The 288,358-nt window shown below is 37.0% G+C and overlaps 1 protein-coding gene across 1 annotated transcript; it reads right to left on the bottom strand.

Moving 5' to 3' along the window:
* Positions 1 to 46,861: 46,861 nt before the first annotated feature.
* LOC138931600 (uncharacterized) lies at positions 46,862 to 50,549 on the bottom strand. The gene is given in 3 exon segments (XM_070292524.1): positions 46,862 to 47,288; positions 47,290 to 50,369; positions 50,481 to 50,549. Coding segments are annotated over 3 exon segments (3,576 nt in total).
* Between the last annotated feature and the right edge of the window lie 237,809 nt (positions 50,550 to 288,358).

The raw sequence follows: 288,358 nt of genomic DNA, 5'->3' as shown, positions 1-288,358 counted from the left end.
AAAGCATCAATTCTTTGGCACTCAGCTTTCTTCACAGTCCAACTCTCACAACCATACATGACCACAGGAAAAACCATAGCCTTGACTAGATGGACCTTAGTCAGCAAAGTAATGTCTTTGCTTTTGAATATGCTATCTAGGTTGGTCCTAACTTTTCTTCCAAGGAGTAAGGGTCTTTTAATTTCATGGCTGCAACCTAGCTGTACCAAAGTTTATTCATAAATCCACTAGTTGAAGGATATTTTGATTGCTCCCAAATAGACTCATAGGCTTAGAGAATAAATTTATGGTTGCTAGGGAGAAGGATGAAGGGAAGGAATAGTTAGGGAGTCTGGGATGGACTTTCCTGGAGGCTCAGTTGGTAAGGAATCTGGCTGCAAAGCAGAAGATCAGGTTCAATCCCTGAGTGAAGATGACCCCCTTCAGAAAGGAATGGCTACACACTCCAGTGTTCTTGCCTGGAGAATTCCATGAACAAAGGAACCTTGCAGGGCTACCGTTCAAGGGGTCACAAAGAGTCAGGCATGACAGAGACCAATACTTTTGGGATGGACAGGTATGTACTGCTATATTTTAAATGGATAACCAACGACAACCTACGATACAGTACCAGAAACTCTGCTCAATATTGTATGGAAGCCTGGGTGGGAGGAAGCTGGGGGAGGGGGTAGGGGAATGGATGGATATATATGGATGGATGAGTCCCTTTGCTGTCCACCTGAAACTATCACAAAATTGTTACTCAGTTATACTCGAATATAAAATACAAGTTTTGTTGTTGTTGTTGTTCTTTTTAAGAAAAGAATAGAGCTGTTATAAGCATCTGTGTGTACATTTCTATATAGATATATGTTTTCTAATTTGGGGGGTAAATACTAAGAAGGACTATTACTATATTATACTGTGAATGTATGTTTAGTTTTGTGAGAAATTACAAAACTGTCTTTTAAACTAGCAATACCATTTTAAGTTTCTATCAGAAATGTATAAGAGACCCTCTTGCTCCATATTCTTGCCAACATTTGCTATTGTCAAGGTTTTGGATTTTGACCACTCAAACAAGTGGGTCTCATTGTATTAATTTGCCCTTCTCTAACAACATATGATGCAGAGGATGTTTCACATGATTATTTCCTACTTGTATATTTTATTCAGTAGCATTACTGTTCAAGTTTTTGGCTCATTTTTAAATTAGGCTATTTATTTTCTTATTGTTTAGTTTTAAGTGTTTTTCATACATATTGGGTAGAAGTCCTTTTTAAGTATGTCTTTTGAAAATAGTTTCTTCCTGTCTTTGGCTTATCTTTTTTCTTGATATGGTCTTTTGCCGATTATTAGTTTTTCATTTTAATGAGGTCTTGCTTATCAATTATATCTATCATGAATTATGTAGTTGCTATTTTATTTTAAAATGGCATCAACATACTCTAGGTCATTTAGGATTCCTCCTATATTATCTTGTAGCAGTTTTATAGTTTTGCATTTGCACTTAGATATAAGATCCATTTTGAATCAATCTGTATGAGGGTTGCAAGTCCTGGGTCTAGATTTTTTTTTTTTTTTTTTAACATATGGATGTCATTGTTTTAGGATAATTTGTTGAAGAGACAATGACCTCTTTTTTTCCTTTGCTAACAATCTGTCTGTCCTAAGAGAGAAGTTATAGTGATAAATGCTTACATTAAGAGAAAAGAAAGATCTCAGATAAACCACCTAAATATACATCTCAGTAAACTAGAAGAGAGGAAAACAAACAAACAAACAAACAAACAAAAAACTAAGGCCAGATTAAGAGAAGAAAGGGAATAAGAAAGAATACAGGAGAAATAAGTAAAATAGAGACAAAAATATAACTTAAAAGATTTATGAAATTACTATCTTATTTTAAAAGATAAAATTAAAAAAAAAACTTTTATTTAGGTTTAAAAGAACAACAACAACAACAAAAGACTCAACTATAGAAAATAATAAAAGAAAGAGAGGACATTATGACTGATATCCAAAATACAAAGGATCATAACAGATTCCTTTGAAGAGATATATCAACAAATTGGGTGTCCTGGAAAAAAATCTATAAATTCTTAGAAACATAAAATATATCAAGACTAAACAAATGAAGAAACTGAAAATCTGATCAGATTGATCACTAGCAAACAGATTGAATCACTAATCAAAATAAGAGATTAAATCACTAATAAAAATCCTGCAACAAAGAAAAAAAAAAAAACAAGAAATTTATAAAGAGGAATTCATAATCATTTTTCCGAGACACCATTCTGAAAGGTAGAAGAGGAGAGAACACTGTAATCTCATTTTATGAAGGCAAATTTACTCCAACACCAAAACAACAAAGAGACATTGTAAGAAAAGGAAATTATAGGCCAACATTCTTTATGAATATAGGTGTAAAAAGTCAACAAAAATATTAGCAAACACATATCAACAGCACATTCAAAGGATTATACACCATGATTATTGTACAGGAGGTGGTAATCAAGATCATCCCCAGAAAAAATGCCAAAAGGCAAAATGGTTGTCTGAGAAGGCCTTACAAATAGCTGAGAAAATAAAAGAAGCTAAAGGCAAAAGAGAAAAGGAAAGATATACCCATCTGAATGCCAAGTTCCAACGAATAGAAAGGAGAAATAAGAAAGTCTTCTTCAGTGATTAGTGCAAATAAATATAGGAAAGCAACAGAATGGGGGAAACTAGAGATCTCATCAAGAAAATTAAACATGCCAATGAAACATGGTATTGTACAAAAATGGGCACAATATGAAAGAGACACATGTACCCCAATGTTCATCGCAGCACTGTTTATAGTAGCCAGGACATGGAAACAACCTAGATGTCCATCAGCAGATGAATGGATAAGAAAGCTGTGGATACTTATATACACATATATACAATGGAGTATTACTCAGCCATTAAAAAGAATTCATTTGAATCAGTTCTGATGAGATGGATGAAACTGGAGCTGATTATACAGAGTGAAGTAAGCCAGAAAGAAAAACACCAATACAGTAAACTAACACATATATATGGAATTTAGAAAGATGGCAATGACAACCCTGTATGCAAGACAGGAAAAAAGACACAGATGTGTATAATGGACTTTTGGACTCAGAGGGAGAGGGAGAGGGTGGGATGATTTGGGAGAATGGCATTCTATCATGTATACTATCATGTAAGAATTGAATCGCCAGTCTATGTCTGACGCAGGATACAGCATGCTTGGGGCTGGTGCGTGGGGATGACCCACAGAGATGTTATGGGGAGGGAGGTGGGCACGGGGTTCATGTTCAGGAACACATGTAAGAATTAAAGATTTTAAAATTAAAAAAAAAATGGGCACAATAAAAGACGAAAGTGGAATGGATCTAACAGAAGTAGAAGATATTAAGAAAAGTGGGAAAAATACACAGAAGAACTATACAAAAAAGATATTAATAACCCAGATAACCACAATGATGTAATCACTCATCAAGAGCCAGACATCCTGGGGTGCAAAGTCAAATGGGCTTTAGGAAACAACTCTAGGAACAAAGCTAGTGGTAATGATGTAATTCTAGTTGAACTCTTTCAAATCCTAAAAGGTGATGTTGTTAAAGTGCTGCAGTTAATATGCCAGCAAATTTGTAAAACTTAGCAGTGGCCACAGAACTGGAAAAGATCAGTTTTCATTCCAATCCTAAAGGAAGGCAATGCCAAAGAATGTTCAGACTACTGCACAAATATACTCATTACACACGCTAGCAAAATGATGCTTAAAATTCTCCAAGCCAGGTTTAAATAGCACGTGAACTGAGAACTTCCAGATATTCAAACTCGATTTAGAAAAGTCAGAGGAACCAGAAATCAAATTGCCAAAATCAACTGGATCATAGAAAATGCAAGAGGGTTCCAGAATAACATCTAATTCTGCTTTATTCCCTGCTTAAGATGAAAATGGAAGAGAAGAGTGAAAAAGTTGCCTTAAAACTCAACATTCAAAAAACTAAGACTGTGGCATCTGGTCCCATCACTTCATGGCAAATAGATGGGGAAACAATGAAACAAGTGACAGTCTTTAGTTTCTTGGGCTCCAAAATCAATGCAGATGGTGACTGCAGCTATGAAATTAAAAGATGCTGGCTCCTTGGAAGAAAAGTTATGACCAATCTAGATAGCATATTTAAAACAGAAACATTACTTTGCCAACAAACTTCCATCTAGTCAAATCTGTGCTTTTTCCAATAGTGATGTATGGATGTGAGAGTTGGACTATAAAGAAAGCTCAGTGCCAAAGAAATGACACTTTTGAACTGTGATGTTGGAGAAGACTCTTGAGAGTCCCTTCGACAGCAAGGAGATCAAACCAGTCAATACTAAAGGAAATCAGTCTTGAATATTCATTGGAAGGACTGATGCTGAAGCTGAAACTCCAATACTTTGGCCACCCTATGTGAACAACCAACTGATTGGAAAAGACCCTGATGCTGGGAAGGATGGAAGGCAAAAGGAAAAGGGGATTACAGAGGATGAGATGGTTGGATGGCATCACTGACTCAATGGACATGAGTTTGAGTAAACTCCAGGAGTTAGTGATGGATAGGGAGGCCTGTCATGCTGCGGTCCATAGGGTCACAAGGAGTGGGACAAGATTGAGCAACTGAACTGAATTGAACTCAACATTCATTTATCATAACACTCAACAAAGTAGGTATATTTGGAATTTTTCTTAACATAAAGCTATATGTGACAAATCCACAGCTAACATCAGATTCAATGTTGAAAATGTAGAAGTTTTTCCTTAAGATAGTAAATAGGAAAAGAATTCCCATTCTTACTACTTCTATTCCACATAGCACTGGAAGCCCTAGCCAGATAATTACACAAGGAAAAAAAAAAAAAACAAACTAATAGAGTCTAAATTTGAAAGGAAGAAATAAAAGTATCTCTATTTACAGATAATGTTATATTTTATATAGAAAAACCCTAAAGAAACTGCTAAAAAACTTTTAGAATCAACAAACTCAGTGAAGTTGCAGTATGCGAAATGTGAAAGTCACTCAGTCATGTCCCACTCTTTGCAACCCTATAAACTGCAGCCTGCCTGGCTCCTCTGTGCATGGAATTCTCCAGGTCAGAATACTGGAGTAGGTAGCCATTCTCTTCTTCAGGGTATCTTCCCAACCCAGTGATTGAGCCCAGGTCTGCCGCATTGCAGGCAGATTCTTTACCACCTGAGTTACTGGGGAAACCCCAGTATACAAAACCAATACACAAATGTCAGTTGAATTTTATATACTAATAGTGAGCTATCAGAAATAAAAAAAAATAAAATATGGTCCCATTTACAATAGCATCAAAATAATTTATATGTTAAGAATGGATTTATTTTATACTTAAAAATAGACTTAATCAAGGACATGAATGATCTCTATATTGAATAGTATAAAACATTGATAAAAGAAACTGAAGAAAATACAAATAAGTAAAAATATACTGCATGACCATGAATTGGAAGAAACAATATTATTAAAATATTCATACTCCCCAAAGCAATCTACAGATTCACTGAAATCCCTATCAAAATGCCTATGTCAAAATGAAAATACACAAAACTGAAACTGTGTGAAACCAGAAAAGACGCTAAAATGCCAAAGTAATCCTGAGAAAAAAGAACAAATCTGAGGCACCACACTTGTTGACCTCAAACTATATTATATATCTGTCAATCAAAACAGCATGGTATTTAACACAAAATCAAACACATATATCAATGGAGCAAAAGTAAAAGCACAGAAATAAATTTGTGTATTTATTATCAATTAATTTTTACAAAGGAACTTACACTATACAATGAGGATATGATAGTTTCTTTAATAAATGTTTGGAAAAGTGGAGAGTCACAGACAATAAACTGGTCCACTATTTCATACCACTTACAAAAATCAACTCACAATGAAGAAAATTCTTTAATGCTAAATCTCAGCTATAAAACTCCTAGAATAAAACACAGTAAGTAGGCTCATTGACATCAATCTTGACAATGCTGTTTTTTGTTTTGTTTTGTTTTGTTTTGTTTTTGGTCTTGACACCAAAGGCCAAGGAGCAAAAGCAAAAATAACCACGTGGGACAACATCAAACTGGAAAAAAAAAAAAGAAAGAAAAAAAAACTTCTGTACAGCAAAGGAAAGCATTATCAAAATAAAAAGACAACCTACAGAATGGGGGGAAAAATATGTGCAAATGGAGCTGATATCTAAAATATACAGGGAACACAAATCCATTTTAAAAACAGGCAAGAGTATCTGAATCACCCTTTTTTCCAAAGAAGATGTACAAATGGCCACTAAGTATACCAAAGGGTGCCCAACATCACTTATCACCACAGAAATGCAAATTAAAAGCAACATGAGATATAATCTTGTACATTTTAAGGTGATTATAGTGAAAAAGACAACATGTAGGTCTTGTAAGGTTTTGGTGATAACCCTTGTGCACTGCTGAATGAGAATGTAAATAAGGAAGCTCTTATTTAATATGAAAGTTCTAGAAAAAATAATTAAATAGAACCACCCTTGCATCCTGTAATCCCACTTGCATATATATCCAAATGAAATGTAATCAGTATCTCAAAGTGTGTCTTCACTCTTACGTTTATTGCAGCATTAATCACAATAGCCAACATATGGAAATAAACATGAATGTCCATCAATAGATAAATGAACAAAGACTAAATGATGGATATGATATCAATTGAATATAGTAATATTCTATATATGGATTAAGTTCAATAACATTGTACATATTTAAGACTGATATATACTAACATATATATTTGAATATTATTTGGTTATGACAAAAAAAGAAAAAGGACTCCTGCCACTTGCTATAACTTGGGTGGATTTTAGTTCATTGTATAAGATGAAATAAGTATACAGAGAAATATGGCTACTGCATGGGGCCACTTATACGTGGAATCTAAAATAAAACTTCTGAAAAGAGATAGTGGAAAAATATTTTCTATGGAGTGGGTGGTAGGGGGAATAGGAAGATGTTGGCCAAAGTATAGAAACTTTTGGCTATAAATTAAAACAGGTTGAGGATTTAAAGTATAACATGGCAACCATAGTTGACTGTATTAAGGAATTAAAACGTTCACAAACAAGAAAAACATGTGTATTATGAATAAGCTAATTAAGTATGTGCTGAGTCACTTCAGTTGTGTACAAGTCTTTCTGACCCTATGGAATGTGTAGCCTGCCAGGTTCTGTTTATGATATTCTCCAGGCAAAAATATTGGACTGGGTTGCCATTTCTTCGTCCCCAGGTTAATTAGATAGACAGAAGGATACCTTTACAATGTGTATTTACATAAGAACATCATGATGTACACTTAAATATCATGATTTATTTGTCAATTATACCCTAGCCTCCTAAGAAACCTGTATGCAGATCAAGAAGTAACAGTTTGAACCATACATGGAACAATTGGTTCAAAATTGGGATAGAGGTTCATCAAGGCTGTTCATTGTCATCCTGCTTATTTAACTTACACACAGAGTACATCACGCGAAATAATGGATGAAGCTCAAGCTGGAATCGAGATAGCCAAGAGAAATAACATCAAGGTCAGATATGCAGATGACATCACCCTAAAGGAAGGAAGCAAAGAGAAACTAATGAGCCTCTTGATGAAGATGAAAGAGGAGAGTGGAAACCCTGGCTTAAAACTCAGCATTCAGAAAACTAAGATCATGGCATGTGGTCCCATCACATTATGGCAAATAGATGGGAAAAAAATGGCAGCAGTGACAAACTTTATTTTCTTGGGCTTCAAAATTACTGCAGAGGGTAACCACCAGCATGAAATGAAAAGACACTTGCTCCTTAGAAGAAAAGCTATGACAAACCCTAGACAGCATATTATAAAGCAGAGGCATCACCTTGCCTTCATGGTCCATATAGTCAAAGCTATGATTTTTCCAGAAGTCACGTGTAGGTGTGAGAGTTGGACCATGAAGAGGGCTGAGCACCAAAGAATTGATGCTATCCAACTGTGATGCTGAAGAAGACATTTGAGAGTCCCTTGGACACCAAGATCAAACCAGTCAATCCTAAAGTAAATTAATCTTGAATATTTATTGGAAAAACTGATACTGAAGCTAAAGCTCTAATATTTTGGCTATGAAATGCAAAGAGCTGATTCATTGGAAAAGACCCTGAGGCTGGGAAAAATTGAGGGCAGGAGGAGAAGGGGGCGACAGATGATGAGATGTTTGAATGGCATCTTTGTCTCAATGGACACGAGTTTGAGGAAATTCTGGGAGATAGAAAAAGACAAGGAAGTCTGGCGTGCTGCAGCCCATGGGGTCACAAAGAGTCAAACATGACTGAGCGATTGAAAAACAGCAAAGCTGAAAAATTAAAAGGGAATTGATCTGGAAGAAAAAATTACATGCTAGGACATTATTGTGAAGTGCTATTCCAGGGAAGCAAAAAGATTGAGTGACTTAATATTGAAGCCAACATATCTATTATTCTTTTCCTCATGTTTCCTGCCTTCTGGAAGCTGCTTCAGATTCAGCCATTATGTCTACCTTATATTAAATATATATATATATATATATATATATATATATATATATATATATACATTTATATTATTATATATATTATATAATTTTTCTTCTATCAGGAAAATAATCTTAAGCAAAACTACAAAAAATTTCCAACTTATTAATGGCAAATCACTACCCAAGATGCAAGGCCATTAGCGGGAGGCACACAGCTCCTCCCTCAAAATTGGGGCTATCACTGAAATTAGGAAGAATATGCTTAGAGTAGCAGATGAGAGTATGTGCTACAAAAATTTTGATTTACATTTTCTGTAATATTTTTGGGGAATATTTATTTGCTTAATCATACATTTCAGAATAAATCTGTAGATATTAAATTACTCATTTAACTTTTAAAATTAAAATACATGAAAGATAAAAACAAACCATATTATTAATAATATACTCTAGAAAAAAGGTCCATGGACTCTCACACTATTTAAAGATTATATGCATAAATTACCAGGTTGTACAATCCTTGGTTACTAGAATTTATTAAATAAGCCTCAGATCAATAAAAGCATGTAAATATTAAAGCTCCAGTGGAAACAAGAACCAGTTTAAACTCTTTATATCCTTCAGTTATTTTCCATAATTGTCTTGAGAGGCAGAAAATTTTAACTGTACTGATAAGCATCAATTCTTCATTTTAACAGCAAATTAGCTTCCAAAGTAACAGCTTGAAAAAAGTTTGAATAAAATATTTCAATTGGCTGACATGGATCATTTGTTAAGTGAATAAAATCACGTGTTCCACGTCCTTCTTATTCTGTTTTTAATAGAACATATAGATATATATAAATGATTTGTTTACTAGCAACAAAATGCAGCTAAGTAAAATAAAGCTATTTCATTTCTTACATTATCCTTTAGATCAGAATAACTGTCATTCAATATTTTTATTTTCTTTAAATATAAATATTTTTACATAGTAATATTTAAATGAAATTTGCTTATCTTTCCTGAAATGTTTAATGACAGAAAGGTCATTAACTTGACTAATCCTGCTTGGGGTGTTTAAGTGACTTGAAAAATGCTAAAGAAAATAATTGATTTAAGAAAAAAATTGAAACACCCTTTATTAAAATGTTATTAACATGTATTTGGAGCAAACATGTCAAAAAACAGCATTTCTGGGGAAAAACAAAACAAACTTTCATTCATCCAAAACTTAATGCTGAATACCAATTTTTATTTTATTTTATTTTTTTTGGTACAACATAGTTATGGTCTATGTGTCTTTGTTTGCTTACTTAATGCTAATCTTGAGAGGTAGACAAAATTTGTTTTTAAACAAAGCAGCATATCATTTCATTAAAAATGATTTTCAAAATATTTTCTTAAATGTGCTTTTCTTCTATTGAGTGACATTTGCGATTTCCACACACAGAAAGTAAAAAGTTTTGTTTAATTTTTTCATTAACTGTTGGAGAAATTTTTCCTTATCCTTTTCTTAGATGTACTGTTCTGAATTTTATTCTGTTAATATTCATCTGACTATATATTTTTGGTTTAAATTGAGACCACCTCTACAGATTTCTATTTATATTTGTGTTATATCATTTAAAAATAAAAGCTGTATGTTTACCTACCAAGTCAAAAGAAAAAAAAATAAATTAGGGCCCTATATTGTTTTCAATTGCTGACAAAAATATCCCTTTTGATATTTAACTTTCATTATTTTTAAACAAAAGGAGAAAATAGTCACCAATGCCATTTGGCACCTGTCTTCTTGCAAAAGGAGTAAATATGAAAAATATTTATATTCTATTTTGTGATCTTCCCACTTTATAAGGCACAAAATTTATAATCTTTTTAATGAAGTATAGTTGATTGACAATATTACATAAATTTCAGGTTGTAGCATAGTGAGTCAGTGTTTTTATAGATTATACATCATTAAAGTTTGTTACAAAATAATGGCTATGTGTTCTTGTGCTATACAATATGTCCTTGTTATTCATCTATTGTATACATATACATATTCCGATCTTCCTCTCCTTCCCTAGTCTCTTACTCCACTGTTATCCACGAGTTTGTTTTCTGTATTTGTGAATCTGTTTCTGTTCTGTTGTATACATTTGTTTATTTTTTAAAATCATATATAACAAAATATTTACCTTCGACTAATTCCACTAAACATAATATTCTCTAGGTATATCCACATTGTTGCAGATGACAGAATTTTATTAATTTTTATGGCTAATATTTCAATTTATGTGTAATATATATATATATAGCATCTTCTGGCCATTCATCTGTTGATGAACACTTAGGTTGCTTGCATATTCTGGCTATTGTAAATGATGTTGCTGTGAACATTGGGATGCATTGTTTACTTTTTAATGATTGTTTTTGTTTTTTTTTATATCTATATCAAAATTCTAGGAATAATTACTGAATCAGATGGTTGTCCTAGTTTTTGAGGAAACGCCATACTGTTTTCCATAGTGACTGCACCAAATTACATTCTCATCAAAATTATTAATTCTCTAATAATTAATGATGTTGACCATCTTTTCATCTTCCTGTTACCCTTCTGTATGTCTTTGAAAAAATGGATGCCTAGATTTTCTGGCATTTTTTTTTTAAATTATTATTGAGTTGTATAAGCTGTTCATATATATTTTACATTTTAATGCTTTGTCAGTGTTAAATATAGTTTTATTTGATACAGTATTACATGCCATATTAATACATTTGTACGTACTCTCTCCTGTCCAGTATATTGTCTTTGCATTTTGTCAGTGGTTTCCTTTGCTGTGTGCTGTTTAGTCACTCAGCCATATTTAATTCTTTGTGACCTCATGGACTGTGGCTCTCCAGACTCCTCTTTTTATGGAATTTTCCAGGCCAGAATATTGGATTGGGTAGCTATTTCCTTGTCCAAGGGATCTTCACAACCCAGGGATCATTTGATCCCTGCACTAGTCTCCTGCATTACAGTGGATTCTTTAACATCTGAGCCACGAGGGAAACCCTTCCTTGCTGTTCAAAAACTTTTAGTTTTAATTAGGTCCTATCTGTTTTTGCTTTTATTTCCTTTGCCTCAGTAGACCAAATCCAAATAATATTGCTATGATTATGTCAAAGTGTTTTGCTTATGGTCTCTTCTAGAAGTTTAAATTTCAAAGGTTCTATATTTAGCTATTTAATCCATTTTGAGTTTATTTTAGTGTAAGATGAAGGGAAATGCTCTAATCTCATTATTCTATATATGATTGTCCAGTTTTCTCAGCAGAAGATAGAAGAATCTGTCTTTTCTGCATTGTATATTCTTGCTTCCTTTGTTGGATATTGACTATAGGTGCATGGGGTGTGTGTGTGTGTAGGAAGCATTGATAGAAGAGTCTGTCTTTTTCCATCATATATCCTTTCTCCTTTCGTTGGAGATTGATTATAGGTGATGGGATTATATATGAGGTCTCTATTCCATTTCATTGACCTATATGTCTGTTTCTTGGGGCCAATGCTATACTATTTTGGTAACTACAGCTCTGTAGTATAATCTGAAGTCAAGGGAATGTGATACCTCCAGCTTTTTTTTTTTTAATTTTTCTTCATGATTGTTTTGGTAATTCTGGGTCTTTTGTCATTTCATATTAATGTTAGTATTATTTGTTCTTTAAAAAAAATGTCATGGCTATTTTGATAGGAATTGTACTAAATCAGTAGATTGCTTCAGGATAGGATGAACTATGCTAACTATGCTAATTATTTCAATCAAGGAACATGAGATATGCTTCCATTTATTTCTATCATTAATTTCCTTTAACATTGTTTTATAGTTTATAGAGTATAGATATTTCATCTCCTTGGTTAAGTTTATTCATATTTAACCCTTTTTTATATGACTTTAAATAATTTTTTTTTGGTTTTTGATTTTCTGAAGTTTCATTTATTAGTGTATAGAAAAGAAACAGACTTGTGCATATCAATTTTGCATTCTGCATCATTATGGAATTTATTTATTCTTTGTTTTTTTGTGTGTGATTTTTTTTTTTTTTGGTGGAAACTTTAAGGTATTCTATATGCAGTATCATGTTGTCTGCAGGTGAGGGTATTTTTACTTCTTCCTTTCCAGTTTGGATGCCATTTATTTATGTTTCTTATTTGATTGCTGTGGAAAGGACCATTATTATTTGTTAAATAGAAGTGACGAGATAGTTAATCTCTTTCTTGTTCCTGATTTTAGAGGAAAAGTTTTCTACTTTTCTACTATTCATAATGAGCATGAGCATTATATTAGCTGTAAGTTTATCATGAATGGTTTTTATTATCTTAGAATATGTTCCCTTTAAATGAACCTGTATAAGTTTTTTATGAATATAAGTTAAACTGTGTAAAATGCTTTTTTCTGTATACATTGAGATGATTATATGTGATTTTTATATATTCTTTCACTATTTTAGTGTATTAGATTGATTGTTTTGTAAATATTGAACCATTCTTTCATTCATTTAATCATGGTATATAATACTTTTTATATATTCTTGGATTTGACTTGTTACTATTTTGTTGTGTTTTGCATCTGTATTCATCAAAGGTATCAGCCTTTTTCTATATTGTCTTTGTTTTTGTTGTTGTTGTTTGATTGCTTGTTTGTTTTTGTTTCAGGTTTCCCTCACAAAGTGAATATGTTCCATCCACTTCATTTTTTATTAAATCTTCTTCACTATTTTGGTACAGTTTCCATGTGAATCTGTCAAATCAAGGACAATTGTTTGATGAGGATTTTTAATTACAAATGCATTTTTACTACTAGTGGTCTGTCCAGCTTATCTGTTTCTTTCTGATTCAGATTTGACAGGTTCTATGTTTCTAAAAATTTGACTGTTATGCATTTGTTACCATTTTATTACTTGTTTTCTTGGGTTTTTATGTACTTCATCTCTGTTCTTTCCTTTTTTCTTCTTCTTCTTCTTCTTTTGTGATTTTCTTTGTGGTTTGATGATTTTTTATGGTAGTATATTTGTGTTTCTTTCTCTCTAGTTTTTGTGTATCTAATGTAGAATTTTGATTTCTGGATACCATGGAATTTGCATATATTGACTTATTACTAATTTTACTTGTTTTAAAATGGTAGTCATTTACATTCAAACATATTCTGAAAAATAGACATTTTTTTACTGTCCTCTCTCTCATTTTGTGTTTTTATTTCTTGTTTTACATTTCATATGTATTCATTCACTGTTTATTGTAGTTCAAGTTGTTTGTACAATTTTTTTGTCTTTTATTATTCATAGCAGTTTATTTAAATAGGCAATCTTAACTACTGAATTTTTTTTTTCTTTTCTATAGATCCTTAATTCTTCTTATAACCTTTCTCTTCCTCTTAGATAAAACTCCTTATTTATTATAAGATTGGTTTACTACTGATGAACTCTTTCAGTTTTTTATTCTCTTAAAAGTTCTTCATCTCTTCTCTCCTTCAACTTTAAATAATAATTCACCTGGTAGGATGTTCTATGGTGCATGTTTTTCCCTTTCAGCACTTTGAATATATCATGCCAATTTTTCTGTCCTGCAAAGTTTCTTATGATTTTTCAAAGATCTTTGCAAAATCAGCCAATAGCCTTATGGGAGCCCCCTTGGATATAATACTATTTTTCATTCAGTATCTTTAGAATTCTCTATATTTAAACTTTGCCTTTTTAATTATAACATTTCTTAGTGTGGATCTGTTTTAGTTCACCTTGTTTGAGTCCCTCTGTGTTTCCTGTACCTGAATGTCTGTTTCTTCTTCAAGTTTGGAAAGTTTTCATCTATAATATTATCAAATACATTTTCAATTCTCCTCTCTCTCTCTCCTCTTTCTAGGACTCCTAAAATACGAATGCTGATTCAACTGATGTTATCCAGAGTTCTTTTAAACTATTATAATATTTAATTGGTTTTCTTTTTGCTGTTCTGATTGGGATATTTCCATTACCCCATCTTCTAGATTACTTATGTGCTCTATATCACTCAGTCTTCTATTAATTACTTCTAGCATTGTTTTAATTTTTGTTATTGTATTCTTCTGTTCTGATTTTTATCTTTTAAAATATTTCATAGTTTCTTATTAAAATTTCAACTGTGTTCATCTATTCTTTATTTCAGTTAAGATTCTAATTACTAATGCTTTTAATTATTTGGTAAATCATTTATATGTGTTTCATTCTTTATTCTCAATCTTTCAATTGAAAGTAATTTCTCTGCCTTCTCACTTTGCTTAATTTTGTCTGTCTCTATGAATTGAGGTGAAATACTTATATATTGCAGTCTTGAAGGGGTATCCTTATGGGGGAGCTTCCATATGCAGTCTGAATGTGTCCAGTGACTTTGATGGTAGAACTGGATTTAATGTGAATGCAAGTCATTTATTCAGAGTTTGCTGGCAATTCTTATCTTGAAAAGTGTTGCAGTCATAAATGGAAGGGCAAAGAATGGGGCCAGATGTGAGGTAGAGTTTTCTCTTTGCTCACTAGTTATCACTGCCCTTTGGGGAGTGGTATTAGGTACAAAGTTTCTGGAGCAAGAACCCTGAGGGACAGTCTGAGCAGTCCCTCCTCTTTTAAGTGTGAACTCTCCCCTGTCTCACTACTGGTGCTTGTGCCCCAGAGGGGAGCAGTACTGGAGCAAGAGGTGTTTGTGTGGGACTTTGGCTTCTGTTGGGGTGCATGCTGTGGTGGGCCTTCTTCAGATAGAGATTTGGGCTTTGCCTGCCCTCCTCAAAAGCCGTTTTCTGTCTGAGTCTCCTTTGTTCCCCATAGTTGATTACACCTCTCAGCCAGTTGTGTACAGGATCCACATGGCACATGGGCTTCACATGGACTTTCAGTGTGCATGGGGGCACATGGGCTGTTGCAATCTAATCTCAATAAGATATTAAAACTTCTTTTGATGAGCTATTTGGATAAGATCCTGTAATGGTTGTCCCTGCCTTGCATAGACACCATCTTGGACTCAGGTTGCCTCTACATCCCATAACCAAACTCCCTTTCTAGTGGTGGTAGCCCTTGCTCCAGTGTGGAACATCAGCGTGAAGTAAACGGGGCTGGAGTTCTCACTTGACTCAACCTGGAGTATGCACTAGGGTGGTCGTGGAAAACCAGGTAGCCACACAAGCAGTCATCAATCTGCCCTCTTGACCCTGCCTTGAGAGCAAGCCAGTATCCATGTGCTCCTCATGAGTGGGATCCAGGCTTCCCAGAACCCTCATTCTGGGTCCAGTAGCCTTCAACTAGTCAAGGGGATTTGTATTCCCTGTGAGGGACCCCAAGGCTCAAGTATCCCATATATGGTTCAAAATATTCACTCCCCAGAGAGTGTTTCCATCTGTGTAATATCCCTATTCCCCTGGGTCCCCATCCAGGAGTACAATCTCCAACACAATCACATCTCTTTCTTTCCCACTTGATTCCATGTGGATCTTTCTTGCAGTCCTGGTTGTATAAGAGTCTTTTGGCCAGTTTCCAATTAAGTTTTCAGTGAGGACTGTTTTACATGTATGTATGTGTATATATATATATATATATATATATATATATATATATATATATAATGTATTTGTGAGGGGAAGTAATTTCCACAGCTCTACTTGATCAATCTTGGTTGATCTCCCTACAGTCTTTGTTTTTGAAAATAAGTCAGAAAAATTTTGAAAAAATTTTGTTTTTGAAAATGTCAGCTGTTCCTATAGTTGATAAAGCTTTTGTATATATTATCCTTGAGTATCAGTGATTATGGTAGTATTTACTTTAAAATAAGATAAGTCCAATATATATATGCATGAATATATATATATATATAATGGTTAGGACTATTAGGGCTGGCAAAATACTTCTCAGTTTCAAACTATTTCCCCACTCCTTAGCTGTGTGACTTCAAGCACATTGCCTAGCTTGTCTGCCTCCTTGGTTCTTTATCAGTAAAACTGGGATATTAGTTGGGCTTGCCTCATAAGATTATTGTAAAAGTTAAATGAACTAACCAATGGGAAATATTTAAAACAATTTCTGGCACCTATGCAGAAATTGCTCAGTAGATATTAGCTGTTATTATGCCCTTATGGAAAAGACCATTTATTTATGCTTTACCTAAATTACTAGTTAAAACTTGATGATTGATATTAGTGCCTTTTTGCATGTTTTATATTCCATAATTTAATGATGTTTATATTTGAAAAAAATGGAAGACACTTTTTAAGCAGTGTCCTTTGAGTTCATTCTGCTTTACTCAGCACAGCTGTTACCATTTACAAATTCATTCCACCAAAATTTATTTATTTTTTTACCAGCTTGTTTATGCCAGGCTTATTATAATTAAAAAAACAAATGTATTAGTATACTGTATTGGTGGTTTTCTTTCTGGCTTACTTCACTCTGTATAATCAGCTCCAGTTTCATCCACCTCATTAGAACTGATTCAAATGTATTCTTTTTAATGGCTGTGTAATACTCCATTGTGTATATGTACCATAGCTTTCTTATCCATTCATCTGCTGATGGACATCTAGGTTGCTTCCATGTCCTGGCTATTATAAACAGTGCTGCAATGAACATTGAAGTACACGTGTCTCTTTCAATTATTGTTTCCTCCGTGTATATGTCCAGCAGTGGGATTGCTGGGTCATAAAGCAGTTCTATTTCCAGTTTTTTAAGGACTCTTCACACTGTTCTCCATAGTGGCTGTACTAGTTTATATTCCCACCAACAGTGTAAGAGGGTTGCCTTTTCTCCACACCCTCTCCAGCATTTATTGCTCATAGAATTTTGGATCGCAGCCATTCTGACTGGCATGAAATGTCACCAGTACAGTATACTAAAGCATATATATAGAATTTAGAAAGATGGTAATGATAAACCTGTATGCAAGACAGCAAAAAAAAAAAACAAAAAACACAGATGTATAGAACAGTCTTTTGGACTCTGTGGGAGAGGGCGAGGGTGGGATGATTTGGGAGAATGGCATTGAAACATGTATAATATCATATATGAAATGAATCGCCAGTCCAGGTTCAATGCATGATACTGATGCTTGGGGCTGGTGCACTGAGACCCAGAGGGATGGTACAGGGAGGGAAAAGGGAGGGGATTCAGGATAGGGTACACGTGTATACCTGTGGTGGATTCATGTTGATGTATGGCAAAACCAATACAATATTGTAAAGTAATTAACCTCCAATTAAAATAAATAAATTTATATTAAAAAATAGAAAAGCAAATGCTAGCACTGAAACCTTGTGACAATAACATGCTAAGAAATTGCTAACCATATAATTTATGTGTATATCTTTTAAATTTGTGAACAAATAAAATATTAAAGTACAACATAATTGAATATTATCTCATTATTCTGAAAATGTTCCAGAAAAATCACTTTTAAAAATATTCTTGGAGGAACTTCTGCTTTGAATGTTTTATACAATCCCTTAAATTTGTTTGATTTTGTTTGAATACTAACCTGTTCAGGTTATGATAAAACCAGTTAACCTGCGTATTCTGCATTTCATAAAAAATCAAGTTATCAACATAACAGTAACAGTTTCTAACCAACAACTCAAAATATTTAATATTTTTTGGATACTAAATTAATAATTGTGATTATTTGGTAATACACTTACATTATATAGAATTTTTCATAATTCTTGAAATTATTTACAAATTTCCATTTTGATTAATATATAGCCCAGAACTAAAATATCTAAAAAAATCAACAATATTAAAAGAGAAAATGATTTACAAGAATATAAAGTGATAAAAACAATCATTTATACATTTTTTACAGATATATAACATTACTTGGTGAAGTAAAATAACCCACATTAGAAAAAAAAATGAGATTCCTTCTGTAAATCTCTGTATACATGGTTGCCACTCTTCTACAGAAAGCAAGGAGAGACATCTTCTCCTAGGTGCATGCTAAGTCACTTTAGTCGTGTCTGACTCTTTGCAACCCTATAGACTATAGCCTGCCAGGCTGCTCTGTCCATGGGATTCTCCAGGTAAGAATATTGAAGTGGATTGCCATTTTCTTCTCTAGGAATTTTTTTCTTATAATAAAGCTTTAAGAATTGTGGGTCAATGGAATATTGCTCAGCTACATAAATGAACAAAATTGTTTCATTTGCAGAGATGTGGATGGATCTAGAGACTGTCATACAGGGTGGAGTAAGAGACAAAAATAAATATTGTATATTAATGCATATATGTGGAATCTAGGGAAAAATGCTCTTATGAAATTTCAAAGCAAAAATAGAGACACAGATGTAGAGAACAAATGTATGGACACCAAGTATAGAAAGGGGAATGGCATAAATTGGGAGATTGAGATTGATATAAATGCACCACTATGTAAAAAAAAAAAAAATTAAATTAAAAAAAAAAAAAAAAAACAAATGAAAATCTACTGTCTAGCATGGGGAACCTCTACTCAATGCTCTGTGGTGATGTAAGTGGAAAGGTAATCCAAAAAGAGGGAAGACATATATATATATATATATATATAGTTGATTCACTATGCTGTACAGCAGAAACTAACACAACACTGTAAAGCAATTCTACTCCAATAAAAATAAAAAAGAAAAAAAAAAGAAGAAGAACTGAGAGAAAAACAAATTCACTGTATACTTTCTACATAGTGGGGTAATCTTATATACATTTATAATTATCTTTTCTTAAATACTTTAGCATACAATAGCACAAGGATATGTGGATAATAAGCTCGTGCATTTTAAATTCTAAATCACAGCTAAAGTTGTGTTCATTATTTTATCAAAATTCTATTAGCCAGTATTTGCATTTCAGTCACTATTATATAAATGAAGTAAATTCTATATTCCCAAATAGATTATTCTTAAAATGAAGGTTGTCTTTTGTACAGACTGCATTACATATTTCTTTTTATAACTGAAAAGAAGATCAACATAAGTGTTTGTGTGCTTTATCTGTTTCAACATTTCCCCCCAAAAAAATTCATTTATCAAACCAATCTTCAAAAATCTTCATTTCAAATCCTGTAACTTAAAATTCTCTAGACCTTAATTGTAAAATTCATTTTTTTCCAATTACAGTCACAGATTTCTAAAATTTTTATTTTCTCCCTGTCCATCAGACCAGTGGTTCTTTTAAATTTCAGCTATCTAAGAATTATCTAGTTCAATTCAGTTCAGTAGCTCAGTCGCATCTGACTCTTTGCAACCCCATGAATCGCAGCACGCGAGGCCTCCCTGTCCATCAACAACTCACGGAATTCACTCAGACTCATGTCCATCGAGTCAGTATTACCATCCAGCCATCCAATCCTCGGTCATCCCCTTTTCCTCCTGCCCCCAATCTCTCCCAGCATCACAGTCTTTTCCAATGAGTCAACTCTTCGCATGAGGCGCCCAAAGTACTGGAGTTTCAGCTTTAGCATCATTCCTTCCAAAGAAATCCCAGGGCTGATCTCCTTCAGAATGGACTGGTTGGATATTTTGGCAGTCCAAGGGACTCTCAAGAGTCTTCTCCAACACCACACTTCAAAAGCATCAATTCTTCGGTGCTCAGCTTTCTTCACAGTCCAACACTCACATTCATACATGACCACAGGAAAAACCGTAGCCTTGACTAGACAGACCTTAGTCAGCAAAGTAATGTCTCTGCTTTTGAATATGCTATCTAGGTTGGTCATAACTTTTCTTCCAAGGAGTAAGCGTCTTTTAATTTCATGGCTGCAGTCACCATCTGCAATGATTTTGGAGAACAACAACAACAACAACAACAAAGTCTGAAACTGTTTCCACTGTTTCCCCATCTATTTCCCATGAAATGATGGGACCGGATGCCATGATCTTCGTTTTCTGAATGTTGAGCTTTAAGCCAACTTTTTCACTCTCCACTTTCACTTTCATCAAGAAGCTTTTGAGTTCCTCTTCACTTTCTGCCATAAGGGTGGTGTCATCTGCATATCTGAGGTTATTGATATTTCTCCCGGCAATCTTGATTCCAGCTTGTGTTTCTTCCAGTCCAGCGTTTCTCATTATGTACTCTGCATATAAGTTAAATAAGCAGGGTGTCAATAGACAGCCTTGACGTACTCCTTTTCCTATTTGGATCCAGTCTGTTGTTCCATGTCCAGTTCTACCTGTTGCTTCCTGACCTACATACAGACTTCTCAAGAGGCAGGTAAGGTGGTCTGGCATTCCCATCGCTTTCAGAATTTTCCACAGTTTATTGTGATCCACACAGTTAAAGGCTTTGGCAAAGTCAATAAAGCAGAAATAGATGTTTTTCCGGAACTCTCCTACTTTTTCCATGATCCAGCGGAATTTGGCAATTTGATCTCTGGTTCCTCTGCCTTTTCTAAAACCAGCCTGAACATCAGGATATTTCACAGTTCACGTATTGCTGAAGCCTGGCTTGGAGAATTTTGAGCATTACTTTACTAGCATGTGAAATGAATAAAATTGTGCAGTAATTTGAGCATTTTTTGGCATTGCCTTTCTTTAGAATTGGAATGAAACTTGACCTTTTCCAGTCCTATGGCCACTGCTGAGTTTTCCAAATTTGCTGGCATATTGAGTGCAGCACTTTCACAGCACCATCTTTCAGGATTTGAAACAGCTCAGCTGGAATTCCATCACCTCCACTAGCTTTGTTCATAGCGATGCTTTCCAAGGCCCACTTGACTTCACATTCCAAGGTGTCTGCCTCTAGATGAGTGATCACACCATCGTGATTATCTGGGTCGTGAAAATCTTTTTTGTACAGTTCTTCTGTATAGTCTTGCCACCTCTTATTAATATCTACTGCTTCTGTTAGGTCCATACCATTTCTGTCCTTTATCGAGCCCATCTTTGCATGAAATGTTCCCTTGGTATCTCTAATTTTCTTGAAGAGAGCTCTAGTCTTTTCCATTCTGTTGTTTTCCTCTATTTCTTTGCATTGATTGTTGAAGAAGGCTTTCTTATCTCTTCTTATTATTCTCTGCAACTGTGCATTCAAATGCTTATATCTTTCCTTTTCTCCTTTGCTTTTCACCTCTCTTCTTTTCACAGTTATTTGTAAGGTCTCCCAGGCCGCCATTTTGCTTTTTTGCATTTCTTTTCCATGGGATGGTATTGATCCCTGTCTCCTATACAATGTCATGAACCTCTATCCATAGTTCATCAGGCACTCTATCAATCAGATCTAGGCCCTTACATCTATTTCTCACTTCCACTGTATAATCATAAGGGATTTGATTTAGGTCATACCTGAATGGTCTAGCAGTTTTCCCTACTTTCTTCAATTTGAGTCTGAATTTGGTAACAAGGAGTTCATGATCTGAGCCACAGTCAGCTCCTGGTCTTGTTTTTGTTGACTGTTCTCCATCTTTGGCTGCAAGAATATAATCAATCTGATTTTGGTGTTGACTATCTGGTGAAGTCCATGTGTAAAGTCTTCTCTTGTGTTGTTGGAAGAGGGTGTTTGCTATGACCAGTGTATTTTCTTGGCAAAACTCTGTCAGTCTTTTCCCTGCTTCATTCTGCATTCCAAGGTCAAATTTGGCTGTTACTCCAGGTGTTTCTTGACTTCCTACTTTTGCATTCCAGGCTGCAACCCGGAGCACTAAGCGTGGGCACCTGTGACCTGGAGCACTAAGTGCGGCCAAGAGGAGTTACCCTACATCCAAGGTCAGGGGCAGTGTCCGTGAGTGCCGGTGCAATAATGGCTGAGAGGAGCTACCCAAGTCACAGGCCAGGCGCGGGGGCCAAGAGGAGCTACCCCACGTCTGAGGTCAGTGGTGGTCAGGAGGAGACACCCCACGTCTGAGGTCAGGGGTGGTGAGAGGGGCTACCCTGCGTCTGAGGCCAGGGGCAGCAGCAGAGAGGAGCTACCCTGCGTCTGAGGTCAGGGTTGGCTGGGAGAAGCCACCTCGCACCCGAGGCCAGGGTCGGTGGCCCTGAGGAGCCACCCCATGCCCGAGGCCAGGGGCGGTGGCCGGGAGGAGCAACCTGAGGAGCAGTGGCTGCCATGGCCTAGGAGGGCCTAGAGGAGCTATCCCACCTTGAAGGTCAGGAAGGGTGACGGAAGGAGACACCCCTCATCCAAGGTAAGAGAAACCCAAGTAAGATGGTAGCTGTTACAAGAGGGCATCAGAAGGCAGACACACTGAAACCATACTCACAGAAAACCAGTCAATCTAATCACACTAGGACCACAGCCTTGTCTAACTCAATGAAACCAAGACATGTCTGTGGGGAACCCTAGATGGGTGGATCATGGTGGAGAGGTCTGACAGAATGTGGTCCACTGGAGAAGGGAATGGCAAATCACTTCTGTATTTTTGCCTTGAGAACCCCATGAACAGTATGAAAAGGCAAAATGATAGGATACTGAAAGAGGAATTCCCCAGGTCAGTAGGTGCCCAATATGCTACTGGAGATCAGTGGAGAAATAACTCCAGAAAGAATGAAGGGATGAAGCCAAAGCAAAAACAATACCTTGTTGTGGATGTGACTGGTGATAGAAACAAGGTCCGATGCTGTAAAGAGCAATATTGCATAGGAACCTGGAATGTCAGGTCCATGAAACTAGGCAAATTGGAAGTGGTTAAACAAGAGATGGCAAGAGTGAACGCCAACATTCTGAGAATCAGCCAACTAAAATGGACTGGAATGGGTGAATTTAACTCAGATGACCATTATGTCTACTACTGCGGGCAGGAATCCCTCAGAAGAAATGGAGTAGCCATCATGGTCAACAAAAAAGTCCGAAATGCAGTATTTGGATGCAATCTCAAAAATGACAGAATGATCTCTGTTCATCTCCAAGGCAAACCATTCAATATCACAGTTATCCAAGTCTATGCCCCAACCAGTAATGCTGAAGAAGCTGAAGTTGAACTGTTCTATGAAGACCTACAAGACGTTTTAGAACTAACACCCCCCCCCAAAAAAAAAAAGGAAAAAGAAAAAAAGGTTTATCTGGAGGGCTTCTAAATACAAGTGATTGTGATTCCTTCTAGAAGTTTTATTTTCAGTACATACAAGTCAGTAGATTAAGGCATGATAAATTACACATGTATCAGCTTTCCATGAAAGGCTGTATAAATACTGGAGACCACTCATTGAGAACCATCACTCTAAGCCAAATGTTGCAAACACTCTCACTTTTGAATAACCATCATTCACACTCTTTTGGCCTTAAGGTGCTTTAACAAATTTAAAAATATATATATATTGTCACATTTGTGTTCCTGCTGAAATTTTCAGCGTTGTAATTTCAAGGCCAACACTGTAAATATCACTGATCATTAGGGATACAGAGAGTACTATCCATAAATTAGAGAAGTAAGAATACTGATTTTAATCTTTTGTGGTTATTACTGAATTATTTTAAAATATTTTGTAGGCAAAATAGAAATCCTCCAGTACTTTGTAGCTTATAAGTAAGTTGAATTATTTTTAAATGACTACTGAAGAATGTATTCTAGAATATTTCATTCATTTTTAAAATCAATGACTTTCATGATAATTTTTCTTTTCTTCTTTGTACAGTAAAATTGATATTTTAATATATCTTTGATGTATAAAATGTCCTGATAAGTGTGACTGTGTGAAAGTGAACTGAAAGTCTCTCAGTCATGTCTGACTCTTTGTGATCCCATGGACTGTATTATACAGTTCACGGTATTCTCTAGGCCAGAATACTGGAGTAGGTAGACTTTCCCTTCTCTAGGGATTGAACCCAGGTCTCCTGCACTGCAAGTGGCTTCTTTACCAGCTGAGCCACAAGGGAAGACTTCGTGGATCACCACAAACTGTGGTAAATTCTTAAAGACAGCTGAACTTCCTCTTGAGAAATCTGCATGCAGGTCAGGAAGCAACAGTTAGAACTGGAAATGGAACAAAAGACTGGTTCCAAATTGGGAAAGGAGTACATCAACTTTGTATATTGTCACCCTGCTTATTTAACTTATATGCAGAGTACATCATGTGAAATGCTGGGCTGGATGTAGCACAAGCTGGAATCAAAATTGCCAGGAGAAATATCAATAAACTCAGATATGAAGAAGACACCATTATTATGGCAGAAAGCAAAGAAAAACTAAAGAGCCACTTATGAAAGTGAAAGAGGACAGTAAAAATGTTGGCTTAAAGCTCAGCAATCAGAAAATTAATATCATGGCATCTGGTCCCATCATTTCATGGCAAATAGATGGGGAAAAGGTGGAAACAGTGATAGACTTTATTTTTTTGGCTCCAAAATCACGGCAAATGGAGACTGCAGCCATGAAATTAAAAGACACTTACTCCTTGAAAGAAAAGTTATGGCTGAACTAGACAGAATATTAAAAACAGACATTATTTTGCCATCAAAGGTCTGTCTAGTCAAGGCTATGTTTTTTTTTTTTTTCCAGTAATCATGTATGGATGTGAGAGGTGTACCATAAAGAAAGCTGAGCACCAAAGAATTGATGCTTTTGAACTGTGGTGTTGGAGAAGACTCTTGAGAGTCCTTTGGACTCCAAGGAGATCCAATGAGTCCATCCTAAAGGAAATCAGTCCTAAATATTCATTGGAAGGACTGATGTTGAAGGTGAAATTACAATACTTTGGCCACCTGACTCATTTGAAAAGACCTTGATGCTGGGAAAGATTGAAGGCAGGAGGAGAAGGGGACGACAGAGGATGAGATGGTTGGATGGCATCACTGATCCAATGGACATGAGTTTGAGTAAACTCCAGGAGTTGGTGTTGGACAGGGAGGCCTGGCTTGCTGAAGTCTGTGGGGTCAGAAAGAGGCAGACATGACTGAGCAACTGAACTGAACTAAATATGTGTTAAGGTCTCTGAAGATTTTAAAGTCATTTGGATATCATAATTTTCTCTTCCAGGCAAAGGAGAATGAAAAAGAGTAAAATTTTTATTTATATTATATTTTTGAAAAGTATCTCTTGTATCATAAAGGTTTGATAGTAGAAGTACTCTCATAGTACACAAGGGCTCAGTTAATGAATGTAAAAATGTAACTGTTTTAATGTAGACTTTAAGATGGAATAATTAGAAGGGGACATCAATACAAAGAAACATCTTCTCCCTTCATTGACTGAACAGTATGATTTGGAGAAGTCAATTGATTCATCGCATAATCAGATTTATTTTGAAATATAAGATGGATAATGGATTTTGTATTAAGTTGGTGAAGTGTGTGGAAGCATTGCCACTCAGCCATGTCTACTCTGTGACCCCATGGACTGTATGTATCCCGCCAGGCTCCTCTGTCCATGGAATTCTCCAGGCAAGAACACTGGAGTGGGTAGCCATTCCCTTCTCCAGGGCATCTTCCTGACTCAGGAATCAAACCAAAGTATCCTGTATTATAGGCAGATTCTTTATTGTCTGAGCCACCAGGAAAACCCATTAAGTTAACAGTAGTAATTAAATATTCAGGGTGTTTGAACAAGTTAAATAATAGCTTTACAAAATTTCCTTGTATATTTTTTATTTTATAATATTAAACCACAATAATATTTTACTTATAGAAATATAGTCACAATATGAGAGATTATATTTGTAAAATAAAAAATGCAAATTTTGATTCTATTCAAATTCCCCAGTCACTTCAAGATAGCAAATAAAGCTGAACTCTCAAAAGTGCAATTATTCATTAAGGCCCCATGTTGTAACTATAATTCAAAATATATTTAGTTTCAACCACCACTATTTATTGAGATCACTTGCACAAATCTTATGAAACTTGACATAATCAGCCTATCAATTATCTTTGTGTCATAGTCAGAATGGCTTGCTACCTTGTTCACTGATATTTTAATGTAAATAATAAAAGACATGTTACTTGTGGTAGTAATGATTCTTAAATTACTTTGTCCTTTCAGAAAGTTTCTATCCCTAAGATTATTCAGTTAAGCAGTTTATTAATAGGTTCTTCTGTGAATTGCGGATATAAATATTAAGACAGCTGTTCTTAAAAAGGAGAGATTATGCTGGATTATCCAGGTGAGGTCAGTGCAAGTGCATGAGCACTAAAAACAGAAGAGATATGCGAAACCATCAAAGATAAAGAGAAGAAAAAAGAAAATAAGGAAAGACATAAGGTAGAAGAAGAGATCAGAGAGAGTCAAAGCATAAGAAGTTGACTAGACATTACTGTCATTAAAGCTTGAGTAAAAGGGTCATGAATTATTGCATACAGTTTGCCCCTGGAAGCTGTGAATGACCCTAACCAATGATGAATAGACAAAGGAAAATTTCAATCCAAGGCCTGTAATAGAACTAAATAGTGCTAATGTCCTGAATGAACCTGTGAGTAGATTCATTACCAGCACCTCCAGAGAGAAGCACAAATCTCCTGATAGCTGATTTTTGTGAAAAATAGCACAGAGTCCCAGTTAAGCCAGAACCTGGGGTTTTGATTTATACGACTGTGACATTAAAAGAAAAAAAAATGTTTTAAGCTGATACATTTATGGTAATTTCTTTTGGAAGAAGTCAAAACTAATGCATCATCCTATTTGATAAGTTTTGTAGTTCTATATCATGGAATACTACTGCATGTAGAATTATATTCTATAATTTTCCAGTGAATTATTTTATTCAGATAGTAAAAATAAATACGTAGAGACAGTATTAAAATTATTTTTAAAAATCTGTGTTCACTATTTTTCAAGTATATTATGAGGGTTAAATTGTAACAAAAAATTATTTAAATGTGGTATTTACTTCCACTGTAAAGAAATTGTCAGTTATCCTTCTATCCTAAGAAGTAAAATCCTGAACTGAAAAATCAACAACTCATTTTAGACCTATAAAAGAAGTAAGATAGTAGGGCAAACCACTGATCCCAAAACTGGAGAGATGGACAGGCAATATAAGAAAACAAAGTGCTAGAGCAAGTAACTCCATGGATACTATCAGTGAAATAGGAAAACCTGAATTGGAATTGGCAGATGGCTGGAGGCTAGATGTCAACAAGCCTGAGAGTTAAAGATTCCAGAATTACTCTGTCATTAGGGGCCCCCATAATATTGTGAAATTCACCTTCAGGGGCTCAACAAGATTCCAGGAATAAATATCAATATAAAATGCACTCACACAGTTCAGATCAGTTCAGTCGCTCAGTCGTGTCCAACTCTTTGCGACACTCACGCAAGGGGAAAGGAAAAATAGCTATTTTGAAATGTGCCAGAACACCCTGTTCCTATCAAGCCTGCTCTCAGGGGAAAGCACTTAACCAAAGAGTCTAATTTACAACAATAATTTCAGAGCTTAACTGAGTTGGTAGAAAAACAATTCTGAGATCTAATCATAAGACTCCAGATTATTTCCCTTTCCCATTGTATAGTCCATGGAGTTGCAAAAAGTCTGACACGACTGAATGACTTTCACTTTCACAATTCATCACCATATTTCTAAAGGTTTATTTGGAAAAGGAAATGGCAACCCACTCCAGTATTCATGCCTGGAGAACCCCATGGGTGGAAGAGCCTGGTAGGCTACAGTCCACGGGGTCGCAAAGAATCAGACACGACTGAGCGACTTCACTTACTTACTTACTTACTTACAGAAGTTTCATTTACATCATGTCAAATGATCAAGAAAAAAGTTATAAGGCATATAAAATGGCAAAAACAAAACACACATAGGAAAAACAGAACAGGAATCAGAACCAGACATGCCAATATAATCGTATTAGCAAACCGGAAATTCAAACAAACATGATTAAAATGCTAATGACTTTAATGGTTAAAGTAGACAACATGAAAAGACAGCTGGGCATTGCAAACAAAGAGAGTAAAATCTTAAGAAAGAATCAAAGAGATATTAAAAATAAAAATACTGTTAACAAAAGTGAAGATTGTCATTTTAGGCTTATTAGTACCCTGAATATGATAGAAAAAATTATCTGAATTTGAGAATATCTTAATAGAATTCCCAAAAACCAAAAAAAAGCAAAGAAAATAAAAACAGAAAAAAAGATTAAAAAAAAAAGAGAATATTCAAGGTTTATGGCACAACTGAAAATAATGTACCAAACATATAATGAGAACAATAAAAGAGAGGAGGAAAAAAATATTTAAGACACAAAGAATATCATTAAATTAATATCAAAGATGAAACCACAGATCCTGAAGTCTGCAATTTGGGGTCTGCCTACAAGACCAGCCATGAGGTAGTCCCCAACCAAAAAAAAAAAAAAAAGTTTATTGACTTTTATTCCCAGAGCTGTGACAGTCTTGACAGCATACTTCTCAAATGTAGCAGTTTCACTTGGTATTCAGTAAGCTGTAATGGATCAGACTGGCAATAGGACACCAAAGAGTGACCATGACTTTTTTGGTGCAAGTTTGGCTTTGGGAAGTGCTTTGAAGCTTATTCTCAGTCCAAACACTTGGCTTGTCATCACTGGTTGTTGTATACCATCCACTTTTTGTCACGTCACAATCCAATGGAGAAATTGTCCATTATTGTGTAGAGTAAGAGAAGATGACACTTCAAAATAATGTTTTTCTTTTTTAAAAATTTTCGGTCGTCCACTTATTGATCGTTTTCACCTTGCCAAAAGTGAACAACAATTTGCTTCAAAAGCCAAACAACCATAGAATGGTCAATGATGAGTTTTTTTTTGTCAACTTCTCCAGAGGTTGTAAGAGTATCAGATTTGATGATTACTCTCAACTGATCATTGTCATATTCAATTGCTGGCCACTATACTCCTCATCTCCAAGACTCTTGACTCCTTTGCAAAACTTCCTGAACCACCACTTCACTTATCAGTGCAGTATGTTCCTTATCAGTTACTAGGCCAAGGGCATTGCTGATAATGTGAGCTCTCTCTACTGCTTTATGACCCATTTTGTACTTAGATAATAAAAATGCTTGAATTTGCTTTGGTCTTTCATTATTTCTGTAGTCTAAAAATATATATGAAATAAGCAACCAGTAATAAGACTTTAACAAAGTAAATATAAACCAATAAAATTCACATTAAAATGATGGATAAATAGCCACATTTAAGAATATCAATATCAAATGTCAGTGTACAACAATGTAAAACTGCGATTACTTTTGCACAAACTGAGTAACAAGGAGGAGGAATAGAGATAACACTCAGGCAACTTTTATGTAAGTTTCATATGTTATCAAGATCTTGGACACTGTACATCATCTGAAGTAAATCTTGGGAAAGATCTCTCTTCAGATAAAATCTGCTTCAATTCTTGGAAATTTTTACCTTCAGGTCACTGGTTGATGTACAAGTTCAGTCAGTTTAGTGACTGCTTTAAGTGTGCCATTGTCTTCCCTGGTGGCTCAGCTGGTAAAGAATCTGCAAGCAATGTAGGAGACCTGGATTCGATCCTTGGGTTGGGAAGATCCCCTAGAGAAGGGAAATGCTACCCATTCCAGTATTCTGACCTGGAGAATTCTATGGACTGTATAGTCCATGGGTCACAAAATGTCAGACACGACTGAAGGACTTTCACACTTCAGTGTGCCACATGAATAAGAGTGCATTCCTTACAATCTGACAGTACAGGGTCTGGTTAGAAGTGCTTGTTAGATACCTTTCCAGTAAGGTTAAAAAGTCTTTCTGGAGGTATATTTTTCAATAGATCAAATCTCCAGATTGGAAGTATGATTCTTAAAATTAGTTCTTTGTGTCCAGAAAGAAAGCTGTGAAAACATAGCTGTATCAATACATGATTATATGTTACAGAACAATTTTTTGTTGTTCAGTCATTCAGTTGTGTGGCTTTGTGACCCCATAAACTGAAGCATATCAGGCTTCCCTGTCCTTCACCATCTCCCAGATCTTTGAAAAACTCCTGTCCATTGTATCGGTGATGCCATCCAACCATCTCATCCACTGTCATCCCCTTCTCTTCCTGCCTTCAATCTTTCCTGGCATCTGAGTCTTTTCTAAAGAGCAATTGGACTTTTGCCATATTGGAATATCTCTCCTTTTATTAATCATAGGTCAAATGAGGCAGGTGGAAAAGTACATTGGGCATCCTGTGACTACCTCAAAAAAGCATCTCAGGATGGGAGAGACTGACTGTGGGGGAAACTGGACATAGAACAACAGACTGGTTGCAAATCCGGAAAGGAGTATGTCAAGGTTGCATATCGTCACCCTGTTTATTTAACTTATATGCAGAATGTATCATGTGAAATGCTGGGCTGGATGAAGCATAAGCTGGAATCAAGAATTACAGGAGAAATATCAATTACCTCAAATATTCAGATGACACCACCCTTAAGGCAGAAAGTGAAGAAAAACTAAAGAGTCTTGGGATGAGAGTGAAAGAGGAGAGTGAAAAAGCTGACTTAAAACTCAACATTCAGAAAACTAAGATCATAGTATCCAATCCCATCATTACATGGAAAATGGATGAGGAAACTGGGAAAACAGTTTCCTGGGCAGAATTTATTTTTCTGGGCTCCAAAATCACTGCAGATGTTGACTGCAGCCATGAAATTAAAAGAAGCTTGCTCCTTGGAAAGAAAGCTATGACCAATCTAGACAGCATATTAAAAAGCAGAGACATTACTTTGCCAACAAAAGGTCCATTTAGTCAAACTAAGGTTTTTCCAGTAGTAATGTATGGATTTAAGAGTTGGACTATAAAGAAAGCTGAGCACCAAAGAACTGACGCTTTTGAACTATGTTGTTGGAGAAGACTCTTGAGAATCCCTTGGACTGCAAGGAGAGCCAACCAGTAAATCCTAAAGGAAATCAGTCTTGACTATTCATTGAAAGAACTGATGTTGAAGTTGAAACTCCAATACTTTGGACACCTGATAGGAAGAACTGACTCACTGGAAAAGACCCTGAAACTGGGCAAGATTGAAGACAGGAGGAGAAGGGGATGACAGAGGATGAGATGGTTGGATGGCATCACTGACTCAATGGACATGAGTTTGATCAAGCTCAGGGAGTTTGTGATGGACATATAAACCTGGTGTGCTGAAGTCCCTGGTCTTACAAAGCATCATACATGACTGAGCAACTGAACTGTACTGAGATCTGAGATATAGAAGGACCAATGGCAATAATTTTGGTCAAGATATTTAGAGGGCCTCTACAAATTCTTTGATCTAAGTCTTAATAATTTTACTGGTATGTTCAACTAAATTAGAGGAGTGAGGATGATAAACATAATTAAAGTGCTGAGAAAGAGCAGAGACTTGTTGAAGTACCTGGCCAGTAAAATGGGTTCCTGAATCCATTTGGAGAATGGAGTTCTCCAAATTGGAGAATGAGTTCACCAGATAGGAATGAACTCGTTCAAATGGACTTTAGTCACAAAGAGGCAGTATTTTGTCTTCAAGGGAAGGCCTCGGTCCATTTCAAAAATATATAGGCCATGACTAAAACCTATTTATTTCTATGGGACAGAGGAATATGTATGAAATCAATTTTTTAGAGCTCAAATGCTCCACTACGCTCCATAATTTAAAGTGTCTGAGGACTATATGAACATGCTTTCTTTGGTTGTACTTCAGACAAGCATGAAAAATGAAGGAGGACAGTTTTTATGGCCTCAAGAAGATTATCCCATCAATACTGATTCATGAAAGCTATCATTTTGTCAGTAGACCAGTGGTTTAATGTATGTACAATGGTGAGGAATGAGAATTTTAGATTCTCCGGTAGAACTAGGTTGTTATTTAATTCAAACTAGAGCTTTCTGTTTTTTTCTTTTTTTCTTTTTTAATTTAATGTTAATTTATTTTTAACACCCCAAAACATTTTATGTTCGGATGTAGCCAATTAACAATGTGATAGTTTCAGGTGGACAGTGAAGGGACTCAGCCATACAAATTCATGTATCCATTCTTCCCCAAACCCCTATCCCATCCAGGCTGATACATACTATTGAGCCAAGTTCCACGTGATATACAATAGGTTTTTGTTGTTTATCCATTTGAAATATAGGAGTGTGTACATGATTTTCCCAAAGTCCTTAAATACTACTTCCCTAAAGGAAACATGAGTTTCTTTCTAAGTCTTTGAGTCTTTCTGTTTTGTAAGTTAATTTGTATTGTTTCTTTTTAGATTTCACATATGAAGAATGTCATAGGATATTTCCCCTTTCTATCTGACTTACTTCACCCAGTATGACACTCTCTAGGTCCATCCATGTTGCTCAAATGACACTATTTCATTATTGTTAATGACTGAGTAATATTCCAGTGTGTGTGTGTGTGTGTGTGTGTGTGTGTGTATGTATATCTCCACATTTTCTTTATGCATTCCTTTGATGATGGCCATTTATGTTGTTTCCATGTCTTGGCCATTGTAAACAGGGCTGCAATGAACATTGGGGTGCATGTGCTTTTTTGGGCCATGTTTTTCTCTGGATATATGCCCAGGAATGGGATTGCAGGGTCATATGGTGGCTGTATTTTTAGTTTTTATGAGGAACTTCCATAAAGTTCTCCATTATGCCTGAACCAATAATATTTCCAGTAATAGTACAAAAAGGTTCTCTTCTCTCCACACCCTCTCCAATATTTGTTTTCTGCAGACCTTTTGATGATACCCATTGTAACAGGTTGAGGTGATATCTTATTGTAGTTTTGATTTGCATTTCTCTAATTACTAGCAATTTTGAACATCTTTTCATGTGCTCATTGGCCATCTGTATGCCTGTTTTAGTTGTTCTTGTCTGTGGTTCAGACATGTCTGAATCTTTGCAACCCCATGGACTCCAGCATGCCAGGCTTTCCTGTCCTTCACTATCTCCTGGAAATTGTTCAAACTCGTGTTCACTGAGTTGGTGATGCCATCCAGCCATTTTATCCACTGTCGTCCCCATCTCCTCCTGCCTTCAATCTTTCCCAGCATCAGGGACTTTTCTGATGAGTCAGCTGTTCACATCAGGTGGTCAATTTTTTGGAACCTCTGCTTCAGCATCATTTATTCCAATGAATATTCAGGATTGATTTCCTTTAGAATTGGCTAGTTTGATCTCTTTGCAGTCCAAGGGACTCTCAAGAGTCCTTCTCTAACACCACATTTGAAAAGCATCAATTATTTGGCACTCAGTCTTCTTTATGGTCCAACACTCACATCCTTACATGACTAATGGAAAAAACAGAGCTTTGACTATATGGACCTTTGTTGGCAAAGTGACATCTCTGTTTTAAAATATGGTTTAGGTTTGTCATAGCTTTTCTTCCAAGGTGAAAGTGGCTTCTAATTTCATGGCTGCAATTACCATCTGCAGTGATTTTGGAACCCAGGAAAATTAAGTCTGTCACTGTTGCCATTGTTTTCGTATCTATTTGCCATGAAGTGATAGGAACTTTCTCTCTTCCCTTTCACCTTCATCAAGAGGTTCTTTAGTTCCTCTTTGCTTTCTGCCATAAGGGTGGTGTCATTTGCATATCTGAGGTTATTGATTTCAGTTTGTGCTTCATCCAGCCTGGCATTTCTAATAATGTATTCTGCATATAAGTTAAATAAGCATATTGACAATATACAGCTTTGACTTTCTCTTTTCCCAGTTGTGTCGTCTTTAGAGAATTGTCTCTTCAGGTCTTCTATCTATTTTCTGAATTGGTTTTCAGTTATTATCTCTTCAAATATTTTCTCAGATCCATTCTCTCCCTCTTCTCCTTCTTTGACCCCTATAATGCAAATATCTGTGTTTAATGTTGTCTGTTAGGCTGTCTTCATTTATTTTCCTTCTTTTTTTTTTTTTTAATCTATTTTGCAGCATTGATTTCAACCATTCTGACTTCCAAGTCACTTATCCATTCTTCTTCCTCAGTTATTCTGCTATTGATTTCTTTTAATATGTCGTTCATCTCTGGTTTTCTTTAATTCTTCTAGTTCCTTGGTAAACATTTATTGCATCTTCTCAATCTTTGCCTCCATTCTTGTCCTAAGACTCAGAATTATCTTTATTTTCATTATTCTGAATTTTCTTCTTCTTCTCCCCCCCCCACCCCCCGCTCTGGGAGGTTGGCTATCTCCATTTAATTTAGTTGTTTTTTTAGGGTTTGATCTAACTATTTCCTCTGGGACATAATCTCATTTCTTTTCATTTTCAGTATTTTCTGTGATTGTGGTGTTAGTTCTGGAGGCTAATGGGACTGTAGCTCTTTATTTCTTCTGTCTGCTCTCTGGCAGATGAGCATAAGAGACTTATGCAAGCTTCCTGATGGGAGAGACTTGCTAGGGGGGGAAATTGGGCCTTGCTCTGGTGGGTAAGTCCATGCTTTAAAAACTTTGATCCAGTTGTCTGCTTTGGCCACCTGATGGGAAGAACTGACTCATTGAAAAAGAACCTGATGCTTGGAAAGATTTAAGGCAGGAGAAGAAGGGGATGACAGAGGATGATATGGGTTGGATGGCATCACCAACTCAATGGACATGAGTTTGAGCAAGCTCTGATAGTTGGTGATGAACAGGGAAGCATGGCATGCTGCAGTCCATGGGGTTGCAGAGTAGGACAAAACTGAGAAACTGAGCCTAACTGCTGATGGGTGGGGTTGTGCTCCCTTCCTGTTAGTTGTTTGACCTTAGGCAACCCAGTCTTAGAGTCTATGGGCTTCTATAGTATGGCTATTGGTAACCTCCAAGAGGGCCTATGCTGGGATACAGGTCCTAGGACTGACGCTGTCAGTGCCTCCATCTACATGGCAGGACACTGTCAAGCCATGCTTTTGAAGGCTACCCTCAAACAGTCACAGCTGGTTCTGGCCCAGTCTCCGTCAGGACCACTGCTCCTTTCTCATGGGCCCTGGGGTACACAAGATTTTGTTTGTGTCCTCCAAGAGTTTCTTTATCCCCCAGTCTTATGGAGGCTCTGTAATCAAATCCAACTGACCTTCAAAATCAGATTCTCTGGGGATTCCCAGTCCCTTGGCTGAATTCCCAGGCTGGGGAGCCTGATGTGGGACCTAGAACCTTTAAAACAGTGTCAGATCTTTGGTGTTGTTGTTCTCCAGTTTGTGAGTCACCTACCCAGCATGCATAAGATTTTATTTTATCATAATTGTTTCCCTCTTACCATTTTGTTGTGGCTTCTCCATCGTCCTTGGATATAGGGTATCTTTTTTTTTTTTTTTTTTTTAATTTTTGGTGGGTTCCAGTATATTCCTATAGAAGATTTGCTCTGGCTGGAGAAGATAAGCACATGTTCTTCTACTCTGTCATCTTAATCTGGTCCTTCTTCTTCTTCTCCTTCATTTTTTTTTTAATTTTAATCAAACCAATCATGGTTAAATTTCCATTCTTATTTTTCCTTTTCTGAGATCAAATGTCAAAATTCTTTATAACTTATAGAAATATCTCTTTGAACCATGATAAAGCTTTGGTTGTGGTTGATTTCTTTAAAAGACGTATTTCTTGTGGAAATGCCAGCAATTTGATTTCCACTAGATAACGGAGAGTCAACTTTAATATTCTGAAGAATCATAATAATAGCAAATACAGCAGCCAAAAACATTACATACAACAATTTTAAACAATTTTGCTTTCATTTTGCTGGAAGTAAGAAAGAGAGCCATGTTGCTTCCACAACATTCCAAAATCATGAGTTACTTTGAAAGCATATGCACTATAAATATAAATATGGGCAGTTTTGCCACAGGTCAAAGTACAAGCCTGTATAAGAGTATGTAGTTGAGCCTGATGGGCTGTGATAGCCATAGGTAAAGATGCTGCCTCAAAAACACCAAAAACAGTTGCAACAGTCTACCCAGAACAGTATTTGACATTGTGACTTTTTAAATAAGAATGATTAATGAAACATGAAAATTCAGCATTACTCAAAGAAATTTCCTGAAGATTTTGACAAAAGATCAGGATGTTACCCATTGGCAATATGCAGTTATGAGGGATACTAGTTGGGTTGAGGCCATTATGATACAAAAGAATTATGTGAGTAGAAGCCAGCAAAAAGACTTCATATGAGATGAGATGTTGGTTGATAAATGTTAAGTGTGATTTGGAATAAAGGAGAGTTTTTACTGCATGGGGTACAGAATAAGTTATAGGGAATCCCATGAGGATTTTCTTGGTGACCTTAACCAATAGGACAGTGGCTATAGTGACTCTAAGGCAAGTGGGATATCACTGGTCATAGGGTCCAGTTGTTGACTATACTACCTTATGTGTCTATTATGGCCCCTATGTTTTGGGGTGAGCATCCCAAAAAATTCCCCTCCTTTTGGTATACAACAAAAGGAGAAATTTGAGAGTTGGGAACTCCAAGAGCATACAGGTTCCTCAAACTCTCCTATAAGTCTTCAAAATCTGTGTGCCCTGGTTTTGACCTAAAATTGTATCAAGTTTGTCATTGTTTAGTAAATATATAGAAGTTTTCCCATAAGAGAGAAATTTGGAATTCAATTTTGGCAACCACCTATAGTCTGGGGGTGGGGTGGGGGTGGGGATCAGTGAGGATATTTGATACTTTGGGAAAATCTTTGGCTATGGCTCTCAGTTAAGTTTAGTCCAGGGAATATGAAAATTTAAGGGTTTATCTTCTGAACCCTTAGAAGACGATTTTAAAGGACACTTTCTGAGAAGTTCAGAGGAAATGAAAATGGGGAGAGTTGCAGAGAAAATGGGAAGTTCCATGAAAGAATTAGTATGTTGGAGCTGAGGAACTAGAGGAGGTGTACATGATTTAGAAGGAAGAAAGAAGGTGGCCCCAGAGGCAGAACCTGAGATAAAGAAGGGAGAAGAGCTTGGGGTTTCAAAAAGAATTTTACCTTCCTTTCTTTGTTTGGCTCAGTTAACCTTAAACTCTTATTTTTCAGAGGGACAATTTTGATTCTTGATAATACCTGGAAGCCTGAAAATACCAACTGAAATAAGCATTCTATTCACTTTGGGAAACTTTAGAGCTATTTGATTATCCAATTAGATTTTGACACAAGTAAGTGTGAGGATTTTGAAAGTTTCTCAAAATGGTCATTGACTTTCTAAATTGCATTTGGTTAGTTTGGTGTTAAGTGTGATTTAGAATAAAGGAGAGCTTTCACTGCGTGAGGTACAGAATAAGTTACAGGGAATCCCATGAGGGTTTTCTTGGTGACCCTAGCTAATAGGACAGTGGCTATAATGACTCTAAGGCAAGCGGGATATCACTGGGTCACAGTGTCCAGTTGTTAACTATACTACCTTATGTGTCTATGATGTTAGAAAATATCTATAAGGAAGGACCATGCTTTTCAATCCTGAAATCAGCAGAGATTCCCATAAAGGGAGCATCATCAAAATATTTAGATAACTGGGATCCATAATTCTTAGAGAAAATAATTTCTCTAATTTCCCTTTTTCATTTGTTTAAATCCAGAGTAAGAGAAAAATTTTCAAACAGTCTAAATAGCTCAAGTAGTTCATAGATTTACAAAGTCCAAACAACCTACAGGTCTGGTATACCAACCAGTCTGAAGGAACAGTCTGGACTCGGAGGAGCCAGGTGGAAGTCTATGCTGAGCAATATCTTACCAAATGGCCTCTCTTCCAAGGGGATTTGCCCAAAGTCTAGTCATCTCTAAATGGAAAAGTCTAACTTCAAAATCGGACCAAAGTTACAAATAGGTACTCACATACAGAACAAGCCTGAACTAAAAAGAACAAAATGTTAAAACAGGTCTAGAATACAAATAAAGCTTGGAAAGCTTCCTAATGCAAAGAGAGTGGCAATATATTTCAAGGGGGAAAAAATAATAGGCTCAAACTCCAAGTTTACTGAGAAAAACAATAAACAACAATGGGCTTGATGTGGGTATTAAACTTATTTTCTCACCAGCTTCAGAGTCATTGGGTGTCTTCTCTGGATTCCTATACTGGCTGACCTAAAACAAATAGACTGCTAGTTATTCCCCATCAATAATGGATTCATTTGTGATCAGTAAATGATTTCCATTTGAGTTCTGCTATCACAGTGAGCCATATGTAAATCCCCAGCAGAGGAGAACACTTTTAAAAGAGGAAAAAGGAAGTGGGACGTCTACAGTTAACAAAGGGCCCATGACTTTTCATTAGCTGAGTTATGACAGCTTCTCATTGCTTGAACTATTGCAAGGAAAGAAAAGAAAGTTTTTCTTCATTGCACTGATCTTTACTATAGTCATAGAGTGAGAGAGGTCCCACTTTCAGTCCCCTAACTCTTTCTAATAAACTGTGGAAGATTCTGAGAGAGATGGGGATACCAGACCACCTGACCTGCCTCTTGAGAAGTCTGTATGCAGGTAAAGAAGCAACAGTTAGAGCTGGATATGGAACTACAGACTGGTTTCAAATAGGAAAAGGAGTACCTCAAGGCTGTATATTGTTACCCTGCTTATTTAATTTACATGCAGAGTACATCATGAGAAACGTTGGACTGGAAGAAACACAAGCTGAAATCAAGATTGCTGGGCGAAATATCAGTAACCTCAGCTATGCAGATGACACCACCCTTATGGCAGAAAGTGAAGAGGAACTCAAAAGCCTCCTGATGAAAGTGAAAGAGGAGAGTGAAAAAGTTGGCTTAAAGCTCAACATTCAGAAAACGAAGAGCATGGCATCTGGTCCCATCACTTCATGGGAAATAGATGGGGAAACAGTGGAAACAGTTTCAGACGTTATTTTTTGTTTTTCAAAATCAGTGCAGATGGTGATTACAGCCATGAAATTAAAAGACGCTTACTCCTTGGAAGAAAAGTTATCACCAACTTAGATAGCATATTCAAAAGCAGAGACATTACTTTGCTGACTAAGGTCCGTCTAGGCAAGGCTATGGTTTTTCCTGTGGTCATGTTTGGATGTGAGATTTGGACTGTGAAGAAGGCTGAGTGCCGAAGAATTGATGCTTTTGAACTGTGATGTTGGAGAAGACTCTTGAGAGTCCCTTGGACTGCAAGGAGATCCAACCAGTCCATTCTGAAGGAGATCAGCCCTGGGATTTCTTTAGAAGGAATCATGCTAAAGCTGAAACTCCAATACTTTGGCCACCTCATGCGAAGAGTTGACTCATTGGAAAAGACTTTGATGTTGGGAGGAATTGAGAGCAGAAGAAGGGGATGACAGAGGATGAGATAGCTGGATGCCATGACTGACTCGATGGATGTGAGTCTGAGTGAACTCCGGGAGTTGGTGATGGACAGGGTGGCCTGGTGTGCTGCAATTCATGGGGTCTCAAAGAATCGGACACGACTGAGCAACTGAACTGAACTGAACTGAATTCTTTCTAATGGATAATTACTTTTATTAATTTTCATAATATTTACCAAAAGTAGTTGAAAATTTGAGTCTGCTTGAAAAGTTGCACATGACATTTATAACAGCTTAATTCAAAATTGCCAAAAGAGAAGCATTCATGTTCAGTATAGGAATATATAATAAACCTTGGTATATCCATAAAATACAATATTATTCAGTACTAAAAAGAAATGAAAAGACACAGAGAAAACCAAAACACTTCTTACTAAGTGACATAGTCAATCTGAAATGCTACTTACTATATAATCTCATATAGGAAAGGAAAGATATACCTATCTGAATGCAGAGTTCCAAAGAATGGCAATGAGAGATAAGAAAGCATTCCTCAGTGATCAATGAAAAAAAAAAAAAAAAAAGAAAAGAAAAAAATAAAATGGGAAAGACTAGAAATATCTTTGAGAAAATTAAATATATCAAAGGAACATTTCATGCAAAGATGGGCAAAATAAAGTACAGAAATGGTATGGACCTAACAGAAGCAGAAGATATTAAGAAGAGGTGGCAAGAATACACAAAAGAGCTATATTAAAAAGAACTTCATGACCCAGATAACCATGATGGTGTGATCACTCACCTTGAGCCAGATATCTTGGAATGCAAAGTCAAGTGGGCCTTAAGAAACATCACAACGGACAATGCTCTTGGAGGTGAAAGAATTCCAGTTGAGCTATTTCAAATCCTAAAAGATGATCTCGTTAAAGGGCTGAACTCAATATTCCAGCAACTTTGGAAAACTCAGCAGTGGCCACAGGGCTGGAAAAGGTCAGTTTTCATTCCAACCCCAAAGAAAGTCAATGCCAAATAATATTCAAACTACTGCACAATTGCACTCATCTCACACACTAGCAAAGTAATGCTCAAGATCTTCCAAGTCAGACTTCAACAGTACATGAACTTCCAGATGTTCAAGCTAGATTTAGAAAAGGCAGTGGAATCAGAGATCAAATTGCCAACATCTGTTGGATCATCAATAAAGCAAGAGAGTTCCAGAAAAGCTTTATTGACTACGCCAATGCCTTTGACTGTGTGGATCATAACAAACTGTGGGAAATTCTTAAAGAAATGGGAATACCAAACAACCTTACCTGCCTCCTGAGAAATCTGTGTGCAGTTCCGTTAGGCGAGTGCAGAGAAAAATAAAGTCAGCTGGGCAGTCAGGCAAGAAAAGGGAAATTTATTAGAGGGAAACAAGAGGGTGACTAGCCCTTAAGGAGAACCAGTGTCCTCCCTTTCTGATGGGGTCTTTCTTATACCCTGCCAATGAAAAAATATCTGAAGGGATGGTTAATTTTTAGCCTGTAGTTGAGTCCTGTGATCACTTAGCTGGAGGTCTGGAATGTGGTGGTCTCATAGCTTTAAGAGTGTAGGCTCCAGTGAGCAAACACAATGTCCATTGGGCAATTTGGTCAGTCTCATGGGTCACTGTGATTCTTTTCTTTGTTTACAATGTCAATATAATACGCCATCTTAGCAATGAGTCCCCATGTGGGCCATATCATTCCATGCTTTTTGATTTAGGAAAAGGGCCAAAGGTCAATCTTCAGCACCTACTTCTTGTAGAACAGGGGTGTCATGGGAGTGAGATAAGAAAAGGCTGGAATGTGGTTCAAAGGTAGTTGTGTAGGGTAGAAGTTTTTGATAATTTAAGCGAGTTAGAAGTAGCTTGTGGATAATTCGGTTGGTGAAGGCTTGTAAGTGATCTGGAAGAAAATTTGAAAAAAGACACATTAAACATAGATTGGAAGTTAGAATAAGGGTAAGTAGAAGGAGAAAACTTAGAAAATGTAGGACCCAGGGTATCCAATTCCAATTGTTTAACCAGATTTCCCATGAATTATTGAGTTGTTGACATATTTTTGAGGCCCTGTTTGTCAGATTTCTTGCTGCTTCTTTTACAACACCTGATTTATTGATGTAGAAGAAGTAGGCTTCCTCCAAAATTAGGCATAGACCTCCTTTTTCTGCTCTGAGGAGGTCTAATCCTCTTCTGTTTTGGAGGATCACAGCGGCCAGGGAATCTAGCTAGTTTTGGATAGTGATAAGGCTGGTATCTCTTTCTTCTAGGCTATCAGTGAGGTCTTTAGAAAGGTTGTGATGGTAATTTAAAGAAGTTCTGAGTTCTGCAGTCCCTGTCCTGATCCCAGCCACTGTTCCAAAAAAGATTAATAGAGGAATGAATTGAACTGTCCGTGATGGTTGGTTATGAGTTAGTGGGAGAGGGAGGGTTTGATAGGAGGAATAGAAATATCTGGGACCAGATATACCAGGGTGCATGTTCCCATCCAGTTAGTGGGAGAACATAAATAAGTGATGGTTTCACATTAGAAAAACAATTCAGAAATAAGAAGACAGCAGCTGAAATCAATAGCAAATAGGAGTCTTTCTGGGAACTTGTTAGTAATCTCTGAAACTGACAGTGAACTCGCCAGTGTAGACCCTACAAGAGGAGCATTTACACTATATGCAGAAGGGAGTCTCTGACAAAGCAAGAGAATGTTCCACAGTTCAAGAGATATGGTAGATGGATTGGCTGGAAGGGAAGGAGAGATGTGAAGTGTGACTACAGAGGTGTGGTTGAATAGTTCCCAGTTGGGGGTAAGAATTGTTTATAGAGTTTTGTCTGGTAAAACAGAAAGGAGCCTGTTGTAGATGATTGTCAGAGGTGGTGGGTCTTCCTATAGTTGGTCCTTTCTGAGTAGAAGTGAGATCCAGAAGGAGGGAAGTCAGTATCTTGTTACGATTGTGAATTTGATCAATTGAATACAAATAACGTATATATAATAAAACGAGAGATTCTCCTCTATATGTGTGATAAACAGAAGTGTTAGTGTGAGTCCATTTACCTGTGGAGATGGAGAGTGCTGATCCTCTTGGTGAGGAAATGGATAAGCAAATCCAACAATCACTGGCCAGGGTTGGGTTTTATGTATTGAGTAATTGATGGGTCAGATTTAGAGTTTTGAATAGGTAGGCATGGTTTGGGACAGGCTGACTTATAGATATGGTATTAATATGAAGTCTGGACTGTAAAAGAAGAGGGAGTAAGAATAAAATCGTGATGTGGCATCTTATGTCTATGGGGAGAAAATGATAAAAATAAGAATCCAGGTGTAGAAGTAAATTTGGGTTGGTGTGAACGCTATGAAATATCCCTGCAGCCAAAATATCACTTATAAAGTCAAGGAGTAAAGGGAGATCAGTAACAGTGGTGTTTCCAGGAAGGTAAGGGCTTGTGTTACTATTTGTAGTAAAGTGGATAATGAATTCATCTAGGCTGATCACAGTAAGAGGAGGACCATCCCCCCAAAAAACAAGAACTATGGAGAAATAGGTAAAACAGAGGGAAAACTTTTGAAGATAGTGCATTGAGGGTGAGAAATAGAGTAATCTCTTATTGTGAATAGAGTAAACTCCTATTGTGAATAGAGTAAATAGGGGAAATCCCAATTCAATTAGTAACCAATACCATCTGTTTTTGTATTACTTATCGATATTTGTGTTCGGCTATTCTGTTTCTTCAGAAATCCAATCCAGTCAAAGCCTGGTGGGTACCAGAACAGTGCTGGTGTAGCGAGGAGCCTCCTAGTGGGGAATGTTTCTTAGCAGAGATAGAGAGTCGCCTGGGGAGACCCCAAGAGAGTGGACTTAAATTAAAGTCCACTTTAATCTAGAGAGATGAAACCAAGAGGAATGACCTGCCAGTTTAGCAGCTGTTGGTGTGGTTAGAACAACCTCAAATGTACCAGTCCATCAAGGCTAGAGATCCTTACGGTGTAAGGTTTAAAACCTTACACCTTAAAACCTGCTTACAGCAGGACTTGATCCCTAGGTATTGTTATGCACCAAGCCCGTATCTCCAAACCAACCGAGAGAGTGAACAAGTCCACCATGGTAATGCGAAGGCAAGAAGGGAATTTTTATTTCTAGCGCGCTAGGGCTCAAGCCTCATCCGACACAGCAGAATCAGACAGACGAGAGCCCCGAACAAAGCAATATGGTGGTTTATATACAGTCAGCTCTTTGTCTCAGTTACAGGGTACTTGGTGATACCTGATTGGACAGGCAGAATGAGCTCATGCAACGCCTTCCTTATGCTATCGCATATAGAAATTTTTCCTTATTTGGTTAAGGAATATTCTTCAAGAAAACAGGAAACATGACTCACGTCCCCAGCGCTGTTATGCACCTCATTGAGCCAACCACCCTGCCTAACATTCCCCCCTGTTTGATCATACAGAGTAATCCTCCTCTGGGTCCTGAGATACTGTTTGATATTGCTACCGAAGCACGAACAGCTGTACTGTATTAATGTGCTCTTTTACAAAGGCTACAAGTCTATTGATAATACAAGGGCTGAACGTAAGCATTATTAGAAGGATTATCAGCGGTCCTAGCAAGGTAGAGATTAAAGTAGTCAGCCAGGGGGATTGTTGAAACCAGGACTCAAACCATCCCTGTTGAGCCTCACACTCTTGTTTACGCTGGGCTAGCCCCTCTCTCACTTTGGCCATGGATTACCTAACTATTCCAGTATGGTCTGCATAAAAACAACATTCTTCTCCTAGGGCAGCACAAAGTCCCCCCTGTTGCAAAAATACCAGATCTAGCCCTCTTTTATTTTGCAAAACTACTTCAGACAGGGAAGTTAAAGATGACTCTAAATGACTAATAGACTGTTCTATACGAGTGATGTCTTCATCTATGGCTGCTCTTAAAGAGTTAAATCCTTGACTTTGCATGGATAAAGCTGTTATTCCAGTTCCGGCCCCAGCTGTTCCCAGACAGAACATAGTTGCTATGGTTATGGCAGTAATGGGCTCTTTCTTAACTTTATAAGCTCTTTCCTGTTGATTAAGAGTCAATTTGTGGGCCCAGTAATCATATACAGCTTCTGCTGGCCGATACAGTATCTTTGGTATCACAGCCACCATAACACAAAATGCTTTTTTTAGGATCAAAAATGGAGCTATGTACACAGGGAGTCAACCCAGTGTGAGAGCACACCCACCATCCTCCCATCTGTGGAACTGACCACCTGGCTACCGGCAAATTCATGAGTTCAACAGTAAGGGCACACAATGAGGATCTGTCTGGTGGCACTTTGCCCATACATAGTCCCTTTCCCCACATTTCTCTCATTGTAAGGCCTACTTTTCGTTCTCCCCATCGACATTGGGGAGGATCGGTGCTGTTGGCCAGGTTGTAAGAGGCGTTGAGGCCTACTGCCTCGTAATAAGGGGGAATTAAGTTGTAACATAACCAACAGGATTTAGTTGCCTCAGGATGGGTTTGATTTAAGGTAGCATAAGCTGCCTTTACTAATTTCCATAGTGGATCTGTTTGTCCAAGTTTAGCAAGGGGGCCCTTCTCTGGGTCTTTTGTTGGTCTTTGGGATGTAGGTAGGGAGGTTGTCGGGTAGAGAGTTGCATAGACCTGTTCAACGGGGTTTGGACCGATACTATACATTTGTACCGGTTCTAAAACTTGACTCACAACAATGATCCCATTATAAGTAGTCAGGTCATTTAGGGTCTGAAGTCCCCATGATATCCCATTGACCCAGGCCTTCTCTTTTTTTGCTTTGTCAATGTTAAACCTTATTTTTACCTGGGCAAAGTTATGATCCTTTTCCCAATCGGAGTATGGAGGTACGGGTCCTACAAATGAGAAGTTAAGCAAGTCCCGATTTCCTACATCCCACAGTCTATACCCTGGAGTCTCTGACCCATCATTAGAAGTTACGCAGTCCCAAGATTTACAATAAGAGTCCTGTATCCCCCCACAGATCTTCCAGTTGTGCCTGGTTGCACCTGGACATGCCCAGAATGCATGATTCCGGAGGTAGTCCCTCTTCCAATGTACATTTACCACCGGCTTAAGGTCAAAGTATAAGTCTGGCCACCAAGTATTTGGTGGATGTATTGCGGTGGTGGAGTTAAGCATCTCACGTGTTAGTCCATTTTGCAGTTTCCAGGTGATTTTGACGGGTTGGTGCGGGTTTACGCTGGCAGCTTCGGAGCAGAGTAACATGGTCATCCATAAGATGGTCCGGACGAGTTGCCTTGGTCCTGTCGACGACGCTGGAGCTTCAGCCTCAGGGAGTTGGATGGGTGCAGAGATGCTTCCCATTCTTTTTTAGCGTCTTCCTGCTCTGCTGAAGTAGCTGGGCGTACGTGGTTGCAATGCACCCAAGGCCCGATACCGTCTACCTTTAGGGCAGTTGGGGTGGTAAGAAGAACAACATAAGGACCCTTCCATTTAGGTTCTAGTGCCTTGGTGTGGTGCCTTTTGACCCACACCCAATCTCTGGGGCCGATGTTATGTGAGGGGATAGTCCCCTTGTTTTGACCCTCATGTGTTTCCTGGAGCAGTTTCCAGACGTGAGAATGCACTTTGCCCAAAGCCATCAAAGCCTCCTGGAATTGTCCCAAAGTAGGAGGTAGAAGTTTCTTTCCTTCAAATATTGGACATACAGGGGGAGGTCGCCCATACAGAATTTCAAATGGGGTCAGATTAAGCTGATAAGGAGTATTATGTGTGCGAAAGAGGGTGAAGGGAAGGAGAGTCACCCAGTCCCTGCCAGTCTCTATAGCCAATTTAGTTAAAGTTTCTTTTAGGCTCCGATTCATTCTTTCAACTTGCCCCGAGCTCTGTGGGCTGTATTCACAATGTAATTTCCATTTGGTCCCTAGAGCCTGGGCATGGTTCTGAACTATTTGGCTCACAAAAGCAGGTCCATTATCAGAGCCAATAGTCACCGGCAGGCCAAACCTGGGAACTATTTCTTCTAAAATCTTTTTAGCCACTACTGTTGCAGTTTCTCCCTTAGTAGGAAAAGCTTCTACCCACCCTGAGAAGGTATCTACCAACACTAACAAATACCGGTAACCATACTTGCCTGGCCTTACCTCTCTGAAATCTACTTCCCAGTGCTGCCCTGGCCCTTCTCCCCAATACCTCAGTTCTGCGTGTTGCCTCTTTCCTGGCCTCAACAGTTGACATGCCTTACAAGCATGTACTATGTTCTTCAAAGTTGTTTGGCACCAGGGGAATCACAGGTGCTCAGTTTGAAAAGGTATCAGAGTCTTTTTCTCTCCCAGATGAGCAGACGAGTGTAGATGCTCACACAGTTGCCATCCCAACTGAGCAGGGAGTATCAAGTAACCATTGGAGTCTCGGTACCATCCATTCTCTCCTTGTTGGAGATTGGCACGTTCCTGGATCCAGGCAAGGTCTGTGGATAAATACTCAGGGGTTGCGGGCAAAGTTCCCATACCTGGGGGTGGAAGTCCGATCGCCAACACCGGAGCAATAAAATCTTCATCAGCCACTTTTCGAGCCACCAGATCTGCTGCACGATTTCCTCGTGCCATGGGGCTGTTCCCTTTTTGATGTTCAGGTACATGTACTATTGACACAGCCCAAGGCAACTGCACAGCCTCCAGAAGTCGACGGATTTCTGGCAAATTTTTAATCTCTTCCTTCAGCTGTCAAAAACCCCCGTTCCCGATATATCGGGCCCTGGATGTGTACCATGCCAAAAGCATAGAGACTGTCAGTAAAAATAATTATTCTTTTTCCTTTAGCTCTCTCTAATGCTTGGATCAGGGCAATTAACTCTGCTTTTTGTGCTGAGGTGTCTGGGGAAAGAGTCTCCGCCCATATCGTCCATCCAGAATTATCTACCACTGCGGCCCCCGCCCTTCTCTGTCCATCTTTTACATGACTGCTTCCATCTGTAAACCATATTAGCTCACTGTTATCCAGTGGCGTATCTGTTAAGTCCTTCCGTATTGCCGTTACCCCGGCCAGTATCTCATTGCAATCGTGGAGGAGGCTATCTCCCTCCGGATTGGGCAAAAGAGTAGCCGGGTTTAGAGTGCAGGGCGTTTGAAAATGAATCTGTGAGGTGTCAAGTAGCAGGGCCTGGTAGTGTGTCAAGCGGGCATTGGAAATCCATTTACCCGGGGGTTGTTTCAGAACTCTCTCTATAGCATGAGGAGTGTAGACCAAGAGTCTCTGTCCATAAGTCAGTTTATCAGCATCATGGACTAAGAGCGTGGTGGCCGCGATGATTCAGAGGCAAGGTGGCCATCCGGCTGCCACTGGGTCCAATTTCTTGGAAAGGTAAGCTATGGGACGCTTCCAAGGTCCCCACTTCTGTGTTAGTACCCCTTTTCCTATCCCTCACCTTTCATCTATAAATAATTGGAAAGGCTTAGATGGGTCAGGAAGGGCAAGGGCAGGAGCTTCCAGCAAGGCATGCCTGAGCTCCTGAAAGGCCGTTTTCATTGACTCAGCCCATTTCCAGTCTTTGTTTTCTTTGGTCCCTTCATACAGGGGCCTGGCCTTTTCTGCAAACCCCAAGATCCATAATCGGCAATATCCCACAGTTCCCAGAAATTCTCTGACTTGTCTAGGGTTGGCCAGCTCAGGGATTTGGAGGATGGTTTCTTTCATAGCCTGTGTTAGCCACCTCTGGCCCTGTTTTATCTTATAATTGAGGTATGTAACCTCTTGCTTGGCAATCTGGGCCTTTTTGGCACCGGCCCTCTAACCAAAAGTCCCCAAGGTTTGGAGAAGGTCACCTGTTGCCTCTTGGCACTCTTTTTCCATAGTCGCTGCCAGCATAAGGTCATCAACATATTGTAATAAAACAATGGTAGGGTGTTCAACCCGATACTCACGGAGGTCTTCATCCAAAGCCTCGTTAAACAACGTGGGTGAGTTTTTGAAACCCTGTGGTAAGCGAGTCCACATCAGCTGCACAGGGGTCTGACCACCGTCTTCCTGCCATTCGAAGACGAAGATCTCTTGGCTTGCAAGGGCAAGAGGCAGACTGAAAAAGGCATCTTTTAAATCTAAAACAGTGTACCAAACATAGCTTGGTGGCAAGCTGCTTAGCAATGTATAAGGGTTAGGAACCATAGAATGAATGTCACTCACCCATTTGTTGACTTCTCGCAGGTCTTGAACCGGTCTAAAATCAGTTCCCCCAGGCTTCTTTACGGGAAGCAGGGGCGTGTTCCATGGAGACCGGCACTTTCTCAAGACCCTAGCGTCTATGAGGCATTGTATGTGAGGAGTAATTTCTTGCAGAGCCTCTTGACTCATGGGATACTGCCGCACTCTCACCGGTGTGGCACTGGCTTTCAGTTCCACAATAATAGGGGGCCTCTGTTTGGCTAATCCCATTCCTGCTGTTCCAGCCCAGGCTTGAGGGTATCTCTGAACCCATGGCTGTACTTCGGGACTTATTGTCGCTGGGGCCTCTGGCAAGTACAGTCTGTATTCATCCTTTAATGCCAGAGACAAGACCTGAAGAGGATGTCCGGTTCCATCTAAAACTGACACTTGCCCGTGGTCGAAATGAATTTGGGCATTTACTTTAGACAGTAAATCTCTTCCCAGCAAGGGCACTGGACACTCAGGTATCACCAGAAAGGAATGGGTCACTTGGTGGGTCCCCAAGTTCACATGCTGTTTTGTAGTCCATCCATATCGCTTAGTCCCGGTTACTCCCTGCACCCAGCTACTTTTCTTAGACATGGGTCCATCTCTTTGGTTTAAGACTGAGTATTGAGCTCCCGTATCCACCATGAAGCCAACCGGTTTCCCCTCCACATTTATAGTTACCCAGGACTCGGGGAGGGGCGTTGAGCCCTGACCCCCCTAGTCACTATCCTCACCCGCATAGAGGATACGACTGTCAGGAGAGGGAGTCTTGTTCTTGGGATTTTTGGGCCCCTCTTTTAGGTTTTTCTTGGGGCATTTATCTTTCCAATGTCCAATCTCCTTACAAAACGCACATTGGTTTTTTCCAAGCTTGCATCTTGCAGGTTTTTCCTCAGTCTTTGAGTCTAGCTTTTTTCCTTTTTGGAACCTATTTTTGTTTTCAATTCCAGTGAAAAATATCTGAGCCAGCTCTTTTTGGTTCTTATGGTTTTCTTCAGCTCTAAATTCTCTTTCTTCCCTTCTAATGCGGTCCTCTCTCTCCTCTGGGGTCTCTCTATGATTGAAAACTCTCTCTGCTGTCCTCACTAGATCTTGCAGGGACTGGTCACCCAGCCTCTCTATCTTTTGTAACTTTCTCCTAATGTCAGGGGCTGCCTGATTCACAAATGCTAGCATAACTGCTGCTCGAGACTCATCTGCCTGTGGGTCCATAGGAGTATACTGTCTAAAAGCTTCCATTATCCTTTCAAGGAAGGCTGCTGGGCTCTCATTTGGCTCTTGCCTCACTGAATTTACCTTGGCCAAATTAGTTGGCTTTCTGGTGGCCGCTCTAAGGCCAGCCATGAGAGTCTGATGGTACACTCGGAGATACTCCCTACCTTCAGCACGTTTGAAGTCCCAGTTGGGTCGCACCAAGGGGAACCCCTCTTCAATGAGGTGAGGCTGTATTGTGGGCCTCCCATCCACCCCTGGCACATTTTTCCGGGCTTCTGACAGGATCCGTTTGTGCTCTGCTGTAGTAAAAAGTACCTGTAACAGTTGCTGACAATCATCCCAAGTGGGATTGTGAGTAAAAAGGATGGATTCTAAAAGATCAATAAGACCCTGTGGTTTCTCAGAGAAAGAGGGAGTTTGAGTCTTTCAATTGTACAAATCACTAGTGGCAAAGGGCCAATACTGATATGTCCATTCCCCACCCTCTCTGGCTGGCCCCGCCTGGACCGGAAACACGTGAACAGTGGAGGAGGGAATTTCCGGGCCTTCTTCTTCCACTGTGCTGGTCATTTCCCTTGCTCTTCCCCGAGTTCCCTGGGAGGGGGCCCCCTTCTCTAGGAGGAGCCGAGGGCTCAGCCCTCCTCCGGGCTTCTCCCGATGAAACTTGTGGAACCTGTGGAAGCAAGGGCGGATGTGGATCTGCGTACAGGGGTGGGAACAACTTGGTTTCCAGGTCAATCAGATTAGGATACAGAGAAGAAGATTCTTGGAACACTGGCTTAGGTCGTTTTTTGTCCTGTTTTTCTTCTTATTTTTTCAGAAGCTTTCATGACTAGCACCTGTGGGTTTAGCGAGGTTGGAGTCAGGGAAGAGGGACGGGGAGGTTTAGGAGGTTTAGAAGGAGTGAGAACAGAGGGTTTAAGCCATTCCGGTGGGTTTCTCACTAGATCCTGCCAGACCAGAATGTAGGGAGTCTGGTCTGGGTGCCTGGCAGGACTAGGGGTTAGTACCCTCTCTTTAACTGCCTGGATAATTTGGGGATTGAAGGTTCCCTCTTGTGGCCATCTGACATCAAAGGTGGGCAACTCGGCGGAACAGAAAGTCACCAATTTGCTCTTCCTCACCAGTAACGAAAGATTCTGAGCTCTAGACTTAAAATCAGAAAAATGGTCAGTCATCAGAGACAGCGGAGTAGAAGTAGATTGCCCCATGGATACAGAGAACACTAACAGCAACAGCGAGACTCACACAGACAGACAGACAGTGCCGGCACAGAGAGTTACAAAAATGACACAGCAAAGAGATTCCAACTCACAGTATTACTTTCAGTCTCCTTTATAGCACTAGAGACCCCTTCTCTACTTGCAAGTGTCTTACTGTCAGGACGTCCTCAGTGCCAGCTGCCCTCCTGGTTCACTACCGGGGACCTGGCATTATGCTGGGCTTGCCTCTTCACCTTACACCTAGGTGCCTCCCCAGTACAATACTGGGCCCCGGACTTAAGCTAGGCCTCTGCACTGCTAGCACCGGTGCTCAGAGCTCTCAACTCCTAACGAGATTATTCCCTTCTACCAGGAGAGTTGTCTTCCCCGGTAGGCTGGAGATCCCTGACGAGCCCCCAAATGTTATGCACCGAGCCCGTATCTCCAAACCAACCGAGAGAGTGAACAAGTCCACCATGGTAATGCAAAGGCAAGAAGGGAATTTTTATTTCTAGCACGCTAGGGCTCAAGCCTCATCCGACTCAGCAGAATCAGACGAGAGCCCCGAACAAAGCAACATGGCGGTTTATATACAGTCAGCTCTTTGTCTCAGTTACAGGGTACTTGGTGATACTTGATTGGACATGCAGAATGAGCTCATGCAATGCCTTCCTTATGCTATAGCATATAGAATTTTTTTTCCTTATTTGGTTAAGGAATGTTCTTCAAGAAAACAGGAAACATGACTCAGGTCCCCGGCGCTGTTATGCACCTCATTGAGCCGACCACCCTGCCTAACAGTATGAGTGTTAAGTCAGTTGAATTCATTTGATGAGTCTTTGGGAGAGAGCGATCTGCATGTTCTCTCATGAGGGAAGATAATCTCCCAGCAAGGGGCTCACAGTAGGGAACTGACCTAAGAGAAAATGGTGTCCCTACATGAGCTCCAAAAGACTGAGGAAAGAGGGGGCCTATGGAGTAGCCCTAATGTGACCCAAAGTCATGGGAAGAAGTTCAGTCCATGGTCTTTGTAGTTCTGGAAAGAGTTTGGTTAGCTGCATTTTGAGACTAGAATTTGCCTTTTCTAATTTCCTGAGGATTGAGTCCATAAAGGATATGTAGTTTCCATTATGCCAAGGAGTTGGGCTACCTATTGACTGATTTGGCAGATAAAAGCTGGCCCATTATCTGATTGGAGAAAGAGGAGGAGGCCAAAGTGAGGGATGATTTCTTGTATGAGAAACTTTGTTAGCTCTGAGGTAGTTTCTGATATCATAGGTAAAGCCTCAATCTACCCTGAAAAAGTGAGCATGAGATTTATTTCTTTTGTTAGAGGCATGTAAGTGAAGTCAATTTGCCAGTCCTCTCTTGGGATATCTCCTGTAGCCTAATGTATTGTGAATGAGGGAGTAGGCTTTAGGGCTCCCTGTGATGAGACTGAGGAGCAGATAATGCAAGAGTCAGTGATTTGTTGTAGGAGTGAAAGAAGGTTAGGATAGGTGATAAGAGGTCTTAAGAGATGATAAAGAGGTTTAGTGCCTAGATACAGGGACCTGATAAATGTCTGTAAGAATCTGTGTGGCCTAAGATTGAGGAAGGACATAGTGGCCCTGTTTTTGTAAATAATCTCCTTGTGGTTGTGCTTCCTCTTATAATAATCATGCTTTTTCTTTTGCGAGGTAAAGGGGCTTAATGTTGGGGATTACTTACTATAAGTTGTTGAGCTGATGATTGGAGTGAGGCTTGTTTTGCTTCTCTGTCTGTGGCACAGTTGCCCCGTGAAATGGGGTCTGAGGCCACCTGGTGATCTCAGCAATGTATGATGCCTACTTTAGTTGGCATGTTAGCTATTTTTCAAAGTTGGAATATAAGCGGGTCATTAGTTATGGGAGAGCCTTTAGTAGATAGGAGCCCTTGTTCCTTCCAGATGTCAGCATATGAGTGTAAAATGTGGAAAGTATATTTAGACTCTGTGTATATGTCTGCTCTTTTGTTAGCTGTGAGGGTAACTGCTCTAGTTAGTTCAATAATTTATGCCTTTTGGGAAGAGGTTCCCAAGGGGAGAGGTTGGGATTCAATAATCTTGGTGTCAGAGAAAATTGCATATCCAGGTACCTCTTTTATTTCTGAAGTCATAAAGGAGCTGCCATCAATATACTGAGTAAAATCAGGGTTATTTCAGGAGTTGAGGAAATGTGGGAGAAATGGGGCATCAGGTCTTCTAATGCCACTTTGCAAGTATGGATTGGGGGCTTGGAAGAATTAGGGATAAGGGTTGTGGGGTTGAGAGTTGGACAGTATTCAAAGGAGAACTCAGGAGATTTGAGAAGGGTGACATAAATCAGTTGGATGCGTAAAGGAGATAGAAAGGTCATGGATTTGTGAGAAAGTAAGCCCTTAAGTCATGTGGTGAATGAATGACAGTGGTGCTCCGAAAGTCAGATTTTACTTTCTTGAGCGAGGAGGGTAGTTGCTGCCAGAGCATGGTGGCAGGCTGGCCATCCTCAGAGTGTGGGATCTAATTGCTTTGATAAATAGACAAGTGATGGGGGTGAAGGAGGGGCCCTAATTTTGTCCCAAAACTCCTAGGGCAATTTTGTGTCTCTCAGTAGTACAGAGTATAAAGGGGTGAGAAAGGTCAGGAAGTGTTAGAGCTGGGGCTGAGAGAATGGCTTGCTTAAGGGTGTTAAAACCTGAACAGATATTTGATTTTAGCTCTAGGGGTTCTGAAAGACCTCCTCGGGTGGCATGATATAGGGATTGTACCAAGAGGGTGAATTAGGAATCCAGAGATGTAGATATCCAGCTAAACCCTAGAAAGAAAGGATCTCTGTTTTTGATGCAGGGAGTGGTAGGGTGAATATAAGTGACTTTCTATCAGTAGTAATATATATTTTGTTGGTGTTAAAAGGACTCTGAGATAGGTGACTCTAGGAACAGAGAGATGAAACTTGGTGGGAGACTCGATAGCCTTGATCACCTAGAAAAAGGAGGAATATATAGTGTTGTTGAGAGTGTCCAACCGAAGGACTACAAAGGAGGAGATCATCCACATATTGGAGGACAGTACTTGGAGTAAGGTCAAGAGAGGTTAGGTCTGATGCCAGAGCATGGCTAAAGCAATGAAGGCTATCACAAAAGCCTTGTGGGAGGACTGTCCATGTCAGCTGTTGGGAGCAACGATTGTCTGGATCAATCCAGGTAAAGGCAAAGAGGTCTTTAGATTCTGGGTGTAAAGACATAGTAAAGAAGGAATCCTTGAGGTCTAGAACAGTGAAGTGGGTAGTGGAAGAGGGACTGAGAGAGAGAAGAGTATAGGGATTTGGAACTACTGGGTATATGGGGATACCAGCTGCATTGATAAGTCTCAGGTCCTAGACCAGGTGATAGGAGTCATTTGGCTTTTTGACGGATAAGACGGGGCTTATAGGGAGAGTGGGTTGGGTGCAAGAGGCCCTGACATAGGATTTAGTGACAATACGTTTTAACCCTTGTTGTTGTTTTTGAACATGGGGTATTGTTGTTGATGGGGGAATTTAGAGGTGTCTTTGTGATGGATATGAATTGGAGCAAGCTGAAAGGCAACAGATGAGTTCTCTCTATCCTAAACTATGGGGTTTGCAGACAAGGAAGGTAATGGAGTGAGGGAAGAGGAGGTGGGATTGAAGAGCAATAACCAGGTTAGATCAGAGGGTAGACTTGCAATAATAATAAAGGCTTTGAATTTTGAGAGACAGTCTCTCCCAAGAGTAGGAGTGGAGCATTTTGGGAGTATGAGAAAAGAATGGGAAAATGAGGTATCTTGAAATGCGCAAGGTAGAAGCTCAGTTATTCATGGTGTAGATATTAAACTGTCAACCCCCATAGCAGAGACCTGAGAGACCTTGGTTTTCCGGAGTAGGCAGGCCTAGCAGAATAAGTTGTCCCTGTATTGATGAGAAAGGAGATTGGCTTACCTGCCACTGTAAGAGTTACTTTGCCACATTTGAAGCAGGGCTCAGGTGGTTTCCTTTCTTTGCTGTTGATGGAGGCTTGCAGCCATGTAGGGCAGTGGCTAAAAGGTGGTATTTGGCCTGATCTCATTGGAATTTCTCTAGCTTTGCCTCTTCTTCCTGGTTATTGAAAATCTTAGAGGCTAAATTTAAAAGGTATCTTTGGGGGTTTGAGGGCCTTCTTCTGGCTTTTTAGTTTCTTCTGGATATCTGGTGATGATTGAGAGATAAAATGGTGTTAGGGACAATGGTGTCCTCTGCTGAAGTGGAGTCTAATTTTGTATATTTTTGTAAGGCTTCCATTAACCTGGTTAAAAATTGTGCCGGGTTTTCATCTAGTCCTTGAGTTATTAGTTGGATTTTATCAAAGTTGACAGCTTTATGCCCTGCCTTTTGATGGCTCATGATGAGGCAAGCAACCACTGATTATGGGCTGCTCATCCAGGTGCCCCTGCCTGATAATCCCAGTTGGGATCATCTCGGAGGACAGCAGTTGTCCCTATGGGCTTAGTGTTGTAAGTCCTGTGTATCTCATCAGCATGAGCCTGAGAGGCTCGCCATACTTGTTCTTTCTCTTCTGGGCGAAGAGTGGGGGAATGTATGATGTAAATATCATGCCAGTTTAAGTCATCATACTGGGTAAGATACTTGAATTCTTTTTAATTATTTAATTAAGATAGTTGAATTCTAAATAATTATGAGGGTATGAGGAGAAGGAGTCAAGACACTTTTCAGTTTGAGCTAGATTGGTGAGGGAGAATGGGACATGAACCCTTCTGCTCCAGCTGCTATCCATAAAGGGAGGAATGGAACAGGGAAAGGAGCATAGTCCCACTCTGAAGTTTCCTGTTTTAAAGTTGTTTGGATCAGGTATGGGGAGGGGGTCTAGGGAGTTCAGAGTAAAGCCTTGGGACCCTTGGGGTAAAGGGTGGGGCTGAAGTCTCAGAGCTTGCCTCCAGCACAGGCAGGAGTTGGGGGTGGGGGGGTGGGTGGGAGCTGCAGCAGTGGCCTGTGCCTGAGAAGGAAGGAGGGACGAGAAGGTATAAGGTGGAGGTTGTGGAGCTGGATCTGAAGTGGTTGCAGTGGGATTAGGAGTGATAGGGGTTGGACTGTAGTCTGAAGGTCAAAGGAAGAATTAAACTCTGGACAGAGATCAGGAGACTGTATTAGGAGGATGTGTCCCAGAGAGGTAGAACAGGATTCACAGAGAGAAGGTCGAGAGCAAAAAGCAAAGAAAACCTGAACATGAGGGATTTCTAACCACTTTCCATTGGGGCAGCAGAAGTTATCAAAGTCCTGTAGAGTATTACAATCAAGAGAGTTCCATTTTGGCTGTTGGGACCTATTATAAAGTCTGCATTGTGGTCAGACAGTGTTAGAAAAGTAAATAAGTCTTTTTGGTCTTATCTCCCCTTGGAAGTCCAAGGCTTTTAGACCTTGGAGAAGGCATCCTAAAGGAGAGGATTTTGAGGGCTGGGATTGAGAATGTCCTATTGCAACTGAATAGGGAAGTTACACAAGAGCAAGAGAAAGCGAGGATAAAGGTCTGAGAGAAGGTATCCCTGTTCTCAGGACTTTCTCAAAGAGTAATAATAGTCTGCTTTGTAATGGGCATCCCCTATATCAAAATCAGATAGGGCATAAGACTGAGGGCCTGAGGGCCTTGGGGATCCTCCCTCCTAGTGCTAAGACATGGAAAGGAGACAAGAGAGAGAGGATCCAAAAGAATGGGATTTCACTCACCCTTGTAACTAATGGATTAAATGTGGGCTGGAGTGTGGATGTCAGTCCAGTAAGGCAAGTGGAGAGTCCTGTCCCAGGCTCATCTCACTTTGTGGGCAAGGTCCAAGGGAGGGGACAGCCAGAGGTGGGCTCATGAGAGGAGCCCACCCAGTTGTGGTGTATCTCCCCTCCTGGGTTTTTGCTCCAGAATGTAAAGTGGATGCAGAGAAATGGGAGTGAGCTGGGCAGTCAGGCAAGAAAAGGGAAATGAGAGGGTGACTGGCCCTTAAAGAGAACCAGTGTCCTTCCTTTCTGATGGGGTCTTTCTTATACCCTGACAATGAATAATTCTCTGAAGGGATGGTTAATTTTTAGCCTGTAGTTGAGTTCTGTGGTCATGTAGCCAGAGGTCTGGAATCCAGTGGTCTCATAGCTTTGAGAAAGCATGGGACAGTGAGAAAACAGAATGTTCTTTGGGCAATTTGGTCAGTCTCAAGGGCCACAATGATTTTATTCTTTGTTTGTGAGGTCAACATAGTGAGCTGTCTTAAAAATGAGCACCAATATGGGCTCTGTTAAAGTCAAGAAGAAACAGTTAGAACCAGACATGAAACTACAGACTGGTTTCATATTGGAAGAAAGCATGTCAAGGCTGTATATTGTCACCCTGCTTATTTAACTTATATGCAGTGTATACCATGTGAAATGCTGGGCTTGATGAAGCACAAGCTGGAATCTCAATTGCCAGGAAAATTACCAATAACCTCAGATAGGCAAATGGCACCACCCTTATGGCAGAAAGCAAAGAACTCAAGAGCCTCTTGATGGAAGTGAAAGAGGAGAGTGAAAAAACTGGCTTAAAACTCAACATTCAAAAAGCAAAGATCCTGTAATCCAGTCCCATCACTTCATGGCAAATAGATGGGGGAAACAATGGAAACAGTGGCTGACTTCACTGCAGATGGTGATTGCAGCCATGAAATTAAAAGGCACTTACTCTTTGGAAGAAAAGTTATGACCAACCTACACAGCATATTAAAAAACAGAGACATTACTTTGCAAACAAAGGTCCATCTAGACAAAGCTATGGTTTTTCCAGTAGTCATGTATGGATGTAAGAGTTGGACCATGTAGAAATCTGAGCACTGAAGAATCGATCATTTGAACCGTGGTTTTGGACAAGAGAGTCCCTTGGACTGCAAGGAGATCCAACCAGTCCATCCTAAAGGAAATCAGTCCTGAATAATCACTAGAAGGACTGATGCTGAGCTGAACTCCGATACTTAGGCCACCTGATGCGAAAAACTGAGTCATTGGAAAAGACTCTGATTCTGGGAAAGATTGAAGGCAGGAGGAGAAGGGGATGACAGAGCATGAGATGGTTGGATTGCATCACTGACACAATGCACAAGTTTGAGCAAGCTCCAGGAGTTGGTGATGGACTGGCAAACCTGGTCTCTGCACATCATGGAGTTGCAAAGAGTTGAACATGACTGAGCGACTGAACTGAAGTGATATGATCACAACTATATGAAATTCTGGAAAGACAAAAGTGTGAATGCAATAAAAATATCAGGGGTTGCCAAGGCTTAGGTGGGAGGTGGGGCTGAATAGGGTGAGCACATAGGATTATAGTGCAGTGACAATATAATATGATATTATTGATGGATTTATGTAAGTGTAAATTTGTCTAAACCCATTAGGAAATACAACAGCAACATAGAGGCCTAATTTAGACTATGGCATTTTGGTGATAATGATTTGTCCCTATAGGCTTATCATTTCCAACAGCTGTATCCCTCTGGTGGGGTATGTCAATAATAGGGAGGCTTCTCTAGAATAGGGTAAGTAGTATATGGGACCTCTCCATGTCTAAGTTTTGCTGTGAGCCTACACCTACTTTAAAAATGTATTCTAAATTAATCAATTAATTAATTTTAAAGAAACATGCTGCTAGACAAGGTATTATTAAATAACAAAAATATATAATTCGCTATAAAAGTTGAAATCAAATAAAGACATTTTGAGATGACTGGATAATCATGAAAGTATGAAAGATCAATATAGCAAGTACTTACACAATATGTTACAAAAGTGAATCCTGTTTGGATTTCCAAGTTCTTGAAAAATTATAATGTTTTATGATAATCTTTACCATTGGGGGATATCAGGGAGTATCCCACAAAATTTAAGCACTTTATTATATTTCCCTCATAATGCAGCAGGAAAAAATAAAGATCAACATTAGACCCTAAAGACTCAATCAAGATGCCCACAGTTGAGCAGAATTAGAAATGATGTGTCTCCCATAGTTTAAATCAATATAGCAAACAAATCTGTGTATGTATATTAACAAATATGTATATTATAGGTATATAGGTATGCATATAAATACATAAGGAGACATATTTATAACTTTACCCTACAGCATATGGCTGTATTGCTCAATTGTGCATAATTGATTTGCAAATATATCATAATAAAGTCACTGGCACAGCAGATTTCTTTTCTCTTGAAAAATGAAGAAAATATGAAAAGCATTAACAAAATTTTCTTCTGACTAAGGCGAATATTTGTTATGTGAACTTCTCAATCCATGCATGCTATCTTTGTCCTAAGTTAGCATTTCTTTTTATGATAGCATTGATTAGAAAATGATTAGATAACATTAACTAGAAAACAAATTATTTTTATGTCAGATTCAGACTACTGTCAGTTGAATACATACACATATACATGTACAGAAGAAGACACAACTACACATCTCATAGCTCTCAAAGTGTTAAGGGAGGAAACTGCATATAAAACAAATAATATTAATAAATCCCTTCTTGGAATTCTCAAACAGTATTAAACAGAAATTTTATATTTTCTCTGTTTTTTTCCCATTTGTTTCCATGAACATGCTTTTTATGATAATTCCATCATGAGAGCTATGAACATTATAATCGAATGAAGAGCAAAATTTAGTATAAAACTTCTAATATAAAATATAGACATGCAATTAATCTAGTTTAGATACAGTCCATTCAATATTTATCTCAACATTTTTGAAATCTTGAGATGCCTCACTCAAGAATCATCTGGTCTTTTGTGAATCAGAAAACAATTTTATGTGGGATCAAATATAGCCAGTTGACAAAGTAACATCCAGAGTCTCCTTTTTCATTCCAGTTTGACAAAATAAAGCAGAAGAGTCAGAAGCAAAACAAAAGAATGACTTTTTTTTTTTTTTCCTGAGCAGAGACTGGAATTGAAGACACATCCTCCACAGAACCCCAGTCTTCTGTGAAATTCTTCAGACTTTCTACAAAAATGCGGTCTCCTCATTTCACATGCTCATTCCCTGGTGAAAAACGGGCTTAAAGACATGCCCAGTGGACCAGCTATTTCCTCTGCCATCCTGAAATTTCAGTATCTATTTTAAGACTTCTAAAGGATTATCTCTTCACTCTTTCAATAAGTATAACTTTTATTCTAGACTCAAAATCATTCTCAGGAAAATTAGTATAATAGAATTTGGTTGTTTATCTGTAAGAAATAACCTTGTTAAAAAAAAATAAAAACAGAAGAAAACAAGGTTTTTAGTTTAAGGAAGAAAAACACTATTTGACTATATACTTATGTTTCAACTTTCATTCTCTACTTTTCTATCGGCAAGGTAATTTAAGCAGTAAAGCCTAGAGAGTCGATTTGCCCATCAGATAGTCATTCAAGCAAAACTTTTACATGCACAAATTACACACATGGTTTGAGCCAGCATTTTTCAAAACTATGTTGGTCAGACTAACAAACTGAATTATTTAGTGTATAGATTGGTACCAAAAGAAGAGAAAAAGAAATATTGATCCTAAAAGTGCATTTCTATTTCCTTTATGATGCAATACAGGGCAAGGTAAGGATTTATCATTGTATAAAAAGGGATTCAATGTACCAAAATAGAAACATAGCTACAGATTCCAAGAACAAATAGGTGGTTATCAGAGAGGGGAGGGGAAGTAGGAAGGAAGGGAAACATGTGAAGGAGATTAAGAGGTACAGATTTAACAAATGAGTCACAAATATGAAGTGTATAATGTGGGGAATTTGGTAAATAAATATGCAGTATTTCTGTATGGTGACATGTTAACTAGACTCAACATCATTTTGAAATGTACAGAAATATCCAATCACAGTGTTGTGTACAAGGAATAAACACAATGTTGTAAGTCAACTATACTTCAATAAAAAGCAAAAACAAATAATTTCATAGGAAAAGAGATCAGATTTGTGGTTACCAGAAGCAGGGATTGGGCAAAGGCTGGATTGGATGAAGACAGTCAAAGAGTATGAACTTCCAGTTACAACATAAATAGTACTATGGATGTAATATACAACACAGTAAATATAATTAATACTGATGTATGTTATATGTGAGAGCTAAGAGAATAAATCCTGAGTATTCATCACAAAAAAAAAATTCTTTTTTCATTTCTTTAATTTTGTATCTATATGAGATGATGGATATTCACTAATCTTATTGTGATAATGATTTCATGATATATGTAAGTCAAATTATTATGCTGTACACATTATACATATATACTGTTGTATAGCAGTTATATACTGATATACAGTTATATAGCAGTTTAACTTCTACATAGCAGTTAAAACTGAAAGATAAACAAATGTATGTATAAATAAATAATTAACCTCAAATTAAAATCAATAAATTTATATTTTAAAAAAATTAAAAATTAATCAAATGGGCACATAAATGAATAAATATCTATCAGCCTACATGGCTCAAACTGAACTCTGGAAATGTTTCATAAAAGTGGTAGGAGGACTGGGAAGTATTCAAGGGTATCTATACACTTTCTGGGAGATTAACCAGTTCTGAAAAGACTGGACAACTAGGACATCATGGCAGAGAGGTAGATAGGTTTTGTGATATAAGGGGAAAATCTAACCTATAGATATTGACACAGAAATAGAATTACAAAATCACATATTAAATGAATTTTGGAAATGGAATTAGTCTTAGAAATTAAATAACCTAATCATTTTTATTTTATATTGATTTTTCACAACTGTATTGATGTGCACAAATCTGAAGATATCATATATGTAACTTGATGAGTTTGTACATATTAAAATACTCATGAAACAAACTGTCACCACCATCAGGGTAATAAGTATAGCACTCAACTCTAAAAATACAAAACTAAACAGAAGAGTGATTTAGGTTGATAACCATTTACTGTATCCACAATTTTGACATTATTTGGCATAAAATATATCTTCATATTTTTATTTATTACCAGTATACTTCTGATTTAATTTTGAAATACCTAATAAGAATCACAATCATAAATGTGTCTATCTCATTTTCTGACATCTTTTCCCTAACAAACAAAATAAGATTAAATTTTTAGGTTATTAATAATTCTTGACACATGAATGTTGTTACTCTCTTGATAGATTCATAGCATAGGTAATCCCAATAACTATTCACTTACAATTGTATAGATTTATCTATAGCAAATTCATAATTAAGAAGGCTTGTCTTACCCAAAATATAAATCATGTAATCTTTGTGATGTATCACATTGCATGTATCTATTGTAATAAATCTTATTTTATTTGCATTTTTAATCAAGTAGCACTTGCCCTCAGTGAGCTATTTAAAAATTTATTAAAAATAATTGTGTAACAAAAGATTACCCATAATGTATTACAGCAGAAGAAAAACTTAAAGATATCTTTTCCAAATGCAGCTATATTGTTTTCTATTTTCCAGTTAATATGGAAATAATTTTGTGTTAACATGTTTTATGCTTAAAGAATAAGCACAAAATTGGTAATGAATCCTCCTGCCAAAGCAGGAGACACAAGAGATGCAGGTTCAATCCTTGCATTGGAAATATTCCCTGGAGTAGAAAAGGGCAACCCATTCAAGTATTCTTGCCTGAAAAATTAAATGGACAGAGGAGACTGACAGGCTACAGTCCACGGGGTCACAGAGTTGAACATGACTGAGTACACACACCCAGACACTCACACATCCGCACACAAACATATAATATTTATTTATTCTTTCTTTCATCCATAAACCCTTTGGTAGTTTTCATGTCTTGATTATTTGGAATAATGCCGCAGAAAATATAGGGGCATGCAGACATCCCTTCCTGAGAGTGATTTCACTCCTTTTAAAATATACCCAGAAGTGAAGTCACTCGATCATACGGTAGTTCTAGTTTTAATTTTTTAGAAATAACCATACTGTTTTCCATAGTGGCTGTGTAAACTTGCATTCCTTCCAATGTACCTCAGAGTTCCATTTTTTCCACATTCTCATCAACACTTGTCTCCTATTTTATTTGATGATAACCATTCTCATAGGTACAAGGTAGTATCTCATTTTGGTTTTAATTGCATTTTGCTGATGACTAGTTATGCTAAGTATCTATTCGTGTACATGCTGACCAATTGGAAAAAAATGTATATTCAAATTATTTAACCATTTTAAAAATTAGATTGTCTTTTGTTTGTTCATTTATGATATTGAATAGTATCTGTTCCTTATATGGTTTGTATGTGAGCACACCAGAAAAATGGTGCACAAAACTTTTGTTCCATTTCATAGGTTGCCTTTTACTTAATTAAATGTCTCTTTGGATGTGCAAAAGTTTTATATTTGATGCAGTCCCAATGTTTATTTTTGCTTTTGACGTCATATCCAAAATTTGTTGCCAAAACAACATCAAGAACAAATTTCCCCCTGATTTCTTCTAGTAGTTTTCCAGTTTCACAGTTAAGTCTCTAATCCATTCTGAGCTGGTGTGTGTGTGAGAGAGAAAGAGAGTTGTATAAAACAGGCTCCAATTTCAGTCTGCTGTTTATGATTATCCCATTTTCCCCAACACCATTGAGAATGCCCTCTCCCAAAGACATTGTAGGAGTATTATTGTTTCCCTTCTCAGATATTAGTTGTTTGTATAAACATGGGTTTATTCCTGGGTTCTTGATTCTATTCCATTTGTTAATGTAAATGATTTTGTGACAGGACTGTATTGTGTGATTATTATAGCTTTGTGATAAAGTTTGAAATCAGGAAGTGTGATGCTTGCAGTTTTGCTCTTCTTTCTCAGGACTGTGTTGTCGATTGGAGGTATTATGCAACCACAAAATATATGAATTGTAGGATTGTGTGTGTGTGTGTCTATTTCTTTGAAAAATTCCATTGATTATCTTTGAAAATCAATCCAATCCATGAATTTTTCTGAAATTTATAGATTTATTTTAGTAGTATGGACATTTTAACAATATGCATTCTTCTAATCCATAAACATGGGATGTCTTTTCTATTTGTGTCTTCAACTTCTTTCATTAATATGATGTAATTTTCAATGTACAGAACTTTCACCTCCTCAGTTAAATTTATCCCTAAGTATTTTGTTATTTTTGATGTTATTATAAATATCATTGTTTTGTTTATTTATGTTTCTGATAGTTTATTGTTAGCATATACAAATGCTGATTGGGAGCACTCCAAAGCCAGGGTAGAGAGCTGGGTATGATCTGAACCAGGGGTCTGGGTTTAAATGAGTCTGGTGAAAGCCATGTAAATCCATAGGAGTCAGCCAGGTGTTGGGACTGATCAGCATGGCATTTGTGCTGAAGTGGGCCACTTACTTCATTCTCCTCTCCTTGGACCGTGTCTCTTTGTGTTGGACATCCCAGTGTTGGGATGAGGTATGATAGTGTATCTATCCTTTTCCCTACTTTCTTCAGTGTGTCTATCCACATGCTATCCAGAAACATAAGCTTTCTAAGAGTTAATTTTATGTATTTTTATATATTCTCAAACTTTAATATGCTGCTGCTGCTGCTAAGTCACGCCAGTCTTGTCTGACTCTGTGCGACCCCATAAACGGCAGCCCACCAAGCTCCCCCATCCCTGGGATTCTCTAGGCAAGAATACTGGAGTGGGTTGCCATTTCCTTCAATGCATGAAGTGAAAAGTGAAAGTGAAGTCACTCAGTAGTGTCTGACTCTTAGCGACCCCATGGACTATAGCCTACCAAGCTCCTCCATCCATGGGATTCTCCAGACAAGAGTACTGGAGTAGGGTGCCATTGCCTTTTCCAGTATATGTCTTTATAATGGCAAAACCAATACAATATTGTAAGGTAATTAACCTCCAATTAAAATAAATAAATTTATATAAAAAATAAAAAAATAAAAATAAATTATAGAGATTGATAATTCCTTAGAATTTTTAAGAATATTAAGATTTTAAGATTAACCTATAATTCTACTGCAGTAAAGAAGCACATCAATATTTAAGGTAGGCACATATGTAAGAAACCATAAATAATAAAATTTCAAATTAATTAAGTAATTATAAATATTTCTTCCTAAACATCTAAAAGTCTTCAGTGAGTGACAAGTAACAGCTAAAATATGAGTGAATGTTCATTATTAGAAGTTAAACATGCATTTATCAAAACACACATCATTTTTTCTTTCAACAATAACATGAATTGGAACTATGATCTAGTTAAGCTACCCAAGGTCATATCATTAGTAGGTGAAAGTAATAGGACTTAAAACAAGTCCTAGAGTTTCCAGCTTGAATATTTAACCTTGAAACTATAACACATTCTTTAAAATTGCCTGAGGAGTGCTTTATTACTATTGAAAAAAGATTTTCTTGGTGAAATATCTATTTATAGACAGACTGAATTGGATGATGTTCCCCCCCAAATTCATGCCCTTCCCCAAACTTCAGTATATGACCTTGTTTGGAAATATATCTTTATATCAATCAAATTAAGATAATATCATTACAGTGGGTCTCAAGTAAAAGACTGTTGTTGATATAAATGGACACAGACATATAGACACATAAAGAATGCTACATGAAGACGTAGGCAGAGATTTACATAATACAGATACAAACCAAGGATTCTTGCCCGTGCTAAGAGAATGCATGGGGCAGTTTCTTCTTTTGTTCTTCAGAGAGAACGTGGCCCTGTAGAAACTTGATTTGAGTGTCAAATCCCCAGAACTAAGAAAAAAATGTTTGTTTTAAGCTACTAAGTTTGTGACTTATAATGACAACCCTCAGGAACTAGGAAAGAATTTGATACTGGGAAACGGGGGCATACTGTAATGAATACTGAACATGTGAGACTGACTTTGAAATTGGGTGATGCATTTTTTGTTGTTGTTCAGTCAGTCATGCCCAACTTTTTGCAAGCCCATGGACTGAAACATGCCAAGCTTTCCTGTCTTTCACCATCTCCCAGAACTTGGTGAAACTCATGTCCTTTGAGTCAGTGATGCCATCCAACCATCTCATCCTCTGTTATCCCCGTCTCCTCCTGCCTTCAATCTTTCCCAGCATCAAGGTCTTTTCTGATAAATCAGCTCCTCACATCAGGTGGCCAAAGTATCGGAGCTTCACCTTCAGAATCAGTCCTTCCAATGCATATTGAGTGTTGATTTACTTTAGGATTGACTGGTTTGCCCTCCATGCAGTCCAAGGGACTCTCAAGAGTCTTCTCCAACACCACAGTTCAAAAGCATCAATTTTTCAATGCTCAGCCTTCCTTATGGTCCAACTCTCACATCCATCCATGACTACTAGAAAATCCATAGCTTCACTATCCAGACCTTTGTCGGTGGTGGATAGAGGCCAGAATAATTTTGAGGCCCTTGATTAAAAAAAAAAAAAAAAAAAAAAAACTTCTAGATTGCCTTGTAATATTTCATGAATGCCATCTTGACCCTGTTTTAAGATCATAGGTAAACAATTCTGTTCCCTTAATGGGTAGTTTTCTGAATTCATGCCTCAGCTGTTTACCTTATCAGATTCTAGCAGTCTTGGATTGCAAAAATACAGCTCAAGGGCCAGAGGCCCTGATGCCAAACATCTTGAAATGACATTTTCCTCCTTGGCTTGTGGAATCATTTAGAATACTGAGTCCACAAGAAGCCTTCAAAACCTAGCTAACAAACCACACTTGCCACACTAAATAGCCTACGGTTGCAGCTTGCTGTACCCATTCCCAGGTGCAACACCCTATGCCCATCCGTGTATGTGATAACCTTCTCCTTGGAATTGTAAATAATAAAGAATTCTGCCTTCCGTTTATATAGGGACATTTTATCATGTCAGATATTATCAGAATCTAGTAATTGCCAAAATAATGTAATATTTATTTAAGAAACTACTGGCAGACATATAGATGTTAAAAGCAATTCTGGTGAGGACTCAAAGAACAGGGAAGAGCAGTAGTCGATGTTCTTATTGTTTTGGATAATACATATGTTATTATGAACAGAATGTCTGAATGAGGGGATTTCCAAGCAAAATATAGAAGATTCAACCTTTACTCTTTGCTGCTTGGAGTAAAATGCAAAATGAATGATAAATTGAGGAATTAATTGTTAAAGAAGAGAGACACAGCACCTGATGATTTGGAAAATCATTGGCCTATCCAGACAGCATGGTCTGGAATTAGGGCCAAGTGTGCGGCTGGAGAATATTTTGTTAAAGTCTTTAGATGAATGACTCATGTATATAATCAAGCATCTGAGAATAAGCCAAGGATAAAAGCAGCAACCCAGGAAAAGTCTGCAAGGACCTTCTTGTCTAATGTCATGGACTCATAGGAATGGCATGAAAAATGGATAGGGATAAACACTAGTAACTTGGACAGAAAGGGACAGAGTTAGGATGAAATAAAGGAAGACTGTAGAGGCAGAGCCACAAATTCAGAGGGCTGAACTGAGGGTACCATTCTGGGCTAGGAGTGTGGGCCAGTTCCCCAGTGAGCCAAGAGAAAAGACCATCAAGCCACAGAGGGATATTTTCAAGCATTAAAATCTAATAAATATGCCCTGCTGGCTTTTGGGCTTGCCTGGGATCTATGATCCCTTTTATTCTTCCAATTTTTCATTTTGGAATGGGCATGTTTGTTTTGTGCCTGTCCCACTGTTCTAATTTGGAAGCAGATAACTTGTTTCATGGTATGATAGGTTCACAAGTGGTTAAAATTTTTGCTTTAAGATGGATTATACCCTGAGTCTCACTCCATAATAAATATTGCATAAATAAATATATGTAATTATATGCTCTATACTAAGTAATATAAAAATTCATATAATCAACTTTGTTGTTTACCCTGAAGAACTATAGTTCCTGGGGTCGCAAAGAGTTGGACATGACTGAGTGACTGAACTCACACACAGCCAACAAATTGTCTGACTCTTTTTTGGCCCCATAGACTGTAGCCCATCAGGCTTCTCTGTCCGTGGGTCTTCCCAGGATAGAATGTTGGAGTGGGTTGCCATTTCCTTCTCCAGGGTATCTTCCTGACTTAGGGATCAAATTCACATCTCCTTCATTGGCAGGTAAATCCTTTACACTGAGCCACCAGGGATATAACACAAATATTCCTATAATCAATTTATTGATATATAAGTTGATATATATAATTGTATTATCAATATTTATGGCAAAGTGTGCATTCATTTTGGTATATACTTTTAAGTCATTGATACCTTGAAACAAGGCAAAGTATAAGTCCACTACATATGAACATTCAAGTCATGAACTTTCAAAGATGCATGTGTTTGCATACCCAATCATGGAAGATTATTTATTGTCACAAGAGTTCATCTTCTATAAATGGTTGTGCTCTACTATAAAGTACTGTATAGAGTACAGTAGTGTGGTATCTTTATTTCAAGCCCAGGATTCCAGAAGCAAATATAAAAGCAGTGGTAGTGTAGTTGATACAGTACTTCCCAAACATCACTGATTCATTTTTTTCAAGACGGTGGATAGAATCAAATCTAGCAAGGAACCAGAACCTGGGCCATCAATGTCAGACATGCATGGACTGCAGCTTATCCTCCATCTCCTATTGCTGATGATCCTTCAGCTGTATCATTTCCCATCTCTTCCATTCAGTACCTATTCTTGTCTATTTACATGGTGCCAGGCCAGCACCTGTATGCCAGCTGTTGTACCATACTAATGTATCAAGGCACTGTACTATAACATGAAAAATGGTTATTTTTAGTGTTTGTTTTTTATGTATTTTTTGTGTGAAAAGTATTATAAACAGTATAGTATTATATAGTTGATTGTGTTAGTTGGTTACCTAAGCTAATTTTGTTGGACTTACAAACAAAATATACTTATGAATGTGCTTTTGAAACAAAATTCATTCATGTGTAGGGGACTTACAGGAATAGAAATAACACTGAGGCTAGAAGCCCATTGGTATCTGGATAAATTATACCTTACGTCATGATTATTTTGGGTCTGTGGAGATAGAAAGCATTGTCTGCTTAATTTTGTAGATACTTCCTCAGGAGATTCATGTCAGAGTTAATCAAACACTGCTTTTGTTGTATGATTTGACTTTGTTAAACCAACAACCTATTCTCAAGCAAGTAACACAGTTCAATATCATTTGAGCCAGGAAATACTAGGTAGCTGTTTCAATACAGGTAATTTGCATTATTCATCTAAGTGCTTATAAAGGATGATCTAACCCATACCCTCAGAGGCTTAACTTTTACCCCTTTGTACACATCAAGAGCATAAAATTATGAGTTCTGCAAAGAAGAGAGTTCATAGAGTTGATAACTAACTGAGATAATGGATCCCATTTGGGAAGTGCCTAGCTTCATACATCTCTTAGATAGCAGGCACCAATTAGCTAAAATTGTAATTAAATTGAATATGTATATAAAGGTTCCTTAATTAGATCCACAGGGTGGTGCAGCATCTGGATTTCAAGCCCAGCAGTTGTAAAGAGATTTTACAGCAAGGAAAGACTTGGGTTCCTCAGCCAGTGTCTGGGGGCAGCTCTGAGGCTCCAACTTGAGCCCAGAACATAATTGCTCCCTCCACAGGAACAAGAGCCACTAGGAATGGGAGCATACACTTATCCTCAATCTGAGAGGTGTCTATAAGCTTTTCATGCAGAAAGCATACTGTCTGACTAAACTGAGCTATTTTCCTATTTATGTATATGAACCAGGACAGAAAAAAGATGGAACTATATGACCTGAATGCATATATTTGCTGCATATTATAATTTTGTACTATTAAGAAAATTAAAAGCTACATTCCTTCTAAGTGCGCTGTGTAATGCAGATTTCCTAGGTCGCACTTGAGAGATTTTGCCTATTCAAAATGATCTACTTGCCCCAAAGAAATTTTGATATTTCACAAACTCTTCTGTTAAGCATTCACCATCCATTGAAACTTACCTTGACCTTATAAAACCTTGGTGAAGATGCCAGCATGTATACCTTTGGTCTATACATATAAAAATAATAGATCTTGCTGGAAAGGCATGTTTTAACTCAGATCCATCTATGGCAGCTGCTACGATTACAAGTTATCCCCACTTAGATTCCCAAAATCTAACAAACTACAATTAAAATTGAACAACGTTAAAACTTAAAGTAGAGATGGGGGCCAAAATGATAGTTCAAATACATAGCATTCATGTAGGAGACATAGTGAAAGTAGAAAGTATGTGACCATTAAGTGCCTTTATTATTTTCTATAGATTTCATCAAGCACCAGAAGATGTGAAAATATGCTACCTTAGTTCATCTGTTCATCACCATGACTGAGCTGCCCCATTCTTGGCATTCTTAATGAGTTGGACTCTAATATTTTAAGGATAATATTGATTAGGATTCCCTGAATACACTCAAAATTTTCACACTTTAGTGACAAATCTCAGTTTGTATATTATCAACTATGTGAAAGTGAAATATAAATCATTCTATCTGAGGTCACATGCTCTCAAAAGATATGCTATGGTGTGCTTCACACCTGATACTTTTGCAGTTAACATAAATCACCAAGAAAAAAGTGTCTTTAACAAATTTGGAAGTATATATTTTAAAATAGTTGTAAGTTTAAAACTACATAAATGCAGATTTTAGATAGATATATTTGTCAGGGGCAGAGAAGGCAATGGCACCCCACTCCAGTACTCCTGCCTGGAAAATCCCATGGATGGAGGAGCCTGGTAGGCTGAAGTCCATGGGGTCACTAAGAGTCGGACACAACTGAGTGACTTCACTTTCACTTTTCACTTTCATGCATTGGAGAAGGAAATGGCAACCCACTCCATTGTTCTTGCCTGGAGAATCCCAGGGACGGGGGAGCCTGGTGGGCTGCCGTTTATGAGGTGGCACAGAGTCGGAAACGACTGAAGTGACTTAGCAGCAGCAGCAGCATTTGTCAGAGGTTCTGTATATTTTCAGGTCAAAATCAGCAATCTAAGAAGTTTGACATATTGAGTTAGGCTGTGAGCTCCAATTTGGGTAGCTTATCTTCCAAATAGTTTGAGAACATAACTGTCTTCAATTTATGCTTCAGGTTTTTATAGTAGATTATTATGATATATTCAATCAAATTGATATTGTATTCTTATGTTAGAGATAATTACTTAATGTGGCTTTGTCTTAATTTATATTTTTGTTTATCATAAATTGATATCAAAAGCAAGTTCAGTATGTGGAGATTTCTCTGAAAGATATTATTCAGTAGGACTTAATACTGGGCAAAACATCATGCTAGAATGATGGGGACATGGATCACAGCAAAAATAAAATCAAGGCTGATGATTTATTATTTTATTTGAATCACAAAAAGTTTTCTCTTTATATAGCATGTTAAAATTTCTTAACCATGTAAAGTAAAATAAAGTCAAAATGAAAATTAAAAAAAAATTAAAAAAAAAATCTTAACCAAAGCATTCAAAGTTTTATCATATCAATGGTATGGACAAGACTATCACAAAATTTAAGAAATGACTGAGTAAAATTAACAAACATACTGATTTGATTGAATGCATTACTACTTCCTTAAAAGAAACAAATGACCTTTTTCAGAGAACTCATAGACGGTCTATACTCTACACATGGTATAAACAGGGAAACTTATTCACTAGAAAAAATGTTCAGTGAATTTAAAAATTCTCATACTGATTGTGCTGTGCTATGTGCTAAGTTGCTTTGGTTGTGTCCAACTCTTTACAATCCTAGAGACCATAGCCTGCTGGACTCCTCCTCCCATGGGACTCTCCAAGCAAGAAAACTGGAGTAGGTTGATGTTTCCTTCTCCTGGGGATCTTTCCAACCCAGGGATTGAACCAGAATCTCTTATGTCTCTTGCATTGACAGGCATGTTCTTAACCACTAGCACCACCTGGGAAGCCCAAGGTTGATTAGCACAGACTTATAAAAAGCATGATTAAAAAAAAATCATACAATTACATATTTTTCTTTTTGTATTTTGAACATGTTTTACTTTGATAATTATTCTAAATTAAACCTACATATGTATGTGTGTGTGTTTAGTTACTCAGTCATGTCTGACTGTTTGAAACCCCATGGATGCAGCCTGCCAGGCTCCTCTGACAATTGCATTCTCCAGCCAAGAATACTGAAGTAGGTAGCCATTCCTTTCTCCAGGGGATCTTTGCAACCCAGAAATTGAACCCAAGCCTCCTGCATTGAAGGAGGATTCTTTACCAGCTAAACCACCACAGAAACCCCAAATCTACATCAGTTCAGTTCAGTTCAGTTGCTCAGTCATGTTCGAGATATGTCAGCATGTCTTTGTGACTCCATGAATTGCACCATGCCAGGCCTTCCTGTCCATCACCAACTCGAGGAGTTCACACAAACTAACGTCCATCAAGTCAGTGATGCCGTTCAGCCATCTGGTGTCCCCTTCTGCTCCTTCCCCCAATCCCTCCTAAACTCAGAGTCTTTTCCAATGAGTCAACTCTTCACATAAGGTGGCCAAAGTACTGGAGTTTCAGCTTTAGCATCATTCCTTCCAAAGAACACCCAGGACTGATCTCCTTCAGAATGAACTGCTTGGATCTCTTTGCAATCCATGGGAGTCTTCTCCAACAACACACTTCAAAAGCATCAATTCTTTGTCTCTCAGCTTTCTTCACAGTCCAACTCTCACATCCATACATGACCACTGGAAAAACCATAGCCTTGACTAGACAGACCTTTGTTGGCAAAGTAATGTCTCTGCTTTTGAATATGCTATCTTGGTTGGTCATAACTTTCCAAATCTACATATATGCACATAATTTATATTCACTCCAAAATGAAGCATACATATAAATATATATATAATACAGATATATAATAAATGTATGTATACACACATATATAATTTATTAGTCATTCTCAACTGAGCAATTTATTGACCTAAATATCTACTATATGTCTGACACTGAAGTTGGCAATTGTGGCGTATGAGTAAGCATAGTAGGGCATTGCAGAGCCTTTATTTTCTGATGTTGATGAAATTAGTATAAAAAAAGTTTCTAAAAGATTTTTGTTTGCAATCAAGAAATATTCTCCAACAATTTCTATTGTTACATAGTCAATTTTTTTCTACATTCAATATAGCATTATTTCATAGGCATATACATAATAAATGTTACAATAATTAGACAACATATAAAAATCTAAACCATTTGAGTTTAAGACTTGACTATCAAATTATAGTCACTGCATTTGCACACGCAAAATACTTAAAGTTTGTATAAGAGAAGAGATAGAGTTCTGACTTCAGAGGACGTCCTTTAATGTTAAAGGGGAAATGACAAATGTATTCAAAACTTTTAATACCAGTCCAAAATTTACATAAAAATTCAAAAACATCATATGAGAAATTGTTTTGACCATATGTATTGTAGGGACATAATAAATTCAGGACAGAGGATAGTGTGGTTTTTGTGGAAGAACTTGATAATTATAATAGCTGTATTTATAAAGGTAGAGAGGATGTTACTGAACATTACAGGCAAGCGATCAATACAAGTTGAAAATGACAAAATATGTTTCAAGTGTGGCGTAAGCTACAGAAATTATTTTTCTGTCAACAATTTTCTAATAAGCATATTGATTCTTCACTTGTTTATCTTTAAATAATTGTAAAGAAATTTATAAGAATCATGATAGCCCACCTTACTCTACACCAGGGACTCTTCTTATTGTTTTATTTAGATATCGAGTCATTGAGCTAGATGTCTACAGCTCTATCTTGCTTTCTTTTCAAAAAGGACATGTGAGGCACAGGGAGATAAATTGATTTGCCCCAGGCTACCAGGTTACCAATTAATTACAGTTGCTCCTAAGTCACTTCAGTCGTGTCCAACTATGTGCGACCCTATGGACTGCAGCCTATCAGGTTCCTCTGTCCATGGGATTTTCCAGGCAAGAGTACTGGAGTGGGGTGTCATTGCCTTCTCCGTAATTACAGTAGATAATATTTTAACCTGGGCTTAGCAGATGGCTCAGTGGTAAAGAATTTGCTTGCCAATGCACAGGATGTAGGAAATACAGTTTCAATCTCTGGGTGGGGAAGATACACTGGAGAAGGGAATGGCAACCCAATCCAGTATTCTTGCCTGGAGGATCCCATGGACAGAGGAGCCGGAGTTGCAAAAAGTTGGAGATGACTGACGGACTGAACACACACATATACACACAGACGCTGATTCTAGTTACTTCATTCTGGATATTTCTATTTCCCCCTAAATTCACTTTGAAAAATTGCAGATTTTTTAAAGACAAAAGAATACTTCCCTTACTGTTGTCTTTGTCAAATTCATATGCTAGTATAACATATGAGTTTTGTAAGTTTACAAGTTTGTGTTTGCCTAGGTTCCTATAAAGGTAAATGATCTAATGCATTGAAAGTGCTTACCACAGTGCCAGATATGACATATTACAAGCATTTGACAAATAAGAGTTAAACAAATAATAAAATAGTAGAAATAGTGACAGGAAGAGAGAATAATATTGAGATCATAAGATAATTTTGAATGCTCCTACTTACTGTGTGCTAAGCATTATTTTAAACTGAGGCACACGGAGGTTGGATATTTCCAACTTCATGCAACTCTGAAGTCCAAACTCATACACACCTCTGTTTAGTAAATTTGCACTTATGGTGATGTGAGTCGGTATTCTTCAGCCCGAGGAAGCCCCTGCTTCTAGTAATCAAGCCAGAGTAAGGTAAGCAGGTTCTATGCAGGTCACACCCATTCCTCCTTGTTCATTCAAGCTCACGGCTGTACAAATTTTTGTGAGTGACAGGTATGTTTATTTTAACAGAAGTTTACATGTTAGACACAGTCAACATTTGATTATGTTGGATTTCCAAAAATAATTATAAAGAGAAATGCCCACCAAAGGAGAAATGCCCACCAAACCAAACAAAAGAGGAAGAGATAAGGAATCTACCTGAGAAGAAATTCCTAATATTGATAGTGAAAATTATCCAAAATCTTGAAATCAAAATGGAATCACAGATAAATAGCAGGGAGACAAGGATTGAGAAGATGCAAGAAAGGTTTAACAAGGACCTAGAAGAAATAAAAAAGAGTCAATATATAATGAATAATGCAATAAATGAGATCAGAAACACTCTGGAGGCAACAAATAGTAGAATAACGGAGGAAGAAGATAGAATTAGTGAAATAGAAGATAGAATGGTAGAAATAAATGAATCAGAGAGGAAAAAAAGAAAAACGAATTAAAAGAAATGAGGACAATCTCACAGACCTCCAGGACAATATGAAACACTCCACCATTCGAATTATAGGAGTCCCAGAAAAAGACAAAAAGAAAGACCATGAGAAAATACTTAAGGAGATAATAGTTGAAAACTTCCCTAAAATGGAGAAGGAAATAATCACCCAAGTCCAAGAAACCCAGACAATTCCAAACAGGATAAACCCATGGTGAAACACCCCAAGACAAATATTAATCAAATTAACAAAGATCAAACACAAAGAACAAATATTAAAAGCAGCAAGGGAAAAACAACAAATAACACACAAGGGGATTCCCATAAGGATAACAGCTCATCTTTCAATAGAAACGCTTCAGGCCAGGAGGGAATGGCAAGACATACTTAAAGTGATGAAAGAAAATAACCTACAGCCCAGATTACTATACCCAGCAAGGATCTCATTCAAATATGAAGGAGCAATCAAAAGCTTTACAGACAAGCAAAAGCTGAGATAATTCAGCAACACCAAACCAGCTCGCCAACAAATGGTAAAGGATATGCTCTAGACAGGAAACACAAAAAAGGCATATAAACCGGAACCCAAAACAATAAAGTAAATGGCAATGTGATCATCTTTAGCAATAATTACATTAAATGTAAATTGGTTGAATGCCCCAACCGAAAGGCAAAGACTGGTTGAATGGATACAAAAACAAGATCCCTATATGTGCTGCCTACAAGAGACCCACCTCAAAACAAGGGACACACACAGACTGAAAGTGAAGGGCTGGAAAAAGATATTCCACGCAAATAGAGAACAAAAGAAAGCAGGAGCACCAATACTCATATCCGATAAAATAGACTTTATACGTAAGACAAATGCTAACAAGTATGAAAGGGGAAATTAACAAAAACACAATAATAGTGGGAGACTTTAACACCCCACTCACGCCTAAGGACAGATCAACTAAACAGAAAATTAACAAAGAAACACAAACTTTAAATGATACAATAGACCAGTTAAACCTAATTGATATCTATAGGATATTTCACCCCAAAACAATGAACCTCACCTTTTTCTCAAGTGCTCACGGAACCTTCTCCAGGATACATCACATCCTGGGCCATAAATCTAACCCTGATAAATTCAAAAAAAGCCGAAATCATTCCAAGCATCTTTTCCGACCATAATGCACTAAGATTAGATCTCAATTACAGGAGAAAAACTATTAAAAATTCCAACATATGGAGGCTGAACAACACACTTCTGAATAACCAACAAATCACAGAAGAAATCAAAAAAGAAATCAAAATATGCATAGACACAAATGAAAACACAACAACACAAACCTGTGGGACACTATAAAAGCAGTGCTAAGAGGAAAGTTCATAGCAATACAGGCATACCTCAAGAAAAAGAAAAAAGTCAAATAAATAACCTAACTCTACACCTAAAGAAACTAGAAAAGGAAGAATTGGAGAACCACAGAGTTAGTAGAAGGAAAGAAATCTTAAAAGTTAGGGCAGAAATAAATGCAAAAAAAAACAAAAGAGACCATAGCAAAAATCAACAAAGCCAAAAGATGGTTATTTGAAAGGATAAATAAAATTGACAAACGATTAGCCAGACACAGCAAGAAATAAAGAGAGAAAAATGAAATCAATAAAATTAGAAATGAAAATGGAGAGATCACAACAGACAACACAGAAATACAAAGGATCATAAGAGACTACTATCAGCAATTATATACCGATAAAATGGACAATGTGGAAGCAATCGGCAAATTGTTGGAAAAGTTCAACTTTTCAAAGCTGAGCCAGGAAGATATAGAAAATCTTAACAGACCCATCACAAGCATGGAAATTAAAACTGTAATCAGAAATCTTCCAGCAAACAAAAGCCCAGGTCCATACAGCTTCACAGCTGAATTCTACCAAAAATTTAGAGAAGAGCTAACACCTATCCTAGTCAAACTCTTCCAGAAAATTGCAGAGGAAGGTAAACTTCCAAACTCATTCTATGAGGCCACCATCACCATCACCTTAATACCAAAACCTGACAAAGATGCCACAAAAAAAGAAAACTACAGTCCAATATCACTGATGAACATAGATGCAAAAATCCTTAACAAAATTCTAGCAATCAGAACCGAACAACACATTAAGAAGATCATACACCATGATCAAGTGGGCTTTATCCAAGGGATACAAGGATTCTTCAATATCCACAAATCAATCAATGTAATTCACCACATTAACAAATTGAAAAATAAAAGCCATATGATTATCTCAACAGATGCAGAGAAGGCCTTTGACAACGTTCAAAATCCATTTATGATAAAAACTCTCCAGAAAGCAGAAATAGAAGGAACATACCTCAACATAAGAAAAGCTATATATGACAAACCCACAACAAACATTATCCTCAATGGTGAAAATTGAAAGCATTTCCCCTAAAGTCAGGAACAAGACAAGTGTGCCCACTTTCACCGCTACTATTCAACATAGTTCTGAAAGTTTTGACCACAGTAATCAGAGCAGAAAAAGAAATAAAAGGAATACAAATTGGAAAAGAAGTAAAACTCTCACTGTTGGCAGATGACAAGATCCTCTACATAGAAAACCCTAAAGACTCCACCACAAAATTACTAGAGCTAACCCAATGAATATAGTAAAGTTTCAGGATATAAAATCAACACACAGAAATCCCTTGCATTCCTATACACTAATAATGAGAAAGTAGAAAAAGAAATTAAGGAAACAATTCCATTCACCATTGCAATGAAAAGAATAAAATACTTAGGAATATATCTACCTAAAGAAACTAAAGACCTATATATAGAAAACTATAAAACACTGATGAAAGAAATCAAAGAGGACACTAATAGATGGAGAAATATACCATGTTCATGGATCAGAAGAATCAGTATAGTGAAAATGAGTATACTACCCAAAGCAATCTACAGATTCAATGCAATCCCTATCAAGCTACCAGCGGTATTTTTCACAGAACTAGAACAAATAATTTCAAGATTTGTATGGAAATACAAAAAACCTCGAATAGCCAAAGATATCTTGAGAAAGAAGAATGGGACTGGAGGAATCAACTAGCCTGACTTCAGGCTCTACTACAAAGCCACAGTCTTCAGGACAGTATGGTACTGGCATAAAGATAGAAATATAGATCAATGGAACAAAATAGAAAGCCCAGAGATAAATCCACACTCATATGGACACCTTATCTTAGACAAAGGAGGCAAGAATATACAATGGAGAAAAGACAATCTCTTTAACAAGTGGTGCTGGGAAAACTGGTCAACCACATGTAAAAGAATGAAACTAGATCGCTTTCTAACACCACACACAAAAATAAACTCAAAATGAATTAAAGATCTAAATGTAAGACCAGAAACTATAAAACTCCTAGAGGAGAATATAGGCAAAACACACTCTGATATAAATCACAGCAGGATACTCTATGATCCACCTCCCAGAATACTGGAAATAAAAGCAGAAATAAACAAATTGGACCTAATTAAAAATAAAGCTTCTGCACAACAAAGGAAACTATCAGTTCAGTTCAGTTCAGTTGCTTAGTTGTGTCCGACTCTTTGCAACCCCATGAATCGCTGCACGCCAGGCCTCCCTGTTCATCACCATCTCCCGGAGTTCACTCAGACTCAAGTCCATCGAGTCTGTGATGCGATCCAGCCATCTCATCCTCGGTCGTTCCCTTCTCCTCCTGCCCCCAATCCCTCCCAGCATCAGAGTCTTTTCCAACAAGTCAACTCTTCGCATGAGGTGGCCCAAGTACTGGAGTTTCAGCTTTAGCATCATTCCTTCCAAAGAAATCCCAAGGTTGATCTCCTTCAGAACGGACTGGTTGGATCTCCTTGCAGTCCAAGGGACTCTCAAGAGTCTTCTCCAACACTACAGTTCAAAAGCATCAATTCTTTGGCACTCAGCCTTCTTCACAGTCCAACTCTCACATCCATTCATGACCACAGGAAAAATCATAGCCTTGACTAGACGGATAAACGATGTGAAAAGACAGCCTTCTGAATGGGAGAAAATAATAGCAAATGAAGCAACTGACAAACAACTAATCTCAAAAATATACAAGCAACACATGCAGCTCAATTCCAGAAAAATAAACGACCCATCAAAAAATGGGCCAAAGAACTAAATAGACATTTCTCCAAAGAAGACATACAGATGGCTAACAAACACATGAAAAGATGCTCAACATCACTCATTATCAGAGAAATGCAAATCAAGACCACAATGTGGTACCACGTCATACCAGTCAGAATGGCTGTGATCCAAAAGTCTAAAAGCAATAAATGCTGGAGAGGGTATGGAGAAAAGGGAACCGTCTTACACTGTTGGTGGGAATGCAAACTAGTACAGCCACTATGGAGAACAGTGTGGAGATTCCTTAAAAAATTGCAAATAGAACTGCGTTATGACTCAGCAATCCCACTGCTGGACACACACACTGAAGAAACCAGAATTGAAAGAGACACATGTACCCCAGTGTTCATTGCAGCACGTTTATAATAGCCAAGACATGGAAACAACCTAGATGTCCATCAGCAGATGAATGGATAAGAAAGCTGTAGTACATATACACAATGGAGTATTACTCAGCCATTAAAAATAATACATTTGAATTTGTTCTAATGAGATGGATGAAACTGGAGCCAATTATGCAGAGTGAAGTAAGCCAGAAAGAAAAACACCAATACAGTATACCTACAAATATGTATGGAATTTAGAAAGATGGTAATGATAATACTGTATGCAAGACAGCAAAAGAGACACAGATGTATAGAATGGACTTTTGGACTCTGAGGGAGAGGGAGAGGGTGGGATGATGTGGAAGAGTGCCATTGAAACATGTATACTATCATGTAAGAAACGAATCACCCATCTGTGTTTGATACAGGATACAGGATGCTTTTGGCTGGTGCACGGGGATGATCCAGAGAGATGATATGGGGTGGGAGGTGGGAGGGGAGTTCAGGATTGGAACTCATGTACACCCGTGGTGGATTCATGTCAATGTATGGCAAAACCAATACAGTATTGTAAAGTAAAATAAGTAAAGATAAAAATTTAAAAAAAAAGAAAAAAGGAAGGAGGGATCCTAAAAAAAAAAGAAAAAGAAAAAAGAAAGGACAGTCTTTTCAACAAATGTTGCTGGAATGACTAGATGTCCATATGAAAATAATGGAACAAAACAAAATACCTAAAAAAAAATATATATATATATGTGCTTAGTCCAAACACTGGCATAGAATAGTAAATTCTAAAGTGCTTCTGAACTTGTATTTCTATTAAATCTGTCTTTAGATTCAGGCTTATTTATTGGATTAGAATTGGCTTTCCATGTGGCACTAGTGGTACATAAAGTGGCTGCCAATACAGGAGACATAAGAGATGTGGGTTTGATCCCTGGGTCAGGAAGATCTCTTGGAGGAGGGTATGAGAACCTCAAATATTCAGCCCCAAGTTTACCAAAGTGTTCTTGCCTGAAGAATACCACAGACAGAAGAGTCTGATAGGCTACAGCCCATAGGGTCTCACAGAGACAGACACAGCTGAAGCATCCTTGCACACACACACAATGGATTAGAATATCTCTGACTAATAACTACACAAAAAAATGTTTTGCATGTCATTGAAGGGGGTTAACAGAAAGTTCCACAATGAAGCCTGCAAATTGTACTTTCACTCTCTCTAGTGACAAAAACTGATCTCAAAAGTATATAAGCAACACATGCAGCTCAATTCCAGAAAAATAAACGACCCATCAAAAAATGGGCCAAAGAACTAAACAGACATTTCTCCAAAGAAGACATACAGATGGCTAACAGACTTTTGGACTCTGAGGGAGAGGGAGAGGGTGGGATGATGTGGAAGAGTGGCATTGAAACATGTATACCATCATGTAAGAAACGAATCTCCAGTCTGTCTTCGATACAGAATAGATAGATAGATAGACAGATAGATAAGCAATTTTATATTTGCAGAGTGTGCATATATTTACATCATATATATGTATGTATATATCTTAATTTATATTTATTGAAAATTTGCACAGTTTTTTTGAACAGTATTCCCATATATTCACAATTAATTTCTAATGTCATTTTATTTTGCATTAGTATAATAATTGCAGTTATTATTGCAGTTAATTATTAGTTAGTTATTATTATTGCAGTTAATTATTAGTTATTATTATTGCAGTTAATGAGTCAATGTTGACACCTTATTATTGACTAAAGTCTATACTTCATTCAAAATGTTGTCCGCTGGAGAAGGGAATGGCAAACCAGTTCAATATTCTTGCCTTGAGAACCCCATGAACAGTATGAAAAAGCCAAAAAAAAAAAAAACAGGACACTGAAAGATGACATCACTAGGTCGGTAGGTGCCCAATATGCTACTGGAGATCAGTGGAGAAATAACTCCAAAAAGAATGAAGAGATGGAGCCAAAGCAAAAACAACCCCCAGTTGTGGATATGACAGGTGATGGAAGCAAAGTCCGATGTTGTAAAGAGCAATATTCAAAGGAACCTAGAATGTTAAGCCCATGAATCAAGGCAAATTGGAAGAAATCAAACAGGAGATGGCAAGAGTCAGTCAGTCAGTACAGTCACTCAGTCCTGTCTGACTCTTCGCGACCCTATGGACTGGAACACACCAGGGCTCCCTGTCCATCACCAACTCCTCTCCTAGAGTTTACCCAAACTCATGTCCATTGAGTCGGTGATGCCCTCTAACCATCTCATCCTCTCTTGTCCCCTTCTCCTCCTGCCTTCAGTCTTTCCCAGCATCAGGGTCTTTTCCAATGAGTCAGTTCTTTGCATCAAGTGACCAAAGTATTGGCGTTTCAGCTTCAACATCAGTCTTTTCAATGAACACTCAGGACTGATCTCCTTTAGGATGGACTGGTTGGATCACCTTGCAGTCCAGAGGACTCTCAAGAGTCTTCTCCAACACCACAGTTCAAAAGTATCAATTCTTTGGCACTCAGTTTTCTTCATAGTCCAACTCTCACATCCACTGATGACTACTGAAAAAAAAAAAACATAGCTGTGACTAGACAGACCTTTGTTGGAAAAGTAATGTCTCTGATTTTTAATGTGCCGTCTATGTTGGTTACAGTTTTTCTTCCAAGGAGTAAATGTCTTTTAATTTCGTGGCTGCAGTCATGATTTGCAGCTATTTTGGAGCCCCAAAACATCAAGTCTGCCTCTGTTTCCTCATCTATTTGCCATGAAGTGATGGGGCTGGATGCCATGATCTTAGTTTTCTGAATGTTGAACTTTAAGCCAACTTTTTCACTCTCCTGTTTCATATTGACCTTTTAGGAATCAGCGAATTAAAATGGACTGGAACGGGTGAATTTAATTCAGATAACTGTTATATCTACTACTGTGAGCAAGAAAACCTTAAGAAATAGAGTAGCCATCATAGTCAGCAAGAGTCCGAAATAGAATACTTGGATGCCATATCAAAAATGACAGAATAATCTCTGTTTGTTTCTGAAGCAACCCATTCAATACCACAGTAATCCAAGTCTATGCCCAGCCAGTAATGTTGAAGAAGCTGAAGTTGAACAGCTCTATGAAGACCTATAAGACCTGCTAGAACTAAAACCCCCAAACAATGTTCTTTTCATTATATGTGACTGGAATGCACAAGTCACAAAACACATGGAGTAACAGGTAAATTTGGCCTTGGAGTACAGACTGAAGCAGGGAAAAGGCTAATGCAGTTTTACCAACGTACTGGTCATAGCAGAACATACTGGTCATAGCAAATACCCTCTTTCCAACAACGCAAAGATATCCTCACTCACCTCTTCTATTCAATACAGTGCAAGGTACAAAGCAATTTAACAAAACCGATTGCTTTCCCATACAATGACAATGAACAATCAGCAAATAAAATTAAGGAAACAAATCCAGTTACTATAGAACCAAAATTAATAAAACATTTAGGAATCAACCAAAGATATAATGTATTTTACATGAAAAACTATAAAATATTGATGAAAGAAATTAAAGTAGACACGGGGAGGGAAGGGGGAGGGGGATTCAGGATGGGGAACACATGTATAGCTGTGGCGGATTCATGTTGATGTATGGCAAAACCAATACAATATTGTAAAGTAATTAACCTCCAATTAAAATAAATAAATTTAAAAAAATAAAAGTTTTAACCAAAAAAGTAATAAAGTATACACACATCACATGCTCATAATTATAATTAAAATTTAAAAGTTAAGTATTAGTTATTAATAATAATTATTTTTTAAATGTTCACACTACCCAAAGAAATCTACAAATTCAATTCCATCCATATCAAAGTCTCAGTGGTATTTTTTTAGATAAATAGAAGAACCACTCAAAAATTTCATATGTAATTACAAAAAAAAAAAATAACAAAGCAATTTTAAGCAAGAAGAACAAACCTGGTGGTATCACCCTTCTGGTTCCAATGTGCATTACAAAGTTACAGTAATAAAAACAATATAGTACTACCAAAAAAACATATATATAGACTCATGAAATAGAATAAATAGACTTGAAAAGACCTCATATATATACAGTCAAATGATACTCAATGAGAGTGCCAAGGACACAATGAGCAAAAGGATAGTTTCTTAAATAAATGGTACTGGAAAAAATAGACATGCACATGTAAAATCATAAAATTGGATCCTTATACTATAGCCATGGTTAACTCAAAATGAACTAAAGGTTTAAACATAAGTCTTATGTGTACTTCTGGCTGATTCATGCTGATGTTTAGCAGAAACTGTAAACAGAAGGATATGTGTTTGATATTCAGCTATATTTTAGTTAATGTATAAACTTAGGTAGAAATCATACTAGAAGGAAAAAATGTCAAACATATAGAAGAGGTTTCCCTACAGTATCTGAGATTAGGTATATTTTCTTTAATTTCCTTTAAACTTTTTAAACTTTCATAATAAACTTCAAAAAACCATCCTTTTCAGAATCAAAATATTGTTTTAAATAAACTAACCAATGCTTTGAGAAAAAAATATATAAACACAAGTCTTAAAATTGTAAAACTCCTGGAAGTATACATGGGGAAAACCTTTCTTGACATTGGCTTTGGCAATGATTTATTGAATATGACACCCAAAAAAAAAAAAAGAAAAAGAAAAAATATAAAAGTAGGATTACATTTATCTAAGAAGTTTCTGCTTGACAAAGAAAACAATCAGCAAAATGAAATGATAACATATGGAATGGGAGAAGATAACTGCAACCATACTTATGATAAACAGTCAAAATAAAAATATATAAGGTTTTCCCATAAATAAATATTAAACAAAATAAAAAAATAAATGACCCAGTTAGAATAGGAAAAGTGACTGAATAGATATTACTCCAAAGAAAGCATACATTTGGGCAAAAAGCGCATGAGAAGGTTTTAAACATCACTAATAGTCAAGGTTCAATTCAGTTCAGTTCTGTCACTCAGTTGTGTCTGACTCATTGCAAACCCTTGAATTGCAGCACGCCACGCCTCCCCGTACATCAACAACTCACGGTGTTCATACAAACTTATGTCCATCAAGTTGGTGATGCCATCCAGCCATCTCATCCTCTGTTGTCCCCTTCTCCTCCTGCCCCCAACTCCTCCCAGCATCAGAGTCTTTTCCAATGAGTAAACTTTTTGCATGAGGTGGCCAAAGTATTGGAGTTTCAGCTTTAGGATAAGTCCTTCCAATGCACACTCAGGACTGATTTCCTTTAGGATGAACTGGTTGGACCTTATTGCATTCCAAGGGACTCTCAAGAGTCTTCTCCAACATCACAGTTCAAAAGCATCAATTCTTCAGCATCAATTCTTCACAGTCCAACTCTCACAGCCATACATGACCAGTGGAAAAACCATAACCTTGACTAGACAGAATTTTGTTGGCAAAATAATGTCTTTGCTTTTGAATATGCTATCTAGTTTGGCCATAACTTTACTTCCAAAAAGTAAGTGTCTTTTACTTTCATGGCTGCAATCACCACCTGCAATCCTTTTGGAGCCCCTGAAAATAAAATCTGACACTGTCTCCACTGTTTCACCATCTATATCCCACAAAGTGATTGGACAAGATACCATGATCTCCGTTTTCTGAATGTTGAGCTTTAAGCCAACTTTATCACTCTCCTCTTTCATTTTCATTAAGAAGCTCTTTAGTTCCTCTTCACTTTGTGCCATAAGGGTGGTGTCATCTGCATATCTGAGGTTATTGATATTTCTCCCGGCAATCTTGATTCCAGCTTGTGTTTCTTCCAGCAAAGCGTTTCTCATGATGTACCCTGCATAGAAGTTAAATAAGCAGGGTGACAATATACAGCCTTGATGTACTCCTTTTCCTATTTGGAATCAGTCTGTTGTTCCAAGTCCAGTTCTAACTGTTTCTTCCTGACCTGCATACAGATTTCTCAAGAGGCAGGTCAGGTGGTCTGGTATGCACATCTCTCTCAGAATTTTCCACAGTTTACTGTGATCCACACAGTCAAAGGCTTTGGCATAGTCAATAAAGCAGAAATAGATGTTTTTCTGGAAGTCTCTTGTTTTTTCGATGATTCAGCAGATGTTGGCAATTTGATCTCTGGTTCCTCTGCCTTTTCTAAAACCAGCTTGAACATCTTGAAGTTCACTGTTCACGTATTGCTGAAACCTGGCTTGGAGAATTTTAAGCCTCACTTTACTAGCATGTGAGATGAGTGCTCAAGCTGGTTTTAGAAAAAATATTAATTATCATTGATTACTAATACTTAACTTTTAAATTTTAATTATAATAATTATGAGCAAGTGTGTGTATACTTTATTATTTTTTTGGTTATGACTTTTTAAAATTTATTTATTTTAATTGGAGGTTAATTACTTTACAATATTGTATCGGTTTTGCAATATATTAACATGAATCCGCCACAGGTATACACGTGTTCCCAATCCTGAACCTCCCTCTCCCTTCCCTCCACATGTCTACTTTAATTTCTTTCATCAATATTTTATAGTTTTTCATGTAAAATACATTTTGTCTGTAGTTGATTTCTAAATGTTTTATTTGATTCTAAAGTAACTGGATTTGTTTCCTTAATTTTATTTGCTGATTGTTCATTGTCATTGTATGGGAAAGCAATCAGTTTTGTTAAATTGATATGTACCTTGCACTATATTGAATAGAAGAGGTGAGTAAGGATATCTTTGTCTTGCTATAAACCGTGGAGAAAAGGCTTTGTTTTTCACCATTAAGTATAACTGTACATTTTCATATACAGCCTTTTGAGTGTTGTAGATAAGTTCCTTCTATACCTAATTTGTTGAGAGCTTTTATCATGAACGGTGTTGAATTTTCATCAAATGCTTCTTCTGTATCAACAGAATCATGTAGCTTTTATCCTTCATTTTATTGTGTGGTGTATCACACTGATTGATTTAGGGATTTTGACCCATCCTGCACATCCTTGTGTCCCAGGGACAAATCCCAAATGGTCTATTATATGATCGTTTTAATGTCTTATTGAATTTAGTTTTCTAAAATCTGTTGTGGAGTTTTTCACTCAGATATATCAAGGATATTGTATAGTAGTTCTCTTTTGTGATGTTATTAAGGTTTGGTTGCCAGGTGACACAGGCTTTATAAAATAAGTCTTAAAGTGTTCTTCTTCAATTATTTTTGGATAGAGTTTTAAAAGGGTTGGCATCAGTTCTTCCTTAAATGTTTGGTAAAAGTCACCTGTGAAGTCATCTGGTCCTGGGCTTTTCATTGTTGGGAGATTTTGCTTAATAATTTGATCTCCATTTTCATTCTTGATCTGTCCAAGCTTTCTATTTATTATTGATTCAGTCTTGGTAGAATGTATGTTTTTATAAATTTATCTGTTTTATTTTGATTGTCTAATTTGCTGGTGTATAATTGTTCATAATATCCCCTATATATTTTTTTAAAATTTTGTTTTGTTTTGTGGTATCAGTTGTAATGTATCTGCTTTCACTTTTAGTTTCATTTATTTGAGTCTCTTTTCATTTTTTCTTGGTTAGTCTTGCTAAGGTTTGTTGATTTGCTCATCTGTCCAAAAACATAACTCAGTATTTTGTTCTTGTCTATTGTCTATAAAGCCTCCTTTTATTTATTTCTACTCTAATTAAATAATTTCATTTCTTCTGAATACTTTGAGCTTAGCTCAGTCTTTTGATATTTTCTTGAGTTTGCTCATTTAAGTTTCTTTTTTTTTTTAATGTAGGTGTTTATAGCTGTAAACTTCCCTCTTAATATTGCTTCTGCTGTCTTATAAATGTTGGTATGTTGTGTCTTTATTTTTGTTTGTGTTGAGATTTTTTAGATTTTTTTTTTACATTTACTTTTGATTACTTCTTTGATCTAATGGTTATTTAAGAGTGTGTTGATTAATTTCCATGTATTGCTGCTGTTGTTGTTTTCAATTTGTAAGCTTTTTTTTTTTTCATTCTAGTGTGGTCAAAAAAGATTCTTTGAATGATTTTAATCTTAAATTTGTTACCAAGTTATTAGAAAATCGTACTGAAGAAAGTATAAAGACATGTATCATGCCAAAGTGGGTTTTACTCCAGGTATGCATGACTGGCTCAACATATGAAAAACATTTGACAAAATACAACACCCGTATGTCCTAGAAACTCACAGAAAACTGGAAATACAAGGGAATTTGCTCAACTTGAACAAAGAAAACAAAACAAAAACCTTTAAGTACAATATTATGCTTAGGAATATACATGGGTTATATCAATACATAAGTGTTAAAATCTCAATGCAGTAGTATAGATACATAAAATAAATTTTAGCATTAGATACTAATAAAGTCGTAGGAGAAAAAATTGCCTTTAATTTATAAAAGTAATATAATAAGTTTATGATTGAGAAGGTCTGACTTCACTAAAAATATATAAATAAGATGGGAGATGGGAAGAGTTTGTCACAATTATCAAGAGAAACATGATAGGAATGCAGTAGTAATAAGCAAGGAGAAAGAAATGAAAGAAGTCACTAATTTTGGTATATTCACGATGTGTTAAACACAGATACAGGTTATATGATTACAACCCTCCATCCGAAGTTGGTTGGTGCACCTTCTGTTTTCTAGAGGAATCCAAATGACTCTCTGATCCTTTATGTCTTTCATTACTGAAAAAGTATTCACAATCAAGTTTGACTAAAATCACATCAATGTGTTTATCTCCATGAAACATACAAGCGTTGACTCTCATAAAAAAGTCACTGTCTCCCTGCTCCCTCATCAATCATCCGTATTGTTTAGGTTCCTGTGTATGATTTTTCTATATGAGAGACACTAGGAATTATCATTTGTCTAGAAAAAGTGGATTCACTTTGGGAGAAAAAGTCCTTAAAACTTTACCAGGAATAGGTGAAAGAACTGAAGAAATATATCCTGCAGGAGATAAAATTAAGAATGGATGTCTGGGGTTGAATTGTGTCATTTTAAAATCATAGTTTTTGAAATTCTAATCCTCAGTTTATCAGAAACAACCATAGGTAAGTAACTTAATATGAGGACCTTAGACTGGAGCCCTAATTCTATATGACATGTAACCTTATAAGAAGATAAAGACATATACAGAAAGAGACACCAGGGAAGTGTCCTGCATGAACAATGACCATGTGAGGACAAAGTAAGAGAGCAGCTGTCTGCACACAAAGGAGAGAGGACTCAGAGGAAACCAACTCTCTAGTCACCTTGATTTATGAATTCTATCATCAAGAACTATGAGAAATTCCAATTATATATGTTAATGTAAGATTTTTTTTTCTTTCTGACTACTTCACTTTGTACGACACTCTCTAGATCCATCCACATCTCTACAAATAACACAATTTTTTTTTTTGTATAGCCATTGTATATATTCCATTGCATATATTACCACATGTTCTCTATCCATTCATCTGTCAATGGATATCTAGGTTGTTTTCATGTCCTGATTATTGTAAATAGTACTGCAATGAATATTGGGATACATGTATCTGAATTATGTTGTTCTCAGGGTATTTAGCCACGAGTGAGATTCTTGAGTCATATAGTAGCTCTATGTTTAGATTTTTTTTTCCCCCAAGAAATTCCCAACTGTTCTCTATGGGTGCTAAATTGGTTCAATAGTATTCAAAATTTTTTAAAATATATTTGGCATTTTTATGAAACAATTTTTTGAGATTACACAAATAATTATAATAATTTTCATACCCACCAAAAAAGGTCTGACAAAGGATCTAGCCTATTAAGCTTCCTTTAACTTGGTTTCACAGTTAGGATATTCCACAATACAAATGATGTCCCCTTAATGTTCTGACGTTTGATTAGCCAGTAGTCTCTATTCATTGGTACTTTGTTTTGCATTTTAAATAATTGTTTCTTTTATTTGAATTTTATTTATTTATTTATTTTTAACACCAAAAACTGTTTGCATTGTTGTATAGCTGATTAACAATATTGCAATAGTTTCAGGTGAACAGTGAAGGGACTCAGCCATGTGCATACATGTATCCATTCTTCCTCAAGCCCCCCTCCCACCCAGACTGGCACATAACATTGAGCAGTGTTCCCTCTGCTATGCAATAGGTCTTTGTTGGTTCTAATAAATTATTGTAAAGTAATTAACCTCCAATTAAAATAAATAAGTTTATATTTAAAAAATAGATAACCAACAAAGGTTCAATAGTATTCAGTTCTTCGGGACCTTATGAACTGTTGCCTGACAGGCTTCTCTGTCCGTGGGATTTTCCAGGCAAGAATACAGAGTGGGTTAGCATTTACTCCTCCACAAGATCTTCCCCACCCAGGGACTGAAACTGCATCTCTTTTGTCTCCTGCATTGGCAGGTGTGTTCTTTATCACTAGTGCCACCTGGGGAGACCTACTGTCCTCCATGGTGGTTGTATCAATTTATATTCCTACTAACAGTGCAAGAGGTTTCTCTTTTCTCCAAACCCTCTCCAGAATTTATTGTTTTTAATTTTTTTCATGATGGCCATTCTGATGATTGTGAGGTGATACCTCACTGTAGTTTTGATCTGAATTTCTCTATTAGTGATGTTGAGCATGTTTTCATCTGCCTGTTGGCCATCTGTATGTCTTCTTTGTTGAAAGGTCTATTAAGGTCTTCTGCCCTTTTTTTTTTTTTTTTTCTTTTAGCTTGTTTGTTTTCTTGATATTGAGTTTCATGTGCTGTATTTTAGAGATTAGACTCTTTTCATTTGCTCCATTTCCAAATATTTTCTCCCATTCTGAGGGTTGTCCTTTTGTTTGGCTTTGGAGGAGAAAAAGCGTGGGACAAATTGGGAGATTAGGACTGACATATATACAGTACTGTGTGTAAAGCAGATAGCTAGTGGGAACTTGCTCTATAGCACAGGGAACCCAGGTCAGTGCTCTATGGTGACCTAGATAAGTGGGATGGGGTGGTGGAGGGAGGTCCAAGACAGAAAGGATCTACATATATACATATAGCTAATTCATTTTATTGTAGAACAGAAACTAATACAACATTGTAAAGCAATTATACCCAAACTAAGGGAAAAAAATAGCTATGAGAAGAAAACTTTCTCTTTTTTTAGCAACAGAGTTTTTATTTTGTTATAGCACCCCTGGCCAAATAGCAAATTAATATAGAGGAGATATGATAAAGCCAGTAAATATTTGAGATGGTATCATCATACTTGTTTGGAGTTTTCCCACAAGAAAAAAAAAATGAGAAGCAAATGTTTCCAACAATAAATATTATGAAAATTATAATCTGGTTATTAAAAATAAGATAGATTTTTTTTAAATTAGTAGCTCTTCCCATTTTGTTAATTTAAATGGGAAAAAAAAAGAAAATGCAAAGGAAGGTAAAAATAAAGAAAACAATGAGGGAAGGAAAGAAAAAACTCACTTAAGTGGCATCCTTTTTAGCACATTATGTGCTTCTATTATTGGATTAATAATCTTTAAAGATCACCATTTTCTTGGAAATGATTAAATAAATATGTTTCTGCTTTTATTTGATGAACGTTTGGAAGATGATTAAAAAAAAAAGCTAAAAATTATCTTCATGTTTTCTTCAATCTTTTTTTTTGCTTTATTTTCTTTAGATAAAATGGATTTTAAAGCTTTGTTAGTTCTAAAAAGCTGATGTTTTGTCTAATTCTTAGAGCCTAGTTTTCACTCACCTAAAAAAAAAATCTCCCTCTCACCAGTAAGTACACAGTTTCATTGCATGTGACTTTTTATTGTGTGTGACCATCTAGCCCAGTAGATGGACTAGTCAGTGGATCTGTGGTTTTTAGTGTTCTGGATATTGGGGTGGTTGACCCTTGTGTGATTTGCTTGGGTTAAACATCTGAACTTTATGCTGGTGTCTGACACTGAATTGTATCAATGGATCCTTCTGTGCCTGATGCTGAATTCTGGACAATGTGAGTTCTAATACTTGTTTTGTCTTTTTCAGTCCTTCTGTGATCCACTGATGACTGCCTCACCCATGTTGGACCTTCTTCAGCTCTTATTAACTCTGACATAATATGGATTATATCTTTTATTTGTTTTTTACTTATTCATTTGTCTTGAGAGGTGAATTCAAGAGGCTCAGGTTGCAGAATCACTAAGCTCACAACACAACTAGGTTTTATACTGAAATTTTCTCAACATGATTTCTCTGAACATGTAGAAAATGCGAACATCTTTTATTTAAATCTCAACCTCTCCCAGATCTCCTCTCCTTTGAGTAGTATCTCTCTCACACACACACACCACATCACATTGTACTTGGATCTACTTGGCCCAAATTGTAGCAAGAAAAGGACAGCCTTCAATAAAATTTCCTATCAGATAATCAAATGAAAATCAAGACAAAAACTCATGTATTTTCCTTGATTTTCTCGCTTCCTTCTAGGGATATTTTCCCTGGGTGTGCAGGTATGTCCATCCCCTAAGCTCACTATCTCATTTCTGATTTTCATTTTTCCACTATCTCCCAGAGCCCTGGGTGGGGAAAAGGTACTTCTCCTAGATAATATTCTAATTTGCCCCTGTCTAATAATCTCTAACTAGGCAGATCTAACACTAATATCCTCTTTTAGTAAACAAATGCTAAATGCTGATTCTTTTGTTGCTCTAAGCATTCCAGTTATATCAGAATTAATCAACCACACTCTCAATTCACATTTATCACTAACATTCCCTCCTCACCAAGCCTTAAGAGAGATAGATGTCTTGGCTGATGAGGAAGAATATTTCATATGAGGAAATGCAAAAGAGAAAGGCCAACTAACCAGATTCAAAAAGTATTACCTTCTTTCATTCTAATGAATTAGAAACTTTGAGAGTTCAGGAAAGAGGTGGCATTCCTTTGAAATTCATCAATGTGTTAAAGACTGAGTGACAGAAGCAAAAAATTATTTCTCACAGTTCTAGGGTTTGGGAATCCAGCAAAGTACAAGCAGAACTGGTTTTCACCAAGAGCTCTCTCTTTGGTTTGTAGATGGCCACTCTGTTCCTGCTGTGTCTTCACATGGTTGTCCCTCTGTGTTTGTGTGCCCTTGGTTCTCTTCTTCTTCCTCTACTGATGAGGACAGCAGTCCCACTAAATCAGGGTCTCACTCTTATGACTTATTTTAGGATGAATTACATATCATAAGATCCTGTTTCCAAATAGAGTCACATTAGGAATTAGAGTTTCACCATAAGGAATTTGGTGGACATAATTCAGTTCATAACAATGATACTGAAGAAATATATAGTTCCAAGTATTTTATGCTTAGTCCTTCTCATTGCATATTTTCTTATTGCCCCTTTACTTCAAACCTAGTAAACTGATCCAAGTTACTTTTGTCCAGCTGAACTTCACACGAAAGTTAATTAACTCCCCCCGCCTCCCCAGTTACTTTTCATCCCTGGCCTGTGCAAGTAGCTACTATTATATTATTGTCTAAAAACTGATGGATTGATTCCATTTTATCTTCCTTCCCATTACCACCTCCTATAAGCAATGAATCTAATGTTCTAATGAACTTCTTTTTATATACTGTCTTATAAAATAGATCTTGTTTCATGTGCATCAGTTTATGTAAAACGTTGTGCTATATTTGTGTGTGTGCATGTCATATAGTTCTGCCCCTGATCTACATACTCCTCTAATCTTTTTATCTGCTGTTATTATTTCATGGAATGGATCCATCACATTGAATTTAAATTTTGATACAGTCATCAATGTCATATTTTAGTTAACTGAAATACAGATCTGTTCACATACACACAGTTTTATCTCTTACTGAACATTAATGTTTAAAAAGATACTAAAAATTATTTCTTAGTCAAGCAAAGAAATAAAGAATTCAAGTGTAATTAAACATGATAACAATATCAACAATAATAGAATATATCTACAATGATCAACTGTTAGGCAAACAAATTTAAGAAAATTCAAAAATTGAAAAAGGAAATATAATCTCAAAGGTCTGAAACATGGAAACAGTTCATGATGCCTTTGATATCATACCAAGTTAACCTATAAGTTCAGAGACCTGAGATTTCTGAACTCTAAAAAAATCACTGTATACAATTAAAAAGTAATTAACCTCCAATTAAAATAAATAAATTACATTAAAATAATAAATAAAATAAATATCTAAAACAAACAAAAAATGGCTGACTGCTGTAGAATAAAAACTTTGAAAATTTAGACATTTTAGCCAATAAAATATACAAATGCTCAGAATAATTAAGAAAAAAAATACCCAGAGAAGTGGGAAAAGAATAGTAAATAAATAAATGAAGGAATGTCAATAGGACAGGTAGATGCAGGGCTGTAGGGTTTCTGGATTATTTTTTAAGTATAAGGCAAATATCAAGAGAATGCTTGGTCAATATGATTGATTCCTGGAAGAGACTTCAGTTTGATTAATGTATCATCGTTTGAAACCTGTCAATGAAATCACAGAAAAAAAGTTTTTTAAATATCCTATTCTTGAATTATTTTCACATTTCAAAGTATTTGCAGTATTGTAAAGTAATAACCTCCAATTAAAATAAATAACTTTATCTATAATTCTTTGCATACAACCTTCTTGAAATTAACAGAACTTTTAAATGTAGTGCTTCTCCTTAGCTAGGTAGCTGAACTTTTACAGCTCTTCCTTCAACTTTGTGTCTCAAGTAGTACAGTGCACTGCAGTTCAGTTCAGCTGCTCAGTCATGTCTGACTCTTTGTGAACCCATGAATCGCAGCACTCCAGGTCTCCCTCTCCATCACCGACTCTGGGAGTTTACCCAAATTCATGTCCATCGAGTCGGTGATGCCATCCAGCCATCTCATCTTCTGTCCCCTTCTCCTCTTGCCACCAATCTCTTCAAGCATCAGGGTCTTTTCCAATGAGTCAACTCTTCTCCTGAGGTGGGAAAAGTATTGGAGTTTCAGCTTCAGCATCACTCCCTTCATTGAACACGCAGGACTGATCTCCTTTAGGATGGACTGGTTGAATCTCCTTGCAGTCCACAGGACTCTCAAGAGTCTTCTCCAACCCCATATTTCCAAAGCATCAATTCTTTGACTCTCAGCTTTCTTCACAGTCCAACTTTCACATCCATACATGACCACTGGAAAAACCATAGCCTTGACTAGACGGACCTTTGTTGGCAAAGTAATGTCTCTGCTTTTGAATATGCTATCTAGGGTGGTCATAACTTTCCTTCCAAGAAGAAAATGTCTTTCAACTTCATGGCTACAATCACCATCTGCAGTGATTTTGAAGCCACCCTACCCCCCCCCCCCCCCCCCCCCGCAAATAAAGTTTAACACTGTTTCCACCGTTTCCTCATCTATTTCCCATGAAGTGATGGGACCAGATGCCATGATCTTCGTTTCCTGAATGTTGAGTTTTAAGCCAAATTTTTCACTCTCCTCTTTCACATTCATCAAGAGGCTTTTTAGTTCCTCTTCATTTCCTGCCATAAAGCTGGTATCATCTGCATATTTAAGGCTTTGATATATCTCCCAGCAATCTTGATTCCAGCTGGTGCTTTTTCCAGACCAGCGTTTCTCACGATGTACTCTGTATAGAAGTTAAATAAGCAGGGTGACAATATACAGCCTTGACATACTCCTTTTCCTATTTGGAACCAGTCTGTCGTTCCATGTCCAGTTCTAACTGTTGCTTCCTGACCTGTATACATTTTCACAAGAGGCAGGTTAGGTGGTGTGGTATGTCCATCTCTTTCAGAATTTTCCACAGTTTATTGTGATCCACACAGTCAAAGGCTTTGGCATAGTCAATAAAGTAGAAATAGATGTTTTTCTGGAATTCTCTTGCTTTTTCCATGATCCAGCAGATGTTGTCAATTTGATCTCTGGTTCCTCTGCCTTTTCTAAAACCAGCTTGACCATCAGGGATTTCACAGTTCATGTATTGTTGAAGCCTGGCTTGGAGAATTATGAGCATTACTTTACTAGCATGGGAGATGAGTGCAATTGTGCGATAGTTTGAGCATTCTTTGGCATTGCCTTTCTTTGGGATTGGAATAAAAACTGACCTTTTCCAGTCCTGTGGCCACTGCTGAGTTTTCCAAATTTGCTAGCATATTGAGTGCAGCACTTTCACAGCATCATCTTTCAGGATTTGTTAGGTCCATACAATTTTTGTCTTTTATCGAGCCCATCTTTGCATGAAATGTTCTCTTTGTATCTCTAATTTTCTTGAAGAGATCTCTCGTCATTCCATTCTGTTGTTTTCCTCTATTTCTTTGCATTGATCGTTGAGGAAGGCTTTCTTATCTCTCCTTGCTATTCTTTGGAACTCTGCATTCAGATGCTTATATCTTTCCTTTTCTCCTTTGTTTTTTGCTTCTTTTCTTTTCACAGCTATTTGTAAGGCCTCCTCACACTGCCATTTTGCTTTCTTTGCATTTCTTTTCCATGGGGATCATCTTGATGCCTGTCTCTGGTACAATGTCATGAACCTCCGTCCAAAGTAGTTCAGCAGAATAAAATATATATGGAGCAATGGAAATGAACAATTTTTCAAAAGTTACATATTTAGTTTTTAACTGTCAACCATTCTAACTTTTTCTAGTTTTAAAAATATTAGATGGCCTTCTTTATATTCCAAATCATTTTTACTATTAAATATAGTTTATTTTCCAGACTATACAGAATATAAAGCTAATAGTTATTAACTACTTTAACATTAAATTAATAGTCTAGAAAAATATGTATTTGAAATATGCTCTTGATAATAATTGCTACTTAAATATAATATAAATTTGGGCTTCCTTGTTGAATTAGACAGTGAAATATTTGCTGTCAATATGGGAATCCAGGTTCTATCCTTGAAATGAGAAGAATCTCTGGGACCAGAAGTATCCCTGGAGAAGTACAGGGCAACCACTCCAGTATTCTTGCCTGGAGAATCCCATGGACAGATGGCCCAGATGGACTACAGTCGATGAGGTCACAAAGAGTCAGACACAACTGAACAATTAACACTTTCATAAAATAAAAAGACAGTGTAGTAAAACAAATGAATCAATTAATCACCATTTCATAATTGAATCATTTTAACCTATTTATATCTTATAGGCATCACTATGAACAAAGCTAGTGGAGGCGATGGAATTCCAGTTGAGCTATTTCAAATTCTAAAAGATGATGGCATCACTTACACAATGGACATGGTTTTGGGTGGACTCCAGGAGTTGGTGATGGACAGGGAGGCCTGGCATGCTGTGGTTCATAGGGTCACAAAGAGTCGAACACGACTGAGTGACTGAACTGAATTGAACTGATATCTTATTTGCTTAAAATAACTAATATATTTTTAAAATTTAAATTGAGAATATTCTTTAAGATCTTTAATAATAGACAATAGTATAATTTAACATTTTCTCAAATTAAACTCAAAGATTCATAATTTGATAAATTCAGTAAAAATATGTGTATATGTCTCTTTTTAATTTTTATTCTATGATTGATTTTCTCTTGTATTATAAAGAGTCTTTTAGAAAAAATACAATCAGATATGGCAAACAAATTTAATGTGCAAAAAAACTCATTTTTCTTAAATTCCTGTGGTCAATCTGATTTTTCTATCCACTGTCCTAGTTGGATTAATGTGTTGGACAAATTTTGAGAATTAATTTTCGTATTAATATCAAACATGAAACATATACAATCAGGAGATTTTGATCTGGGTTTTGTGAACTAGCATATAATTTGTGGAAGCTCTTTTAAGTTGAAATGATTCAAGATTACAAATATGATATTAGTAACAATGCAAATAATGATTTTATTCTGTGGAAATAGTTCACAAAAATAATATTTAAACAGATAAAATCACAAGTATTTTCTTTAAAGTTATATTTTTTCTTCCAGTAAAATTCTTCTTTTTCTACCATATCAGAACTCTGAAAAAAATTCTACATTCCAATAATTCTGATACAAATACAAAATTAATTCTAAATTATAATCAGTTAAAAGAAATTGTAGTGAATTTTAACATCAAGCCATGTTGTATTAAGCTTAAAACTAATTCCAATACTTATATTGAATTCCTGGTGAATATGTGTGTAAATTTTGTTAGTGGAATACATGTTTTTTGCATTATTTTTATACTACAGAAGCAAATTGCATGGCTTTTGTTTAATGACTTTAAGAGATATACCTGGTGACTCAGAGATAAAGAACTTCCCTGCCAATGCAGGATACATGTATTTGATCCTTAAGTTGGAAACATTTGATGGAGAAGGAAATGGCACCCAGTCTAGTATTCTTGTCTGATGGGCTAAAGTTCATGGAGTCACAAAAAAGTTGGATAAGACTTAGAAACTGAAAAACAACAACAAGAGATGTTGGGTATTCTATAAAGTAATCCTGATGCTTAGGGTTATATAAAATATGTGTGTTTACACACCAACATATTTTCTGTATATAGGATGGTTTCAAATCATAGAAAATATAACCATTTTATTTTAGAAAATTTCAATTAAACAGCAAAGAAAAATATGTGGTGTAATTACGATTGCTTTTTCCACATTGCTGAGTATCTTTCTGATGAGAGAACATTCAAGTTGACAAAATCTTCCTAGGAACCTAATCTTCTGCTTGCAATTTTATGTCTGAAGACTGGAAAAGTTTCTGTGGGATGTTTACTGACTCCATGTCTTTCAGACCTTATTTCTCCAACTCACAAATATGTATAGTGTAGTCTACGGCCTGTTCTCATCCCTGCACAATCTTATGTCCTCTACTTTCCTATTAGGATGCTCTATGAGTCATCCCAGTGAGTGCCAAAGTATTCTGGGAGCCATCCCCTACCTAGACCTGGAGGATTAGCAGTAACTGCTTGCAAAGTGGGAACTGCTAATGACATTTCACTGAAACCACACTAAATTTCCCTTTTCGATATCTCACACACACACACACACACACACACACACACCCCAAAAAAGCCTTTATACATTTAAATTCTGTGGAAAAAATGGTACAGTGAACACATTGTAGGTAAAAAGAGACAATAATCCTGACCACCTGGAGTTTTGAGCCACAGCAAACCCATCAAGAGCACCCCAATATATTTAGAAGAGCTCCAAAAAAAGGAGCATCCTGAACCTTCTCCTCAATAACTCTTGTAAATCCAACTCTGATAAAGAAAATACATGCAGCAGTTCCTAATGACTCTCAAATGCTGAGTTTTACACCAAAGCAATGCAATGGAAGCACTACTTTCCTATATTAACACATCAGAACAGTAACAAAGGCACACAAGTCTGTTCTTAATATCATGTGTCTCAAGGTTACAGGATATCCCCTGCTTCACTGCCCAAAATAACTTTTATATTTTCTTATTCAGAGTCTTCTTCCTCAGGCTTAAACACTGACTTTGAAAAATAATGTATCGCTTCAAATCACCTGTATGATGCATAATATTATACAGATTGCATTCACACATTGCATAATTTTCTGGAAAAAAAATAGAAAGTGATATGTGAAAAGAATAAATAGGAACACTTACAAAGGAACTCAGTTATTAAATATTTTAGGGAAGTAATTGATACAAAAGCTTCAGTGTGTTTCCAACTAATCAGAAGATGAGTGCAGCCAAGTGCTAACATATGTCAGAGGGTTATATGAAATCAGGTCACAAGGAATCAACATAGGGAGAATGCTTGCTGAATTCATGACATAGGAAAAGCTGTCTAAAGTAGGTAATACTGGAAACAGAAAATATAATCTAGACAGATTTACCACAGATTAAAACATTGAGGGTGTGTTACCAATTTCCTTGCTTACCAAAACATAATTATTACTTAATACTCAGCTCAAGAGTTAACTAGTCTGAGAAGCTTTCTGCACCCTTCCTTTTCCTCCAGAAAGATTTTTCCTTTTGTTTTCATTGCCCCATATGTTTCAACATGATGGAAATTATGACTTTAAATGACAACTATTTAGGAATACCTTGTTACTACACAGTTACCTTTGTTATGGCAAGATTTCTGTCCTGTTCATTTTGCATCCTACAGTACTTGCAACTTTGCATTTGATAAATGTCTGTTGGCTAAAGAATAAACACTGGCACATTGCAAGTAGCCAAAGTTATGATTAAAAAGCTTGGGCCATATCTCATGAGCAGTAAGTTGATTTTGACTGATACTTGTGAAATACACACTTGAAAATAAGTCTATGAATCTAGGATGTAGCAATACTGTAAACAGCTCTGAGTGCAAGGTAGAGTAATTTATACCTAACCTGGTCAAAGCAGACAGTCTTCAGAGATATTTTACCTGAAAGGTGGCATTCTTAAATTCCAACCAAAGATGTTATTAGCTTAAGACCAGTCCACAGGCATTGATTTTTTAAAAATATTTCAAAGCAACTTATATTCAGACAACTATAATATTCAGCTGAGTTCAGTCACTCAGTCGTGTCCGACTATTTATGACCCCATGAATCACAGCACGCCAGGCCTCCCTGTCTATCACCAACTCCTGGAGTTCACTCAGACTCACGTCCATCGAGTCACTGATGTCATTCAGCTATCTCATCCACTGTCGTCCCCTTCTCCTCCTGCCCCCAGTCCTTCCCAGCATCAGAGCCTTTTCCAATGAGTCAACTCTTCACATGAGGTGGCCATAGTACTGGAGTTTCAGCTTTAACATCTTTCTTTCCAAAGAAATAACAGGGCTGATCTCCTTCAGAATGGACTGGTTGGATCTCCTTGCAGTCCAAGGGACTCTCAAGAGTCTTCTCCAACACCACAGTTCAAAAGCATCAATTATTTGGTGCTCACCCTTCTTCACAGTCCAACTCTCACATCCATACATGACCACAGGAAAAACCATAGCCTTGGCTAGACGGACCTTAGTCGGCAAAGTAATGTCTCTGCTTTTGAATATACTATCTAGGTTGGTCATAACTTTTCCCTGTTGATATAATTCAGGATTGATAGTATTTAATTGCAGATTGTGGACATCAAAATGCATGAAAAAATGAGATTTGTACAGAGGAAAACTTAAGGAATTAACTATGAAATGGAGAAGAGTATTTTCTTAATCTTATGTAGTGAAATATACAAATACTGACAAAAAATTTCACTGATATGTGGGAATTTGAAATCCATCCTGATTTCCATTTGTCCATCAGAAAATAAGTCATCTGTTCTTGGCTGTTCAGGGGTGTTGAGAAAACTGTAAGTAGAATTTGATGAGTCATAAAGGTCTGTAGGGGGAGAAATGAGACCAGTGATAATAAAGAAGGTAATGAGGACCTAGTTAAGTTTAAAAACCATGCATAGAAATATGGAACTGGAGGAATTAACCTGCCTGACTTCAAGCTCTACTACAAAGTCACAGTCATCAAGACAGTATGGTACTGGCACAAAGCCAGAAATAGAGATCAATGGAACAAAGTAGAAAGCCCAGAGATAAATCCACACACCTATGCACACCTTATCTTCAACAAAGGAGGCAAGAATATACAATGGAGTAAAGACAATCTCTTTAACTGGTGCTGGGAAAACTGGTCAACCACTTGCAAAAGAATGAAACTAGAACACTTTCTAACACCACACACAAAAATAAACTCAAAATGGATTAAAGATCTAAATGTAAGTCCAGAAACTATAAAACTCCTAGAGGAGAACATAGGCAAAACACTCTCCGACATACATCACTCCAGATTCCTCTATGACCCACCTCCCAGAATAATGGAAATAAAAGCAAACATAAACCAATGGGACCTAATTAAACGTAAAAGCTTCTGCACAACAATGGACACTACAAGCAAGGTGAAAAGACAGGCTTCAGAATGGGAGAAAATAATAGCAAATGAAGCAACTGACAAACAACTAATCTCAAAAATATACAAGCAACTCCTGAAGCTCAATTCCAGAAAAATAAACGACCCAATCAAAAAATGGGCCAAAAAACTAAACAGACATTTCTCCAAAGAAGACATACAGATGGCTAACAAACACATGAAAAGATGCTCAACATCACTTATTATCAGAGAAATGCAAATCAAAACCACAGTGAAGTACCTTTTCACGCCAGTCAGAATGGCTGTAATCCAAAAGTCTACAAGCAATAAATGCTGGAGAGGGTGTGAAGAAGAGGGAACCCTCTTACACTGTTGGTGGGAATGCAAACAAGTACAGCCACTATGGAGAACAGTGTGGAGATTCCTTAAAAAACTGGAAATAGAACTGCTTTATGACCCAGCAATGACACTGCTGGGCATACACACTGAAGAAACCAGAATTGAAAGAGACTCGTGTATCCCAATATTCATCGCAGCACTGTTTATAATAGCCAGGACATGAAAGCAACCTAGATGTCCATCAGCAGACGAATGTATAAGAAAGTGTGGTACATATACACAATGGGGTGTTACTCAGCCATTAAAAAGAATACATTTGAATCAGTTCTAATGAGGTGGATGAAACTAGAGCTGATTATACACAGTGAAGTAAGCCAGAAAGAAAAACAGCAATATAGTATATTAAGGCATATATATGGAATTTAGAAAGATGGTAACAATAACCTTGTATGTAAGACAGCAAAAGAGACACAGATGTATAAAACAGTCTTTTAGACTGCTTGGGAGAGGGATAGGGTGGGATGATTTGGGAGAATGGCGTTGAAACATGTATAATATCATATAAGAAATGAATTGCCAGTCCAGGTTCGATGCAGGATACAGGATGTTTGGGGCTGGTGCACTGGGATGACCCAGGGGGATGGTATGGGGAGGGAGGTGAGAGGGGTTTTCAGGATTGGGAACACGTGTACACCTGTGGTGGATTCATGTTGATGTATGGCAAAATTAATACAATATTGTTTAAAAAAAGGTAAAAAATAAATAAATAAAAATTGAAAATAAAAACCATGCATACCAGATAAAACTGATACATCTCTAATTATTTGTTTCCCACCTGAAGTGAATAGCTACTGTGATATCCGGGCACAAAATAGAATACAGAATATATGAAAATTTGCAACTTGTCAGGTTAGCTACATAAACACTACTTTTCCCAAAATGTCTTACCCTGAGTAATTTCATGCTAGTATGAACAAGAGATATTTTGCTCAAGATTTGAAAGAATGAGTGAAAATGAAGCAGTGAAACAACAGATATATTTACAGATAGATATAATTATATACATAAATTATATATAGTTTGTTCAGTCGCTTAGTCATGTCTGACTCTTTGTGACCCCATGAACCGCAGCACGTCAGGCTTCCCTGTCCACCATCACCAACAGCGAAGCTTGGCATGCTGCAGTCCATTGGGTCACAAAGAGTCAGACATGACTAAGCGACTGAACTAATCATACACATAAAGCTCTGAAGGTCTGTGCAAGTCACAAGGTCCTATTACTGTCCACATATATAACCAATTAAAAAGTTAGCATCCAGGCCCACAACTTCCATAGATCCTGCCAAATCCTACTTCAGTATCTTCTATTCTTGAACCAGCTGTGCCTTTATGAGTATCACCAACTTCTTCTGCCAGACATCCCCATCATCAAAGTTGGAGGCCTGGACGCATGGGGAGACCTATCTAGTCTCATAAACTATAGCTCATCTTATAAGACCAGGTTATGGTCATTTGCTTTGTTTCATCTGCATCTTCTCTTCCTGATCACTTCCTTTTAAGATTTAAGTTCTCTGTACCAGAGCCAGATGCAACAAACTCATATGGACCCACATAACCAGCTCACACAAGTGGGTAGAGCCCAGTCTCTCAATAAACCACACACTGCTCTGCTCTACTTCTTGACTAAAATAAGCCCCATGTACCATTGATAGTTTCCACAGAAGGAGTAATTGCAAAGAAATTTTATAGTTCAGGTAGCAGAATGATGGAAGTGGCTTACTATGGGCTATGGACTGAGCAGAGAATGAATATAATCTACTTATGCATATTCACTTCATGAAGGATTTCTGCAATAGTCAAAATGCATTGTTTTCTTCCTTATTTGTAACTCTCATCAGTTATGTAAATTATAACTACTTTCATCTCAAACATTTTACTTGTATCTGTGTATATGCTCATATTTCAGGTTATTTTTTTTCTCTTTCCTTCTATATCATCTCTTCAACCTGTCCTGTCAGTAAACATAGATTAAAACTTCTACATGTGGAATGGTTCACTATCTCAAATGTTAAATAAGGACTATGTTTGATCTACCACTATAAATTTATGCAGTAGAAGTATGTTGTTCATATAGTAAAGCAATATACTTTGAAGAATTAAAATTGTATTATGTTAAAATTTTATTGAAATTTTCTGAAAATAAATAGAATATTATTTACATGTAGACAGTAGTTTATATGCCTTTGCTGGTTTCAACTTCACCAGTTACAAAATAAATAAAGGAAGAAAGCTTTTAAATAATTATTGTGTGTATATATAGATATTGTGGTAAAGTAGGTCAAAATATTTAGCTTTACAACTGTGCTATATGGAAGTATATGAAAAAGTTTGTAAGTGTGGATGGAATTTTCCACCTAAATAATTAAATAAATTGGCAAAAACAAATCACAATCATTAAACTGGGAGGAAAGTAAAAATTACCTAAGATCTTTCATATGTATTCAAAATAATTGCATTCTATCAAGTAACAGAAAAAAAGGTAAACTGAGGCAGGTAGGATGGCCTAGTCAATCTTCTCCCCAAACTAATATTCTAATTTTAGAATTCTTATGCTAAAAAAAATATGAGATTGCTATGAAAATTAGAGATACCAAAGAAAAGTTTAAGGCAAATGTGGGCACAATAAAGGAGATAAATGAAATGGACCTAAACAAAGCAGAAGATATTAAGAAGAGGTGGCAAGAATTCACAGAAGAACTATACAAAAAGGATCATGAACCAGATAACCACGACGACCACTCACCTAGAGCCAGACATCCTGGAATATGAAGTCAAGTGAGCCTGACGAAGCATCACTAGGAACAAAGCTAGTGGAGGTGATAGAAATCCAGCTGAGCTATTTTAAATCCTAAAAGATGATGCTACGGAAGTGCTGCACTCAATGTGATAGCAAAATTGGAAAACTTAGCAGTGGCCCCAGAACTGGAAAAGGTCAGTTTTCGTTTCAATTCCAAAGAAAGGTAATGCCAAAGAATGTTCAAACTACTGCATGATCACACTCATCTAACATGCTAGCAAAATAATGCTCAAAATTCTCCAAGGCAGGCTTCAAGAGTACATGAACCATGAATTGCCAGATATTCGAGCTGGATTTAGAAAAGGCAGAGAAAACAGAGATCAAATTGCCAAAAGTCGGTGGATCATACAAAAAGCAAGAGAGTTCCAGAAAAACATCTACTTCTGCTTTATTGACTACATCTAAGCCTTTGACTGTGTGGATCACAATAAACTATGGAAAATTCTGAAACAGATGGAAATATTGCCTCCTGAGGTATCTACCTCCTGAGAAATCTGCATACAGGTCAAGAAAAAATAGAATTGGCATGGAACAACAGAATGATTCCTAATTGGAAAAGGAGTAACTCAAGGCTGTATATTGTCACCCTGATTATTTAACTTATATGAAGAGTACATCACGTGAAATTCCAGGCTAGATGAAGCACAAGCTCAAATTTAGATTTCCAGTGAAATATCAATAATCTCAGATACAGATGACACTGTTGCTGCCGCTGCTAAGTAGCTTCAGTCGTGTCCGACTCTGTGTGACCCCATAGATGGCAGCCCACCAGGCGCCCCCATCCCTGGGATTCTCCAGGCAAGAACACTGGAGTGGGTTGCCATTTCCTTCTCCAGTTCATGAAAGTGAAAAGTGAAAGAGAAGTCGCTCAGTGGTGTCCGACTCTTCAAGACCCCATGGACTGCAGCTACCAGGCTCCTCCGTCCATGGGATTTTCCAGGCATGAGTGCTGGAGTGGGGCGCCATTGCCTTCTCCAACAGATGACACTACCCTATGGCAGAAAGAGAACTGAAGAGCCTCTTGATGAAAGTAAAAGAGGATAGTGAAAAAACTGGCTTAAAACTCAACATTCAAAAAGCAAAGATCATGGCAAATGGTCCCATCACTTCATGGCAAATAGTAGGGTAAACAAAGGAAAAAGTGAGAGATTTTATTTTTGGGGGCCCCAAAATCACTGCAGATCATGACTGCAGCCATGAAATTAAAAGACCCTTGCTCCTTGGAAGAAAAACTATGACAAACCTAAACAGCATATTAAAAAGCAGTGGCATTACTTTGCTGACAAAAGTCCATCTAGTCAAAGCTCTGGTTTTTCTGATAGTCATATATGGATGTGAAAATTGGACTGTAAAGAAATTGAATGCTGAAGAATTGATGCTTCTGTGCTATGTTGTTGGAGGAGACTCTTGGGAGTCTCTTGGATTGCAAGGAGATCCAACCAGTTCATCCTAAAGGAAATCAGTCCTGAATATTGATTGGAATATTACTGAAGCTGACAGCACCAGCTGACACTCCAATACTTTGGCCACCTGATGCAAAGAACTGACTCATTGAAAGAGACCCTGATGCTGTGAAGGTTGAAGGCAGGAGGAGAAAAGTATGACAGAGGATAAAATGGTTGTACGGCACACCGACTCGATGGACATGAGTTTGAGTAAGCTTTGGGAGTGGGTTGGTGATGGACAGGAAGGCCTGGCATGCTGCAGTCTATGCAGTCACAAAGAGTTGGACACAACTGAGCGAGTGAACTGAAATGATTTTATGAAGTTGGATGCTTACTAAACATGTATCATTCTACTTTCAGACTATATTTGTTAGACAAACACCAGAAAACTGTACCTGTGTTGTTGTGAAGGCAGTCTAGCTGTGTTTCACAAGCTAAAAAAAAAAAAAAAAAAAAAAGAGACAATAATAATAGTAATAAAATAAATGCAAGTCAAATATTAAAAATTTCTGTTTTCAGTCTTAATTTTCTGCTGAGCAGGCCACACGTCTGTTGGACATTGTGAGCTCTGAATGACATCTTTCTAAAATATGAATGTCTTCTTAATCCCTGTGTGTGTTATGGAAATTAGAACTCCTAAGCTGATCAATCGGGTGGATATGAAACTGTCAACCACATCAGAAGGTGGTTTTGTGTGATTTATTTCATGGATGATCCCTTTCACCAGCTGAACTTACCCACTACTGTCATAGATGTTTGTGGGGACTTAAGATTCCTTATTTCATTTCACCATTAAGAAAATACCATAGGTTAAATTTTCCTGTGATAAGGAAGGAGACTATTTATAATGATCTGAAAAGCTATTAAGATAGTCTTTCTTTTTCCAACTACATATTTTTTTGTTTGTGTGAGCCCAGATTTTCTTCATATACTTTGAACAAAACAATACATAACAAGTGACAAATGCTAAACAGATATAAGGATTTAGCTGCCTTCACTTAAGCTGTGTGTTGTGTGCTAAAAGCTTGTCATGCCCTATTCTCTGTGACCCTAGGGACCATAGCCCACAAGGCTCCTCTGTCTATGGGATTCTCCAGGCCAGAATACTAGAATGGGTTCCATGCCCTCTTCCATGGGATCTTCCCAATCCAGGGATGGAACGTGTGTTTCCTGCATTGGTAGGTGGATTCTTTACCTGAGCCTCTTGATAAGACTTCACTTAAAGTAGACATTGAATAGATTTGCAAAAATTTTTAAATGTTTGTTTCTTTTGTTATGGAAAGCAGTTATTTTCATAAGAATGATTTTTGTGAAAATACATTTGGATATATACTGTCATCTATACATGAATAAATTTAGTTTTAATTTTTATCTGTCTTAGTTTTGAATATAATAAATATAGAGATTAAAAAAAGACTTTCTGACCTTTCAGTAATTTTCCAAGAATATAAACAGATCCTGGCATCAAAATGCTTATGATCCTCTCTTTTGTTCTGTTGGATGATTGATCTGCCTTTACCTGTATCACACCACCTTAAATATGGCAAATTTAAAGTATATGTTGACATATAGTCAGGCCAATCCTTTCAGTTTCTTTTTCTTCTTCATCAATTCCTTGTGGAGTTGATAAGAAAAGTGAAATTTATCTTATATTTCAAATACTTGAGCATTATTTGAGTTTGCACTTCCATATGTATATACATCACCAATATAATAAAATAAATGAAAATATATACATAATTAAGAAATGCATGCTAACAATATATGATTGTATATAATAACTTGAATCATTTACAAATGCTGATTTGTGATTCTTTAGCTCATCAACAACAGGGTTTGATCATGACCTATGAAAAGAAAAGAAGAAGCTAAAACAATATTAACAATATATAGAATATTACAAAGAAAAGATTATTAATCAAAGAAGCATAAAGGGTTCACATCAATGTTGATTAAAAACAGTGTTTAATGTAAATCTAAAATTCCTTAATACTATGTTTAAGCATATTGGCAAGAATGCTAGCAGGAATGTAGGCTCAAAACTAAAGTATGCCAGATAAAATTTGTATACAAGAAATATGTATAAAATTATCTATGACAAGGAGGTTATGTAAATGCAAAAAATATTAAATATTCACTGCTAGACTCTCTCTCTCTCTCTCTCTCTCTCTCTCTCTCTCTATCTATCTATATATATATATATACACACACACATACATATACCTGGACTTCCCTGGTGGCTCAGTGGTAAGGAATGTACCTGCCAATGCAGTAGACATGGATTCAGTTCCTGAGTCAGGAAGATCACCTGAAGAAGGAAATGGCAACCAACTCCAGTATTATTGCCTGAGAAATACCATGGACAGAGGAACCTGGTGGGCTACAGTCCATGGGATTGCAAAAGATTTGGACATGACGTAGAAACTAAACAGCAGCAGTATATCATTACATTAAGTAAACACGAGTGAAAAATTTTCTCAAAATAAAATATATAATGAAAAAGACAAAGGAATAGAATGTACTAATAAACATTTAACAGATACTAAATTTAATATAATCTTAGCCCCCATAAGTCTAATGATTGCCTGTGTTTATCTGTACATCTCTTTTTAACAAAATCTTATACATAAGCATATATATTATATACATAAGCATAATTTTTTCCAAGATATTTTTGTTTTCAAAAATATAACTAGCATGACTTTTGATTGCTCTATTCACAACAAATAAGAAACAATTATCAGTTTCATTTAAAAGATAACTTAAAAATAAATATATCTTAGAATGTATACCTGAAATGGAGCTTAATGTTTTTTAGCCCATTTATTTATTTATGTATATATTTATTCATTCATTTTCCATTCTTTTGTGAATGCCTATATTCATTTGAAATATAAAATATGTGTCAAGTGCTGTTCTAATTTCTAGGGTTACTGCAGAGGACAAATAGGCAAAACACTATTTTTAAAGGAGTTATGTTTTGTAGGGAGAGTCAGATAATTTAAAGATAAGTAAAATCTATATTATAAAGATCAGTTATACATTCTATGAGAATAAAAAAAGAGAGGAATATATAGAATGGAGAATAGAGTGAGTTTTGTTTTGTTTTGTTTTGTTTAATAGAAAAATTAGGATGCTCTGTGACTAGTTAACTTTTGAAAACACACCTGGAAGAGATGCATCCAGTTTCAGTTAAGCTCTTCCTGATTATGTCTTCCTCAACTGACCTTTCAGCTAACTTTAGTAACAAGGAATAGAATATATTTCTGAATAGTTCATGTCAAACAATTTTGGAAGAATCCATTTGTTAGTGTTGTCCTTCCTTTTTGTAGGGTGAAAAGCCTGTTTGCTGTATGTCCTCTCCATTGATTACAACCTACTCTCCCGGGAATATGAAGAACAAGTGTAAAATGAAATTTTGCGGTGGTTCTTCAAGTCCTGTTCCCTTGAATCTTCTTGAATTACTCTTCTATTCATCATTTCCTTTGCCATAGGATTTCAAGATGTATTTCTTTGGTTGGTCAGTTGATTGATTCCTGACCCTTTACTTCTATTAAGTCTAAGTTCCAAAAATGATTGTATTGCTCTAGGTTATAGTAGAAGCTTGAAGACTAGAGTGGGGTCAGTACTTCTCTTGTTCTGTATTAAGATTGCAGAAAATTGCCTAATTTTTTAATAGCAACATCATATGTATAGTGATTAATTTATACTTTTAGAAGACTAAAATATCTCAATTTTCTTCACATATATTGATATCCAATCATTTATTTTCTATTTTTAATATAGTGTGGTGCTTTATGTGTTTTTTTATTATTCTTATTAATTGTATCTTGCTTTTTAACTGATCATTTTCATTATTTCTCCCATTCTTTTAATCAAATACAAGCATGCTAAATATTTTTATCAAAATACTTGAAAACCTTTTACCAGAAAAAGTGAAGAAAATCATGTGATACATCTGTGTGCTGGAATGATCTCTCTAGAAATAGCTTCCCATGAAAGTAGATCAGAACATTATAAATATCACTAACTATAAAATCATTCTGATATTTTTCTATCTTATCTATAATTTATTGACAGATACTAATATCTTTACACATACTCAAATGCTGTCTTCTGATGCATGTTTATCCAAAATTTGCAGGAAAAAACATTAATTTCAATGAACATGATGTGGTCCCATTAAAATTCTATTGGTTTCTTTCATCATATTTTTCCTCCTAAGTTATCCTAACCAGACTCTTAATAAATGAATCTATAATCTTGCCTAGAATAAAAATCACTTTTGGAAGTACATTGCTTAAAATGCCAAAAAAAATTGTATAGTTATTTAATGATAAATGTTTATTCATATAGGCTTATATAAATTAACACAGAAATGCTTTCATGTTTGAGATTTTAATGAGATACAATTCTCCATCTTTTCTGGAATAAGTGCCCAGGAGTTCATTTGCATGCATATATAATTTTATAAATCAAAACCAGATAACAACAACAAAAAAAATAATAATAATTTTCCAGAGTAAATGTGGCATATTAAGTTCCTACGAGCAATATGTAAGTGATCCTGGTCACTTACTCTCTTGTCAGTATTTTGTTTTGTCACCATTTTTTCTTTCAGCCTTCCGTTCTCATATCAGTCATGTGTATTGATATCTCCATTGCAGTTTGAATTTCCATTTTGCAGATGTCTAGTGATATTTAATTTTGTTTATGCTCTTATTTGTTATCTGGATTTTCTTTTCCCTGAAATGTCTCTTCATGTTATTTCCCATTTTCTAATTGGATTTATTTCAGTTTACAGAGTTTAGGTTTCTTTAGTTTCAAGAGTTCTTTATATATTCAATAACCAGACATTTTTTTGGCTGTATGGTTTATAAATATCCTTTTCACTGCCTGTACATTGTCGTGTTTTTTTTTTTTTCAGAATTTTTTTAACGATCAAATGTTTTTAACTTTAACGAAGTTCAACATTTCATTTTTTAATTTTTTTATTTTACTTTATTTTACTTTACAATACTGTATTGGTTTTGCCATACATTGACATGAATCTGCCACGGTGTATGTTGACTCATTCTAATGTTGGTATCTAATTTTCCAATCCTCTAACTGTAGGTCCCAGATATATGGTGTGATACATTTAGGTTAAAGATCCAAGACTTATGTCAATTTTTTTTTAAATTTTACCTGTTTGTTTGCTAATAGATGTCCACTTGTTTTATCATAATTTCTAGAAAAGGATATCTTTGCTTCATTAAACTGCATTTGAATCTGTAAAAATAAATCAGTGCAGAATATGCATGGATATACTTTCATGCTCTTGATTCTTTTCCACTGACATATAAAAGTAGCTATACTTTTACAATACCACACAATCTTAATTATTATACATTTAGCATAAACCTTGAAACAAGGTAGATAACATTTTCTTCTAATTTACAGTTTATCTTTTAAAAATTGTTTGTTTTTGAACTTACGTTGATTTTTATATAAATTTTAGAATAATCTTAACCATACATAAAAATAATATAGGAATAAACCTACATAAGTACACAAAAACCTATATGCAGAAAACTGTAAGACACTAATGAAAGAAATCAAAAATGACATAAACAGATGGAGAGATATATCATGTTCTTGGATGGTAGTGCTAGTGGTAAAGAACCTACCTGACAATGGAAGAGAGATAGAAATGCAAGTTCAGTCCCTGGGTCAGGAAGATCTCCTGGAGGAGGACATGGCAACCCATCTCAGTAATCTTGCCTGGAGAATCCTATGGGCAGTGGACTCTGGCAGGCTACAGTCAAGAGGGTTGCAAAAAGTCAAACAAGACTGAAGCAACTTGACATGGGAAAAGCAATTAACAGAGTCAATGCAATCCCTACTAAATGACCAGCTGCAATTTTCAAAGAACTAGAACAACAACAACAACAACAAAAAAAAATTCTCAATTTGTATGGAAATATAGAAGAATCCAAATAGTCAAATTAGTCTTGAGAAAGAAAAACAGAGCTGGAGGAATCAACCTACCAGATTTCAGATTATACTACAAACATACAATAATCAAAGCAATATAGTACTGGAACAAAAACAGAAATGTAGATCAGTGAAACAAGATAAGAATCCCAGAGATAAACTCAAGCACCTATGGGCAAAGGAGGAAATAATATACAATGGAGAATAAACATTTTCTTCAATAAGTGGTGGTGGGAACAAAAAGAGCTACATGTAAAATAATGAAATTAAAACACTTCTAACACCATGCAACCGGCACACTAAGCACGGACTGCTGCGACCAGCGCACTAAGCATGGCTGAGAGGAGCTACCTCACATCCGAGGTCAGGAGCAGCAGCCGAGAGTGCCAGGCTGCGATTGCGCAGGAAGAGCAGAGAGGAGCTACCCCGCAGTTGAGGTCAGGGGCAGCCTGGAGGAGCAACCCCATGCCCGAGGCCAGGGGCAGTGGCTGGGAGGAGCAACCCCACATCCAAGGAGCAGTGGCTGCATGGGCACAGGAGGGCCTAGAGGAGCTATCCCACATTGAAGCTCAGGAAGGGCGGTGGTAAGGAGATGTCCTTCATCCAAGGTAAGGAGCAGTGGTTGCACTTTGCTGGAGCACCTGTGAAGAGATATCCCATGCTCAAGGTAAGAGAAACCTAAGTAAGATGGTAGCTGTTGCAAGAGGGCATCAGAGGGCAGACACACTGAAACCATAATCACAGAAAACTAGTCAATCTAATCACACTAGGACCAAAGCCTTGTCTAACTCAATGAAACTAAGCCATGCCAACAGGGCAACCCAAGATGGGCGGGTCATGGTGGACAGGTCTGACAGAATGTGGTCCACTGGAGAAGGGAATGGCAAACCACTTCAGTATTCTTGCCTTGAGAACCCCATGAACAGTACGAAAAGGCAAAATGATAGGATACTGAAAGAGGAATTCCCCAGGTCAGTAAATGCCCAACACACTACTGGAAATCAGTGGAGAAATAACTCCAGAAAGAATGAAGGGATGGTGCCAAAGCAGAAACAATACCCAGCTATGGATGTGACTGGTGATAGAAGCAAGGTCTGATGTGGTAAAGAGCAATATTGCATAGGAACCTGGAATGTCAGGTCAATGAATCAAGGCAAATTGGAAGTGGTCAAACAAGAGATAGCAAGAGTGAATGTCGACATTCTAGGACTGAGATAACTAAAATGGGCTGGAATGGGTAAATTTAACTCAGATGATGATTATATCTACTACTGTGGGCAGGAATCTCTCAGAAGAAATGGAGTAGCCCTCATGGTCCACAAAGGAGTCGGAAATGCAGGACTTGGATGCAATCTCTAAAACAACAGAATGATCTCTGTTCGTTTCCAAGGCAAACCATTCAATATCACAGTAATCCAAGTCTAATCCCCAACCAGTAACACTGAAGAAGCTGAAGTTAAACGGTTCTATGAAGACTTACAAGACCTTTTAGAACTAGCACCCAAAAAAGATGTCTTTTTCATTATAGGGGACTGGAATGAAAAAGTAGGAAGTCAAGAAACACCTGGAGTAACATGAAAATTTGGCCTTGGAATGCAGAATGAAGCAGGGCAAAGACTAATAGAGTTTTGCCAAGAAAATGCACTGGTCATAGCAAACACCCTCTTCCAAAAACACAAGAGAAGACTCTACATATGACATCACCAGATGATCAACACCAAAATCAGATTGATTATATTCTTTGCAGCCAAAGATGGAGAAGTTCTATACAATTAACAAAAACAAACCAGGAGCTGACTATGGCTCAGATCATGAACTTCTTCTTAGCAAATTCAGACTCAAATCGAAGAAAGTAGGGAAAAGCACTAGATCATTCAGGTATGACCTAAATCAAATCCCTTATGATTATACAGTGGAAGTGATAAATAGATTTAAGGGCCTAGATATGACAGATAGAATGCCTGATGAACTATGGACTGAGTTTGTGACATTGTACAGAGGACAGGGATCGAGACTATCCCCAAAGAAAAGCAAGGCCAAAAAGCAAAATGGCTGTCTGGGGAGGCCTTACAAATAGCTGTGAAAAAAAAGAGAGGTGAAAAGCAAAGGAGAAAAGGAAGGATATAAGCATCTGAATGCAGAGTTCCAACGAATAGAAGAAGAGATAAGAAAGCCTTCTTCAGTGACTGAAGAAAAGGAATAGAGGAAGAGAACAGAATGGAAAAGACTAGAGATCTCTTCAAGAAAATAAAAGATACCAAGGAAACATTTCATCCAAAGATGGGCTTGATAAAGGACAGAAATGGTATGGACCTAACAGAAGCAGAAGATATTAAGAAGAGGTGGCAAGAATACACAGAAGAACTGTACAAAAAAGAACTTCACGACCCAAATAATCACAATGGTGTGATCACTCACCTAGAGCCAGACATCCTGGAATATGAAGTCAAGTGGGCCTTAGAAAGCATCACTATGAACAGAGCTAGTTGAGGTGACGGAATTCAAGTTGAGCTATTTCAAATTCTGAAAGATGATGCTGTGAAAGTGCTACACTCAATATGTCAGCCAATTTGGTAAACTCAGCAGTGGCCACAGGACTGGAAAAATGTCAGTTTTCATTCCAATTCCAAAGAAAGGCAATGCCAAAGAATGCTCAAACTACCACACAATTGCACTCATCTCCCATGCTAGTAAAGTAATGCTCAAAATTCTCCAAGCCAGGCTTCAGCAATACATGAAACATGAACTTCCTGATGTTGAAGCTGGTTTTAGAAAGGCAGAGGAACCAGAGATCAAATTACCTACATCCGCTGGATCACGGAGAAAGCAAGAGAGTTCCAGAAAAACATCTATTTCTGCTTTATTGACTATGCCAAAGCCTTTAACTGTGTGGATCACAATAAACTGTGGAAAATTCTGAGAAAGATGGGAATACCAGAACACCTGACTTGCCTTTGAGAAATCTGTATGCAGGTCAAGGAGCAACAGTTAGAACTGGACATGGACCAACAGACTGGTTCCAAATAGGTAAAGGAGTACGTCAAGGCTGTATATTGTCACCCTACTTATTTAACTTATATGCAGAGTACATAATGAGAAACACTGTACAGGAAGAAACACAAGCTGGAATCAAGATTACCGGGAGAAATATCAATAACCTCAGATATGCAGATGACATGATCCTTATGGCCGAAAGGGAAGAGGAACTAAAAAGCCTCTTGATGAAAGTGAAAACGGAGAGTGAAAACGTTGGCTTAAAGCTCAAGCCTCTGGTCCCATCACTTCATGGGAAATAGATGGGGAAACAGTGGAAACAGTGTCAGACTTTATTTTTTTGTTCTCCAAAATCACTGCAGATGGTGACTGCAGCCATGAAATTAAAAGACGCTTACTCCTTGGAAGAAAGTTATGACCAACCTAGATAGCACATTCAAAAGCAAAGATATTACTTTGCTGACTAAGGTCCGTCTAGTCAAGGCTATGGTTTTTCCTGTGGTCATGTGTGAATGTGAGATTTGGACTGTGAAGAAAGCTGAACATTGAAGAATTGATGTTTTTGAACTGTCATGTTGGAGAAGACACTTGAGAGTCCCTTGGACTGCAAGGAGATCCAACCAGTCCATTCTGAAGGGGATCAGCCCTGGGATTTCTTTGGAAGTAATGATACTAAAGCTGAAACTCCAGTAATTTGGCCACTTCAAGTGAAGAGTTGACTCACTGGAAAAGACTCTGACGCTGAGAGGGATTGGAGGCAGGAGGAGAAGGGGACGACAGAGGAAGAGATTGCTGGATGGCATCACTGACTCGATGGACGTGAATCTGAGTGTGCTCCGGGAGTTGGTGATGGACAGGGAAAATGGCGTGCTGCAATTCATGGGATCGCAAAGAGTCGGGCACGACTGAGTGAACTGAACTGAATGATTATTTTGCAAAGATAAAAAATATCACTCTAAAATTACTTTAGTATATTAATGGATCCTGAACTGAACTGAACACCATACACAGAAATAAACTCGAAATAGTTTGAAAGAAAGTGAAAGTAAAAGTTGCTCAGTCATGTCTGTCTCTTTGTGACCCCATGGACTATATAGTCCGTAGACTTCTCCAGTCCAGAATACTGCAGTGGGTAGCTGTTCCCTTCTCCAAGGGATCTTCCCAAACCAGGGATCAAACCGAGGTCTCAGGCATTGTAGGCTGATTATTTACCAGCTGAGCCACAGGGAAGCCCAAAAATACTGGAGTGGGTGGCCCATCCCTTCTCCAGCAGTTCTTCCTGACCCAGGAATTGAACCAGAGTCTCCTGCATGCAGACAGTTTCTTTACCAAGTGAGCCATCAAGGAAGTCTGAAATTGGCTTAGAGACCTAAATGTAAGGCAGAAACTGTAAACTTTAAAGGAAAACATAGAATACTCATTGACCTAAATTGCAGCAAGATCCTCTTTGACCCATCTCTTAGAGTAATGGAAATTAAAAAATAAATAAATAAATAAAGGGGAGCTAAGTAAAAAACTTTTGCACACCAAAGGACACTTCAAACAGATGAAAAGATGACACTGAGACTGGAAAAAAAAATTTGCCAATGTTTGCCAATAATCTCCAAAATATATGAACAGTACATGCAACTCAATATCAGGAAAAAAAACAACCCAATTTAAAAAAAAAAAAAAAAGTCAAAGTACCTAAAGAAGACATGCAGATGGTCAATAAACACATGGGAAAAAAAAAAAAAGCCCAACATTGCTCATTATTAGAGAAATCCAAATCAATAATACAATGATATGTATTGCCTCATACCAGTAGAATGGCATCACCAAAAATATTCACAAAAAATAAATGCTGGAGAGGGTGTGGAGAAAACGAACCCTTCTTGCATTGTTGATGGGAATGTACATCAATACAGCCTTTTTAGAGAACAGCGCAGAGAGTCCTTAAAAAAAAAAAAAAAATTGCAACTACCCTGTGACCTGGCAATCCTGCTTCTGGGAGTATGCCCTGAGAAAACAATTATTCAAAAAGACACATGCACCCCTATGCTTATTGCAACACTATTTACCATATAGGATATGGAAGCAACCTAAATGGTTGCTAGGTAAATCAAAAGAGAAATAGTAAAGGAAGCTGTCTACGGGATTCTCCAGACAAGAATACAGGAGTGGGTTGCCATTTCCTTCTCCAGGGAATCTTCCGGCCCAGGAATCGAACCTAGGTCCCCCGCATTGCAGGCAGATACTTTAACTTCTGAGCCACCAGAAAAGCCCACAAAGGAATATTACATGGCCGTAAAAAGGAACAATATGGGATCATTTGCACAGACTTGTCATAGAGAGTGAATTAAATCAGAAAGAGTAAAAGCAGTACCATATATTAATGCATATATATGGAACCTAGAAAAAAATTTCTGATGAACATATTTGCAGGTCAGGAATAGAAATGTGGACACAGTTAACAGACTTGTGGACAGAGCAGTGGAAAGAGAGAGTGGGACAAATTGAAAGAGTAGCATTGAGACATAGGTATCACCATATGTAAAATAGCTAGGAGAAAGTTGTTTAACCGAGTGAGCTCAATCTGTTGCTCTGTGACAACCTAGAGGGATGAGATAGCGTGGGAAGAGGGAGGGATGTATGTATATTTATGGTTGACTCATGTTGTTGTATGGAAGGAACCAAAACAACATTGTAAAGAAATTATTTTCCAATTAAAATATATTTTAAAATAATAATCTTGTGTAATTGTCCTGATTGATTTTTTTCAATATTGAACCAGTCTTGCATTTCTGGAATAAACCCCATTTTCTCATAGTGAATAATTATTCTTGTATGTTGCATTCATTCTACTGATATTTTGTTAAGAATTTTTGTCCCTATTAGCTGGGACATTGATATATTTCTTTTTAATTTTTCTTTTATCTTCATTTTTGTGTAGTTAACTTATCGGGTTTTGATAAAATAATAGCTTCAGAAGATAAATTAAGAAAAAATATCTGCCCTTTGCTATCTCCTGAGAGATTGTACCATATTGCTGTTAACACTTCAGTTGATGGAACTTTCCAGTGAAATCACTGGTGTCTGTGATGTTCTTTCATGGGTATTTTAAGACCGGGAATCTAATTTTCTTAGTAGTTACAGAGATATACTGATTATCTAGTTCTTATTAAGTGGAATGTGATAGGGTTTATTTTTTCCGGTGATTTGTCTGTTTCATCATGACTGTCAATGTGTACAGAGCTCTTTTTAGTATTCCTTAGTTATTCTTTTAGCCACTGTGAAGCTTGTCATGATATATTTTGTATTGTTCCTCATATTTTGTAATTTCGTATTCTCTCTATTTAATGTTATCAGTCTAGCAAGAAGCTTTTTTTTTTCATTTCTTTGAACATATTAGTTATTTGTTAATATGATATTCACTATTATTTTCCTGTATATAATTTAATTTTTTATGCTTTTATTTTTACTATTTCCTTGATTTGCTTGGGGTTTATTCTTCTTTTTCTAGGTTTTTGAGGTTGAATGTTCAGATAATTGATTTGACAATTTTCATCTATTTTCAATATATGTATTTAAAACTATAAATGATCCTTTCAACTCTAGCGCTTTCCACAAATTTGATATATTTTCTTTTCCTTTAAAATACATCTATCTATCTCTCCATATGAATATACATATATGTACATATTTTTAAATTTGAAGTACAGTTAATTTACAATATGATATTTGTTTCGTAACTCCTCTTGTTAGACTCATCATTTCTCAGAATTTGCCATGTTGCCACGGATTTGGAGATTTCCTTATGAATGCTGATTAGATTCATTTGATTGATGGTGTTGTTGTTTAGTCATTAAATTGTGTCCAATATTTTTTTAACCCCATAGACTATAGCCTGCCATCTTTTCGGTCCATAGAATTTCCCAGGAAACATTACTGGACTTGATTGTTATTTCCTCCTACAGGGGATCTTCCTGATCCACCGACAGAACCTGTGTCTTCTATTGGTGATAAATTATCTTTCTGAAAGATTTTTTTTTTCTTTATTTCAGAAGAATATTTTTTACTTGGTATTGGTTTATGGATTGACTGTTTTTTAATTAAATATTTGAGAAATATTCTCCCACTTCCTTGTGGCTTGTTTTCTGCCACAAATTTTGCTATCATTCAAATTGTTTTCCCCTACAGGTAAGGTGTCATTTTCCCTTTCTTCATGTATTTTATTTGTCTTTAGTTTTTCAGGTAACATATGTAGGTAAGTAGTTATGTGTTGTCTTGATACATATTTTCTTTTGGTTTGGTATTCAACTAATTTTTTAATAAGTTGGTTTCTGTCTCTTGCTAAACTTAAGTGTTCATTCACTATTTCTTTGAGTGCTTTTAAATTTTATTTTATTTTTTCTCTCTCTTCTGTTTGTGGACTTCAATAAAAATAATTTCATATCATTTGTTATAGTTCCATAGCTTTTGAGTATCTGTATATTTTGTTTCTAGTTTACTTTCTTTTGCCATTCAAAGAAGATGATGTTTAACTTTCTGCCAATTCATTTGTTTTCCTCTATTGTTTATATTATGCTGTTGAACCTACTTCAAATATCTCACATGTTTAGTTAAAAAGTTTTCATCATTCTGCTTTCTCTACTCTATCTCCTTTTAGAGACATTCCAATTCATCGCCAACAATTTTTGTTGGTTTGTTCCCAATGTGTCAATAATTATTTGTTGAAGCTGCAAGTCAGAATCATGAAGCTGCCTTTGCTTATCAAAAATATTTTAAATTAATTTCTATTATTTAAAAATCATGCCATCCCAGTCATCAAATACATAATATTAAAGGTCAAGTAGGATTTATACAGACAAGTTCAATGTATGTTACTAGGTAACCCTGAGTTTCATGAAAGGAGTATAAAGAATGCAGCTATCAGTGACAATGTCAAATTTATCATTGTTTCTTCTTTGGATTATTTGTTTCCCTGAGATGCCAAAATAATTTCACATTATTAAAATAATAATTAAAGAAGTTTAAAAGTTTCTTTCATAAACAAAATTTTGAACAATTATGTACATTTTATTAGATTATGCATAACTTTAGATAGATGTAGCACTGTTATACATCTTATCAAATATTATAAAAAGACAAAAAAAGTTTCTCACATTCTGAAGAATAATAGAGTATCTCTCTGAATTTTTATCAAATTGCATATTTTGTTACTTTTCTTAATATAGAAAACTTTTGTTTTTCAGAAAAAAAAAGCAATTTTAGTCAATTACTGTGTACTCTTTATAACTGCAATCATGGCAAATTATGTAGTTACCAAATATTACAGGTAGAAGCAATCATGTACTGACAACTTGTATTTATGTAATTATCATGTGGACTTATAGAATTATGATACCTAGGGATGTCAAAAATATTTTAGTATGACTGTTAACTCTTTGCAAGTCTGAACCTAATTGAAGCATGTAATAAACAAAGGAAAAGAAACAGAGACTCATCCTAGGATCTGCAGGTCATCTATTTAAATTTATGTTTTGACACATCAGATTAAGAAAGAAAATTGAACCCAAATTAACAGAAGAATTAAATAATAAAAATAAGAACAAAAAAACAATGCAAATATGAATAAAAATAAAATTAATCCATTTGATAAACTTCTAGCCAAGCTGTCCCCCAAATCACTACAAACACTATAGAGTGGGAAATGATCATCAGAGAACAATGTGAACTATGTTTATGCCAATAAATTTGTAGTATTTTTTTTTTTTTTGCTGAAAAGCACAGTATCCATTCAAAAAGAAAGACAAAATAAAAGAGAGCATAAGAGTGATATCTTATTGCAAAGTTCAGACTTTAATTGTTGAAAGGAGAGAAAATCACTAGACCATTCAGGTATGACCTAAATCAAATCCCTTAGGATAATATAGTGGAAGTGATAAATAGATTGAAGGGATTAGATCTGATAGACAGAGTGCACAAAGAACTATGGACACTGGTTCATGACACTGTACAGGAGGCAGTGATCAAGACAATCCCCGAGAAAAAATAAATGCTCAAAGGTAACATGGTTGTCTGAGGAGGCCTTACAAATACCTGAGAATAGAAGAGAAGCTAAAGGCAAAGGACAAAAGGAAAGATATATCCATTTGAATGCAGAGTTCCAAGAATAGGAAGGAGAAATAAGAAAGTCTTCCTCAGTGATCAATGCAAAGAGATAAAATAGAATGGAAGAGAATAGAGATCTCTTCAAGAAAATTAGAAATAACAAAGGAACATTTCATGCAAAATGGGCATAATAAATGAAATAAAAGATAGGGACCTAACAGAAGCAGAAGATATTAAGAAGAGGTGGCAAGAATACAGAGATGAACTGTACAAAAAATATCTTCATGACTCAGATAACCACGACAGTGTGATCACTCACCTAGAGCCAGATAGTCTGGAGTGCAAAGTCAAGTGGGTCTTAGAAAACAGCATTACGAACAAAGCTAGTGGAGTTGATGGAATTTCAGTTGAGCTATTTCAAATCCTAATGATAATGTTGTGAAAGTGCTGCACTCAATATGTCAGCAAATTTGGAAAACTCAGGAGTGGCCACAGGAATGGAAAGGGTCAGTTTTCATTCCTATCCCAAAGAAGGGGAATCCCAAAGAATGTTCAAACTACTGCATAATTACACTCATCTCACATGCAAGCAAAGTAATGCTCAAAATCCTCCAAGCCATGTTTCAACAGTACATGAACCTTGAACATCCTGATGTTCAAGCTGGATTTAGAAAGGAAGAGGAACCAAAGATCAAATTGCCATTAGTTGTTGGATCATAGAAAAAGCAAGAGAATTCCAGAAAAAACATCTACTTCTGCTTTATTGATTTCTCCAAAGCTTTTGACTGTGTAGATCATAACAAACTGTGGAAAATTCTTCAAGATATGTGAACACCACACCACCTTACCTGCCTCCTGAGAATTCTATAGACAGGTCAAGAAGCAACAGTTAGAACTGGATATGGAACAAAAGACTGGTTCCAAACTGGGAAAGGAATATGTCAAGGCTGTATTCTGTCACCTTCCTTTTTTAACCTATGTATAGAGTACATAATGTGAAATGCCAGGCTGGATGGAGCACAAGCTGGAATCAAGATTGCCGGGAGAATTATCAATAACCTCAGATATTCAGATGACAGCACCCTTATGAAGAGGAATTAAAGAGCCTCTTGATGAAAGTGAATGAGGAGAGTGAAAAACCTGGTGTAAAACTCAAGATTCATAAAACTAAGATCATGGCATCCAGTCCCATCACTTCATGGCGAACAGATGAGGAAACAATGGAAACAGTGAAAAACTTTATGTTCTTGGGCTCCAAAATCATTGCAGATGGTGACTGCCACCATGAAATTAAAAGACGCTTGCTTCTTGGAAGAAAATTTATGACCAACCTAGACAACATATTAAAAAACAGAGACTTGACTTTGCCGACAAAGATCCATCTAGTCAAAGCTATGGTTTTTCTAGTAGTCATGTATAGGTATGAAAGTTGGACCACATAGAAACCTGAGTACCAAAGAATTGATGCTTTTCAACTGTGTTATTGGAGAAGACTCTTGAGAATCCCTTAAACTGCAAGGAGATGCAACCAGTCCACCCTAAAGGAAATCAGTCTTGAATATTCATTGGAAGAACTGATGCTGAAGCTGAAAACTCCAATGGTTCAGCCACCTGAAGAACTGAGTCATTGGAAAAGATCGTGATGCTGGGAAAGATTGAAGGCAGGAGGAGAAGGGGAGGATAAGAGGATCAGATGGTTGGATGGCAACACCGACTTGATGGACATGAGTTTGAGGAAGCTCTGGGTGTTGGTGATGGACACGGAAACCTGGCATTCTTCAGTCTATGGGGTCAGAAAGAGTTGGATATGACTGAGCAACTGAACTGCACTGTAATGTGAGACCTAAATAAAAAGTTTAAAGCGTTTCTCCTGTTAAAGAAATTCAACTCATCGATGGAGATTTCCAAAAAGAAATTTTGCGGCTCAAATCAATTCATCTGAGAATTCTATAAAATATTTGAAGATTACATCAATTCTATACAAATTTATCTTTGAGCCCACTATATATTGATATCAAAATTTAAAAAAATATTCTTAAAATGTAGATCTATAAGATTAATATCCCTCATGAATTTCAGTGCAAAAATCAAGTAACAATAGCAAATAGAATTTCAAAATTCATGAATAGATAATATATTAAGAAAACATGTGGATTATTCTGAGAATGCAAAGCTAATTCAACATTTATTCTATCTAACATAGTATCAGTAGACTAAATAAAGTAAGTACATGAACATCTAAGTGGAGGAATATAAAATAGCTGACAAAACCGAACATCCAATCATAATAAAAACATTGAGGAAAGAAGAAAAAAATAATTTTTTCAACATTATCAGAGACATGAATAGTGAATTTTATGGCTAATATAAAAATTCATGATGAATGATGGAATTTTTTAAAATTAGAAAGCAGAAAATGTGTTCATTAACACAAATATTTACAGTGATGCTTTTTATAGTCATGAAAAACTGGAAACAGCCTAAAAGTCCTTAGTCTTAATCCAGTAAATGGTTAAACAAATGGATACATCCATATAACGGAATATTATTCAATAATTGAAAGTGACAAATTATTGTCACCAAAAAATAACTTAAGTGGATGAAAAGAGAGTAGTTTTACAAGTGAAAAAGGAGGCAGAGAACATGTATATTTATACATGTTCATGCATGCTCAGTTGGTTCAGATTTGTCTGACTCTTTGTGATCCCACAGACAGCAGCCTGCCAGTCTCTGCTGCCCGTGGGATTTTTCAGGCAAAAACACTGTAATGGGTTGCCATACCCTCCAGTGAATCTTCTAGACCCAAAGATCAAATCCATGTCTCCTGTATCACTTGTATGTCAGGTTGATTCTTTACCCACTGAGCCACCTGGGAAGCCCATATTTATACAAACATATGTGCATATTTGGAGAAGGCAATGGCACCCCACTCCAGTACTGTTGCCTGGAAAATCCCATGGATGGAGGAGCCTGGTAGGCTGCAGTCCATGGGGTCTTGAAGAATCGGACACGACTGAGTGACTTCACTTTCACTTTTCACTTTCATTCATTGGAGAAGGAAATGGAAACCCACTCCAGTGTTCTTGCCTGGAGACTCCCAGGGATCGGGGAGCCTGGTGGACTGCCGTCTATTGGATTGCACAGAGTCAGACACGACTGAAGTGACTTAGCAGCAGCAGCAGCGTGTACATATTAACTGCCTGTTGGCTCAGACAGTAAAATCTGCCTGCAATGTGGAAGACCTGGACTTTATTCCAGGCTTGGGAAGATCCCTTGGAGAAAAGAATGTCAAACCATTCCAGTATTCTTACTCCAGCAAAGATTTGGACACAACTGAGTGATTAACACGCATGCATTTTTAAAATTATTTTAATAAATATAATATGCATATTCTATTTATAAACATTTTGTATTTATCAAAATTATGAGAGCAGAAAACATATCAAATGTTGCCATAGGCTTTGTCTTTGGGAAGGGTGACTGCAAATTTACAAAAGGGAATTTGGACATTAATGGAACTATTGTATACATGTGATTACAGTGATGATTCCATAGGGTATCCATTTGTCAGAAATTTCTGTCAGAAGATGAAGTGTAAAAGTCAGCTATGTATGAAATGCAATGGCAAATTTTACAGTTGTAATGTGAAGGCAGCTTCAGTTGTAAGCATGGGTGGCTGTGACGGTGTGCATGTGCGGCCGAAAGGAGCTACTCAAAGTCTGAAGTCAGGGGCGGCGGCTGGGAGGACCTACCCCCCCGGTCCGAGTTCAGGGGTTGCGGTTGGGAGGAGCTACCCCTGCCTGAGGCCAGGAACAGGGGCCAGGAGTAGCTACCCCCTGCCCGAGGTTGGGGCTGCGGCAAAGAGGAGCAAACCCACATCCCAAGGAGTAGTGTCTGGGCACAGGAGGGGCTGGAGGAGCTACTCCACATTCAAGGTCAGGAGGGACAGCAGTGAGGAGATAACCATCATCCAAGGTAAGAGAAACCCAAGGAAGACAGTAGGTGTTGCAAGAGGGCAACAGAGGGCAGACACACTGAAACCATAATCACAGAAAACTAGTCAATCTAATCACACTAGGACCAAAGCCTTGTCTAACTCAATGAAACTAAGCCATGCCCTGTGGGGCCACCAAAGAGAGGCGGATCATGGTGGAGAGGTCTGACAGAATGTGGTCCACTGGAGAAGGGAACGGCAAATCACTTCAGTATTCTTGCCTTGAGAACCCCATGAACAGTATGAAAAGGCAAAATGATAGTATACTGAAAGAGGAACTCCCTTGGTCAGTAGGCGCCCAATATGCTACTGGAGATCAGTGGAGAAATAACTCTAGAAAGAATGAAGGGATGGAGCCAAAGCAGAAACAATACCCAGCTATGGATGTGACTGGTGATAGAAGCAAGGGCTGATGCTGTAAAGATTGCATAGGAACCTGGAATGTCAGGTCCATAAATCAAGGCAAATTGGAAGTGGTCAAACAGGAGATGTCAAGAGTGAACATTGACATTCTAGGACTCAACGAACTAAAATGGACCAGAATGGGTGAATTCAACTCAGATGACCATTATATCTACTACTGTGGGCAAGAATCCCTTAGAAGAAATGGAGTAACCATCATGGTCAACAAAAGTACCTGGAATACCAGGTTAAAGAATCAAGGTAATTTGGAAGTGGTCAAATAGGAGATGGCAAGAATAAATGTTGAGACACTCGGAATCAGCAAACTAAAATGGATTGGAATGGGTGAATTTAACTCAGATGACCATTATACCTACAACTGTGGGCAGGAATCCCTTAGAAGAAATGGAGTAACCATCATGGTCAGCAAAAGAGTCTGAAATGCAGTACTTGGATGCAATCTCAAAAACAATAGAATGGTCTCTGTTCATTTCCAAGGCAAACCATTCAATATTACAGTAATCCAAGTCTGTGCCCCAACCAGTAACACTGAAGAAGCTGAGGTTGAATGGCTCTATGAAGACCTACAAGACCTTTTAGAACTAACACCCCCAAAAGATGCATTTTTCATTATAGGGGACGAGAATGCTAAAGTAGGAAGTCAAGAAACACCTGGAGTAACAGGCAAATTTGGCCTTGGAATGCACAATGAAGCAAGGCAAAGACTAATTGTTTTGCCAAGGGAACACACTGGTCATAACAAACACCATCTTCCAACAATACAAGAGAAGACTCTAAACATGGACATCACCAGATGGTCAACACCGAAATCAGATTGATTATATTATTTGAAGCCAAAAATGGAAAAGCTGTATGCAGTCAGTAAAAGCAAGACTGGGAGCTGACTGTGGCTCAGGTTATGAGCTACTTATTTTCACATTCAGACTTAAAATGAAGAAAATAGGGAAAACCACTAGACCATTCAGGTATGACCTAAATCAAATCCCTTATGATTATACAGTGGAAGTGAGAAAGAGATTTAAGGGACTAGATCTGATAGCGTGTCTGATGAACTATGGACTGAGGTTCGTGACATTGCACAGGAGTCAGGGATCAAGACCATCCACATGGAAAAGAAATGTAAAAAAGCAAAATGACTGTCTCGGAAGACCTTACAAATAGCTGTGGCATGAAGAGAAGTGAACAGCAAAGGAGAAAAGGAAAGAGATAAGCATCTGAATGCAGAGTTCCAAAGAATAGCAAGAAGAGATAAGAAAGCCTTCCTCAGCAATCAGTGAAAAGAAATAGAGGAAAATAACAAAATGGGAAAGACTAGAGATCTCTTCAAGAAAATTAGAGATACCAAGGGAACATTTCATGCAAAGATGGGCTCGATAAAGGACAGAAATGGTATGGACCTAACAGAAGCAGAAGATATTAGGAAGAGGTGGCAAGAATACACGGAAGAACTATACAAAAAAGATTTTCATGACCAAGATAATCACGATGGTATGATCACTCACCTAGACCCAGATATTCTGAAAAGTGAAGTCAAGTGGGCCTAAGAAAGCATCATTAAAAACACAGCTAGTGGAGGTGATGGAATTCCAGTTGAGCTATTTCAAATCCTGAAAGATGATGGTGTTAAAGTGCTGCACTCAATATGCCAGCAAATTTGGAAATCTCAGCAGTGGCCACAGGCCTGGAAAAGGTCAGTTTTCAATCCTATCCCAAAGAAAGGCAATGCCAAAGAACCCTCAAACTACCACACAATTGCACTCATCTCCCATGCTAGTAAAGTAATGCTCAAAATTCTCCAAGCCAGGCTTCAGCAATATGTGAACCGTGAACTTCTTGATGCTCAAGTTGGTTTCAGAAAAGGCGCAGAAACCAGAGATCTAATTGTCAACATCTGATCGATCATGGAAAAAGCAAGAGAGTTCCAGAAAAACATCTATTTCTGCTTTATTGACTATGTCAAAGCCTTTGACTGTGTGGATCACAATAAACTGTGGAAAATTCTGAAAGATATGGGACTATTGGACCACCTGACCTGCCTCATGAGAAACCTATATGCAGGTCAGGAGGCAACAGTTAGAGCTGGACATGGATCAACTGACTGGTTCCAAATAGGAAAAGGAGTACATAAAGACTGTATATTGTCACTCTGCTTATTTAACTTATATGCAGTATACATCATGAGAAACTCTGGGCTGGAAGAAGCACAAGCTGGAATCAAGATTGGTAGGAGAAATATCAGTAAACTCAAATATGCAGATGATACTACCCTTATGGCAGAAAATGAAGAAGAACTAAAAAGCCTCTTGATGAGAGTGAAAGAGGAGAGTGAAAAAGTTGGCTTAAAGCTCAACATTCAGAAAACGAAGACCATGGCATCTGGTCCCATCACTTCATGGGGAATAGATGGGGAAACAGTGGAAACAGTGTCAGATTTTTTTTGGGGGGGTTCCAAACTCACTGCAGATGGTGACTGTAGCCATGAAATTAAAAGACACTTACTCCTTGGAAGGAAAGTAATGAGCAACCTAGACAGCATATTAAAAAATGGAGACATTATTTTGCCAACAAAGGCCATCTGGTCAAGGCTATGGTTTATCCAGTGGTCATGTATGGATGCTAGAGTTGGACTGTGAAGAAAGTTGAGCACTGAGGAATTGATGCTTTTGAACTGTGGTGTTGGAGAAGACTCTTGAGAGTCCCTTGGACTGCATGGAGATCCAACCAGTCCATTCTAAAGGAGATCAGCCCTGGATGTTCTTTATAAGGAATGATGTTAAAGCTGAAACTCCAGTACTTTGGCCACCACATGGGTCGAATTGAGTTATTGGAAAAGGCTCTGATGCTCTGAGGGATTGGGGATAGGAAGAGAAGGGGACGACATAGTGTGAGATGGCTAGATGGCATCACTGATTCGATAGACATGAGTCTGAGTGAACTCAGGGAATTGGTGATGGACAGGGAGGCCTGGCGTGCTATGATTCATGGGGTCACAAAGATTCAGACATGACTGAGTGACTGAACTGAACTAAAACTGAACTGAATGTGAAGGCTAAAATCTATATTCTAACTTTGTTCATATGTGAAAGTTATAGGTAGATGTGATCTTTCTAAGAAAATGAAAGCTTAAGGAATAAATGTTTTCATGATTTTTCTTTGGATCATTGCCAACTTACAAATGCTTGCACTTATTTTGTTGTTTGTTAGAAAAATTCTTCTTAGAAATTAATATGACAGTGCCTTTGTCCACAAACATTCTGAAGAAACTATGAAGGCCAGAAAAAAATAGTATGATATAATTAAATGATAATGCGGAAAAAATGAAATCAAGAATAATCCTGAGACAAGGCTTTTATCTAAATTTTTAAAAGAGCAAATAGTTTTGTGGACAAGCAAATGCTAAAAGAGTTTAGCTTCATGAACCAACTTAACAAGGAATGTCGAAAAGCTTTCTCAAAATAGTAAAGGCTACAACCAAAAATATAAAAATTATAAAAGAAGAAAATATTACTGATAAAAGCAAATACACAGCAAAGCAAATACATAGTAAAGGTACTAGATCAACCTCTTATAAAGTTTGTAGGAAGCCTAAAAGATAAAAGCAGTTAAATGATCTATATCCATAATAAGTAGCTAAAAGATGTATAAAGCATAAAATATAAAATATAATGTGGAAAACAATAAACACAGGGTGAGAGTAAAACGTAGGAATGTTAAAATATGTTTGAATTTAAGGTATTAGAAACTTGAAGAATTACATATGTATATAGATTGCTATATATAAACTCCACAGTAACCACAAAGTAAAAGTCTATTGCAGGTACACATACAAGAAAATAAGAAAGGGTTCCCATTTACACTGAACATAGAAATCAAGTCAAAAGGAAGACTGCAAAAGAAGAAAGTGTCAAAAAGAACTGCAAAAATGATCCCCAAACTACAAAATGACAATAAGTATGCACCTGTCAAGATCACTTTAAATATAATGGACTATAAATGAAATTATTTTAAATATAAATACTATGTCTGTTCTTAGTCACTCAGTCATGTCTGAATCTTTGCAACTCCATTGATTGTAGCCCACCAGGATCCTTTGTCCATGGGGATTCTCCAGGTAAGAATACAGGAGTGGGTGGTCATGTCTTCCTGCAGGGGACCTTCTCAACACAGAAATGAACCAGCATCTCCTGCATTGCAGACAGATTCTTTTCCAGCTGAGCTGGAAATATATATTAATATAAATATAATAAATATATAAATATAATAAATTATATAAAGTATATAAGTATATTATAGAAATATATAATATATATAAATTTATATTTATTTATAAATAAAATCAAAAGACATAAAGTAGCTGAATGATTTCAATAAGACCCATAAATATGCTGCATACAAGAAAATCACTTCAGATTGAAATAGCCACAAGCACTGAAAATGAAGGGATAGAAAAATGTATTCCATGAAAATAGAAGCAAAAAATTCTGGGGGAGCAATAATTATATCAGAAAAAGATATCCTTGAAAACAAAGATTGTATCAAGACAAAAAGAAGGATATTACATAACAATTAAAGGATAAATCTAAGAAGTTGATATAACAGCTATGTGTGTGTGTGTGTGTGTGTGTGTGTGTGTGTGTGTATTGGAGTGGGTAGCCTTTCCCTTCTCCAGGGGATCTTCCCAACCCAGGGATTGAATATAGGTCTCCCACATTGCAGACAGACTGTTTAACAGCTGAGCCACAAGGGAAGCCCGTGTATGTATGTATGTGTATATATATATATATATGTGTGTGTGTGTGTGTGTGTGTGTGTGTGTATGTGTGTGTGTGTGTGTAACTAACATAAGAGCACCTAAGTACATAATTCAATTAAAAACAGACATTGGTTGATGCGTGGATAGACAGCAACATAGCAATAGTAGGGGACTTTAAAATCAAACTTATGTTAATGCATGGACCTTGCATACAGGAAATCAATAATGAAAATTGGCCTTAAATGAAACATTAGATGTGATAAATTAATAGCTATATATATATGTATGTGTGTGTGTAATATTGCATCCCAAAGCAGCAGATTATATTCTACCATACAGATTTCATGCTAGACCCCAAAACAAGACTCAACAAATATAAAAATACAATTGAAAATGATATCAAGAATATTTTTTATTACAACACTATAAAACTGGAAATAAATTAAAATTTAAAATGCAAAAATACAAATACGTTATGGCTATACAATATGCTTCTAAATTGCAAATGAGCCCTGAAGAAATTACAGATGGAATAAAAAATATGGGGATACAAATGAAATGAAACACAGCAGTCCAAAATCTATATAACAAAGTGAAAGTAATTATAAGATGAAAGTTTATAGTGATACAAATGTACCCCAGGGAACAGGTAAAATTTAAAATAAACAACCTAATCTTTTTGAAAAAGGAACTATAAAAAAAAGAAAAGGCAAAATCCAAGCATAGTCAAGGAAGTTATAGAGATCAAATCATAGGTAAACAAAAAATAGACTAAAGAAGCAACAAAATCATCCTTGAAGCTAAGAGCTAATTCTTTGAAAAGATAAACAAAATTGGTAAACATTAAGCCTTTATTATCAACAAGAAAAGAGATAAAATCCAAATGAATAAAACTAGAAATAAGAGAAGAGTGGTTACAATTGATACCATAGAAATGCAAAGAATCATAAGCTACAAATAACTGTATACCATTAAAAATAACACCCAGAAATAATGGATATTAAATACAATCTCCTAAAACTGAATTAGGAAGAAATAGAAAATATGAACAGACCAACCACCAATAATAAAATATAATCAATAAAACTACCATCAAACAAAAGTGCAGGACTCGACAGCTTCACAGTAGAATTCTACCAAATATTTGGAGAATAGCTAACACCTATCCTTTTCAAAATATCTCTCTAAATTGCAGTGATAGGAACAATTTCAAACCCATTCTAAGAGTCCAGGATCAACCTGATACTAAAAGCAGACAAATATATCACATAAAAGAAAATGTCAGACCAATATCACTCATGAACACAAATATAAATCCTTAGCAAAATATTACCAGTTAACAATACTATATTGATCCAAATAGTATTGAAAATTTTGGGAACACCAATCAGGAAAGAAAAATAAATAAATTGAATCCACATTAGAATAGAAGTAAAATATCACTCTAAGCACGGCCGAGAGGAGCTGCCCTGTGTCCGAGGTCAGGGGCGGTGGCGGGGAGGAGAAACCCTGCGTCCGAGGTTAGGGGCGGCCCGGAGAAGCCACCTTGTGCCTGAGGCCAGGGGCGGTGACCCTGAGGAGCCACACCAAGCCAGAGGCCAGGGCCGGTGGACTGGAGGAGCAACATGAGGAGCAGTGGCTGCGCGGGCACAGGAGGGCCTAGAGGAGCTATCCCACGTTGAAGGTCAGGAAGGGTGGCAGTAAAGAGATACCCCTTGTCCATGGTAAGGGGCAGCGGCTGTGCTTTGCTGGAGCAGACCTGAAGCGATACCCCACGCCCAAGGTGGGAGAAACCCAAGTAAGATGGTAGCTGTTGCAAGAGGGCATCAGAGGGCAGACACAATGAAACCATACTCACGGAAAAATAGTCAATCTAATCACACTAGGACCACAGCCTTGTCTAACTCAATGAAACCAAGATATGCCCGCGGGGCAACCCAAGATGGGCGGGTCATGGTGGAGAAGTCTGACAGAATGTGGTCCACTGGAGAAGGGAATGGCAAGCCACTTCAGTATTCTTGCTTTGAGAACCCCATGAACAGTATGAAAAGGCAAAATGATAGGATACCAAAAGAACTCCTCAGGTCATTAGGTGCCCAATATGTTACTGGAGATCAGTGGAGAAATAATTCCAGAAAGAATGAAGGGATGGCACCAAGGCAAAAACAATACCCAGCTGTGGATGTGACTGGTGATAGACACAAGATCCAATGCTGTAAAGAGCAATATTGCGTAGGAACCTGGAATGTCAAGTCCATGAATCAAGGCAAATTGGAAGTGGTCAAACAAGAGATGGCAGGTGTGAACGTCGACATTCTAGGAATCAGGGAACTGAAATGGACTGGAATGGGTGAATTTTACTCAAATGGCCATTGTATCTACTACTGCAGGCAGGAATCCCTCAGAAGAAATGGAGTAGCCCTCATGGTCAACAATGAGTCCAAAATGCAGTACTTGGATGCAATCTCAAAAACAACAGAATGATCTCTGTTCATCTCCAAGGCAAACCACTCAATATCACAGTTATCCAAATCTGTGCCCCAACCAGTAATGCTGAAGAAACTGAAGTTGAACAGTTTTATGAAAACCTACAAGACTTTTTAGAACTAACACCCAAAAAAGATGTCCTTTTCATTCCAGGGGACTGGAAAGCAAAAGTAGGAAGTCAAGAAACACCTGGAGTAACAGGCAAATTTGGCCTTGGAATGTGGAATGAAGCAGGGCAAAGAAGAATAGAGTTTTGCCAAGAAAATGTACTGTTCATAGTAAACACCATCTTCCAAAAACACAAGACTCTACACATGGACATCACCAGATGGTAAACACTGAAATCAGATTGATTATATTATTTGCAGGCAAAGATGGAAAAGCTCTATACAGTCAACAAAAACAAGACAAGGAGTGGACTGTGGCTCAGATCATGAACTCCTTATTACCAAATTCAGACTCAAATTGAAGAAAGTAGGAAAAACTGCTAGACCATTCAGGTATGACCTAAATCAAATCCCTTATGATTATACAGTGGAAGTGAGAAATAGATTTAAGGGCCTATATCTGATAGATAGAGTGCCTGATGAAATACAGAATTGTGCAGGAGAGAGGGATCAAGACCATCCCCATGGAAAGAAATGCAAAAAAGCAAAATGGCTGTCTGGGGAGGCCTTGCAAATAGCTGTGAAAAGAAGAGAGGTGAAAAGCAAAGGAGAAAAGGAAGGATATAAGCATCTGAATGCAGAGTTCCAAAGAATAGCAAGAAGAGATAAGAGAGCCGTCTTCAGCAATCAATGCAAAGAAATAGAGGAGAAGAACAGAATGGGAAAGACTAGATATTTCTTCAAGAAAATAAGATATACCAAGGGAACATTTCATGCAAAGATGGGCTCGATAAAGGACAGAAATGGTATGGACCTAACAGAAGCAGAAGGTATTAAGAACAGGTTGCAAGCATACACAGAAGAACTGTACAAAGAAGATCTTCACAACACAGATAATCATGATGATGTGATCACTAATCTAGATCTAGACATCTTCAAATGTGAAGTCAAGTGGGCCTTAGAAAGCATCACTATGAACAAAGCTATTGGAGGTGATGGAATTCCAGTTGAGCTATTTCAGATCCTGAAAGATGATGCTGTGAAAGTGCTGCACTCAATATGCCAGCACATTTGGAAAACTCAGCAGTGGCCACAGGACTGGAAAAGGTCAGTTTTCATTCCAATTTTGAAGAAAGGCAATGCCAAAGAATGCTCAAGCTACCACACAATTGCACTTATCTCACAGGTAAGTAAAGTAATAATTCAAAATTCTCCAAGCCAGGCTTCAACAATACGTGAGCCGTGAACTCCCTGATGTTCAAGCTGGTTTTAGAAAAGGCAGAGGAACCAGAGATCAAATTGCCAACATCCTCTGGATTATGGAGAAAGCAAGAGAGTTCCAGAAAAACATCTATCTCTGCTTTATTGACTATGCCAAAGCCTTTAACTGTGTGGATCACAATAAACTGTGGAAAATTCTGAGAGAGAGGGGAATACCAGTCTACCTGACCTGCCTCTTGAGAAATCTGTATGCAGGTCAGGAAGCAACAGTTAGAACTGGACATGGAACAACAGACTGGTTCCAAATAGGAAAAGAAGTACGTCAAGGCTGTATATTGTCACCCTCCTTATTTAACTTATATGCAGAGTAAATCATTAGAAATGCTGAACTGGAAGAAACACAAGCCCAAATTAAAATTGCTGGGAGAAATATCAATAACGTCAGATATGCAAATGACCCCACCCTTATGGTAGAAAGTGGAGAGGAACTAAAAAGCCTCTTGATGAAAGTGAAAGAGGAGAGTGAAAAAGTTGGCTTAAAGCTCAACATTCAAAAAATGAAGATCATGGCATCCAATCCCATCACTTCATGGGAAATAGATGGAGAAACAGTGTCAGACTTTATTTTTTGGGGGGGCTCCAGAATCACTGCAGATAGTGACTGCAGCCATGAAATTAAAAGACGCTTACTCCTTGGAAGAAAAGTTATGACCAAACTAGATAGTATATTCAAAAGCAGAGACATTACTTTGCCGACTAAGGTCCGTCTAGTCAAGGCTATGGTTTTTCCTGTGGTCATGTATGGATGTGAGAGTTGGACTGTGAAGAAGGCTGAGTGCCAAAGAATTGATGCTTTTGAAGTGTGGTGTTGGAGAAGACTCTTGAGAGTCCCTTGGACTGCCAAGAGATCCAACCAGTCCATTCTGAAGGACATCAACCCTGGGATTTCTTTGGAAGGAATGATGCTAAAGCTGAAGCTCCAGTACTTTGGCCACCTCATGTGAAGAGTTGATTCATTGGAAAAGACTCTGATGCTGGGAAGGATTGGAGGCAGGAGGAGAAGAGGACGACCGAGGATGAGATCACTGGATCGAATCTCAGACTCGATGGACGTGAGTCTGAGTGAACTCCGGGAGATGGTGATGGACAGGGAGGCCTGGTGTGCTGCGATTCATGGGGTTGCAAAGAGTCAGATACGACTGAACGACCGAACTGAACTGAACTGATTACTCTACAAATGGCTTAATATTAATGAAGTGAAGTGAAGTGAAGTCGCTCAGTTGTGTCCGGCTGTTTACAACCCCATAGACTGGGGCCTACCAGGCTCCTCTGTGCATGGGATTTTATAGGCAATAGTACTGGAGTGGATTGCCATTTCTTTCTCCAGGTGATCTTCCTAACCCAGGGCTCGAATCCGGGTCTCCTGCATTGTAGACAGACACTTTACCGTCTGAGCCACCAGGGAAGTAGGACTCATTAAGAAAAAGAAAAAAAGGCCTAAATATATCAGCAAAATGTCACTAGGACTTATCGGTGAATTTAATAAGGTTGTGAGATACAAAATTAATATACAGAAGTCTGTTGTGTTTCTATGAAAGTAAAAGTCGCTTAATTGTGCCCGACCCTTTGTGACTCCAGGGACTGTAGCCTGCCAGGCTCCTCTGTCCGTGGAATTTTTCAGGCTAGAATATTGGAGCGGGTGTAGCCATTCCCTTCTACAGGGGATATTCCTAACTCAGGGATCAAACCCAGGTCTCCCACATTGCAGGAAGATTCTTTATGGTCTGAGCCACCAGGGAAACCTAAGAATACAGGAGTAAATAGCCTATCCCTTCTCCAGCAGATCTTCCCAACCCAGAAGTCAAACTGCGGTCTCCTGCATTGGAGGCATATTCTTCACCAATTTACCTACCAGGGAAGCCTGTGTTTCTATACACTAAAAATACACTACCAGAAAAATATGTTTAATCTCATTTGCATTGCATCAAAATTAATAAAATATTTATGAATAAATTGAACTAAGAAAGTAAAAGGCCTGTAATTAGGCAACTAATAGATACTGTTGAAATAAATTAAAGATGACATAAACAAGGGGAAGATATACTATGCTCATTGTTTATAATAAGTAAGATTGTTAAAATATACCTACAATCTAAGGCAATTTACAAATTCACTTCAATGCTTATCGAAATACCCATGGCATTTTCAACAGAACTAGAACAAATAATTCTAGAATTTGTATAGAAATACAGTAGACACTTCAGTTCAGTTCAGCTCAGTCGCTCAGTCGTGTCCAACTCTTTGCGACCCCATGAATTGCAGCACGCCAGGCCTCCCTGTCCATCACCAACTCCAGGAGTTCACTCAGACTCACGTCCATCGAGTCAGTGATGCTATCCAGCCATCTCTTCCTCTGTCATCCCCTTTTCCTCCTGCCTCCAATCCCTCCCAGCATCAGAGATTTTTCCAATGACTCAACTTGACCCATGAGGTGGCCAAAGTACTGGAGTTTCAACTTCAGCATCATTCCCTCCAAAGAAACCCTAGGCCTGATCTCCTTCAGAATGGACTGGTTGGATCTCCTTGCAGTCCAAGGGACTCTCAAGAGTCTTCTCCAACAACCCAGTTCAAAAGCATCAGTTCTTCAATGTTGAGCTTTCTTCACAGTCCAACTCTCACATTCATACATGACCACAGGAAAAATCATAGCCTTGACTAGATAGACCTTTGTTGGCAAAGTAATGTCTCTACTTTTGAATATGCTATCTAGGTTGGTCATAACTTTTCTTCCAAGGAGTAAGCGTCTTTTAATTTCATGGCTGCAGTCACTATCTACAGTGATTATGGAGCCCCAAAAATAAAGTCTGACACTGTTTCCACTGTTTCCCCATCTATTTCCCATGAAGTGATTCTGAATGTTGAGCTTTAAGCCAACTTTTTCACCCTCCACTGTCACTTTCATCAAGAGGCCTTTTAGTTCCTCTTCACTTTCTGCCATAAGGGTGGTTTCATCTGCATATCTGAGGTTACTGATATTTCTCCCAGCAATCTTGATTCCAGCTTGTGCTTCTTCCAGCTCAGCGTTTCTCATGATGTACTCTGCAAATGACCAAAATCAATCTTCAGAAAGAAGAGCATAACTGTAAGTACTACATGTGTATATTTCAAACTATACTTCAAAGTCATTGTGACCGAAAGAGTATAGTATTGGCAAAAACAAAACAAAACAAAAGAGTTACAAGGATTAGTGGAACAAAATAGAGAGCACAAAAATGAACGTAGACTTTTGCTTGCTGTTTAGTCACTCAGTCATGTTTGACTCTTTGTGACCCCATGGACTTCAGCACAGCATACTACTCTGTCCTTCACCATCTCTCAGAGCTTGCTCAAACTCATATCCATTGAGTCAGTGATGCCAGCCAACCATCTCATCCTCTGTCATTCCCTTTTCCTCCTGCCTTCAATCTTTCCCGATATTAGGGTATTATCTAAAGAGTCAGCTCTTCACATCAGGTGGCCAAAATACTGGGGCTTCAGCTTTAGCATCAGTCCTTCCAATGTATATTCAGGACTGATTTCCTTTAGGATGGACTGGTTTGATCTCCTTGCAGTCCAAGGGACTGTCAAGAATCTTCTCCAACATAATAGTTCAAAAGCATCAATTCTTGGCACTGAGCCTTCTTTATGGTCCAACTCTCACATACATAAATGACTGCTGGAAAAACCTTAGTTTTTTTTTTTTTTTTAAACCATACCTTTGACTATACAGACCTTTATTGGCCAAGTAATGTCTCTGCTTTTTAATATGTTATCTAGGCTTGTCATAGCTTTTCTTCCAAGGAGCAAGCATCTTTAAATTTTATGGCTACAGTCACCATCTGCAGTAATACAAAGTATTACTTTTTACTGTATTGTATATAGGACTGGCACAAAAATAGCTACTACACAGTTCAATGAAACAAAATAAAGAGGCACAGAAATGAACCCAAAATTATCTGTGTAATTAATCTGTAATAAAGGAGCCAGGAATATATAATGAGAAATAAATAACTTCTCTAAAAAAATGACACTGGGAAAACTGGACAGCTGCATGCAAAAGAAAGAAATAGAACTACTTTCTTGCCTCATATAGAAAAATAAACTCAAACGGATTAAAGACTTACATGTAAGGCATGAAATCATAAAACTATAAAAATAATAGGCACTAAACTCTTAGTCATCAGTTTTAATATCAGTCTTAACAATATTTGTTTTGATGCATCTACTCTGGAAAGAGAGTCACAAGCAAAAATAAACAGATACAGTAACTACAGATAATGTAGTTGTAGGTAAAACTATATTAACTAAAAAGATTTTCATAGAAAAAGAAATTATTATTTTTAAAGGCTAACTAATAAATGTCAGAAGATACTTATAAATGTTATTTTTGAAAGGGGTCAATATCCCAATTATACAAAGAATTCATACAACTCAACATCAGAAAACAAACCAATTAAAAATGAGAGAGGATATGAATTGATATTTTTCAAAAGAATACACACAGATGTCCAATATGTACACGAAAAAGATGCTAAATATATCTAATAAACAGTAAAATGCAGGTCAAAACAACAATTAGGCATCACCTCATACCAATCAAAATGTCTATTATGAAAACGACAACAAATAAGAAGTACTGGTAAAGATGTAGGAAAAAAGCCAACACGTGTACTTTTGATGGGGATGTAAACTGGGATGGACACTATGGAAAACAGTATGGCAGTTCCTCCAAAAATTAAAAATATAACTACCACCAGGTAATGTAATTACACTCCTGGATATTTATCTGAAAAACAACAACAACAACACTAAATCACCTAACTTGAAAAAATATGTATACAATGGAATACTCATCTATATAAAAAATAAATGATTTTCATGTATGGTAACATGGCTAGAGCTAAAGACTTATGCTGAATGAAATAAGTCAGAGAAATATCATACTATATCGTTTTACTCACATGTGAATCTAAACAACAAAACAGATCAAGAAACATAACTAAACAGATACAGGTCAGTGTATTTTTATGAAATGATGGATACTCACCAAGCTTACTGTGATAATTGTTTTTTGATGTATTGAGTGAAATCACTACACTGCACATCTCAATCTTACTTAATGCTATAATTGAGGTCAATTAGACCTCAACAAAACTGGAATAATAATAAAGAAAATAACTCAAGAAGTTAACAATTTAAAAGATTAATTTTCCCTAAATGATGTTTATTTTTGCCACTCCATAACTGAAAATTGAGCTTCACATCAAAATTTAGTATCAAACCAGCTCCTCTGTCCAACACATAGAGTGGAATTCCTGTTATGGCATATATTTATGCATTGATATACGAGCATGTAAGATATGTATGCATTGTGTGTGGAGGGGTATGGATATATATCTGGAAGAATAAGTAAATGTTTATATTGAATATTCTGCAATAAGAAAATATACAGACTATAAATTCTATCTGTACACTTTTGGGAAATGTTGATTAAAACATTTTAGCATATTGAAAATAATACACCCAGAAAACAAAGTTTTGTTCCCCTTAAGTGCGTGTTTGTCTGTCTATTTTCTTCTGATTGCTGACAAAATTTAACAAATATTTTCATTTCTTATACTTGATAACCTAAGATGTGTAGGCAGATTTTTTTTTTTCTTGGCAAAAATTTTATTTATTATTTACTTTAATTGGAGGTTAATTAGTTTACAATATTATATTGGTTTTTCCATACATCAGCATGAATCTGCCACAGGTATACACTTGTTCCCCATCCTGAACTTCCGTCCCACCTCCCTCCCCATACCATCCCTCTGGGTCATCCCAGTGCACCAGCCCCAAGCATCCTGTATCATCCATTGAACCTAGAATGGCGATTTGCCTCTTATATGATATTATACATGTTTCAATGCCATTCTCCCAAATCATCCCACCTTCTCCCTCTTCCACAGAGTCCAAAAGACTGTTCTATACATCTGTGTCTCTTTTGCTGTCTCGCATACAAGGTTATCGTTACCATCTTTCTGAATTCCATATATATGCGTTAGTATACTCTGTTGGCAGAGAAGGCAATGCCACCCCACTCCAGTACTCTTGCCTGGAAAATCCCGTGGACGGAGGAGCCTGGTAAGCTACAGTCCATGGGGTCGCTACGAGTTGGACACAACTGAACGACTTCACTTTCACTTTTCACTTTCATGCATTGGAGAAGGAAATGGCAACCCACTCCAGTGTTCTTGCCTGGAGAATCCCAGGGACGGGGGAGCCTGGTGGGCTGCCATCTATGGGGTTGCACAGAGTCGGACACGACTGAAGCGACTTAGCAGCAGCAGGAGCATACTCTATTGGTGTTTTTCTTTCTGGCTTACTTCACTCTGTATAATAGGCTCCAGTTTCATCCACCTCATTAGAACTGATTCAAATGTATTCTTTTTAATAGCTGAGTAATACTCCATTGTGTATATGTACCACAGCTTTCTTATCCATTCATCTGCTGATAGACATCTAGGTTGCTTCTTTCACAGTACTAGGAACAGACCACAGTTTTTTAAGCATGTAAAATATTCTCACTCTAAAATTGCTTCCCTTTTTCTGTTTGGCTTTATTTTGTTGTTTTTGCCACTCTAACCAGTCACCTAGTAATAAGTACTTTTCCCCACACTCTGAATTCAAATGAGAAATCAAGTTCTGGAATGATTCCAATTACTCAGTTTTATGTCTGATAAATTTAAAATATTTATAGATTCCTGAGAACTCTTAATTCAAAGCTCTTCATGGGGAATTTATCCACACCTTTTTGAAAACAAGAAACAGTGTTATGGACTAACGTTGTGAAGATCTCTCAGGATATATTTTAATCAGAGTTATTGTTGTTATGTTGTTACTAAGTTTTGTCTGGATCTTTTCTGACCCCATGATTGTAGTCCACCAGGCTACTCTGTCTATGGAATTTCCCAAACAGTAATAGTGGAGTGGGTTGCCCTTTCCTTCTACAGGAGATCTTTCTGACCCAGAGATCAAACTCACATTGACTGCTCAGTGGATTCTTTACAACTGAGCCACCAGGGAAGCCACTTTTTCAAAGTGGTGGTAATGAAAAGGAAGAACATATCTAAAAAAAAAAAATTTGTTGATAATCATCTTGGCAATTTGATGATGGTTAAACCCTTTTTATCTGCACTCTCCTCTTCTACTCTTTGCTTAAAATTTTGCCCTTTCATTTTAGTTACATTTTCTGTAGTTTGGTTATCATAGAAGTTGATATTTTAAAATTTAACCTCTTCTTAAGTTAAGAATTACTGTGCATGGATGGATGTAGATTTTCATAAAACTGGAAGTTTAAATCTGCCTATGTTTTCTTATTTTTATCTTTCTTAGCCTGAAACATATCTTCCTCTGAATTATTTTCTTTGACTCTACAAAATTATTAACTTCAACATTTTCCTCTAAATATCCATCCCTTTTACTTTCCTCTTTCCTTTCCTTTACTATTTATTTAAATTCAGAATTATAAAAAAGTTGAATTAAAGCATTAGATTTCTTCAGAAGATGCTGTAATTCAATAATAATTATGTCATTCTTCAAAATATTTAGTTCTGTAAAATTAATTGCCCTGATTTGTGAAAGTTTACAAACAAAATTGTATTTAAAATTATATTTAAAATGATACACAGTTATAAACAGGAGTATCATGCTTTTATATGAGGCCTGAACAATATATTTTGGCTTTATGAAACTGAAACTCCACAGAAAGGTTTACAAATTCAGGAAATGTTCCTTCTTTCTATGTTTTCCCTTTGAATCAAGGATTTAGATAACATATGAAAAAAATACATAAGCATCTATTTCCCTAGTGTCCATACTTACTTCTGAAGATGAAGAATTAAGATTACTCCTACTGCCTGCCCCCCACCAGGCAAAGCTGACTTTCAGTACAACTCACAATTTCTATATGGCAGGTCTTCCTTTATTATGTAAAATAATTTTAGTTATACCTAAAGATCATACCTGGTTTTAAAAATGCAAAATTAATTTTGAGATATATGTTTTTGATATCTTCAAAAAATTTCGGCATGATTTATTGTCCTCGATTTTCTTTTTTCTACATAAAAGTGTGTTTTGTTGGAGTAAATGTTTTTTTGAAAGTGAAATTGTTAGTCACTTTTTAAAAAGTCAGTTATTTAACTAATTAATTTATTTGTAATTATATTTTTAAATAAGACTACCCTCTGGCGTGCTGCAATTCATGGGATCACAAAGAGTTGGACACGACTGAGCTGCTGAACTGAACTGAACTACCATAATTTACATATAACACAATACAAGCTGTCATACCAATATTTAAAACTATTTTTATCAAAATGCATGCAATACAAAAGATAACTGGAAGAAGCACATTCTAGTATACACACATATACACACACCTACATACACACAAACAGAATACTTGCTACTATATTACATATATTGATAAGAAAATATATCCTCCATTCCCCCACAGTGCCACAAGATATAAAACTGGTAAAAAGTGCAACGTTAACTATAAATGTACCATTAGACATAGAAAAATATTGCTTCATAAACTGCAAAATAATGTGTGGGAAATGAGTATATGGGTTTTGGTGTTTGTGATGTTGCTGTGAATACTGTGAGTTACAGAGGACTTCCCTAGTGGCTCAGAAGGTAAAAGCGTCTGTCTACAATGTGAGAGACCTGGGTTCGATCCCTGGGTTGGGAAGATTCCCTGGTGAAGGAAATGGCAACCCACTCCAGTACTCTTGCCTTGAAAATCCTGTGGAGGGAGGAGCTTGGTGCAAGCTACTATCCATGGGGTCGCAAAGAGTCAGGCACAACTGACCGACTTCATTTCACTTTCTGAACAAAAGAAGGAATGTGGAATAGTACATCAATACATTTGATTCTCTGACAAATGGTAAGTGATATACTTTAGGAAAGTCTTAGTAAGAATTGTGTTGTATTTTTAGAGTTCTTTTAATAACTATCGTGTCAAGTTCTTATTTTTTCTTTCCAAGCTGTCTACCCTAGACTTTCCTTGTCTTCAAACTGATCACCACTCAGGCTCCCTTACGTGTAGCAGGCGTGAGATGGACCCATTTTGAGTGTCATTTCTTTCTTGGAATGATACATGCTGTGGTAGAGTGTATACTAGAGTCTGAATTGGTTGATCTAGGCTTTACTTTCATTTCTGGTCGTTAATAACTGTATGATTTGGAACAAGCCAGTACATTGATTCTAGGAAATGGCAACCCATTCCAGTGTTCTTGCCTGGAGAATCCCAGGGACGGGGGAGCCTAGTGGGCTGCCGTCTATGGGGTCGCACAGAGTCGGACACGACTGGAGCAACATAGCAGTAGCAGCAGTATTTATTATTTGGTAAAATTTGTACTGTTCTAAAATTACATTTTCAGTCTTGGAACTTGTATCTTAGCTCCAAATAGAGTATTAATGAATTATCCTATATCTTGACACATTTTTTCTTGATTTTTAACATGTTAAGACTCTTTTCAGACCCTAATATCAACTAATAAGTCTTCGTTTCCCTTGGCTTTGGTTTTAATTTTTGTCTATGCTACAAATTTCTGGAGCCTGCTTTGCTACATTCTAATTGAAGAAATTGTTTTGTTCCAAAGATAAATTTTAAAAGGGCTATACTATATAGGCCGGAGAAGGCAATGGCACCCCACTCCAGTACTCTGGCCTGGAAAATCCCATGGACAGAGGAACCTGGTAGGCTGCAATCCATGGGGTTGTGAAGAGTCGGACATGACTGAGCAACTTCACTTTCACTTTTGACTTTCATTCATTGGAGAAGGAAATGGCAACCCACTCCAGTGTTCTTGCCTGGAGAATCCCAGGGACAACAGAGCCTGGTGGGCTGCTGTCTACGGGATTGTAGAGTCGGACATGACTGAAGGGACTTAGCAGCAGCAGCATATTACTTAGGTATTTATGGTTAGTTAACCTCTACTGTTAGGTCAAATTTAATGATTAGAAAAAGTCATTAATCTTCAGATTCACAATAATGAAATGTATGTTAGCCTAGTATATTCCATAGGTGTATAAACCATTTCAGTTCACAGTGGTTACTCTTGTAACCCAGGTTGAAATTTCTCTAGAAAGGTGACAATCTGCTCCATGTTGCTGTTTCTCTAATTCATTATTTCTTGGAGTCTAATGAAAGTATAAAGGACATATTTATATCACAGGGGCACTGTTGCAGTATTTTTGTACAACTAACAAATATTTTGACACATAATTTATTTAAAAAATAAGTGTATTATTTTGATCAAATATTCTCTGTAATGAAAAAATTATGCTTAGAAAAGTTTAGTATTTTCTCCAAATTTTTATGGCTATCACAATCAAACAGAGAAGCACAATAAGCAGACATATTGATTGTTCCAAGGCCCTAAAACTGTTCTTCTCTATTTTAACTTAATGTGAGCAGAACAGCCACTTGCCAGGAGAAGAGTGGCTCTGTACCTAAGGTATATGAATAATGGAATTAGATAAAAGAAAGACCAAACTCATAATTTATAATATTTATCTGTAAGAGCAAAATCACTACACACTTGTAGCCTTGATGGATGGGTATGGAATTACTATTTCTTTTCTGCCTAGATTGATGGGGTTGCCTGTCCTTCAAAAGACCAGTATCAGATAACCAGTGTGTTCAGATAAGACTCTTGAGAAACAGAGAAAATTTATTGATGTCACTTTCTTTGACTGCTGGATTATTTTTAAGTTCAACATTTCAGTGAGTTCTGCAGCCACAATTTTCAGTATAGAAAAGAGAAGGCCTGAAGGCATTCAGGAATCTTATATAACCCAAAGATGGGCTTTTGTGTCAAAATGAACAGTGAACTTTGGAAGCAACAATGGCAATGTGACACAATTTATTCAAAAATATTTCATTACTATTAACTTGGAAAACTCATAAGTTAGATATTTCTTACATATATTCCTAGTGATCTAAATACAAAGAACCATAAATTATGATCACTATAACATTTGTTGACTTAGTCCTTTTCTTTGAGGCAGCTAATTCTGTTCTAGTGAACCCCATGTAGATGGTACTTTGTGCAAAGGAAACATCATGACTCCGACTACTTAAGACTCTAGTTTTGAATAGGTCTTAGTCATAGACTTGAAAATGGCTATATAAAATTTATTAATACTGATCAAAGATAACAAAGTGAAAAATAAAGAGAAGGAATTGGAGAAAAATTACATAGGATCCAAATTCAAAACTTTCTCTGTGCATCACTACCAGGATTATCCAGACTCAGGTGAATTCACAGGGGTATGTGGATACAACAGAGAGTGTTTACCACATTTAATTCATTTTGCATTTCCATTTAAGGAATAATATATTTCTTAATGAGTATGATTAACTACAAACACAACTACATAGATTAAATACAAACACAACGACATCAGAAGCTATATAATAATATAAGCTATATTATTTCTCTACTTGTAAGGATTTCTGCCTGGTGTGGTGGTTTAGTCACTAACTTCTATTCAACTCTTGCTATTCCATGTATTGTAGCCTGCCTTTGTTCATGGAATTCTCTAGGCAAGAGCACTGGAAAGGAAAGTGAAGTTGCTCAGTCGTGTCTGATTCTTTCTGACCCCAGGCTCCTCCATCCATGGGATTTTCCTGGAAAGAATACTAGAGTGGGTTTCCATTTCCTTCTCCAAGGGATCTTCTTGACCCAGGGATTGAACCCTGGTCTCCTGCATTGGAGGCAGGTTCTTTGTTGACTGAGTTACAAGAGAATAACATGTGTCTGGAGGTTTGTATTTTAAATGTTTTCTTTATAGTGCTAATTTTTCTGATTTTGTGTAGGTCAAAAGAAAATGTAGAAAGCATATGAACATGAAGGTCATTATACTAAGCTTCTGTTAGGTGATAAAATAAGAGGAAACAAAGATGACAATGATGCAAAACATCTGGCATACTGTAACCTGAATACTTCTATAACTAAACCGCTAAATGTGTTTTTTTGATACTGTGCCAGATGGACACTGCAATTAGGTACTACACGGAATTAAAACTCTCAGAGAGGCACAATTGCACGCTTTCACCCACAATATCAATTCAGTCAGGATAAGAAAGGGCTACAGAAAGGAAATCAAAGTGAATGTTGAAAAAAAAAAAACACCTTAGTTATCTGGCTCAATTTTAGTTTATCTGTGATTATTGATCACTTTACACCCTAATAGAAAATTCCTATTTCCCAAAATATATTTTTTTTCTATTTAAATTTTTTAACATAAATTTATTTATTTTAATTGGAGGTTAATTACTCTACAATATTATATTCGTTTTGCCATACATCAGCATGAATCTGCCACAGGTATAAACTTGTTCCCCATCCTGGACCCCTCTCGCTCCTCCCTCCCCATACCATCCCTCTGGGTCATCTCAATGCACCAGCCCCAAGCATCCTGTATCATGCATCAAACCTGGACTGGCGATTCGTTTCATATATGATATTATACATGTTTCAGTGATATTCTCCCAAATCATCCCACCATCTCCCTCTCCCACAGAGTCCAAAAGACTGTTCTATACATCTGTGTCTCTTTTGCTGTTTCACATGCAGGGTTATTGTTACTATCTTTCTAAATTCCATATATATATATATATATCTTAATATACTGTATTGGTGTTTTTCTTTTTATCTTACTTCACTCTGTATAATAGGCTCCAGTTTCATCCATCTCATTAGAACTGATTCAAATGTATTCTTTTTAATGGCTAATACTCCATTGTGTATATGTACCACACTTTCTTATACATTCGTCTGCTGATGGACATCTAGGTTGCTTTCATGTCCTGGCTATTATAAACAGTGCTGCGATGAATATTGGGATACACGAGTCTCTTTCAATTCTGGTTTCTTCAGTGTGTATGCCCAGCAGTGTCATTGCTGGGTCATAAAGCAGTTCTATTTCCAGTTTTTTAAGGAATCTCCACACTGTTCTCCATAATGGCTGTACCTGTTTGCATTCCCACCAACAGTGCAAGAGGGCTCCCTTTTCTCCACACCCTCTCCAGCATTTATTGCTTGTAGACTTTAGGATCACAGCCATTCTGACTGACGTGAAATGGTACTTCACTGTGGTTTTAATTTGCATTTCTCTGATAGTGAATGACGTTGAACATCTTTTCATGTGTTTGTTAGCCATCTGTATGTCTTCTTTGGATAAATGTCTGTTTAGTTCTTTAGCCCACTTTTTGACTGGGTCGTTTATTTTTCTGGAATTGAGCTGCAGAAGTTGCTTGTATATTTTAGAGATTAGTTCTTTGTCAGTTGCTTCATTTGCTATCACTTTCTGGCATTCTGAAGGCTGTCTTTTCACCTTGCTTATAATTTCCTTTGTTGTGCAGAAGCTTTTAAGTTTAATTAGGTCCCATTGGTTTATGTTTGCTTTTATTTCCAATATTCTTGGAGGTGGGTCATAGAGGAATCTGGTGTGATGTATGTCGGAGAGTGTTTTGCTATGTTCTCTTCTAGGAGTTTTATAGTTTCTGGTTTTACATTTAGATCTTTAATCCATTTTGAGTTTATTTTTGTGTGTGGTGTTAGAAAGTGTTCTAGCTTCATTCTTTTACAAGTGGTTGACCAGTTTTCCCAGCACCACTTGTTAAAGAGATTGTCTTTATTCCACTGTATATTCTCGCCTCCTTTGTTGAAGATAAGGTGTGCATAGGTGTGTGGATTTATCTCTGGTCTTTCTATTTTGTTCCATTGATCTATGTGTCTGTCTTTGTGCCAGTACCATGCTGTCTTGATGACTGTGGCTTTGTAGTAGAGCCTGAAGTCAAGCGAGTTGATTCCTCCAGTTCCATTCTTCTTTCTCAAGATTGCTTTGGTTATTTGAGTTTTTTTGTATTTCCATACAAATTGTGAAATTATTTGTTCTAGCTCTGTGAAAAATACTGTTGGTAGCTTGATAATAAAGTTGATTCCTGTCTGAAAATAACAATCATTTGATTCTCCACTGAGTATTTTGTTCACAAGTGGAGTTACTTTTAATTCAGACATAGAAGTATCATGTAAAAATAAAATCCTTTCATAGATTTGTTTATTACTGATTTTCTTGGATTTCTTATAATAATTAACTTGAGAAACTGATGCCTGTATTACAATGAAGATACTCATCATATACACACAACAGTTGTCACTCTTCTTGGTAGAGGTTTATATCGTCTTCTAAGCAGCTATTAGTTTCAGCAACTAATTCCAAAGGCTTCCCCATGCACCAGCCCGATGACCCAGAAAGATGTTATGGGGAGGGAGGTGGGAGGGGGGTTCATGTTTGGGAATAAAAAAATAAAAAAAAAATAATTCCAAAGGCTTTGGGAACTTTTTACTATCTAGTACAAATACCTTACTGCCCTATTGATTTTTCTGAAAGAAAATCTTAGGAAAATACAGCCATTAACAAGACATTGAAAGTCAGTGAATGACAAATGTAATTATTAACTATATGCATATATTAATAAAATAAAACGAGAATATTCTGTTACTTCCTAAGAGCCTATTTTTGAGCCTGACATTTTAAATACATTATAAAATATAACTTGCATAGATATGGTTAAGGAAACGTTATTTCAACTTCACCACAGGAAAAGTCACAAGTGAGGAAGAAAATTTGAACAGGGGCAATCATTTTAAAACTGACAGAGCCCATTATGGAAATAATCTCTGATTAGCAACAAGATTCATGGAAGTTTTCATGGGACCACACTGGTTCACATATAATTAACCACGGTAACATGGCTCATTGAAATAAACTGTTACTCTGGGAATGATATTTCCATCCTTCACAGATGTATACATTATTGCAGTTCTGTATTTGGAAAAGAAGCTCTTTTAAGTCTGGAATTTAGGATCAAAGTTGAATCACATAATTGTGGCCTATAATTCAGAATGAACTATTACATTTTATGTAAATACTTAGAGTATTATTATGTTGGCATTTCTAATGTATCTTTTGATTTGGAAAAACCCAGCACTATGATTTATCAGAGTGGGATAAGAAACCTGCAAATTTCTCAAGCCGCACAATTGCACTCAATTCACACACTAGTAAAGAAATGCTCAAAATTCTCCAAGCTAGGCTTCAGCAATATGTGAACCGTGAACTTCCAGATGTTCAAGCTGGTTTTAGAAAAGGCAGATGAACCAGAGATCAAATTGCCAGCATCTGCTGGATCATAGAAAAAACAAGAGAGTTCCAGAAAAAACATCTATTTCTGCTCTATTGACTATGCCAAAGACTTTGACTGTGTGAATCACAATAAACTGTGGAAAATTCTGAAAGATATGGGAATACCAGACCACCTGACCTGCCTCTTGAGAAACCTATATGCGGGTTAGTAAGCATTGGTTTTTCCAGTAATCATATATGGATATGAGAGTAGGACTGTGAAGAAGGCTGAGAGCTGAAGAATCGATACTTTTGAACTGTGATGTTGGAGAAGACTCTTTAGACTCCCTTGGACTGCAAGGAGAACAATTCCATTCTGAAGGAGACCAACCCTGGGTTTTCTTTGGAAGGAATGATGCTGAAGCTGAAACTCCAGTACTTTGGCCACCTCATGCGAAGAGTTGACTCATTGGAAAAGACTTTGATGCTGGAAGGGATTGGGGGCAGGAGGAGAAGGGGATGACAGAGGATGAGATGGCTGGATGGCATCATTGACTTGATGGACATGAGTCTGAGTGAACTCCGGGAGTTGGCAATGGACAGGGAGCCTGACGTGCTGTGATTCATGGAGTTGCAAAGAGTCGGACACTCAAGAGGACACTCAGTGTCAGACTGAGCAACTGAAGTGAATTGAAGCAACAGTTAGAACTGGACATGGAACAACAAACTGGTTCCAAACAGGAAAAGGAGTACGTCAAGGCTGTATATTGTCTCCCTGCTTATTTAATTTCTACGCAGAATACATCATGACAAACACTGGGCTGGAAGAAGCACAAGCTAGAATCAAGATTTCCTGGAGAAATATCAATAACCTTAGGCATGCAATGACACCACCCTTATGGCAGGAAGTGAAGAGGAACTAAAGAGCCTCTTGATGAAAGCGAAAGGGCGGGGGGTGAAAAAGTTGGCTTAAATCTCTACATTCAGAAAACGAAGATCATGGCATCTGTTCCCATTACGTCATGGGAAATAGATGGGGAAACAGTGTCAGACTTTATTTTGGGGTGGCTCCAAAATCACTGCAGATGGTGGTTGCAGCCATGAATTAAAAGATGCTTACTCCTTGGAAGGAAAAATTATGACCAACCTGCTGCTGCTGCTGCTAAGTCGCTTCATTCGTGTCTGATTCAGTGCAACCCCATAGACCGCAGTCCACCAGGCTCCCCCGTCTCTGGTTAAAAACAGAGATATTATTTCGCCAACAAATTTCATCTAGTCAAGGCTATGGTTTTTCCAGTGGTCATGTACGGATGTGAGAGTTGGACTGTGAAGAAAGCTGAGTTCCAAAAATTGATGCTTTTGAACTGTGTTGTTGGAAAAGACTCTTGAGAGTCCTTTGAACAGCAAGGAGGTCCAAACAGTCAATCATAAAGGAGATCAGGCCCTGGTGTTCATTGGAAGGACTGATGCTAAAGCTGAATCTCCAGTATTTTGGACACCTCATGTGTAGAGCTGACTCATTGGAAAAGATTCTGATGCTGGGAGGGATTGGGGGCAGGAGAAGGGGACGACAGAGGATGAGGTGGTTAGATGGCATCACAGACTCAATGGACATGAATTTGGGTAACCTCTGGGAGTTGGTGATGTACAGGGAGGCTTGGCATACTTCCATGCATAGGGTCGCAAATAGTCCAACAGAACTGAGGGACTGAACTGACCTAAATTTTTGACAGAAAAACTCTTCAATAACTAATTTGACTTGCAAATTTATTTTGCATTTGTTTGGTTTCTGTGGTGTTATCTAGTATAAAAGTGTGAGTAAATGGAAAGTTTCTTGCTTAATATACATGGATAATTGCTTTAAACTGCTGTGTTCATTGCTGCTGTACAACAGCATGAATCAGCTATACATATACATATATCCCCTCCATCTTGAACCTCCCTCACACAATCCTACTCTGTTTTGTTGCTCAGTTAAAGTAAATACAAACAAACAAACAAAAAAGTTTTAAAAAATTCAGTAAACTGGTAACAATATTTCATTTCAGAGTCATCCATATGTTCCCCCTTTCATAAATTTACCAACAAATGTCTGATATTATTTTCCATAAACATATAGTACATCCAAGCAACAAATAAAACTTTTGTTTATCCATCATTGTCAAAGAAGATGATCAATCTTAATAGAAGAATTACTTTGGTCATTCTAATGAAATTTGAGTGTAAGTAAAGATATCTAAACAGGTTGCTTCAACTTCATCAATGCTCTAATAAGGAATATATTTTGCAATATGTCCTAGGATAGCATGGAATTAAATATTGCTGTTGTTCAGTCACACAATAATGTCTGACTCTTTACGACCCCATGGACTGCAATACGCCAGGCTTCCTTGTCCTTCACCATCTCCCAGAACTTGCTCTAACTCATATCCATTGAGTCAGTGATGCCAACCAACCATCTCATCCTGGTCTGCCGTGAGGTCAGGGCTCTGACTACAACTGTCCTGGGAGCCGATGTGTGCTGACATAAGTCCTCTTGAAGAAGTTTATCATCTTATTGTCATTATCTGTACCATATGTTATCCCCTTCTCCTCCTGTCTTCCATCTTTTCCAGAATCAGGATCTTTTCTAAAGAGTCGGCTGTATGCATCAGGAGGCCAAAGTGTGGCTTCAGCTTCAGCATCAGCCCTTTCAATGAATATTAAGGACGGATTTCCTTTAGGATTGAGTAATTTGATTGCCTTTCTGTCCAAGGGACTCTCAAGAGTCTTCTCCAACACCACAGTTCATAAACATTAATTCTTGGCACTGAGCCTTCTTTATGGTCCAACTCTCACATCCATGCATGACTCCTGGAAAAGCCATAGCTTTGACTAGATGGACCTTTGTTGGCAAAGTAATATATTTGCTTTTTAATATGCTGTCTAGGTTGGTGGTCATAGCTTTTCTTCCAAGAAGCAAGTGTCTTTGACTTTCATGACTTTAATCACCATCTTCAGTTATTTTGGAGCCCAAGAAAATAAAGTCGGTCATTATTTCCATTAGAAAATATATAATCTCAGATGCCAGAGTAGAGGATGTGTGTTCATCTTCTGTGAGAACACCAAAATTACAACTAGTTGCTGAATAACCATTAGAAGAAAATGTTAGATCCCGCCAAAAACTGATACCCCATGTCCGCGGGCAAATGAGAAACCCAACAAATTTGTAGGAGGGTGCAATTGCATTTAAAATCAAATCTCAGACCCACCAAGACACTCAGAGGGTGCAAACAAAGCCTTGTGTGCACCCGGAACTGGAGAAAGGAGCAGTGACCTCCACAAGAGACTGAGAAAGACCTGCTTTTGAGTCTTCGAGTGTCTCCTCTGGAGGCACGGGTCAGCAGTGACCCTGCAACAGGAAGAGCAGCTCTTGCTGCTGCAGACCAAGGACGTGTGGTATGTGGTGTAAGTCCTCTTTGAGGAGGTCAGCATTAGACCATCATAGAGCCACCAAGCAGACACCCCACAGACTGGAGAACAATTACACCAAAGAAGTTTCCACAATGTTGCAAAAATTCTAGGGCCCACAACATATTTCCCAGCCTGGAGACCCAGCAAGGAACTGAGAACACCCAGTGGGATTTGAAGGCCAGTGGGATTTGATTACAGAACTTCCATAAGATTAGGGAAACAGGCTCTTGGAGGGACCAAAAATAAAATAAAAACCTGTGTGCAATAGGACCTAGGAAAAAGGAGCAGTGACCCCACAAGAGACTGAGTCAGACTTGCCTTTGAATGTCCAGAAATCTCCCATAGAGGCATAGATCAACAGTGGCCTGCCGTGAGGTCAGGGCCCTGACTACAACCTTTCTGGGAGCCGAGGGGTGCTGGCATAAGTACTCTTGAAGAACTTTATCATCATTACTGTCATTATCCCTACCATATTTGGCCTCAGCCCAAATTATGAGGAGGGACCACAGCCCCACTCATTAGCAGACATTTGAATTAAAGATTTACTGAACATGGCCTTGCCTACCAGAGCAAGACTCAGTTTTCCCCACAGCCAGTCCCTTTCATCAAGAGGCTTCCTCAAACCTCTTATTCTCATCCATCAGAGGGCAGACAGAATAAATTGCACAATCACAGGAAACTAACCAAACTGATCACATGAATCCCAGCTTTGTCTAATTCAATGAAACTATAGAATCATAGAGCTTGCAACTATATTCTGGGTATGGTGGCCTTTAATGCAGTACATTTCTGCTCCTTCCTGAGTGGACCAACTAAGGGAGTTGGCACCATGTATCGCTGGCTGACTTTTCTCTTTAAAATATCCAGAGCTGGATGGAAGAGACTAAAAACAAGTTTGGACAAGTTTGAAAACTGAAGTTTGCTTAATAACATCAAGAATATTCCAATATGTGATGATGGAAAGGACTCTGCTAAAAGGAAGGAACACACTTGAGTTATCTTTCCATTAAGAAAAATTTCACAAGTGTGTTAGGTTGTCATATCTCCACATAAGCTATTCTTTCTAGAAAAATTAAAAGCAATTTTATTGATTTTGATTATTTATTAATGTTTTAAAGCTGTCCTTATGGCAGAAAGTGAAGAGAAACTAAAAAAACCTCTTGATGAAAGTGAAAGAGGAGAGTGAAAAATTTGGCTTAAAACTCAACATTCAGAAAACTAAGATCATGGCATCCGGTCCCATCACTTCATGGCAAATAGATGGGGAAACAGTGTAAACAGTGTCAGACTTTATATTTTGGGGCTCCAAAATCACTGCAGATGGTGACTGCAGCCATGAAATTAAAAGATGCTTACTCCTTAGAAGAAAAGTTATGAGCAACCTAGATAGCATATTCAAAAGCAGAGACATTACTTTGCCAACAAAGGTCCATCTAGTCAAGACTATGGTTTTTCCTGTGGTCATGTATGGATGTGAGAGTTGGACTGTGAAGAAAGCTGAGCACCGAAGAATTGATGCTTTTGAACTGTGGTGTTAGAGAATTTTGAGAGTCCCTTGGACTTCAAGGAGATCCAACCAGTCCATTCTGAAGGACATCATCCCTGGAATTTCTTTGTAAGGAAAGATGCTAAAGCTGAAACTCCAGTACTTTGGCCACCTCATGCGAAGAATTGACTGACTGGAAAAGACTCTGATGCTGGGAGGGATTGGGGGCAGGAGGAGAAGGGGACGACAGAAGGTGAGATGGCTGGATGGCATCACTGACTCGATGGATGTGAGTCTGAGTGAACTCCGGGAGTTGGTTATGGACAGGGAGGCCTGGCGCGCTGCGATTCATGGGGTCAAAGAGAGTCGGACACGATTGAGCGACTGAACTGAGTTGAACTGAGGCTGCAGATAGCTCAAAATGCACAAAATATACTTGAAATACACAGTCATAATCATATTGAAATATGCTCCACTATATGACAAACATGTTTATAAATAAATTAAACGTGACATTGCAAACCTAGCAACAACAGAATCTTCTCTATGATGAAGAACTTTTTATAGAAATGGTAACTAATGCAAAGTAATAAAATGAAATACTGATTAAATATATTTTGTGAATTTATAATTGTTTATAACAAAGACAATACCTTTCTACACCCACAAATAAAACAAGAAACGTATAAAAAAAAAAAAGAGAGAGAGAGAAAAGAAAGAAAGACACTTATTGAGAAAGGAGATTCAAACCAAAAGAACTACTGACACTTTTTACTAGATTGCTACCATAAATCAATAATTAATGATTGTCTGAGATAAAGTGTTCACTATGTTAGTTGCTAAGTTCAGTTCAGTTCAGTCACTCAGTCGTGTCCGACTCTTTGCGACCCCATGAATTGCAGCACGCCAGGCCTCCCTGTCCATCACCAACTCCCAGATTTCACTCAAACTCACGTCCATCGAGTCAGTGATGGCTGCAGTCACCCTCTGCAGTGATTTTGGAGCCCAAAAAATAAAGTCTGACACTGTTTCTACTGTTTCCCCATCTATTTCCCATGAAGTGATGGGACCGGATGCCATGATCTTAGTTTTCTGAATGTTGAGCTTTAAGCCAAATTTTCACTCTCCTCTTTCACTTTCATCAAGAGACTTTTTAGTTCCTCTTCACTTTCTGCCATAATGATGGTGTCATCTGCATATCTGAGGTTATTGATATTTCTCTGGGTAATCTTGATTCCAGCTTGTGTTTCTTCCTGTCCAGCGTTTCTCATGATGTACTCTGCATAGAATTTAAATAATCAGGGTGACAATATATAGACTTGACTTACTCCTTTTCCTATTTGGAACCAGTCTGTTGTTCCATGTCCAGTTCTAACTGTTGCTTCCTGACCTGCATATAGGCTTCTCAAGAGGCAGGTCAGGTGGTCTGGTATTCCCATCTCTTTCAGAATTTTCCACAGTTTATTGTGATCCACACAGTCAAAGGTTTTGGCACAGTCAATAAGGCAGAAATAGATGTTTTTACTGGAACTCTTTTGCTTTTTCCATGATCCAGCAGATGTTGGCAATTTGATCTCTGGTTCCTCTGCCTTTTCTAAAACCAGCTTGAACATCAGGGAGTTCACAGTTCACATATTGTTGAAGCCTGGCTTGGAGAATTTTGAGCATTACTTTACTAGTGTGTGAGATGAGTGCCATTGTTCGGTAATTTGAGCATTCTTTGGCATTGCCTTTCTTTGGGATTGGAATGAAAACTCACCGTTTCCAGTCCTGTGGCCACTGCTGAGTTTTCCAAATTTGCTGGCATACTGAGTGCAGCACTTTCATAGCATCATCTTTCAGGATTTGAAATAACTCCACTGGAATTCCATCACCTCCAAAAGTTTTGTTCATAGGGATGCTTTCTAAGGCCCACTTGACTTTACATTCCAGGATGTCTGGCTCTAGATGAGTGATCACACCATCGTGATTATAAAGAATAACATAATTTATAGAGGGTTTTCTTTTTTCTACTTTCCCTACTTAACAGAAATAACCACTCAGAATTAATAAATGTCTGCATAAGTTAAGGAAATAATATTTATGTTTGTCTCTAATGTTTTTATGCAACTGTCTATGCATACAATCTAATTAATTTATCATTTGAGAAAAAGAAAATAAAAGGAAAAAAATATATACTTATTCTGCATATTAAAAAAAGGAAAAAAATACCATCATGTTAGATGTGAGGGATAAATGGTAAGAAAATGTATTTAAATACTTAACATCTATCATTTAAACATAAATTTGTCTTTAATTTTTAAAAACTAATCATTTACTTACTTTTGGCTACACTGGATGTGTGTTGCTGTGTGTGGCTTTTCTCTAGTTGTGAAGAGCAGGGGCTAATCTTTGTTGTGTTGCACGGGCTTCTCGTTGTGGTGGCTTCTCTTGCCTCAGAGAACAGGCTTTATGTGTCCATGGGCTTCGGTAGTTGCAGCAGGTGGGCTCAGTAGTAGTGGCTTTTGGGTCCTAGATTTCCTAGACTTTAATAGTTGCAGCCCACAGTCTTAGTTGCTCCATGGCATGTGAAATGAGAAATCTTCCCAAACCAGGGGTTGAACCCATGTCCACTGCATTGGCAGGTGAATTCTAATTCACTATACTACCAGAGAAGTCTTGTCTTTAATTATTTATTATTACAAAATTGTCAACGGTTGTGATGAGTTTATATTTATACCATGTTTATATTGCATTAAAACAGATCTGAATGCAAATATATTTAAATTCATAAAGTAGATGGATGGAAAAGTGAAAATGAATACGACTGTAAAGAGATTTAAGTTAAACTTAAGAAATGAAGCTGATTAGCTTGTAACAATAAATGAACCCCTACTTATATTTTAAAAATTGGATCAAAATTAATGTACCTGCTTAATAGATAAAAATTAATCCCCAAAATATTAATGATGGATTCTACCCTACTCGAAATTAATTTGTTATATATGGAACAGTGGTGAGCGAAAATGGTAGAGGCATGATTAAGAGTATATTCTACATGCTATGTAAAAATATGTAGAATAAGAGTGTATTCTACATATTACATAAATGGTAAATGCTATATATGTTTCAATAAAGCAAGGGCCCTGTGGGATGGAATGTTTAGAAACAATTTTAGGGGATGAATAGATGTATGGGGGCTTCCTTGAGGGCTCAGTGATAAAGAACCTGTCTGCCAATGCAGGAGACGTGGGTTTGATTCCTACATTGAGAAGATTCCCTGGAGAAGGAAATGGGACTCCACTTTGCTATTCTTGCCTGGGAAATCCCATGGAGAGAGGAGCTTGGCAGACTGTAGCCCATGTGGTTGCAAAAGACTTGGACATAACTTAGTGACTAAACTAAAAGTTATGACCAATTAGGCAACATATTAAAAATCAGAGATGTTACTTTGCCAATAAAAGCTCTTCTAGTCAAAGCTATGGTTTTTCTAATAGTAATGTGTGGATGTGAGAGGTGGACTATAAAGAAAACTGAGCACTAAAGAATTAATACTTTTGAATTGTGGTATTGGAGAAGACTCTTGAGAGTCTGTTGGACAGAAAAGAGATCCAACCAGTCCACCCTAAAGGAAATCAGTCCTGAATATTCATTGGAAGGACTGATGCTGAAGCTGAAACTCCAATACATTGGCCACCTATTGTGAAGAATTGACTCATCTAAAAAGACCCTCACGCTGGGAAAGACTGAAGGAAGGAGGAGAAGGGGACGACAGAGGATGAGATAGTTGGATGACATAACAGACTCAATGGACATGAGTTTGAGTAAACTCCAGGATTTGGTAATGGACAGGGAGGCTGGTGTGCTGCAGTCCATAGGATTGCAGAGAGTCAGACACAACTCAGCGACTGAACTGAACTGAACTAGTGACTAAACAACAACAACAGATTTATAGGATGGAACAGTCAGAGTGGAGAAATTGACTATACAAATTGAGTTAAGATCCATGGAAATTCACTTTTATCTGGTACTCAAATACTAATACTTTCCAATTTTAACCTGGCAATAACTTCAGAGTTCTAGAGAACAGGATCTAATTCCATGGTATTTTGTTTTTGAAGTTCTGAATAAACCTCATCATCCGAATGTAATAGAAGGGAGATTTGAGATCCAACTCCCTGACTTTGTCTTTGAATAACCTTGAGTAAATCAAATTCAGAGGATTTGCCCTACAGATATTCTGAAATTTACTGCTAAAGCTAAAAGTTGTATGATCAATATTTCAACTGGACTGGGAAAAAAAAATGAAGGCAGAAAAGGTAAAATTTATTTTCTTAGTAGTATCGAAAATCATTATCTTCTGTCCTCAGCTTTTCTTCACAAAACAAGCATCTCCTTCTCATTATTTAAATCTATATCTATCTATTCATCTATCTATCTTTGTACTCTGGGTGAAGGACTTCTTATTTACAAGAAATTGTATCTTAAAATAGGCTTCTACTTCTTCATGATATTATATATCCTGGGAGTGCCTGGAGCAGATGCTTCCTATTGTTGTTTGCCCTTATTTTATGCAAAAATCCTTGGAAAAGACACTACTATATTATTTTTCCAAAAACTTTCATCGACTTGAATTCCTTATATGAATTTTCACTTCTGCCAGATATTTTTAAATGACCCTTTCTCCGTTTCTTATTTCAATAAATTCAATGTTATAATAAAAAAAAAAAGATATAATAAAGTTGGTCTATACATGAGCATCACCAGTGTGAGAAATGAATCTCATTCAACTATTTTTAATCCCCAAGTGCAAATGGCAATTCAAAGACTAATCAATGAAAGTTAACAACTAAAATGAAACATGAAGGTACATTTCATATTATATAGTCACACCTTTTGCTTTGTTTATTGGTTCAGTGACATTTTCTGCATGAGATGGCAATTTCTAGGAGAGGCATCATTTTTGCTTTATTGAGTACTCTACATCAAGCATCTGGCATCATATTAATCTTCTGTGTAGGCATACAATCTTCATTGAATGACAGAAATAATATCATTGAATTTATCAGAATGTTGGATATTATTGACTATCTTAGGAAGATTACCTGAGTGATAGTTATTCTTAGAATTGATCATTTATATTTTCTAATTTTTCCGTCACCTCTGCCTAAATATCCATGGGATACTTATAAATACTGCCTCATCCAGTAAGGGGACACTTTTATGGTCTGTGCTCTAGCTCTCAGTTTTCTCTAATTTATTGCTTTCTGCAAATCCTGTCCAAGCCATCTACACATGCAAGTCAGTCAAATGCACAATTCCCATCTGCTATGAATGGAAGATACTCTTTATCAGAACTATTTACAACATTAATTTTTGTCTCTCATTTCAATTTATTCATGGATTTTTTAATAGCTTCAAAACTTTAATAGAAGTTTTGAAAAATCATTAACAAATAGGAGTCATTATTCTTCTCTTTATCTCTCATTATCCATTCTTGAACTTGATCCCAGGCCTTATGTTATTAAAATACATTTTGTGGTATATAAATATTGTACATAAAATTACATTCTGTTAGATTTAATTCTCTGGGTTAAAACTGGGATAATATATACTTTTACTGCCCAAAAGGGACATTTTTGAGAATGAAATGTGTTACAAAACTAGGTAGCAAAAATAGGTATAAACCAGCAGTATCCACATCTAAATTATAATCTGAGTTATATATAATATAATATTAGACATTGCATAATCTAATTGATGATTGTCTCTGTCTTCAACAAATTCCAAATTTAGCATCATTTTTTTTTTCATTTATGATATCAGCATATAATGGATTTCTAGCACACACTGCTATAGTACACATTTGTTAACTCTATATTATATATACGAATGTAGTCTTGGAAAGACAGTACCACTTCGACACAATTTTTGTGTATTAAGAGATAAAAAGAAAAGTGTAGTTCTCTTCAAAGAGTCATTAAAATAGGCTTATACAAAACTAGCATGAATATAAGATTGTGTTAAGATGAACATAGGTATTCATCTTAACACATAGATGAACAAAATGCTAAGAAAGACTGCATTTTAACAAGAAAAGTATTTAATTTGGTCTGTGGAGAATAGATAATATTCTTATGGAATTATATATATATATATATATATATATAGATAGATAGATAGATAGATAGATAATATTAGTCACAATCTAAGGAGAAAATGGAAATTTAATTACTGAAATTATTACCCTTTAAAAAGAGTTGCTAATTCAACACAGATAGTGATGCAACTTTGAGATTAGTAGCAACAAGAAGCCACTGCCACCATCAGGTTGAAAAACCTAAGGAACCAGGCAGTGGTATCAAAGTCCAAGAGATCCAAGGTCACCTCAGGGGTGAGACAGGAACTTTAAGCACAACAAAGAGATAAATCCTCAGTCTTCTTTCTTTCTTCTGCTTTCCTATTCCCTGTGAGTGCCTTGATTAAACTCATCCCAAAGACAGCTGATAAAAAAGGCTGAAGGAGAGAGCTTCTTCTGGTGCCAAGTAACACAAAACAGGGGAGGGGTTGGGGCATATAAGCAAAAGGAATTTAACCAAGATTGAAGAGCATAGGATACATGGCTTTCTAAAAAGAACACATCATTGATAGTGTATATCCACTGTTAATCTATCCATCAATTCCTCTACATAGTTGCTATCACTTCTGTTCATACATCTTTCATGTTGAGAATTAATTTTGCCAAAGCTACGTGGGTACCCTAGGAGGATCAATCATGGCAACCCTCCCCTAGAATTCTGATAATGGCACATGATATGGTCTGGGACAATCATAATTTATTTCTGAGATATTCCTGTATGAAATTGCATTCTGTTTGTTTGTTTTACGTTAGATGAAGAACTACAAAAGCAAGACTACAAAACTAGAGACAATTGTGTCTCTTGTCATAAAATCATAGAAAGAGACAAAGGTGTCTTCCCACAAATCACCATAAACCACATACACACACACACACACACACACACACACACACACACACATCCATGCTAAATAAAGATACAATGGCTTAAAGAAAAACTGTTTTTAAAAGTCAAGCAGCATAGAGTTCCCTGAACTCAATCATCATTTTAGATGGTCTAACACAAAATGGATGTGAGAGTTGGACTTTGAAGAAGGCTGAGCACCGAAGAATTGATGTTTTTGAACTGTGGTGTTGGAGAAGACTCTTGAGAATCCCTTGGACCGCAAGGAGATCCAACCAGTCCATTCTGAAGGAGATCAGCCCTGGGATTTCTTTGGAAGGAATGATGCTAAAGCTGAAACTCCAGTACTTTGGCCACCTAATGCAAAATGTTGAGTCATTGGAAAAGACTCTGATGCTGGGAGGGGTTAGGGGCAGGAGGAGAAGGGGATGGCAGAGGATGAGATGGTTAGATGGCATCACTGACTCGATGGACATGAGTCTGAGTGAACTCCGGAAGTTGGTGATGGACAGGGAGACCTGGCGTGCTGTGATTCATGAGGTCGCAAAGAGTTGGACACCACTGAGTGACTGAACTGAACTGAATGCAAAATGATCAAAAAATAGAAATTCTTGAAATATCTTTCTCAGAAATTTGAATGGAAGCATAATATTGGAATACTTTAAAAATCTGAAGATAGATTAATGTTATGTTATTTTTTGTTATATGTATTCTAAGTCCTAGAATACTAAAAGCAGTCATTAGTCAATAGCCTCTGAGTTGTATCTCTATTTTTTTTTTTTTTCAGGAAAATATGCGAAACAACTAGACCACCCAGGTATGGCCTAAATCAAATCCTTCATGATTACACAGTGGAGTTGATAAATAAATTCAAGGGATTAGATCTGGTAGACAGAATGCCTGAACAACTATGGACAGAGGTTTATAATAATGTACAGGAGTTGGTGATGAAAACCATCCCCAAGAAAAAGAAAAGCAGGAAAGCAAAGTGGTAGTCTAAGTAAGCCTAACAAGCGGCTGAGAAAGAAGACAAACAAAAGGCAAAGGAGAAAGGGAAGTTTATATAACTCAATACAGGGTTCCGGAGAATAGCAAGGAGAGATAAGATAGCCTTCTTATGTGAACAGTGCAAAAAGTAGAGGTAAAAATAAAACAGGATAGACTAAAAATATCTTCAAGAAAGTTGGATTTATCCAGGGAATATTTTATGCAAAGATGGGCACAATCCCAAACAAAGGCAATGCCAAATAATGATCAGACTACTGCACAATTGCACGCATCTCACACTTTAGTAAAGTAATGCTCAAAATTCTCCAAGCCAGGCTTCAACAATATGTGAACCATGAACTTCCAGATTTTCAAGACGGTTTTAGAAAAGGCAGAGGAACCAGAGATCAAATTGCCAACATCTGCTGGATCATGGAAAAAGCAAGAGAGTTCCAGAAAAACATCTATTTCTGCTTTATTGACTCTGTCAAAGCCTTTGACTGTGTGGATCAAAATAAACTGTGGAAAATTCTGAAAGAGATGGGACTACCAGACCACCTGACCTGCCTCTTGAGAACCTATATGCAGGTCAGGAAACAACAGTTAGAACTGGACATGGAACAACAGACTGGTTCCAAATAGGAAAAGGAGTACATCAAGGCTGTATATTGTCACCCTCCTTATTTAACTTATATGCAGAGTACATTATGAGAAACGCTGTGCTGGAAGAAGCACAAGCTGGATTCAAGATTGCCAGGAGAAATATCAATAACCCCAAAAATGCAGATGACACCACCCTTATGGCCAAAAATGAAGAGGAACTAAAAAGCCTCTTGATGAAAGTGAAAGAGGAGAGTGAAAAAGTTGGCTTAAAGCTCAACATTCAGAAAACTAAGATCATGGCATCCTGCCCCAACACTTTATGGGAAATAGAAGGGAGAACAGTGTAAACAGTGTCAGACTTTAATTTTGGGGCTCCAAAATCACTGCAGATGGTGACTGCAGCCATGAAATTAAAAGATGCTTACTCTTTGAAGGAAAGTTATGACCAACATAGATAGCATATTAAAAAGCAGAGACATTACTTTGCTAACCAAGTTCTGTCTAGTCAAGGTTATGGTTTTTCCAGTAGTCATGTATGAATGTGAGAGTTGGACTGTGAAGAAAGTTGAGCACTAAAGAATTGATGCTTTTGAACTGTGGTGTTGAAGAAGACTCTTGAGAGTCCCTTGGATTGAAAGGAGATCCAAACAGTCCATTCTAAAGGAGATCAGCCCTGGGTGTTCATTGGGAGGACTGATGCTAAAGCTGAATCTTTGTCCATCTCATGCAAAGTGTTGACGCAATGGAAAAGATTCTGATGCTGGGAGGGATTGGGGGCAGGAGGAGAAGGGGATGACAGAGGATGAGATGGCTGTTTGGAATCACCAACTCAATGGACATCAGTTTGTGTAAACTCCAGGAGTTGGTGGCGGACAAGGAGGCCTGGCATGCTGCAATCCCTGGGGTGGCAAAGAGTCGAACATGACTGAGTGACTGAACTGAACTGAACTGGGCACAATAAAGGACAGAAATGGTAAGCAAGTAACAAAAGTATAAAAGATTAAGAAGAGGTGTCAAGAATACAAAGACAAACTACACAAAAAAGATGTTAATAACTCTGATAATCAAGATGGTGTGACCACTCACCTAGAACCAGATAAATACTGGATTGTGAAGTCAAGAGTTGCTATGAACAAAGTTGGTGAAGTTGATGGAATTCCAGAGCTATTTCAAATCCTAAAAGATGATACTGTGAAAGTGTTTAACTCAATATGCCATCAAATTAGGGAAACTCAGAAGTGGCCACAGGACTAGAAAATGGCAGTTTTCATTCCAATTCTAAAGAAAGGCAATATCAACGAATGTTCAGAGCACCATTCAGTTGTGCTTATTTCACATGGTAGCTATGTGGACCTAGAACTTTCATATGTATAAGCTGGATTTATAGAAGACATAAGAATCAGAGATCAAAGTGCCAACATCTTTCGGATCATAGAAAAAGCAAAGGAATTCCAGTAAAACATTGACTTCTTCATTGACTATGTTAAAGGCTTTGACTATGTGGATCACAACAAACTGTGGAAAATTCTTAAAGAGATGGGAATACCAGACCGTATTACCTGGCTGCTGAGAAACCTGTGTACAGGACCAGAAGCAATAGGTAGAACTACATGGAACAATGGACTGGTTCCAAATAGGGAAAAGAGTACATGAAAGCTATATATTGGCACCCTGCTTATTTAATTTATATGTAGGGTACAACTTGGGAAATGCTAGGCTGGATGACTCACAAGCTGGAATCAAGATTTCCGGAGAAAATATCAACAACCTCAGACTTGCAGATTATACCACCTAATGGGAGAAAGTGAAGAGGAACTAAAGAGTCTCTTGATGAGAGTGGAAAAGAAGAGGTAAAAAATGGCTTAAAATTCAGCATTCAAAAAATTAAGATAATGGCATCCAGTCCCATCACTTCATCGCATCAGTCCTTCCAATGAAAATTTAGGTTGATTTTCTTTAGGAATGACAGGTTGATCTCCTTGCTGTCCAAGGAACTCTCATGAGTCTTCTCCAGCACCATAGTTTGAAACCTCTCATCTTGTATTTTGTTTAACTTGCTCTCATTGTTAAGGTAGAAATAATATTCTCTCTTTTGCCTTTCAAATTCCCTAGCAGAATCAAACCTCTATGCATGCTTTTTCCTTAGTCAGGAAATTAATTCTTTAAACCATTGTAACTTAAGGGTCAGAATGTCAAAAGTATAACATAACAATGACATTGTCATAATATAACATTGTCTTAACGATGGCAAGATCCTACTCCATAGCACAAAGAACTATATACGATAACATGACAAATCATAATGGAAAAGAATATTTGAAAATAATTTACATACATGTACAACTGAATCACTTTGTTGTAGAGCAGAAATTAACACAACATTGTTAATCAACTCTAGCACAATAAAAAAAAAGAAAAAATCAATTACAAAAATATAACTTTGCTATTGACTATATCATCTCTTTAAATGTCAACATTAACGATCTAGTAATTTTTAAGACATTGAATTCTCTTGAAAATGTAATATTATTATTATTATTTTGGTAAAAAATTAATCAAACTAATCAGTTGAAATTCCTCTCATGTATTCAGAACACAAAGAACTGGATAGGGTGCCAATTCCCCTGTTATAAGAGTGCTGAACATCATATACTTTTAGGGAAATAAAAATAATCCAAATAAGCACAAATAGATGCCAAATAAAATGAGTGAAACTAATCGTACCAAGTACTAAAAAGGATATGATGTAGCTGGAATTCTCCTACCTTGAGAGTGAGAAGGCAAAAATGTACAGCAACTTGGGGAAATGGTTTTGTACTTTCTTACAAAATTAAACAAATATCTATTGCATAACTCTATAATCTCATTCCAGAAATTCATTTGAGAAAAATATGAACAGATTTACAGAAAGAAAACAACAACGACTGTGCTTAAATGTTTATAGCAACTCTATTCATAGTCAACAAAATCTGGAAACAAGACAGATGCCCTTTAATCACTGAATGGACAAGCTATTGCAGGAAGGAGACCCCTTCCAGGGTCCAGAACCAGGGTTTTCTCTGACACTCAGAAATGAATTGTCCGAGGAGACACATGTGCGGACAAAGCAAGAGATTTTATTGGGAAACAGTGCCCAAGATGGAGAGCAGGATGGTAAGGGAATCCAAGAGAACTGCTCTGCCACGTGGCTTGCAGTCTCGGGTTTTAAGGTGATGGGATTAGTTTCCAGGTTGTCTTTAGCCCATAATTCTGACTCAGAGTCCTTCCTGCTAGTGCATGCCTTGTTCAGCCAAGATGGATGGTAGAGAGGATTTGGAGGGGGTGGTCAGACATGTGGTGTCTCCTTTTGACCTTTCCCAAGCTCTTCTAGTTGGGGGAGGTTTATTAGTTCAGTGTTCCTTACCAGGACTTCCTGTTCTAAAACAACTCATGCAAATGGTTACTGTGGTGACTTGGCCAGAGTGGGCAGTTTCAATCATTGCACTTCCCTTAACAAAACTGTGATCCATCTATACATAGTAATAGTTTTTAGCAATAAAAAGAAATACTGCTGGTGCATGCAACAATGTACATTTTACTAAATACAAGGAGCCAATGCCAAAAGACTCCAGGTTGCCTACTTCTATTTTTCTAGAATTTCAAAAATGTCAAGACTATGGGACTCAAAGCAGATTAATGGCTTCCAAGGGTAGGAAATACAATTGATGGTTGGTTAAAATGAGATGAACAAGGAAATTTTTGATGTGGTGAAACTATTCTGTATCATGCCTGTGGTGATGAACCTGTAACTCTATACACCAAGCTCATAGAAATGAATGGCACAAAAATAAAATTTTAATGTATGTAAATGCATAACTAGTGATAAACATAACTGAAAAGGAAAATAAATAAATAAAGCAGTAGGGTAGGAGAAGAAATCTGTCTATGCAAGTAAAGAGTAAAACATGCATTAAAGCATTATTAGCTAGTACCCCATATGATTACTTTTAGCCTGGAATTTCCTAAGCAACTTGTAATAACTTACTATAACAAAACTGAAAATTTCACTCTGATTGAATAAAAACTAGCAAGAAACCCTTGCAAAATAAAAAAAGGGGAAACACCTAGAGTGGGGCTATTTTATAAACACTGCTATTATTCCTCTGCATCATGTAATTTTCCTGCATTTTTTGTGGTATCTTTCTGTGACTTTTGGAGTGTCTTGTGGTTTAGTTATTTTAAATAAAGCTATTGTATATTAAGGTCTACATGGAGAGAGTTCTTTATTATAAAGACAATTTAATGTCAAAAGCAAAACCCAGCCATATCCCTTCCCTCCCCTGTCCTGGAATCTTGGTGTGCTTAACAAATGGACTCTATGGTTCAACATCCTGCTTACACCAGTGAGAGAGGACATTAGCTAAGTGTCTTTTGTTCAAGACAATAATTTAAATAATGAGAGCTTTTTCTATGATTTGCTTTGACAAATTTGCAATAGTTGCTGCAAATCATTTCTAGAAAACTGAATACAGCCGCTTGCAAACTGCCTTTTTGATATTAAGTCATTTAGACTGAGTCTTTTGCCTATGTACAACATATAGTGAGTTAAAATTTGAATTTCAAAATTGTGTCCTACAGTATATGATTATACAAGTCTTTCTCCTCTTTCTTCCCACTCTTCTTTAAAACACACACACATACACACATACACACACACACACCCCTCTCTCAAACTCAGTGGCAGTCATAGTGTATTTAATGAGATAATGTTTTATAATTTTACACAAATATTTACCTAATACTTTTTGAGCTTATGGAAATAAGTAATGAAAAATAACATACATATTGACAACTTTCATTTAATAAATAATTTGTTATATGTATTATTCATAATATGAAGAATGTCATTAATAAAGCCTCCTCACTTTGATTAAAAATTCCTTTCAACCTTAACTTAGATTTGATTAATATAATTTTTGGAAAGTTAACTCTATTGACAAAATGTTAAAAAAAATTCAAACTTCTTTATTTACAAGGCTCTTGAATTATTCAAATTAATACTTAGAGTGCTAAAACAAAAGAAAATGAACAGAGTTAGAGCAAAATGTGATAATTAGCTTTATATATCTTTGGTCTACAGGAATCATGGACTTTCCATGTTTCCATGTTACTAGTTAAAATTTCTTCCAACCTTGTTTTCAGATTCAACAAGCTCAGAATTGAACTTGACCATCTTTAAGAATGTGGGACCTATTGCAGTATAATATATACCCCCATCTCTTGTTTGTTTGGTTGCAGTTATTTACTTTAGAAGTGAGCATTTTTTTAACAAGTACAATTTGTCTTGATTCAATTTATTCTAATTCCTGAACATAATTCTCCTTTCATTTTAAAACTACTCATTCAATACACTTTTCATAACATGAGACCATGCATAAAGGGGATAGGCTGTAATACACATACTCACAACAAATGGAAGATACTCTACATAAAAAGAGACCATGAGGAACAGCAGTTTCTTTGTATTTTCACTTGAAAAAGAAACAGATCAAATACATTAGACACATTATCAGTTGCTTTTTCTTAATGTAGTTAATTTATGTTTCTACAAATATAGCATATTTCCAGGAGATTTTTCTGTCAGGAGAACAAAAGATTGACAACTACTGTACTTACTTGTACCAACTTGCCAAGTGGGGATGGCATATCTTTTCTCCAAGAAATAATTCTGACTACAAGTTCGTGCATATTTTAGATTCTTTAAATTTCTGGAGGAAATATCAGATGAAATTATAATCAGCATATAGCACATTTATGCCAACTTTATTTTTAGTGTGCTTTACTTGCAGGTGGTTTCCACACATTTTTCAGCATTGTCTGCTTTTCATTTTAGAAAATAATAGACTAACTTAGATGTCATTATGTAGAATGTTTACCCCCAATGAAAATGTAAATTTCAAAAGCAGTTTTATAGTAATTAAAACAATAATCCCTTACAATGTTTGAGATTTTAAGTTTGGATACATTTTATAAACATCTGTTTTGCTTCAGTATTACTAAAATTGTTAAAAATAAATTACTTATCTAAAGTCCCTTGGACTGCAAGGAGATCCAACCAGTCCATCCTAAAGGAGATCAGTCCTGGGTGTTCTTTGGAAGGACTGAAGCTAAAGCTGAAACTCCAATATTTTGGCCACCTCATGCAAAGAGTTGACTCGTTGGCTCTGGGAGGGATTGGGGGCAGGAGGAGAAGGGGACAGTAGAAGGTGAGATGGCTGGATGGCATCACCGATTCAACGGACATGAGTTTGAGTGAACTCCGGGAGTTGGTGATGGACAGGGAGGCCTTGCATACTGTGATTCATGGGGTCGCGAAGAGTTGGACATGACTGAGCGACTGAACTGAACTGAATGCTGAAGAAAAAAGTTAAATAGTGCCTCGTGTCTTTTTTAAAATACACTTCACTAACGAAATAAAAATTATAATTTTAATGTGTTACAATTTGATCAAAATTGATAATACATGATTGGCACCTTTAAATAAAAGCAAAATCACTGGAAATCCAAACGTATATAATTATAAAAATGTCCTGCCATACATTCATAAAGTTAAGTTGGTAAATATTAGTTGCTGCTATCACTGTATAAACTAATGTTGGTTTTCCTTTTCAATTTATTCATAAAGAAGTAGCATCTTTACAGCATAATTTTGTGTGGTTCCTTTCTTTTAATTAAAAGTATGCTTCTATTAATGATTAGTCACATCCTTCTCATTGAGTCTAACCATGGATTGATTTTTTTCTTGCTGTTGAAAAAAAAAAGTTATATTTATTATTTTATCTATTTTCAAGTTTAAATATTTTATCTTAAACAGAATGTGACATATTTGCTCCAGGGCTTTGCCATATCCCAGATTGTACGTAGCTGTATTAGTCTAATTAGGATGCCATGGAAGTGTCATTAACTGGGTGACTTCAAAAACAGAAATTTATTTTCCACAGTTCTAGAGGCTAGAAACCTGAGGTCAGGGTACCAGCATGGTTAGGTCCTTTTGAGAATTTTCTCCCTGGTCAGCACATAGCTAACTTCTTGCATTCTCACCTGTCAAAGAGAGAGAGAATGCTGTCTGGTGTCTCTTCCTATAAGGGCCTGATACCCTGTTGAAGTCCCAGATGCCAGACATCATCTGAATCTGTGTTTGCTGTTGTTTAGTCACTCAGTAGTATCCAACTCCTCTGTGGTCCTATGGACTATAGCCTGCCAGGCCCTCCTGTCCATTTCCCAAGCAAGAATACTAGAGTGAGTTGCTGCTTTCTTTTCTAGGGATCTTCCTGATCCAAGGATCAAGCCCATGTCTCCTGCAAAGGCAAGCAAATTCTTTACCACTGGACCCACCTGGGAAGCCCTATCTAAATCTAATCTCCTCTAAGTATGTGTTAGTCACTCAGTAATATCTGAATTTTTGTGAGCCCATCAGGCTCCTCTCTCCATGGAATTCTCTATCATCTGAATGATCAGGGAATCACCTCTACAGGTGGCTAGAAATGGCTAGGGCTTCAACACATGAATTTGTTTTTGCTGTTCAGTCACACAGTCATGTCCAACTCATTGCAACCTCATGGACTTCAGCAAACCAGGATTCTCTGTCTATTACCAACTCTTGGAGTTTGCTCAAACTCATGTCCATTGAGTCGGTGATGCCATCCAATCATCTTATCCTCTATCACCCCTTTCTCCTCCTGCTCTAAATGTTTCCCAGCAAATAGGTCTTTTCCAAACAGTCAGCTCTATGCACCAGATAGCCAAGAGGCTAATGCTGAAGCTATCAGTCCTTCCAATTAAAATTTAGGGGTGATTTCTTTTAGTATTGAGTGGTTTGATCTCCTTGATATTCAAAGGACTCTCAAGAATCTTCTCTAGCACCACAGTTTGAAAGCATAAATTTTCAACACTTAGCCTTCTTTATGGTCCAGCTTTCACATTGTGCATGACTACTGGAAACGCCATAGTTTTGACTATACAGACTTCTGCCTGTCTAGGTTTGTCATAGCTTTTCTTCCAAGGAGCAAGTGTCTTTTTATTTCATGGCTGCAGTCACCATCTGCAGTGATTTTGAAGACCAAGAAAATAATTTCACTGTTTCCAATTTTTCCCCATCTATTTGCCATGAAATAATGGGACTGGATTCCATGATTTTAGTATTTGAATGTTGAGTTTTAAGCAGGCTTTTTCACTCTCCTCTTTCACCTTCATCAAGAGGCTTTTTAATTCCTTTTCATTTTCTGCCTTTAGGGTGGTGTCATCTGCACAATGAGATTATAAGGACACACAATTCAGTTCATAGCTATACCTTCAGCTTCATGCCACTGTTAGAGAAAGGAGGGCCCTTTGCAGGACCCAAGAGTGGACTCTTATCTAACACTCAGAAATGAATTTTCCAAGGAGACTCACATGCTGAGAAAGCAAGAGACTGTTAGGAAGGGGTGCCCAGGCAGAGAGCAGGAGGGTAAGGAAACTCAGGAGAAATATTCTGCCACATGTCTCACAGTTTTGGGCTTTATGGTAATAGGATTAGTTTCCTGGTTGTTTCTGGTCATTCATTCTGACTCAGCGTGATTTTCAGTGATGTATGCATCACTCAGCGAAGATGAATTCCAGTGAGAAGGATAATGGGAGGTTGGTAAGACATATAGACTTGTTCTCCTCTCTCCTTTAGTCCTTTCTCAAGTTCTTCTTGTTGGTGGCACCTTGTTATTTTAAAGTTTCTTAGCAGAACTTTGTTGTAAGTAAACTCATGCACATGGTTACTATTGTGTCTGACCAGGGAGGGCAGTTTCAGTCAGTGGTTCCCCTAATACAATTGATGCTTTTTTAGATTTTTTGAAATTGTGCTTCAGTTAAATCAAACGATTATTTCTTTTAACTTTTGTCCTGTGTTGTATTTAATATAATTGTGCTGTAAAATAGTTCTTTCAGAATTGATTTTTGAGCTGGCAGATTGTGAAGAAGTTGGTCCTGGTGTAGGAATATAGACTGCAACTTAGTATCTGCTACCAGTCATAAGACCCTCACTTGTTACAGGTCCAAATGGTTATTTTTCAATACTGTCCTTCTTATCTAATCAAAACTTTTAACATTATTAGCTTTCCCTTCAGCTGGAATTTATACCCTGAAATTTTTAAAACTATCTATCAAAATTGACCTTGATTTAATTTACTTCATACATAAATAAAATGAAAGGCCTTATTGTGTATGAAAGTCTTAAAGTCACATGGTCCTAGTTTGAGCTTATTAATTAGATTAAGACTCTAACTTTCTTATCATATCAGTAATCAAAGAATGCTATGCCCATCGAGCCATTATATTACAGCTTCCCTGAGTGTGAGTCCTAAAGGAACACAGGAAAGAAGGAAACCAACAATGTCTGCCATCTAGCAGTCATCAAGCTACAGCATCCTCTATGGTGTATCTTGAGGAAACTCAGGATGAGAAAGCATAGGATACTGGTCCATATCAAAAGAATGTGCATATCAAAAGAATGATGTCAGTGAGCCCAGACTTTTGAATCTTCCCATATATAGAAAAGTATTACATTCCTTAACTAGAGATATATGATTTCCTCTAATTTACAGTAATTTTTGATGTTCCAACTACCTGCCGTTTGTTGGAAAAAATTCTATGTATACTGGCTTCTCCATTTGCCTCCTCAGAGCAGAATTCTCAGGGTTTTTTGAGATGTTGTCTCCAAGACTTGGAGTCCTAAGAATTTCCACTAAATAAAACATAACTCTCAATTTCTAGGTTGTGCATTTTTCAGTTGTGCATATAATAAAATACCCACTACCCTTGTTAAAAATGCAAACTTTCAGGAATATGACTCAGAATGAAATCGATAATGGAAAAACACCGTTCTAGGCAAGGATAGTCCATTTTAGCCTTTATTGTAAGAGAATGGCAAGTTCAAGTTGTAGAATTTTAGTCCACAAGGGCCATAATCCTCCCAGTTTTAGGAAAAAGCTGCTGCACAATAGATGATCAGCACATAAGCATTGCATCAATGAAAACATAGATTATTTTAAAAGATTAATCAGGACGTGGCATAAAATATGAATTGAAATAGGAAAATTATGCAATTTTAGTGAATAGCTATGATACACTGGAATTACATAAGTGGATGCCAATAAAAGAGGAAAAGATGAACAAACAATTATAAAAATGAATGTGTGTCACTATTCCCAATGATTTCTGACAATTTTTATTATTTATATTGCACCTTTTACTGGCTTTTACTTTGAAATGTCAACTGTGTATTTCTGGTATTTCTCCAAGACATAGTAGAAACAAAGAGGAGAAAACTTTCAAATGACTAGCATCATATTTGCAGACTACTAAAATTCTGATATTTGGCTAGGTTGGTATGCTAGGCAAGATATGTGATTCAGTGTCATTGTATCCTTTGTAAATGAATCACCTTTGCCCTTCTTACTCCCTCTTTGTGAAGCAACCTAAATCTTCTCCTATTTTTAGCAAATGGAATTTTATTTTTCAAGCATTAATTGAAATTTTACCCTATCAGTTTAAACATATTTATCTCCATTGAACTAAATCTAATCTCTAATGAGTATAAAGTTTAGTACCTGTATCTTTTAAACTATTGAATCATGATTTATAATATTTGTGCATTGGTGTCCACTAATTTTACAAATTTGTCTTTAATCTTTATATCTGCTATTGTTTTTATATCTAATATTTTGTGTGCAATGATCCTTAATTAATGTGTTCATTAAATGAATAAATTAAAAAAGAAAAACATGATGTTTTAATAACTCCTTAATCTTCTTCCATAATTAAAAGAACTGAGGCAGAAATCTTAGCGTTATGGATTGTTAATCAGATATTGAGATTGCTTTAGAATTTATCTTTAATATGTGTATTATCTCTTTTACTTTTCAAATTTTATTTTCAATAATTTTATGCTAACTAAAAAGTTATGCTAGCTTAAAATATTACTATTATCTCAAATAAAACTCTTCATAGTCCACATATGCATCAATTCAAGAAGCGTTTTTCAAGGCAGACTCAGTGCAACATTCGGAGATTCAGTGACAGTTCTGAATGGAAGCTCTAAAGCAATGCTAGCTGTATGTAATTGGTAACATATATAGTGGCAATCACTAATTAGATAATTGAAAGCATATGGCAGCAATTACTGTCAATCAAATTATACAATATCCCAGTAGGTAGAGTAGTATCTTCAGCGCAGAGCTGTCTGATATGTATGTTCTCCATTCAGTCAAGGTGTTAATGAGAGTTTGCCAAGCTATGGCTTGCGTCACTAACAATGAATAATGCTTAGAAACAATCTATAACTTTAATTGAGGTCATTGCTATAGTATTTGACAGAAGCTAGAAACTGGCCCTTCCAATTTGCTGTGGCTCATTAAGACATCCTCTACTTAAGAGCTGTGCAGACATATCACAACAAATCATATCAAATGAATTGTTCAGTGAGGCAGAATTCTATTGTACAGACATGGCCTATGGCCAGGTTTATGTATCATAAGTAAAATACTCAGGATATAGTACATGCAGTGTGTCTAGGTCTTAGTTGGATTGTCAGATATATCATGTTCTCTAGCAGCAATAGCTCATTAAGATCTATATCCAGAGAATAATGGAGCCCAGTATTCAATAAGTCATGGTTTCTATGGATGTCCATAGATACACTTCCATCAATCTAGCATGAGAAGGAAATCTAGTTTTAAACTGGAAGCCAGAGAACTCTGCCTGCCCAGGAAATTAACCTGTATAGGTCATATAGCTATGTAAACTTCGCGGCTGACATTTGATAAAAATCTGCCTTCCACAAGGCATACTTGATATACTTAGACACATTCCAAGTCCACCTGAAGAGAAAAATTTGTTATAAAGCTATTAAATATCAGAAGTCAAGGGATACTTCATTTCTGTTCTATTTTTGACAACTATATACAATCTTATTATCAGTTTTCCTGTTCCCAAATTTAGAATTTGCTTGCCTTGTTAAGGCTCTTTCTTCTTTTACCTTTGCCATTCTAATGCTTACATTAATCATTGGTCTACATATTTGTAATAAGCACTTACAGCTAGATAAACACACACATAAAACACATATACAGACATACACACAAACATACATGCTTGATCATAACATGAATCTGCTGTCTTTGTTGGAGTGAGGGAAAATCATAACTTTAATGAGGTGGCTCAGGTGGTAAAGAATTTGCCTGGAATGCAGGAGACCTGTATTTGATCCCTGGGTTGGGTTCCCCTGGAGAAGATAATGGTAGCCCACTCCAGTATTCTTGCCTGGAGAATTCCATGGACATAGGAGCCGGTGGGCTACAATTCATGGAATTGAATTGCAGTGGAATCCAATTTCAGAGTCTGAGATGACTGAGAAACTAACACTTTCACTTTCACGAAGAAATTATCTTCCTTTGTATCAAAATTTGTCTTTTCACCCTGATATATCATCTATGACAGTGAGAGAAAACTGTGGTTCTAATGTTAGGCAACACCTAATTATAATGATAATACAGATGTTCAAGCAGGTTTTAGAAAAGGCAGAGGAACAAGAGATCAAATTGCCAACATCTGCTGGATCATGGAAAAAGCAAGAGAGTTCCAGAAAAACATCTATTTCTGCTTGACTATGTCAAAGCCTTTGACTGTGTGGGTCACAGTAAACTGTGGAAAATTCTGAAAGAGATGGAAATACCAGACCATCTGACCTGCCTCTTGAGAAACCTATATGCAGGTCAGGAAGCAACAGGACATGGAAAAAAAACAACTGGACATGGAAAAATAGACTGGTTCCAAATAGGAAAAGGAGTACGTCAAGGCAGTATATTGTCTCCCTGCTTATTTAACTTCTATGCAGAGGACATCATGAGAAACACTGGGCTGCAAGAAGCACAAGCTGGAATCAAGATTGCCAGGAGAAATATCAATAACCTCAGATATGCAGATGACACCACCCTTATGACAGAAAGTGAAGAGGAACTAAAAAGCCTCTTAATGAAAGTGAAAGTGGAGAATGAAAAAGATGGCTTAAAGCTCAACATTCAGAAAATGAAGATCATGGCATCTGGTCCCATCATTTCATGGGAAACAGATGGGGAAACAGTGGAAAGTGTCAGACTTTATTTTTTTGTTCTCCAAAATCACTGCAGATGGTGAGTGCAGCCATGAAATTAAAAGACTCTTACTCATTGGAAGGAAAGTTATGACCAACCTAGATAGCATATTGAAAAGCAGAGACATTACTTTTCCAAGAAAGTCCCATCTAGTCAAGGCCATGGTTTTCCTGTGGTCATGTATGGATGTGAGAGTTGAACTGTGAAGGAAGCTAAGTGCTGAAGAATTGATGCTTTTGAATTGTGGTGTTGGAGAAGACTCTTGAGAGTCACTTGGACTGCAAGGAGATCCAATCAGTCCATTATAAAGGAGATCAGTCCTTTAGAATGATGTTCATTGGAAGGACTGATGCTGAAGCTGAAACTCCAGTACTTTGGCCACCTCATGCGAAGAGTTTACTCATTGGAAAAGACTCTGATACTGGAAAGGGCTGGGGGCAGGAGGAGAAGGGGATGACAGAAGATGAGATGGCTGGAATGCATTACCAATTCAATGGATGTAAGTTTGAGTGAACTCCGGGAGTGGTGGTGGACAGGGAGGCCTGGCGTGCTGCGATTCATGGGGTCGCAAAGAGTCGGACATGACTGGGCAACTGAACTGAACTGAATGCTATTATATGCATGTTCATGTATATGGAAACATTAACTGTTGTATTATACATAAGGAAAATGATAATAATAGTTAATAGGCTTTCATTTAACATTGCATTTAAACCTCCAAATATACTAAGGCTATTATCGTCTTTCCCTTATACTATTGTTGACTGAAAAAAAAAAAAAAAGCACAGCCTAGAAGTTGAGGCACATTTTATTTAGCTGGCAAAACTGAGGACTTAAGCCGAAGATACCACATTGCATCTCAGATAACTCTGAGAGACTGCTGTGAAGAGGCAAGGTAGGGGGGCCAGGGTATTTATGTTTTTGCAACAAAGGACAGGCAGCTAGAACGTCAACAGATTATATTTAATTAATGGAAAGCAGATATCTCAAATTAAATAATTTAGCACTTTTCTATTTATGGGAAGATTCAAGAGTCTGCGTTCACTGAAATCATTCCTTTCATATGCACTTCAGCTATCTGGCCCAGATTCCTGCTTTTCTCCATCTTCTATTCCCTTAAGATGCACAGTTGAGAGTGTCTGCAGCGGCTGAGTGTTTGACAGCTGGGCAGACCATTTATCTCTATCTTGAGTTGCCGCAGGGCTCTCCATCAGAACAACTGAAATATGATGGCTTGATGTCCACAAGATCTTAGGTTTACAGGCATAACAGGCAGTATTATTCATTCATGCTATAAGTATTATATAAGTATGCTAAACAGTATAATATACTTTCAATCTCAAAAACTCCACTTAGCAGATACTTAATAGATCCCAGGCACACATAGAATCCTACAACAGAAAAAAAAAAAAAAAAAAGTATTTCCTCATGTGCATACAATGTGATGCAGAAAAAAAATAAATAAATGTGGAACAAGAAAAACATATAAAGGCTAGGGAGGAATGCAAAGCAGTGAGAGATAAGGAGAGACCAGCTAGTAGAGTGGGGAAAACAATGTACTATGATTTGAAAGGTAGAGTAGCAAGCCATGCATAAATCTGGAAGAACTTCCCATGTGTATTCCAGGTAAACAAAGAAGCCAGTGTGGCCAAAGGGCATAGTGAGAGGGCAGAAGAGGGTTGGGGTTCAAGCCAGGTTCTCCTTAAATATGCCTCAATTCCATATGTAATTATTTTGGATTAAACTTACCTGAGAAACAGCAATGGAAAAAAATAATATTTCATAAAACATTATGATCATCTCTTTCCCCCTGCAAGTGTGGATTAAATCTCCCACATAAAGATACCCTTTTCAAGTAGGAGGCTTGAAAGCCTCCTGATCACCAGACTTAAGGAATTCAAGGCAAAGAAGGCAAACTCGCATCACTTCTTCATTAGTCTACTACCCTAAGCACAAGCCCTGTTTTGCTAAACCTTCACAAGTAATTGTTTATTTATCTAAGTATATATATATATATATATATATATATATGTATGTATGTATATAACAGACTTGTTTTGGCCTTATCAGGTGTCCCATTTCTATGGGAGAAACATGAACATTATTTTTTTTTCTTCTATCAATCTGATTTTAAAGTGAGTAATTTAATTATCTTTAGACCATCGAAAGAACCCAAGAGGGGTGGTGGTGGGGGATTGTTTACTCGTCAACAGTTGGTCTAGTCAGCAGGGTACTTGATGGATCCACTCTTCCTGGACTTAAAGCTCTGCAGCCAAAGACCTGGGACCTTTGACCAATGCCAGTAGAGGTTGGGAGTTCTCACCACATTGGCCTCCCAGGTTTTTTCTTGCAAGTTCTGATGGGAGGAAAAGTGGTGATGTTACAGCATGCAGGCAGCTAGGTATGAGCAGAGAGGAGTCTCTGGTTGTTTACAGTGGTGAAGGTGGAGAGTGGGAGTGGAGGAAGTCAGCAACTTTGTCCATCAGGTGCTGGACTCCTTCTTCAGATGGGGTGGATTGAAATACCTGGCACAGCATCATGTGAAGTTAGAGTTGTATTCTAGAGGCTAGATATCTAGCCAGGCAGTTAAAAATATAAGAACCAAACAGAAGGTTGAGAATTACAGTGGTTATGGAACCTAGAAATGGGAGAAGCCAAGTATATCCTGGGAACCACCTCTCAACATCTCCATTCCATTCCTGTTTCACTTGATTAAACGTGGGTAGCAAAGAAGCCCATTTATAGAGTTTTTTAGCATTTACTTATACTTCTCCTATGACATTAATACATGTGCAGTATGTTTTACTTATGACAGTACAAACTCCTCCTTGGCTTGCTAGGAGATAATCTGGAGCTTGGTAGTCAAAGAGTAGCCCTGCCAAGGAATCTAGGTATTTTTGAACAATTTTGAGAGTGTCTCTTGTTTTCTTCTGCTGTCTAGGAAGGAGATTAGGTCCCTCAAGGTTGCCTCATGGTAGGCAAATTCTCCCCTGGGGACAGCTGCAGCTGTGGTTCCCATCATTCCTGCTAGCACTAGACCAGTCTGAGGAGAAAAAGAGGGAACATGAGCTAAGGGAGGAATATGGCAGGCTTAGCTTTTGGCAGCTGTCTTGACAAGATCTGACACCTCCTGGTCACCCCAAAAATACACCTGGAAGACTTCCCACAGGGAATGGGGATTGTTTTAACTATAACAGCTCCTAGCCTTTACCCAAAATGCCATGCCCACTATGTAAAATGGTGGAAGAGAAAATGCCCTCAGTTACAAAAGAAGTGAGGAAATCTCTCTATGCCAGTCATGGCAGTGATTAATTGACAGGACTTGGGACCTTCAAATGCTTCTGAGAAGACAGTCACCGTCACACAGGAGGTTTCACTGGTGACCATTAACATGGCAAGTAACCTTGCCCAATGTCTAATGGCCATGGGAGACACTTACTGTGTCCTGACTTCTTACACTGGGCCCTTTGCCTCTGAAACCTTCTCAATCATCAAAGTCCAAGAAAAGCTGTAACCTAAAAAGATGACCCACAGCCTCTGTTCTGAAAGGTTCCGGGGACCCTAGCTCTGCTCTTACTTGTTCTTGTCTTCTCTACCAATCTTTTTGTTTCCAAAACTTAACATGGAATGACAATGTAATAGTCAAAATCTCCCAGATTATTGCTAAATTGGAAAATCTCTCTTTCTGTTCGATTTGCCATCCCCAGCTTAGCATCCTGGGAGACATAAGCACCATCCTCAAAGCTTACCCAGTCAAAAACCATATCTCTTCTCATCTTTTAAACAACCCTCTTTTAATTACTCTAGACAAGATTTTATTATTATTATTATTGTTACGTGGGATAGGCCACCTCCACCTTGTTACCACAACCTGCTTCCTAATCCAAGGACTATAAATATCACCAAAATATCCCTAATGTTCAATCAAACCCTAAAATGTATGCCTTGATACAAAAATACCCAATTGTGTAGAACAGACTCCTCTTTAGACCCTGAGACTCTCTCTAACAGAAACATAAGCCTGCCCCTAGATATCTTTAAGCCTATAGATTAGAGTGACATAGTGAGTTGCTTTTTACACTTCACCCTGCACCCTTAACAGAAAACATGTGTTATGATAAATCAAAAACTAATGCCAACCAAACATCTTGTGCCAGCTATTATATAATACCCTCTGACCACAACTCTTTCTAAATATAGACTCTCCCCACCTCAGACATGATAAACCAGGGACCAAAGCCAAAATATGGTTGAGATCCCTCCCCAGCTGTTTCCCACCTCCCAGAATTTTTCTGCAGCTATATAACCAAATCAATCACACTGTCTTATCAGCAGTGCCTGGATTATTATGGCTATATGGGACCTCAGGCAACCATCTCATAATGACCAAAGCCATTAGTCTCTTACATCTTTTAGACAACACATTTCATTATGGGAATTGCACCTTGGGATCTGTGGCTCCGGCCCAATGTTTCCTCATGTAAGGTGAAAAGAGGTGGGGATTTGGTCTATTGCTGACAGGGATTATGGAAACTATAGCTGCCCCCTGGGAAAAAAATCTCCTTACCATGAGGAAAACTATTTTCCTCCCTAGATAGAGCATTAAAGAAAACTGTAGACACTCTCAAAATTATTCAAAAATACCTAGATTCCTTGACAGGTGTGGCGTTTGACAACCATCAAGCCCTAGACTATCTCCTAGTAAGTCAAGGAGGGATTTGTACTGGCATAAATTAAATGTGCTGTCCATATCTTAATGTCATAGGATAAGTAGAAGTAAATGTGAAAGAACTGTACAAACAGACTTCCTTGCTACCCAGGTATAATCAAGGGAAACAAGAATGTAGTGAAGATGTTAAGGAGTGGTTCCCAGGATGTACTTGGCTTTTCCAATTTCTAGATTCCACAGCCACTATTCACATCCTTCTCTTTGGTCCTTGTATTTTTAACTGCCTAGCTAGATACCTATACTCTGGAATACAACGCTAGCTTCCACTGAAGTCATACCAGAGATTTCAACACTCCCCTGAAGAAGGAGACCATCAACACTCATTGGACAAAGTTGCTGACTTCTTCCACTCCCCACTCTCTACCTCCACCACTGTAAACAATCCAGAGATACCTGTCTCTGCTTATAACTAGCTACTTGCCTGCTATAACAGTGAGAGTCCTTTTTCTCTCCTTCTAAACTTAGATAAGTGGGAGAAAATATTTCTGGAATTGGTTACTTCAGATATAGAACTCTGTTCTTTGGTAAACTAGTACTTTTGATTGATCCTTTCTTCCACAGATGGTCATTGATTTTCTTCTTCTCTCTTGTGCTCTTTGTCATAAGGAAGGGGATGATTTCCATGGGGAAGAACAGAGGGCAGAGGCTTTTTATTATGAGCCTGCTATTCAAGCCAGCCTCACAGACTAGTGTCTGTATAAAAAAATAGTGCTTTGGGCCTGCTATATGGAACTGAATGAGGTGTTTTGTTACATCTTGTTCTGTGTCTCAAGAGCTTGGCTTGGTGACCAATGAGAATATTTTCTGTGGTCTCCACCATTCAGAAGGTGCACTTACCAGGGTCTCTTCAGTTAAATAGACTGAGATTCCAAGACACAAAGTCATAAGCAGAACTGTGTCCAGTCATGCCAGCTCTCTGGGTATTTGTCATAAGGCATCATAGTCCATAAGGAAGGACCTTTATCATTTCAACCTTCATTGCTTGTTAGTGCTGAAAAAGTTAGTGTTAGACTCCTGTAAGATGCCTCTTATGTGTTCGGTTAAGCTGTAAAGAAAGCATATCAGTTTAAGTTGATATTTGAAATTGATATCATTTTCTACTCATCATAGACAGATGATAGATTCTTTAAATTGACTATATTTGAAGAGAGGGAAAAAAACAAACAAACAAACAGCCTGAGAGCTCTTATCCTAAATAATTGTTTTACTGGTACTTAGGGAGGACAGATTGAAAGTAAAACACATATACACGCACACAGTATATAATGGTTAGCCTTAGTGCTTAAATCTATATTAAGCTGGGGGGGGGGGAGAAAGAAATTCGACTTAAAGATCCAATATGAATACCTTTACAAAGAAATTATAAAAATGTTCCACCTCCTCATAATTCTCCAGGGCCTCCTGCTCGCCTACAAAAAATCAAGAAATGTATCAGCAGAAGCCAGTGTTCAACAGCTAATAGAAGCAATCATCTTTGTCTTGCAACCCTTTACAAAAACAGTATTGCAACTCCAGAAATAAGTCAAAATCCACATATCTTTATTAATTCAAAGACCTCACCTATTTCCCTCAAAGTGTTTATAGGTATGAAAGATAGGCATATTGAAGCAAAATTGTTTCAGTGGAAAGGAAAAAAGAGGAACGTGTTCTTTTATTTCCTGAGGACAAAGAAGATAGAACAGTGAACTGTCCTATCATTTTTTTTTTTTAGTTTAATCGTTCCTAATCTGTTCAGTTCAGTTGCTCAGTCTGTAGTCTGTAACCAAGTTTGCTTTTCTGACCCCTAGCTCTGTGTGAGCTACATTCTGCAGCTATTATTCTTTAATTCTATGCTAATTACATCCTGTATCTGGTGCTCACCTTTACAGCACTCTCATTGGAGATTACCCCTTGTAGTTTTTCTCCTTCTGCAGAAAGAAAGCTCCAATAAAATACACAAAAGAAAATGGACTCAATTACCAGGCTACTGGACTGCCAGACCCGATTATTGGACTACCTGATGCCAGCCTATGATTGATTTTGAAACAATGCAAGAGGAAGAATGCTGCTGCTGCTGCTGCTAAGTCACTTCAGTCGTGTCCGACTCTGTGAGACCGCACAGACGGCAGCCCGCCAGGCTCTGCCATCCCTGGGAAGAACACTGGAGTGGGTTGCCATTTCCTTCTCCAATGAATGAAAGTGAAAGGTGAAAATGAAGTCGCTCAGTCGTGACTGACTCTTAGCGAACCCATGGATTGCAGCCTACCAGGCTCCTCGGTCCACGGGATTTTCCAAGCAACAGTACTGGAGTGGGGTGCCATTGCCTTCTCCAGAGGAAGAATATGAGATCCTTAAAACTTTGTCCCTCATTGCCAGTCTCTAACTTGAAGCCCTCAACTATATGATCCCCCAGACTAAAGTTTTAAAATAAAAACATGAAATATTTGTCCCTAACTGTGTTTGTCTATGTATACACATTATAGATATGGTATTTTTCTACTTTCAGATAGCATTGCCAAATTAACTTGTAAAAGAGCTTTATTTAATGAGAATAAAAATCAGTTATAAATTATTTCTGTCAGAGATATAATTAAAGTTAATCCAAATGTTGTGTTTTTTTTTTAAGTTCATGCCATCTATGATAATCTTTGATAAATAAATCTAAGTTTAAGTTTGCAGGTTTAATTAATATGGCTGTGTTTTCAGAGCATCAGTAGTAATAATTCAGTTAAACAACCTATGTTCTACTTGAATTTGCTAGTTAAATGGACTCATGTTTGTCTCTGCTGCAATGCCTGTCAAAAAAAAGAAAAAAAAAATCCTTAAGAGAATGACTAATTGCTTTCATGTCTCATGTCTCATGATTGTTAAGAAATGAATTAAATAGATGCAACTGAGACAACTTTTGGGTGAATTTTCTAGCAATGATTGTTTAATGGTTTACTAGTAGTTTCCCAAATCCCTTTGGTAACTTATCCCCTTCAGTTCAGTTCAGTTCAGTTCAGTCGCTCAGTCGTCTTAGACCCCTTATAATTGTTGGGGGAGTGTGTAATTTCATTGGTTTTGTCTCACCACAGCAAAAAAAAAAAAAAAAACTGAAGTGGCAGACCAGTGTTACATGTCACTTATAACTAAGTTTTATTCAACAAGCAAAGGTTAGTGCACCCTGGAGGTGAGAGTGTGAGCTGACCCAAAAGAGTGACTCCTCAATCTATCTTGGCTTCCTCTTGTTATACCTTTTGTCTCTTCCTCCTGAGCCTGCCCTATGTAAATTGGGCTAGCCAGGAAGGATGTTTTTTCACCTGAAGTTCTCACTCCGGTCCTCGGGTTTTCTTTTCTTCCCTTTTCACGGGCTTTTCCTTTCTTTGTCTTTTAGCCACTGCCATTTTGGATTCCTTTCTACCTAACAGAATTAAATTAAATGATGAAACTTTATTGAATGTTTAGACCATTTCATAGTGATATAATATGCTGAAACATTGATTACTAAATAAACTTAATTGTATCCACTTTTGACATCTTATTAAAGAGGAATAAATGATATATTGGTTTATTAATAAATAAGAGTCTTCTCCAAGATCACAGCTCAAAACAATCAATTCTTCACTGCTCAGCTTTCTTTATATTCCAACTCTCACACCCATACATGACTACTAGAAAAACATAGCTTTGACTAGATGGAAGTTTGTTGGTAAAGCGATGTCCCTGCTTTATAGTATGCTGTCTAGTTTGGTCATAGCTTTTCTTCCAAGGAGCAAGAGTCTTAATTTCATGGCTGCAGTCACCACCTGTAGTAATCTTGGAGCCCAAGGAGATGAAGTCTCTCATTATTTCCATTTTTCCCCATCTATTTGCATGAAGTGATGGGACTGGATGCCATGATTTTTGTTTTTTTGAATGTTGAGTTTTAAGCCAGCTTTTTCACTCTCCTCTTTCAATTTCATCAAGAGGATCTTTAGTTCCTCTTAACTTTCTGCCATAATGTTAGTGCCAGCTGCACATCTGGGGTTATTGATATTTCTCCCAGGAATCTTGATTGCAGCTTGTGCTTCATCCAGCCTGGCAATTCACATGATGTGCTCTGCATATAAGTTAAATAAACATGATATACTATTCATACAAGTCGAATAAATAGTTTGAGACACTCAAACACTCAAAGGCAGGTCTGGCTCAGTCTCTGTAGGGCCTCTGGGTCCTGGTGCACACAAGATTTTTTTTGAACCCTCCAAGCATCTCTGTCAAGTATGGGGCTTTATTCTAAATGCAATTTTGCCCTTCCTAATGTCTTGTTGGGACTTCTTTGCCCTTGGACATGGGGTGTCTATTTTGAGTGGGATCCAACATTCTCCTGTCAATGGTTGGTCAGCAGCAAGTTAAAATTTTGAAGTTCTCACAGGAGAAAATGAGCACACAGCCTGTCCTTCTATTACACCATCTTATAGCATCTCCTGCATTAGCAGTCAGATTCTTTATCACTGAGCCACCAGGGAATAACTTCTAATGGTTAAGAATTCTAGAATATGCAATTCAATGTACTAAGTATAAGCAAAACATGTTCTGTATATAGGGAAAAGGAAAGCTGCATGATTCCACCTATATGCAGATATTTTTAATACTAAATACTACAGTACTACACAATCTGCATTTGGTTGAATCTGTGGACATGGAAAACTGCAGATACAGAGAAACTGCATCCATAGAGGTCCAACAATTGCATATGGATTTTTTACTGTGTGCAGCGTCTTCACACTCATACTCCATGTTGTTCAAGGGCCAACTGATATTTAACTTTTTGTATTTGCCTGCAAAGTCTTTGAAACTTTAATTAAATAGATGACTGTCTATTTCACAGCAATTTATGAACATATTGGACCAATCATTTAAAAAAATATATTTTCTACAAAGTTCTCAAAAATTAAGTACTAAATGAGTCTTGATTGATCTAGAAGTAACTTTGGAATTTTCCAGAGGGCTTTCTGGAACACCTCAAAAGATTTTTTTTCTCTCTTAAAAAAAGTGAAATATTAAACTAATTAGGTTTATTTGGTATGTTAAATTACATGTAAAACAATATTAAGTAACATAAATGTTCTAGAAATGTATATAAAATTCCTAAAATGCAGATGTGTCCTAATATAATGTTATCATTCATGGTGGTGGTTTAGTCACTAAGTTGTGTCTGACCCTCGCAACCCCATGGATTGTACTCTGCCAGGCTTCTCTGTCCATAGGATTCTCCAGGCAAAAATACTGGAGTGGGTTGTCATTTCCTTCTCCATTCATAATTCTAGTTATTATTGTAAAAGGTGTGACACAGAAATACCAAATTTCCTTGTTAATTCCATTATAACCTTTAATAATGTACATGTGTATATCTTTTACAATTTAAATACATTGTTTTATTCACATGCTTTTACAAAGTCTACCTGCAAGTGATTCACCTTCAGAGAAATTCATGGAAAGAAGTTCCATAAGCACTCTACAGTACAAGTTTCTGGTGAATACCAAATCATACTGCTAAACTGAGTAACAAATTATAGAATCTTAATAAAAAACTGATTGTTTCATCAAACTTCTAGCAAAAGATAAAGTGAAACATCAGTTAATTACATGAAATTAAGTAAACAGAAGAAAATGATCATAATTTTTTATGAATTTTTAAACTTGAAATATTGTTGATTTTTTAAATGTTTTGTTTCCCCAGATTTAAGGAAATCTTTGCCCCTTTAGTCTTTTCTTTATCTTTTGTTTGTTTGACTTTTTACAGTGTTATGGTGGTTTCTGCCATACAATGTGAATCAGCCATAATTATACACATATCCTCTCCCTCTTGAGCCTTCTCTTTTTTCATTAAAAATTATTAGATCACTCAAAAGGAACACAAAGAGGTGTTGGGGAAACCATGGCCATTTAAGAGCAAAGGTTAAAGAAGTTTTGCTGGTAAATTTCCCTAAGGACCTAGAAGTCGTTTTAATAGCTCTGACTATTACTCTGAGTGACATGGGAGCCACAGAAGACTTCTGAGAAGGAGAAGGAAAATCTGATGATACTTAAAAGAAAAATCATCTTAGGTGCAATAGTCACAATAGGCTGAAGGGGATATGGCAAACATCCAGGCAAGATAAAAATTATAAACTGATTAAATACTGGATTTGTTTTTAAGATAAACCTAATAGAATATGAGACTAGACTGAGTAGTGAGAGAAAGGGAGACACAAAGTGTTTAACTTGTAAAACTGAAAGTTTGGACTTTCTATTAATGAGATAGCAACCTGTAGAAGAAGCAAGGCTGGGTTGTGTGTGTTTTCTTTGGTTTTGCTCTTTGTTAGCTTATTTGCTTTCTGATGAAGGATGGAATATGGAAAATCTTAAATATGGAAATCTTAAATTTACTGTAAATGTCATCTGTGATCTATCTCCATTAGAAGTGTAAAGTAGGTAATTAGATACTGTGAGAAAGAGTTAACAAAACTTTCCCTGCATGAAAATAAAATTTGATTTTTGTTTTGTCCTTTTGTTTTCCTGGGAAGCTCATAAAGATACTATACTAATGGTATTATTAATAATAAAATGTTACTATCCTGATAGATAGTAGGTGAAACTGAAAATTGAAGTGAAAGCTAAATTATTAAAAAGCAGTCTGCATTATGGCACATAAAATCCATAAAGGCACAAAACTAAAGCCATGATGTTCAACACAGATGCTCCATTCTCAAATTCTTTTAACACAAGCTCACTGAGAACCACATACTTCAAGATAAAGCCATCAACAAACTGAAATTAAATTACCTCTAGGTGAATGTGTATATTCTAAAAATAGAGATCACTGACTGTTCTGATACTATCCTAGTTTGCAAAACCTCAGACATAACTAGGAAAATCATCCTGTGATTAACTCCAGACCTCAAAATCTTACGTGTGCTTCAATACCTCCCCCTTTTTGTGATACCCTACTAACCCTCATATGCCCTTTATTGCAACAAGGGAGGGGTCATGAGTCTTCCTGGAAATAATTTTATGCCCTTGTAACTGGACTGTGCGAACTGCTACAAAGGAGACTATTTAGACACCTGTCGGTGAGGAAGCTTGACAACACTTATGGATATCTGAGGTAGCTGATCCACATCTTTCTGTGCGGGTAGGTGCCAGCTAAGGCACAAGACATTCTTGTGAATCTGAAAGTTTATCTGAAGCAGTCACAGTTCTTGGTGGGCATCACAACTGGACAGCCAAGACTTCACTAGGGAGCCCTTTGGTGTGGATAAATATGCAATGGCATCAATGTATAGGTGAAGGGAGAAACCATAAAAAGAGATGAAGATTTCAGAGTAGAGAAAGCAAGTAGAGAAAGAAACAGTGTCCAGGGAGTGAAGGCTAGAACATTCCAAATTTAACTGGATGGAAAAATAAGTAGAAGGAAGAAAAAATGTTGAGAAGAATCTGATAAGATTTAAAAATTCTGTGAACTAGAGACCATGTAAGGAATGTTTCAAGGAGAAGAGGGTTAATTAAAAATTAATTTTGACAAATGTTTCTGCTACTTCACCAAGTAAGGTGAGAACTGGAATTGCATACTGGATTTAGCATCATACGGGCATCTGCTGACCTACACTTTCAGTGAAATTCACCTTCAATGAATTTGTAACAGTGAATTCCTGACTAGAGAAAGTTCAAGAAAAACTAGGTAGGGAGGAATTAAAACTGAAAGCTCAAACAATCCTTTTTGTAAATAGAAAGAGAAGTGAGAATATAGTTGGAGAATAAGGGGAAGACAAGAGGAAGTTTTGTCTTTCCTTTCTCTTATGTGAGCTTTTATTTTATTTTTTCCCATAAGGATGTAAAACAGCTCACATGTATTTTACCTGGATGCCCCCTTAGAAAAGGAAAGGATAGTGATATATCAGGGAGCAGAAATCGGTGGCTTTGTGTAGGTGAGGATGTTACAGCAAGCAGGTAGCTAGAAAAAGCAGACAAATGGAGGCATGAAACAGGTGTCAGGAAATCACTCGTCTTGTTAGCAGCAGGCTTCCATGAGCAGACAGAAAAAAGTAGGAACCGCCAGACTGATAGGAAACCACATATTTTGAGTGATAAAGTCTTAATGGCAGATAAAGAAACATGGGAGAAGGGGGGAATCTCCTGCATCAGAATGTAACATGTTGCCTTGTATGACAGCCTCTAAGTCCACCCACATCTCTATAAATGATCTAATTTCATTCCTTTTATGGCAGAGTAATAGTCCAGTCTGTGTGTGTGTGTGTGTGTGTGTGTGCCACATCTTTATCCTTTCCTCTGTTGGTGGACAATTAGATATCTTCTGTCCTGGCTATTGTAAATAGTGTTGCAGTGAACATTTGGGTGCATATGTCTTGTTGAATTATGGTTTTCTCTGTGTATATACCCAGTAGTGGAACTTTACTCAATGCTCTGTGGTGACTTAAATGAGAATAAAATCCTCTGTATGTATAGCTGATTCACTTTGCTGTACAATAGAAAATTACACAACATTGTAAAGCAGCTGCACTCCAATAAAAATTAGAAAAAAAAAAAAAAAGAGTAATCCATGGCTCATTATGCTCTCATTACCATAAATTTAACCTTACAGATAAGAAATTTCCAACATGCACCAACACCATGACACTTTCAATGAAAGCTAAATAAGGATAAAATCTCTCCTTCCCTTGGAAAGGTGAAGATGGGGTGAAAATCAAGGAATACAAACCCCAAACACCTCCTTCTCCAGTGAACATCCAATCCTTTCATTTATGTGCTGTGATTAAGCACTCGGTCATGTCTGACTCTTTGTGACCCTATGGACAGTAGCACACCAGATTCCTCTGTCCATGGGGAGTCTCCAGACAAGAATATTGGAGTTGGTTGCCATGCCCTCCTCCAGGGGATCTTCCCAACTCAGGAATCGAACTAGGAACTCTTGCATTGCAGGCGGATTCTTTACCAACTGAACTACCAAAAGTCCCCCTTCATTTATACACCCCTCATAATCGGCTTGTCAAAAAACAAACAAACAAACAGATGACAATAACAACAACAACAACCAAAACACACACACACACACACACAGGACAGCTTTTCCTTGCCTGTCAACTCACTCTTCCTCTGAGTGTATTCTTGAAAATAAATTCTCACTTTACTTTCTTGATCTCCCTGTATTGTCTCTGAATTCTTTTTACAATAAGATAAGAACATCTCCTTCTTCCAAACAAAGAAACAGGCAACAGTGGAGGGTGGGATTTAAATGACCACATAATGTATTTATCTGTAGTTACGTCTGCTCAGAAGTGCTTGAGAGATAACTAAATAACTTCTCTCCTTTTGAATTCAACACAATGAGTTTGTTTATTTGTTCACTTAGCAATTTTTTTTTTTTTGTAGCAGCTTCTATGCCTTAGGAACTATTTTTAACAGGTGGGAACACAGCAGCAAAGGAAACAGGTTAAAAGTATTGCTAACTTCATGGTATTTGCCTTTTAACAAAGCTATTGAATTTAAAATACAAATTGAAGAATAAGAAAAAGCTACAATGTTAGTCCAATATCTCCAAAGAAAGTCACTTTAGTGTAGTCCTACTTGTCTTTGTTGAAATTTCAGCGTAACAACTTGCTGAAAAAAAAGAAGCATGAAGGAAATATCTTGGATAGTGTTTCTTTTAAGAGAACTCTGTATCAGCTGACAGAGATTATTGTGTGTAGTAATCACTGTTTCCGAAGAATGGATGGGATTGTGTCAGCAGAGGTTTGGAAAGGAACACTGAATACTCCAAACAAATCTAGTCAGTGAGCTCTTTCCTGAGACTGGTCAGACAAAGTCAGTGTAAAGCCTCCACTGGTTTATTTTTGTCCCACTGAAATGTAACTAACTTGGCAAGTGCTACATTCAGTTACATCTTTTCTACTTCAAAATCTTTGGCAATGACAAGATACAGCTTCTAACTAAAGCTTTGTGTAAGACAATTCACCATCTGTTACTTTAAATGTAGTCAAGAAAATATTTTACCTTTCAAGATAACAGCTCTAATTTCCCCCACAAAAACAGTGTTCAATATTTGTGCATGACATGTATTTCTAAATCACCTCATTTATTCCAGAGGAATAGAAGTAAAACATATTTTTTGAAGCTTCTTCATGCACAGATTAAAAAAGAAAAAAATCTTTCTACCCACTAAAGCAGGGCACTTCTCTGAACCTCCACCCAATCCCACAGTTTATTGCCAGCATTAATTTTTATCTTCAGTTTTAAAAACTCTTATTCAATTTCTTAAACTTTCTATGAAGTAACGCACTTATACTGTGATTCTATAGATCCCATTATTTAAAAACAAATACTCTATTTGGTCAACTTTACTGAAAAGCTATTGAATTAAAATTTCTTACAAATGGGAGTTCAAGCATCTTTATTTTAAACGAAAACCTAGATAATTTGTATGTTCATTAAAGTTTCAAAACCCAGACCTTCAACCTTATAATTGGATCCAACTTTTGAAAAATTCTGTTGGCCAAGAAATCAGGGTGATTTTGCCTTTAATTGACGTTGTCCACAGTTTGAGAACCCTTGTGATTATGAAAAGTTTTTGTTGTTGTTGTTGTTGTTTGTTTGTTTTGCTGTTGTTGTGTGTTTTAATGCCTAAAATTGTGGTTCTCACCTGAAGTGCTAAAAGATTTTATCAGGGAACTTTTGTGAATATCTAGAGTCTATTTTGGTTGCCATCCAGGAGGGGTAAGAAATACTGCTTTATCTAGTGGGTAGGGGTGTGTCTTTATAGCCTGTAATGTATAATCCAGGTCCTACAAAAAACAATCACTTTGACAAAAATGTTAATATGATGAAAACAAAAAACCTGCCCTAAGTCATATGCCTGGAACTGATGACAATTTTATGGTGCTTTTTCATCCACCCTTTCCAGAGCTCAGGGGCCTCTTGCTCGCTTGCTTTCCTTTTTTTTTTTTTTTTTAACAGAATGATCCTGCATATAACTCTGGAAATTCTATAGGGAAAGAGGCAGACTACTCTATAGTATTTTGATCGCTCCACCCTCAATACATTCAGCTTAGTATACAGACAACTGGAATTTCTAGAATGGGGAAGGGTTGTGTGAATCAGTGTTCTAAAGAAGGTAACATGGTAAAATCTGAGTACAAAAGTCAGTTAACACATGGCATAAACTTTAACATTCCTTTATTTATTTATTTTAATAAATAAATAGAAATAAACATCCCTTTAAATCTATGTATGCCCTGGATATCAAAGAGATAATTAAGGACAGCATTGTATCTATATGAGTTACAAAATTATCTTGTGATGAATAAGAAATGATAATGGCAAGACAATAAATAAAGCTGAAAATATTCTTGTTGACTGTATAATTAGAGTAAGAATTCTTTGTCAATTTGTGTGAAATTTCATTTGTTATGTAGCAGTGTTTCAGAGAGTTAACCTGGATCAGTCCAGGTTCGATGCATGACACTGGATGCTTGGGGCTGGTGCATTGGGACGACCCAGATGGATGGTATGGGGAGGGAGGAGAGAGAGGGGTTCAGGATGGGGAACATGTGTATACCTGTGGCGGATTCATGTTGATGTATGGTAAAACCAATACAATACTGTAGAGTAATTAACCTCCAATTAAAATAAATAAATTTATATTATAAAAAATGGATCATTGTGCCACCTGGGGTTTTCTTCTAAGCAAAATAAAGACACCACAGGGTAATTACAGTGAAAATTCACAGTAATTGCTTTATGTCTTCAAAATGCCCTAGCAAAGGTTCAGAAATCAATAATAACCTTACATTCCAGAAAATATACTCAGGAGGGCAATTCCAGAGATATAGAAAGCCTTATCCCATGGTAAAACCAGAATTGTCTCCTGTGAGAAGCAAAACAAACAAACAAAAGCAAAAACACAAGCATGGTAGGAATTGAGTAAATACAGAGAGAATTAAAGTACTTACTTTGAATATAGAAGAGCTCCATTAGAAATCAAACATCCCTTACACTGAGTAATAAAATAATTTCCAATTTGAAAAAAAAAACAAAACAAAAAACTAAGATATGGAATAACTGTTCAAAAGATTGTGCTTTATCAAAAATTCAGTTTTAGTAATTGCAGCATGCAAAACTGTCCTGGAAAATAATTTGTTAAAAAATAAATAAATAAAACAATCTCATAAAGCTATAAAAAAATAAAAGTTTCTCACTCCCAAATTTATATCATGTTTTTAATTTTCATCTAATCATTAACATAACAATTATTCCAATTCTTTCTACCAGATTACAGATTCTGTGTACCTGCTAGGAAATAAAGGAATAAACAGTAAAAATACATTTCTTCATGAAACTTATATTTACCTGAAAAAAATATTTAAAATAAGCAAAGAAACACTTTTTTGTCAAGATAAACTTAAATAGATGACAAAGGTGATTATGAGTGGCTATTACACACATCAGAGGGTATCTTTGAGAAAATGGTATTCGACCCTCTGGTTTACTTTCTTTACTATTGTACATATTTAATAACAGTGTGCCAAGCAAAAACAAGATTTCTGAAGCCACATAATATTTTGGTCATGTTAATATTAAACATATCTAGCAATGTCATATTTTAATACAGTAGTCCCCAACCATTTTGGCATGAGGGAATGGATTCATGGGTGATGATTTTTCCACCAGCTGGGGATGGAAGTCTCAGGTAGAAATGTGAAAGGTGAAGAGCAATGGGAAACTGCAGATTAAGCTTCACTAGCTTACCTGCCACTCACCTCCTGCTCTGTGGTCCTGTTCCTAACAGGTACTGGTACCAGTCTGGGCCTGAGGTTGGGGACATATGTTTTAATACACAGTTTATTTCATATAATTAATGTGTGGAATAAAACAGTCTTCTTCTTATTTATTTATTTATTTTTTACAAATTTTGAACTGCCTATGGACATTTTCTCATTTTTAATCCCTTATAAATTTGAAAGCAAAATTTTCACAAAATTCTCAGCATATGTTTTCTCCCTGAGATACCTATATACGTATGTGCTATGTCAATAGCATATATGTATATATCAGTTCAGTTCAGTTCATTTCAGTCGCTCAGTCGTGTCCAACTTTTCGTGACACCATGAATTGCAGCATGCCAGGCCTCCCTGTCCATCACCAACTCCTGAGGTTCACCCAAACCCATGTCCATTGAGTTGGTGATGCCATCCAACTATCTCATTCTCTGTTGTCCCCTTCTCCTCCTGCCCTCAGTCCTTCACAGCATCAGGGTATTTTCAGATGAGTCAGCTCTCCACATCAGGTGGCAAAAGTATTGTAGTTTCAGCTTCAACATCAGTCCCTCCAATGAACACCCAGGACTGATCTTTAGGATGGACTGATTGAATCTCCTTGCAGTGCAGGGGACTCTCAAGAGTCTTCTACAACACCACAGTTCAAAAGCATTAATTCTTCTGTGCTCAGCTTTCTTTACAGTCCAACTCTCACATCCATACATGACCACTGGAAAAACAATAGCCTTTACTAGATGGACCTTTGTTGGCAAAGTAATGTCTCTGCTTTTGAATATACTGTCTAGGTTGCTCATAACTTTTCTTGTAAGGATTAAGCATATTTTAATTTGATGGCTGCAATCACCATCTGCAGTAATTTTGGAGCCCCCCCCCAAAAAAGTCAGCCATTTTTCCACTGTTTCCCCATCTATTCACCATGAAGTGATGGGACTGGATGCCATGATCTTAGTTTTCTGAATATTGAGCTTTAAGCCAACTTTTTCACTCTCCTCTTTCACTTTCATCAAGAGGCTCTTTAGTTCTTCTTTACTTTTTGCCATAAGTGTTGTGTCATCTGCATATCTGAGGTTATTGATATTTCTCGTGGCAATCTTGATTTCAGCTTATGCTTCCTCCAGCCCAGTGTTTCTCATGATGTACTCTGCATATAAGTTAAATGAGCAGGGTGACAAGACACAGCCTTGACGTGCTCCTTTTCCTATTTGTAACCAGTCTGTTTTTCCATGTCCAGTTCTAACTGTTGCTTCTTGACCTGCATATAGGTTTCTTAAGATGCAGGTCAGGTGGTCTGGTATTCCCATCTCTTTCACAATTTTCCACAGTTTATTGTGATACACAATTGTATGCATATATATATATATATATATATATATATATACCTCAATTTGGACAGTTAAAAAAAAAACCCTTATATATGTGTGTAATTGGGAAATAAACTTTTTTTTTAGTATAATAGTGGGTTGAGAATTATATATATTTACTGGACATTTTATTTTCATTCTTACTTCAAAAATATTGATATTGATGATTTTTGTGCAGCTGTGCTAAGTTGCTTCTATCATGTCTGACTTTTCTTCACCATAAGGACTGTATCCTCCCAGGCTCCCAAGCAAGAATACTGGAAAGGTTTGCCATGCCCTCCTCTAGGGGATCTTCCCAACCAGGGAGTGAACTCGAGTCTCCTGCATTAGCAGGTGGTTTCTTTATCACTAGTACCATCTGGAAACTACGTAGATGATCTTTACAAATTGCATTATGCAATGAGAATATTAAAACTTTTATAGTTGCTTATACTGCAACTCGGAGAAGGCAGTGGCACCCCACTCCAGTACTCTTGCCTGGAAAATCCCATGGATGGAGGAGCCTGATGGGCTGCTGTCTATGGAGTTGCACAGATTTGGACATGACTGAAACGACTTAGAAGCAGCAGCAGCAGAAACTGCAACTATTTCATAACTTGCTTAGTTTGAGTACACAGTAGTGAAATAACTTTTTATTTGAACTACACACTTTAATCATGAAGGCACTTCTCAAACTTGAAAGAATACATTGACATTATTTATTACCAATAGTAACTCTCAAGATTCCAAACCTAAATTAAATTTTTTCAAAACTTGTAGCTAAAACTATGAGCTTGACAGCTTCTCAACACTTCAAAGACTTTCTGATAAGTTTGATGTTGATATCGGTGAATGTGAATTTTTGATAATGATAAAGGATATCTGAACATCTGGAAAATTTGATCAAATAACTCACTAAATCTTATTTCCCAAGAGATCAACGCATGGAAAAGGGGTGTTTAAAATGTGAGAAAGATCAAGTAATTTTTATTGCAACAGAGAATGAAACATATTAATAAAATGTCACATTTCATATTTCAACTGAGCATTAAAAATCTACCATAGTTCGCATCATGGTATAGTAACAAAGGAGAACAGGGATTCTCAGGTTCAATCTCGTGGTTGGGAAGATCCCCTAGAGGAAAAACTGGCAACACATTCTAATATCCTTACAGGAAAATCTCATGGAAAGAGTAGCCTGGTGGAGTACAATGCATAGGGTCACAAAGAGTAGGACACAAATCAGTGAATGAAAATAAACAGGAACTGAGCATGAGCATGAAAAAAGGAGAATATCCAAGAATGTGCAAAAAGCTCACAAAGATATTGTTCTTTTTTCCAACTGCATGCTTTTGAAAACAGATAAATATTTTTCATGAACTTTAATTAAAACAATATATGACAACAGATTCAATGCAGAAACTGACAGAAGAATCCAACTATGATCTACTAAGTCAGATATTTAAGATATTTCAGTTCAGTTCAGTTGCTCAGTGTTGTCCGAATCTTTGAGACCCCATGAATCGCAGCACGCCAGGCCTCTCTGTCCATCACCAACTCCCGGAATTCACTCAGACTCACGTCCAATGAGTCAGTGATGCCATCCGGCCATCTCATCCTCGGTCGTCCTCTTCTCCTCCTGCCCCCAATCCTTCCCAGCATCAAAGTTTTGCCAATGAGTAAACTCTTTGCATGAGGTGGCCAAAGTACTGGAGTTTCAGCATTAGCATCATTCCTTCCAAAGAAATCCCAGGACTGATCTCCTTCAGAATGGACTGGTTGGATCTTCTTGCAGTCTAAGGGACTCTCAAGAGTCTTCTCCAACATCACAGTTCAAAAGCTTCAATTCTTCAGCACTCAGCCTTCTTCACAGTCCAACTCTCACATCCATACATGACCACAGGAAATAGCCTTGACTAGACGGACCTTTGTTGGCAAAGTAATGTCTCTGCTTTTCAATATGCTATCTAGGTTGCTCATAACTTTTCTTCCAATGAGTAAGCATCTTTTAATTTCATGGCGGCAGTCACCATCTGCAGTGATTTTGGAGCCCCAAAATATAAAGTCTGACACTTTTTCTACTGTTTCCCCATCTATTTCCCATGAAGTGATGAGACCAGATGCCATGATCTTCGTTTTCTGAATGTTGAGCTTTAAGCCAACTTTTCCACTCTCCTCTTTCACTTTCATCAAGAGTCTTTTTAGGTCCTCTTCACTTTCTGCCATAAGGGTGGTGTCATCTGCATATCTGAGGCTATTGATATTTCTCCCAGCAATCTTGATTCCAACTTGTGTTTCTTCCAGTCCAGGGTTTCTCATGAGGTACTCTGCATATAAGTTAAATAAGCAGGGTGACAATATTCAGCCTGACCCACTCCTTAAGATATTTACAACATTGTAAATGTAATGCCAACCATATAACTAAATGTTACTGGAAAGTACAGCAATTTTTCATAAACATGTTATATATGTTTGCATGAAATGAACTTACCATTATTTTTTAAATTATTTTAAAATTTTCCAAAATCAATTTTAATTTCTGATGCAGTGTGTTTATATATATACACACACACTATAGCCCCCTTCATGGATCAAAGCCTTGTCATAGTGAAGGGTCTTGCATAACTCAATAAAGCTATGAACCATAACATGCAAAGATGGGCAGGTCATAGTGAAGAATTCTGACCAAAAAAAAATTGGTCAAAAGTGGAGGGAATGGCAAACCACTCCAGTACTTTTGCTATGAGAACACCACGAACTGTATGAAAATGCAAAAATATATGACACAGGAAGATGAGACCCCCAGTTCAGAAGTGTCCATTAAGCTACTGGGAAAGAGTAGAAGTCAGTTACTAATGGCTCCAGAAAGAATGAAACAACTAGGCCAAAGTGAAAATGACACACAATCGTGAATGTGTCTGGTGTTTAAAGTTAAATCTGCTGCTGTAAAGAAGCAAAGGACAAACAACTAATCTCAAAAATATATAAGCAACTCCTGCAGCTCAATTCCAGAAAAATAAACGACCCAATTAAAAAATGGGCCAAAGAACTAAATAGACATTTATCCAAAGAAGTCATGCAGATGGCTAACAAACACATGAAAAGGTGCTCAACATCACTCATTATCAGAAAAATGCTAATTAAAACCACAATGAGGTACCATTTCACACTAGTTGGAATGGCTGTGATCCAAAAGTCTACAAGCAATTGATGCTGGAGAGGGTGTGGAAAAGGGGAACCCTCTTACACTGTTGGTGGGAATGCAAACTAGTATAGTCACTGTGGAGAACAGTGTGGAGATTACTTAAAAACCTGGAAATCGAACTGCCTTATGACCCAGCAATCCCGCTGCTGGGCATACAACCCTGAGGAAACCAGAATTGAAAGAGACATGTGTACCCCAATGTTCATCACAACACTGTTCATAATAGCCAGGACATGGAAGCAACCTAGATGTCCATCAGCAGATGAATGGATAAGAAATCTGTCGTGCATATACACAATGGAGTATTACTCAGCCATTAAAAAGAATACATTTGAATCAGTTCTAATGAGGTGGATGAAACTGGAGCCTATTATACAGAGTGAAGTAAGCCAGAAAGAAAAACACCAATACAGTATACTAAGGAATATATATGGAATTTAGAAAGATGGTAACAATAACCCTGTATGCGAGACAGCAAAAGAGACACAGATGTATAGAACAGTCTTTTGGACTCTGTGGGAGAGGACGAGGGTGGGATGATTTGGGAGACTGGCATTGAAACATGTATAATATAATATATGAAATGAATCACCAGTCCAGATTCAATGCCTGGTACTGGAGGCTTGGGGCTGGTGCACTGAGACGACCCAGAGGGATGGTACAGGGAGGAAGGAGGGAAGGGGATTCAGGGTGGGGAACACATGTATCCATGTGGCAGATTCATGTTGATGTATGGCAAAACCAATACAATATTGTAAAGTAATGAACCTCCAACTAAAATAAATAAATTTATATTAAAAAAGAACAATATTGCATAGGAACAAGGAATTTTAGGTTCATGAATCAAGGTAAATGGACATGTTCAAGCAGGAGATGGGAAGAGTGAACATTAACATTTAAATGAAAATGGGGGAATTTAATTCAGATGACCATTATATATAATACTGTTGCCTGTTAGAAGAAGTGAAGTAGTGCCCATAGTCAACAAGAGTCTGAAATGCAGAGCATGCATGCATGCTAAGTCACTTCAGTCATATCTGACTCTGTGCGACCCCCTGAACTGTAGCCTTCCAGGCTCCTCTGTGCATAGGATTCTGCAGGCAAGAATACTAGAGTGGATTGCCATGCCCTCCTCCAGAAATCTTCCTGACCTAGTGATCTAACACACATCTCTTTCATCTCCTGCACTGGCAAGCAGGTTCTTTACCACTAGTGCCGTTAAGGAAATCCCTTTAGTGCCATATATAGGTGCATTCTCAAAAAAGACAGAAAGAACTCAATTTGTTTCCAAGCTAAAACATTCAACATCATAGTAATCCAATTCTATGTTCCAACCACTGATGCTGAAGAAGGTGAAGTTGACTGGCTTTATGAGGACCTAAAAGACTTTCTAGAAGTAACATCAAAAAAAAAAAAAAAAGAAGAAGAAAAGATTTACTTTTCATCATGGAGCATTGGAACATAAAAGTAGGAAGTCAAGAGATATCCAGAATAAAAGGCAAATTTGACTTGGAGTACAAAATGAAGCAGGATAAAGGCTAACAGAGCTTTGTCAAGAGAATATACTGTTTATAGCAAACACTCTCTTCCAAAAACATGAGATGATTCTACACGTGGAGATCACCAGATGGTAAATACGAAATCAGATTGATTATATTATTTGCAGTTGAAGATGGAGAAGCTCTATACAGTCAGCAAAAACAACATATTTGGCTCAGATCATGAACTCCTTATTGCATGGGGCTTACATTTAAGAAAGTAGGGCAAATCACTATACAATTCAGGTATGATCTAAATCAAATGCCTTTTGATTATACAATGGATGTGATGAATAGATTCAAGGGTTTAGATCTAATAGAAAGAGTACCTGAAGAATGATGGACAGAGATTCATAACATGGTACAGGAGGCAAGGACAAAACCATAACAGAGAAAAAGAAATGCAAAAAGGCAAAGTGGTTGTCCTAGGTTATTGTTGTTCAGTCACTAAGTCATGCCCAATTCTTTGAGACTACATGAATTACAACAAACCAGCCTTCCCTGTCCTTCACTATCTCCCCGAAACTGCTCAAACTCATTTGCACTAAATCAGCAATGCATTCCAGCTGTCTCATCCTTTGTTGCTCCCTTCTCTTTGCCCTCAATCTTTCCCCAAATTAGGATCTTTTCCCATGAGTCAGCTCTTCACATCAGGTGGTCAAAGTTTTAAACTTCAGCTATAGCATCAGTCCTTCCAATGAATATTCGGGTTTAATTTTCTTTATAATTGACTCTTTTGATCTCTTTGCTGTCCAGGGGATTCTCAAGAGTCTTTTCCAGCACCACAGTTTGAAACCATCAATTCTTTTCTCCGCTGACTTCTTTATGGTCCAACTCTCACATCTGTACATGACTATTGGAAAGACCATAGACTTGACTGTGTGGAACTTTGCAAGCAAAGTGATATCTTTGCTTTATAATACACTGCTTGGTTTGTCATAGCTTTCCTTTCAAGAACCAAACATTTTCTTATTTCATAGTTGCAGTTACCATACACAGTGATTTTTAGAGCTTAAGAAGAGGAAATCTGTCACTGCTTCCAATTTATCCCTTTCTATTTGCAATGATGTGATAGGACAGGATTCTATGATTTTAGTACTTTTTTTAAATATTTGAATTTTAAGCCAGCTTCTTCACTCTCATTTTTCTCCCTTATCAAGAAACTCTTTAGTTGCTCTTCACTTTATGCCACTCAGTAAGTTCATTTCAGTCACTCAGTCATGTCTGACTCTTTGTGACCCCATGGACTGGAGAATGCCAGGCTCCCCTGTCCATTGTCAACTCCTAGAGCTTGCTCAGACTCATCTCCATCTAGTCATTGATGTTATCCAACCATCTCATTCTCTGTCATCCCCTTCTCCTCTCACGTTCGATCTTCCCCAGCATCAGGGTCTTTTCCAATGAGTCAGTTCTTCACATCAGTTGGGCAAAGTATTGGAGTTTCAGTTTCAGCATCAGTCCTTCCAATGAATTTTCAGGACTAATTTCCCAAACCAGGATTGACTGGTTTGATCTCCCGCAGTTCAAAGACTCTCAAGAGTCTTCTCCAACACCACATTTCAAAACCATCAGTTCTTAGGCACTCAGCTTTCTTTATGTTCCAACTCTCACATCCATACATGACTATTAGAAAAGCCATCGCTTTGATTCGATGGACCTTTGTCGGCAAAGTAATGTCTCTACTTTTTAATATGTTGTCTAGATTTGTCATAGCTTTTCTCCCAAGGTGCAAATGTTTTTTTAATTCCATGGCTGCAGTCACCATCTGCAGTGATTTTGGAGCCCAAGAAAATAGTCTGTCACTGTTTCAATTTTTTTCCCCATCTATTTCCCATGAAGTGATGGGACTGAATGCCATCATTTTAGTTTTCTGAATGTTGAGCTTTAAGCCAACTTTTTCACTTTCCTCTTTCACTTTCATCAAATCTTTTACAATTTCTGTTTATCTGAGGTTATTGGTGTTTCTTCCAGCATTCTTGATTCCAGCTTGTGCTTCATCCAGACTTGATTTCACATGGGAGTGCAATAGGGATGGATAGATCTCACTCTACATTGGGTTTGTTTCTTTTACTGTAACCTTTGTATTCTGTTGTTTTTGCTAAAAGTTAAATATGGAACAGCAGACTGGTTCCAAATAGGAAAAGGAGTACATAAAGGTTGTATATTGTCACCCTGCTTATTTAACTTATATGCAGAGTACATGATGAGAAAGCCTGGGCTGGAAGAAGCACAAGTTGGAATCAAGATTGCTGGGAGAAATATCAATAACCTCAGATATGCAGATGACACTACCCTTATGGCAGAAAGTGAAGAATAACTAAAAAGCCTCTTGATGAAAGTGAAAGAGGAGAGTGGAAAAGTTGGCTTGAAGCTCAACATTCAGAAAATGGATTATGGCATCTGGTCTCATCACTCCGTGGGAAATAGATGGGGAAACAGTGAAAACAGTGTCAGACTTTTTATCAAAATTTAAATGTATCATAATGACAGCATTTACATGGTGTTACAATGAAAAAATCTATTATTAAAATGTATAACTATTGGGGTATCTAGGTCTAAATGGAGTACAGTTAAGAAATGACTAGCTTCAATTGACAGAAATGTGATCAGAAAACACAGAGGAAATGTCACCTTTCCCCTTAAATAAACTCTTAGTTAAATTAAAAACAAATAAACCAGCAAACTTAAAGCAGGCAAGAATCTATTGGTGTTGAAGAAGACTGTTTGGAATCCCTTGAACTGCCAAGTGGTCAAACCAGTCAATCCTAAAGGAAATCAATCCTGAACATTCTATGGAAGGACTGATGCTGAAGCTGAGCCCCAATATTTTGGCCACCTAATGCAAAGAATTGGCTCATTAGAAAAGACTCTGAGCTGGGAAAGATTGAAGGCAGGAGAAATGGGGACAACAGCGGAACAGCTGATTGGATGGCATGTTTCTCTGAAATTCTCTTGCTTTTTCTATGATCCAGTGGATGTTGGCAATTTGACCTCTGTTTCTTCTGCTTTTTCTAAATTTTGCTTGAACATCTGGAAGTCTAGGTAGTCGCCACCTAGGGACTAATGCAAATAAAGTTATTATCATTATTATAAAAGTGTTTTCATGCACTTATGCAAATTTTATTTATTCATGCTTGGAGAATTCCATGGACAGAGGAGCCTGGCAGGTTCCATAGCGTCACAAAGAGTTGCACATGACTTAATTGACTTACCATACCTGCACATGATAACTAAGGCTAAGGCAATGGATGGGAATCATACCATTAATTATAATAGAGATTCTTGCATTTATTGATTTTAAGAAAACACTTCACATGTGGCTTCAGTCTTCAAAGGCAGAGTCCCTCTACTCCAAAAATAAAAAATAAAATAAAATAAAATAAAATAAAGCTGCTATTCTTTTATGATGGGTGAGTGTCTAACAGCAATGTGTGTTGGAGGAAAAGGATCTGGGTTTCAAAATGAAACTCTAATTCCAAACTTTGTCATTCCACCCCAACTTTTAATGTTCCTGATTGTGCTAATTTTTCAAACTTAGAGTCCCATATGTAAAGTGCTTTTTTGGTTTTCTTCTTCTGGCAATGAGATTCAGCCTTTTTCATGGAAAAAAGAAAAATATTTCATTATTTAAATTTCTGTTGCTTTCCCTCCATGCTTTTCTCCTTTATCATCAACTTGATGGACATGAGTTTGAGCAAGCTCTGTGAGATGGTGATGGACAGGAAAGCCTGGTATGCTGAAGTCCACGGGGTCACAAAGAGTTGGAAAAGACTTAGTGACTATATTCAACTGAACTGATATATCAATGAGGATACACCCTCTAGAATTATATGCAAGAACATGAATATAACTAGCATAAGTTTGAACAAAATAACGATGACACAGAATTTTTTCAATGGTGTTTTCAGGTTATATTTGTCTATCTGAGTTCTGGTTACATGAATGCCTCATATTTTCCTGTTGTTTTATGTCATTCTTCAGTAAAAATGTGCTATTTCTCTTTCTATCTAGATACCACAACTTACCCTGAAAGAAGCAGCTTGTGGGGGAAATTTGAAGGGAGATGTGAATAGAACATACCGCATAAGTTTGAAATCCACTTGTTGGAGCCATGCGTAACATCTTTGTTTAGAAGCTTTTTGGAAAGTTGGCCTGATTTCAATATTTTGATAGTTTCCTCACAAACACTGAAACTGAGGCACCAAATGAATTCCAGTTTAAAAATTTAAATAGAAAAGTCAACCTGAATTATTATATTCAGTTGATTTTAAACTGCCCCCAAAATCCAAGATTAATGAAATATATGGGAAGAAAAAGATTTACCAGAGATGGCTATAACAATGCTTAGATGTATAACAAATTTGAATACAAAAGGATCTTATCTTGTAAAATTATGTTTCTCGCTAATTTTTTTTTTTTGCCTTGAAAGTTTAACTGACTTTTTCTATAATACAAATCTAATTTAATGCACCCCAAAGAGTCAGATTATACAAACACCCTGGCTATGGAAATAGCCCCCAGATAAAGTTGATTCATTCAAGGAGTTATCACATAATTAACTATCTGAGAATTAGCATGGGGAATTAGAAATGTCTTTGTTTCTATCCCTATCTTTTCTCATTATTTTGGAAAATGAAGCTGAACTTACCCCTGTCAAAATATTATAGAACGGTCTTTTGGACTCTGTGGGAGAGGGCAAGGGTGGGATGATTTGGGAGAATGGCATTGAAACATGTGTGATATCATATATGAAAAGAATCGCCAGTCCAGGTTCAATGCATGATACTGGATGCTTGGGGCTGGTGCGCTGGGACAACCCAGAGGGATGGTATGGGGAGGGAGGAGGGAAGGGGGTTCAGGATGGGGAACACGTGTATACCTGTGGCAGATTCATGTTGATGTATGGCAAAACCAATACAATATTGTAAAGTAATTAACCTCCAATTAAAATAAATAAATTTATGTTAAAAAAAGAACAGCAAAAAGGTAAAACATAAGTGTACATATATGTATTCTATAATTCAATTGTCATATAAAATATATTCTAAAGTTTTTAAAGTGAAAAATCTTTTCTAATGAAATCATTCTTATTATTTATAATATTTTACTTAACAACATATTATAAACACAGCTAAACAGTTACAATTTCAGTAAGGCATTCCAATAAGTTTATAGTTCATTAAGCAATTCTAAGTAAAATAAACGTATTACCTTTAAAAGAAAAACATGAAATAGGTGTTAGCTTAAAATTTTCCCAAATCAGGATCAATGATGCAGGGAATCCAAGGCTGAGCTGCATCATTTTACTGACAGCCAGCAGACCACTTCAGTAACAAGCTATATCCTTTCATGCTAGTCATTTGCATTTTCTAAACCTAAATACATTTTTCATCCTGAAATTATGATAAAATATAATCATCAGCTTTTCTACTTCATAAAATGCTATGTGAATGAGTTCCATAAACCCTAACATAATAGGAAAGTTCTAGTTTAGCAGATTTCAGTATAATAAATTGAACATACATGTTTTTATAAAATTATTTTCACTATAAAAAATTTTCAGAATTTTACACAAATTAGTTAGTGTGGCATGCAAGCTTTAAAGTGGCCCCTGTAAACTTCAATTCCTGGTGTTTGTGATTTTTGTATGGTACCTCCCATTTGAGTGTATATGGGAAGAAACATAATATTTACTGCTAATAAAATGCAGTAAAGAGTATGGTTATGTATGTGATTATGTACACACAATTACATAAGAGTAGAGTATTTCTCCTACTAGAAACTATTTCTCCACTGATGACTATGGAGAATCAAAGTAGACTGAACCCTAGAGTCCTAAGAAAATTAATTCTATTGTTACCAAGCCCATGACCATACATAGCTCATATACTGAGAGACAACGTGCTAGGGCAAGGAATAGTGACCTTATTCAGAAAGCCAGCAAACCAAGAAGATGGTAGACTAGTGCCCCAAAGACTACCTCAGTATCAAAAGAGGAGGGAGAGTCTCTGGTTGTAGCAAATTTCTTGATGCTTGGATTCTTTGTTCTTACAACTGTCCACATAGGTCAGATTATGATGTTCCTATAAACCTCCAAGAAAATCAATGCCATTCTCTGTTCTGAAATATTTTGTCTCTATATGAATGGAAAAGTATTATACCCTTAAAGTTCAGAAACTTGAGAATGGCTATCATGGATAACTCAGGCTATAGGCAATATTCTTCGACGAAGTCTCAGAGCCTGCAAAAATAAGCACAGGCAAAGAGCACAAAAGTTAGAGCTAAAAGAATAGATCCAACAGAGAGTCAGGTTTGTTATACTAAGTATATTTCCAAGCTCAGGTTTAATTACATATGATTTCAACTCATGATGCCTATTAAGATATATTTATTTAACTCATCATATGAATTTAATAAACCTTAGATTATTTTATATGTAACACTTTTAGTTATTCTGATCACATAAAATTGCTTTTATAAAGAAAAGCTTAAAAAATGATGAAATTGTTTACTTTAAAAATCTTGCTTGTTTAACAGATGTCTTCTTTGATAATATGATCAACACTTTAATATTTTAATCTTATATAAAAAATCAAGACAGTTTATCTTTTATATGAGCACTGAAAGAACAGCAATGAAATTACACCATTAAAGCCGAGACTCAATAATAAATTCTGAAGTATTTAATTTGTCAAATCAAAGCAGCCATTTAACCTGCAAAGCATAAATAACCAAAGATGAATTTACTATTTACTTAGTTTTGAGGAAGTTTCTTGGGGGTTGGAAAGTGATTATGATGCTACATCAGCATTTCTAATATAAATGACTTATAGGAATCTTCCACAAAACAATGAAATATAAGCCCATTCTCAAGAAAAATATGCAGTTTTAAAAATGTTAACATAACATTTATATTTAGTCCAAAATTGCTCCCTAGGGCAATATTTTTTAAATTTTAGTGCCAGGTTAATTATTAAAAGGAAATAAAAACAAACTTTTTTCTTGTGTATTCTTTACAATTTACAAATCCATATATCCTTAGTATTATATCTAATATTTAGAAGTGTTAGACTTCCTGAATTTTATAGTAGAAGAACTCTTATCAGGTGGTTAGGAGTTAAACCTAACCTTATCTCATTTAACCATAAAAAAATCTAGAAAAATGCCTGGCAGATACTATATTTCTTTAATAAATGAATTTTGGGAAAATACTAAACATAAATATCACAATTTTTAATTTGTTTAATTATTTATGCCCATGTATTGAAAATGATATTCATAAAGTAAGGTCATTTCCTTAAAGAGATTGCATAATATGGGTGAAAATAAATTTGATTTACCTTTCTATGTCTAGATATTAGATTTGTTTGAAAAATGGAAGTTGTCAACCAAAAAGGAAGTTCTAATTATGTTAACTGCATTTACAGTTCAGGTCAGTCGCTCAGTCATGTCCGACTCTTTGCAACCCCATGAATCGCAGCACACCAGGCCTCCCTGTCCATCAACAACTCCCAGAGTTCACTCAGACTAACATCCATTGAGTCAGTGGTGCCATTCAGCTATCTCATTCTCTGTCGTCCCCTTCTCCTCCTGCCCCCAATCCCTCCCAGCATCAGAGTCTTTTCCAAAGAGTCAACTTTTCACATGAGGTGGCCAAAGTACTGGAGTTTCAGCTTTAGCATCATTCCCTCCAAAGAAATCCCAGGGCTGATCTCCTTCAGAATGGACTGGTTGGATCTTGTTGCAGTCCAAGGGACTGTCAAGAGTCTTCTCCAGCACCACAGTTCAAAAGCATCAATTCTTCAGTGCTCAGCCTTCTTCACAGTCCAACTCTCACATCCATACTTGACCACCGGAAAAACCATAGCTTTGACTAGACAGACCTTTGTTGGCAAAGTAATGTCTCTGCTTTTCAATATGCTATCTAGGTTGGTCATAACTTTTCTTTCAAGGAGTAAGCGTCTTTTAATTTCATGGCTGCAGTCACCATCTGCAGTGATTTTGGAGCCCCAAACAATAAAGTCTGACACTTTTTCCACTGTTTGCTCATCTATTTGCCATGAAGTGATGGGACCAGATGCCATGATCTTCGTTTTCTGAATTTTGTGCTTTAAGCCAACTTTTTCACTCTCCTCTTTCAATTTCATCAAGAGGCTCTTTAGTTCCTCTTCACTTTCTGCCATAAGGGTGGTGTCATGTGCATATCTGAGGTTACTGATATTTCTCTTGGCAATCTTGATTCCAGCTTGTGTTTCTTCCAGTCCAGCATTTCTCATTATGTACTCTGCATATAAGTTAAATAAGCAGGGTGACAATACACAGCCTTGAGGTACTCCTTTTCCTATTTGAAGCTTGTCTCTTGTTCCATGTTCAGTTCTTACTGTTGCTTCCTGACCTGCATAGATTTCTCAAGAGGCAGGTCAGGTGCTCTTGTATTCCCATCTCGTGGAGAATTTTCCGCAGTTTATTGTGATCCACACCGTCAAAGTCTTTGGCATAGTTAATAAAGCAGAAATAGATGTTTTTCTGGAACTCTCTTGCTTTTTCCATGATTCAGCAGGTTTTGGCAATTTGATCTCTGGTTCCTCTGCCTTTTCTAAAACCAGCTTGAACATCTGGGAGTTCACGGTTCACATATTGCTGAAGACTGGCTTGGAGAATTGTGAACATTACTTTACTAGCATGTTCTGCTGCTGTTGCTAAGTAGCTCAGTCATGTCTGACTCTGTGCAACACCATAGACGGCAGCCCACCAGGCTCCCATGTATCTGGGATACTCCAAGCAAGAACACTGGAGTGTGTTGCCATTTCGTTCTCCAATGCATGAAACTGAAAAGTGAAAGTGAAGTTGCTCAATCATGTCCAACTCTTAGCGACCCCATGGACAGCCTACCAGGGTCCTCTGTCCATGGGATGTTCCAGGCAAGAGTACTGGAGTGGGGTGCCATTGCCTTCTCCATACTAGCATGTGAGATGAGTGCAATTGTGTGGTAGTTTGAGCCTACTTTGGGACTGCCTTTCTTTGGGACCGGAATGAAAACTGACCTTTTCCAGGCCTGTGACCACTGCTGAGTTTTCCAAATTTGCTGGCATATTGAGTGTAGCACGTTCATAGCAGCATCTTTCAGGATTTGAAATAGCTCAGCTGAAATTCTATCACCTCCACTAGCTTTGTTCATAGTGATGCTTTCTAAGGCCCACTTGACTTCATATTCCAGGATGTCTGGCTCTAGATGAGTGATAACACCATCGTGATTGCCTGGATCATGAAGATCTTTTTTGTACAGTTCTTCTGTGTATTCTTGCCACCTCTTCTTAATATCTTCTTCTTCTTTTAGGTCCATACCATTTCTGTCCTTTATCGAGCACTTCTTTGCCTGAAATGTTCCCTTGGTATCTCTAATTTTCTTAAAGTGATCTCTAGTCTTTCCCATTCTGTTCTCTTCCTCTATTTCTTTGCATTGATCACTGAAGAAGGCTGTCTTTTCTCTTCTTGCTATTCCTTGGAACTCTGCATTCAGACGCTTATATCCTTCCTTTTCTCCTTTGCTTTTCACCTCTCTTTTTTTTCACAGCTATTTGTAAGGCCTCCCCAGACAGCCATTTTGCTTTTTGGCCTTGCTTTTCTTTGGGGATAGTCTCAATCCCTGTCCTCTGTACAATGTCACAAACTCAGTCCATAGTTCATCAGGCATTCTATCTGTCATATCTAGGCCCTTAAATCTATTTCTCACTTCCACTCTATAATAATAAGGGATTTGATTGAGGTCATACCTGAATGGTCTAGTGGTTTTCCCTACTTTCTTCAATTTAAGTCTGAATTTGGCAATAAGGAGTTCATGATCTGAGCCACAGTCAGCTCCTGGTCTTGTTTTTGTTGACTGTGAGCTTCTCCATCTTTGGCTGCAAAGAATATAATCCATCTGATTTCGGTGTTGACCACCTGATGATGTCCATGTGTAGAGTCTTCTCTTGTGTTGTTGGAAGAGGGTGTTTGCTATGACCAGTGCATTTTCTTGGCAAAACTCTATTAGTCTTTGCCCTGCTTCATTCTGCATTCCAAGGCCAAACTTACTTGTTACTCTAGATGTTTCTTGAGTTTCTATTTTTGCATTCCACTCCCCTATAATGAAAAGGACATCTTTTATGTGTGTTAGTTCTAAAAGGTCTTGTAGGTCTTCATAGAACCATTCAACTTCAGCTTCTTCAGCATTACTGGTTGGGGCATAGACTTACTGTGATATTGAATGGTTTGCCTTGGAAATGAACAGAGATTATTCTGTCGTTAGAAAAATATATTCAAATATTTACTTAAAACTGTATATCACCTATACATCAATAAAACATATTTATGAAGCTAATATTTTTCATTAATATATTTGTTTTCAAATGTTTATCAATGACTGGAATTATATGATTGTAATTTATTTCTGAGAATTTACTTGATTGAGTCAGAACCATGAAAATTAGGTTGAAAAACAAATATTCCCACTTATATTTTCTTGTTTTGGTTGAACATATTCTACAATACCACTGATCATTTTGTGTTAATTGTAAATGTTTAAATAAACTGTATACTATCATAATAATTGCTATTGTCAAAAGAGAATATTTTGTGAAGTCACCAAGCCAATAATGCCATGTTTATAATGACCATATTTAAAGTTTTTAAAGTGAAAATTTAATAAGAAACATTCCAAATTTTGAAAGTTAGATAATATTTTATTCTCATTTATTCAATTTATTAGTCAAGGAGAAGTGTAGTTTTAGGTTTTGTTTTTTCCATTAAGGAGGATTATGTTGAAAACCCAATGTTAAGATGGATGTCATGCTTTATTTTAAATGTATTTATGATTTTCTGTAGAAACAAAAAATACATTTTAATATGATGATGTGGTGATGTATGAATCATCAAATTTTCAGTTGTGTTCTTCCCTTATTAGATCACTTGATGCAACTAACTTTTGAAACAATTTGTTTTCTAAACTCTTAGTGTTTTAATAACTGCATTTAGAATCATGTTATAAATGTTATCACTAAATAATTCACATCTGAGTCCTTCAATGGAAAAGAAATATTATGAATATTCAATTTTTATGTACTTGTCCAAAATTAAAGAAATAATCTTAGTTCCTTCAGATCTTTATTTAGTAGAACATGCACATTCTCCTGATCAGAAACAATCAAGGCCACCAGTCTTAGTTTTTGAAGCCGTGAAATCTCTCAGACAGAAATATCTTAAATAATTCAGTTATAATCCTTGGTGTTCAATTGGGGTTCAAACTAACTTTAAATATCAGACACAACATTTCTTTTGTTACTTACATGTTTGGGAATTGAAAGATTTTACTAATTTTGTGAGTTAAAATTTTAATAAAAGTTCTTATTGACTGTGACTTTTTAAATATGTATTTCTATTATTTTATTATAAAATATAAATTTATTTATTTTAATTGGAGGTTAATTAATTTACAATATTGTATTGGTTTTGGAATACATCAACATGAATCCGCCACAGGTATACACGTGTTCCCCATCCTGAACCCCCCTCCTACATCCCTCCCCGTACCATCCCTCTGGTTCATCTCAGTGCACCAGCCCCAAGCATCCAGTATCATGCATCGGACCTGGACTGTCGATTCGTTTCATATATGATATTATACATATTTCAATGTCATTCTCCCAAATCATCCCAACCTTGTCCTCTCCCACAGAGTCCAAAAGACTGTTATATACATCTGTGTCTCTTTTGCTGTCTCACATACAGGGTTATTGTTACCATCTTTCTAAATTCCATATATATGCCTTAATATACTGTTTGTTCAGTTCAGTCACTCAGTTGGGCCCGACTCTTTGTGACCCCATGAATCGCAGCACACCAGGCCTCCTTGTCCATCACCAACTCCTGGAGTTCACTCAGATTCATGTCCATCGAGTCCTTGATGCCATCCAGCCATCTCATCCTTGGTCATCCCCTTCTCCTCCTGCCCCCAATCCCTCACTGGAATAAGAGTCTTTTCCAAAGTGTCAGCTCTTCACATGAGGTGGCCAAAGTACTGGAGTTTCAGCTTTAGCATCATTCCTTCCAAAGAAATCACAGGGCTGATCTCCTTCAGAATGGACTGGTTGGAACTCCTTGCAGTCCAAGGGACTCTCAAGTGCCTTCTCCAATACCACAGTTCAAAAGCATCAATTCTTTGGTGCTCAGCCTTCTTCACAGTCCAACTCTCACATCCATACATGACCACAGAAAAAACCATAGCCTTGACTAGACAGGCCTTAGTCAGCAAAGTAATGTCTGCTTTTTAATATGCTATCTAGATTGGTCATAACTTTTCTTCCAAGGAGTAAACATCTTTTAATTTCATGGCTGCAGTCACCATCTGCAGTGATTTTTGAGCCTCAAAAATAAAAGTCTGACACTGTTTCCACTGTTTCCCCATCTATTTCCCATGAAGTAATGGGACCAGATTCCATGATCTTCGTTTTCTGAATGTTGAGCTTTAAGCCAACTTTTTCACTTTCCTCTTTCGCTTTTGTCAAGAGGCTTTTCAGTTCCTCTTCACTTTCTGCCATAAGGATGGTGTCATCTGCATATCTGAGGTTATTGATATTTCTCTTGGCAATCTTGATTCCAGCTTGTGTTTCTTCCTGTCCAGGGTTTCTCATGATGTACTCTGCATATAAGTTAAATAAGCAGGGTGACAATATACAGCCTTGACATACTCCTTTTCCTATTTGGATCCAGTCTGTTGTTCCATGTTCAGTTCTAACTGCTGCTTCCTGACCTGCATACAGATTTCTCAAGAAGCAGGTTAGGTGGTCTGGTATTCCCATCTTGAAGGGTTAATAGGGTAGCAGAGATGTGCCTGCAAACGGGTCTCTCTGCTCAGGCTGAGTGTCCTTGCATACGAGGTGTTCTGCCAAAGAGTCTGGACACAGCCTTGATTTTAATGGTCCCTTGCAAACGAGGGAGCATTCCTTTCTTGAAATAAGAAGGAGATGAGGGCTTTGGGCAGACTCTTCAGTAGACAGAGATTTCACTCCCCTTTGCTATACGATAACATGTATGCACCTACACTGTACTGAAAAGGCTTATACTTACAATCTGGAATTCTACCTAAGGATGGCTTTATAATAATAAATGGCAATTAGTTTGCCCAGTTGTTCCTCTGGCCAGAGTGGTGTCCTGTCTGTCTTTTGTATGTCTTGTATATTCTGTGTCATTTCACTCATAGTAACCAACACCATCTCTTTCAGAATTTTCCACAGTTTATTGTGATCCACACAGTGAATGGCTTTGGCATAGTCAATAAAGCAGCTATAGATGTTTTTCTGGAACTCTCTTGCTTTTTCCATTATCCAGTGGAAGTTGTACTGGTGTCTTTCTTCCTGGCTTACTTCACTCTGTATAATAGGCTTCAGTTTCATCCACCTCATTAGAACTGATTCAAATGTATTCTTTTTAATGCCTGAATCATACTCCATTGTGTATATATACCAAAGCTTTCCTATCCTTTCATCTGCTGATGAACATCTAGGTTGCTTCCATGTCCTGGCTATTATAAACAGTGCTGTGATGAACATTGGGGTATGCGTGTCTCTCTCAATTCTGGTTTCCTCGGTGTGTATGCTCAGCAGTTAGATTGCTGTGTATAAGGCAGTTCTATTTCCAGGTTTTTAAGTAATCTCCACACTGTTCTCCATCGTGGCTATACTAGTTTACATTACCACCAACAGAGTAAGAGGGTTCCCTTTTCTCCACACCCTCTCCAGCCGTTATTGCTTGTAAACTTTTGGATTGCAGCCATTCTGACTGACATGAAATAGTACCTCATTGTGGTTTTGATTTGCATTTCTCTGATAATGAGTGATGTTGAGCATCTTCTCATGTGTTTGTTAGCCATCTGTATGTCTTTGGAGAAATGTCTATTTAGTTCTTTGGACCATTTTTTGATTGGGTCATTTTTTTTTTTTTTTTCTGGAATTGAGCTGCAGGAGTTGCTTGTATATTTTTGAAATTAGTTTTGTCAGTTGCTTCATTTGTTATTATTTTTTCCCATTCAGAAGGCTGTCTTTTCACCTTGCTTATATTTTTCTTTGCTGTGCAGAAGCTTTTAAATTTAATTAGGTCCCATTTGTATATGTTTGCTTTTATTTCCATTATTCTGGGAGGTGGGTCATAGAGGATCCTGCTGTGATGTATGTCGGAGAGTGTTTGGCCTATGTTCTCCCCTAGGAGTTTTATAGATTCTGGCCTTACGTTTAGATCTTTAATACATTTAGAGTTTATTTTTGTGTATGGTGTTAGAAAGTGTTCTAGTTTCATTGTTTTACATGTGGTTGACCAGTTTTCCCAGCACCACTTGTTAAAGAGATTGTCTTTTCTCCATTGTATATTCTTGCCTCCTTTGTCAAAAATAAGGTGTCTATAGGTACGTGGATTTGTCTCTGGTCTTTCTGTTTTGTTCCATTGATCTATATTTCTGTCTCTGTGCCAGTACCATACTGTCTTGATGACTGTGGCTTTGTAGTAGAGCCTGAAGTCAGGCAGGTTGATTCCTCTAGTTCCATTCTTCTTTCTCAAGATTGCATCTGCTATTCGAGTTTTTTTTTTTTTTTTTTGGATTTCCACACAAATTGTGAAATTATTTGTTCTAGCTCTGTGAAAAATGCCATTGGTAGCTTGATAGGGATTGCATTGAATCTATATATTGCTTTGAGTAGTATACTCATTTTGATTATATTGATTCTTCCGATCTATGAACATGGTATATTTCTCCATCTATTAGTATCCTCTTTGATTTCTTTCACCAGTCTGTTATAGTTTTTTTTTTTTTATGTCTTTAGTTTCTTTAGGCAGATACATCCCTAAGTATTTTATTCTTTTCGTTGCAATGGTGAATGAAATTGTTTCTTTAAATTTTCTATTTTCTCACTATTAGTGTATAGGAATGCAAGGGATTTCTGTGTGTTGATTTCATATCCTGCAAATTTACTATATTTATTAATTAGCTCTTGTAATTTTCTGGTGGAGTCTTTAGGGTTTTCTATAAAGAGGATCATGTCATCTGCAAACAGTGAGAGTTTTACTTCTTCTTTTCCAATTTGGATTCCTTTTATTTCTCTTTCTGCTCTGATTGCTGTGGCCAAACTTCCAGAACTATGTTGAATAGTAGCGGTGAAAATGGGCACCCTTGTCTTGTTCCTGACTTTAGGGGGAATGCTTTCATTTTTTCCCCATTGAGGATATTGTTTGCTGTGGGTTTGTCATATATAGCTTTTATTATGTTGAGGTATGTTCCTTCTATTCCTGCTTTCTGGAGAGTTTTTATCATAAATGGATGTTGAATTTTGTCAAAGGCTTTCTCTGCATCTATTGAGAAATTCATATGGCTTTTATTTTCTAAATTGTTAATGTGATGAATTACATTGATTGATTTGCGGATATTGAAGAATCCTTGCATCCCTGGAATAAAGCCCACTTGGTCATGGTGTATGATCTTTTCAATGTGTTGTTGGATTCTGATTCCTAGAATTTTGTTAAGGATTTTTGCATCTATGTTCATCAGTGATATTGGACTTTAGTTTTCTTTTTTTGTGGCATCTTTGCCAGGTTTTGGTATTAGGGTGATGGTGGCCTCGTAGAATGAGTTTGGACGTTTACCTTCCTGTGCAATTTTCTGGAAGAGTTTGAGGAGGATAGGTGTTAGCTCTTCTCTAAATTTTTGGTAGAATTCAGCTGTGAAGCCATCTGGACGTTTGCTGGAAGATTTCTGATTACAGTTTCAATTTCCGTGCTTGTGATGGGTCTGTTAAGATTTTCTATTTCTTCCTGATTCAGTTTCCAAAAGTTGTACTTTTCTAAGAATTTGTCCATTTCTTCCATGTTGTGCGTTTTATTGGCATATGATTGCTGATAGTAGTCTCTTATGATCTTTTGCATTTCCGTGTTGTCCGTTGTGATCTCCCCATTTTCTTTTCTAATTTTATTGATTTGATTTTTCTCCCTTTGTTTCTTGATGAGTCTGGATAATGGTTTGTCAATTTTATGTATCGTTTCGAAGAACCACTTTTTGGCTTTGTTGATTTTTGCTATGGTCTCTTTTGTTTCTTTTGCATTTATTTCTGCCCTAATTTTTAAGATTTCTGTCCTTCTACTAACCCTGGGATTCTCCATTTCTTCCTTTTCTAGTTGCTTTAGTTGTAGAGTTAGATTATTTATTTGACTTTTGTCTTGTTTCTTGAGGGATGCCTGTGTTGCTATGGACTTTCCCCTTAGCACTACTTTTACAGTTCCCAGAGGTTTGGGGTTGTTTTGTTTTCATTTTCATTCATTTCTATGCATATTTTGTTTTCCTTTGTGATTGCTTCTGTGATTTGTTGGTTATTCAGGAGAGTGTTTTTCAGCCTCCATATGTTGGAATTTTTAATAGTTTTTCTCCTGTAATTGAGATCTAATCTTACTGCATTGTGGTCAGAAAAGATCTTGGAATGATTTCAATTTTTTTTTTAAATTTATCAAGGTTAGATTTATGGCCCAGGATGTGATCTATCCTAGAGAAGGTTCCATGTGCACTTGAGCAAAAGATGAAATTCATTGTTTTGGGGTGAAATGTCCTATAGATATCATTTAGGTCTCACTGGCCTATTTATCGTTTAAAGTTTGTGTTTCCTTATTAATTTTCTGTTTAGTTGATCTATCCATAGGTGCGAGTGGGTATTAAAGTCTCCCACTCTTATTGTGTTATTGTTAATTTCCCCTTTCATACTTGTTAGCATTTGTCTTACATATTGTGATGCCCCTATGTTGGGTGTATATATATTTCTAATTGTTATATCTTCTTCTTGGATTGATCCTTTGATCATTATGTAGTGTCCTTCTTTGTCTCTTTTCACAGCCTTTGTTTTAAAGTCTATTTTATCTGATATGAGTATTGCTGCTTCTGCTTTCTTTTGACCTCTATTATTAATAATTACCTTAAACGTAAATCGGTTGAATGCTCCAACCAAAAGACAAAGACTGGCTGAATGGATACAAAAACAAGACCCCTATATACGTTGTCTATAAGAGACCCACCTCAAAACAGGGGACACATACAGACTGAAAGTGAGGGGCTGGAAAAAGTTTTTCCATGCAAATCTGTATTTTTAAATTATTCGGTATACTCTTAGCTATGCTGAATCTCTGACTCAAGCAAAAACAAATAAAAGAATGTTGGACCACCATTTTCCCTCAACAATTGGCACTCTCTCAATAAGTAATGGATGAACAACAAGAACAACAACAACATCAAAAGAAAAACTTAAAAAGTTTACAAAACACTGTAATTCAGTAGGAAATCTCTGTGGTTCTGAAGAAATGAATAGAAATGCAAAGTTTGATTCTGTGAAATAGCAGTACCTTAAAAAATTCATATTAGGAGCTGTCGTCATGAATATGCTAGTTCAAATTCTCTGCACATTTGAAATCTCTCAGAGATTAAGATATGAGCCCTCTAAGAAGGCTACATATTCAACTACCCCTGTGGATCTTTCAAAAATTCAATTCATATTTCTCTAATGTGTGAGGTTTTGTGTGTGCAATTCTCTTCATGGAATTACTTTTCCTCAATAATTTTTCTCTCACTGGGAAATTCTTACTTATCTTCACAGCTCATCTGACATAACTTCCTGTAGCTCCTTTCCCATAATCCTTATGTGTAGTTAGTTTCTGTCAGTATTTTTCTTGGCATTTTGTATAAACACTGTACTTAGCATGTTGAATAGTAATGATCTGCTTTATAGATCTCTTTCCCACTTATTTTGTTTGCATTGAAAATATAGATTGCACTTTGTACTTTTTTAATTTTCATATTCATACCACTTAGCACAGAGCCTATTGCACAATTAGTACTTGAAATCTACTTACTGCAGAAGAAGTTCAACTATGCAGATTCTCTGATACTCAGTTTGTACTATTTCTATTTTATGTTGACTCCATCAAAGATAATTTTTTAAAATCAGTTTTATGACTTTCTCCACAACTTTTCATTGAAGACCTGCAGAAAAAGTCAATTGCAATGTAAATTGAATCTTCCTCCCAACAGCAACAGAAATCAAACTCTTAGATTTCTGAGAGTTAATAGTAGGAAAAAAAAATCTTAATGAGGTTGTAACTAATAAACAACCCAAAGGAAAAGAGGTAGTATAAAAATGATAAGCAAGTATAAATCATAATTGTCAAATAGTGTAAAGACAATGGACATAATCAGATTAATTCATAAATATGAATAACTTCAGGGAATAATCTTATTTATTTTTAATTAATGAAAATTTCAGAAAAAAAAAAAAAAGACTCATTCTGAGTAGCTACATTGCCTTTCTTCTTAGGGTCCTTTATACCCAGGCATCTTTACATACATTTTTTTTTTTAAATTTTAAGATTCATTTATTTGGTTACATAGTTAGCATATTATATAAATGGCATATTAGTTTTGATATATAACATATGTACACCCTTACATAAAATAATTTTCTTAAAGACATTCACAGAAGTCTCTGGCATGAATGTGAGTAATCAAATACATTTTTTTTTTCAGAATACACACTTTGTAAAAATGCTTTATACACTTATAAAAATGCAAAGCAACAGACTTGACTATTGCTAATATCCCATTACCATCTGTAATCTCATAGAGAAATATGCTATTTATGGCATTCCTAAAGAGTTTCAACCTGCATATCAATCCTTGCAATGTTAATGTGTATGTAGAATACAAGAATCTCATAAAAGCTGTACAGTTTGGGGTCAGTTTTAGGTCCCTGAGTTTCTAATTTCTTTCTTTCTTTCTCTTTTTTGTTCTTATACATCTAGATAAATAATATTTGTGTTCCTTTAAAATGCATGAACATTTTCTATCACTTCCATCACCTCTGTGACTCTAATCAAAAGAAAAGTTAAGTTTCTGTAATTGGTGTATGCAAAAGCTCCCTCAATTTTTTCCCTTTTCTTTACTCCCTGTATAGTGAGTGACCACAAATCCACTTTTTTCTCAAAATGTAAAAGCACCCTGAATTTTATGAATGTGCTAAGTTTATCACAATTGTTAGGTAGGAAGTCAGGCAAGAGTAATGAGGGGTGGACTGGCTGAAAAGGACACAAGCTTATCTCTAAACCTCATCCAGACACACCCAGGAGAGCTTACAGATATGCTACAGAAATAACCACAGAATCTTTTCTGGCTATTCTGCATGCACCCTAGGCACACAATTGGTACAAACTAGTCACAGGGGCTTCTCCAAATCCAGTACATGTGCCCTAAGCAACCCTAACTAACCACAGGGGTTTTCTCAAGTAAACTTAGGCAGCTGAGTCAAGTAAGTGTTCATACATATTCTGTATGTATATATATCTAGGCTTCCTTGATGGCTCAGATGGTAAAGAATCTGCCTGCAATGTGACAGACCTGAATTTGATCCCTCGTTGGGAAGATCCCCTGGAGGAGCACATGGCAATCCATTCCAGCATTTTTGCCTGAAGAATCCTATGGACAGAGGAGCCTGGTGGGCTACAGGCCATGGGGTAGCAAAGAACTGGACATGACTGAGTTACTAAGCACACAAGGACACACATAACTTTACCATAGCATGGTTTGAACTCAGAACAAACTATAGGGAAGGAATACATCCCTACACATCAGCAGAAAATCAGACTCAAGATTTACTGAGCATAGCCTTGTCCACCATACCAAGACGCAGTTTTTTCCAAAACCAGCCCCTCCCATCACTTCATCCTTCTTGTCTTGAGAACCCCATGAACAGTATGAAATGACTAAAAGATATGACACTGAAAGATGAACACCTCCCTCCAATATGCTAGTAGAGAAGAGTGGAGAAATAGCTCCAGAAGAAATGAAGAGTTTGAGCCAAAGTGGAAAAAATATCCAGTTGTGGATGTGTCTGGTAGTGAAAGTGAAGTCTGATGTTGTAAAGAAAAAATATTGCAAAGGAACCTGAAGTGTTAGGTCCATGAATCAAGGTAAATTGGAAGTGATCAAATGGGCAATGACAAAAGTGAACATTGACATTTTAGGAAACAGTGAACTAAAGTGGACAAGAAAAAGAGAATTTAATTCAGATGACCATTATATCTACTAATGTGGGCAAGAATCGCTTAGAAAAAATGGGGTAGTCCTCATAGTCAACAAAGTAGTCAAAAAATGCAGTACTTGGGTCCAGTCTCAAAAATGACAAAATGATCTCTGTTTGTTTTCAAGGCAAACCATTCAATATCACAGTAATCCAGGACTATGCTCCAACCACTAATGCAGAAGAAACTGAAGTTGAATGGTTCTATGAATACATACAAGACCTTCTAGAACTAATGCCAAAAAAAAAAAAAAAAAGTCCTTTTCATCAAAGGGGACTGGAATGCAAAAGTAGGAAGTCAAGAGATACCTGGAGTAACAGACAAGTTTGGCCTTGGAACAAAACAGTGCAAGGCAAAGACTAATAGAGTTTTGCCAAGAGAACACAGTGATTATAGCAAACACCATCTTCCAACAATATAGAAAATAACTCTACACATAGACATCAGTAGATGGTCTATCAAAAGCAGATTCATTATATTATTTTCAGGCAAAAATAGAGAATATTTACATAGTCCTCAAAAACATGACCAGAAACTGGCTGTGGGTCTCATCTTGAACTCTTAGGCCATTAAAGTATGACCTAAACCAAATGCTTTAGGAGTATAGAGTGGAAATGACAAAGAGATTCAAGGGACTAGATCTGATATATAAAGTGCCTAAAGAACTATGGACAGAGGTTTGTAAAATGTACAGGAAGCAGTGATCAAAACCATGCCCAAGGGGGAAAAAAAAATAAACAAGGCAAAAAGATTGTCTAAAGAGGTCTTACAAAGAGCTTAGAAAAGAAGAGAAAAAAATGGAAAAAGAACTATATACTCATCTAAGTACAGAGTTCCAAAGAATAGCAAGGAGAGAAAAGAAAACCTGTCAAAGTGAACAAGCAAAGAGAGAGGAAAATGATAAATTGGGAAACACTAGAGATCTTTTCAAGAAAATAATAGATACCAAGGGAGCATTTCATGCAAAGATGGGAACAATAAAGAAAAGAACTTGTGTGTACCTAACAGAAGCAGAAGGTATTAAGAAGCAGCAAGAATACAAAAAAAAGAATTATACAAAAAAGATCTTAATGATCCAGATAACCACAATGGTGTGATCACTCACCTAGAGCCAGACATCTTGGAGTGTGAAGTCAAGTAGGCCTTAGGAAGTACCACTATGAACAAAGCTAGTGGGGGTGACGGAATGTCAGTTGAGCTATTTCAAGTTAAAAGATGATGCGAAAATGTTGCACTCAATATGCCAGCAAATTTGGAAGATTCAGCAAATGGCCATAGGACTGGAGAAGGTCAGTTTTCATTCCTATCCCAAAGATGGGAAATCCCAAAGAATGTTCAAACTACCACACAGTTGCACTCATTTCACAAGCTAGCAGACTAATGCTCAAAATTCTCTAAGTGAGGCTTCAACAGTGCATGTACAGAGAACTTCCAGATTTTTTTTTTTAATAAAAATTTATTTTAATTGAAGGCTAATTACTTTAAATATTGTATTGGTTTTGCCATACATCAGCATGAATCCACCACAGGTATACACGTGTTCCCCATCCTGAACTCCCCTTCCTCCTCCCTTCCCATGCCTTCTTCATGGGTCATCTCAGTGCACTAGCCCCAAGCATCCATTATCATGCATGGAACCTGGACAGGCGATTCGTTTCATATTGAGAGGGTAACAGGCAGGAAGGCCAGTGGTCTCCAAATGGAGGAAATAGCCTGCAAGTGTCAGACATTTTTATCTCTCTTAAGCAGCAGGAGGAAACAAATTAGCAATAGCATTTCCTTCTCTATACATATTTAAAAAGAGGTTTCTCTTAAAATACTGTGTTGCCATAATGACACCTGGTTTCACCTGAAGTTAACTATTCTCAAACCTAGAGAAAACCAATGCCTTTTTCTTATGGAAATGTTTATCTTAAGCTATGCTAATGTACTATGCATTTACCCCAAACTCTGTCTTCAAGTTGGTTCCGCCTCTTGGCTCAGAACCTACTTGACAAACCAATATGTTATACTCAGATATTGTTCCTCTAATCTATGTAATGGAACTATTTGTATGGTGATCTGCCCTTCTTCAAGATTCAAGTTAATCATTTTATGGTCCAGGATGAACTATTTGGTGCCAAGATTACCCCAAAATGCATCTTATGGGTGAGGGGTCTGGTGCCATTCTGAGTTTTAAGACATTCCTTTCTTTTGTTAACAGACTTCTAGTGACTGTATCGGAGAAGGCAATGGCACCCCACTCCAGTACTCTTGCCTGGAAAATCTCATGGAACGAGGTGGCTGATGGGCTGCACTCCATGGGGTCGCGAAGGATCGGACACGACTGAGTGACTTCCCTTTCTCTTTTCACTTTCATGCATTGGAGAAGCAAATGGCACCCCATTCCAGCATTCTTGCCTGGAGAATCCCAGGGACTGGTGAGCCTGGTGGGCTGCTGTCTATGGGGTCACACAGAGTCAGATACGACTGAAGTGACTTAGCAATAGCAGCAGTGACTGTATAACATCCAGCTGAAGACTAGCAGGGGGCTACTCTTTCTGCCCCCCTTCTGATGCCTATGTCAGAAGGTTTCTCTATCTCCTTTATACTTGAATAAAACTTTATTACACAAAACTCTGAGTGATAAAGGCTCATCTCTGGCCCTGGGTTGAATTCTTCTCCTCCAGGGGCCAAGAATCCCTGCGTCTTTGAGTGATTCAACAGCAACCTTTCAATATATGATATTATACATGTTTCAATGCCATTCCCCCAAATCATCCCACCCTCTCCCTTTCCCACAGAGTCCAAAAGACAGTTCTAAACATCTGTGTCTCTTTTGCTGTCTCGCATGCAGGGTTATCGTTACCATCTTTCTAAATTCCATATATATGCATTAATATACTGTATTGGTGTTTTTCTTTCTGGCTTACTTCACTCTGTATAATAGGCTCCAGTTTCATCCACCTCATTAGAACTGATTCAAATGTATTCTTTTTAATGGCTGAGTAATACTCCATTGTGTATATGCAAGACAGATTTCTTATCCATTCATCTGCTGATGGACGTCTAGGTTGCTTCCATGTCCTGGCTATTATAAACAGTGTTGCGATGAATATTGTGGTACAAGTGTTAGAAAAGGCAGAGGAACAAGAGATCAAATTGACATCTGTAGGATTGTGGAAAAAAAAAAAAAAGGAGAATTCCAGAAAAAACATCCACTTCTGCCCCATTGACTATACTAAAGCCTTTGACTGTGTAGATCACAAAAAACTGGAAAATTTGTGATCTGGCCCCATCACTTCACAGCAAATAGATAGAATCAGTGACAGACTCTACATTTCTTTTGCTACAAAATCACTGCAGATGGTGACTGCTTCCATGAAATTAAAATACACTTGCTTCTTGGAAGAAAAGCTATGACAAACCTAGACATCCTATTAAAAAGCAGAGACATTGCCAACAAAAGTTCATATAGTCAAAGCTATGGTATTTCCAGTAGTCATGCATGGATGTGAGAGTTGGGCCATAAAGAAAGCTGAGCACCAAAGATCTGATGCTTTTGTATGGTGGTGTTGGAGAAGACTCTTGTGAGTCCCTTGGACTGCAAAGAGATTGAACCAGTCAATCTTAAAGGATTTCAATCCTGAATATTACTTCTAAGGACTGATGTTAAAGCTGAAGCTCCAATACTTTGGCCACCTGATGAGAAGAACTGACTCATTAGAAAAGACCCTGATGCTGGAAAAGATTGAAGGCAGGAGGAGAAGGGGACAACAGAGGATGAGATGGTTGGATGGCATCACCAACTTTATGGACATGAGTTTGCGCAAGCTTCAGGTGATGGTGAAGGACAGGGAAGCCCAGCTTGCTGCCTGAAGTCAGAAACAGTTGGACACGACTGAGGGACTGAACAACAACAACAAGTGACAATCTGAATTATGGGAAGACATCGCAAAAAAACCTGTTGTTATGCAACTAGCAATGCCTTTCAGCCTTGAATGTATGTCTATTTGTCTTCCCTTTCATGAATTGTAGTGGGTACAAGCCCTATTTTGCACAGGGCACAGCCAAAAGGAGGAGAGTCAAGTACAAAAACGGGAAAGCCAGGAGGGATGGTTATGACAACTCCTTTGGGTTTGGCCTGCTCTATTTTCTTGGGAATGGCTGTTTAATACAACATCTGTTTGAGCTGTAACTTTAGTCTGTTGTTTCAATTTTTTCTTATAAAAAGACAATAACCAGGGGAGAGAAATAAACCAACCTCACAGTTCTCCAGCATTTGGAGTAACTTGTTTTAGCAGCTACATAGAAGATAAGGACACAATTATTTTTAATTTCACTCCCTGCTTATTTCCTGGTCTAATGCTTCCTAAATTTGTATTATCTGCAAACTAAATGTATTGACAATTTGTACATTCTTACAATAATTAAATTATGAAGAGCAGATCATTTAGCATACAAAACATGAATATTATTTAGTGTTTTGTCCAACATAATGTCTAATGTGTTCACTTTAAATATATTTTGTTGGATAATTTCATTCACTCAATGAGACTTACCAGTGGTTGTCATCTAGAATATATGGTATAAAAGCTTCATTTTAAAATTTAATCTCTGTTGTTAATTTATTGACACTTTATATAATAATCTAATATAATGAAAATTATACTATCTCACTATTAATGTGGAATGGTTTACCTTTCATCTACATTATGCTTAAAAATTTTAGAGTAATTTTTACTAGAGAGCTATCTGTAGTAAATTATAGCTATATTTTACTATTAATACTATATTAATATATTGATCAAATTATATAATTATAATATATAATTATATTATTACTACTAATTAATATTATTGCTATCAATAATAGTAAAACTTTTAGTCTGTTATTTTAATCCCAATGGGATTTAATTGGGTAAGTGAGTTACTGAACAATGCTTAGGAAGGGTCCACTGTATATAGCAGGGTACTGAGTGAGGAAGGCCTGGCATGCTGTGATTCATGGGGTTGCAAATAGTTGGACATGACTCAGCAACTGAATTGAACTGAATTGAATGAAGAATAGTGCTCAATAAAGTAGAATATACAGAAATGAGTTGTAATAATCAGGCAGAAATATGATTAAAAAATCAAGACATAGTTTACTTTGCTAAGTTTAAAACCTGTGAAGCCATAGGAAATATTGAATATATAAAGATAAATAAATTTCCATCCACTTTCCCTTCTTTTTAGGATGTTTTAGAATGTATGATATTTTGTGTTAACCTCATGGCCATTTTCATGCTATTTTTTATGCATGTGAGTTTGTTAATGCCAACGAGTAGTAAGTTTTCTATTTTCTCTCTTATTGTGAAGAGTCTTCTGTTGACAGAATTATTTTATCTCCCAGCATATACACTGATGCACAAACATATGAACAAATGCACATATAAAATCACATAAAGAAAGATTTAGGGCAAATTCTAAATCCAAATATTGCAAACTTACCAAATAATTGCTAAAATAATACAAATTCAGTCTGCATATATTTAAATGAGCAATTCTCAAATTGTGTGCCTTGAGATAGAGAGTTGAAGTATCTTCATCATTAAATTATTTTGAGAACTACTTGTTTTATTCCCTTCCTTCTATTTCATCTTTTACTACGTGTACTAACATCTTAATACCTTTGTAATAATAATAATAAATATTTGTTCAATTCTATATTTATAAATATATGTATAGAGACAACTTCCTTTGGAATACACTTTTGTGAAAAGTTAATCTTGCTAGATTAAATGAAGGAAGACAGGCCTTTACAGTGAAAGTTTGGAAAGTTTGAAAATAGGAATAGATATGATGACAACACATAGATGTGAAAGCGAATTGCAGGCAGACATAACAGTCTTGCCATTGTGGAAAGAATGCAGTAAACAATGTTCATGTTTGTATACAGAGTATTTATTATAATATATTGCATATTATAACAAAAAATAAGTGGAGGGAAACTCAAAGAATGCTGTGAAGATCAATCAAAATAAGGTATATGCTGATGAATGTGAAAGAAAAAATAATGAAATGAAATTCCATGTAAACCAGCTCTGCTGATAGCGATTCCATCAGTCACTGAAATAGAGAAATTCTGTGATAGGTGTAGATAACATTCACATATAATACATTTTATTAACAAATTCATGTTAAGAGTGATATCAATTTTTTAATAATAGTGTAATTTTTACTTTTACCCAATTATTTTTAGGCATTCTCAATCATAATTCTTAAAGTCTGCATTTTGAGTTAATATTTGTGTGTGGCTTATTCTGCTGTATGTGGAATACTATTTGTTAACAAGACTATCCTTTTGCCCTTTGTGTATTCTTGCCGCTTTGTTAAAGACCAAATGTTTGTGTGTATGAGACGTGCTTAGTCATACAGTCTTGTCTGACTCTTTGCAACTCCATGAACTGTAGCTTGCCAAGTTCCTCTGTCCATGGGGATTCTACAGGCAAGAATATTGGAGTGGATTAGCATGCCCTCCTCCAGGGGATCTTCCCAAACCAGGGATCAAATCCTGGTCTCCTATACTGCAGGTGGATTCTTAACCATCTGAGCCACCAGGGAAGCCTAAATCACTGTAGAGGGTAGCCTGTCCCTTCTTAAGGCTATCTTTCTGACTAATGAATCAAACCCGAGTCTTATACATTGCTTGAGAATTCTTTACCAGTTGAGCAGCCAGGAAGGCCCTATTGTATGTATACATTGCCTTATTTCTGGGCTCTTAATTATTTTCCAATGGTTTATATGTCTATTTTAAGGCAATATCATACTGTTTTAATTAATAACTTTGCATTGTATTTGGAAAACAAGAAGCAAGATATCACTTCTTTTTCAAATTTGCTTTGATTATCCAGGGCCTTTTTTGGCTTCATATGTCTTTTAAGATTCTCTTTTATGCATTAATACATTAAAATATTGCTGGGATTTTGATAAGAATTGCATTGAACCTATAGAATTCTTTCTATGAATATTTTGACATTGTTATACCACCTAATCCACGAATATGAGATGTCTTTTCATTTATGTGTGTCTACTTTAATTTATGCCATCAATGTCAAGTCATTTTAAATGTACAAGTCTTTTATCTCTTTGATTTAGCCCAAGTGTTTTATTCTGTTTTACAGTATGTCATTGAAATTATTTTTTGTTAATTTCCTTTTCAGATAGTTTGTTGTTTGTGTATAGAAATGTCATTGATTTTTATGTGTTTACTTTTTATGCTGAACTTTTATAACATTTTCTGTATATAGAATAAACATTTCAATATAAGAAAGCCTATAAATGAAGAGCCCAAAACTGATTTTATACTGAGTGGTAAAAATATGATAAAAATATTTCTAAGATTAGGAACTAGACAAGAATGCCCAATTTTCCTACTTCTAGTCAACATAGATGGAGTTTTAGCTAGAGATATTATGGAAGAAAAATAAATAAAAGACATACAAACAGAAAAGAATAAGTAAATTATCTCATTGGCTAGTTATATATCTATATAGAAAGCTTTATTGATTACATGCACACACACACACACACACACACACTGTTGGAATGAATAAGAGACATCTTATTCTGAGTACTTTGCTTCTTTGTATAGCTTGAGTGAAGTGAGTGCAATTACTCAGTCATGTCTGACTCTTTGCGACTCCATGGACTGTTGCCTACCAGGCTCCTCAGGCGACAGTACATGGAGTTTTTCAGGCAAGAGTACTGGAGTGGTTTGTCATTTCCTTCTCCAGGGGATCTTCCTGACCCAGGGATTGAACCTGGGTCTCCAGCATTGCATGCAGACACTTTACCATCTGAGCCACAGGGAAGTGTCTTGTATATCTTATGTTACACAAATAGGGAGGATATGTAATGTGGATGAATCAATTCAAACAGCAAGTTAGTCGTTAGTATTAGACTGGTTACTATGACAAAAATCTCTAATTGTAAAACTCTCTAAGTTTTAAATTACATAGCGGTGACTACTAAAACAAATGAAATGGAAAGTAGGTCACCAAACAATACAAAAACTATAAAAGAGGGAGTAACAAATTTAAAACAGGAAATGGGGGAGGGGGCCCAAGACAGTGGAGGAATAGGATGGAAGGACCACTTTCTCCCTCACAAATTCATCAAAAGATCATTTGAGTGTTGAGTAACCTTCACAAAACAACTTCTAAATATTGATGGAGAACATGGATCACCCAGAAAGGCAGTCCAATCTTTTCAAAAGGAGATAGGACAAATATAAAAGACAAACACAGAGACAAAGATTTAGGGATGGAAACCCACCCTGGGGAGGGAGTCTTGAAGGAGGACAAGTTTCCACACAGTAGGAAATCCTCTCATGGGCATGTCTGTGTGGAGTTTTGGAATCTCAGAGGGCAACATGACTAGGAAAAAGAGAAAAACAACAACAAACACACAGAATGCACACCTAATTGTAACTGCCAGTGGAGAAGTGGCCCAGATGCTTGTGTCATTCACAAGACAGTGAGGGATGGGCAGGGAGATGCAGGCTACATCATCAGTCCTTAGGGTAAGGACCGGGCCTGAATTCCCTGGGGACAATCTGAGGGAGCTAATGTGAGATAGCACCCAAACCTTGGGATTTCCAGAGAGACAAAAAAAAAAAAAAAAAAAAAAAAGGATCTTTCACCTGAAAGTCCCTAACACATGCACTCACAGAAAAAAGGTTTGGGAAAATGAAATAGGAGAGCAAGTGGGCTGCCCTATAGGGCATTACCTCCCCAGAGGCTGAGAGGCTGGAGTGCGACAGTCAGAGCCGGCAGGCAAGGGGCTCCTGCAATCTCGCCCCCTGAGTCCACATCTTCTGCCAAACTGTAAGCAGAATCCCAGCTGCTCACCAAGTCTTCCTGGGATCCTGGACAGTTGACATCTTTCAGGAGGGTTGCAGCCTGAGATCAGGTCCCCAGAGGAGACACAAGCCACACCTGGGACTGTGCCCTCATAGCACACCCAGGAAACAGCAGCTGGGACCAGGCAGAGGAATAGACTACTGGCCCACCTGGGACAGTGTGCTCATGAAACACCTGGTCTCAGCTGCTTGGACCTGGGAAGAACACAGAACACACAGCCCATCTGGGTCTCTGCCTCTGTAAAGTGCCTGAGAACATGCGCAGCTTAGTCCTGGGAACTGCATGAAATGCAGGGCCTGGAATGGTGCCCTTGCAGAGCACCCTAGAGACTGAGCAGTGTAGATGTGGGAAGTACACACTGCCTCGGACTGGGGCAAAATTAGTGTGGTCCATCCATTGTGAGCACTCCCCACACATGCCAGCAGAGTCTGTTTGCAGTGTCCTTCCTTCCCCACAACAAAACTGAGCAAGTGAGTCTAAATAAGTGGCCACCTTTGCCCCTTTGTGTCAGGGCGGAAATAAGGCATTAAAGAGACTTCTAAACAGAGGAAGCCAAAATAAACAAAGAGGGAGAACTTCTCTGAAAGTGACAGATCCAACAGCTTAAAATCCTAAATTTAATACTGGAGACTGCATTTGAAGGGCACTTGTAAAACTTGAAAACAAGTACAAGCCTGAACAAGGGACTATCCGACATGAGCTGACCCCACACTGCTCACAACATCTCCAGAGAAAGTCACAGACATATTTTTGCTATTATCATTTTTTATTTTTTTAGTTAGTCCTTTATTACTCCTTTAACTTTCATTTTTATAGCCTACTATTAACTTTCCAAAGAAAAAAAAAACAACAACCCACCTATTTTTAAAACAAATTCCATATGTTTATATTATTTTATTCTTGTGACTAATTATGCTTTGCATTTTTATATTGTATTTTTGAGAGTCTAACTTCCATTCTAGGTTTTTAATCTTTGCTTTTTGATATTTGTTATCAATTTTGTACTGCTAAGAATCTAATCTTCAGGATCAATTTTTTCATAAGGATTTGATTATCAGTTTGATTGCTCTCTACCTTTTGGACTCTCCCTTTTCTCCTCCAGATCACCTTTATCTCCTTCCTCGCTCTTCTCTACATATCTATGAATCTATCTGGGTGTTACAGGCTATGGAGAGCACTTGGGATTTGATTACTGGCTATATTGCTCTCTCCAATTCTGACTTCCACTTTTCTCCTCTTGGTCACCTCTAGCTACCTATTCCCTCTTATCTTCTCTCTCTCTCTCTCTCTGGCTATTCCTGCCTGTAGATAACAGTTTTATTAATAACCTAGTGATTTTTACTTCTATGCTGTATGGATGGAGAAGTCATGAAGCTACTGTAAGAGAAAAACTGATTCATACAGACAGGAGGCCTAACTTGAAAACTTTAAAACATCAGAGAACTCCTGACTGCAATGAAAATTAAGACAAGTTCAGTTGAGTTCAGTCACTCTTATCATGTTGGATTCTGTGTGACCCCATGGACTACAGCATGCCAGGGCTTCATATCCATCACCAATTCCTGGGGTTTACTTAAACTCATTCCATTGAGTCAGGTATGCCATGCAACCATCTCATCCTCTCTCGTCCCTTTCTTCTTCTGCTTTCAATCTTTCCCAGCACCAGGGTCTGTTCCAATGAGTCAGCTCTTCGCATCAGATGGCCAAAGTACTGGAGTATCATTGTCAACATTGGTCCTTCCAATGGATACTCAGGACTGATTTCCTTTGGGATGGACTAGTTGGATATTCTTGCTGTTCAAGGGACTCTCAAGAGTCTTCTCCAACATCACAGTTCAAAAGCATGAATTATTCCGTACTCAGATTCTTTATAGTTCAGCTCTTACATCCATAAATGACTACTGGGAAAACCATAGCTTTGATTAGATGGGCATTTGTTGGCAAAGTAATGTCTTTTGCTTTTTATTAAGCTGTCTAGGTTGGTCATAACTTTTCTTCCAAGGAGGAAACATCTTTTAATTTCGTGGCTGCAATCACCATCTGCAGTGATTTCAGAGCCAAAAAAATAAAGGTTCTCACTGTTTCCATTGTTTTTCCATCTATTTGCCAAGAAGTGATGGGACCAGATGACATGATCTTGATTTTCTGAATGCTGAGTTTAAACCAACTTTTTCACTCTCCTCTTTCACTTTCATCAAGAAACTCTTTAGTTCTTCATTTTCTGCCATAAGAGTGTTATCATTGGCATATCTGAGGTTATTGATATTTCTCCCAGCAATCTTGATTCCAGCTTGTGCTTCATCCAGTTCAGCATTTTGCATAATATGCTTTATATGTAAGTTAAAAAAGCAGAGTGATAATACAAGCTTTGATGTACTCTTTACCCATTTGGAACTAGTCAGTTGTTTCATGTTCAGTTCTAACTGTAGCTTCTAGACCTACATACAGATTTCTCAGGAGGCAGGTCAGGTGGTCTGTTATTCCCATCTCTTTCAGAAATTTGCAGTTTATTGTGATCCACAGTGTCAAAGGCTTTGGCATATTTAATAAAGCAGAACTAGATGATTTTCTGGAATACTCTGGCTTTTTCTATGATCCAACGGATGTTGGCAATTTGATTTCTGGTTCCTCTGTCTTTTCTAAAACCAGCCTGAACATTTGAATATTCATGATTCACATACTGCTGAAGCCTGTCTTGGAGAATGTTGAGCATTACTTTCCTAGCATGTGAAATGAGTGAAGTTTTGTAGGTAGTTTGAGCATTCTTTGGCATTAATTTTCTTTGGGATTGGAATGAAAACTGACCTTTTCCTGTCTTGTGGCCAGTGCCACAAGATAATTCTCCAACTTGCTGGCATATTGAGTGCAGCACTTTCACAACATCATCTTTTAGGATTTGAAAGAGTTCAACTGGAAGTCCATCAGCTCCACTAACTTTGTTCATAGTGATGCTTCCTAAGGCCCACTTGAATTCACATTTCAGGATGTCTGGCTCTAGGTGAGTGGTTGCCGGGGGCCAGCGTGAGGAATTCCGCCCATGGCAAAGGTCATGAGGAATGAGGCTTGGCATACGCAAAGGCGTGATCAAGCCTCAGGAAACCCCCTGTTCCCGAGCATCTAACCCCAAAACCAGAGTCTGTTTTATGCTCTCACCTACACCTCTGACTTTACGGGGGGCTCTCCCCCATAACCGTTTCTCTCTGAGAAGGAGTAAACGTGCAGCTCCAAGGCAATAAAAATTCTTGGGCGTGACAAGAGTGTTTCAGCTTACGGACTCTTCTGAAGGTTATCTAGCCCACCTGTATAGGTTTGTCCGGCCACATGTGATTGCTTACAGCCTCCCAACCTGAGAGGCACGAGATGTTTTAGACTTACTAAAGGCAAATTATTTTGGGGAGTTAAAATTATTAGTATAGTTGGTTAGGAATTATATTGGTGAAGGGTCTCTTCATTTGTTGTGTCAATAATTGCTGCTGATTCCCTGCTCTGGGTGGGACAAGGATGTCTCAGGTCAAACCTCTCTGCTGACAGACTAGCTTGTGTGACAGGATTATCCATACTCCTGCCACATGATTGTTTACTACCTCTCAACCATAAACAGCACAGAGTTTTGGAGTATTTTGAGAGTCTTAATTAGCATAGGACTTTTTCTTCTTGTTGAGTCAATGATTGCCGCCAGGCCTCCATATCCTTAGGCACTTGGGAATATATTAATCAATGTATTTGGAGTATAGCAAAGGAAATATAGTAGCTTTTGATGTTAGCAATACTAGACTTTTTGAGTTAATGGATTTTCTCTTTTGTAATAGATCACTGTACTTTGTTATATATCACTGTGTCCTTGCTGTGTAAGAATGTAACTTTATCATATCTTAAGACTAAATAGATCTTAAGGGGAGGATCGGTGAAAGGATTTTCATTTGTTGGGTTGATGTTTGCTGCTAAATCTCCATGTTCCCTACCTTTATAATGAATATAACTAACATATAAGAGAAATAAGTATTAACCTTTAAGCATATAGGAGAAATAAGTGTTAACCTTTACAACTAATCATGTTAACCTTGGGTTAAATAAATTCCTTTCTTGCTTGTAACTCACTACACCCTCACCCTATAGGAATGTAACTTTATTTGGAGGGTGGTGCCTGGTTTAAGAAAAAACACCCTTGGAAGAAATAAGTTTTTTTGGTTATCAGAAAGAAAGGATCATAAAATGTAAGCAGGTCTCACTCATGGCCAGAAGATGATGTAATATCCCTAAGACCTTTTTTTTTTAATACATTTATGTGAAGCACCTGATTTTGACAAAGGTCAGGACTGCTGACCCCCACGTGACTCTGTATTCATCCCTATGTGTAACAAAAGGTATATAAGCAAACCCCAAAATAAAAAAATCGGATCAGTTCCCGGAAAGACTGATTCCCCCATGTCACTTCTCTCTTGCTCCCAGTTTTTCTGCCTGAATTCCCATCTGGAGCATGGATGCTATTCCATGTAATCCAAGTTATTCAGCCTCCTTTTCTCCACTAACCTTTCTACTACACTATCCATTTCTAATCTGTCTATATCTGTGATTAAATATGCATTTTTCCAAAGACGCCGACTCCGTCCCCCCACCTTCGAATCACCCTGGATCCACCAGGGCTGGACCCCGGCAAGTGGTCACACCATTGTGATTATCTGAGTCATGAGGGTTTTTCTTTCTTTCTTTTTTTTTTTTTTTTTTGTATCAGTTCACTTCAGTCACTCAGTCATGTCCAGCTCTTTGTGACCCCATGAATTGCAGCACACCAGGCCTCCCTGTCCATCCATCACCAACTCCCAGAGTTCATGCAAACTCATGTCCACCGAGTTGGTGATGCCATCCAGCCATTTCATCCCCTGTCTTCCTCTTCTCCTCCTGCCCCTAATCCCTCCCAGCATCAGGGGTTTTTTCCAATGAGTCAACTTTTTGCATGAGGTGACCAAAGTAGTGGAGTTTCAGCTTTAGCATCAGTCCTTCCAAAGAACACTCAGGACTGATCTCTTTTAGAATGGACTGATTGGAACTCCTTGCAGTCCAAGAGAATCTCAAGAGTCTTCTTCAACACCACAGTTCAAAAGCATCAGTTCTTTGGCGTTCAGCTTTCTTCACAGTCCAACTCTCACATCCATACATGACCACTGGAAAAACCATAGCATTAAATAGACGGACCTTTGTTGGCAAAGTAATGTCTCTGCTTGTCAATATACTATCTGGGTTGGTCATAACTTTTCTTCCAAGGAGTAAGTGTATTAATTTCATGGCTGCAATCACCATCTGAAGTGATTTTGGAGCCCCCTAAAATAAAGTCTGACATGGTTTCCACTGTTTCCCCATCTATTTCCCATGAAATGATGGGACCAGATGCCATGATCTTCGTTTTCTGAATGTTGAGCTTTAAGCCAACTTTTCCACTCTCCTCTTTTACTTTCATCAAGAGGCTTTTTAGTTCCTCTTCACTTTCTGCCATAAGGGTGGTGTCATCTGTATGTCTGAGGTTATTGATATTTCTCTCAGCAATCTTGATTCCAGCTTGTGCTTCTTCCAGCCTTGCATTTCTCATGATGTAGTCTGCATATAAGTTAAATAAGCAGGATGACAATATACAGCCTTGACATACTCATTTTCTTATTTGGATTTTTTTTTTTTTTATTTGGGTGTATTCTTACCACCTCTTCTTAATATTTTGTTTTGCTTCTGTTAGGTCCACAACATTTCTGTCCTTTTTTGTGCCCATATTTTCCTGAAATGTTACCTTGATATGTCTAATTTTCTTTAAAATATTTCTAATCTTTCCCAAACTATTGTTTTCCTCTATTTCTTTGCATTAATCACTGAGGAAGGCTTTCTTATCTCTCCTTGCTATTTGTTGGAACTCCACATTCTAGTGAGTATATATTTCTTTTTCTTCTTTGTCTTTCTTTTCTCCTCCTTTCATAGACTTTTGTAAGGCCTCCTCAGAAAACCATTTTGCCTTTTTCATTTGTTTTTCTTGGATATGGTTTTGATCACTGCTTCCTGTACAATGTCATGAACCTCCATCCATAGGTTTTTCAGGCACTTTGTCTACCAGGTTTAATCCCTTGAACCTATTTGTCACTTCCACTGTGTAGCAGTAAGGGGTTTTATTTAAGTCATACCTGAATGGTCTAGTGGTTTTCCCTACTTTTTTCAATTTAAGTCTGAACTTGGCATTAAGGAGTTTATGATTTGAACCATAGTCAGGATCCCATCTTGTTTTTGCTGACTGTATAGAGCTTCTCCATTTTTGGCTGCAAAGAATATAATTAATCTGATTTTCGTGTTGACCAAAATCAGTATTTCAGTATAGACAAGAGTTCACCTAAATGTCTCCACACTACAATGAAATCAAATTCCACTCAAGAGCCAGCGAGATTCACTGCAAGTCACATCATGCTAATTATACAGCAAAACAGTAAGAAAGCCCTGGACATTCAAAGACAGGCTGTCCAAAGCTATGCCAAACCCATTAACACCCCAAAACACACTACTGGATACTTCATTGCACTCCAGAGAGAATAGATCCAGCTCCACACACCAGAACACAGATACAAGCTCCCCAAAACAGGAAACCTTAACAAACCACTAGTTCCACCCCACACACAGAGAGCAGACTCCACAATTAAGAAGAACTATGAACTTCCAGCATGCAGAAAGAGCACCCCCAAAACAATAACCTAAACAAAATGAAAGGCATAGACATATTCAGCAGGTTAAGGAACATGCTAAAAACCCATCAAACCAAACAAAAGAAGAGGAGATAGGGAGTCTACCTAAAAAATTTTTCAGAATAATTATAGTAAAAAAGATCCAAAATCCTGAAAAGAAACTGGAGTTACAGATAGACTAAAGTTAAGCATTGAGAAATTGCAAGAAATGTTTAACAAGGACTTAGAAGTAATAAAGAAGAATCAATCAATAATAAATAATCCAATAATTGAGATTAAAAGCACTCTGGGGAGAACCAATAGTAGAATAACAAAGGCAGAAGAGAGGAGAAGTGAAGTGGAAAATAGAATGATGGAATTCAATGAAGCAGAGAAGAAAAAAAAAGAATTAAAGAAATGTAGACAATCTCAGAGACCTCTGGGACAATGTTAAACACCCCAACATTTCAATCATAGGTGTCCAGAAGAAGAAAATGAAAAGAGAGGGCATAGGAAAATACTTGAGGAGATAACAGTCAAAATTTCCCTAGTATGTGGCAGGAAACAACCAACCAAGTCTAAGAAAACTAGAGAGTCCCAAACAGAATAAACCCAGGGCTAAACACCCCAAGACACATATCAAGTAAACTAACAATGATCAAACATAAAGAGCAAATATTGAAAGCAGCATGGGAAAAGCAACAAACACACAAGGGATCCACATAAATGTAACAGCTGATCTTTCAATAGAAATTCTTCAGGCCAAAAGAGAATGACAGGACACACTTAAATTAATGAAAGAGAGAGAGAAAAAAATGCTACAACCAAGATTACTCAACCTAGCAAGGATCTCATTCAGATATGAAAGATAAATCAAAAGTTTTATAGGCAAGCAAAAGCTGAGATAATTCAGCACCACAACACCAACTCTTCAACAAATGATAAAGGATCTCCTCTTGACAGAAAACACAGTAAAGAGTTTGGGGTTTCATTTATAAAAATGAGCCCAAAACAGCAAAGTAAATGATAACAGGTTCATATTTATCAATAGTTACCTTAAATGTAAATGGGTTAAATCTTCCAACCAAAAGGCAACGATGGGCTGATGGATACAAAAACAAGACCCCTATATATGCTGTCTACAAGAAACTCACCTCAAATCTAGGGACACATACAGACTAAAAGTGAAAGGCTGGAAAAGACATTTCATGGAAATAGGGACAAAAAGAAAGCAGAAGTAGCAATACTCATACCAGATAAAATATACTTTGTATCAAAAACTGTGATAAGAGACAAATAAGGAATGCAAGGGATTTCTGTGTGTTGATTTCATATCCAGCAACTTTACTATATTCATTGATTAGCTCTAGCAATTTTCTGGTGGAGTCTTTAGGGTTTTCTATGTAGAGGATCATGTCATCTGCAAAAAGTGAGAGTTTTACTTCTTTTCCAATTTGGATTCCTTTTATTTCTTTTTCTGCTCTGATTGCTGTGGTCAAAACTTCCAAAACTATGTTGAATAGTAGCAGTGAAAGTGGGCACCCTTGTCTTGTTCCTGACTTTAGGGGGAATGCTTTCAATTTTTCACCATTGAGGATAATGTTTGCTGTGGGTTTGTCATATATAGCTTTTATTATGTTGAGGTATGTTCCTTCTATTCCTGCTTTCTGGAGAGTTTTTATCATAAATGGATGCTGAATTTTGTCAAAGGCTTTCTCTGCATCTATTGAGGTAATCATATGGCTTTTATTTTCTAACTTGTTAATGTGATGAATTACATTGATTGATTTGCGGATATTGAAGAATCCTTGCATCCCTGGGATAAAGCCCACTTGATCATGGTGTATGGTCTTTTTAATGTGTTGTTGGATTCTGATTGTTAGAATTTTGTTAAGGATTTTTGCATCTATGTTCATCAGTGATGTTGGCCTATAGTTTTCTTTTTTTGTGACATCTTTGTCCGGTTTCGGTATTAGGGTGATGGTGGCCTCATAGAATGAGTTTGGAAGTTTACCTTCCTGTGCAATTTTCTGGAAGAGTTTGACTAGGATAAGTGTTAGCTCTTCTCTAAATTTTTGGTAGAATTCAGCTGTGAAGCTGTCTGGACCTGGGTTTGTTTTTTGTTTGTTTGTTTGTTTGTTTGCTGGAAGATTTCTGATTACAGTTTCAATGTCTATGCATGTGATGGGTCTGTTAAGATTTTCTGTATCCCTTGAATTCCTATACACTAATAATGAGAAAGTAGAAAAAGAAACTAGGGAAACAATTCCATTCATCATTGCAATGAAAAGAATAAAATACTTAGGAATATATCTACCTAAAGAAACTAAAGACCTATATATAGAAAACTATAACAGACTAGTGAAAGAAATCAAAGAGGACACTAATAGATGGAGAAATAGACCATGTCCATGGATTGGAAGAATCAATATAGTGAAAATGAGTATACTACCCAAAGCAATCTACAGATTCAATGCAATCCCTATTAAGCTACCAGCGGTATTTTTCACAGAGCTAGAACGAATAATTTCACAATTTGTATGGAAATACAAAAAAACCTCGAATAGCCAAAGCAATCTTGAGAAAGAAGAATGGAACTAGAGGAATCAACCTGCCTGACTTTAGACTCTGCTACAAAGCCACAGTTATCAAGAGAGCATGGTACTAGCACAAAGACAGAAATATAGAACAATGGAACAAAATATAAATCCCATAGATAAATCCATGAACCTATTGGCAACCAACTCCAGTGTTCTTGCCTGGAGAATCCGGGGGATGGGGGAGCCTGGTGGGCTGCCATCTATGGGGTCGCAGAGAGTTGGATACGACTGAAGCCACTTAGCAGCAGCAGCAACATGGACACCTTATCTTCTACAAAGGAGGCAAGAATATACAATAGACTAAAGACAATCTCTTTAACAAGTGGTGCTGGGAAAACTGGTCAACCACTTGTAGAGAAATGAAACCAGAACACTTTCTAACACCATACAACTCAAAATGGATTTATGATCTAAAAGTGTAAGACCAGAAACTATAAAACTCCTAGAGGAAAACATAGGCAAAACACAATGAAGGAAACGATAAAGAAGGTGAAAAGGCAGCCTTCAGAATTGGATAAAATAATAGCAAATGAAACAGCTGACAAATAGTTGATATACAATATATACAAGCAGCTCATGAATCTGAATTGCACAAGAATAAATAACCTAATAAAAAAAAAAAATTGGCCAAAGAACTAAACAGACATTTCTGCAAAGAAGACATACAGATGGCTAAATACATGAAAAGATGCTCAACATTACTCATTATTAGAGACATGCAAATCAAAACCACAATGAGGTACCATCTCATGCCATTCAGAATGGCTGTGATCAAAAAGCCTACAAACAATAAATGCTGGAGAGGGTGTGGAGAAAAAGGAATCCTCTTACACTGTTGGTGGGAATGCAGACTAGCACAGCCATTATGGAGAACAATGAGGAGATTGCTTAAAAAAACTGAAAATAGAACTGCCATACGACCCAACAATCCCCCTGCTTGTCACACACACTGAAGAAACCATAACTGAAAAAGACACATGTATCCCAACATTCATTGTAGCTGTTAATTACTGTTTAAACAGCTAGGACATAGAAGCAGCCTAAATGCCCATCAATAAGGGAGTTGTGGTACGTACACACAATGGAGTATTATTTATAAAAAAGAACACATTTGAATCAGTTCTAATATGGTAGATGAAACTGGAGCATATTATACAGTGAAGTGGGCCAAAAAGAGAAACATCAGTACATTAAATTAACACACACACACATATATATATACATATAACAATTAGAGAGTTGTTAATGATGACCTTATATGCAAAACAGCAAAAGAGACACAGATGTAAAGAACAGACTTTTGGGACTATGTTGTAGAAGGCAAGGGTGGGACGACTTGAGAGAAATTATTGGAACATGTATATTAACATATGTAAAATAGACTGCCAGTGCAAGTTCAGTGCATGAAACAGGGCACTCAAAGTCGGTGCTCTGGGACAACCTAGAGGGGTTGGATGGGTAGGGAGTTGGGAGGGAGATTCAGGATGGGGAAACACATATATACTTGTGGGTTATTCATGTCAATGTATGGCAAAAACCACCACAATATTGTAAAGTAATTAGCCTCCAATATAAATTAATTAATGAATTAAAAAATTAACATTCAGTTGTCAATACTTTTAATTAGGTAAGTTTTACCTTCTAATGTTTTACTCACTAATACAAATAATAGTAAATATGGTTGTTCCTAACATATTACTTGCTTCTCAATATTATACAATAAATAACTTTCAAAATTTAAAAATGTATATCTCAGAACAATTGGCAGTTTAAATTGACTTTCAATTGGTAGTCACTATATTTTACAAAAGTATATTTTATCTAAATTTGATCTATTATACTTGAAGTAGTTCAACTTCATGTAAATATTAAATCTTAACACATATCTTTCTTTTATCATATACTCTTAAAAATTTCTGTAATTATAAAACTGTATATCAGGTAAAGTTATTTGTTGTTTTTTTTTAATTAAAGGAGGAGTAATACAGTGCTTTTAATGCTTTCAATCAGTCTATCAGCATTCAGTAAAGACTGAATGTTTTAAATTTCATTAATGAAAAGTAAATTATACTTGATTAACTTCTTTGTTAGTATTAAAATGATTTCCAATCTGTGTTTCAAACAATCACTCTATAATGATGACTGCTATTATTCATTTGTAATGAGAACTTGGAGCAAAGTTTTTAAAAGGGCAAAAATTCAAATCCATTTTCAAATATATTCATTCTGTAACTTACTGTCCTTGCCTCTTTTGTCCAGTTCACCAATGCTGCTGTTAATGTTTCCTGTCATACCAATTCATTCCATATTGGATTGCTATAAATCTATTTTTCTAAAGACCAATTCTTTAAAACCTGCCCAGCAGTAGGGTGGCCTGGAATAATTCAGGAGGTAAGAAGAAAATACTTCTAAATGATTAAATTGAAAATATCAATGTCAGAGTATTGAAAAGACTTTCGGATATATGTATTCTATGTCTATATACATGCATGCATATAGAATATAGAATATACATGCATATAGACATAAGATATATAGGACATATATAGGAAATGTAGCATATATATAGATGAAACATAGCATATATATAGAGGAATCTTTGCAATTATTGGATGCAGAATAGCACCAAATCTTCCAGGACTTTTAAGTCCTTATTTAGGATCTGGAGGAAAATGGAAAAGTATATATAAAATACCCTTTTAGGTGGCCTAATCCTCATGATAAAATGCTTAGAAATGTTGAGAAAGTTTCTACCTACTAGAAATTTCCTTTCACACTTGGTATGTATCACTGCCTTTGATTATCTCTTCTAAAATTCTTTGATTAGAATTACTCCTCAGGGCTAAAGTATGGATAGATACACCCACTTAACTGTTAATAATGTTGAAAAACAAGTAAGGAGAGCAAGCACCACGCTTGCTCACAGCAGAAGAATTGTGCCAGAATTTTGTTAAATAATTCCCTGAGTATGAGAATATGGACACGAATATTCTAAAACCAATATCTTTTTGTCAATGCCCTTAGGACTAATTCATATCTGGCAGACCACCTCAACATGGACTGCTTAATTAGAAATTGGATGTCTTCTTCATATACATTTTTCTACATACAAGTCATAGCAATTGTCTGAATCAGTTAGTATGAAACTGTACTACAAACACACATATTAAATTATTTAAAACTATATGCAAGTTTTTTACAGAGAGGTCAGGATGATTAAAGAAACTAGCAGAAATACATTGAGCTAATATCATTATTTTCAGGATGAAAGTTTAAAATTTTGTACAAAAATAGTGGTTATTTGAGGGTGGTACTAATTGCAGAAGACACTTCCTGCAATTCTGGTGGAATGTCTAGTCTTTCAGAAAGTGTTTAGCTTTGATTCAAACTTTGAAAGCAAAAAATGGAATACTTCTTTATTTTCTCAAGTATGCTTCTTAACCATAGTTATTATTTTAATAATTATTTACTTTTATCACAGAAGTCATTTTAGTAGCAAATTGATTGATCTGAAGAGATGTTTCCTCAGTCTTAATACAAAGTGATTTATTCATTTCTTCTGCAATATTTCAAGATTCGGTTGATAAGAATATTCAGAATTTATATTTAAAGACTAGCTTAGAACCGTGCAATTTTAAAAACAGAGAGAAAGGAACATAGGCATGTACATTATATTTGGAGAGGCAATAAATAAAATTAATGGGAATGCACAAAAATAAACATTGACAAAACTCTTTGTTTAAGACTTCTACAATATTAGTAAAATGCTTGGAGATTGAAAGCATCCCCTTCATAATCTCAGAGTAATGAACTGGATTCTTCCCTTTAAAACATAGATTTGAAATATATATATATATATATATATATATATATATATATATATATATATAGAGAGAGAGAGAGAGAGAGAGAGAGAGAGAGAGAGTATTATTATTTACTGTTTTCTTCAAATGAAATATATATATCCTGAAAAGTGGAGGATTCCAATTTACAAATATTCAACAATCTTGAGGAGCAACTTCAAAATCGCATCTCCATTTTTTGGCCAAGTTTATAAGATTACCTGAAAACACACATGAATTTAGGCATGCTGTTTACACAAAGGTAAGAAAATGTAAGCTTGAAGGACTGTAAAACATTTCATTTTCTTTCTTTCCTTAGAAAAGTTAAAAAATAAGTTGGAAAATGAAGTGTCTTGCCACTATGCACACACTCACATGTATTTACTTTACATACACACACACTTAACCTCTTCAAAATATCAGGTTTCTTTGTTTATTTTCCTTAAAAATAATTTGTACATTAACTTTTACAATAAGCTGAGTGAAAGTTTAACATAATATATATTGACTCTGTATTCAGCTCAGAGATTAAAGCGTCTGCAAGCAAGGTGGGAGACCCAAGCCTGAGTTCAATCTCTGGGTCGGAAAGATCCCCTTGAGAAGGAAATGGCAACCCACTCTGGTACTCTTGCCTGGAAAATCCCATGGATGGAGAAGCCTGGTGTAGGCTACTGTTCTAGGGGTCGCAAAGAGTCAGACATGACTGAGCGACTTCATATTATTTCTTTCTATGTTCTTAAGCATATCACCAGGATAAATTTGATCAAATTGGATGGAATACTGGTATTGTGCTAACATCTGGTACCAGTGATGCCAACAGATAAGGCCAAAGGTGCACATAATATACTGTAAAGTTAGGTTTGCTATAAGAAAAAATGTGTGTCCTTCTTCATGCAAATTGTCCCCAACTTGGAGCTGCTAATTTCACTCTCAAAACATTTTTCTAAAGTGGAAATTCAGGGATACCAGCGCAGGAGAAAGGGCAGCAGTGTTGGCTTTTGCTAGGACCCTGCTAGAGTGTGTATTATCTGGTTCACATAAATGAATCAAACCATGAGCAGGGTAATGGAAGAATGGGCCAGTTGAAGAATAGGTAGGTTTTCTTTAGCAGTTCAGTTCAGTTCAGTATATATATATATATATATATATATATATATATATATATATATACACACACGCTATGTATATCTGTTTCTACTGTATATGTACTAATTATGAATATACACACTTAGTCTATCTTCTATCTCTCATCTATCTATTTACATGTATGTTTTTCTGGGTTGCTGAGTTTGCTGAGGTATGTGTGGGAGAGGTGATTAGAGAAAAACAAATTGTGTGATTAAACTTAAATTGCATGCTTAAGCCAATTAGAGATGGTCCTGTCTAACTTTATTTGTGAATGTGTGTATTGGCTTAGATTTGGTTTGATCTCAAAAAGATCTCTTTTGTCTTCTAGTCATTCTACTCATGCTGAAATGAAATATTTCTTTTTTTAATTCTGTCCTTTCCTATGTAGAGATGAGAAAAGCCTTACATTCCCTTAAGAACTGATGCTTTCTTCCATAATAACATTCATTAACTTATCTTCTGGTTGTTTGTGTTAGCCTCAAAAACAGATATTTGAAAACAGTTGGATCCCAAAAACTGACCTTGAAATTAAAAAAAAAAAAATCATTGTTTATGCACATTTTCTTTTTTTTATTTATTTATTTATTTATTTATTTATTTTTTATTTTTAGTTTTTTATTTTTTACATTTTAAAATCTTTAATTCTTACATGCATTCCCAAACATGTACCCCCCTCCCACCTCCCTCCCCATAACATCTTTCTGGGTCATCCCCATGCACCAGCCCCAAGCATGCTGCATCCTGCGTCAGACATAGACTGGCGATTCAATTCACATGATAGTATACATGTTAGAATGTCATTCTCCCAAATCATCCCACCCTCTCCCTCTCCCTCTGAGTCCAAAAGTCCGTTATACACATCTGTGTCTCTTTCCCTGTCTTGCATACAGGGTCGTCATTGCCATCTTCCTAAATTCCATATATATGTGTTAGTATACTGTATTGGTGTTTTTCTTTCTGGCTTACTTCACTCTGTATAATCGGCTCCAGGTTCATCCATCTCATCAGAACTGATTCAAATGAATTCTTTTTTACAGCTGAGTAATACTCCATTGTGTATATGTACCACAGCTTTCTTATCCATTCATCTGCTGATGGACATCTAGGTTGTTTCCATGTCCTGGCTATGATAAACAGTGCTGCGATGAACATTGGGGTACATGTGTCTCTTTCAATTCTGGTTTCCTCGGTGTGTATGCCCAGAAGTGGGATTGCTGGGTCATAAGGTAGTTCTATTTGCAATTTTTTAAGGAATCTCCACACTGTTCTCCATAGTGGCTGTACTAGTTTGCATTCCCACCAACAGTGTAGGAGGGTTCCCTTTTCTCCACACCCTCTCCAGCATTTATTGCTTGCAGATTTTTGGATCGCAGCCATTCTGACTGGTGTGAAGTGGTACCTCATTGTGGTTTTGATTTGCATTTTTCTTGGCAACTAGTTAGCCCATTTTGTATTGAAATAGAACATATTAATTTAAAAGTGGCAAAATGTTTCAACTTTACCTAATTGGCCTCCCCCATAATAAGGCAAAAACTTGTGCTTGTTAGAGTATATTTGCCCCATAAAAGATACAAAAAGTCAGTGTCACAGAAGACTACAAAGGCAACAAGAAGAGGACATTAAATATAACAGTCCACCAACCTCATATTTTATTCTGGTGTATACTACTATTATTTGTTTAATTAGAAAAAAACTATTAAACAATTATGATAATTGATTTGTCTTAAAGTGGTTTTGAGGGCATATCTGGTTAAAATTTTAGTTTAGCAAAACTACTCTTTTATATATCTTCAACATTATGCATTATAGAACAATGCAAATGTGTTAATTTTTCAAGTTACAGAATCTAAATTTTCTCAGAAAATTATTTAAATGATTACTATTAAAATTACAAGCATGTATATGACTAGTATGGAGGAGGAATTGACCACCCACTCCAGTACACTTGCCTGGAAAATTTCATGGAAAGAGAAGCCTGAGAAGTGGCAGCCCATGGTGTTACAAATACCTGGACACGCCAGAGTGACTAATCACACACACATATAAGTATTAACTGCAGGAACAGATTTAAACCTTATATTCATGTAGTACTTTACAGTTTTCTGTTTCTAATCCTTAGTTTGTTTAATCATTCCTTGATTTTAATAGTAAAAGCCCTCTTATATAATCTGTATAAATGACTACACAGATTGAAATCATACTATTAAGAAAATATTATTATTCACTCTTAAAAATAAGCAAACTGGATATATACAATTTACACTGATAATTTTTTAAATATATAGCATATTTTCAACTGCAATGTAAAACAGGAGATGAGGAATAACTTGCAAAACAAAAAAAAAAAGAACACCCAGTATGGTAATTATATTACTCAATGACAGAGAAATTCAGGAGCAGTGGAAAATGTATGATACTAGGAAGGATGGTAATTGCTATGGTATGCTGAGTTCTGTATATTTATTTCCTCAAATGAACCAAAAAAAATATGATCAAACTATCAAAAACAAAGGGCATACATTTTAAAGTGGTTAAGTCAACATGAGAAATTTTATGAAGCCATCCCTATTTATTTTTGTAAACGACCTTCAAATTGGCATATCCACAGACCATGTCAAGACAAGAGGAAAACATATATATATATATATATATATATATAATTTTTTTCTAGGCTTCCCTATTTATCAACTAAAATGACTTCTACTCTTCAATCTGCCATCTGTTGTGCTATAAATCTAACAAGTTTAAACATCTTTCTTTTTTGTATAATTATGATTTCTTTGAAGGATGGTTTCTGTTTCAAAGTCAAAAAATACATTAAAGAAATGTTTTTGTTTACTGTATATTTCTGAGAAGTAAGAAGAGATAAGAAAACCTTCTTCAGTGATCAATGCAAAGAAATAGAGGAAAACAACTGAACGGGAAAGACTAGAGATCTCTTCAAGAAAATTAGAGATATCAAGGGAACATTTCATGCAAAGATGGGCTTGATAAAGGACAGAAATGGTATGGACCTAACAGAAGCAGAAGATATTAGGAAGAGGTGGCAAGAATATACAGAAGAACTGTACAAAGAAGATCTTTATGACCCAGATAATCATGATGGTTTGATTACTCATGTAGTGTCAGACATCCTGGAATGTGAAGTCAAGTGGGCCTTAGAACGCATCACTATGAACAAAGCATCACTATGAACAAAGGAGGTGGGGGAATTCCAATTGAGCTGTTTCAAATCCTGAAAGATGATGCTGTCAAAGTGCTGCACTCAATATGCCAGCAAATTTGGAAAACTCAGCAGTGGCCACAGGACTGGAAAAGGTCAGTTGTCATTTCAATCCCAAAGAAAGACAATGCCAACTATCGCATAATTGCATTCATCTCACACACTAGCAAAGTAATGCTCAAAATTCTCCAAGCCAAACTTCAGTAATACGTGAACCATGAACTCCCAGATGTTCAAGCTGGTTTTAGAAAAAGCAGTGGAACCAGAGATCAAATTGCCAACATCCACTGGATCATGGAAAAAGCAAGAGAGTTCCAGGAAAACATGTATTTCTGCTTTATTTACTATGCCAAGGCCTTTGAATGTGTAGATCACAATAAACTTTAGAAAATTCTGAGAAAGATGGGAATACCAGATCACCTGACCTGCCTCTTGAGATATCTGAATGCAAGTCAGGAAGAGACAGTTAGAACTGGACATGGAACAACTGACTAGTTCCAAATAGGAACAGGATTAAGTCAAGGCTGTATATTGTCACCTTGCTTATTAAACTTATATGCAGAGTACATCATGAGAAACCCTGGACTGGAAGAAACGCAATCTGGAATCAAGATTGCCAGGAGAAATATCAATAATATGCAGATGACACCACCCTTATGGCAGAAAGTGAAGAGTAACTAAAAAACCTCTTGAGGAAAGTGAAAGAAGAGAGTGAAAAAGTTGGCTTAAAGCTCAACATTCAGAAAATGAAGATCAAGGCATCCAGTCCCATCACTTTATGGGAAATGGATGGGGAAACAGTGGAAACAGTGTCAGACTTTATTTTGGGGGTCTCCAAAATCATTGCAGATGGTGAATGCAGCCATGAAATTAAAAGATGCTTGCTCCTTGGAAGAAAAGTTATGACCAACCTAGATAGCATATTCAAAAGCAGAGACATTACTTTGCCAACTAAGGTCCGTCTAGTTGCGGCTATGTTTTTTCCTGTGGTCATGTATGGATGTGAGAGTTGGACTGTGAAGAAGGCTGAGTGCCGAAGAATTGATGCTTTTGAACTGTGGTGTTGGAGAAGACTCTTGAGAGTCCCTTGGACTGCCAGGAGATCCAACCCATTTGAAGGAGATCAGCCCTGTTATTTCTTTGGAAGGAATGATGCTAAAGCTGAAACTCCAGTTCTTTGGTCACTTCATGCTAACAGTTGACTGATTGGAAAAGACTTTGATGCTGGGAGGGATTGGGGGCAGGAGGAGAAGGGAACGACAGAGGATGAGATGGCTGAATGGCATCACTGACTCAATGGGTGCGAGTTTGAGTGAACTCCAGGAGTTGGTGATGGACAGGGAGGCCTGGCGTGCTGCGATTCTTGGGGTCGCAAAGAGTCAGGCACGACTGAGTGAACTGAACTGAATGATTATTTTGCAAAGATAAAAAATATCATTCTAAAATTACTTTAGTATATTAATGGATCCTGGATAACCAAAACAATTTTGAAAAAGGTCAAAGTTGGAAGACTCACTTCCTGATTTTAGAACTTACTGCAAGGCCCGGAATTAAGTCCTCAAATATGTGGTCAAATGATTTTTGACAATGGTGACAATGTAGGGATAAGATGGCCTTTTCACCAGTGTTGGGAAAGCTATATATCTATGTGGAACACAATGATCTTACATTTTTATCTTTTATTTATTTATTTTTTTTAAGGCACCAGATTTCATAAATATTTCTGAATAATTTTTGGTTTTGTTTTATTAATTCCTGCTCTGACCCTTACTGTTTTATTTCTTTTCCTTGCCACTGGTTTCCTTTGCTTTTGGAATTTAGTTTTTCAAGATATAAATTTTGGCCCGTGACATTTCTTCTTTCAAAATTGTTTTGGCTCTCCAGGTTTTTTATCCTATACAGTGTGTGTGTGTGTGTGTGTGTGTGTGTGTGTGTGACTCATTATTATAGCTCAGCTTAGCAGGTGAACTCTAACAAATTCTTAATGAAAAATAACATATTCTGCATTATTACTTTTTTTATTTGAATTTTATTGACATGTAAGTTTAAGGTTTACAGCAGAATGATTTGGTTTGCATATATCATGAAATGATTACTAAAAGAATTTTAATTAGCATCTGTCATCTCATAAAGATACAAAATAAATAAACAGAAAAATAATTCACTTGTAAGGGGAACTTTTAAAATTCACTTTCTTTACAACTTTCATATTTAACATGGAGCACTATTAATTATATTAATCATGTTACACATTATATTCATAGGAATTTATTTTATAACTAGAAAATTGACATTTCCTCTCACTCTGTATTCTACTCTTGTAACTACAAATCTAATCTCCTTTTCTATTAGTTTGTTGTCTGTTTGCTTGTTTTTGAAGTTTAACTGGCTTATAAAACAAAGTTAATTCCTGGTGCACAGCATACTGATTTCACATATCTATATATTTCACAATGTCTAGTTACAACCTGTCACTGTGCAAAGATATGACTTAATTATTGACTGTATTCTCCACATTGTTATTTCATATCCATGACTCATTTATTTTGCAACTGGAAGTCTGTACCTATTAATTTCTCTCAACTTATTTTACCCATCTTCCTCCTCCTCTCCTCAGGCAGTCACGTGTCTGTTCTCTGTGTCTATGAGTCTGCTTCTGTTTTGTTATATTTGCATTTTTTAATATCACATATAAGTGAAATTATGCAGTGTTTTTCTTCCCAGTCTGATGCATTTAGTGTAACATAATATTTTAGATTCATTCATGTTGTCAAAAGTCGAAAGATTTTATTTGCTTGTGAGAATAGGAACATAAAGAAGGCTGAGTGCTGAAGAATTGATATTTTCGACCTGTGTTGCTTGAGGACTCTTGAGAGTCCCTTGCACAACAAACAGATTATAAAGGAAATCAATCAATTATAAAGGAAATCAATCCTGAATAATCATTGGAAGAATTGATCCTGAAGCTGAAGATTCAATATTTTGGCTACCTGGAATGAAGAGATGACCCATTGGAAAAGACCCTGATGCTGGGAAAGATTGAAGGCAGGAAGAGAAGGGGGCAACAAAGGATGAGATGGTTGGATGATATCACTGACTAAATGGATATGAGTTTGAGCAGACTCCAGGAGACAGTGAAACACAGGGAATCCTGACATGTTACAATCCATGGGGTCTCAAAGGGTCAGACAAAACTGAGTGACTGAACAATAACAAGGGCTCAGTAATCTTTCACTCTTTGTGTGTGTAGGCTATATATATGTGTGTGTGTGTATGTGTGTAGACTTTGTGTCCAATTATCTATACAAAGTGTTCTTAACTGGAGAATTCCATGAAAAGAGGAACTAAGTGGGCTAGACTTCATGGGGTTGCAAATAGTCGGACACCACTAAGCCACAAACACTTTCACTTTTTCATATATATATATATATATATGACACATAAATATTATATAGATATAGAGATATATGTACTTTCAGTTCAGTTGTGTCTGACTCCTTGTGACACCATGGATTGCAGCAAGCCAGAACTCCCTGTACATCAGAAATTCCTGGGGTTTACCAAAACTTATGTCCACTGAGTCGGTGATGCCATTTAACCATCTCATCCTCTGCCATCCCTTTCTCTGCCCGTCCTCAACCGTTCCCAGCATCAGGGCTTTTGAAATCAGTCAGCTCTTTGCATCAGGTGACCAAGTACTGCAATTTCACCTTCAACATCAGTCCTTCCAATGAAGAGTAAGACTGATTTCCTTTACTATGGAAAGTTTGAATCTCCTTGCAATCCAAGGGACTCTCAAGAGTCTCCACCAACACCACAGTTCAAAGGAATCAATTCTTCGGTGCTCAGCTTTCTTTATAGTCCATCTCTAACATCCATACATGACTACTGGGAAAACCATAGCCTTGACTGGACGGAACTTTGTTAGCAAAGTAATCTCTCTGCTTCTTAACATAGTTTCTTAGTTCAGTTCAGTCGCTCAGTGGTGTACAACTCTTTGCGACCCCATGAATCACAGCACACCAGGCTTCCCTGTAGATCACCAACTCCCAGAGTTAACTCAGACTCACATTCATCGAGTCAGTGATGCCATCCAGCCATCTCATCCTCTGTCATCCCCTTCTCCTCCTGCCCTGAATCGCTCCCAGCATCAGAGTCTTTTCCAATGAGTCAACTCTTCACATGAGTTGGCCAAACTACTGGAGTTTCAGCTCTAGCGACATTCCAAAGCCTCCATGAAAGTGAAAGACGAGAGTGAAAAAGTTGGATTAAATCTCAACATTCAGAAAACGAAGATCATGCAATCTGGTCCCATCACTTCATGGGAAATAGGGGGAAACAGTAGAAACAATGTCAGACTTTATTTTTGGGGGGCTTCAGAATCACTGCAATGGTGACTGCAACCATGAAATTAAAATATGCTTACTCCTTGGAAGAAAAGTTATGACCCACTTAGATAGCATATTCAAAAGCAGAGACATTACTTTGCCAACACACGTCCGTCTAGTCAAAGCTATGGTTTTCTCTGTGATCATGTATGGATGTGAGAGTTGGACTGTGAAGAAGGCTGAGTGCCAAAGAATTAATTGATACTTTTGAAGTGTGGTATTGGAGAAGACTCTTGAGAGTCCCTTGGACTGCAAGGAGATCCAACCAGTCCATTCTGAAGGAGATCAGCCCTGGGATTTCTTTGGAAGGAATGATGCTAAAGCTGAAACTCCAGTACTTTGGCCACCTCATGCGAACAGTTGAGTCATTGGAAAAGACTCTGATGCTGGGAGGGATTTGGGGCAGGTGGAGAAGGGAACGACCGAGGATGAGATGGCTGGATGGCATCACTAACTCGATGGATGTGAGTCTGGGTGAACTCCGGGAGTTGGTAATGGACAGGGAGGCCTGGCGTGCTGCGATTTATGGCGTCGCAAAGAGTCGGACACAACTGAGAGACTGAAATGAACTGAACTGATGAGACAGGATGCTGTGGTCTTCATTTTCTGAACGTTGAGCTTTAAACCAACTTTTTCACTCTCCTCTTTCACTTTCATCAAGAAGCTCCTTAGTTCCTCTTCACTTTCTGCCATAAGGATGGTGTCGTCTGCATATCTGAGGTTATCGATATTTCTCTTGGCAATCTTAATTCCAGCTTGTGCTTCTTCCAGCCCAGCATTTCTCATGATGTACTCTGCATATAAGTTAAATAAGCAGGATTACAATACACAGCTTTGACATACTCCTTTTCCTATTTGGAACCAGTCTATTGTTCCATGTCCAGTTCTAACTGTTCCTTCCTGATCATCATAAAAGTTCCTCAAGAGGCAGCTCACGTGGTCTGGTATTCCTATCTCTTTCAGAATTTTCCACAGTTTATTGTGATCCACACAATTAAAGGCTTTGGCATAGTCAATAAAGCCCAAATAGATTTTTTTGAAACTCTCTGCCTTTTTCCATGATCCAGTGGATGTTGGCAATTTGATCTCTGGTTCCTCTGCCTTTTCTAAAACCAGCTTGAACAACTGGGAGTTTATAGTTCATATATTACTGAAGCCTGGTTTGGAGAATCTTGGGCATTACTTTACTAGCGTGTGAGATGAGTGCAACTGTGCAGTAGTTTGAACATTCTTTTGGATTGCCTTTCTTTGGGATTGTAATGAAAACGGACCTTTTCCAGTCCTGTGGCCACTGCTGAGTTTTCCAAATTTGCTGGCGTATTGAGTGCAGCACTTTCACAGTATCATCTTTCAGGATTTGAAATAGCTCTACTGGAATTTGATCATCTCCACCATCTTTGTTCATAGATGCTTTCTAAGGCCCACTTGATTTCACATTCCAGGACGTCTGGCTCTAGGTCAGTGATCACACCTTCGTGATTATCTTGGTTGTAAAACTCTTTTTTGTACAGTTCTTCTGTGTTTTCTTGCCACCTCTTTTTAATATCTTCTCCTTCTGTTAGGCCCATACCTTTTCTGTCCTTTATTGAGCCCATCTTTGCATGAAATGTTCCCATGCTATCTATAATTTTCTTGAAGATATCTCCAGTCTTTCCCATTCAGTTGTTTTCCTTTATATCTTTGCATTGATCGCTAAGGAAAGCTTTCTTATCTCTCCTTGCTATTCTTTGGAACTCTGCATTCAGATGCTTATATCTTTCCCTTTCTCCTTTGCTTTTCACTTCTCTTCTTTTCACAGCTTTTTTTTAGAGCCTCCCTAAACAGCCATTTTGCTTTTTTGCATTTCTTTTCCATGGGGATGGTCCTGATCCCTGTCTCCCGTACAATGTCATGAACCTCATTCCATATTTCATCAGTCACTCTATCTATCAGATCTAGTCCCTTAAATCTATTTCTCACTTCCACTGTATAATCATAAGGGATTTGATTTGGGTCATACCTGAATGGTCTAGTGGTTTTCCCTAATTTCTTCAATTTAAGTCTAAATTTGACAATAAGGAGTTCATGGTCTGAGCCAGTCAGCTCCCGGTCGTTTTTTTTGCTGACTATATAAAGCTTCCCTATCTTTGGCTGCAAAGGATGCAGTCTATCTGATTTCAGTGTTGACCACCTAGTGAAGCCCATGTGTAGAGTCTTCTCTTGTGTTGTTGGAAGAGAGTGTTTGCTATGACCAGTGTGTTCTCTTGGCAAAACTCTATTAGTCTTTGCCCTGGTTCATTCTGTGTTACAGGACCAAATTTGCCTGTTACCAAAGGTGTTTCTTGACCTTTTATTTTTGCATCCCTTCTGCTATAATAAAAAATACCTCGTTTTTTTTTTTTTTTGGGGGGGGGGTGTTAGTTCTCAAAGATCTTGTAGTTCTTCATAGAACCGTTCAACTTCAGCTTCTTCAGCAGTGCTGGTTGGGGCTTAGACTTGGATTACTGCAATATTGAATCATTTGCCTTGGAAACGAACAGTAATCATTCAGTCCTCTTTGAAATTGCATCGAAGTACTGTGTTTCAGACTCTTTTGCTGACGATGATGGCTACTCCATTTCTTCTAAGGGATTCCTGCCCACAGTAGTAAATATAATGGTCATCTGAGTTGAACTTACCCATTCCCGTCCATTTTAGTTCACTGATTTCTAGAATGTCGACATTTACTCTTGTCATCTCCTGTTTGACCACTTGCAATTTGCCTTGATTCATGGACCTAATATTCCAGTTTCCTATGCAATATTGCTCTTTACAGCATTGGACCTTGCTTCTATCACCTGTCACACCCACAACTGGGTATTGTTTTTTTCTTTGGCTCCATCCCTTCATTCTTTTGGAGTTATTTCTCCACTGATCTCTAGTAGCATATTGGGCATCTACTGACCTGGGGAGTTCCTCTCTTGGTGTCCTATCATTTTTCCTTTTCATCCTACTATTTACCTGGGGCCAAACTATGGTGGAAACAATGAAGATAATGGGACTTCTGTCAAAAAAAAACCCATGTATGTACTGCTACAGTCCATGCCCCCAAGCCTGCAGCAGGTCACCACTGACCTACACCTTTGCTAGAGACCCCCGGACACACACAGGCAAGTCTTCTGTGAGGATCACTGTACTTTTCTCCTTTGTCCTGGTGCACAATGTTCTGTTCTGAAGTTCTGGTAGCTCTATAGTGGGATAAATGCCACTTTCTCCAAGAGGGATTATGTCCTACTCAGGTCTGCAGTACCCAGAGCCCCTATTCTTGTGACAGACCACTGTCAACCTGTACCTCCACAGGAGACATTCCAACACAGTTCCATCTCAGTCTCTGTGGGGTTCCTGGGTCCTGGTGTGCACATGGTTTGTTTGAGCCCTTTTAGCATCTCTGACATGAATGGGACTTGATTTTAAACATGAATTCACCCCTCCTACCATCTTACTGGGGCTTCTCCTTTGCCCTTGGACATGGGGCATCACCTCACAATTACTTCAGTGCCTACCTTGTTACTGGCGTTTTTCTGACCTTGGTCATGGGGTATCTCCACAGACCTGCTGCTCCTGACCCTGGAAGTGGGGCATCTCCTCTCTGCTGCTCACCGTGCCAGTGCCGCACAGTACTGTACTTTGTCTGTATATAATTTCTATCAATGAGAACTTATGTGGTTTCCATATCTTGGTTACTACAAATAATGCTGCAATGAACATAGACGTGGATATGTCTTTTTGAATTAGTATTTGCTTTTTCTTAGGACAAATATTCAGGAGTGGAATTGCTAGACCATATGGTGGTTCCATTTTTAATTTTTGAGAAGCCTCCATACTCTTGTCCATAGTGATTGTGCAAATATAAATTATCACCAAGAGTTTGTGGGGCTTCCCTGGTGGCTCAGATGATAAAGCATCTACCTGCAATGTGGGAGACCTGGGTTTGATCCCTGGGTCAGGAAGATCACCTGGAGAAGGAAATGACAACCCACTCCATGGGAAATCCCATGAACTGAGGAGCCTGGTAGGCTACAGTCCATGAGGTGTCAGAGAGTCAGATAGGACTGAGCTACTTCAGTTTCAGTTTTCAGTTTTAAAGAGTTTGTGAGGGATCGCCTTCTCTACATCCTTATCAGCATGTTATTTGTTTCCTCTTTGATAATGGCTATTCTGATGGGTGTAAGGTGAGGTCTTATTATGGATTTGATTTGCATTTTTCTGACCTGTAAGGATATTGATCACCTTTTAATGTGCTTATTTCCCATTTGTGTGTCTTATTTGGGAAATATCTATTCAGGCTCTTTGCCCATTTATAGTCAGGATGTTTTTGTTTTTGTTGTTGTTGTTATTGTTGCTGTTGTTTTATTTTTGATGTTGAGTTCTACTAATTCTTCATATATTTTGGATATTAACACTTTGTTAGATGTATTATTTGCAAAAATCTTATGCAAACAATAGGAAAATTGTGGGTTTTTTTTTTTTCTTTTGTTGATGATTCACTTACCCGTGGTAAGGCTATTGATTAGGTTACATTTGTTTATTTTTGCTTTTGATTATTTTGCCTGAAGGAGGTGATTTTAAAAAAAATGCTAAAATCAATGCCAATTCCAGTTTTCTTTTAGCATTATATGGTTTCACATCTTACATTTAAGTCTTGGAAACTGGACAACTTTTTCGCAACATATACAAAATTAATCTCAAAATGCATTAAAGACTCTGTTCAGTTTTTCTAACACAATTTATCAAACAGGTATTTTTTTTTCATATAGATGCAGACATAGAAGGCAAATTTTCCATTACTAAATGGGAAATAAAAGGGGGAAAGGATAAAATAAAAGCATAAGAGTAACAGAAATAAACTACTATACATAAGACAGATAAACAACAAGGATTAACTGTAAAGAACAAGATAATATGTTCAGTATTTTATAATAACTTACAATGGAAAATAATCCGAAAAATATATAAATGAATCACTAACTATGCACCATATACTTAAACATTATTATAAATCAACTATACATCAACTAAATAAATAATTAAAAGAAACTAAAAAGAACAAAAGTTGTCTTAACAGACAACTTGGTAATCTATAGTAGAAAAAATTATGTGATCTATTAAAATGTGACTACAACTAATTGGTGTATTTATCAAGGTTGCAGAATAAAACATTGATATAAAAAATCACTTGTATTTTTTCTGCTTACAACAAGAAGCTGGAAATTGTGTTAATAAAGAATTGTCATTTTAAGATAGTATCTAAAATGCAAAATATTTAGGTATAAATCAGAACTAAGACATGTATCATCTTTATATCAAATATTATAAAATATTACTGAAATATATTACAAGAGAACTAATTAAATTGAGAGATAAGACATGTTCCAATATTTTGAACCTCTAAAAATGTGGCCACCTGATGTGAAGAACTGACTCATTAGAAAAGACCCTGATGCTGGGAAAGATTGAAGGCAGGAGGAGAAGGGGAAAACCGAGGAAGAATTGGTTGGATGGCATCACTGACTTAATGGACATGAGTTGGAGCAAGCTCCAAGAGTTAGCGATGTACTGGGAAGCTTAGATGCTGCAGTCCATGGAGCTGGACATGACTGAGTGACTGAACTGAACTGTTGTTAAAAAAAAGAAGAAGAAGAAGAAGAAGAAGAAGAAGAAGAAGAAGAAGAAGAAGAAGAAGAAGAAGAAGAAGAAGAAGAAGAAGAAAGCTAAAGAATCCCCTTAAGATATTATTAAGAGGTGGAAAATGGATGACATTGTTTTGAAGATGGCTGGCGTTGTAAGTAGGTTTGCCTCTCCTGACTGTGTTTATAACCTCAGAGAAAAATGGCGAGTGTGTATCATAGGCAGCTATGTGGGCCCATCCAAATTATTTCAACAGAACATGTGTGACATAGTCTATTTCTTATCATGACTTTTTGATGTGAGACAGTAATTATTTCATTGTGGTATTTCTAGTCTCAAGCACTGTGAAGAGCACTGGTGTAAGTATGTATAAATGACTTGCAAGCCCAAATAGGAGTGGATTTTTTTTTTTTTAACAGAGAGGCCTTGATAGTTGGAGGGAATCATTATTTTCAAAAGCAAATGGTTGTGATAATATTTAGATCTCGGCAATGTATTTTTTTTCTCTGAATGCTAATTCCTTTATCCTATTTGTCTTTCTTCTTGTGTACTGATTCACATTTTCAATTTCCATATTGATAATGTTCATCTTCTAGTTATCTTCAGACTTTCTTTTAACAACAGTAATATCTGTAACCATTTGGGGAGTGGTTGTTGTATCTCCTGAGCTATTAAATGCCTCGAATGTATTACCTCTAGCACTTGGTATTATTATCTCTCTCTTTCTCTCTTTTTTTTTTTTCCTGAGAAGAAACAGATTGTCAGGCATTTAATAAGTTGTTCTGAATCTTACAGCTAGTAAATGGAAGAGCTGGAATCAAAACTAAAATTTTTTGAGCTTAAATTACAACTCTCAGCCACATTATTGTGTTTATAGTAATAATATATGATGTGCCATGCAAGCAAAATAGATCTGCAAAGGAAAACCTTTCCATGATTATTTTGTTCTACCTTAAGTGATCAAAGTATTTTCAACTCATTATAAAGAAAGGAGATATCTATTCTATAAAACACAAAATAGCAGATATATATTTATAAAACTGACTAGTGAGAAGGGGTTCTTATTATCTAGTGACACATAGCTTTTAACAGGGCTCTTTTTAAAGTTTTCAAGGAAAAATAATCACAGATCCCCTTTGAGGAATGTGTTCCATACAAGTGTATAAAAGAATATGACACAATGCTTTTATATCCCAGACACTGTGGACTGTATACTGAAACTTGTGAACACACTTGGTTTTATAGAAGTCAGATGAAATTCTTAGTATCATTGAGGCAGCAAAGTAAGTAGAAGAGACCTAGATTTTTGCATTCCACTTACACTTTCCAGACAAGAGGATTTAAGTGAGCACATCTGCATCCATTTAATCTGCAGTGCTCTTACTAACCCCACTCCAGTACTCTTGCCTGGAAAATCCCATGGACGGAGAAGTTTGGTAGGCTGCAGTCCATGAGGTCACTAAGAGTCGGACACAACTGTATGACTTCACTTTCATTTTTCAGTTTCATGCATTGGAGAAGGAAATGGAGTTTTCTTGCCTGGAGAATCCCAGGGATGGAGGAGCCTGTGGGAGGCCATCTATGGGGTCACACAGAGTCGACACTACTGAAGCGACTTAGCAGCAGCAGCAGCAGCAGGAGCAGCAGCAGCAGCAGCTCTTACTAAATGGATTAAATCCAAGATCTCTGAACTTTTATATGGTGACTATTGTTCCTAGCCAATTAATTTCCAATTTTCAAACAGTTACAGGTAGAATGATGCTAAAGCTGAAACTCCAGCACTTTGGCCACCTCATGCAAAGAGTTGACTCATTGGAAAATACTCTAATGCTGGGAGGGATTGGGGGCAGGAGGAGAAGGGGACAACAGAGGATGAGATGGCTGGATAGCATCACTGACTCAATGGACGTGAGTCTGAGTGAACTCTGGGAGTTGGTGATGGACAGGGAGGCCTGGCGTACTGCAATTCATGGGGTCGCAAAGAGTCAGACACGACTGAGTGACTTAACTGAACTGACATAGGTAGAATAATATGATCAGTTTCATTAAAAATGTAAATGGCATGAACAATTATTTTGGAGAGGAATTAACCCCTATAGCTTGGCTTTTGGTATGTTTGTTTTTTGCTTTTTCAAAGATGTGTGTGCCAGACATGGAGAATGCATATTCACGGATCTCTGAAACTACACTAGACAACAAACTTAACTCCTAATTTACTAATAACAATGTGAAAATAAAAGTCGCTCAGTCATGTCTGACTCTTTGGACTATACATGGAATTCTGCAAGCCAGAATACTGGAGAGGATAGCTTTTTCCTTCTCTATGGGAGTGTCCCAACCCAGGGATTGAACCCAGGTCTCCTGCTTTGCAGCCGGATTCTTACAGCTAAGCCACCAGAGAAGCTCGATAATAATAATACCAGTCCCGTGCAAATAAGTTACCAAAAATTTATTAAAAAATTCATGTGTTTTTACAACATTCTATTTGATTAATGAATATGTTTGTGTGTGTGTGTGTGTGTGTGTGCTAGTCGCTAAGTGTCTAGCTCTTTGTGAACCCATAGACTGAAAACCACCAGAATCCTTCATCTGTGGAATTCTTTAGGCCAGGATATTGGAGTGAGTAGCCATTCTGTTCTCCAGGGATCCTCCCGACCTAGGGATCAAACCCAGAACTCCTTCATTGTAGGACGATTCTTTATCATCTGAGCCATCAGGAAAAGCCTTAAAATCCTAAAATGATAGTGTGCGTCAGCCACTCAGTTGTTTTAATGAATAAATGATAATAAATTTCAAAATGGTCAAAGAAGGAAAATGAGATGAAAAGATAAAGATGAATGCAACTATTCCATTTGTAGTGATTGAGTTTATGCTGAATGAAATATAGATTTTTTTGTTTTACTTAAAAAAAACATTCTCAACTTCAAAATGTATAAAAGTGACTTTCTATTATTTTCTTTCCAGACAAAATATGGGTATTGAAATTCATTCTTATATCTTTTGAACAAATATGAAAGGACACTTTCAAATTTCCTGGAATACTGCAGTTGATCCTTACCAAATGATAAAAATAATAAAACCACCTTAGGAAATATGTTCAAAGGAATTTGATGTGTAAAAATGATGAACTGACATAAATAAAAAAAGGTTTAAAATGTGACTTCACACTTGTTCTATAAATCAACCTTGATATTGATGGCATTACACCATATTTTTGAAGCCTGCCTTGTCTAATACATTTTTTGAAAAATCTTTTTTTTTTCTATGTCCATAACTGCGGCTTTGATTTTCTATAATTCTTCTCTTTCTGGATCTCCTTATCTATAGAATTGCTGTGCTGTGAGCTGAACATCAGTGTAATAAAGTAAACCATATTACTGCTGTGATACTTTTCCTTTTGACAGTTTATAAAGATAATAGGTGACTTCAAAAAATGGAAAGAATGAGACTAATCAATGATTTTTTGACTCTTCAAAGTTATGTATCAGACATAAATTAATTTCATTAACTTACTGGCAGTATCTGTTGGCAAGAAGGAAAATATAAAAACTTTTTTTGGAGGGCGATCCTAAGATGAAAGAGGAATAGGACGGGGAGACCACTTTCTCCTCCACAAATTCTTCAAAAGAACATTTGAACAGTGAGAAAATCCACAAAACAACTTTTGAATGCTGCAGAGGACATCAGTCACCCAGAAAAGCAGCCCATTGTCTTCGAAAGGAGATGTTTTATCAGTGGTGCTGTATAGATAAAGAAGTCATCGGGCTACTGTAAAAATATGACTGAAAATCAGAAGCCGGAGGCTTAAGTCTAAATCCTGAGAACACCAAAGAACTCCTGACTCCAGGTAACATCAATCAACAGGAGCTCATCAAACGCCTCCATACCTACACTGAAACCAAGCACCACCCAAGAGCCAACAAGTTCCAGAGCAAGACATACTACACAAATTCTCCAGCAACACAAGAACATAGCCCTGAGCTTCAATATACAGGCTGCCCAAAGTCACTCAAAACCCATTGACATTGCATAACTCATTACTGGACACTTCATTGCACTCCAGAGAGAAGAAGTCCAGCCCCACCCACCAGAACACCTACACAAGCTTACCTAACCAGGAAACCTTGATAAGACACCCATACAACCCCACCCACAGTGAGGAACTCCACAATAAAGAGAAATCCACAAACTGTCAGAATACTGAAAGGCCACAACAAACACAGCAATATAAACAAGATGAAGAGACAGAGGAATACCCAGCAGGTAAAGGAATAGAATAAATGCCCACTGAACCAAACAAAAGAGGAAGAAAGAGGGAATTTACCTGATAAAGAATTCCAGATAACTATAGTGAAAATGATACAAAATCTTGAAAACAAAAATGGAATCACAGAAAAATAGCTTGGAGACAAGGATTGAAAAGATGGAAGAAATGTTTAACAAGGACCTAGAATAAATAAAAAAGAGTCAATATATAATGAATAATGCAATAAATGGTATCAAAAACAGTCTGGCGGGAACAAATAGAAAAACGGAGGCAGAAGTTAGGATTAGTGAGGTAGATGGTAGTATGGTAGAAATAAATGAATCAGAGAGGAAAAAAGAAAAGCAAATTGAAAGAAATGAGGACAATCTCAGAGACCTCTGGGACAATGTTAAAGACACCAACATTTGAATCATAGGAGTCCCAGGAGAAGAAGAAGAAAAAAAGAAAGATTATGAGAAAATACTTGTGGAGATAATAGTTGAAAATTTCCCTAAAATGGCCAAGGAAATTGTCACCCAAGTCTGAGAAACCCAGATAGTCCCAAGTAGGATAAACTCAAGGTGAAACACCCCAAGATACATATTAATCAAATTTACAAAGATCAAACATAAAGAACAAGTATTAAAAGCAGCAAGGGAAAAACAACAGACAATACACAAAGGGAATCCCATGAGGATGATAGCTAATCTTTCAATAGAAACTCTTCAGGCCAGAGGGAATGGCAGGACATACTTAAAGTGATGAAAGACTATAACCTACAGCCAGATCACTGTACCCAGCAAGGATCTCATTCAAATATGAAGTGGAAATCAAAAGCATTACAGACAAGCAAGAGCTGAGAGAATTCAGCACTACCAACCAGCTCTCCAACAAATGCTAAAGGATCTTCTCTAGACAGGAAACAAAAAAAGGATGTATAAACTCGAACCCAAAACAATAAAGTAAATGGCAACGGGATCATCAGTTCAGTTAAGTTCAGCTCAGTCACTCAGTCGAGTCTGATTCTTTGCGACCCCATGAATCACAGCATGCCAGGCCTCCCTGTCCATCACCAACTCCCAGAGTTCACTCAGACTCACGTCCATTGAGTCAGTGATGCTATCCAGCCATCTCATCCATTGCCGTCCCCTTCTCCTCCTGCTCCCAATTCCTCCCAGCATCAGAGTCTTTTCCAATGAGTTATCCCTTCGCATAAGGTGGCCAAAGTACTGGAGTATCAGCTTTAGCATCATTCAGTTCAGTTCAGTTCAGTTGCTCAGTTATGTCTGACTCTTTGCGACCCCATGAATTGCAGCACACAAGGCCTCCCTGTCCATCACCCAATAAGGGAGTTCATTCCTACTCACGTCCATCAAGTGAGCAATGCCATTGAGCCATCTCATCCTCTGTCATCACCTTCTCCTCCTGCCCGCAATCCCTCCCAACATCAGAGTTTTTCCAATGAGTCAACTCTTCGCATGAGGTGGCCAAAGTACTGGAGTTTCAGCTTTAGCATCATTCCTTCCAAAGAAATAACAGGGATGATCTCCATCAAATGGGTTGGATCTCCTTGCAGTCCAAAGGACTCTTAAGAGTCTTCTCCAACACCACAGTTCAAAATCATCAATTCTTCAGCTCTCAGCTTTCTTCACAATCCAACTCTCACATCCATACATGACCACTAGAACAACCATAGCCTTGACTAGACAGACCTTAATGGGCAAAGTAATGTCTCTGCTTTTGAATATGCTATCTAGGTTGCTCATAAATTTTCTTCCAAAGAGTCAGTGTCTTTTAATTTCATGGCTGCAATCACCATCTGCAGTGATTTTGGAGCCCCAAAAAACAAAGTCTGACACTGTTTCCACTGTTTCTCCATCTATTTCCCACGGAGTGATGGGACCGGATGCCATGATCTTCGTTTTCTGGATGTTGAGCTTTAAGGCAACATTTTTACTCTTCTCTTTTACTATCATCAAGAGGCTTTTTAGTTTCTCTTCACTTTCTGCTATAAAGATGATGTCATCTGCATATCTGAGGTTACTGATATTTCTCTCAGCAATCTTGATTCCAGCTTGTGTTTCTTCCACTCCAGTGTTTCTCATAATGTACTCTGCATAGAAGTTAAATAAGCAGGGTGACAATATACAGCCCTGACGTACTCCTTTTCCTATTGGAAACAGTCTGTTGTTCCATGTCCAGTTCTAACTGTTGCTTCCTGGCCTGCATTCAAATTTCTCAAGAGGCAGGTTAGATGATTTGCTATTTCCATCTCTTTCAGAATTTTGCACAGTTTATTGTGATCCACACAGTCAAATGCTTTGTCTCAGTCAATAAAGCAGAAATAGATGTTTTTCTGCAACTCTCTTGCTTTTTCCACGATCCAGCGGATATTGGCAGTTTGATCTCTGGTTCCTCTGCCTTTTCTAAAACCAGTTTGAACATCAGGAAGTTCACGGTGCATGTATTGCTGAAGCCTGGCTTGGAGAATTTTGAGCATTGCTTTACTAGCATGTGAGATGAGTGCAATTGTGTGGTAGTTTCAGCATTCTTTGGCATTGCCTTTTGTTTGGAATTGGAATGAAAACTGAACTTTTCCAGTCCTGTGGCCACTGCTGAGTCTTCCAAATTTGCTGGCATATTGAATGCAGCACTTTCACAGCATCATCTTTCAGGATTTGGAATAGCGCAACTGGAATTCCATCACCTCCACTAGCTTTGTTCATAGTGATGCTTTCTAAGGCCCACTTGACTTCACATTCCAGAATGTCTGGCTCTAGATGAGTGATCACACCATCGTGATTATCCGAGTTGTGAAGATCCTTTTTGTACTCTTCGTCTGTGTATTCTTGCCAGCTCTTCTTAATATCTTCTGCTTCTGTTGGGTCCATACAATTTCTGTCCTTTATCGAGCCCATCTTTGCATGAAATGTTCCCTTGGTATCTCTAATTTTCTTGAAGAGATCTCTAGTCTTTCCCATTCTGTTCTTTTCCTCTATTTCTTTGCATCGATTGCTGAAGAAGGCTTTCTTCTCTCTTGTTGCTATTCTTTGAAATTCTGCATTCAGATGCTAATGTCTTTCATTTTCTCCTTGGCTTTTCACTTCTCTTCTTTTCACAGCTATTTGTAAGGCTTCCCCACACAGACATTTTGCTTTTTTGCATTTTTTTTCCCATGGGGATGGTCTTGATCCCTGTCTCCTGTACAATGTCATGAACCTCATTACATAGTTCATCAGGCACTCTATCTATCACATCTATGTCCTTAAATCTGTTTCCTTCCAAGGAAATCCAAGAGCTGATCTCCTTCAGAATGGCACTCCAAGGGACTCTCAAAAGTCTTCTCGAATACATATTTATCAATAATTACCTTAAATGTAAATGGGTTGAATGCCCCAACCAAAAGTCAAAGACTGGCTGAAGGGATACAATAACAAGACCCATATATGTTGTCTACAAGGGACTCACCTCAAAATAAGGGACACATACAGACTGAGAGTGAAGGACTGGAAAAAGATAGTCCACCCAAATAGAGACCAAAGAAAGCTGGAGTAGCAATACCCATTTCAGATAAACTAGACTTTAAAGTGAAGGCTATGAAAAGAGACAAAGAAGAACACTACATAATGATCAAAGGATCAATCCAAGAAGAAGATATAACAATTATAAATATATATGCACCCAACATAGGAGCACCTCAATATGTAAGGCAAATGCTAACAAGTATGAAAGAAGGAATTAACAATAACACAATAATAGTGTGAGACTTTAATAGACCACTCACATCTATGGGTAGATCAACTAAACAGAAAATTATAAAGGAAACACAAACTTTAAATGATACAATAGACCAGTTAGACCTAATTGATATCTATAGGACATTTCACCCCAAAGCCATGAATTTCAGCTTTTTCTCAAGTGCACACGGAACCTTCTCCAGGATAGATCACATCCTGGGCCATAAATATAGCATTGGTAAATTAAAAAAAAAAAATTAAAATCATTCCAAGCATCTTTTCTGACCACAATGCAGTAAGATTAGATCTCAATTACAGGAGAAAAACTATTAAAAATTCCAACATATGGAGGCTGAACAACATGCTGCTGAATAACGAACAAATCACAAAAAAAATTAAAAAATAAATCAAAATATGCATAGAAACGAATGAAAATGAAAACACAACAACCCCAAACATGTGGGACACGTTAAAAGCAGTGATAAGGGGAAGGTTCATAGCAATAGAGGCTTATCACAAGAAACAAGAAAAAAAGTCAAATAAATAACTTAACTCTACATCTAAAGCAACTAGAAAAGGAAAAAAATGAAGAACCCCAGGGTTAGCAGAGGGAAAGAAATCTTAAATATTAGGGCAGATATAAATGAAAAGAAATAAAAGAGACCATAGCAAAAATCAGCAAAGCCAACAGCTGATTCTTTGAGAAGATAATTAAAAGTGACAAACCATTAGCCAAACTCATCAAGAAACAAAGGGAGAAAAATCAAATCAATAAAATTAGAAATGAAAATGCAGAGATCACAACAGAAATACAGAAGGATCATAAGAGACTACTATCAGCAATTACATACCAATAAAATGGACAATTTGGAAGAAATGGACACATTCTTAGAAAAGTACAACTTTCCAAAATTCAACCAGGAAGATATAGAAAATCTTAGCAGACTTATCGCAAGCAAGGAAATTGAAACTGTATTCAGAAATCTCCCAGCAAACAAAAGCTCATGTCCAGACGTCTTCACAGCTGAATTCTACCAAAAATTTAAAGAAGACTTAACACATATCCTACTCAAACTCTTCCAGAAAATTTCATAGGAAGATAAACTGGCAAACTCATTCCATGAGGCTACCATCACACTAATACAAAAACCTGACAAAGATGCCACACACACACAAAAAAAAAAAAAAAAAAGAAAAGAAAAGAAAGAAAAGAAAACTACAGGCCAATATCACTGATGAATATAGATGCCAAAATCCTTAACAAACTTCCAACAATAAGAATCCAACAACATGTTAAAAAGGTCATACACCATGACCAAGTGGGCTTTATCCTATGGATGCAAGTATTCTTCAATATCCACTAATCAATCAATGTAATACACCACATTAACAAATTGAAAAATAAAGCCATATGATTATTTCAATAGATTCAGAGAAAGCCTTTGATAAAATTCAACATCCATCTATGATAAAAAAAAAAAAAAACTCTCCAGAAAGTAGGAATAGAAGGAACATACATCAACATAATGAAAGCTATACATGACAAACACATAGCAAACGTTATCCTCAATGGTGAAAAATTGAAAGCATTTCCCCTAAAGTCAGGAACAAGACAAGGATGCTAGCTTTCACAACTATTATTCAACATAGTTTTGGAATTTTGGGCCAGAGGAATCTGAGCTGAAAGAGAAATAAAGAAATCCAGATTGTAAAAGTATTCAAACCCTCATTGTTTGCAGATGACATGATCCTTTCCAAAGAATATCCTAAAGACTCCACCAGAAAATTACTAGAATATAGTAATATTGCATGATATGAAATCAACACACAGAAATCTCTTGCATTCCTATACACTAATAATGAGAAATAGATAAATTAAGAAAACAAATCCATTCACCACTGCAATGAAAAGAAAAAAAAAAAACAACTTTGAAATATAGCTACCTAAAGAAACAAAAGACCTATGTATAGAAAACTATAAAACACTGGTAAAAAAGAAAAAAAATCAAAGAGGACACTTATAGGTGGAGAAATATACCCTGTTCATGGATTGGGAGAATCAATATAGTGAAAATGAGTATTCTATCCAAAACAATCTATAGAATCAATGCAATCCTTATCAAGCTACCAATGGTATTTTTCACAGAGGTAGAACAAATAATTTCACAACTTGTATGGAAATACAAAAAACCTAGAATAGCCAAAGCAATCTTGAGAAAGAAGAATGGAACTGGAGGAATCAACCTGCCTGACTTCAGGCTCTAATATAAAGCCACAGTCATCAAGACAGTATGGTACTGGCACAAAGACAGAAATATAGATCAATGGAACAAAATAGAAAGCCCCGAGATAAGCCCACGCACCTAAGGACACCTTCTCTTTGACAAAGGAGGCAAGAATTACAATGGAGAACAGACAATTTCTTTAACAAGTGGTGCTGGGAAAACTGGTCAACCACTTGTAAAAGAATGAAACTAAAACACTTTCTAACACCATACACAAAAATAAACTCAAAATGGATTAAAGATTTAAACACAAGACCAGAAACTATAAAACTCCTAGAGGAGAACATAGCCAAAACACTCTGACAAAAATCACAGCAGGATCCTCTATGACCCACTTCCCAGAAATAAAAGCAAAAATAAACAAATGGGACCTAATTAAAATTAAAATCTTCCACACAACAAAGAAAACTATAAGCAAGGTGAAAAGACAGCCTTCAAAATGGGAGAAAATAATAACAAATGAAGCAACTGACAAAGAACTAATCTCAAAAATATACAAGCAACTCCTGCAGCTCAATTCCAGAAAAATGAATGACCCAATCTGTGACACGGTGCACTAAGCATGGCTGAGAGGAGTTACCACACATCCGAGGTCAGGGCCAGCAGCCAAGAGTGCCAGGCTGCGATGGCACAGGAACGGCCGAGAGGAGCTACCCAAGTCAGAGGTCAGTGGCGGCCGGGAGGAGACACCCCGTGTCCAGGGTCAGGGGCAGCAGCCAAGAGAAGCTACCATGCATTTGAGGCCATGGGACACCGGAAGAAGCCACCACACGCCCGAGGTCAGGGGCAGTAGCCCTGAGGAGCCACCACGTGATGGAGGCCAGGGGCGGCACCTGAGGCCAGGGGTGGAGGCTAGGAGGAGCAACCCAAGGAGCAGTGGCTGTGCAGGTGCAGGAGGGCCTAGAGGAGCCATCCCATGTTGAAGGTCAGGAAGGGTGGCAGTGAGGAGATACCCCTCATCCAAGGTAAGAAGCAGTGACTGTGCTTTGCTAGAGCAGCTGTGAAGAGATACCCTATGTCAAAGGTAAGAGAAACCCAAGTAAAACGGTAGGTGTTGCAAGAGGGCATCAGAGGGCAGACACACTGGAACCATACTCACAGAAAACTAGTCAATCAAATCACACTAGGACCACAGCCTTGTCTAACTCAATGAAACCAAGATATGCCCATGGGGCAACCCAAGATGGGCGGGTCATGGTGCAGAGGTCTGACTGAAAGTGGTCCACTGGAGAAAGGAATGTCAAACCACTTCAGTATTCTTGCCTTGAGAATCCCATGAACAGTACAAAAAGGCAAAATGGTAGGATACTAAAAGAAGAACTTTCCAGGTCAGTAGGTGCCCAATATGCTACTGGAGATCAGTGGAGAAATAAATCCAGGAAGAATGAAGGGATGGAGCCAAAGCAAAACAATATCCAGCTGTGGATTTGACTGGTGATAGAAGCAAGGTCCAATGCTATAAAGAGAAATATTGCATAGGAACCTGAAATGTCATGTCCATGAATCAAGGCAAATTCAGTTCAGTTAAGTTCAGTCGCTGAGTCATGTCCGACTGTCTGCAACCCAATGAATCACAGCACGTCAGACCTCCCTGTTCATCACTATCTCCCAGAGTTCACTCAGACTCACGTCCATCGAGTCCGTGATGCCATAAAGCCATCTCATCATCATTCGTCCCCTTCTCATCCTGCCCCCAATCCCTCCAGCATCAGGGTTTTTTCCAATGAGTCAACACTTCTCATGAGGTGGCCAAAGAACTGGAGTTTCAGCTTTATCATCATTCCTTCCAAAGAAATCCCAGGGTTGATCTCCTTCAGAATGGACTGGTTGAATCTCCTTGCAGTCCAAGGGACTCTTAAGAGTCTTCTCCAACACCACAGTTCAAAAGCATCAATTCTTCAGCACTCAGCCTTCTTCACAGTCCAACTCTCACATCCATACATGACCACAGGAAAAACCACAGCCTTGACTAGATGGACCTTAGTCGGCAAAGTAATGTCTCTGCTTTTGAATATGCCATCTAGGTTTGTCATAACTTTTCTTCCAAGGAGTAAGCGTCTTTAAATTTCAAGGCCGCAATCACCATCTGCAGTGGTTCTGGAGCCCCCAAAATAGTCTGACGCCGTTTCCACTGTTTCCCCATCTATTTCCCATGAAATGATGAAACCAGATGCCATGATCTTCGTTTTCTGAATGTTGAGATTTAAGCCAACTTTTTCACTCTCCACCTTCACTTTCATCAAGAGGCTTCTTAGCTCCTCTTCACTTTCTGCCATAAGGGTGGTGTCATCTGCATATCTGAGGTTATTGATATTTCTCCTGGCAATCTTGATTCCAGCTTGTGTTTCTTCCAGCCCAGCATTTCTCATGATGTACTCTGCATAGAAGTTAAATAAGCAGGGTGACAATATACAACCTTGACGTACTCCTTTTCCCATTTGGAACCAGTCTGTTTTTCCATATCCAGTTCTAACTGTTGCTTCCTGACCTGCAAACAGATCTCTCAAGAAGCAGGTCAGGTGCTCTGGTATTCCCATCTCTTTTAATATTTTCCACAGTTTATTGTGATCCACACAGTCAAAGTCTTTGGAATAGTCAATAAAGCAGAAATAGATGTTTTTCTGGAACTCTGTTGCTTTTTCCATGATCTAGCAGATATTGACAATGTAATCTGTGGTCCCTCTGCCTTTTCTAAAACCAGCTTGAACGTCAGGGAGTGCATGCTTCATGTATTGCTGAAGCCTGGCTTGGAGAATTTTGAGCATTATTTTACTAGCATGTGAGATAAATGCAATTGTGTGGTAGTTTGAACATTCTTTGGCATTGCCTTTCTTTGGAATTGGAATGAAAACTGACTTTTCCAGTCCTGTGGCTACTGCTGAGTTTTCCAAATTTGCTGGCATATTGAGTGTAGCAATTTCACAGCATGATCTTTCAGGATTTGAAATAGCTTGACTGGAATTCCATCACCTTCATTATCTTTGTTCATAGTGATGCTTTCTAAGGCCCACTTGACTTCAAATTCCAAGATGTCTGGTTCTAGATTAGTGATCACATCATTGTGACTATTTGGGTCGTGAAGATCTTTTTTGTACAGTTCTTTTGTGTATTCTTGCCACCTCTTCTTAATATCTTCTGCTTCTGTTGGGTCCATACAATTTCTGTCCTTTATCTAGCCCATCTTTGCATGAAATGTTCCCTTGATATCTCTAATTTTCTTGAAGAGATCTCTAATCATTCCCATTCTGTTGTTTTCCTCTATTTCTTTGCATTGATTGCTGAAGAAGACTTTCTTATGTCTTCTTGCTGTTCTTTGGGACTCTGCATTTAGATGCCTATATCTTTCCTTTTCTCCTTTGCTTTTCACCTCTCTTCTCTTCAGAGTTATTTGTAAGGCCTCCCCAGACAGCCATTTTGCTTTTTTGCATTTCTTTCCCATGGGGATGATCTTGATCCCTGTCTCGTGTACAATGTAACGAACCTCCGTCCATAGTTCATCAGGCACTCTGTCTTTCAGATCTAGACCCTTAAATCTATTTCTCACTTCCACTGTATAATCATAAGGGATTTTATTTAGGTCATACCTGAATAGTCTAGCGGTTTCCCTACTTTGTTCAATTTAAGTCTGAATTTGTTAATAAGGAGTTCATGATCTGAGCCAGTCAGCTCTTGGTCTTGTTTTTGTTGACTGTATAGAGCTTCTCCATCTTTGGCCGCAAAGAATATAATCAATCTGATTTCATGTTGACCATCTGGTGATGTGCATTGTAGAGTTTTCTCCTGTGTTTTTGGAAGAGGTTGTTTGCTATGACCAGTGCATTTTCTTGGCACACCTCTATTCTTCTTTGCCCTGATTCATTCCACATTCCAAGGCCAAATTTGACTGTTACTCCAGGTGTTTCTTGACTTCATACTTTTCATTCCAGTCCACTATAATGAAAAAAAAAATCTTTTGGGGGTGTTAGTTCTAAAAGGTCTTGTAGGTCGTCATAAAACCGTTCAATTTCAGCTTCTTCAGCATTACTGGTTGGGGCATAGACTTGGATAACTGTGGTATTGAATGGTTTGCCTTGGAGACAAACAGAGATCATTCTGTCATTTTTGAGATTGCATTGAAATATTGCATTTCGGACTCTTTTGTTGACCATGATTGATACTCCAATTGGAAGTGGTCAAACAGGAGCTGGCAAGAGTGAACATCGACATTCTAGGAATCAGCAAACTAAAATGGACAGGAATTGGTGAATTTAACCCAAATGACCATCATATCTACCACTGCAGGCAGGAATCCCTCAGAAGAAATGGAGTAAGCAAGAAGAGATAAGAAAGCCTTCTTCAGCGATCAATGCAAAGAAACAGAGGAAAAGAACAGAAGGGGAAAGACTAGAGATCTCTTCAAGAAAATTAGAGATACCAAGGAAACATTTCATGCAAAGATGGGATTGATAAAGGACAGAAATGGTATGGACCCAACAGAAGCAGAAGATATTAAGAAGAGCTGGCAAGAATACACAGAAAAACTTGTGAAAAGGATCTTCACAACTTGGATAATCACGATGGTGTGATCACTCATCTAGAGCCAGACACCCTGGAATGTGAAGTCAAGTGGGCCTTAGAAAACATCACTATGAACAAAGCTAGTGGAGATGATGGAATTCCAGTTGAGATATTTTGAATCCTGAACAATGATGCTGTGAAAGTGCTGCATTCAATATGCCAGCAAATTTGGAAGACTCAGCAGTGGCCACAGGACTGGAAAATGTCAGTTTTCATTCCAATTCCAAAGAAAGGCAATGCCAAAAGAATGCTGAAACTACCACACAATTGCACTCATCTCACATGCTAGTAAAGTAATGCTCAAAATTCTCCAAGCCTGTCTCCAGCAATATGTGAACTGTGAGATTCCTGATGTTCAAGCTGGTTTTAGAAAAGGCAGAGGAACCAGAGATCAAATTGCAACATCCGCTGGATCATGGAGAAAGCAAGAGAGTTCCAGGGGAAAAAACAAACAAACAAAAAAAACACACATCTATTTCTGCTTTGTTGACTATGCCAAAGCCTTTGACTGTGAGGATCACAATAAACTGGAAAATTCTAAAATAGATGGGAATACCAGACCACCTGACCTGCCTCTTGAGAAATCTGTATGCAGGTCAGGAAGCCACAGTTAAACCTGGACAAGGAACAACAGACTGGTTCCAGATAGGAACAGGATTAAGTCAAGGCTGTATATTGTCACCCTGCTTATTTAACTGCTTCTATGTAGAGAACATCATGAGAAACGCTGGGCTGGGAGAATCACAAGCTGCAATCAAGATTGCAGGGAGAATATCATACACCTCAGATATGCAGATGACACCACCATTATGGCAGAAAATGAAGAGGAACTAAAAAGCTTCTTGATGAAAGTGAAGGCGGAGAGTGAAAATGTTGGCCTAAATCTCAACATTCAGAAAAAGAAGATCATGACATCTGGTGCCATCACTTCATGGGAAATAGATGGGGAAACAGGGGAAACAGTGTCAGACTTTTTTTGGGCGAGCTCCAAAATCACTGCAGATGGTGATTGCAGCCATGAAATTAAAAGACACTGACTCTTTGGAGGAAAAGTTATGATCAACCTATATAGTATATTCAAAAGCAGAGACATTACTTTGCCGACTAAGGTCCGTCTAGTTGCGGCTATGTTTTTTCCTGTGGTCATATATGGATGTGAGAGTTGGACTGTGAAGAAAGCTGAGAGCCAAAGAATTGATGTTTTTGAACTGTGGTCTTGGAGAAGACTCTTGAGAGCCCCTTGGACTGCAAGGAGATCTAATCCATTCTGAAGGAGAGCAGCCCTGGGATTTCATTAGAAGGAATGATGCTAAAGCTGAAGCTCCAGTACTTTGGCCACCTCATGTGAAGAGCTGACTCATTGGAATAGACTCTGATGCTGGAAGGATTGGGGGCAGGAGGAGAAGGGGAAGACAGAGGATGAGATGGCTGGATGGCATCACTGACCCGATGGACATGAGTCTGAGTGAACTCTGGGAGTTGGTGATGGAATGGGAGGCCTGGCGTACTGCGATTCATGGGGTCACAAAGAGTCGGACACGACTGATTGACTGAACTGAACTGAACTGAATCAGAAAATGGGACAAAGAACTAAACAGACTTTTCTCCAAAGACATATTGATAGCTAACAATCACACGAAAAGATGCTCAACATCATTCATTGTCAGAGAAATGCAAATCAAGACCACAATGGGGTACCATTTCAGAGCAGTCAGAATTGCTGCAATCCAAATGTGTAAAAGCAATAAGTGCTAGATAGGGTGTGGAGAAAAGGGAACCCTCTTATACCGATGGTGGGAATGCAAACTAGTTCAGCCACTATGGAGAACAGTGTGGAGATTCCTTAAAAAAACTGGAAATAGAACTGCACTATGACACAGCAATCCCACTGCTCTTCATACACATCAAGAAAACCAGAATTGAAAGAGACACATGTACCCCAATATTCATCACAGCACTCTTTATAATAGCCAAGACATGGAATCAACCTAGATGTCCATTGCAGATGAATGGATAAGAAAGCTGTGGTACATACACAATGGAGAATATTACACAGCCACTAAAAAGAATACATTTGAATCAATTCTAATGAGGTGGATGAAACTGGAACCTATTATACAGAGTGAAGTAAGCCAGAAAGAAAAACACAAATACAGTATACTAATGCATATATATGAAATTTAGAAAGATGGTAACAATAACCCTGTATGTGAGACAGCAAAAAAGACTCAGATGTATAGAACAGTCTTTAGGACTCTGTGGAAGAAGGCGAGGGTGGGATGATTTGGGAGAATGGCATTGAAACATGTATAGTATCGTATATGAAACAAATCGCCAGTTCAGCTTCAATGCATGACACAGGATGCTCAGGGCTGTTGCACTGGGATGACCCAGAGGGTTGGGATGGGGAAGGAAGTGGGAGGGGGGCATTCAGGATAGAAAACACGTGTACATCTATTTCAGATTCATGTTGATGTACGGCCAAACCAATATAATATTGTAAAATAATTAGCCTCCAATTAACATTTAAAAAATTGACATTTAAAAAAGACAAAAATAATATAACTCATCAATTGTTGTATTATTTTACAATGCTGAACCTTAGAAATTGTAGGCAAATATATTATATAATGTGTATCAAATCAGTCAGCTCTAAAGGAAGTAAATCCTGAATATTAATCGAAAGAACTCATGCTGAACCTGAAGCTCCAATACTTTGGCCCCCTGATGTGAAGAGCTACTCATTGGAAAAGGCCCTGATGCTGGGAAAAACTGAAATCAAAACAAGCGAATGACAGGGGATGAAATGGTTATATAGAATCACCAGTTTAATGGACATGAAATCGAGCAAACTCTGGGAGATAGTAGAGGACAGGAAAATCTGGTATCAGTCCATGGGATCTCAAACAGTTGGACCCAACTTAGCAACTGAACAACAGACATAACATCATGAAAATGGCATTGTACACCAAGTTGTGTCATTAAAAAAGCCAATAGCATATGCACTGCTTTTTAGACAGTTTTAAATTCTTCCTTGGATTGAAATTTAAAACAAACAAACAAAATTCTACTAGAGAAACTGAATAACACAAATAGATTGATTGATTTAATCTTATCATACATGCGTGCTCAGTTACTCAGTTGTGTCTGACTCTTCTGTGACTCGATGGACTGTAGCCCGCCAGGCTCCTCTTTCCATGGGATTTTCCAAGCAAGAATACTGGAGCGGGTCGCCATTTCCTTCTACAGGGGATCTCCCCAACCCAAGGATCAAACCTGGGTCTCCTACATCTCCTGCATTAGCAGGTAGATTCTTTATGACCGAGCCATCTGGTAAGACCTTAAATATCAATATACATAGTTATTTCATTATACATTATACATATGTATACATTATTATTGCACTCATTTTTAACATTAATGTTTAAAATCAAAGCAAAGCTGGATAAGAATGACTTTTAATTCTATAACTGTATCCAAAGTAAATGTGTAGCTATGGCTAAAGAAATGATATTTTTAGTATTCAACAGCTATAGCATACTAAAACACTTCTGCTCATAAGTGGCTATGGAATGTTCTAGGACATTAGTTTTCTAATTCAAAATACATTGCAGAGGAAGGTAAACTTCCAAACTCATTCTATGAGGCCACCATCACCCTAATACCAAAACCTGACAAAGATGTCACAAAAAAAGAAAACTACAGGCCAATATCACTGATGAACATAGATGCAAAAATCCTCAACAAAATTCTAGCAATCAGAATCCAACAACACATTAAAAAGATCATACACCATGACCAAGTGGGCTTTATCCCAGGGATGCAAGGATTCTTCAATATCCGCAAATCAATCAATGTAATTCACCACATTAACAAATTGAAAAATAAAAACCATATGATTATCTCAATAGATGCAGAGAAGGCCTTTGACAAAATTCAACATCCATTTATGATAAAAACTCTCCAGAAAGCAGGAATAGAAGGAACATACCTCAACATAATAAAAGCTATATATGACAAACCCACAGCAAACATTATCCTCAATGGTGAAAAATTGAAAGCATTTCCCTTAAAGTCAGGAACAAGACAAGGGTGTCCACTTTCACCGCTACTATTCAACATAGTTCTGGAAGTTTTGGCCAAAGCAATCAGAGCAGAAAAAGAAATAAAAGGAATCCAAATTGGAAAAGAAGAAGTAAAACTATCACTGTTTGCAGATGACATGATCCTCTACATGGAAAACCCTAAAGACTCCACCAGAAAATTACTAGAGATCATCAATGAATATAGTAAAGTTGCAGGATATAAAATCAACACACAGAAATCCCTTGCATTCCTATACACGAATAATGAGAAAGTAGAAAAAGAAATTAAGAAAACAATTCCATTTACCATTGCAACGAAAAGAATAAAATACTTAGGAATATATCTACCTAAAGAAACTAAAGACCTATATATAGAAAACTATAAAACACTGATGAAAGAAATCAAAGAGGACACTAATAGATGGAGAAATATACCATGTTCATGGATCGGAAGAATCAATATAGTGAAAATGAGTATACTACCGAAAGCAATTTACAAATTCAATGCAATCCCTGTCAAGCTACCAGCCACATTTTTCACAGAACTAGAACAAATAATTTCAAGATTTGTATGGAAATACAAAAAGCCTCGAATAGCCAAAGCAATCTTGAGAAAGAAGAATGGAACGGGAGGAATCAACTTGCCTGACTTCAGGCTCTACTACAAAGCCACAGTCATCAAGACAGTATGGTACTGGCACAAAGACAGACATATAGATCAATGGAACAAAATAGAAAGCCCAGAGATAAATCCACACACATATGGACACCTTATCTTTGAGAAAGGAGGCAAGAATATACAATGGAGTAAAGACAATCTCTTTAACAAGTGGTGCTGGGAAAACTGGTCAACCACTTGTAAAAGAATGAAACTAGATCACTTTCTAACACCGTACACAAAAATAAACTCAAAATGGATTAAAGATCTAAATGTAAGATCAGAAACTATAAAACTCCTAGAGGAGAATATAGGCAAAACACTCTCAGAAATAAATCACAGCAGGATCCTCTATGATCCACCTCCCAGAATTCTGGAAATAAAAGCAAAAATAAACAAATGGGATCTAATTAAAATTAAAAGCTTCTGCACAACAAAGGAAAATATAAGCAAGGTGAAAAGACAGCCTTCGGAATGGGAGAAAATAATAGCAAATGAAGCAACTGACAAACAACTAATCTCAAAAATATACAACCAACTTATGCAGCTCAACTCCAGAAAAATAAACGACCCAATCAAAAAATGGGCCAAAGAACTAAATAGACATTTCTCCAAAGAAGACATACGGATGGCTAACAAACACATGAAAAGATGCTCAACATCACTCATTATTAGAGAAATGCAAATCAAAACCACAATGAGGTACCACTTCACACCAGTCAGAATGGCTGCGATCCAAAAATCTGCAAGCAATAAATGCTGGAGAGGGTGTGGAGAAAAGGGAACCCTCCTACACTGTTGGTGGGAATGCAAACTAGTACAGCCACTATGGAGAACAGTGTGGAGATTCCTTAAAAAATTGCAAATAGAACTCCCTTATGACCCAGCAATCCCACTTCTGGGCATACACACCGAGGAAACCAGAATTGAAAGAGACACATGTACCCCAATGTTCATCGCAGCACTGTTTATAATAGCCAGGACATGGAAACAACCTAGATGTCCATCAGCAGATGAATGGATAAGCAAGCTGTGGTACATATACACAATGGAGTATTACTCAGCCGTTAAAAAGAATTCATTTGAATCAGTTCTGATGAGATGGATGAAACTGGAGCCAATTATACAGAGTGAAGTAAGCCAGAAAGAAAAACACCAATACAGTATACTAACACATATATATGGAATTTAGGAAGATGGCAATGACGACCCTGTATGCAAGTCAGGAAAAAAGACACAGATGGGTATAACGGACTTTTGGTCTCAGAGGGAGAGGGAGAGGGTGGGATGATTTGGGAGAATGGGAATTCTAACATGTATACTATCATGTAAGAAGTGAATCGCCAGTCCATGTCTGACGTGGGGTGCAGCATGCTTGGGGCTGGTACATGGGGATGACCCAGAGAGATGTTGTGGGGAGGGAGGTGGGAGGGGGGGTCATGTTTGGGAACGCATGTAAGAATTAAAGATTTTAAAATTAAAAAATTAAAAAAAAAAAAAATACATATTGCTTGTTTAATAGTTTTTGGGAGTAGTGTCATTTTTCTATAATATAGTATCTCTTTTTTCCTGTGTGAACTAAATTTCCCTTCTTCCACAAATCTTTTGTGAATCTACATAACTAAAAATGTCTTACCTTTCACTTTTTTTCATATTTTATCATTCTTTAATAAATTGTAGTGTATAACATAAATATAAAGGTTTTGATATTTAAATTTTCAAATATAAATATATAATTAATTAATAGTAGATATAAATACATCTTATATTAGCGTCACAATTTTTTTAATAAATTGGGGAAAAATAGAAATGTCCTCTATTGCTCTCCTTGATCCATTTTCATTGCTACTTTCCAAATATATGCTTAATAAATCTATAATTGTATTGAATAATTTGTTATTATTACATAATTTAATTGTCTCATCTATCTTTATAAACATATTGATACAAAGGGACTTAATTTACTTATTTTAATTGCTGGATTATAATTTATTTTATTAGCATACCCCTTAGTATATCTACATCTCATCAGATGAATGTTTTCTTTTCTTCCAGTTTTTTTCTTTACAAAGAATGATTCAATAAGTATCCCTATAAAGATTTTCTATGCATTTTTATAAACATTTATGTAGGTGATTTATCTAGAAGTACACATTTATTCATGTTTAAAAAACCAGAATTATCTAAGAAATTCTCTGATATACCATACAGTGTATGTACCAATTTACTCTTTCCCAACAAGATAAGGGATCACCCATTTCTCCAAAACTTTTCCAATGTGTTGATCACCTTTTAGATTAATTTTATATTTATGGAATATAAATTTATATCTCAATGTGTTTCTCTCAATTCCTTGTTTTTCTGATTACTAAAGTTACTAGGTTAATGTGCATTGTGTCAGACAGCTCCAACTGAGGATGTCAGTGAAGACTGGGATCAGCAATCTTGGTCATTAGCATAGCAAGTAAAAATTTGCAAACTTCCATTTCAGGCTTAAGTGCAAAGCAACGTTTATTAAAGCAAAAATATACTCAGAGGTAGAGTGGGTTGTTTCTGCGAGGTAAAACCAGCTCTTCTGTTTAGGTGTAACAGTGGTGTTCTTTGAGAGGATAGGTGCAATCGTAATTGAGTGACAAGGAATCGCTATTGGATTGATTGTCTCCAGTTCTGTAGCAATTTCATTATTACACATGCACTTACCCTTGGTTTTCTAAGAAAAGCCCACCCTGAGGAGCACAAAACCACATGCACATTTTATTATAACATTATTTAGTGAGTTTGGGTTTAATAGCATTAATATACCTGCCTAATCTGGGCATGCACAACCAGGGAAGTTATGCCTTGTCACTGAGATTGTTTTCTTTTAATATATTTGTTTTTTGTCTCTATTAAGTTCACATAATTTGATATTTGTTTATGGGTTGACTTGTTTCTGGTCATTTGTTGCAGTTCTTTATACATCGTGGTTATTAATTCTCTCCAACTCAGATGAGATAACTATTTTAAAATTCAGCTACTATTAACAAAGATGAAAATGGAGTTTTCCTTAAGTACGTGTCAAATATCTAGCTACTGCTTTTCTTGATATCATTCTTCAGAGATCTATGCAATGCAGAAGTGTTAGGCTTGCTCTTCTTTAGGGGCTTTCAACAAAATTACACTGACTTCTGGATGTGCAGGAATGGACTGTCCTTTGTGTCTTGACTCTTTGCTCTGAATCTTCTCTTTACCCAGCTCTTGGGCAATGGTAGGAGGGATCTGAATTTAAGAGTTTAGGGAAGAAAATAGCTTAGAGGTTAACTGAAAATAAGTCTTCCCTACTGAGCCGAAGAAATTGATTCTACGTCAGTTGCTTCATGACATTATAAGGCATGCCCCCTAACAAAAAGCCAGCTGTAATAACCTGGAATTTTGCTGCTTTTTCATGTCCACTATAATGGACTACACAAACTTTTTCTTCAATGTTATTTTCTAAACATTTTAAATTATTTTGTGAATGCTTGAGTTTTACAGAAGTAGATAAAGTAATGCATTTAATAGAGAATTCTTTGTGAACTATTTGTCATGTTGGTATAGTATTTAAACTCACATAATAAAAATGAGTTAAAAACATTTAAATCATTTTAATTTTGAAACTTGAGTCCTCTATATAATTGTGCAAGAGAAAAAGTTATGACTCCTGTGTGGCCCCCTTTTACTACTAGCAAATAAATTTTTTTTTTTTGCTAACACTTCTATGTTAAATAAAAAGTAATTCAATGACACTTGTTAAAGATCATAAGGCAGACTTTATTTAGGTCCATCATGATAGATAAGGACCACTGCAGAGGGATATTAAAGTGGGAGAAAGTTAGGCTCAGTTCCAAAAAATAGCACAAACAAGTGAGAATTTACAGTGAAGGAGCAGTGTGGGAAGCAGTGAGTGGAAAATTATTAAGAGGAAACATCAAGAGTAAGAGGAAGGCTGTTTACACTGATATAACAATTCTTGCTGAGGCCTAGAGTATGATGGAGAATGAACTTTCTCAGATATAAAAGCTGATCAGGTATTGAGAGTTGAGGGTTCTCTTTTCACTGACTTGGCAGGGATCTTGTTAAAACCAGATTTCACAAGGAAGTAAGTGCACAGATAGGCCAAGGAGAAGGTTTGGGAGTGTGCCTAAGGTTTGTCCAAATGCAGAAACACTGTCACTGGTAATCAAGTGTATGGAGGTTTGTCCCATACAAAGCAGTTCTCTGGGATATGAGATGGGTGTTCTGTGTCCTGTGCTTAGTCTCTCAGTCATGTCTGACTCTGGCTCCTCTGTCCATCAGGTTTCTCCAGGCAGGAATACTGGAGTGGGTTGCAAGGCCCTCCTCCAGGGGATCTTCCCAAACTAGAGATAAAACCCAGGTTTCCTGCATTGCAGGTAATTCTTTACCATGTGAGCCATCAGAAAAGCCCAAGAATACAGGAATGGGTTGCCTCTCTTCATTAGGGGAATTCCCCTACCCAGGAATCAAACTGGGGTCTCCTGCATTGAAGACAGATTCTTTACCAGCTGAGCTACCAGGGAAGCCCAAGTGTCCTATACTTCAATTTGATTTTGACTCAACTTCATAAATTTATATCTATGAGTTAAGGGCTCAGTCCCACAAGATACCCTCAAATTAATCCACTTAGCGTTTGATCTATTTATCTTCTATTTTACAAAGGCTTTTTTTTTCCTTTTGCCAAACAATATAATTTTATAAATATAAGAGCAATTTTACAAAAAATCACTCTTATACTTTTTTAAATAATAAGAAATATTACTTCTTAGTAATTGGAGGTTTCAGGTTGTCACCTGTATTTCTGAGCTATTGACTATAAATCAGATATCTCACAGCCCCCTCCTGGGGTTCAATAATTTGTCACAATAGCTCACAGAATTCAGGAAAGCATTCATTTATTTTTACTGGTTAATAAAGAGCCTCTTGATGAAAGTGAAAGAGAGTGAACAAGCTGACTTAAAACTCAACATTCAGAAAACTAAGATCATGGCATCCAGCTCCATCACCTTATGGCAAATAGAAGGGGAAGTAATGGAAACAGTGACAGACTTTATTTTGGGGGGCTTCAAAATCACTGTGGGTAGAGACTGCAGACATGAAATGCAAAGATGCTTGCTCCTAGAAAGAAAAGCTATGGCAAACCTAGACAGCATAATAAAAAGCAGAGACATGATTTTGCCAACAAAAGTCCATCTAGTCAAAGCTATGTTTTTTTCAGTAGTCATGTATGGATGTAAGAGTGGGACCATAAAACAAGTTGAACACCGAAGAATTGATACTTTCAAACTCTGGTGTTAGAGAGGACTCCTGAGAGTTCCTTGGACTTAAAGGATATCAAACCAGTCAATCCTAACGGAAAGCAATCTTGAATATTCATTGAAAAGACTGATGCTGAAGCTGAAGCTCCAATACTTTGGCCATATGATGAGAAGAACTGACTCATTAGAAAAGTCCCTGAAGATGGGAAAGATTGAAGTCAGGAGAAGGGGACGACAGAGGATGAGATGGTTGGATGGCTTTGCCAAATTGATGGACATGAGTTTGAGAAAGCACTGGGAGTTGGTGACGAACAGGGAAACCTGGCATGCTGCAGTCCATGGGGTCACAGGACTGAGAGATTTAACTGAATGCTGTAAATGATATGATAAAGGATACTGATGAAGAGCTCCATGAAGAGACGCATAGGACAGGGTTTGTAAGGTCTGGAATGAAAGAGCTGCTGTTCCTGTGGAGTTGGGGTGCACGACCTTCCCGGTATATAGGTGTGTTCATCAACCTGTAACTCCTCAAACCCGATACTATTTGAGTTTTAATGGAGGCTTTGTCACCGAGGTATGATCAACTATTAACTCAATTTTCAGCCCCTCTCCTCTCTCTGCAGAATGGGTGAAGTAGATGAAAGTCTGAAGTTTCTATTAATGGCTGGCCTTTCTGGTGACCAGCCCCCAAGTAAGAGCCCACCAAGCGCTACCCTATACAATAAGTGATACTCCTATCCCCCAGGATATTCCAAGGGATTTAGGAGCTTGATGACAGAAGCCTCTATTACTTGGAAAATTACAAAGGTTTCAAGAGCTCTGTGTCAAGACTGAGGTCAAGGACTAAATGTTAGAGAGGAAGATTCTCCTAACCATTTTATTTTTCAAGTGTTTTAGGAGTTGTCAGGAATGATATATATATCATAATGTGTATAAACAGTTTTGTGACTTTGTTCTAGTATTTTAATATTTTATTGTTTAGAAAATAAAATTCTTTGTAAAATAGAAGAAAAAGAAGTCAAATGTTAAATTTAAAGAATATAATTTATTAATTTTTTCTGTTCTGACATGCATATAATAATTGGAAAATAGTAATGTTAAGTGTTCTTTGAGAACAAACTCAAGCTACTTATCTGCCTGGGAGAAGACAATTTAATGTAGAATGCTTCTGGAGATACTGTTTTACTTCTCAGTTGAGAAGCTATTTGCAAAGCCTGTTTCATCCTCAGTGTTGTGCTGACCTTTAACCTTTCTAGGAGCCTCCTCATCATCACTGTCTTTTCTGTCCCAGATTCCATGCAAAAGTCACGCTGAAACTGATTTACAACTTTTGAATTTGTCATCCAAAACATGACAGTGTGGTTTCTCTGGCTTTAGACAAAAGAGATAAGATATTCTGCTGTGTGATTTGTGCTTTAGAATCCAAACCAAATGTTCCAAAGAGTTAAAAATCCGTAACAAGAATGTTGAAAAGATTTGTCCTCCAAGTGCTGGTTAGCAATCTTAAACTACTTTGTTATTTCACTATCCACAATGTTGTAGTATAGTTTATAAGGTTTTTATTCCAGAGCTTTAAAGATGAGATTTCTACCATGTTTTAGTACACAAAAGAAAAAATAAAAACAGCATACCCTGTTTCTTCTTTATTATTGAACTCTGTGCAGGCTTTCCAATAAAGCAGGAGGTGGACAAGGATGTCACAACAATAACCAGAAACATTTTTGCAACGAATTGATACTAAAAACTACATACATCCAAATTCGGTTTCAGCTTCATTATATGAAGTTAAAACTGTTTTCAACTCATTATTATAACAATTATTCATTTACTCCTGAACCTCAAAATAGAATACTGAATCTTAAAACAACATGTGTTCTATTATTTTGTTATGTTTTTCACTTCCTGCATTGCTGACTATGTTTCTCAGTGACTTTTAGTTAACATTACTTCTCTATGCTTAAATCTGTTTATACATAATGATACATCCCTCTGTTGTCTCTCTTAAAAATCATCTTAACGTTCTGAAAGGATAAGTAAATATATGGTATCACAATGGGAATTTATCATCTGTGAAATTAATAATTTCCGTATTTAAGCAATGTGTGTAAACATTCTAAGTACAGTTGATCTTCAGGACTTTTAATTGGAAAAACTGAGAAAATTAATGTTCTTAATATAAAAAGATATTGCTCAATATAGATTGGCATATATAGATGGACACGTCTTCCTAATTTATATCTATAATGTTGGATGCAAAACAACAATAGGATTGCAGAAGCCTTAGCATAATAATTATTTAAAGTTTACCTAACTTTTACAAATCTTTCAAATATTTAACTTGCTACTGAACAGGAAAACATAAGAATATATTATATATTTTTTTAGAATTAAAATATATATGTTTATATTTATTAACTGACACTAGCAGCAGCAGGTGTAGGTTATAGTTATAAATAAGAGCATGATTTATTTGCTTAAGGATAATTTTGTCATTATCTTTCTTACAAACAAATGTAACTTCAATAAATGAAATCTATGACTTGAATTGCAATGTCTAAAAATGAAGTAATACTTATAAAACACATTGAATATGGAATTCCTTTACTTTCTTTCATTAAAAAAAATACAGTTATATACTCATTCACTAAATTTTTTTAGCAACTCACTTTCATCACATTTGGAACATTTTTACATAAAACTCATTTTTTTCCTCCTTGTAATTCATTAGTTTTAATGAGTCATTTAAATTTTTTAACAAATTCACCTTGCAAAAACACACTGGGGCATAAATATAAGTAAATGTTAGTAATCTTATCTTTATGTCTTAATGCTGTGTAACTACATAGGAAAACTGTAGAATTCTACTAGCTAAAACCATGCAGATTCCTGTAGGCATTGTCCAAATGGTTAGGATATTAAGATGTATGATAATTTGAGAGGATAGTTGGATGGAAATTAGTAAAAATTCTTTCAGTATAATGCTCCCATTAAAATAATGTATTAATAGTCTTATGAATGGTAATTTTCTCCCAACCTTTAGTGTTTAATGGAATTAGCATTCCCCCTTCAAATAGTTTAAAATTGTAATGATTGAATTATAAATATTTCCACCATTCATCAGTCCCAGGAATGTCATTCAAAAATGCTGTACTTTGCTCACAAATTAGAAGTCTCCATTTTCCTCTCAGCAATTGACTTTGACTGGATAACTTGGTCCTCTAGTGAGCTGCTGGAAGAATGCACGTTTGATCTAGTGGGACCCAAATACTGGGAGATTAGTTCCATAATCCTAAAATGCCCAGAGTAACTAAGGTGCTACATTTCAGATTGTTGCCCTGGATCCCACACGAGTCTTTGCATTGCCGTGCTCCCCTGAGTTGTCCAACAACAGAGGAATTCTCCAGGATTGTAGGGTAAAGAGTGGTGTTGCAGGACATACTGTCACACAAGATTAAGAATAGTGAAGTGTTATATGACTCAAGTGATTGATACACGAAGATGTAAAGTATTCCTTTGAAAGTTAAAGTATTAACAAATAAGTTTCCATAGTCTTTAATAGCCAAAGGATGAAATAGTGTCATATTATCAATAATAACATACATTTTATAGGTTGTCGCCCTAATTTGCTCATGCTCATCTACATTCTCAATGTAACACTCTCAAAGTATTTCCAGGGATGCCAAGGAATTCCTCATGAAGGTTTGTCATCAATGAAATTAGGTCAGCCTCAAGTGTAATGTATTCCGGGTACAGCATCTTCTATGGCTTCACCACAATCTTCCACCAGATAACAGCACCCCATTACCCACTCCTGACAATTCTGAAAGCTTCCACCTCCCAACACAGTTGGCTTTGGGGGAAAATCATGGGAGATTTTTCATTCCTATTAATATGTTCTCTTAGTTAAGCATCAATTTAACTGAGTACGTGTTCCAGTATCTCACAAAGATGGCTTAGGGTAATAGGTCCTCTCTTTCAATTTTTACTTACAGTCTTCTATCTCATTAGGATGAAAACATGAATCAACTCAGAGGCTGAACATGGAGACAATCCAAATGGCATACAGCATGTCATGCTGATAGTTGGCTTTTTATAAATGGATTGGGCTAAAAAGCAAAATGAGCATCACAGAGGCAAAAACTGGCACATTCAGCCATCATACTATGGATATACCAGTCATATGGATAATATTGTTCTCAGTGTGAAGATAAATTCATCAAGCTTATTTATCTTGATGCTATTAAACACTTACTTTATCTTTCATGAATTTTGTACAAGATTATTTCAAAATAAAGTGCTAAAAATATAAAGTCTATATCATCACATACCTAGTCCTGACTATATACTTATAAAACAAGTTTTAAATTAGATTTGGTTTTATACTGACCTACCAAAAAAGGTGGGGATTTTAGTATAAGTGTTCTAATTGAATACATTTTAAATAGGTTCATTCTGTATATGTCAAAGTATCTGGTTACAAACCCTGAGAGGCATTTGGGGCAGACTCCAAATTGTGCAAAACTGGCCAAAGGCCAACACAAAAGAATTTTTAATCAGTGCTCCTTTGTCAAATATCATGCAGTTGTTCTGCTCATATAACTATGCCATTTCAAACCTTCCTTCTGTCCTTTCAAATTGTGAACTTTACATAAACCTACCTTCCTGGACATTTAAAAACCCTACTGCCCATTTACCTATGTCCTTATTAGGATCACCCTTTATGTTTCTGTTCATTGGTTGTAAATACACATTGGTCTGTGAAGGGAAAAGCCTCTGCTAATTGCCACTTGTCTTTATAAGGTTGATTGGTGACTGTGTTACTCCCTACTTGAAAAGTCCTGAGAATAGTCTCTAGGACATTTGTGCAGGAAAGTTTCTAGATTAGTGGTTCTATTTCCAATTGTTAAAACCCATAACTTCTCCTTTCTCACTTGATTAATTTCAACTTCTGAGCAAGAACCTACTTTCTGTAAAAATTATAACTCCAACTTACTGAATAAACACAATTTTTATACCAACAAGAAGAACATATTAGAATAATTGTTCTTTATTTTAGCCAGTTAAATAAAAGACTGAAAGATAATTGCTACATTTGAAGTGATGAGACCAAAGTTTCAACTGTGATACTAGTAAATTAGGTGATTCTAGAAAGTCACTTATACTCTTTAAAACTCAAGATATTCATCTGTAATATAATAGGTTGAAGAAGTATTTTTCAAATGGCTTCAGCAAGTAAAGAATCTGCCTGCAACTCAGAAGACCTAGGAGATGCAGGTTGGATCCCAGGTTCAGGAAAATTCCCTGGAAAATGAAATGGCAACCCACTCCAATATTCTTTCCTGAAAATTCCAATGAACAGAGGAGCCTGGCAAGCTACAGTCTAAAAAGTTGTAGAGTCAGACGTGAGTATGTGACTAAGCATGCACGCATAGTATTTTTCAAGTCAATTTTTATTTCAGAGTGGTAAAACCCTTAAATTATATAATAGAGTACCTAGGAGTGAAGTGAAAAAATAAATGGAGAAAACAGAAATACAATTTGCTTTCGTTGGCCCATAGACAATGGGTTGGATCATATGTTGAATGCTGTCTTGTATATGTAAACTTGAATTCTATGCCAGTACTGACCATTGTTAGTATACCATTCTTGATACATATATGAATATTTGTTGCTAGTTTATCCACGTTCTTTCAAGATAAAAGAAAGCCTTTTGGAAAAGAGCTTTTGAAGACACCAGTAATGAAGCTGGTAACTACACAGCAGAGTCAAGTTGGCATTGATTTCAAATTCACGACCTTCTCGTAAACACTGTGCCCTAGATAAATGGATTAATGAGGGCAAAACTACACTATTTGCATCATATTTCAAAGGCATTATTGAAATATCATTTGTCACATCATTTTATTTTAAAGTTGTTCAATGCAGCACAAATTGGACACATTTATTAAAATTTAACTTAAACATACCAGTATTTCTAAAATATACTATGGCACAGACATACCAGTGATTTTGAGATAAAACTGAAACCAAAACTTGGAATCTCATAGTAAGTTCAATAGACAATTATAGTGTTTCTGTTCTCCATCATATATATTTGTGTTACATATGATGACATATAATTACATGAATACAATTGTGTATATGTATATATACTATTTTATATAGATAACTATGTCTATTCTCTCTCAACTGAGTCATTACAACTTAGGTATATTTATGCATATTACTTTAGCTCACATGAGTACATTTAATTTCATGAATGCTTATTTGTAATCTCTATAATTCACTAATCTTTTTTCAACTTTTCTATGTGTGTTATAAGTATACAAGGAAGCAATGTAAACTGTAATTTTGCTCTCAAAAGAACATATTTAGTCCACAGTTATTGAAATTCTAAGTGATTGTTTCTCTGTGTATGCATTCTTTCTTGGTCAAATAAACATCCTTGGAAACACATCCTGAGGAAATAGTGGCATGACAGTATCTACAGGGCACTTCATTGATTAGGGCCTTTGCTAATTGGCAGTGGTGGGGATTTTGATTTTTGAATGAATCACTTTGAGTCCTTCTGTCACACAGTGTATACCTATAAACATTGTCAGTCAAATAATGGAGCATAGTGCTACTCACAAAAGACTGGAAATGTACACATGAATAGATCAACATAAATCTAGCTACGCTGTTAGAAAAGAGAATTCAAACTATATAGATTTTCAGCACTGGACAGGATTTTAGAGATCAACCAGTACCTCATTTTACAGAGGAAAAAGTTAAAAAAAAAAAAAGAGAGAGAGAGAGAGAGATAAAACAACAAACAAAACAAAACAAAGACACTGAGATGCTCTAGGTCAGATAGCTAGTGGCAACAGCAAGATGGAAACACTGGTCTCCTGATTCTTAGTCTATTGCATTTTTCACTTTATCTGTTGCACATTCTGACAGTGGGTCAAAAGTTAAATCTTGCTGTGTGAAATAGCACCTTACTTTATGAGCATTTATTTTCATTTTATTGTA

This window comes from Ovis canadensis, chromosome 9, assembly GCF_042477335.2.
Source record: "Ovis canadensis isolate MfBH-ARS-UI-01 breed Bighorn chromosome 9, ARS-UI_OviCan_v2, whole genome shotgun sequence".
In the NCBI taxonomy this organism is placed as follows: domain Eukaryota; kingdom Metazoa; phylum Chordata; class Mammalia; order Artiodactyla; family Bovidae; genus Ovis; species Ovis canadensis.
This window is presented reverse-complemented; position numbering and strand designations above follow the sequence as displayed.